The sequence below is a fragment of the Spea bombifrons genome, chromosome 1, assembly GCF_027358695.1.
Source record: "Spea bombifrons isolate aSpeBom1 chromosome 1, aSpeBom1.2.pri, whole genome shotgun sequence".
Classification (NCBI taxonomy): domain Eukaryota; kingdom Metazoa; phylum Chordata; class Amphibia; order Anura; family Pelobatidae; genus Spea; species Spea bombifrons.
The window spans coordinates 150,677,694-150,966,051 of NC_071087.1; the positions used below are offsets into that span (position 1 = coordinate 150,677,694).

A 288,358-nucleotide genomic window follows, 5' to 3' on the forward strand; every position below is an offset into this window, starting at 1 on the left:
GAGCGTGAAGGAGAGTGACTGAAAATGTGAAAGAGAGCGAGTGTGAGAGAGTGTAGGAAAGTGTGAGTGACAACAAATTTTGTTTCTGAATGGAAAAAGACCTCTGAATGTCGTCCGACCCAAAACTGCAGGTAACAAAATGTTTTGTCCAAAGATGAATGGACCAAAAATAAAATAAAAAAATTGTTCTAATTGTTTTAGGTCCCTTTGAACAAACATAATAAATTCTATTCCTTCCAAAGTATGTTACAAAAGAATGTAAGTTATTATATATATATATATATATATATATATATATATATATATATATATATATATATATATATATTTGCCTTATCACCATGGGCATTGTCTGTCATGGTGCGCCAGGCTTAAAGTAAGGTCCAATCAGAATGTACATGCTGAAAGAGCGAAGTGAGAGAAAAGGAGGGAAGTGAGAGAAAAGGAGGGAAGTGAGAGAAAAGGAGGGGAGGGAGAGTGACAGAGAAGGAGTGAATAAGGGGAAGAGAAATAGGAGACATTCTTAGGTTATTTTTTCTGTATTATTTCCATGATAATTGAAAAAAAAAGAAAAAACTAATTGCAAATCAAGAAACTTAATGAAGAAATATAAAAGGTTTCAGTCTCTATGCAGTAGCATCACTGGATCAAGAACCAACCCATGCAGCGTTTACAGATGTAAATACTGATTAAAAAACAGTGAACCGGACAAGGTAAGTAGAGTAATTTTGTATGATGAATTGCTTTATCAAACTCAATAGTTCATGCTGCTCCAAGCTATCTGGGTTATTTCAGTTAATCAGTTAATCTTCCATTCATTCCTTCAGTTCATGTTACACTTTGGCATTCTCAATAGGAACTGACCGCTATCTCTCTTCTAGAAAATCAACCTTAGGGTGCTGCAACATTATGAGACGTTTGAGTATGTGATTGTTCACTGCTCTAGTAAGGCAATTTATATTTTATTACTGATAAAGGAACTCCCCCCTTCTTGTGCCTTGGTAGAAAAGGATATGGCCATCAACAATGTTATTGATGATGACGTTGACCTGGATTTAGATTATAAACCAGATTTGGAGGAGTCAAGTGACGCATGTTGCAGTAATACTTTTACTGTTAGATGTGATGCTCCTTCTACCTTGCAGAAGCAGCCACAGCAGTGTAGCTATGTCACGGGTTCCCCTGCACTGGCAGCCCTACCACCTCCACTGCTGGATGTGTGTGTCCATTGGTACATTTCTGCTGGTGGTGGTGGTTCTGCGGAGAGAAGTTGAGTCTGTATCTCTTTCAGTCCAGTCCCTCTCCTGAATGTTGTTTACAAATGAAAAAATGCCTCGGGATTTCATCCGAACCGAAGAGTCGTAACATGAAGTTCATTGCCCGAAAATGAACGCAGCATAAACTAAGTGAAAATTTCGCCAAATCCCCATAAGAGCTTTCTTTTTCCATAAACCAGTTATTGCATAAAATGCAATATTGATCAATATCTTGCCAGGATAAAAGTAGGAGCTCAGACATATGAATGCCAATAATCCCTTGTGTTATAAGTACTATGAATGTATATATCAGACTGCTAGTGCAAATAACATCATGTGCTCCAGTTAGATCCTACCTGCTCCGAAATGTAGCTGGAATCACCTGCAGGTAGGCTGTGACACTTGCATCTCTCATAGTCGGCAGAACATGTACCCAGGAGGTCACAGTAGCTGGAGATGTTAAGTAGATGGATTGGGGAGACAGGAAAGATGTCTAAACAAGTCAAGGTCAGTAGCCAAAAGGTCATGGCAACTAAAGTCGGTAGCCAGAGGGAACTAGACAGGTAGAATCTTGGTTTCAACAAGTCAGAAATAGGCAGTGAACAACATATACTGGTAACAAGAGCTAGGGAAAAAGCCGGGGAACAAGGGCAAGTTCCAAGACGCTAAGTTACAACACAGAACAAATGAGCAATCACTGAGCTATTTTGAAAAGGGCACCAAGCCTTTAAATAGCCATGCTCTGCAAATTAGGTTGTGGAGCCTTGGAGAAAAGGTTCTACTCGTGCATGCTCATATTCATCTTCAAACTAGTGATGGACAAGCCACCACGAATAGGACCTCCATCTGCCATACCAGTAAACTAACAAATGCTACCTGGCAGATACTCCCCATAACGGAGGAACCAGAGCCCGTCGCTGTGGGATCCGATGTGCTGCTGATAAATGGTAACCTGCTGACCAGGTAAGCTCCTTTCCTGACAACTCCAATATAGAGATTGTACAAGCTTTACAGAGTTCCTGAGAGCTGTACATTTTACAATAAAAAATGTGGCCACTTGCAAAACAACCATAATATCCTTAAATCAAGGAAATACATACCATTATACCTCCAGTTTTTAAATACTCGCATGGAACAGACACTTCATGGTCCACCTGACCAACAATTCTTTATGATTACAGAATGAAACATCAGAACAAATTGCTGACAGTAATGAGCCGTCTTTGTCAAAGTTTTGTTTGGAGCCAGGAAGTGAGCTGTGCTTGTGGGTTTATTTCCGATGTAAAACCACGAAATGTCTTTATTCAGCGCTTGGTGACATAATCCCCAAGTGATCAATGACTATGTGTCCATTTAAGACGTATGAGAACTTCACATTTACCGATCAGCTTGTTACTTTTCAGGTGGGTGCCCATCACACATTTACAAAGCTTTCAATGTCAAATTACTTTGTGATACTCTCTACGGGTATTGATTCAAATATTGTAATGGGCGACTGCTAGATGTTTCCTTTGATGGTTTCACGTTTCATAATGCCTTATTAGATGCAGCTCTTTGTTTACTTGAAGTATAAATAGCTGATGTGCTCCTTATTTGATCCTGTATTTCTTGGTGGTTGGACTATTTTTGAGCTTTAGGTATGTAGTCTAAACTCACGTGACCTCTTCTGGTTAACCTTAGCATCACACTGGCACCACCAGTTCTGACTGTACGCTTTTACACATAAATGTATTAAGAAAAATGTTAAAATGTAAGCAGTACAAACCATGACTTTCCTTTAGAATGTTGGCATCACTTTGTTAAGCTTTGCAAGAAATTCAAGATGGTCAATGTACAACAGAGCATATGCCACAGAAGGAAACACAATATGTATATATGTAAAGATCAAACATGGCCAGAAGTTGAGTTACTTACAGGCATGTGTGTGGAAACCTGACATGCTTACGGGGATTAACATTGTCCTTCATCTCATAATCTAAAGAAGACCTGATATTGATAGCACTGCTAGTGGTTTTCTTTGAAATATCATGGGGTAGGACACTGTTGCCCCTTCTGCATTTTTACTTCAAATCCCATGAGTTAAGTGTAAATTGGAAGCTGCCATGGCTAAAAAATTTAAAGCAATCCTAGAAACCCGCTTACACGAGGGATGCCTCATAAACGAGCATCTGTGCTGAATGAAGGAGATCCAGATAGACAATCTGTTGGCATGTCAGTCGTTGAGAAACTCTTTCAAATTAAAACAATAAGTAAGTAAATAAGTAAATAGCATTTGCCATATATCTTATACACCACCCACATTTTATTAAAACATATGAAAACGATTACATACAGGTAAACGGAGCTTCTAGCCATGTGCTGGTACACAGATCTCCGTACCATCATAGTTACATAGTTACATAGTTACATATACATAGTTACATAGTTACATAGGCTGAAAAAAGACATTCGTCCATCAAGTTCAGCCTTTCCTATATCTGTTAATTTGTTGCTGTTGATCCAAAAGAAGGCAAAAAAAACGCTCTTTCCAATTTTGCACTAACCAGGGGAAAAAATTCCTTCTTGACCCCAAAATGGCAGTCAGATTTCTCCTTGGATCAATAAGCTGTTTCCCCATAATTAAAGATTATATGCCTGAATATTATGTTTTTCCAGGTATCCATCCAGTTGCAGTTTAAACGTCTGTACAGACTCCGATAAAACTACCTCTGCAGGCAGAGAATTCCACATCCTTATTGTCCTTACTGTAAAAAACCCTTTCCTCTGCTTAAGTCTAAATCTCCTTTCTTCCAGTCTGAACGCATGACCACGTGTCCTATGCATAGTCCTGTTTATGAACAGATTTCCACACAATGGTTTGTATTGGCCCCGAATATATTTATATAATGCTATCATATCCCCTCTGAGGAGACGTTTCTCTAAACTAAACAAATTTAAATTACCGTATTTGCTCGATTATAAGACGAGGTTTTTTTCCAGAGCAAATGCTCTGAAAAATACCCCTCGTCTTATAATCGAGGTCGTCTTCTAATCAGACCTCATTCTGCTTCGGCCGTGCTGCTTACCAGGCTTTGATCGCGAGCAGCGTCTCTGCTATTAGCAGCAGGAAACAGGAAGCTATCACAGTCCTCACATAACTCTACCTCCCCCCTCCTTCCTCTGGGGGCGGGGCCAGATAAGTTGCTCGCACAGCCGGGCCCCTGCAGAAGTCTGCAGGGAGATCTGCAGTTCAGGTAAGGGGTTTGAGCATGTGTGTGTATGTGTGATTAATGGAATGAATGAGTATTAATATGTTTGTGAATGAGTGTGTGTGTGATAGCATGGATGTGTAATGGGGGTGGTAGCATGGCATAGGGAGGCTGTAATCACACTTCTAACATCCCCAGGTTCCAGCATGTACTGGCTGCCTTGGCTTGATAGGAGTGTGATTGCTGTTAGCAGTATATATATATATATATATCTCCAGAAATGCATTTTAACCCCCTTTATGCCACTCAGCCCCATGATATGCCTTTTAACCCCCTATATGCCAGAGTGGCATATAGGGGTATAAGGCATATCATGGGGCAGAGGGGCATATAGGGGATTAAAAGGCATATCATGGGGCACAGTGGCATATAGGAGGGTATAAGACATTTCTGGAGGCAGCGTGGCATATAGAGGGTTAAAAGGCACATCATGGGGCAGAGTATGGGGGTTTAAGGCATTTCTGGGGGCAGAGTGGCAAGCCTGGGGGCAGATGTGCATAACTGGGGGGCAGGTTGGCAAATAAAAGGAAATAAAAAATATATTTTTCTCAATCATAGCTTTTATTTAATATGAAAATTAGTTTACATGAATTAATATTTACTAGTAAAACTTTTTTCCTATAGGGTAGTCTTATATTCAGGCTTTTTGTTTTTTCCCTAAATTAATATTTTGATTTTGGGGGGTCGTCTTATAATCAGGGTCGTCTTATAATCGAGCAAATACGGTAGTTAACCTTTCTTCATAACTATAGTGCTCCATTCCTTTTATTAATTTTGTAGCCCGCCTCTGCACCCTTTCTAGTGCTATGATATCCTTCTTTAGAATAGGTGCCCAAAATTGCAAAGCATATTCAAGGTGCGGCCCTACCATTGATTTATACAGAGGCAAAATTATATCTTTATCCCGCAACTTGATGCCCCTTTTTATACACGACAATACCTTACTGGCCTTAGCAACCGCAGACTGACACTGCACATTGTTGCCTAGTTTGTTGTCTATAACAATTCCCAGATCCTTCTCATTTGTCGTTACCCCTAATTCACTACCGTTTAGGGTGTAGGTTGCTTGTGCATTCGCTACCCCGAAGTGCATAACTTTACATTTATCTACATTGAATTTCATCTGCCATTTGAGTGCCCAGTCCCCCAGTCTATCTAGATCCCTCTGCAGCACAGTAATATCCTGCTCGCCCTGTATAACTTTACCTAGTTTAGTGTCATCTGCAAACACAGAAACATGACTTTCAACGCCTACTGCCAGGTCATTTATAAATATGTTGAATAAAATTGGTCCCAGAACAGAACCCTGAGGGACACCACTTACCACTTTTGACCAGCTTGAAAATTTACCATTTATAATCATCATACAGACTGATATTCAAACAGATGCAACAGCACATACCTCCATCGATTTTACATCCCAGATTAGAAGATCACCTCAATCGGCGAATGATCACCCTCCAAATGGGACACTCGGAAGGTATGACTAAGGGTCTATTGTTTAATATTAATAACAACATCTTTCCAGATTTTTAGGAATAGCTGAAAACATCCCGTGAAGCCACATCCCTTGACCTGTTTTAATAAGACTTTAAATTCAAACTATATTCATGAGTATAACACATGATTTATTAAGCCCAAAACAAAGACATATAAATATATGAAATATGTGCCACTTTTCAGCAATCCCTATTATACAGTGGCTGAGCTCAGTTCAGACTCCCGTGCACATGCATGGCAAGCTATCATTTTGAGTTCACAAAACTCAAGAGTACTTTAATATGCATTCTTCTATAATGGGAGTGCCAGGGACATTAAACTATCCTATTAATTAGAAGGTAGCTTTAGAAACGCTTTCATTCAATAAAATAACAAGAAGAGAACATATTTTTTAACGGAAAAGGAGCTTTGATTGCTGACAAGGGATGTGATAATAGCTTGTCATACTTTAATGATACAATACCTGGTGATATGATTCTTTTTTTAAAAAAAAAAAAAAGAAGTACTGACTGTCAGTGTTGATGTAGCCTAACTGAGGATCATTGTGTAGGATGTCTCTGATGCATGAAATAGATTATTAATGTACGCACTATGTGAAAATGACAAACGTGATAAAATAAGGTAAGAAGATAAAAAAAGTGCCCCGGGAAACATATTGCATGTCAATTTCTTAGGAGTTCAGAGAAAACTTTCCACTGACAGCACAGAAAGAGAAATAGGTAAAAATTCATACACTGTAATTGATTCCGGGGGAGAAAGATGAAGAAAGAACCGAGGAATCCTTCACTTTAAATCAGCGCAGTTCACTTCTTAGAATTTCAGATTGTTTAGGAAGACCAAATCAAAGAAATAACAAGAATATAAAAGGTCATATTTATGAAAGAACAGTTTAGAGGCGTATAGAAGTAGCTTTCAAAACTGGAATCTCCCTTTGAATTAGTAGTAAAACTGATGAGCAATGAAAGGTAGTCTGCAAAACAAGATATGCTTGTTAATAGATAATTCTATTCTGCAGAGAAAATGTGTACTGTGGCATAAAATACTACTGGTCTGAATTAGAGAGGCTTTTAGGCTGAGGGCTGTCCAAGTCTAATCCAGGACAGTAACCCCAGCCAACCCCAGCATCCCCCTACACCCTGCCATCCTCTCTGCTAATGTCATATACCGGCCCTTCGTCTTATTTTCAGGTAGTGATGTGTTCATTCACCCGTAGCGCTGAGTGTTACTTGCTCAGCTTGTTTAAAGGTTTTATTTCAATTGCATATGGGGCGTGCTTAAATGTCTCCTTAGGGTAGTAGCCTCCTGCAAGGTGCTCAGTTGTTTGTTTGGCTACCCTGGCATTTACCTTTTCCTAGCCCTGTGCCTACTGCCTATTCCCAGCCGGCTACCTCTTCCTTCCAGCTTGCTCGATCCCTCCAGACCTATACTTGTTTGGATTTTACCTTGGCTACATCTCAGACCCAGCTTTGGCACTGCCCTCCAGTGCTTCTGCTTGGCGGATTGTTATTGTGGCCTCTGACCTAGGATTCACCTCAGACCCTACTTCCTGTGTGTGGCCCCTTTGGTGCCTCTGCTTGGACAGCTTCTATGGCTCTTTGTCCTGGCTTCATCTGTGACCTAGCTACCTGTGTTTCTTAGACTGGCTGACTTCTAGACTTGTGCAAAAGGACCAATGATTTAGACACATTTTTTTGTTTTGTTTTTGGTCCATTTGTGTTTGGATAACAAATTTCATCTCCTGCTTTTTCAGTTTGGCTGAAATGTGGAGGGATTTTTTGATTCAGAAAAAAATTTGGTTGGCACTCACTCTCATTTACTCTCATTCACATTCTCTCACACTGTAATAGCCTCTCCCTCAATGTCTCCCTGAGTTCTCCCACAACTACTGCTGCGTCTCTGCTTCTCCATCTCTGCAGCTTTTCTCCTTGTCTTCTCCCCTTCTTCTCCCCGCTCTACACTCCTCTAGGCTTTTCCCTGCATTATCCTGGTCTCTTCTGTGTACTTCAGTGACAGGACGGAGCCTCGGTGCACAAACTCCGATTGGAGTAATGAGGGGAGAGGCTGTCACCGTGGTGTGCATCGAGGATCCGCACTGTGGTGGAACTACCATACCAGACCAGAATAATGGATCATAATGGCCTATTAGAAACATATGACTAGCAACACTCTTTCATTTTATGATACAATTCCTGTACGGTATTTTAATTAGCATACTTGGCTCAACGAGTTGTGTGTGTGGTATATTTAATATACACACTATAGTAGGCTGCTACATTGTACCAATAAAATATTCACAGAATGAAAAAAAGGAACAAGTGTAAAATTCTTGGTATCTCAAATGGCAGAAACCTAAGAGGTTTGTAATGTTTTCCTCTCTTCTTATGTCACCAGTCCACTCATGTTAATTGAAACCTTGTCAGTGATTCAGTGACACTTGGAAAGCTAGATTATATGGTGTCTCTGTTAGCGGCAGAGGTGTGTACTTTGTAAATATTTCTTTCCTTCTTTGAAGCTGTATAAATGAGAGAATGCATCCATTCAAGAGGAAAACAATGTTTTGTGATCCGTATCATTAAGTTGAGGAATGCAGAGATAAGATGGATACATTAATCGATGAAACAGCATTAGGTGTCTATGGCAACAACCTATCAGGGCCTGTTTTTGTGTCACATGATAATTGTGTTTCCAGTAGAAATTATAAATTAGCCAATTTTTATATGATTAAATAACATGTTTATATGATAAAGGAAAACATATTTTTATAAAGGGTTTGGACAGTCATCGCAGTAGTAATACAGTAGTATTTGGAGCGATGTTTCTAATTCTGCATTTAGCTACAGAAGTGTTAATGAACACACTAAAGAAGGTGAAACAGCATCCTAATTCCCAGAGACACGCTATACCATTAGTTCTTTTTGGAAGCCAAATTTAACCCTTTCCAGTGCCACACACATATTTTTAAGGACTTTAAGTAATATTTACAGTATGTTTGTTGTTAACACCTTCCAAGACTGATTAGTTATATAAATGCATCCATTAGGTAACAGATCAAAGAGACAAAGACTGATCCATAATATGACATCATCATCAACCTGTCCTGTGACTTTATCTCTTAAATTCCTTGAATAGAACTTCAGGTTGCGTTTTCCATGCCAACTCAGACACTGGTAACACAATTAGCAGAATTTACTCTGTTGTGGTATCTGATTTGGAGAAGACTACAGAATTAATTACTCCTTCTCTGTACTTCTCCAACACTTACATGCAATAGATACCCATCTCCTGCTATGGGATTATCAAGTTACTGCTATCTACAATCCAATATTTTCCATCTAAATACTTTTTATTTGATTTCTTCCAGATTTTATGATGGGGGAAGAGACATGAGACAAAAATAACACCATAATGTATAAACATTTAATAACATGATATATTATTGGATACACTACATACGTACGTACGTTCAAAAGGAAGGAGGCTATGGGTAAATTTATCTCTGGCAATAGATTATGATCCCTGGGCAGAATTTAAAAAGTTACATAAATTGAACTGATAGAAAACATCTAATAGGGTCATTTCAACACAATCTTGGCCGCCTCTAATCTAGTAAATCCAGGTTCTTTGACCTACAGCATAAGTTCCTGTTGATGCCTGAACTGCACTTTGGAAAAGTCTGCAAAATATTTATTTGAAGCGATATTATTGAAAGTGATTTTCTTTAAAAACAGCATCGTAGAAGAAGGAACTGTATTGTAAACTGAAATACAATATACAGTATATGACCAAACCTATGTAGACATTTGACCATCACATCTATATGAGTTTGTTGAACATACCATTCCAAAACCATGGGCATTACTATGGAGCTGGCCACCCCACCACTTCCTGGCTATAATAGGCACCACTCTTCTGTGAAACCTCTCCACAAGACTATGGAGTGTGTCTGCGGGATTTTGTGACCACTCATCCAGTAGAGTAGATTGCGAGATTGGCTCGCAAATCGGCATTCCAATCGCCCACTCAAGTACCTCCACACCAAACTTGTGAAACCACGTCTTTATGGACCTTGCTTTGTGCGAACTGGTGCTACAACGTTGGCAACATACAATCATCTAAAATGTTTACTTTATATACAGTAGCATGTACATTACCCTTCACTGGAAGTAATAGGCCAAAACCCTGAAAAACAGCCCCAGACCATTGACCTTCCAACACCAAACGTTAGAGTAAGTATATACATTCCTGTAGGTAGTGTGCTCCTGGCATCTGCCAAACCCAGATGAATCCATCAGACTTTCAGATAGAGAAGCGCTTCTCAGCCACGGAAACCCATTTGATGAAGCTTCGGACACACAGTGCTTGTGTTGATGTTATTTCCAGCGGCAGTTTGAAAATCTGTAGTGATAGATGCTGCAAAAAAGCAGGCGATTTTTACATGCTACGTGTTTCGGCCCTGCTCTGTGGGTGCATGTGATCTACTGCTTTGTGGCTGAGCTGTTGTTCCTCCTAGACACTTCCACTTCACAGTAGAGGCACTTAAAGTGGACCGGGGCAGATCTACCAGGGCAGACATTTCACAAACTGACTTGTGGGAAAAATGTCATCCTATTGTTCTTCAAATATCACTACTATACCTCCTATGCACAACTGCCATTCCACATGCAAATGAAATCCCAGTGCGCCAACTATACTATATCTAGATTGCTCATCTAGATTGCTACATACAGTTCTAGAGACCCCATCTTCTGTAGCATATTGACTGGAGAGAGTTCAGAGGGGAGCTGCAAATATGGTTTTATTTAGAGATAGATTAAACATTATAGGTTATTGAATGCCTCACATGCAAAGGCAGTCATAATTTTGAATCAATTTACTCCACTAATTTCATATTCTCCCTTTGCCTCCCTAGAGTGCACAGTTCTTGCATTAGCCTTGTCTATTTTCTTAAAGAAACCCATGTTCTTCTGCACTATGATACAGAAAATGACATTAAATGACATCTAATACGGAAAATGCAACAATTTAAAAAGTGATTTACTTATAAATTAATATAAAAAAATGGGAAGTCTCCAAAATCCTTCTATAAAGGGTGATACATATATACTAGGTTAATATGTTAAAGGTATATCACCAGGTTTGCCTATAGGTTGTTGGGTTAACTATAAACGCACTTAATAAAATAAACAAAAAACTGATAACATGTTCACAGGTAATGGGATAGATCGCTTACACTCTACAATTGCATTCAATTAGCACAGAATACTGACCACCCACCCTTTTCTATAACACAAGAGTGCCGTTTCATCAGTGAGTCTGACGGACATAGCTATGTGGTTAAGGACTGTAACGATAGACGCTAAACCCATCAATAAATTATTAAGTCAGATTGTATTTATAGTTCAGAAAAGAAGCGCCTAACATCTCTTTCACTGACTTAGCTTTTGTTTGTGTATGTTATGGCATCTTAATTAATTTTGTGCTCTTATTTAAATTTACGGGGACATAACCTGCAACAATAAACTCTTTGTTGGGTATCCGGTACAGTGGAGTGAATGTGTGCTAGGACATTAAACACTTTCTAGCAGGACAAATACATTGAAATGTATTTCTTTGAATACAATTACAGCAATCCATGTATAAAGGCAGCTCCGCAGTGAGCTGCAACTCAGACCTGTATGTATAAAGGCAGCTTTACGGACAATGGTCTACCCTTATTTTATACAACACAATCATTTCAAACAACACTTATCTAAGGCAGAAATATTACAGATTCCTACACACTATATGGCCAGATATCGCTTACTACGTCAAAGTACCCCAAGTTTAGAGAGTCCTATCTAATTTGACACGGCTATATTGCTTACCTAGGAGCAGAATCAGTGGGACTGCACTGCATTTTGGCCCAAAAGAGACTCTCGAGGTATTTAAAGCCTTCTCTGGACACCGTTAATGAGGCATCTCAGAAAGGGGAACGCACATCCTTCAGCTTTCTCCCTCCCAACATTCAAGAAAAATCTTAAAACCCACTTTTTCAGAGAAGCCGCGCCATCTTAGTTGCTAGAACTTCCCTGTCAATCATACAACCCCCAATCCTCTCTCTGTTCCTTATGTTTTTCCTCACGTATCATTCCCTAAACATTGTAAGCTTGCGAGCCGGGCTCTCTCCACCTAATATATTGGTTTGTCTTAGTCTGTCAATTCTCGTCTTGTCAGACCCCTTGAATATATGTATTGTATTAAGTGCTGCGTAAATTGTTGGCGCTATATAAATAAAAGATAAGAATAAGAGGCATAGAAAGCATCTACAGTCAGATTACCGGGTTGCTGCTAGAATAATAATACACAATAATACAGAAAAAAGCAAGATTTCAGAGCATAACCAGTGAATACCATTCAAAAAATACCCATCTAAGATATAAATATTAGGGATTCCATCACATTGTATAGCTATATATCATTTAGCCCGCCACTACGTCAATTCGCTGGGTAGGCGCAGAATTCTTGCTCTGTTTTCTGTATTTATTGGTCATTATTATTCTAGCAACAACCTGGCAATCCAAATGTGTATGCCTTTTATGCTTTTTAGGTTGCGCGCTCCCCTATTTTGTGTATACCCTTATTTTATGTCTTATCCATCCATAATATCAGCAAAAGTATGAGCCATCAAAAATGGTTATCATACCTAAAAGGTGGATTGAACTGTGCTAAACATTCCTGGTTTGGTTCATTCTTATCTGAAATCCTTTGGTTACCTTAATCCTAAAATCAACTCCTAGAAATGGCAACACCCTGGAGAAGATCACCGCGTACCTGCATGACACATCCTATCTATTCCTTGCCACCTGGGCCCCTTGGCTGGAGAGGTTCGCATCGTCACGTGCATCTCGTGGATTTGAGTGAGCTGGCCGTGGGTGGTTCCACTCTGTTCTGTTGACCAAGGCCGGATGGCGCTGCTACCCCTTATCCCTTTCTCTATAGCTCTCCCTTTCCCCTTTTTATTTATTATTATTTATTTTTTATTTTTTCTTTCTTTCTTTTTTTTTCTTTTCTCTTCTCTCTTTCTTTCTTTCTTGCTTGTCCTTCTCCCACCTTTCTCTCTATTCTTTTTTTCCATGGGTGTTTTCCATTGCCTTTATCGGGTTTTATTCCTGGTTGGTTGGTCGGTCCTCATACCTAATGGACCACGGTCCTGACGACATTATCTCTTCTGTTTCCAGATACATTGTCTATGGCTAATTTTATGTTTTCACTATGCCTCTGTATCGTGTCCACCTGTCTTTGGAAATCACCCTCTGTACTTACAATATAAAATATAATAAAATACTTCTCAAAAAAATAAATAAAAAAGAAATGGCAACACCAACTTTGTGTTATACACATAATGTACTTCCCATGATAAATACAGTGTTGTTTTTATCTTATTGACCTTATCCAAATGTACTTCCCATGATAAATACAGTGTTGTTTTTATCTTATTGACCTTATCCAATTTTTGCACCAAGAGGCTTTAATGAAAATGAGCCTCAGGGTAGAATTTTGTTAGTGTGATCTCTTTTCTATTACAATCTATAGGGGGATTTAGGGATAAAAGAATTGATCTACTTATCACAGGTAATAGAATCCCGCCTTTAATTACTGACATACAAGATCAAAGGTATGTGTTGTAATAGCATAACCCTTAGGGGGTCCTTTAATCATCTCTTTTACCGGGAGCCCAGAGACGCTACTGAGTGAAAAGATTTGAATTCCACTGAAACTCTGCTCTAGCAACAAAAATAAAATAAAGAAAGCAGTTTATTAAGCACTGAAGAAATAGTCAGACTTTCTTCACCAACTCATCAGACATTAGACTTGTGCGAATGGACCAAAAATTTTTCGGACAGAGTTTTTGTTTTGTTTTTGAACCCTTCTTTTTCGGACAGCTATTCTGTTTCATGCCCTTTCATTTTGCACCAAAATCGGGGGGGGGGGGTGCTTTTGTCATTCACCCTCATTCACTCTGTCATGCTCTTTTACATTCTCTCACACTCTTATTTATTCTCTCTCATGCTATCTTGGGAATGTCTCCCAACCTTCTCCATTAACCGATTCTGTATCCCAGCGTCCGTGCCGCGCTGCTCTGCTTTTTGCATAAATGGTAGCATTCATTTGGTAGCACAAGTATGTTCTACAGACTCCCGTAGCTACAGAGAGAGAACTAGAAGTATGTCCTAGCAGGCCCTGTAGTAATAAACCAAATACATGCCTCCATGACTCTCTAATTGGATATATATGGAGTGCATCTCAATAGAAAGTGTGGATGCGGTCTGTGTTGTCCTGGAGTAGAAACAGGCAAAAAACCTCTTTGGCATCCATTGGTATGACCTGTTCTAGTGAAAAAATATGGGTTCAAGGGCTGGATCCTGAATAAAGGGTTATACAAATCTATCTGACTTGGTAACGAAACAAATAGGTTTTAAGACTGGATATCCAATGAAGTGGTAAACAACAATTATAGGTACTGGTCTTCACCAATAAAGCCATGGCCCTATTAGGTTGACTCTTTGGGTTTGTGTGGCTGTCTGGACAAGCCGTCAGGAATCTAGAAGATCGCCAAGGTCAAAACAATCAACACCCTGGAAGAACATGATGCTTGATGATGCTTAATTCCTAAAGGAATAATGATGCTTAGCCCCTTCACGACTAAGGCTGTTTTTTCTATTTGTACACTTAAGGATTTAAGGTTTTTTTCTACTATTGAATCAGAATTTCCTCCCCTCTCATTTAGTTTAACCACACATTATATATATTGTTTGTTTTTTTCCAGGACAAGTAAGCCTTTCTTTTGAAGCCATACATAAATATATGAAACATCATTTATTATCAAATACAACTAAAAAAAAATGGCGAAAAGTCTGAAAACATTTTCACAGTTTCACCTATAAAAACTAAACATAGCTAGTGCAAATGGGAAAAACAAAACAACATATATAGGTATTTTTCCTGATTTTGGAAATACTTTTTATGTCCTATATTTTCATATTTTTTTTGGTAGTTACAGCGCTAAATATGAAACATGTGCATCGCTGTTTTCAAATGACTTTTTACATTTTTTAAATGTTATATGATGGGAGTTGAGCCCCAAAAGTAGAGAGCAAATGTGTATACCCTTTAAATTTGACAACCCAAAGTGTTTTATTAGACAGTTTTTTATTCAACCACTTTACCGCCAATCTGTGCCAAATGTTGCAGTACAATTACACCATTACTGAAATCCCTAAAGGGGCCAATGGAACGCAATTGCTGGAAACCCACATTTGAAGGGTTAAGTCTATGTTACCCATTCCATAGAAGTGATAATAGGCTCTGGAGGGGGGATTCTGCCTGATTGTAGCTGGTCTGCGGGCAGAAGGAATTTGCCTCAATTGTTGAGGGAATCAGAGGACATAATTTTATGTTCTCCCCTACCTTCTGCAATTGTGGCGAGAATTTGCCATTATTGGAGGGAGGACCACTGCTGCTGTCTGCCTGAAAATATGGGCAGGCCAGCAGCTGGTTCCCCTCTGATTGTGGTGGGAAATTGTTAAAATTATTGTAGCGGAGGATAGTAATGTTGAATATAGTGGGGAGAGTATTGTGGAACGTAATGAAGAAATTATTATTTTTTCATTAAGGCTATAATGGTGCTGGTAAATGTTTGCTAATGACTAAAGTTGAAGCCAGCAACCAGTTTGTTGATGGTATAGTTGTTTTCCGAGGAAGAGTTGATTATAATGGGAAAATCATATTGGGGGGGTTCACCAGTCAAGTGTTATACCAAACTGTGGTTGATTTTATTTTCTTGTTTGTGGATGGTGGGTCCACTGTGACATCCACCTGTATGCCATTGATGTTCCAATGTCACTAAAGTTGTCACATGTTGGCAATGTGCATAACATATCTACATCAAGATTCAATTTGCTTTAATATGATATAAATAGAAAAAGCATTGATCTAATACATTTAGTGAATGCGAGGTAAAAGATTATTACACAAACATAGGTTCTGGTTTAGGGAGTGAATTGAAAAAAATGCAAATGATGAGATCAATGATTCATAGATTCTTTCAAGTAATAGATTATCTTGTGTCTTTTTTGAGCACAAATCATTTTGTGTCTTTTTCCACTTTGCTAATTATTTTGTGATTTCATTATTGAAAGAAGTTATCTTGATCCATCATTTACTGGGGTTGTGGAATCAAGAGATAAGTGCAGCAGTTCCAAGAACCAGAAAAACCTACACTAGTATTATAGTATTAAAGTATTATATATATATATATATATATATGTGTATATATGTATATATATATATATATATATATATATTGTGAGGTAGGTCTGGGATCGCCCCTCGCTGAGGTCAAGGGACAAGCGCTGTCTTCACTCAATCCAGGCACACAGCAGTAAATTCGTGCAATCTGACACAGGGTAAGGTTTATTAGAAAGGTTGCAGGGACAAAAGAAATATAACAGTAACAAAAGAAACACCTTGCCTGTCCGGCACTTACTGTACATAGGATGTCCCTCACTACCAGCTGGATAGCTTCTCTCTGCCAACTTAACATAACATAATATGTCCAGCAACCTTTACTCACAGGTCTCTTCCACAGACAGGCTTTCTGTGCCCTCAGTCAGAGAGAGCTACCTGCCCTCCTGAGTTCCCTTTTATATCCACCCTCTAATTCATTTAATTAATCACCTAGCAGGTGGAAGTCTCAGGTGTTACTCCACATAGGAAAGGAATCTAGGAGAAACATACCTCCATTCCACCACCAATCCTACATGACTGTCACATATCCCCCCCCCCTCAGCTCAGGCCCCCGGGAATGAGCATCAGGAACCGCAAGACAGTGCACACGTGACAGTGCGTCCGCATTTCCCTGCAGCCGACCAGACCTGTGCTCCACTGTAAAATTGTAGGCCTGCAGAGCTAGAAATCATCTAGTCACTCTGCTATTTTTCTCCTTATTCAGGTACAGCCATTTCAGAGGGGCATGGTCAGTGACTAACCTAAACTTCCTTCCCAACAAATAATACCTGAGGGACTCAAGGGCCCATTTAATAGCCAGACATTCCCTCTCCACAATTGCATACCTTCTCTCGTGCTTATTCAACTGCCTGCTTAAATAAAGCACAGGATGTTCCTCTCCATTCCTGATTTGTGACAAGACAGCCCCTATTCCTGTCTCAGAGGCATCTGTCTGTACCACAAATTCTTTTTTAAAATCGGCGTGATCAAGATCGGCTGGGAACAAAGGGCCAATTTCAGAGTTTGGAACGCTTTTTCAGCTTCAGGGTTCCACCTTATCATTACTGAGTCTTTTCCCTTGGTGAGATCAGTCAGGGGACCCGCCATGGCCGCAAAATGGGGTATGAACCGTCTATAATAACCGGCAATACCCAGGAATGCCCTCACCTGTTTTTTATTCACCGGTTGGGGCCAACGTAGGATTGCCTCAAGTTTGTCAACCTGGGGCTTGATTATACCTCTTCCTATTATGTAACCCAAATATTTTGCTTCTTCTAACCCAATGCAACATTTTTTTGGGTTTGCTGTCAGACCTGCTTCCCGTAAACCGTCAATGACTGCCTGTACGTTCAATAGGTGTGTCTCCCAGTCAGGGCTATGTATCACTATATCATCCAGATAGGCAGAGGCATATTGCCTATGCGGTCTTAACACTCTATCCATTAACCTTTGGAAGGTGGCAGGGGCCCCATGTAGGCCAAAGGGCATATTTACATATTGAAACAAGCCGTCAGGTGTGGAAAATGCTGTCTTTTCTTTGGCAGTGTCCGTCAGGGGAATCTGCCAATAACCTTTTGTCAGATCTAATGTTGTGATGTAGCGAGCTGTTCCCAGTCGGTCTATGAGCTCATCCACCCGTGGCATAGGATATGCATCAAATTTAGACACCGAGTTTAACTTCCTAAAGTCGTTACAGAATCTTATAGTACCGTCCGGTTTCCGAATTAACACAATTGGGCTGGACCACTCACTATGGGACTCTGCGATTACCCCCAATTCCAGCATCTCCTTTACCTCCTTAGATACTGCCTCTCGTCTAGCCTCCGGGATTCTATAGGGCCTTACATGTACCTTTACTCCAGGATCCGTTACGATGTCATGCTTTATGAGGGGGGTCTGCCCTGGTTGTTCAGAAAAGAAATTTTTATTACGAAACACCAATTGTCTAGCCTCTTTCTTCTGTCTGTCAGACAGAGACTCAGCTATATTAACATTTGGTATTACGGAGCCATCACCCGCTGAAAAAACACCTGTCGTAGCCAGAGCTGGCCTGTCTTTCTAAGCCTTGAGCAGATTCACATGGTATATCTGCTCAGGTTTTCTTTTACCTGGTTGGTGTACTTTATAATTCACTTCACCTACTCTTTCTATTATAGTGAAAGGACCCTGCCATTTAGCTAGGAACTTGCTCTCTATGGAAGGGACAAGTACCAACACGCGATCCCCTGGTGCAAATGTACGGATCTTAGCACCCCTATCATAAACCCTTTTTTGTATTCCTTGAGCCTGTTCTAGGTGTTTTTTCACAATTGGCATCACAGCTGCAATTCTGTCCTGCATTTGCGAAACATGTTCTATTACACTTTTGTAGGGAGTGACCTGTCCTTCCCAAGTTTCTTTAGCCACATCCAACAACCCACGTGGATGTCTACCATATACCAGCTCAAATGGTGAATACCCTGTAGATGACTGAGGCACTTCTCTTACCGCAAACATTAGATACGGAAGCAAAAAGTCCCAATTTTTCCCGTCTTTGTCCACTACTTTCTTTAACATCTGCTTAAGAGTCTTATTAAATCTCTCCACTAAACCATCAGTTTGAGGGTGATAGACTGAGGTACGTAGTTGAGACACCTTAAACAATTTACAAAGTTCCTTCATCACGTTAGACATAAAGGAGGTTCCTTGATCTGTAAGTATTTCTTTTGGAATGCCTACCCTACTGAAAACCTGAACCAACTCCTTTGCAATGGTCTTAGACGCATTCTCCACCAATTGTGAGGTAGGTCTGGGATCGCCCCTCGCTGAGGTCAAGGGACAAGCGCTGTCTTCACTCAATCCAGGCACACAGCAGTAAATTCGTGCAATCTGACACAGGGTCAGGTTTATTAGAAAGGTTGCAGGGACAAAAGAAATATAACAGTAACAAAAGAAACACCTTGCCTGTCCGGCACTTACTGTACATAGGATGTCCCTCACTACCAGCTGGAGAGCTTCTCTCTGCCAACTTAACATAACATAATATGTCCAGCAACCTTTACTCACAGGTCTCTTCCACAGACAGGCTTTCTGTGCCCTCAGTCAGAGAGAGCTACCTGCCCTCCTGAGTTCCCTTTTATATCCACCCTCTAATTCACTTAATTAATCACCTAGCAGGTGGAAGTCTCAGGTGTTACTCCACATAGGAAAGGAATCTAGGAGAAACATACCTCCATTCCACCACCAATCCTACATGACTGTCACAATATATATATATATATATATATATATATATATATATATATATATATATATATATATATATATATATATATATATATATATATATATATGAGAATAACTTCAGTAAAAACAACCAAAATTACTAAAAGCACAAAAACGTTGTAGTTTAGTGATATCATAATTCACACTGGAAGTAGTGGTGCCTAAGAAATGCTGGAAATGCAGATTGGAAAGCCAAAGAAATATTTTGAAATATTTAGAATTTTGTGCATCACAATTGATGTGGTTTCTTATTGATCTTTAGGAATCTAATTTTAGCACCCAAAGTCTGAATGTTAGTTTAACTTTAAAACCACGAGGTTTTTTTTAACCATCATTGGACAGCAAATGTCCATTGCTGTAATAAATTGCTGTCTTCTAGGGCAACATACAAATTTGTATGTTGATAGGTTATATTTTTCCAGTCTTGGGTTGAAGAATAATTAGAATGTACTGAGTATTAGATTACGCAAGCTCAGGTTATTTTGTGTATATACTTTCCCATACATCTGAACACACAAGATACATTTTGGAGGTGTATGTAAAGCAATTCATAAATATCCACCAAATATGTGGATAGGTCTGTCTGATCATTAAACCTGCTTTTACATGTTGTTTCCTTCCTTCCTGTCATTTAGTAAACATCTTTGATGCAAACTTTTCACATCAAAAGGAATTTTAGAAAGATACTTTGTTGTTGTTGTTTGATCAACTGAATCTTGATTTGGAAGGCTTCTAAATTGTGGAGAGAAAAAAGCAAGATTAAAATTTAAAATCTCTTATAATTAAGAATTCTTGACACGTCCTATATTTCTTACAAGGAAATCTCCTGTCCAATTGTGATTTTTGTGCTTGCTTGCTCAAAATAGTTAATGTACCATTGTTAAGTGGTTTATGAACTAAACAATGATTTGGGGGAAGGCTTGAACTAATCATATGATATGGTTGTGAGCCACTGGGCCAATTGTTTCTAATTGCAGGAAACAGTCTGCTACTGGTTGTGGTGAGATAAAAAATGTCCGTCTCTGACTTACCTCTGCATTATGAGGGGAGAACAAAGTGACCTTCTCCTTCTGCAAAGTGTTGAGTTGCCAATGCAACAAGCGTACCCGGCCAACCAGTCTGGTTGACATGATGCCACCAACAAGCAACCTTTTTGGTCCAACGCTGAATCTATCATCAGGGCCGGACCGGGAATGAAAAGCAGCCCTGGAAACATTTGGAGAGCAGCCCCATATAGTTTATCTCGAGCGCTGATACCCACACGCACCCCTTATCCATACCCGAGTCACACTATTTGCCATACAAATAATTATGAAACATTCTTTTTATCACATTATTTGTATCAAGATGCCAGAAAGCACAAGTGTTAAAAGGCCCTAATAAATAAGATACATTACACATAATGGAATCAAAACATTTGCTACTGCAAACATTTTTAGATGAAAAAGTTCCATTTTATTCAGTGGAACAAAACAGCGATCACATTTTCATATTCTTCACAATATTCTTGTAAGAAACTTTTATTTCTTTATTAATTCATGTAAACTATTTTTTCATATTTAATAAAAGCTATGCTTGAGAAAATATATGTTTTTGTTTTTATTTCCTTTTATTTGCCAACCTGCCTCCCCAGTTATGCACATCTGCCCCCAAGCTTGCCACTCTGCCCCCAGAAATGCCTTTTAACCCCCTATATGCCACTCTGCCCCATGATATGCCTTTTAACCCCCTTTATTCCACCCTGCCTCCAGAAATGCCTTTAAACCCCCTATATGCCACTCTGCCTCCAGAAATGCCTTATACCCCTATATGCCACTCTGGCATATAGGGGTTAAAAGGCATATCATGGGATTCCCTGTCTATCATCATGGGAGAAAAGTATTGAGAACACATGTGCAGACACATGCCTTACTGACAGGCTGGTGTTGGGTAAGTAACTGAACGGTATTTCTGAGTGAAATGCTTTGGTTTACAGAGACAGAGATCCTTACTGCCTTAATTGCTTATCAAATCTGTATTGTTCTGACCTTAATGTTTTTTGCTATACATCTAATACAGAGAGTGCCAAACACATATGCATTGTCTTTAATGAACTTTCCTACAAGAATGACTTACCGTATGTGGTCCTGTACAATGAAAAGTTAAATATGTGGGAAGTTCTGACAGCTGAATTCTGTAGGCTTAGATATCTGGTTGTTCGGCAGTCAAGATGGCCTGGATCAGGCAGCTGGGTTGTGGAGGAGCCTATGGTGCACAAGGGAGGGTCGAGCATATAGATGGGGGCTGGTTATCTTTGGGCAGACAGCCTGGATTCACCAGCCTAAATGGGGGCTTGGTAATGGGCTTGTCGTGTGGGTTGGTGTCCCTGAAGGGCGGCCTGGTCGAACGCTACTGTGCTTGGTGGAATGCCAGTATGCCATAACCAACATCTGAGAAGAAATGTGCACCCTGAACAGACATCCCCTCGTTTGTTCATATATTGTTGTTCATTTATATATTTTGATATTAAAATGTTTAGCTGGTCATTGTGTTGAATAAATGCTTTGACCTATTGTGTGTTTTCTGCTTCCGGGAAAGGAGAGGATGTGGCTGGGTGCTTCATCAGTCAAGTCATCCTACGAAATTGATGTCTAAGTTTATTAAATACATTTTCATAGAACCTGTCTATATTACCATTAAACATAAATGTGGCACATACAATTCATCAAACCAAACTTAAGGGGATAATAGGGTGTTAAGGCCGCATTTTCCCTCAGGATGTGCCTTAACAAAAACTAGAAGGAACTATTTATGCAAAACACCAGTAAAGTTCAGTGTCTGTGAGCTAAGTCAGCAAAACTGAATACAGGTCATTATGTCTGGAAATTTATACAGATTTAGCAAATGTTACCGCTCTCCCCAGCATATGCTATTATTTCATATTTTTAGAATGGTTTGGTTGAATCACAAACCATAGGGGATCTAAAGGAGTGAGAGTTAAATATAGATGGGCAGTGGCCAGAGGCTTTTAAATAACAGCTGATCAGTGCTAACAGAACTGGTTTGTTTTCACTTGGAATTGGAATGATGAGTTGGTAGTTAAGGTATAGTGACATTAGGGACACTCTAGCCACCATATGCACTTTAATGCATATGTCATCCCTTTACATTTTCATGTAGCCCCTCTTGCAAATGCATGGGTGTATTCTCTAGAATCCTTGCATATGCATTTGCCTCTTTCCTGCTCCCAGCTCCTTGGCTTACCGAAGATCACTTGCTCCCTGCAACCATGTGTTATACTCCCTGCTTGTCAGCTCCAGCATTGGCTCCAAATAATATAATGTGCAGAAGCCTCATGCGTGTCATACATAGGTACTGTATTAAATGCAAAGGTGGGCCCATACTAATATCTCCAAGTGGAGAGTGATACACCCCTTACTATTATCCTGACAATTTAAGTATCTTAACCAATAATGCACATCAATGTCTTTCGTGCAAACATTAAAGATGGCCTCCTACACTGACAATATATATATCTACCTATATATATATATCTATCTATATATCAGTATCTACCCAGTATCTGCATACGTTTTTCTATCATTGTTACAAGATTGAAGGGCAATTCCAATTCCCATCATTAACCTTTTAAGTCTTGTCACAATGCAAATAAAACAGGCTTTTTACATTTTTTAAATTTTCTTTGTTTTCAAATCAATGCTGTGACCAAACAGATCTATCTAAATTATGAACATACACTCAAAACAATAAATGCAAGACCAAATCACCCAAAACTGGCTACATTATATAATTGCAGAATTTATTGAAATACCTTTATTTTGCATTTCCAAGGACGAAGTAGAACAAAGGGATAATATTTAAACATTTTTTAAAAATGTCCTACTTTTGAAAGCATATAAATAAATAAAATCTACACATATCAATTTCAGGAAATGATCATATTTCCACCCTTATTATCTATATCAGCATATCACAAATGCCAGCCAACAAATCACCATGCACAGGTTTTTATGGCAGAGGTCATTCAGGTTCTCATTTTAAGTAATATTGATTTACAGTGTAAAACTTTTATATGGGTTATACTGTTGACCATAATACTAATAAAGATGGTAATAAAATTACGTCTATTTATGCAAATGAGGACATTCTCAGTTATAGTTTTACAATTTGTATGCTTTTCCACATTAGATGAGTTACTAGTTTTTACTGTGTTATGAAATGGACAGTCTAATGTCCCTGGGAGTCTCGCCAGTCAAGAATGCATTTGGAAGTGGTTTGTGAGTAGTTTAATATGCATTCTTTAAAGTGTAAAAAAATAAAGTATTTATCTTCAGGAGAAACTCCTCGATGGTCCGATGATTTGCTCCTCATCGGCCTATGGGAGGAGGCATTCAATAGGAGTGCTGTCTACGCGTGACCTTGGGCAGCAATTGTTCATACCTGCTTATGGTTGAGTTGAGTCTATGTGTATTTAAGATGTATGTCTATGCTGTTCAAATTTTATCTCAAAAGATACCAATAGATAACACTGTTGAATTGTATCCCTCATATTAGCCTCCTCCGTGCTTAAAAGGTACCGATAATACAACTGTATTATTTGGTTCTGCCATAAGCATAGCTAGGAACTGGATATGGATCCTCATTTGAAAGTAAACACTATTTTCCTGTTATTCGGAGCCATTCAAAAAAACGTATTGTTCAAAACAATGTATCTATGCAACAATAGAGACACAATAACAATTATAATGGAGCTTTCTTACTTTCAAGCTCTCGTCGATTTCAACGATTAATCCTTCTCCTCAAATCTTCTGTTTTGGTAATACAATGAGGTAATTAGCGCACACGTAGTTGTTCCAGTCGACGGTTGTGTTCTGTTTTATGCCCAATTCATCCTCGCACCACTTGATCCACGTCAATTCCTTGGTCCAGCAATAGAAGAAACGAACGGTTGTCACAAAGGGTAGAAGATCCATGAACCAATTTCTGGAGCTGATATTGATCTTCTTTCCACAGAGTAGACTTTCTACAATCCCATAAAATACTCGAGACAAAGTAGAGCTTCATTTCATGATCATTTTGACACAGTAGCCCTGCTGTCAGTACACCTTTCTCTTGGAAGAACGCCACTGCTTCTTATTCGGTACGAGGTAGAGTGAAGATGTTCTTTCTCATTATATTAAAAAAAAACTATTTACACAAATTAAAAAAAAAAAAAAAATGCCAAAACACATATTCAGATAAAGGTACAAAAAAACAAGTATGTTCACATACAAAAAAAAAAAAAACAGATTAAAAATAACAGAATCACATGTTCAAAAAAATATATTGGCTCTGCATAACGGGAAAGTAAACCAAAGTAAACCACTATAATTCTCTTATTTATATATGTATGCCAGATTTTCTTTCTTCCTTTTTAATACAGAAACCCTTAAAATATTTCTGTTTATTGCATTTCATATTTGAAGTAAATGGCAATTTATACTCTGCACTCTATTATTTCACATCCATAACATATATTTTACCCTTGTGACCTACAGTCAAACTGTTCTTTCAAAACTGACTTATGGCAGCAACCCCGTGGTCACTGTACCACATCAATAGAGTTTTGCATAGTAGTGAACCACAGGTAAGAGGCAAAGATTGTGACCTCCATCTTAGAAAGCTGAAGAAAAAAATACCTCCATTTTTTTTTTAGAGATCTACGTATATTACCTGATTAATCCAGTGCAGAGCCGGCTCTGCTCTCCTAGAGTCCATCTGCACCCAGGTAGGAAGAGTGGTGTGTGTGTTTGGGTATCGTGTGGCAGAGCCTGTCCTGGTGTGTGTGTTTGGGTGTCTGTGTGGCAGAGCCTGTCCTGGTGTGTATTTGGTCATCTGTTTCCTGGCACTTTACTTACTGTAGGAATAAATCGCACTTATTAATTTTTACTTATCCAGAGATAAAACGCCCGTCTGAATTTGTAGTCACTTTAGAGGACAAAACTTTCTAGGCCCAGAAATCAGTGAAAGGTAAAGGTTTTGTGTTTTTTACTCTATTTCAATCTTATACTATCTGTCTAGAACTGATGTTCTCTTTATCCAGTACACATGGATGTCGATGAGTTAAGAGTCTGTCTATTCTGTTTTTTTTTTTTTTCCATAAAAAGGGCCCACCAAAATCTTCAGCACCAGGTCCATAATGCTCTTAATCCAGCCCTGTGGGGAGGTGAGTCTGGCAGGAGGCTGATGGCACCCACTGGACCAGGACGCCTGGTGTAAGTGGTAAGAATCGCCTGCTGGGCAAGGCTCAGCAGCTGGCGGGTTATTTATGTCTATGGTTTATGGTTATATGTAAATTCTGACATGGGATATAATTAAACCATGACCAACATCCTTACCCGCTTTATGGTGTCCTGTCATTGTTTAAAGGGGAAGATTCCAGGCTCCAGGTATAAGTCATGTAGTTGAATCCGCAAGAAATTGTTTTTTTCTGGGGGTTTTATTTTAACGTATTACATACATTATGTATTATTTTGTGTCAACATGGAAAAATAGTTGGGTGCAAGGAAAGACGGGCCCTTTTTGCATAAGTGCTTCAGGGCCCCAAATGTCTTAATTTTCAACCAGTACACCATGATACAAAGGCACATGCAGAGAAGATCAAAGTTTTACTTTTTCTAAATTAATCATACTTGGGAACGTTCTTAATGAGCTGATCCTGTCCTAATATTAGTCATTTAATAGTCAATCACAGGTTTTCTATAGTAGTCACTGGTTATGACAGCAACGACAAAGTTATAGTAATGGTCCTCAAAAAACTGTACTGTAACATTCCAGTATTCTGAATCCTAGGGTAACTATTGATGCTGGCACTTGTATTGCAAATATAAAAATGAGTTTAATCTCCTTAGAAGGAATTTCAGTTTTTAGTTAATAAATTGATTTCAACTGTTATGATCTAGTAATAAAAGCACCAACTGGGATGCCTATGGAGAACAGCATAAGTTGGGATCTTCAGATGTTATACAATGAGAATAAAATTGAATAAGGACCCTGAGTTACTGGATAAAAAAAAAAACTTTGATTTCCTAGAAAATTTGCGAATAACCTGCTGAATTTTGGAAACTAAAGTTTGATGAATATTATATTGCTGTTTACTTCAACAATGTAAAGACTAATGCTGAGGTCAGTTTATATTTATCGGTTTATATTCAGGAAACACATACACCTCCGTTAAACTAGCATTTGTAGAAGGTTAGTTTTAGTTTCATAAAACTGGACTGCATTTTGGACACCTTCGCTTTCCATCTGTCTCCCAATTGTTTCAATGGCTTCCTATATCCTCCAGAATACATTTAAACGAATGACCTACCAAATACTAAACATCCCCTATAGCCATGCTCTTATCTCTGTCCACGACTTGTCCTTCTCCACACCTTTCCACATCTTCCTGCTCACATCTCTCCCATTTCACTTGTGTCGTTCCATCTGTTCTCTCCACCTTTCAGAGCCCCGGCCACTGACTTCTCCACGTAGCCTTTACTACAATCAAATCACAGTTATCTAAGTAGTCCCTTAGCTTCTGTCTTATTTTCCATCAACCTCCTAATTGTAAGCTCTCAAGAGCAAAGCTGTCTTCTCTGCCTGTACCAGTATGTTAACACGCATTCATGTTATTGTTATTTTTTTCATGGCCAGTTTAATGTTATAGGTCATCTTATATACTACAGAATCTTTTCCACAAATAAAGAGTAATATAGCTAATTAAAATGTAACAGTTATATCTGTCCAGCATACCTTATCTACAATGGCCCCCGCATGTCCTATATGAAATCTGGAACGTACTATAAGTGACAATCTAGTTCACAAGACACAATTGATAAAATTATATCAAAATGTGTAGAATCCGAATATAAAAGTACAAGTAATATACTAGCAGTCTTATAAATGGTGCTTCCTATAGGCATGACTTGCATACAAATGGGAGAAAAATGTTTACGTTTGAGTTCTTTGGCAAGAACGCAGCCACTCCACTTGTGCCAGAGATATCACTCATAGAAGCATAAGAGAAGCACTTAATCACTCTTTTCACCTTTGACATGTAGCTTAGACAATAAGAAGAACGAGGTCTGCATACAACAGTCTGGCCAGCAGCCACGGCCATCTATAAAAGGACATGACAAGAAAATGCAGATAACAGGGTGACAGTGATATAAAAAAGCTTAGCGAATAAAAAAATAAATACCTACTCCATAAGATATACTATATATATAGATATACTGTATAGATGTTTACAAAGGAGCCCTTTATATGTTCACTGTTTATGTAACCAGTAAAGAAAAATAATTTTCGTCGTCCAAGACTCAATTATAGACTCTGTTTGCAAGGAATTCTACGCAGCAACAATGATTTTTTTAGTGTCTGTGACTGTAGACATCTGGATACATGGTGTCTGGGAAAATGTCCAGAGAGCATATTGGCCTACATAGCAGTTTGCATGCTATGCTGCTTTCACACTCGATTTTTACGAAGGAACGGTTTTACATTGTAAGGAGGGAGGTTCACGCTGAACTTTCCCTGGCAATTCTTGTCCGTTTATTTTTTATTTTTTAGCATTAAAACCAGTATGAAAATCCATATGTTTTTTTAGACGCTCTTCACAACAATAATGAATACATTACACTTCAGAAAAAGAATTTACAAAATGGGACATGTGCTGAAACCCTTCTGATTAACCCTACAGGCGTTTTTTTACAGCCATATAGCATCTTGGCTGTATATGCTGATTCAGTAATGATTACAATGGCAATTGATACCAAGTAAAGATTGATCCACATATAAGAGGTGCGACTATTAATAATCTAGGTCAAAATGACAGAATCCATCAAGATGGTCTGTACCTATCGATCCCCATTGATGGCAGCTAGATACATAGAAACACAGAATTTGATGACAGTTAAGAACAATTCAGTCCGTCCAGACTGCCCATTTTTACTGGTGTAGAGACCTAGACCCAAATCAGTCCTTGATCGTGTTTTAGATTCAGGATAACTTTGTATTTATCACATTGATGTTAACTCCATCGCTGGTTAGCATCTAGCACTTTTGATGTATTTCAAAGGTTTCTACTTTAAAGCTGACTTTTCTTCAATTTACTGTAAGTAAAAACTAAAGACAACATTGAGAATAAGAGATACCGTATATGTCAGCTTTGGCTTATAGAAATCCACATCTCACACAATGTAAAAAAGATGAAGGCACCGTATACATCTGGGTAAAGGCTGTGCGATGAAACTGTTAATTAAAATAAAATCGACAGTTCATAAACGACTCCAGAGCCAAATGCACGGCAATCATTTTCCCCCGCCAATAGCCAAGAGTCATCCACGAGGGTGCTGCCAGCTGCCAGCTGCCATCCGTATGTTTCCCGAAGCCCACCAAGGGGAAATTCTTCACGCCTTGTAGTTGAGCAGCACTGAGTAGAGGCAATACCGTAAAGCTGTGATAAAAAGTCTCATAATTCAAATAATCCAGCAAACGGAAAGATGGATTACATCTATACAAATTATATTTTTTGATTGAAACCTTTTTCAATGTCTCACCACTTTTTAACTTGTGGAGTTCTGGCGCAGTTGTTATTGTTAGTAAGCATTTATTTATCAAGTTCCCTCAGTTCTGTAAAATCGTAATACAAACTGACGTTCAAATTTCATATAAGCAGTGCTTTTGATCAAACAATGATGTGTTAATTTGTTGAGTGCATTTGCGTTGTCTCTTTAGTTTGCATTGACAATCATACAGAATTTGGCGGCAGATAAGAACCCGTTCGGCGCACCTAGTCTGTCCATTATTCCTGATGTAGAGACTCAGACCTTAGGACTTTTAGGACCTTAGGACTCAGACCTTGGACTTGTCTTTGATTCAGGACAGCTATGTTCTCCCTTGGGATTTTAGCACTGGGGGCTCTGTTGTGTCAGGACAAATGATGGACAAGCCAGGTCTAGGTTTGTTAGTAGATTTACCCTCTAATTTGACTGATATTCCGACTTTTGGTGAATTAATTAACCAAAAGGTGTTCATGGATTGACATAAATGGTACATTTAGACACATACACATGTTAAGAAACTAAGGTTTCTAAACTATAATTCCATGTAAGGTTGCATTCAAATGAATCATTGTAGGATTTAGTTCTGCCAACATACCTTCAACTTATGCTGTCCTCTTCCTAAAATATAATTACAAGATGTTGAATGCTATTTGAAATAAAACAGATGTCATATTTCATTTTCACACCGAATTTCTTTGCTCAGCGGAACATTTGTAAACCTCTGCTCGGGAGATTAATGATATGACAATGTATTTCTAGAAAGCACTTCATAATCTCCACTCAAGGCATCCGAGGTTGGCTTGGTTGTGAAGCTGGTGGCATTCTACAAAGTGTCTCATTCATAACTGAAAACGTTTTTCTCCATCCTGTAATGATTTGCTGCCAGCTTCATAATCTAAATCCCACTGCAGCAGCCAAGGCTCTAGGATTTTAGATGTGATGTTGGATAGTTTTGGAGGTTCATCATGAATATGCGCGAAGGAGATACTAAGTAACAGCGATGCAGGTTCAGAATGTCCCGTCTTTCCCGTGTGTGCCAATAGCCATGCATCAGACCTTTGTGTGCATTGGACATGGGTGATAAAATGGGAAACCCAAGAAAACACAAATGCTAGGAATTTTTTAGTTGCTTTTAATAAATCTCTATTACCTGAAAACCAATTTGTAAACCCCAGGGATTTTCTTCTGAAAATGAGGCTGACATTGGGGTTTATTTATTAAAAGGGGAGTAGACAGGAGTTGTGGCTTAAACTCTTTGACTTCATGGATCATTATGGCAGGCCAACACTGGAAATCTCACTGATTTAACTTTATATGGGGCCAACCAAGCCTTTTCTGCAGCAGAATCTCACTGAGGATGGACCTTCATAACGTATAGTGAAACCAAGAAGTTGAAAGCACACCTCTGATGTCAGCTCTCCTTTTAATCTTCATAACCACACATGGAACTATCTGACCTATATATCGGCCCTATGGGTCAGTGTTTTCATCTGCTGGTTGACATGTAGTGTTTGCCTTCCCACTTGCAACTAGTCACTGCTCCATAACAACAAGCCCTACACAACGGGGGTGCTCTGAGGGACCATTCAAAAAAACATGTAAGGCATAAATATTGGGAATTCTGTCAAACTGTATGGCCGCATATTTCTTAGCCCGCCACTACGTCAAAGTATCCCAATTTCGTCAATCTAATTTTACATTTCTATATTGCTTACCTATGAGTTGAATCAGTTGGAATGCACTATATATTAACCCACTGGGGGTACTTTGTCGTAGTGGCGGGCTAGCCAATATATGACCATATAATGTGATGGAATCCCCAATATTCATGCCTTAGATATGTGTTTTTGAATGGTATTTGCTTGGTACGTGCTGATTTCCTGCTCTGTTTTGTATTTGGCTATAGAAGGCAGTTGTCCTCATTTTCTGATGCATCCTCATTGCTGTGATTTAGAACATGACTTGTTAGCTTTATCCCCGTAATGAATGTATTGCATCTTCCAGGAGGCCATTAAAAGCTGCACTATAGGCTGATACTTGATAAACTGATCAGCAATGAATGTGTGGGAAACAAACGACTATCCAAATGAAATACAGCATTAATACAATAAATTGAGTTCTTCTACCAGGCAGGCCTTGCAAGCCGTGGGAAATTATCCTAATAACATGTGCGTGTCATTACAAGTAGAGTGTTCTGTATGGTAATGTATGTGACTGCTTACATGCATTCCCTTATCATTCACACACGCATGCAACCACACAAACGCACATACACTGATCATACACTCACACATTCATTCGCGTACTGATCTGTTTTTGCTGGGATCAGTTAAAGTTACAGCCACATCTGAATGTTAAACTGGGAATGCCCGTAAATAAAAAAGCCATATTACAAGCAAGTCTTGTGTCTGCTGCCTTAATCTCTGGAAATAGAAAAGCCGAATGCAGAAATACATCACAGAGGGCGCTTTGCGAAGCTCTCAGCTCTGATCTGTAAAAACCTCCTAATCCAGCCCCTGTCACACAGCAGCTACCCACACCAGCTAATAAACCTGTAGCCAATAAAAGGACATGTCACTGTGAAATCTGCTGATGCAACATGCCCTGCCATGCCTCTGCTTCCTGTTGTTGCTACATTAGAGCTGTCGGAAGCACATGCAGAAGGAGCGCTTTAGGAATTAGGCGTCATGTAACAGAAATAATAATCTGTTAGTCTGAGGCTTTTACCTGGCAATAATTACTGTGTCCTGGAAAGACTACAAGTGCCTTCTGCTTGGCGAACACAAGCAGATCTGTTGTTGTTGCTGGAATCACAAGTATCATTTGCATCTGTACATCTGAAGCAGCCTCATATTGCAATGCAAATGGAACACACAGAGTGCCGAGATAGCAGGCAGCTACTGATAAATTCAGCTATCATGGAAGGGGGGGATGGGTAGAGTCCACACACCTCCCTTACAAATCCTAAAATGACTCAGATATTCACATGTGTTGGAAGTGTCAGTGCAGAGGAGACATTAGACACAGTATCTGCATTGCGCAGAGTGAGGGTTCAGAAGAATAAAGCCAACCATTTCAGCACGCAAACACACACACACAGGATTCTATTAATGGCAAATGAATCTTAATGTTTTTTAAATGGGTAATTTTTTTACATTTATTAATATTGTATATTCATTTTTTATTGTATATGTCAATAACCACATTTGTATATAGTGGAGTTGGGTCAATGCTGCTGTGATCCACAATACACACAACATATTATTATTTATTTATTTTATTATTTATTTGATGAGATTATTTTAAATAATAATACTAATAATAACAATAACACAGTTCACTAGCAATCTGTGTAGTAATATTAATAATATTAATAATAATAACAATAATAACAATTATTATTATTATTATTATCCCATTAAATGAAATCTATATTTAATGTTTAAGCAGATAGTTGAAAGAGATTTGCAGTTACTTCTATCCATTTCTGAAAACATAAATAGTCTTATTATTGGGTTTCAGGTTTTTTAAGGACTGTTCTCTCGCTGCACATGTTGCAAAATAGACAACAGGCAAGTTCTGAAAATATTGATCAGAGGTCTGCATAACACACAATACACATCCTTACTGTGAAGGACGTCAAAGTCAAGATAGTCATATTAACCCCTCTTCCCTTGCAATGAATTTGTATTTTTATTTAATTATTTTATCAATCAATACAGATGTTTGCTAAACATTTAGGAACCAGGCACCATAAAATGCAAATATTTTTTCAAGGACTGAGTTCAATGTCACCAGGTATGCAGAGAAAGGGGACAGCATTACCGCGCTGTGCCAGCAGATGGCGGCAGAGAGAGGCCGACGCAGCGCTAAGCGTCTGGGCTCACACCAGCTGCAGAGGAGAAGGGCTGAGCTCTTGAAGGGCATCAGATGAGAGCAGGAGAGGTATAGACAAGGAGCTCACTGAGCCCAGTCTGCTTCTCTCCCATTGCCCCCGACATCTCTGAGATACACCCCGCTCTCCCGAGCATGGAAAGCAAATTAAACTCATCATCTAATAGCAGGGATGAAGGCAATAACGTTTTCCAGGGGAAAGCTGAGAAAAGTCTGACTGCCAGCAGTTCCAGTGTGAAAGATCATGGAAACTCAGTGTGCTTCAAAGGGGATGGCGAGGATCCTGTGGTTGGCTTTGAAGATGGAGAGGGGGGCACCAGGCAGTATGGATTCATGCAGAGGCAATTCAGCTCCTTGCTGCAGCCTGGAGTCAATAAATTCTCCCTTCGAATGTTTGGAAGTCAAAAGGCAGTGGAAAAAGAGCAAGAAAGGGTTAAAACTGCAGGCGTTTGGATCATACATCCCTATAGTGATTTCAGGTAAACGGTTAATCTGCTGTAAATCTAGCCTGGGTAATCCCAGCTCAAAAAAAAGGTTTCCTCTGAGTGGCAGATGCCACAAGTAGTGTACAATTACTCCTTAACTGTATAATTGTCAATCTGTTGAGTGCTGCTTGTGTGTCTGTGTGTCTCTGCTCCTGATTTCTAGTTTTTCTATATAGATAGGGAACTAAAATACAAAGTGAGGATTGGACTGCTGGGAAAGTTTAGCTCAACCAGACAAAGACATACCTGGAAGATCATACTGGAAAAAAATGTGAACACATTTAAATATATGATTACAATTTTTTCAATAATTTCCAATAATGTGTATGCAGGAAAATTTATATTTATATACCCTCTATTTTTATTAAATTAATAGTATATTTGAATCTATGTGAATGGTATACATTATAGATAATTGAAACAGTCTTTGTTACCCAATAAATTGAATCCAGAATAGCAGCACAGTATTATTCCTCACTATTTAAATATATGACACCATATCTACAGTGCAATATGAATTGTAACAATGACCTTGAAAGTAGACAGTGTCTGTTAGAGATTTCAAGTTATCCTTCCATATTAATAATGTTGATTATTTCTACAATAAACATTTGTCTTATAGATGAACAAATATCACTCATATACCCAGTGTAAATGCCTTGTTTAACCAGTATTATGATATTATTAATAATAAAAGGCCATATTCAATAGAACAGCATTAATCATGTGCACTTGTATGTTACAGTACATGTTACAGTACATGTGTGTTTCTGGGAACTGGGGATAGTACTGGGTTACTGATAAGTGTGTAATTACATACATGTACTTAGTTCTGCTTTGCACTCACTGTGTGTATTCAGCATACAGAAGAATTACCAATATTTCTAGTTGTGCATCGTTAATTCAAAATGGCCAGATCTGAGAGCTGTGTTGATACCAATGCAATCAACTAGTATTTGTGCAAAGGAGGTTTAAGTAAGTGATTAGATGGTTTTCATGGTAAAATGAAAGCTTCTCATCTTAAATGCATAAACTAGATTGTGTGTGTTTGTGTGTGGAGTGAGAATGAGCAGCTGTCCCTGGTGCTGGAGGGAGATCCTTGCAGAACTAAGCATTGGAATGAACTCTTGCTTTCACAGTTCAATAGCAACCAGTGTAGTAGTATTTTTTTTATGGATGCTGGTATTGAAATAGCTACATGGCAACCCTTTTGCTTCCAGAGATGACTGAATTAATATATATATATATATATATATATATATATATATATATATTTAGTCTTCATCACATAATAGTAAAGTAGTATATATTCTAAACACATTAAGTAGCATACTCTTTCTAAGTGTTTAATATAACTATATATATATATATATATATAGTTATATTAAACATTAATCAAGGAATACCACATACACTATCATATACAGAGATCAGCTCTAATTATATTGATCTTGAATTTGGTGATTTGAAGATGAATAAATGATTGTGGAGGAGTGCATTTAAAATGCATGAGCTTGCAAGACGTTACAAAAAGTGTGTTGTTATGTAACAACTGTTGAGGCTATAATAATAAGGGTTATTATTATTATTATTATTATTATTATCAGCCCCATATATTATTCAGAGGTTAATATAGTACATGGGGTATGACAAACTCATTTTGACACAAAGAAAAGGAATCCCAGCACTTCAAACAGCTTCCAATCTTTAGGATACTTTATGAAGAGAAAGCAAAAAAAGGCAACATTTTGGCCAAACAGGGCCTTTTTCAAGCTAGACTCAGTTTGACAGACATGTACAAATCAATACATAAGACAAAAGTGTCTCCTGCTGGCAAGCCTGGGTAGGGTTACCCTGTCGTGGCTGCAAAGCCCAGAATCTACACACTACAGTAGCTCTGCCTATCCTTGGAAGGAAGATTTATACAACCTTCAAGGAGATGCATATCCCAGCTCACTGTACCGCTCTCTTCTTACCAGGATAGTGAATATATTACCTGTATCAAGCTGTACAAATGTATTACTATTGGAGAGTGTACATCCACAAAGGCCAGTGCATTTATCTAGCGTTATATTATTATTTTTATTATATTTTATTTATTAAGCGCAAACAAATTATGCAACAGTTATATTCCTCTGTTTGTCCCTTACTACGGACTAGTTATTCCTTCAGTTAAGGTTTGGAACAGGAGAATATATTCACCAACCTGCTGCACATTTCTTTCTTCCAGGCTTCTAAAATCTGTCCTTGCATCAACCTGTTTGTTGAGGATGATTGCACTTCTGTAGTTACCTCTCCCACGGAATGTATATTCTTCTTTAGCGAAACCTAGAATACCTCTAGCTTTGCTGTTGCTCGTGCAGCACTGCAGCATGCAACATCATACCCCCAATTTCCTCCTACATGGGATTGCCATTAATGTTCCTAGGTCTGCAGGATGCTTGATATCATATTTCTTCCCCTGTGTGTCTAGTTAGAATGTATTATTTTTCCTCGGGCTTTATGTGCTACCCCTGGAACAAACATTCACACCCACATACGCAAGCTTATTCCATACTATTCCATGGCTGTGGAGCATGCCACCTACGTGATTCCATAATCAGATCTGCAGAGCTTTACATACATCTTCCACAGGCAAAAGAGATTATTTCCCCACCTCCAGAGACATCATGGCATAGACCCCCAGAACACAGCAGAACTTGTCATTATCCACCGACTGCTACACCCCACGCTGCACTCTTGCAGGTTTGCAATCCCACCAACATTCCTTCAAATGATGTCCCTCACAGTTCTGCATGATATCCTCTTTCTCCAAAAGTGCTGCAGACCGCTTTAACCCCCCCACCCGATAATGCAGACCCCAATTTCAAGTCATAATGTCAAGGCTACAGATCATTTCACATCTTGACAGACCCAGCAAGCAGCACATTACACCATTCCCCTTCCAAGGTCGCACATCATTTCATCAGACTGTAATTCTGGTCTCCCTGACAGCTATAGATTGTGTACTTCTCGTCCTCAATACTTCACATCCTCTCAGAAGCCAATTAAAAGGCATTTCATTGCCTTGGCACATCCAATGCAGCATTCCATGTTATTCCACCCCAAGGCCGAGGTATACGTTTTACATTAAGGCCGAAAGTTTAATATGCTGATGTTTAATATACAATATTTTACTGCTTCAACTCCATGAAGACAGGTCTTAAAATCAATTAAATCAATTCCCTTTGCACTCTATGCCTCCCGCATTTTAAATGACTTTTGGATCAGATTGTGTGGCTGAAGGCCTAGTTAAAGGGCAGAATTTTTGTATGACTTTGTAACCTGTTGATCGCTATTTACCTGTATGTCAATGATTGGGGTAAAAAATGAATAGTAGACAGTTTAATTACTATAAACATCCCGCTGTTAATATACCAATTACTTCGACTTTTGGAGCTGTAGAACATCATACCAACAAAACACCCCGAGCTTCTAGAAAAAAAGGAAGAAATAGTGGAAAAAGAAAAAAGTAGAAGAAATAAGCATGTGTTAATGGGAACAAGCTAAAAACTGAAAATGTTGATTATTTGCCATCTTAAATGGAAAATTTGGTTAGTGAGGACAGAGAGAACGCAGATATTTGAAATATTTTTTTTCTTCTGTTAACGCCAAGGAAGAAATGATGGCTGAGGCCCTGCTGGCTGATTTTACAGAATTGTTGCAACAAACATGGGATTGGCTGACACAGCAATTCTTCAGCAATGAAACACATTTAAGGTAGATAAGGCCCCAGGACCGGATGGTATACACCCAATGGTATTAAAGGAGCTAAGCCTAAATCTGGCCAGACCATTACTTTTGCTTTTAGGGACTCTTTCCGTTCAGGTATAGTCACAGTAGACTGATGTGAGGCAGATGTTGTGCCCGTATTTAAAAAGGGATCAAAATCTCAACCAGGCAACTACAGGCCAGTGAGCTAGACATCTTGAATCAGAATACTATTAGAAGTCAGCATGTCTTTTTTTTGAAAGACAGGTCTTGTCAAACCAACCTATTAGTATTCTATGAAGAAGTCAGCAAATCTAGGAGTGGCAGTAGAGTTTATCTATTTGGATTTTCCTAAGGCATTTGATATGGTTCCACACAAAAGGTTACTGTAGAAACTGTCAGAATTGGCTTAGGGGTACATGTATGAACTTGGATTGGAAATTGGCTAAAAGATAGAATGCAAATGGTTGTATATGGACAATTCTCAAGCTGGACCGAGGTATTAAGTGGAGTATCTCAGGGGTCTGTCCTGGGTCCTCTTCTTTTACACTTATTTATCAAAGATCTCCCATGTTGCATTGAGAGCCATGTGTCAGTGTTTGCTGATGACACAAAATTAGGTAGGATCATACAGTAACTTTGATGTTGCTCCGTTGCAGGAGGATTCAGACAGAGTGGGGGGCTGGGCAGGAAAATGGCCGATTAAGTTCAATACAGACAAATGTAAATTTATGCATTATGGGAAAAATAATAAGAATGCAACATATACTTTAAATGGTATTTCCCTGGGAAAAACTACTAAGGAGAAGGATTTAGGAATAATTGTAGACAACAGACTTAAGAACTGTGCGAATGCCAGTCAGCAGCTCCAAGGGCCAAAAACATATGTATAGAACAAGGTATTGTTTTAGGGAGGAGGATATCATCTTGTCATAAGTCAATGGTAATACCTCTATGTGGTGCAATTCTGGGCACTGGTCCTTAAAAAGGACATTATGGAACTAGAAGACGTACAAAGGAGGGCTACAAAATGAATAATGGGATTGGGAGAACTTAGACTAAAGAGAGACTAAAAAAGTTGTATTTATATACCCTAGAAAAACAGCGACTTAGAGGGAATATTGTAATGTTGTATAAAATATATGCAGAGCCTATATAAAAACTTCTTCAGTAAAATGTATATTAACAGAAATTAACAAAACAAGAAGTCATCCTCTGAGACTGGAAGAGCAGAGATTTCATAGACAACAAAGGAAGGGATTCTTTACAGTAAGGGCGATAAAGGTATTGAATTCACTGCCAAGAGAGGTGGTGCTACCAAATACAATATATGCCTTCAAAAAGGGTCTTGATATTTTTTAGAAAAGCGGAACATACTGGACTATAAACGATATGATAAACACTCTTATTTTAGAGCTCATTGACCAAAGGGGAAATCTAATTGCCTTTTGGATTAAAAAAGATATGTGGCACAATTTGAAAAAATAGCTTAATTGGGGTTTCTTTTCCCATTTCTTTTGGATAAAAAGCAGATAGGATAGATAGAAGGGTTGAACTTGATGGACTTAAGTCATTTTTCAACCTAAATTACTATGTTACTATGTGATCACTCTTTGAAATGCCACCTTAGAGGAAGAGGACACACAGCTGCTGGCCTATTGCAGCTCATCTTTCATACACTGTAGTCCTCAAAATGCCTAAACATTACGTTTTAATTGGTACTTATAACTCGAGCCTACAATTGGATGTCAGTGGGATGTTGTAGGACAAAGAGCAGAGGAGAGGCTTTTTGGCTTCTATTCAGTTTGTAAATGATTTGGCCGAGGTTGTGCGGGGCTGTCTGGTGTCGCTTGGTTGCCAAAACATTTTAGAGTAAACTCACAGAGTGGCTTGAAATCAAAACCTGCTGATACTGTCATTCTTATCATTTCTAGTAATAGTGATATAAATAGAATGAATCAAAAAGAAAAAACATTATATTTTAAGTGTATACTGATCTGCATATAGGTCAGAGAGAGATCATTTATGGTTAAAACCGATAAACATATACATGTGTTGATATTACATATGCTAACCTAGAGTTTCTTATCCCCGTGTACTTTAACTGTGTGGGTTTGCTCTTTCTCCCTACAAGACATGGGCAAAGGCTACAATTCTAAAAGATGTGGTTTGATCCTTGCCGTTAACTACCAATGGTTTAATGTTCAGCCCATTTCCTATTATTGGTTTGCTTAAAGCAAGTACAGCACAACCTGTAATAACAATAAAATACAGTATTTTTTAACAGTATTACATGTGCAGAATTTTTTTTTTAACCTAAAAATGAAATCCACCGTGAAATAGTACAGTACAGTGGTGTATGTAGACTAGGAGTTGCCCTAGACCAGAACAGGAAAGAACCTCTGTGACTTACCTTCATGCCACCGTTCTCTCTGCTGAGCATCAGCATATGATGTCATATCATGGCGCTCCACGCAGCATGAATACCCGTGCTATGAATACTGTGCCAGCTATTCATGCCCTCTATAGTGTAACTGGGCCAGTTATACAACCAGCCCATTAAGTAAGAGGTATACCTGGAAGCCTCCTGAGATCTCTTGCCCTAGAATACACCAATGGTACTATAGCAACAACTCTACAAAACTTAAGTGGTCAGTATCTCTGCATTCCCCATCATTCCAGTCTATAGATATTTAAGCTTATAGATTACATACATTTTATACCACATTATATATTCACATTGGTTTAAATGAGATATAGCATACAGATGTGCCTTATAGTTAAACTGTAACTTCAAAAATCCTGTTGCCTTTTATGCGATATCAAAGGCATGGTACTGTACTGTACTCCTCCTGTTACTTCATCTCTTGAAATATCACGAGCACGGTACTCACATGGCAGTAATTATTTATAAATTCATAACTGCAGATGGTTTGGTTAAAATAAATGCTTATTTTACATTTTAAAAAAACTTATTTCAAATATTTATTTTTCATTGTTTTTTAATCACACAGCATAAATACTACTATTTAAATATACTGATTCATAATGGGGTTTTTCATCAAAGCCACGTTGACGCTAATTTTCAGAAGTGTGAGCTAGAACCATTTCTGTGGGTTTTTTTTTTTTTTAGATTTAAGTCTTGCAGAATCAAATTGCATTACAAGGATAAATCCAATTCACTTTCTTTCCTTTTGTAACTGGACTACTGGTACAACGTATCGAGAGTCCCCAGGGACTGTTTTTGACATTGTTACTTATATAGAACACAAGAAACCTCAAGACAATGTGTTTTCAAGGTCAAAAGACAAAGAATGACATTGTAAAGTCCTTTGCATCTTGGCTTGTTTCTCACACTGTAATATTACAGGAGGCAGGGACCTGGATAGTCAAAACAATTTAATAAGGGTTTTTAGAAACCATATAGATGATCTAAATAATGTAAGTGTGCCTTCTTTTTTTACTGGTTTTCCGTTAATATTAAATTGACCATTTAGCTGTTCTTCTACAACTACCATTATCCTCATCCAGCAAGAGGCAGCAATGGCTGTTTACCCAGTAGGAATATACCAAATGTATGGATATATGGTTAAAAAAAATTAATTTCTTTCATAATTTCATATATTCTTTAATTATTTCCTTGCATTTTTTTTTGTTTTGATACCATTTCCATATTGGATTTTATAATAATATAATACTTTATGATAACACATATACAAAATTTTTGTTTAGTTAAAATTGTATGAAACTGAGCAAATATTTACCAACTCTCATTTGAGCCAAAGAAAAAACAATGATAACCTTGAATAAAAAAATGAGTTGGTTGGGATTTCTTACAATAGAGAGAATACGTTGAGTTATGATCTTGATCTGTTATTAGTATATACCTATATGCGTTTTTTCATAAATTTTAAATTATTTCCACGGTTAGTATGTTTTAGATTTATTTTAAGTCATTTAAAGTGAGACATGATCAGTTTCACAAGGAAGAGATATAAACTTAAGAGACTCCGATCTTGGCTCCCCCTGTAGCATTAGCCTCTAGGGCTTTCTATACCACCAGTTAAGAAGTACAAAACAAACGCTGGGGTTAGTAAGGATAAAATGTGATATCTTATTTTTCCATCATGAATCCAGTAAATGGTTATCTATTATTCTCAGTGCTATGAGGAACATGATGAAGATGCTTCCCTTAAGGTTACAAAAAACTGACTTGTTAATTAAACTAGAGTTCCCCAAGTCAGTTCCTGCCAACTGTTCATCACCATGAATAAGCTTATTTCCATCCCAATAATGAGTACCATCTGGGCACAGAAGAACGTGAGACACAGAGATGGCATCGAATTAACCACTGTGACTCACAGCATGTACGGGTGTCAGGTGACACAGGTGAAGTATGCCTTCAAATACATTTGGTGATGGGAAATCAGACTTTGTACACAGAGCCTGAAAATAACCTGCAAAAATTCCGCTTTTCAGACAATAATCCTTTTTTTTTTGTTTAATTAAGAAATTTGAATTGCAAAGAAAAAAAAAACATTTTTTCCGCATGTAAAACAGGAACTGCTTAATATAATGTTTTTTTCCAATAGTTTTGTATTGATGGTTTGTAGTTTAGAAAATATGAACTAAATATTTCCCATAAGACCAGGGACTTTGTAGGTTTGTGGCGTTGTAAACAGCAATGAAGCCCTCCTAATCTCGCTTTTGCTTTACTTATCTAATTCAGTTTAATGTCCATTCCAACCCTTTTAAAGAAAAATGCATATATTAAAGTTCTCTGTAAGTACTTTAATATACATTTTTGTAAATAAAAATACTTATCTGGGCTAGAAGTTGCAGCCTTGTTGCGGCAGCTGCCCTCCCTTCCTTGGTCAGACATTTCTTACCCCTGATTGGCTTCTTGAAGCAGCCTATCAGTGGCAGGGAGGTGCGAGGAGAGCCCTTACCATGCATAGCGAAGAGGTAGGGGCCAGGGAATGGGCAAATGCATATGGAGAAATTCCACAGAATCTTCCCAATCATTTGCAAAAGGAACACCAAGCATTATGTTATTTTATACATAAACCCCTCTGCCTCTTCTTGTGGATTAAAAAAGTATTTTTTTGTTGTTAACCATGGAGTGCAGCATATTTTTTTGCCTGGAGTATAATCTTTTATGTATATTAAAGGTGTTATCATTTGTCCATTACAGATAAAATTACATAATTCTAACAAGAAAATAACTTAAAATGAAGTGATGAGAAAAAGACACCCTCCGCAATTACTGAAAATCATCCTGATCTACTGGGCGAGCAATCTCATTTCTGGCGTATACGTCAAACACGCTTCTTACTTAGTGTAGTTGTGACCTTGAACCTGCATTGATGTTTCCATACGTGAAAAGCATCATAGCCATTATAATTCAGCGTAGTTGAAATTCCTCTCATGCGCCACATGCTTGCAGTTGTTTCTCTGGTAACACAGACAAAAACATACAAATCGCTCATCCCCAGCTACTTAGCAGTGCGTCTTCCAAGAAAGATTATGGCATGGGATATGCTAAATGAATGAGTAATTGGTCTGTCTGTTTCTGTATGATAATCTCTTGAGTCGTAGCTTTCCAGATCTCAATGTGGGGTTTATCAGAAACTATAATGGGATCCTGCAGGCTGCCTTTAGTTGCTGTATTATATGTGTTAGAATCTATTTTTATAGCATTACATGAATCTAAATATAAGGGGGGCAGTTGTTCCTCTTGCTAGCTTTATCATGGTAGTACATGTTCATTTTTTATTACACTGCAGAACATATAATATGTCACTGGCATACCTGGGAACTTGTGGACTCCTGCTACCCAGAGCCTACCCTTGCGGGAGGCGGCCAGGGCTGCCCACTGACGTTGGTGGGCGGTTCTGCTGATGTTGGTGGGCGACAGTGCGGGAAACACCCCCATTTAAAGGGGAAATGGGTGGGGAGTTGGACGACCTGGAGGATTCGGGTGTTGACTCAGAGAACTGGAGGAGCTTCTCATGGAGTTCTCACAGCTAAATCTGGAGAGTTCTCAGGTATGGTCACTGAATGGGAGGTACTAAGATGTAGTTCTGCTAGCTTCCCGAAATCTAACTGCTCCAAAAAAGACTGGCATTCCGGTGGCTGTACATGCGCAATTCCCATTTAGTAGCAAACTTACACATTTAAAGGCCTGTTAGCGACATATTTTGACCTAGTCAACTAGGCCTAAGTTGGTGGCTGCAAAACCAAAAGGCAGATCTTTCTCTTGGGTGGTCCGGCCTTCGCAGTGTGCTGCTGCTGAAGTCGGGCAGGTACGAGGAAGATGATCTCTCTAACTATCCCATTTACGCTATGGAGGCTGTGTTGGTCCAGCACAGACACCATAGACAGCTTGAAAAGGTAATGCATATGTTTGAAGTCACACAGCACTAGGATATGACATCATATCCTGGCATTCTGGAGTGAGGAGGGCAGCTGTGGAGGGAACAGCTGGGGGCTTTGCCTCGGGTCAAGCCTAGGGCTGCTGTTAGGACAAGAAACATCATGTTGGCTGCTACAGTGAGAATTAACCCTCGGAAGGTTTACTAGCTTAACCCCATAGTAGAAAAATATATTGAACTTTAATAATAATCTCCCTTTAATGAATGTAGACCTTTCCACCTTTTACACTGTATCTTCTAACATGTGTTCATAGCAGGGGTGGACCAGTCGTGTCCCTGTTGGAAGATTATGTGTCTTTTTTTTTTGTCCATTACTTGATCTGAATCGAAACCTTTAGTAACGAGGTCAGTGATAAAGCTCCAGTAACGCCACTCCCCAGTTTAATTGAATGACCTATTCACGCATAGAGGCTGTAGTCTAATTAATCCTTTTACTGCCTCAGGTAGGAACGAGATGAAGAAAAAAAGAAAAAGTTTTACACCAGCAGAAATCTGAAAGTATTGCACTATTGAAGGCCCTGTACCTTCCTATTAGAAACACTGGGAACAACTAAAACAACCATAATGGCAGCTTCAGTATTTTAATAAATAAACTGTTCTGTATATATATATATATATATATACATATATATACTTATATACAGAAATGGATTCTTTTGCAAAGTTGAAGATGAGTCTTATTAGCGTTGCTGCTTATTGGATTATTGCATTAGTTGTAGGGGACTATTCTGGCCATTTTTACTGGAAACACATCCAATTCACATTATCCTTAAATCATGTAAAATGCTAAATCTTGGTTGCCAAACTATTAAACTATGCCTAGTGTGGCTCATTTTATACACAAAATAGTACAGTGTAAATCAATGTCAGTCACATTATGATATACATACATACAGTATAATAGTAAATTGCCAAAATGTAGCCATAGAAGCAACTGTCTTGCCATTTCTAACAATTGCCACAAATTAACGATTGTAATAATGTTTCTTATAGAAGTATTTTTCTCGTTGTTCTGGATACTGTCACTGAATATTGCTCACATCACGCCACTTTGCGCATGTATGTATCAAATGACAGCTGTGCACATCAGGATGGGTGGTGGTTGTAGACAGAATTATATTATTCTTTTTCCTTTTATATTTCTTTCATTACAGTACAGTTTGTAAAGTACAATGTGTTGCACAGACATGGACTGGTCACCTGGCACAGTGGGCAATGGCCCGGTGGGCTGCTGGTTGACGGTTTATACTCCATCAGCAGATCAGGTGCCGTGGTGTGCTGCCACGAGCTGCATATGCCTGGCTACATGCTAAGAAAAACATAACATGCAGCTGCACATATCTAGCCGTGGCTGCACTTATGGCATTTGGACGCCACTGGCCATGTAGTGCCAGGGCCAACCTCGTCATCCGCAGTCCAGCCCTGATCTTGGATATACGTTTTTTTTTTTAAAGAGCCCTTTAAAGATACCCAAGTCATGAATGACTTCTTGCAGTAGATTAGTACTGGAGATAATTCCTTTTGCTGATGCTTTTATTCCGTGGATCATTGCACTGTCACAAATGGTTTCAGGTTAATGAACTCCTTTCTAGTCTGTAACACTAAAAAGAAATGTCATAATCATGAAAGGGGAAAACAGAGAGATGCCAATGAACAGCTAATGGAAAGAGCTAAAATAGAAATGTGCTGGATGGCACTGAAAAAGGGCCAGTGTTACTAACCACAGTAGGGATGTACAGTAGACCTTGCAGTTAAAGAAACAAAGAAATATAGAATTTGATGGCCTTTACTACTTCTACTGGGATGCTGTTCCACTTATCTACCATCCGGTCAGTAAAGTTTCTTACAACTTCCTTCTAAACCTTGACAATCATTTTAAATAATAACCTCCTGTCCTAGAGCTGGAGGGTTACAGGCTAGTACTAGCAAGATCACTAGCGATGCCATAAAGAATCAGCTCAGTGTAGCGCTTGAGCAGGGAAAGTCAATCAAAACATCTTATGACAACAATGACAGCCTCCAGGTCTGCAGATAAAGGATTTTTATTGGAACGAAATTTGATAAAACAAAACATTTTGTCAATCTTGACCTTTATTACGGTATAGAGGATTGTACATATGGTCAAACTGAAAACACACATTCACAAGTCCACGGCATCACAAATGCATAAAAAATACAATAAAAATGTGAAAGAACAGAAAAAAATTACAGAACGGCATAGAGGTATCTCCCTATTCAGCATACAATCTTTATCAAGACTATACCTGAAATATTCTGTTTGTAACCACGTGTGGCATTGATTTCTGCAAATCATAGGTTTTCCGGCTGGTACTAGTGTTCTCCCAAAGGTTTAGCTTTTCAGTAAAGATGTTTCTTTCACCGGCGCATGTGGATATGTCAAACTGACTGACCTAGTGATTGATCTAACTGTGCATATGACATCTTGACGCTATGCACTGGTGTATTGAATGTCCTTGAAAACCTAACTTAAGACCATACTCCCTCTGACGCCAATCGTGGTTAGGAAACGGTATTAGAAAAAAAAATAAAAGGATACATTTTATATAAAAGTAATGGATACACACGCATACAGTACATATATGATATATACAGTGTAACCGTGTGTTGAAATATACATATTACATTGTATTGACATGCTTCAACTCACTACTCGCCTTTTAGCTCCTGCCAGACTGTGACTGGACATAGAAACATAGAATTTGATGGCAGATAAGAACAATTCTGTTGTTCCTGCTATAAAGGCTGAGTCTTTGGTCTTGATTCAGAATAGAAATACTGTTTTACAAACAGCCATTACCCATTGCTACCTAATAGGTTGGAGAAAGAATTAATTCCATAATGTATGGATCCTTTAGAACTAATTCATATTGGACTGTTATTTCCACAGTCCCTTTAACCCATGAGACACAAGCAATCTATCTATATCATATATTAGAATAAAATCACATCTATTTCATGTGGGTAAAGGGATTTTATATCTATTAAATTATTTTTTTTTCATGCTATATTTTCTGTTGAAAGACCAGAAAAAATATTGCTTGTATTTTCCAGAGAATCATTTAGTTTTAGATAGTTATCCAGTGATATAAATGCAGCAATTTAGTATGTCAGTTTGTCTTAATATTGGATTAACATTTACTTTTTAGGACAAGCTTTCAAGAGTATCATACTCCTTTAATATTTAATAAAAAAAAGAGGTTGATACTCTTGAAAGCTCATCCTAAAACCCAAATGTTAATCTGATAAAAAAAAGGTATTACAGTAAAATGCAGGATTTAACATTACTACATTTTGTACTTTGATATGCGTAGTCTCTTTTCAGACTTAATTTATGTAAAATTCCCTGCAATACTCCATCAACTGCAACTTGATCTGCTCACAGGCATTAAACATGCTTTGATCCATACACGTATTAGATGCTTGTCTTGTACAAAGTTAAAATCAAACATTGTCCTATACCGTGGCGAATCAGATGAGCTTTGTATAAGAGGTTAACTTTAATTGTCAGCTTTATTCATTGTATTGATCATGAAATCCTGTGTGTATCGGTCCTGTTTCTGTTTCCATAAGAGCTGCCTTTCTTCCTTTCCTTAATGCCTCAGTTAATATAGATGCTGTCTAATGATATCTGTGGTTTAATTGATTGTGCAGGTTATTCTAACATGTGCAGATCAATAAAATAAGACCACTCATAACGGCAGATATGTTCTGAATCCTATTTTGCACTACAATTTAAAGTGCGAATTAAAAGGATTCTTGAGGTGTTAAGAATCACAACCTATTCCAACCTATTCCTCCTGTACAGTATAGCAGCTATAATATTAAAGTTTTTCTTTAACAGTATGTATAAAAATATACTGGTGATACATTAATTTGATGTAATTGTCCAGATATTACATGAAGTTGAACAACTACCTTTCTTCAGGACTCGTCTGGTCTTATGGAACACTGATTAGCTGTTGGGTATCTACCAGTTCTTTCCAGTTTTATCATAGGTACCCCTTGACTAGAAAAAGACAAAATGCTGAATTCAGTGAAAAATGTATTATCATCTAGACCCAAGCAACTGAACCTGAGAAAGAATATGCCATTTTATGATGGTCTATACTTGCCCAGGTCTAAGTAGTGTAACTTTCCGGAGTGACTCTCTCCCTACTTTACCCCACACATGGACAATGCCCAAGAAGCCTAGTTGTACTGCACCCCTGTGAACCTTATCCCTAGTGGTCCAGGTTCCAGAAGGGAGATAGGTGTCTCCATCAGCACAGATGTCTTCAACCCTATGTGTTGCTGGGATTATAAGAAGCATTTGATCATGTTGCCATAACCCAGCACCTGAGCACTTGAGGAGCAGGAGAATCTAAATGTTACATGTCTAAGGCACAGATCAAGCGGCCCAGTGTCTTGCAGTGAGATAGGTGCCTCCATCTGCACAGATCACTCTTATCTTGCACCCTCTGTGTTGACAGGATTATATGAAACCTTCAGTATATCATAACCCAACTCAATCCAACCCAACAAAACAGGAGAATTGAGATATTTCCTGTTGAAGAGGCAGATCTCCTTTCTGGAAGCGTTGAGTAGGAAAGGGGACCCAGCAATAGCCCAGCACTCCCAACCATAAACTGGTTGAAAAACTGAGACACACCAGGGCTAATCCTTACTAACTATATACCAAGGCTCATTGGTGCATGTGAGGGACGAAGGCAAGCTATTGTAGCTCAAATTGCTGAAAATGAACACACAGTGCATTGCAGTTTGTTGCTTATGTGGCTGCGTAGTCACAGACCAGTCAGGGTGCCTATGCTGACTCCTGCCCACTACCAAAGACCTAAGACCTACAATGGGCACGTGAGTATAAGAATTCAACCACGGAGCAATGGAAGAAGGTAGCCTGGTCTGATGAAACACGTTTTCTTTTACATCACGTGGATGGCTGGGTACATGCGTCTAGGATGGACTATGAGAAGAAGGCAAGCCGGCAGAGGCAGTATGATTCTTTGGGCAATGTTCTGCTGGAAAACCTTGGGTCCTGCCATTCATGTGAATTTCACTTTGACACGTACCACCTACCTAAGCATTGTTGCAAACCATGTACACCCTTTCATGGACACGATATTCTCTGATGGTATTGGCCTCTTTCAGCAGGAAATTGCGCTCTGCCACAAAGCAAAAATGGTTCAGGAATGGTTTCAAGAACACAACAACGAGTTCAAGGTTTTAACTTGGCCTCCAAATTCCCCAGATCTCAATCCAATTGAGCATCTGTGGGATGTGCTGAAGAAACAAGTCTGATCCATGGAGCCCCCACCTCGCAACTTTCAGGAGTGAAGGGATCTGCTGCTAACGTCTTGGTTCCAGATACAAAAGCACACCTTTAGAAGTCCTGTGGAGTCCATGCCTCAACGGGTCAGGGATGTTTTGGTGGCAAAAGAGGGACCTACACAATATTAGACAGGTGGTCATAATGTTATGGCTGATCATTGTATATAATACAGGCATATTATAGCAAGATAGGAGCTGTGGAAGTTCCTTCTCAGTAAAGTATATAATCTGAGAGTATTTATACAGTTTGGTCTAGTTACTTCAGCTTCTTGGCTCAATAAAACAATACAGAGGTGGTTGAAATAATCAATAATCAGTCAATACACTACATTTTTTCAGCCACGTTACACTTTACGGTTTATTCGCTAGTGAGATCAGATGGAAACGATGTTTTATAAAATACATCTAATAATGTATCTTCAACAGTGGAATTCTCAGTGAGCACATTTACCTTGTGTAGGTTTTCATAACAGTTATTTTTAATGAAAGAAAAATGTCATCAATAAAGGCATAAATTATTTACGTTAATGCTCCTCACTGTCAAAACCGGATGCACAGCATTGAATATTAAAGAAAACTTTAGAGTCATTTACTAGAATTAAACTTTTTTCTTGGCACTGCACTTTATGCTACTGTTGGCCTAATCATTAAAGACAAGCTCATATAAGCGTGTTTTATCAACATTTAGAGCATAATAGAGAATGGCCATATTTTAAGCAGTTTAATTCAACAAAACGAATCTGGTACTTACTCTAATAAGACACCAACAGGCAGACACTTAACTTATATTACCAACAGTCCTGAATAGGTAGAAGGGTTGAACTTGATGGACTTAGGTCTTTTTTCAACCTTATGAAATATGTAACTATATGTAACTATGTAACAGATGGGCTTAAGGCTCAACTGCCAACCCCAGTCACGATTACTGGGACTTTTCATTGCCCAAAATTGGGCACTGCAAAGATTTTCTTTTAAAAATGGGGCATTTGCAGTGTTGTCCATATATTATGAATATGAGCTAACCTGCCTTGACATTCATTAAGCCTTCCCGGAAAGGACAGAGTGTTATGGTAACCCGTTCCTAAGTCCTGTACCAGTTATAAGAGCAATATGTTAAAAAGTTACAAATATTCAAAAATGTTTAAAAATAAATAGGCAGTGGCGTCTCCAACTTTCATATTGGGGGGGGGCACATGGGGGACAGGGACCAAAGCCAATTATAAAACGCTACCATATACAATCTATTTGTGTATATATATACATATACATATATATATATATATATATATAAATGCTTTAGACATGCATTTTTAACTACATAATATGTGCTTATCTCTTTGAATTAGAGGCTGTGATTGCAATATAATTTCAGATTAAAAACTGAACTGGCAGTTATTTTCCATTCTTTATTATTAGACCCTGCTGCCGATATATATTAATATTAGACCCTGCTGCCAATATATATAAATATTGGACCTGTTGCCAATATATTTTATACTGAATAAAATTGGACCCCAGGAAAACATTTCCTTGGGCCCGGTCCACTTTCCCTAGCATGCAATCACTCCCTAAGCTCCTGCTCCAAAAACAATATTTGCCGCACTGACTGCAGATTAGGGGAAGACTGAGAGTCAGTGCAGTCTTCCCTCTTTCTGACCCTACCGTGACATTGAAAGGCCCTCTTCCCCGTAATCATCCCCAGAGTCCCTTTATTCTCTAAACCATACCTCTCTTTTACTTACTCCCTGTAGTTCAGGTATAGATCAAATAAACAACACATCTAAAAAGCATTTGTAATTATAAATCAACTAAATAACACTGTATTTGCAGGTATACAATATTAATGTATGGAAATATAGCATAGCAGGTATAGATCAACAGAACACACAATCCCAGTACTGCAGGTATAGATCAATTACAAATTACATGTAAACTCAGCACTGAAGGAATAGATCAAATAAACAACACATGGAAACAGCACTGCAGGTATTGATCAACTCAATAAGACATACGAACCTTGCATTTGCAGGGATATATAAATAATGTATGGAAACAGAATAACACAAAAACCCAGCTTTGCAGGTATAGATCAATTGGAATTCACATAAAAACTCTGCATTAAAGGAATAGCTAAACCCCCCATAATTTAGAGGCACAGATCACAGGTTTCACACCCCAAAGGCCAGCCCTGGCATCCACAATGCCCATATAGAACCTGATCAGCACTCAGATAACACACATAGGACGTGCTATCTTTGTCCCCAAACAGCCCAGCATGAGTCAACTTTGTACCCAAACAGCCCAGCGTATGACATCTTTTTCCCATAAACACGCTACCTGTGCCATCTTTGTCCCATAAACACCCTGCCTGTGCCATTTTGGTCCCCATGGCTTAATTACCTTGCTTGTGCCATCTTTGATACACACATTTACAGTCACTCACTAATTCACACTTTCATTCACATTATTAATTCACACAATAATTTATTCTCTCACTCTTTCACACAAATCATTTATACATATTCATTAATGTATTTTCCTTAATTCATTGATTCTCTCACTCATTCACACAATTCTTCCACACATTAATTCATACTCTCACTCATTCAGACAATTCATCCACATGTTAATTCATACTCTCACTCATTCAGACAATACATCCACACATCAATTTATACTCTCACTCATTCAGACAATTCATCCACACATTAATTCATACTCTCACTCATTCAGACAATTCATCCACATGTTAATTCATACTCTCACTCATTCAGACAATACATCCACACATTATATTCTCACTCATTCAGACAATTCATCCACATGTTAATTCATACTCTCACTCATTCACACAATTCATACACACATTAATTCATACCCTCACTCATTCACACACTCCATACTCATCCTCACTCTTTATTTAAATATTCTTACTACCTTCCTTTCTCACTATCTACCCTCTCCCCTCTTTGTAGTTCACTTACCTTACAGAAGTGTAAAGCAGAGGCCTCGCAAGGGAGAGCGAGGGGAGCCAAGCAGTTTCTGAAAACGTATTCCTGGGCGGGCGTTTCAATTAGGGGGCACACGGTGGGGCACAGCATGACGTAGGGGGCCATGGTCCCCTCTGCCCCCATGCCGACACCACTGTAAATAGGCAGGCTGAATGTTAAGAGGCGGAAGGTGCTTTATAGGAAATGTGAGACAGATACTGTACTACTATAAGTTGCTTCTTCCCAACATTAGCAAGTGATATTTTCTGTTTAATATCAATATTTCCATGAAGTTTTATTTGAACCATGATAACTACAAATATTTTTTGTAAACATAAAAAAAATATATGTTTTTAATACGAGAATAAGAGATCTAAACAGGTAATTTGGTTATAAGATTCTACAAGGTTTTAAGTAAAAAGACAAAAATATTAACATAACCCATAACATGTTATAGTGATTGTGCTTTTAAACTAAAAGTGAAACATTTAAATTAGAATTACAGGGGATTTTACGCTTTCTTAAATTTCTTTTTTAATTGCTTTTATGTTTTGCGGGCAATAATATTCTTTCTTAACCAACAGAACTGTAAAAAAATAGAACATACTGTGAAAAATGTGGGATCTTACAGTGATTTTAGGTTTGTTTCTGTCTGAGGAGGTAGCAGAGTTAGCCGGCAGAATAGACAGGAGTCATGGTACTCTTGCAACAAAGAAACCCAAAAATTTTGTTAAAATTCTTCTTTTACTGGATAACTATAGTATTTAACACAAGCTTTGAGGTCACTGAGGTCACTTCTTCAAAACAGGAACATATAGGTGAAAAGTAGATGGAGAAATCACTTAAGGGACCAAAGGTTTGTATTTTATGTAATATGATCTTAGTGATATTACATCAATGCAGGAAGAGCAAGGAAATGGTAATTAACTCAGAGGAATCTCTGATGTGTAAAAAGGCGCCACACAATTTGTTATTTATCACAATGAGACATGAACCTGTTTCCTTTATGTGTAAAAAAGAATGTCTGTGATTATGTGATTTTCAGTTAAAGTGATGGTCTACTGGACTTTTATTGATATTTGTGAAGCAGTGATGCAGAAGGTTCATCTTCTTTTTGAGCGATTGCCTGGTTTCCCTAATATAGTATCCTCCTGATTGGAGGAATAGGGGAGCGGGTGTGTCTGGAGGCTCTGCCCTTTTCCCGAAGTTCACTGGGAGGCCAGAATAATAAAGACAGATTCACTGAAAAAGACAAGCATCTATGGCCCTTTTGGGAAAATTCACCAGGAGGCCATGTCCAGTTGTCTACAGACAAGTGGACAAAGAAAGAAGACTTTTTGGAGGAGCGGACAAAGAAAACAGAAGAACAAAAATGAAAGGAAGTGGAGCTGCGTAGCAATGAGACAGGGACACGGAAGCAGTCGCGGGGAAGGTAAGGAGACATTCAGAGATGTGCAAGAGAATGTGAGTAAGAGAGTGTGAAAGAGCATGAGAGAATGAATGAGTGAAAAAAAATTCTAATGAAAATACGGAGCTCTTTGCTGCATTTTCATTTGGTTTGTTAGGGATCCCTCCTCGTTTACAGAGATTCGTAAGAACTGATATAAATCCGAATGCACAAGTCTATAATTTAGTAATATGAGACCCTGGAGAAACCAGCTATTAGCACTAAAATAAGGAGTCCCATGTATTAAACATGCAGCTTAATGACTCCAAAGGATAAAAAGGGCTTACCTTTCAAATGCAAAATCCATACTTTCAAATGTAAAATGTCACAGTATTGAATTTCTAGTTACTATTCATTCCCCTAGTTTGCTGGGTATGAATAAGGCAGCGCTGGTTTAGTTATTGTCCAGAATGTGTGGAATTTCTTTCCAGAGAATGTGATATACCAAGATTCCTTTTTGGAATACTGAAACTCATTGTACATGTGTCATGGCTTCCACTGCAAAAATCTCACATTTTGAATTTTTTGAAGGTCATCCAGCCCACATCATGGCCACCTTTAAGAAAGCGTGAACGTTTTATCAAATGAGTTAAAACTGAAACTTCTCTGCATTCCACATCTGTGTATATACTGTACTGGATAAACTTTACGGCAAAAAAGGTTTAAGGGAAAAGGCAGATTATGGGTTCAACAAGGCTAATTTTAAAAATGCAACCCAAAATTTTTAAATATCATAAGAATCATTAGAGGAAACAATCACAGTATGTGCTGATGAAGGGCAAATAAGGTAACAATGAAGTCAGATCCACCATAGACAAAATACAGAATGTAGAGTTAAGACCTTAGCAAATAAAGTTGCTCCTTAGGAACTGGTGATAAAGCAAATTAGAGGTCTAGTTGCTATTATTCGTGTTAATGTTCCGTTACTAAGTTATTCAGCTGCAGTGCTGACTTGCGTGAGAGTTCCAGGGGATCTAAAAAGATACCCAAATGAGTTTATTGCAGGGAGATCTTGTCAAACTAACCTAATTAATGTTATGACATAGGAGAGGCACTAGATATAGCCTATGTAAATTTCAGTAAAACATCTGACAAATTAAAAATTGCAGTTTGGATGTTAAAGTAGTTGAATGGATAAGGCCAAGGTTGAGTGACAGGAAGCAGAAGGTTGTAGCTAATGGTATATATCCAGAGGAAGGTCTTGTTACTAGTGGGGTGCCTGTTGGAACACTATTACAAAGGATTCAAAGGTAACGGCTGTCTTTTTGCTGATTGTCTGCATCAGGGAAGATGGACTTGTGCATTCTGATTCTCTGAAAATGTTGAGAAAATAAGGAGGGACCCCCAACGAAATAAACGAAAACTAAGCATAGAGCAACAAATGTTCCCAATCTTCCAGGCCACTGCTTCCGTGTCCCTGTCTTTTTTCCCGCAGCTTTGCTTCCACTCTTGACCCTACTTGTCTTCTTTCTTCGTTCACTGCTCTACGTGTCTCCTTTCTTCATCCGCTTCTCTGTGAACCTGACCTCCCAGTGAATTTCTGCAAAAATGCAGAGCCTGGTTGGAGATGGAGTTACAGTGTCAGAGAGCATGAGTGCGAGAGAGCATTTCCAAATGGAAAAAGCCCTTGGAATTTTCTCTGAAAGGGCAAGAAACTAAATTCATTGTCTGGAAATGAATGGAGCAAAAAAACAAAATGAAAAATGTGTCTGAATCTTTTTTGGTCCATTTGCACAAGTCTAGTAGATAGACATTCTTGGTTGGATACGACACATAGTTAATGATATAAAAAATTAGAAAAATGGCTGAGACTGCGGCAATTTCTGTTTAATGTTGATAAATGTAAAATAATGCACTCGAGACATAAAAATCCAAATGGCAAAATATAGCATTGAGGGTAATGTTCTGTCAGCAACAACAGAAGGGAGGCCGGGGAGTAATTAACGCATCGGAAAAAAGGAAGCAGGTTACTGGGTTATATAGGTAGTCCTGAGTAAGAGGGAGGTGGTTCTGTCACTTTATATATCTCTGGTCAGACGTCAACTAAAATATTGTGTACATCCCCAAAATGATATTCTGCAGAGAGTTCAGAGGTGGGTTACTATTCAACTATTTTAACATCCAAACGCAAACACTGCAATTTATTGATAAATGTTCTATGAGGGGCAGTGACCTTACTGAAATCCATATATGCTATATTCTCTCAGGTCTACTATTATAGTTTACCAGTCCAAAAAGTAAATTAAGTTAGACACCTCTCTCATGCTGTTTCTGATCTTGTAAATCATTTAATTCACTGATTAAAATAATTTAACAAAGTTAATTTATTATTTCAAAGGGGGAAAACATTAGAACAATAGGTCATAATGTAAAACTAAAGGGTCAGAGGTTTACATGTATTTCTTTACAGTGAGGGTGGCAGATAAATGGAGCAGCCTCCCAGCAGAAGTGCCTTTAAGCATACATGGGATTGGCATAAAATATCATGAATCTGAGACATGACCAAGGATTAATTTATGTCTGAGTCTTTACATCAGGATAAACAGACAGACTAGATGAGCCAAATGGTCCTTATCTGCTGTCAAATTGTATGTTTCTTTGTTAGGATTCCCGCATGCGTGTGCAGAATTGCAATTGAAGAGCCTTTTTTTGCAATGAAACATGGTTGACCATTTGAGGGAACAGTGAGCAGCAACTCTGAAGAATGATTTGTCCCTTGAGACACATAAACATTGAATATTAAGCTGCTTTAATATGTATTCCTCTATAGGTCATTGAAGTATCAAATTAATAAATGATTACCGTAATATGTTTACATAGGTGTTAAAAAACTTGATATGTTGTATGTAGATGTTAAAATCAGCTGGGGAAAACCCCAAATAAGGGAGCCTTTTTTTAACATTACATCAATTCTTATTCTTGGAAAACCCAAACGGACATAGAGATCAGACTTGGGCATCAGAATCTTGGATCTAAACTGGCTTACAACCTAAAAGCATAATGAAACAATTGTTTGGCTTTGCCAAGCATGTGTATTTTGCCAAGTTTATAGATCATATTTCTGTGACAAATTAACGACTTTAACAATTACAAATTAACAATTTCCACTGCACCATAATATTTAGAGGAATTTACTAAAAATGAAATGACTAAAATAAAAAGCATTGACCTTTGTGTTCTCCCCTGTTTCACTTTGGAGCACTGAATTTCTCCTAAACTTGCATTATATCAGCCAGCTGTGTAATATATGTGATGTCATTCCCTGTGGAGTGCTTCTGAACTTTTCTTCTGAAGGTCAGAATCCATGTTCAGCTTCAGTGCTGATGGCATTAACCCTGATTTTCCCTTCATCAAATGAAGCATATTTGGTACACAGTTTTTGACCTCATGAAAAGTGTTACAATGTGTGGAATTCTTATTTGGTGCTGGTATGTTTTCTCCTCTTGAAAGTTTCTAAGATAATAACATGGTTTGTACTGATGAGGCTTGGTGTGCCATAGCAAACCATCAAAAATCTGCAATTCATTTCTGTTTGCCAATTAGGTCTTGGTGTTAGTTCACCAGAAGCCTAGCAAGAGCGTAGGGTGAGATAAAAACCTAGGTCTGTAGGCAATGGGTAAACTAAATTGGACACCAAAATGAAAACCAAGTAACTGATAATCCTCTGCATCCTATAGGCCAGACAGTTTAATGGAAGAGGCATTGCTGGACCCCATGCCTCTATAAAGGGTTAACTGTACTTTAATCACCTATACCACCTGGCATTGGATGAAGGCATTGAGAGAGGTGCAGGATGACAGTGGGGGGGGGATTTGTAAGTGTTAAATGGAGTTAATATTTTTTAAATGCTTATTTTCTTTTTTTTAGAGTTGCAGGTGAGGATATTCGAGTTTTCATTTTAAGATCGGCTGCACTTGTATGTGCCCTCAAGCAACTTAAAAAGTAATGAATAGATGAGTTTCTTTGCAAGTGTAAGCATTTTAGTGTGTATGGCATTAGCTGAGTCTGGTCAGTTAGGTTAAACTGTAATAGGCTCAAAAATGCCCTTGCTAACTTGTTTATATAAATATCCACTTTTGAACAAAAAAAAAAGAATCACATATATCTGTTTTCTAAATTTAAATTTGCCCTAAAGAATTCTAAAAATTAGACAAATTTGTGCAAATGGACCAAAAACGACATGGACAAATGTTTCATTTTGCTCTTGGTCCACTTGTTTTCCAACAACAAATTTAGTTTCCTGATCTTTCGGTTCAGATGAATATCGAAGTCCGTTTTACGGTCAGAAACTTAATTTGTTGCAACTAATTACTGCTAATTCAATCTCTCGTGGTCTTTCACGCTTCCAAAAAAGCAATATTATCTGTTTTCTTTCTTTTTATTTGCCTATAGTTAGGGTGTAAGATCTATGTTCTGTATGTGACCTCAATTCTGTCTTTGCCTCTGTCTAAAGACACCAAAAATGATATATCCCTACCTAAAATTGCAAGCTGCAATCGATCTTTTACATACAAGACTCCACAAGGGATCTACCTCTGTTTTCATCTACCTTTTCTTAAAGAAAAATCCTCCACTTTCTATTTTGTGCACTGCTACGGCAAAAAAAAAAAAAAATGTTTTTGCATTTTGCATTGCTTTTTTCATTTTTTTTAAAGCATGGGTTTTAAATAATTCCAAATGCAATCACCATGTTATTTTAAGAATTGTAGTATATATTAAAGAATGATAAAGGAGGATTGGGTCATAGCAAAATAAATTGTATTAGTTATTTTTTTTTAAATAAACAAACAAACATAATTGCTTGGGATCCAATCAGGGTCATGCAATATTTATTGACATTATTGCTAGGTATGGAATAAATACATTAAGTGAAGCATATGTTAGAGGTTTGGTATTTTTCAGTTGACACCAGCCAGCTTTCTGTTGAATGGTAATGTCTTGGTTTTCTCTAAATTGTTTTAACACTGAACCAGGTTTGACTTAAATTTCACTAGTTTTGAATAATGCTGCATTCTTATTTCCTATATCACATAAAAAATTTAATTATTATAACATTATAGCAATATTGGAAATGATATGACTGAAATTGTAGCGATGTTATTGAGACTGTCCTGGGAAATTTTAGACCGCTGGCAGCTATGGGCTTCACTTCTACCGTGTTTCCCCGAAAGTAAGACAGTGTCTTACTTTCTTTTTATCCCTAAAAGCCCCACTATGTCTTACTTTCGGGGTATGTCTTATATTGGGAAAAAATTGTCCATATATACCAATCCACACGCATACCAATCCACACATATACACCAAACCACACACATATATACCAAACCACACATATATACTAATCCACACATATACACCAATCCACTCTCACTGTCACTCTATGCTTTCCTACCTTTCCTCTTTCAGTTTCTTTGCCGCCTCTTCGCTCTTCTTCTTAGTTCTTCTGTCTTCTCTTCTTCCGGGTCAGAGGGCACGGAGACCGGTGGGCGCGGCTTCAGTGCTGTGCGCCGGGATCTGGCAGCAAACCCCGGCGCACAGCAGCTGTTGCCTTGGGGATCACAAGGGAGCGGTATCGGAGGTCTGTTAAAGACCTCCGATACTGCTCCCTTGCGAGCCTGCTCCTCCAGCGGCGGACATTACTGTCCGTCTCTGGAGGGGCGGCAGGGGCGTAGGACCGCGCTGCGGCGGACCCCGCGACGGCAGTGGCGTCGCACCGCGCTGCGGCGGACCCCGCGGCGGCGCCCCCTGGAGTGTGGCGCCCTGTGCGGTCGCACAGGTCGCACACCCCAAAGGCCGGCCCTGGTCCTGATGGACCACGGAAAACATTATTGCTGCTCCAGCAAATCCCCCGTGTTTCCCCGAAAGTAAGACATATGTCTTACTTTCGGGGTACGGCTTATATTAGCCGACCCCTCTGAAACTCCCGATACGTCTTACTATCGGGGGTGTCTTACTATCGGGGAAACACGGTAGCAGCTGTTTGCCCATCCTCTCTTTTTAATTTCTGGGTGGAAAGACTGGAAAAAGTTTTATCGTCTATTTTGCACCTCTCATAATCAGAAGCTTTTGAATTGAATATCGAATTCAACATTTTACCAAGGCATAATTTATTATGTGCCCATTAGTATAAAGACATAGAGAGACAGATGATACAACGAAAGCCTTTCCAAAAAACACCTTTATGTTAAAATGTGTAAATATGAATGTTGTTTTCCTAAATGTATCTATAAGATAAAAAGGAGACTAGCCAACATAGCACCTTTTATTAGTCGTAATAAAACACATCTGCAGCGTGTAAGTGTGATAAGACGTATTAAAGATCTGTTAATGTTGGTTAGGTCCTGAACCCCAAGACAATGCATGAGATTAGCATCAGGGTATCATAGCAGATATCTGAGACTCCCCAGCAGCCTTTTAACCTGTATCTACTACACATTTGTCTCTGACACCGGGGAATTCTCTCTGACAGCCGGAGGGTGTATGCGCGATGGACGCAGACAACCCCCGGCTGCTAACCGCATCTCCTTCCGGCTGCAGCGGAAGTTGCCTAGACGTCTACGTAGACGTCTACCCGCTGCCCCGACTACACACCGGAGAGTCCGAAGCACCGGTAAGTTTGGGGAGGCATAAGACAGGAGGATCCAGGTACCCTGCAGCGCTGCGGGGGATCTGGATCTTAGTCTCATAGTCATACCTCTGAAAAAAACCTCATCTTATAATCGAGCAAATACGGTAATTTACAAAACTCTGCTGGTTATGATTTCATATAGGCATCGCATGTGTTACTGAAGCTTCTGAGACTTTAGGTCTCAGTGATTCCAGGTAGTACGGAATACTGCTATTCACTCCTATCTGTGTGACTCACAGTTTTGTTAGATATCGTGGCCTAGATTAATCACGTGGTAAACATTTTGTCTCAAGTGAGAAAATCCTTAATCCCATGTCAAATCCTGAAAAGACCTCTGCTTTTTAAATCAAATCAAGCGGAATGACATATTACAGGATTAAGAGAGATTTTCATACTCAAAATTATACTTTTTAATAAAAAATAGGCCTATTTTGAGCCACATATAAAGCTATGCTAAGCCGTAAAACAATTCTTTCACAATGGCGCTTTGGAGCTGTACTAGATGCTGTTGCATGTGTTCCAGAATATCCATAGTTTATTGATACATGGCATCAGTGCATCTATACAACATGAAATATATTTTTCTTGAAAAACTGAGTACTCATTAAGTTCTACGTGTGCTAATTTAATCAGTATACCATCAATCCGCAGTACTCTTCATACCATAAAAGATATGTTCATACACATTACACTATTTTTTTTGGCAATCTTTATTTTTTCTCGAAATGCATGGATCAATTATTTTCAATGATTTCTATCACTGATCACAACAGAACATGTCTTCTATTCACTAAGTACTAAGTCCATTGAGTCTGCTTCAGTGTGTCTCATTCCTCACTGTACCCATCTGTAGCAATTCAATTACCCATGTTTTTTGTGTTTGCCAAGTTGTTCAATGATCTGCTCTGCAGGATTTTCCAGTTTGGTGGGAGCCTGGAAGCTGAGCATGCAGCTCTCATTTGAGTTTGGGTCCGCGACAATTCTAGATGTCTAGGTAGACATTCCAATGTGTTCTGGCATTATTGCCATATTGAGTGTATTCCTACATCATTGGTCATGAGAGTCTTAGCCATTAAAGTATTTTATTTATTTTGTGACTATTTTATTGATATTTTCTATTATACAAATAAGTAGCTAAGAATGGAATATTATTTTTGTTAGAACCTTGTGACGGACTCGTCCCTTCAGATACACCGCTGTGGATATCATACCGGCCCAACCACCCGTTCGCCTAGAAACAATTTCAGCCTAACCAGGCAGCTAAAACCGGTGAACTAAGTTGAGAAGGAAAATATTACTGAACATTTCTCATATACATTCGGTGTAGTTTCCCCAAGTGTTGGAACCATCTGTTGTCTGTGGACCCCCTATGTACCCAGTTTTTATGTTTACCCCTTTTTCATATTGCCCCGACCCAGAAGCTGTCTCTCTGCCGTCCACGCCTCCAAGCCCAGTAACGGGACATACAGGTTTTCCTTTTGGAAAACCTGTACAGACTATTCAGTTCCGTGACAAACCTCCTCTAGGGAATCACCTTCTAAGTAGAGGGAACCCTCTAAAGATCAGTTTCTGATAAGAGCTTGACTTGGAGTTTGAACATCTTGGTGCGATACAAGATATGATCCTTGCTGCAAAAGGATGATGTATTCTGTCTGCATTTTTAATGACAGAACCAACCCATGGTGAAATACAGTTTCATTGATATATATCACTACTCTTACAAAAATAGTTATATTTCATTTTGTCTTCTTTTTTCCCTTAATTTATATTTTCTTTCAGTTCCACTTTTTTGCATAATTTATTGCAAATCAAATATACATCTTACAGCATGGTAATCATGTTAATTGTTAAATGCAATCAAAATAAGATTTTCGTGGGTGACTCAAATCACTTAATAGTGCATGAATAAAAAAAATAATCATTCTAATTGCCACTGCATATCTTGCTGAAAGCATTTTAATTGGCAGAGCTCTTTGCATTATTCAAATGAGAACATATTCCTTCTACATACAAGAGGTCCTGTTCAATCAGTAACCCCAAATCCTTCTGAACACAATTCGTTTTTTTCTTATTATCCCTTCTATCGACTTGTGTGATTAAATAACAAATGGACAACCTTCCAATAAATGTCCTCTTCTTATAGTAGTGAAGGGTTTGCAAAAAACTATTTGCAAAGAACAGTTTGTAAATAAATATCCTAGGTTTATATAATCGCTGCTTGCAAGGCTCTTTCCTGATGTATGCTACATAACCAACGCCACTGGATTTTATGGCAACACAAAATTAAAAAAAACAATAAGTGCTAATAATAATTTATTCTACTTTTATCTAAATTTTGGGGGACTTAGCATGAAAAAGGCTGTATGTGTTGCACATGACTACCAGGCTTGTAGAATAGTGCTCTTATTCTTCATTTAATGGAAGTCGAGTATAGCTCAGTCCACTGATCTTCCATTTTAGCCATTTCATGAGTCCTACTATTCACACACACCTTCATCTTTCATGTGGCGAATCCCACAATCCATATCCCAAGACCATGGCTCTTGGAGCACATGAAAAAGAAGGAAAAATAATTCTTAATGGTAACCTTTTGGTTCTGCAACTTTTCAGAAATGGAAGTGCAATCATAGATTCACGACGTTCTAAAAAAAGATGCACATTCTAAAATGTTCTCAAGATTGTTCACAAACTTTAAAAAATCAACTTGGCAGACATGGAAATTTCACATACCAACACGCTAAGCCTTAAAACTGTAATGGTGGTATGTGGAAGCAATATGGATACACACAACTTGACTTTTAAATGCACCCCAATACTTAATGTTACCAAACAGAAGAATGCCTACAGCCCATAAATACTTTCTATAATGGTTGCTTAAGTTTTGTGTATTTGTACACATCTATTATATGATTTCGAAGAGATAGTTCTGAGAGCTATTCTTAATTGGTTTCTCAATACTATCACTATCATTGTGATCATTGTACGTGGATCCATTTGCTCTCTTAGAAGTTGCTGTTTGTACTTAAAAAAGGTTAATGAACCTGTGGTTAGGTATTTATCTGAAATCCCAAAACCAGTGTATCACACATTGTCTCGTCACAGACCATTAAACAGTATATTTTAATGAACATATCCCCATACCTTCCCGGTAGAGCTGTAATTACACAATCGTATAACCTAATAAAAGGACAAGTATGCCATGCTAAAAATCTAAAAAAAAGCAGAACTCAGGACCATTGTTTAATGTCACATTCTAAGAAACGACACAAGTCAGTATGCAAACTTCTGCTTTTCAATTAAGTTTTAAGTTATATATTTAAATTCTGATGTAGAGTATTTAAGAATAGTGAAATCGGGGGTAAATGATGAACTATAAACATCTCTTGCAATCCGCCCATTCCTTACACAAGAATCCACAAAAAGCTCTGGTTCATTCACTTATCATTTCCCGTCTTGACTACTGCAACACTCTTCTGGTTGGCACTCCACTGTCTCGACTCTTTCCTCTGCAGTCTGTCCCAAATGCCGCTGCTAGGCTCATCTTCCTTGCACGTCGCTCCTCTTCTGCTTCCAGACTCTGTGAAACCTTTAGAATTAAATTTAAAATCCTGGTTCTAACAAATAAGGCCCTCTATAACACGGCTCCTCCATACATTTCTGCCCTCATAAACAAATACTCTCCTACTCAATCGGTTTGTCTTAGACTGTCAATTCTAGTCATACCCATTGAATATATGTATTGTAAGAAGCGCTACTTAAATTGTCAGTGCTTCATAAAAGATAATAATAATAATAATAGCCTGAATATTCATTATTTTATTTATGTAGCACCAACACGACACGGCCCTTTTTATAGTAAGTAAATTCAAAGAATATGACAAAACTAGAACTGACTTCTAAAACACACTGACACATCATATAAAGGCCCTGCTCGCAAAGCTTACAATCTGGCCTATCCAAGATAAACCCGAGTCAAGTAAGATGGTCTGACTGACATTCTCCTGCGGCCCGCACGCACTTCAAAGTGTTTTCCAAGCTGATTAGTCAAACCAGTGTCTGTCAAACAGAAAAGTATAAGTGTGATTACGAGTGTGAGTGTAAAATATTATTATACACACTCACCTACAAACAAAGCTCACAGAAACCGGGAAAGAATTTAAACCTCAAACCTTTATTCATTCGACTTTTTTTTATTTTTTCATTGTAGTACTTGCGGGGTTGTTATGGACTTTTTAATCTTTTTTTTTTAGCAATATGCATTTAATGACTTTTCATTTTGTATGACTAACATGTTTTTACAAGTCGCCAACAAACATGTACACTAAAGAAAGCTATACACTATTCAGCAGGCAGTGTTTTGCTGGTGTAGTGTTGGTTTAATGTGTGTAGTATTCAGATCCAACTTCATTTTACTTCCTCAAATAGGTTCGCCAAAATGTAAAAAACTGCTAGCGACCAAAACAGGCCCCTACTTTCATCTTCCATTTCAAAGTCAGGCCCAGCTTTCTGCGTCGTTATCGAACTGTAACATCTAAGATGACCATGATTATCAGCCAAGTGTCCTGACCTGGTTCTAACCCCAAAGTATGACCTCCCGCCACACAAACACACAGAAGTTATACTCCAACGTGTTTTGGACAGCGATAATGCCAACGGCTATTATATTATACTTGCTTTATATATTCTGCAGCAGTGTGCATGCGTCCCATTCTCCATGTATTTTGTGGCAAAAATGATTAATGAGGTGGTCACCATTGTAATGTGTGTGTAATGTGTGTGTCCTGATAGCTGTTAAAACCTGTCTTATTTCTTGTTTCTTTCTCCCGCCGTTTCACTTTTCAGGCCCATACGATTCCTGCCTCCCCTTCTGTTCTATATGGGGTTACGACTTCTTCCTCCAGAGTTGCCTGTTTTTTCTTCCCCTGTGTCCCCATAAACAAAACAGAAACAATTCACAAGTATGCCTCAAAGAAATAAAAAATATCATAAAAGAATTATATGATAGTTTGTTTGGGGTGGATGCCGTTTTACTCATAAAACCCTCTCGAGCCCTGAGGCCACGCACACACTCCTACACATACTCATACATTACATTATGCCATTACACACAACATGCCATTTAAACACAGGAGTGATGGGAGTGATAAAGGGCCTCTGGACACCTATGAAGAGATTCCAATAAAAAAACAGCCATTTCCAGTTACAATAGTAATTCACAATATTAACAACGTCTACATTGTATTTCTAATTTTTATGGACCAAAATAGCTTTTTAAGTTACCCCAAGCTTTTGCATCATAGTATAACACTGTGTGTGTGTATATATATTGTGTATATATATTGTGTATATATATTGTGTGTATATATTGTGTGTATATATTGTGTGTATATATATATATATATATATATATATATTTGCAGTGTTACTGTGATGTATTAAATCTATGGAGATAACGTCAGGGACCTAGCTTGGCTGCCTGGTGCTTGGTGAAATCTCAGTTTTACTCTATCAGAATTTATGCTTGAGGGGCTGGGGATACAAGATTCGTACTATTCATGTTTTCTCGTTTTGCTAAATGACAGTGTATGTGAATGTCTCAAATTATGCTGCTCTCAGCTTTTGATTGCCTAGGACAATGATTCATTAAAGTGCATTCATGCAAAATACAGTAGTTGCTTTTATTATCATGCAAATGTAATAAGAACAAAAAAAATACACATGATGTAAAGTTCTGTTTTTGAATATTTCACTCTTTTTATCCCCCCCACAGGTTTTATTGGGACCTGATAATGCTCATTATGATGGTCGGAAATCTTGTCATAATTCCGGTCGGAATAACCTTCTTCACAGAACAAACAACAACGCCGTGGATTATCTTCAACGTTGCGTCTGACACTGTTTTTTTATTTGACTTATTCATGAATTTTAGAACTGGGATTGTCATTGAAGACAATTCTGAAATAATACTAGATCCAAAAGTCATAAAAATGAGTTATTTGAAGAGCTGGTTCGTAGTTGACTTTATCTCATCGATTCCAGTGGATTATATCTTTCTCATTGTAGAGAAAGGGATGGATTCAGAAGTATACAAGACTGCGCGAGCTCTACGCATCGTGAGATTTACAAAAATCCTCAGTTTACTGCGTCTCCTAAGACTTTCAAGATTAATTCGATACATTCATCAGTGGGAAGAGGTAAGACCAATAAATCAGTATTCATTCATTAAAGTTGCCAGCATTCTGTCCTGCGCTGTTGGGATAGCTTGTGATTGTAATATGGATTATGGGAAGTTTTCTTGTTTAATGCTCTACCAGTTTACTCCCAAATTAAAGCCTATATTGTGCATGCGCAATGCTTTGTTTATGCAAACTGTCTTAACCGCCGACTAATCGTTGGTTGGGACATGAGTCTCACAGATTATGTTCAAAGCAAGACAGTTAACAACTATTTTAAAGCAACCTAATTCACTCTATCTACCTAGAACATCTTTTAAAGTATTCTTTAGCCACCTGATTTTTCCTATGAATTTCAGACTTTTTGCTTCTTCTTTAGACCCATATCACAACTGTTCCAATATAGAGGCATAACCTACTTAACACTATTTACAAACCTGTAGATCAGTTTGATGGACCTGTGAAAATTTGATTTTTTGGAAAAATATTTTTATCCCTGCTTAGGGAAGTGCTTGTTAGAATTTGATATATCCTTGAAATAGTAAATTGGGTGGGAAATGTGGAATCACCAATGAAGAAGGAAACAGATGTTTTGTAGCGGATGGATTTAAAAAAGCTCATACGTAAAACTACATAACTCCAATTTTCATTGAATAAAGAATAAACAAAGGAAAATCATTTTTTCATAAAGGTAGAACCTTATGTGTATGGGCGGTTTGCTGGATTCTAAATATCATTATATCATAAGCCAAAGTAGTTATTGTTTTTGTTTTTTCTCTGGAACGCAAGTAGGTGTTAGGGTGCTTGCTTGGGTAGGCAAAATCACCGGACGCATTTAGATGAAGGACTAAGGACAATGCCTAAGGTAATGCCTACTCATACCATGAACCTTACCAAGCTACATACTTTATTTACCTCTATCAGGGTGACGTCTGACACTCACATTGATTGAGTAGGAGGAAGTGTATCAGCTGATATACATCACCACATTTTAATATGTTTCAAGCAATCGATGGAGTCTGTAGTCAAAGTTGATACCTTTATTGGGCCAGCATAGGAAAAGAGTTATAGTGACCTCAGAGGTGTCTTCTTCTGATGTACCAATACAGCTATATATATATCCTTTTTTTAAATTAACGGTGTAAATTCATTGCACAATGGCAGATATAATTTGTCAACAGTCCTTGGAACCATCTCAATGTCAACAATAATAAGGGTTAATAATTAAATCAGTTGAAGGTGGTAAAAGAACTACAGAAATCTAATTGATATCTGGCTTACACAATACCTTTCAAATCAAAAACCCCAAATATCTGTTAATGCTGAGTACCTCTTCTTTGGATATCGTGCCCGCTGCACCTACCAAAAACACGGACTGTGTCAGTTTTCTAATGACTCATTTCTATGTGATTTATAATGACTTTTTCCTAATTGCCAAGGTTATGCTTTTATTACCTCTTGCACATGAGTCAGATCTATAAATTAACTGAATTTACTGTTAAGGAAATCATTTTAACATAAATAGATAATCTATCTACATCTAGGTACATTTGGGAGCATGGCTTTATTAATTTCACATGGCTAAATGTGCAACATTATAAATTCAGTATTGGATTTTTGAAGCAAAGTGAATTATAGGACGAAATACTGATTTCATTTTTTTAAAGAACTTATAAAGCAGGAATACATTTTGAAAGAAGAGTTGCTTTATTAGAGAATTAATTGACTTAAAGGGGCAGTAATGCCTAAAATTATTAGCATGTGCCTGTAAAATATTTCTACATTTGCGTCATTGATCGCTAACCGAATGCCAAACAAGAAACATTGCATTTAGAAATACTGCTCACGCGGGTCTAATGCCCATTCATCGGCAGGAGTGCTTATTTTCAAGCTCCCAAATTATTTTCCCTGGTTGCAAGGTTTAGGATTGAATTCAGCTAACACGGATCTAACACGCTAGCGCTCACAGGTCATCAGACGGAAAAGTATGCTCCTTGCAGAGGATTTCCTATAGAAACACTCTGCATGAAAGCGATGAGTCTTGGAAGAGCACTGCTAAATAAGGCAAAATTGAGCAAAAAGGCAAACAAATGACATGAATATTCCTAATTTTTAATTATATGTGTATCTATGTCACTGAAAAACAAACTCATCAAAGTATCAGAATTTACATTTCTGCTGTAAATAAAAAGCTAATTTTATGCTATTTTCAACCTCATGGGATCTCGTTTTGTCAGCTGGAGTTCTTTAAAGAACGTTATTTGCTTTGACCTTGAATCGATATGTATATTGTAATCATATGACAATTTCCCCAGACATTCAGACTACCACAACCAGACACTCACACTAACATACCCAGGGGCACATACTAACAAAAACTAACATACCCATATACACACTAACATAAGTGAGAAACAAATACACTAACACACACAAACACGCCCAGACACACAAACACACCAATACACACACTAATACCCAGAGCCGGCCTTAGGTGTTCTGCGAACTACTCCTCTGGCGCCCCCCCACTACCCCCCTCTGCCCCTTCAAACTACCCCCCCTCTGTCCCTTCAAACTACCCCCCCTCTGCCCCTTCAAACTACCCCCCCTGCCCCTTCAAACTACCCCCCTCTGCCCCTTCAAACTACCCCCCCATCTGCCCCTTCAAACTACCCCCCCATCTGCCCCTTCAAACTACCCCCCCATCTGCCCCTTCAAACTACCCCCCTCTGCCCCTTCAAACTACCCCCCCTCTGCCCCTTCAAACTACCCCCCATCTGCCCCTTCAAACTACCCCCCCATCTGCCCCTTCAAACTACCCCCCCCCCTTCTCCTTATCCTAACTTACCTTGAGGAGTCCTGCCGGCATCTCATCTTGAGCACTGGACTGAGATGCCAGCACCGCGACGAAGTCACGGAGAGTAAGGGGCGTCGAGCGGTTGCTGAGAACTTCACGAGCAACCGCTCGGCGCCCCTGCCCAGGTCATAAATGAGAACATTGGGGGGGGGGTTTGTTTGTTTTAACTTTATTTAACATCCTCCATGTTAAATAAAGTTAAAAAAAACTTTATTTAACATGGAGGATTTTAAATAAAGTTAAAAAAACAACAACAAAAAAAACGATGTTTTAATCTAGGTCCAGAGGGGGCGGCAGCGGACCCCGCGGCTGCAGCGTCGTCGTCGGACCCCGCATCGTCGTCGGACCCCGCATCGTCGTCGGGTGGCGGTGACGGCGGCGGCGGACCCCGCGGCGGCGCCCCTGGAGTGTGGCGCCCTGTGCGGTCGCACAGGTCGCACACCCCAAAGGCCGGCCCTGCTAATACCCATCCACAAACCCTCATCTACTCAGCCATGGGGTCACTCAATGCAATGTTACGTGGCCCTGCTGAACCCAGTCTCCTCAATGAAAATTAAGAACATAAAGTGATAATTCTGGCCCTCTGGACTTACTACTTTGTCCCAGTTCTTGGGGTGGGGGGTAATTGCCTGATGCCCCTCCCCAGATTTTTTGGGCATACGGCTAATATAACGCCATAAGAGTTATTTAAGCTGCTAAAAGATAATCGGTTTTACCCCTTTATCAGTTATTTGCAGACATAACGTCTCTATTATCCCTCAGGATTTTTTCTTTAATTTTATTAATAATTATTCTAATGTCCCTCAGCATATTTTTATACTTTAACTTTTATACATTAACAGAGTGGGAATACATATTTTCTGCAAGGCTGGCGATGTGCATAAAAAAAAAAAACAAAAACAATTATTGCAACCTAAGCAAAATTGCAAAAGTCATTCTTGTGTATTATACTTTATTTAATACATATTTCATTTGTCAAACCAACAAAGCAAAACCAATTCTAAATATGAAACATATGAGAAATCACCCAAAATGACCTCAATATTTATAGTGCTGTAGGGAAAATTCCTTTTGCTGGAGCGTCCAATAAGCTAGTATTATTTCAGTAAATCTAATTTACAGTTTTTTTCATAAATATGTAAAATGACATTTATGGGATGGAGGGATGTATTTTGTAGTATTTTTTTTTATTTTCTTGTGGAAAACATTTGTTCAATGTCTAAAATCGTATCAAGTTTTTAATCTCTGTCTTCAAAATAATACATTATTAATATCAAGTTTATAATCTGTCTTAAAATTTATGAATTATTAATATATAATACAGCTTGACATAAAATAGCATTTTTCTGCCATAATACTATTCCATCCACTTTAACTTAAACAGAGAAATCAAGTATATGACATCTTACCATATAACTTATTTGTTATTTTGAACAGTAAAAATGTTGCAGATTTTCTATAACTCGATGGTTAATCCTGTCTGTGTTGCTGAATTTTGATGATATCACAGTATATTGTTGCCAACTGGAATAGTGATACAAACACAGCAGGAAACACAGGAAGAGAAAAAAACACTTTATTTAGAGAACAAGACATACGCAGAAAGAAAAGAAACTCAGGAACCAAAACAGAAAAAAGAGAGACAGAATGACAAAGTGAAGTATACACACAAGAGAGTCAGGAGAGAGATAAGACAAACACAAAGAAGGCACATAGTGTCAGCACATAGCGCCAACTAAGAGTCCTAGGATTTCTTGTGTTTTGAGACATCTTAACATCATCTGATAAGGAGGAAAATAGAGGCAAACATGATACACTAACTATGATCAACTTAACATTAGAAGAGAGAACACAATGAGGAAGAATAATCATAACGAGGAACTTTATACCTGGGAAATCATACCATGGAGCTGGCCTACCGGGATACCAGGTAATTATTCATTCATTGTTCTAAGAGCAGGTGTATAGCTATAAACCACAGGGTCCTGGTGTGAAAATTGCCCTGGGGCTCCCACATCACAAAGCAGAATGTCCCACAGTGCCACCTTTACCCTCAAACAGCTTGTAAGTTCCACCTTTGCCCCAAGCAGCTTATAAGTGCCATTCTAACACCCAAACAGAATGATTGTGCCATCTTTGCCCTAGCGTGTCAGTGCCCCAAACAGCTTATCTGTGCACCACCATTACACTCAAACAGCTGGTCTGTCCCATCACTGCCCACAAACAGATTGTATTTTCCCCTTGCCGACCACCACACACTCTGCAATATATACTGTATGTATAACATTTACACATACACATCTATGCTAACAAATTTACACATACATATCTATGCTAACACACAAAAGTTTACACATTCATGAAACACATACATACACATTGTGCGAGCAGCTTTGGTTTCACCTCGGGGTCATGTGCGTAACACTAGGTGACCCTGCTGCATTCCTGTCTCCCTATGTTGGTTCAAAAATGTTTAGAAAGGGCCCTTCTGAGCCTCTGAGTAAACTGGAGACGTCCCAAGTATGGTGATATTCCCGCATGCAGATCCTGAGATAGTCTGATTCCTCCGATGGTGTTATATAAGGTGTGACCCACCCAATATCTGAATATTAATTTAGGAAAAAAAGAAAATGCCAGAATATAAGACTACCTTATAGGAGAAATGTTTTACTAGTAAATATTAATTCACATGTAAACTATTATTTCATATTTAATAAAAACTATGATTGAGAAAACTGCATTTTTTAAAATTTCCTTTTATTTGCCACTCTGCCCCCAGTTATGCACATCTGTCCCCCAGATATGCCTTACACAACCGCTATTTGCCACTCTGTCCCCAGATATGCCTTTTAACACCCTATATGCCACTCTGCCTCCAGAAAACCATTATACCCCTGATGCCACTCTTACCCCCCACATGCCCCGACTTACCGATGCATCCCTAGACTTGTCCCGCGTGCAGACTCCCTGGTGTCTAGTGGGGGCAGCCGGTGGAGGTCTGTGCGCAGACAACCTCCACTGTTGCTGGCCGGTGCTTCCGCCTGGGTTTCTATGACTGAGCACCAGAACGTCATGTCACGCCGGTGCTCTGTCATAGAAGCTGGCAGCAGTGGAGATTGTCTGTGGGCATCTCACAAACGTTCACCGGCTGCAGGATGCGCACAGACAACCGCCTCTGCTGGCGGCACTTCCGCCGGGGCTTCTATGGTGGAGCACAGGAAGGTCATGTGATACTGTCGTTCCGTCATAGAAGCCCCAGAGGAAGTGCCAGCAGTAGCTGCCAGAGAGGAGGATCCAGGTCCAGGATCTGGATCTTAGTCTTGTAGTCAGACCTCTGTTTGAGGTCTGATTATAAGATGACCTTGAATATAAGACAAGGGATATTTTTCAGAGCACTTGCTCTGAAAAAAACCTTGTCTTATAATCGAGCAAATACGGTAGATTTTAGTGTATAGGATAGTGTTAAGGATTTTGGAAGGTGGAAGATCTACTTTAATGTTGTTTATTAAATTGTTTTGGACTGTCTGGTTAAAGCAAATTTCATTGAAATAAATGAAAAAGCAAAAGCTGAATAAAGTATATTATAAATCAGAGAACTCACAACTAGTCTCTGTATCTACAGCTTCATGCTGTGCTGATGATATGGCCACCCGTTAATTCTGGTTATAGACTTTCAACATTTATTAAGAGCCTTAGATTGATTGATTTTTACAAACCGCATTGAGAGGATAGAAAGAGAAATCAAGCAGAGATGAACCCAAATAAACATTAAAATCCTGCAGCGTGTCCACAAACACTGAACGTGTCCAGTCACTCTAGGCTTGTGTGTGGGTGTCGGGGCTGATGTTGGGTACCCTCGGTTGCACTTACCGCTGTTCCTTTTGATCTTGTACCTGGTGGAATATGTCCAATAACTGTGGGAGGCCTAATACATCATGCATGATTTTTCCTCTCGTAAAAGGATTTTATCAACATGAAGCAACTGCCGGTTTCAAAAATAAAAACTTTACAAAATGCTTTTTTTGTAAATGTACTTTTATAGAATTTTGCAATGTTTATTTTTCTTTGCTATATTAGGCCTAATTCCCATCGTGTCACAACATGCTAAATACAAAATATATTGCACTTCACACAAGTACATTCAAGGTCATAAAGTAGAAATGACCATTTCATGTCTAGAACATCTCTACAAAATGCATGTTTTTTATCAATAAGGGTTTGCGGAAAGAGGATTTCACATGTTGTGACATACAGACTGGGACTGCTGTCTGGCATATAGGGTAAATGCCCGGTGGGCCTCTGGCCAATAGGTCCCCATACTTACCCAATCTACCACTCCAGCGGCAGATCAGTTACCGCAGTGTGTGGCTGACAGCTACATATGAACAGATGCACGGTGCATGCTTAAAAATGTAACACGCGGCCATGTGTATCTAGCCATACATTACTTGGCGGCCACTGACCTTTAAGTGCCAGGCCTGCTTCAGCCCCTGGCCGGTACTCTACAAATGTGATGTCATAAGGCCAGTTAAAATGCAGGAGTAAGTTCAAATATATTTACAGCAAACCATTTAATTAGATAATATCTCACATACATCCAGTCCTTTAAAATGGCCAAAGAAAGGCACTTTTGTTTTAGGGGGTGTGATTAGAGGTATGGCTGAAGCAGGGCTCTTTGCATGAATGTTTGACTTATTGATAGGTATTTATGTAACCAAGTAGGGAGTTTGGAAGATGGGGTGCATATGTCTACACTGAATATAAGGACTGATTAAGGTTTTAGTTTTTATAGCAGGAAAACAGACTAAAAGGGATGAATGGTTCCCATCTGCCGTCAAATTCTATGTCTCTTTTTCTATGTCTAGTTCTGAGATGGATGAGTGTCTTAAATTAAACATAATTGTTACATTTGAAATTTAACGGCAGCATAATTATTAAGATGTTTTAACCTTCTGCAAATTGGGAGACTGGGTTGGCAGCTAAGCCACTTAAAAAACATTTCTTTATTCACTTAAATGTGCATTTGTCATGCAGGGATATAGCAAACAGATAATGGGAATCCCAGCGGGTTAGGAGGAATAAGTGATTGTTGTAGAGAAGAATATATGGTAGAGAAAATGATAAATATGTAAGTAATTGGGGAATTCGCCAGTCAAGTAAAAATTAATCTATTGGATTAAAAAAAAGAAATATCTTGGTTATAGCACACATGCTTAATTTAGAACTGGATTGAAAGGAAGATTTGTACATGTCAAGTTATGTTTACTTGTGTATTATACATGAGATATTACACCAGTGAAAATAATTTTGGCCATGTGTGTGCATTACTATTTTCCTAAACACCATTACCAAAAGAGAAGTCTTGAGATCCCATCTTGAGAATGTTGTAAATTCAAAGTCTATTGAGAGGGAATAACAGCACAGTGTGGCAAGGCACAAGTCGGACGTGCCAGACCCAGCCACCAAATACCACATGGGAAAAGCCATTTTGGCCAGCTCTCACAGTTCTCCCCTATTTACTAGGCGAGTTCAAGCCAGGGTTTGGGACTAAAGCCATGACGGCTCTCCTAAGTATAATGAAGATAGCTATAGCATGCTACAAAAGTATATTAATCGCATTTTTTAAATATCAATCACTTCGTGATGTGTGATTGCAGGCGTATATAACAAAATCTGACAGAATGTTTAATGAAACGGCACATGAGATTCAACATTGGTGACTGTAAGTCATTTATTTGAGTAGCTAAACTATACAACACTAGATGGGATCAGAAATGAGGACTCTTGACTCCAAACTCAGGGACAATGGACAGTGTTAAGTAGCAACTGCGAAAACTAACACATTACTAACTTGCATTAAAAGGACATCAATATCTACATAAGTTTAGCTTCATTTATTTACTCTAGGACAGAGCATTAGAGGTCCATATGAGGAACTTGCAGGGGAAATGTTCACACAGCGGATGGAGCAGATAACATGAGTCCACTTATTAAAATGAGTGGAGCCACAAGTCCATCTCAAAGGGAAAAAAAGGATGTTCTTCTAGGTAAGGACCAAAAAGCTCCAGAATTCACCAACAGTAGAAGTGGTGAAAACAAATACTGAGAATGCTTTAAAAAATAAACTAGATAGCTTTTGGTGAAGAAATAGTATTCAAAAGTACACATGGTATTTTAAAGAGAGTTTATTGCTACTACCCAAAATATTTTTTTCCTACCTTGTAACGGAAAAGGGCATGTGCCTAAAGGCTGGGATTTTGGCCTTATCTGGCTCAGTCGCATTTGAGATAGACTGGAAAATTTTGAATTTGAAAGATCTATCGACCTCGAAATATATATATTTTATTCAATTTTTTGTACTACAAACTACTAATGTACTAATGAAACTTCTCCACGGCTTTTTAAGTTACCACAGCTCACGAGCAGAGACATGTGTCAGGAACAAAACATAACATCCCAACGAGTGCTCTGCCTACAGATCTGCCAAACACTTTGACTTTGCATTCTACAGCTTATAATGAGTTCCTTGAATGCATATATATTCTACCAAACACTGCCTAAGATATAATTGTGAAAGATCATTGAAATCAGAACACATTATATTACGTTCGACAGCTGAACATACGCCATATGTACAGAATATTTCCAGGGTAAGCTTGGCAAGTCTTTCCAAGCCAGTTATGTAACTCACTAAGACATCGGAAACATTGAAATCTTATCTCAAAGATTTAGTTGCTTAAAGATTATAGCATTGCACCTTAAAAAGCTTTATGCCATGGCGGATGTTATTTTTGAGTTGACCTTCTGAAGTGGATAACAGAATCCTGAGTCTAGTATATTCTCTGTTCCTGCACCAGCATAAATGACACATTGCTTTCTGAAGTTGCTCTTTTGATTTGTTACTTTTGCTCCGTCCATATCGTTCACATCACAAGCCTCAATTACAACTTGGGATACTAATCACAATTCACCTAAAGTGTGTACTGTTTCCATATTAAGCATCTATAGCCTTGTACCAAACCCTCCACCTCTAACATAATACCATAAGTAACAATACTTCTTTGTTCCATATAGAGGATTCTAGTGAGAAGTGACCAAAATAGGTAACGGTAGAAAAAAATGTTTTTTCAACGATAAAATATATATATAGAAAAAATGTATGCACTCTATGAACATTGTCCAGAGGATAAATGGGACTCAAAGCATAAAAGAAAATAAATTACATACAATAGCACAACATCTATTTCACTAAAAATCTTTAGCCCCCCCTCTTAGACAAAACGCATAGGGCTAGTATCTTTTTACATCTCATCCCCAGCCCGTTTCAGGTGAATCTTTATTACTGCAATTGTCCTTGTGAGTGAAGTTTTAATAAACAATATATGTTTTAACAGTGTTGCACCATTTATCCTCTGTTAAAACCCAACTGTCTCTATTGTTTCTTATTTGAATTACGGGGAGGAATAGGAGAACCCCTCGGCAGTGGATCAAAACTTCTCATAGGGAAGAACTTTTTTGATTTTATTGATTTGTAATATATTTGTAATAATAACAATATTCCTTTGGTTTCATTCACTAAGAAGTTGAAGGTTGAGTTATGTCATTTGTCGAAAGCAATCATGAAATCCATTTTGTGCAGTGAATTCACAGAAAAGGGTTCCCATTGAGTTGTCTTGTTGAATTGACTTGTTGCCATGACCATACGAAAGCGTGTGAGCCATCATGCAAGTCCTGGCGTGTCAAGAGACCCGGTGTGTCATTGATTTGCGGGTGCAAGAGAGCTGATTGCTAGACAATTAATAAATGATATCTTTAAATATCTTACTATAGCTATTATGGCATTTTCCTTCTTTTTCATTGGTGTTAGTTCAGTGTGAGGCATAGTTCATTAATTAATCATTAGCAAGCATCACATATATTTTTAGTAACATCCCGATTTTTTTGTTTAACTCACCCTTCCAATATACTTATTTTTGTTCAATGGAAATTTGACAAACATGGTAACCCAATTTTAATTAGTGAGTTGCTATACCCCGCATTAAAACGTTCATCGACTTGAGGCTTAGGCCTTGCGAGTCCTTTTGAGCTCGCCGTCAAGTTGAGAATTTGCAAACTTTACTAGAGTTTGCCTTAGAAACTTGACTTGGCTGGCAACTTGCAATCATATATATATATACATATATATATATATATATATATATATATATATATATATATATACCATAATGTCTTTTTTTTACTTATTTCCTATAATTCACTTAAGGACTAATGCATTTGTTTTTAAAAAAAAAAAATGGTTATAATATACCTTCATACTTCCAGAATGACTGCTACATTTATTTGCTGTAATCAACTTAAATGCCCATTTGAAGCACCGCGTTGCTTTTCATTAAGTCAGACTGTAGCAGTACGTTGCTGTTATGGAGATTGTTGCTGGAAACATTACTCAACATGCTAATGGGAGAAAAAAAAGAGAGCACTTCATAAATTATCTTGCTTCCCCTGAAATATTAAAAAGCTTGACCAGAAAAAAGTGATACTGGTATTTTTAGCATGCTAAACCACATTAAAGGGACACTCCAGCGTCCCAGACAGGGTCATCAAAGAAGAATGCATGTACTCTAAAATACTTCTTCATGTATTTACTAAAACTAAATGTTTAAAAAATCAGTCACTTATGTTCAGGAGGACCTGCACCTCTGTTCTGATGTTTCGTGCCACTTACTGAACCCTGGAAGCAGTGGCTGGAATAGCACTCCCATTGACATCGATAGAACCATTGGAACCAATGGGCTGGAGCTCAGTGCATCTCCTACAAGCCAAACAGTGTGGGCAATGAAAGGGGCAAATGCATATGGAGGACACCATACAATCTAAAGAGACCATTCAGTTGTCGAATGCATTAAAGTGTATCTGATGGCTGGAGTATCCTTTTAAAAATCGCAGTTTACAGTTTATAGCTGATTCAGGCAAATCTCACAATACAGCCATATTTATTTATTTACATAATTTGTTGAACAAATGCAATCACTTGCTCGTCTAGATTTCGTAAAGTACAGATATTTTATGCGAAGATATGATGACCTAGGACACCTGGGAGCTTTTACTCAATACGTATAACAATTTACACACCCTGTAGGACTAATTACTGATTCATTATGAAAAAAGGCGATTACACTGGAGACGTAATTCATAGTAAGCACTCTCTGTTATTTTACCAATAGACTGTAAGGTGTGTGAACGGACATCAGTAAAGCAGGCTAAACTGTAATGTATTATAAATATACAGAATCGGATAATTAAGCTGTTCTGAAATAGATACTACTATTTATTTTCAGGTTTTTTAGTCCTAAAAACAAACCCAGCTCCCATACATTCAAGAGCAATATAGAGACTAATAAGATCATATATGCGAGTTGCAAAATTATGTAGTGTGTTCAAGAAATGGCTGCTACTGAATCCATCCTTTCAGTAGATCATGCCAATTATCCATAGTTGTGCCCTGTTTTTTAAGGAATGGGTGGTAGATACCCAGAGTATGTAGTCCCCCTGCCTCATAATTGGGTCGTTTTTCCAATTGAATGCTACATAAGTATCAACCACTTTAAAAGGGACACCCGGTCATCATATCCGCTTTAATGCATATGATATGTGCCACCTTTAAATGAGCTTCTTGTTTGCAGGCATATGCAAAGAGGGATTCATCAGAATCCATTCTATACATTTGCATTGTAGCTTCCAGGTGTTCTAACAAGACCGCCATGCACATGCCCAAAAAGTGGTCCCATTGGTTTCAGAGGGTGTGCGATCGGACAGTAGAGCTATTACCAAGTGAGTCTTTCGTTTTCCTTTTTCTGGAAGAATATTCACATACACACAAAATACTTTAACACGTATTCTTTGTTGATGGGGCCCTTTAACAGTATAAGCCTTGGGTTATCATATGGGACAAACCCATTTCAATTCTTATTTCATAATCTGTACTATAACTTCTTGTTCTATATACTCACCATTTTAAAGACTATCTGTATCTATCTATACAAGTCCAAAGATGCTCTAGATTTGTTTTATCTCTGTTGGATTAAGCGCTGGCTCCAACGCGATTGAACATTTGTTACGTTGCATGTTTGATAAGTATGTTGTACTACATAAGTGACATTCAGAAATCCACTTCTCTTTTCACCAGCTCCGGAGAGCACTATAAGGACTACTGCTGTGAGAATCAAACTGCGTTTCATCTGTGTGTGCAGATAATTGATGCTAAAATGCTAGCAATTATATTTCTTTGACATCAGCATTTTTTTTTTTGTGTCTTTATATTGAGAACCATGCACAAATACAAATCATTTTCTTTCATTTCATGATTCTAGAATTCTCCAAGTATTTATAGAAAAATGTATGCCACACTTCATTTTTGTTAAGGTTAAAATAGATAAATGAAGAAATATCGTCTATTTTATTTTAATAAGGCGCCGTATTTTTTTCAATCTCCCTTCTCTTCATCCCGCCAATACCAAAAAAAAATCAGGTTTAGAATTCCAAACTGTGAAATGTAAAATCTAGAAAAGCGCTAAATCCATTTCTGAAGATAATTCCAGCTGCAATCTCTCTACGTAAATTATAACTTTTCTTTCAAATAATATTCAGACATTGGGGAAATTCAGTCTATTTTTATACCTTTTTGTCCCACCTTCTGTACCCTGCTTTTGTTCTGCAGCTGCAATAATTTCAGTTTTCCATTAGTTGTCCCGCGCTTCACAAATGTAAGGTAAAGGTGTATTTGGTTCAATAAAAGCAGCATGCAACTTCTCTTAGCGCTCAAATCGTGTTTTCAAAAGGTCGTGTCAGTTCTATTCTTTACAGGTCAGTGAACATGTTCCACCACTAAAGAGTTTTGGTCGGCAAAAATGTTATTTTATAGAACAGTTTTCTGAGAATTCTAGAACACAAATGCTGTAGGATGTTTGAGTTGTGTAGTACTGATGTGAAAACAGACGTCACAAACTGTAGTTATTTAACGGGACATTTCAAAATTGGGTATTTGTGACACAAACAATATGTACGGCTTGCTTTACCGTAACTGAGATAATTAACAGTTAAATAAAAACTTAGGTAGAAAAACATATTCACCATCGTCACATAGAAACATCTTTCTAGACTGCCCTGAGAGTCACAGTATAAAATATTTAGCAATTGTGCAGCGCTGCAGAATATGATGGTGCTATATGAAACAATAAATAATAATATTCTGAAAAGAGTGATCAATATGCTGAACACTGGGCTGTGTCTAATGTGATATGTGTTCAGGGTGACTATTGCTGCCCATTGGTGCTGCCACTCGTAGTGTAGATACTAGGTTACATGACCTTGCATGGAGCACAAGGCCATTGGACCCACGGCTACAAGCGGTAGAACAAGGAAAAGCCTCAAGAGGTAATCCTTCTGGGAACTGTAACAAGCATTTAACTTCAAAAGACGCTGCAAGCCTCATGAAAGAGCCTCACAAATCACCAAAGATTTAGGGCCGCCAAGGGAAATGCCCATGGCCCTGGATGCATAGGTTTTGCAGGCTTCAAGCATTGAAACTACCATGGGGTGAAACAATGTTCAAGCCATTCACCAAGAACATGCAGTAGAAGGCTTACTACACCAATAAAAAATTTCCTCACATTTACAAGCATGGCCTACAGGATGCACTCAGAGCAGGTGCATGTGAAACGGTTGGGTGCCAGGCAAAATAAAATGGAAAGGGGTGCCAGAGATATTTTTCCTTTTTCCTGTCTTGCTTGCATCATGGTTGCTTCCCAGAAAGGATAATGTAACCTGAAATTATGCATTTTTTTCTGATGCTTGCACAGAAATACATTTTATAAATGGGCTTTTGTTCATGGCATAAAGGATACACAGTACACCGACTGGTGCAGATTTAAGGCATGCTGCTCTAAAACAGTTAAGCCGAAGTGGATAATTTTCACATCCATGCTGGCACAGTGTGGTGAGGGAATTTAAATTGAATAAAACACGGGGCAGGACAGTATGTTCTAAATCTGAGCCTACTATTACGTAACTCGAGATCAGGTCCAAATTGGACCTGACCCTGCTGGATTGAAGTTTTGTCTCTATGTATGCCTCAGTTTCTAATATTTTTGCTTATCACTTTGCCCATTTTCCTGTTTTACTCTATATTGGCATTATTGTGGAATTTTATCTGCACCTAATCCTTGGACGTATCCCAACTTTTTCAGGTGTAGATGCTCATGATTGGTGGTGTTAGTTTTAGTTTATGAAGGTAAATGTATTTACTATTTTAGATTGTTTATATGGTTGTACATGTTTATTTTCTCTTGCTTGAGCCATTTTTAGATATCAGTTCTAAATGCCTTTTAGGTGTTCTGTATTCCCGTAACACCTCCGAGGCTTTGAGATTGCTACAAAGTATTTTAAGATTAGTGTAGAGACTCTTGGATTTCCATTCCTGACCTGTGCAGATGTTGGAATACTTCCTTATCTCGTCTATTGATTATGAAGGCTGGATGTCAAGCTTTGACTTGTGAAAAACTTACAGTACTTCAAGTGGGTAAAGGTTATCTCTTTGGGATTCCACAGGCACGCACTCTTTTTTCAAACTTAAGTTCTCATAATGATGTGAAGTGCTTGGTGGAATGTATCAAATCTGGAAAATGTGTTTTTTTTAATTTCCATTTATTTAACAGAAATGTAAAAAAAGCTGTTTCTCAATGATCAGAGCTTTAAAGTTTAAGCTTTCAATTAAAATAATTACCCCAGTGTATTTTGTGGTACAATAGACCTACCAACGTGTTTTACTCACTTCTAACAGAATATTTAAAGTTTAGATTATAACCTGTCTTTCCGATAATTATATTGAATAATAAAGATATAATAGAAAGGCACTACCTTTTATACACAATTAGAGTTTATTTATTACATGTATTTGCATGAGCTGCAGTAATACAGTTAAAGTTTGGTTGAGTTTGGTGGCAAAAAAAGAAACAAATTCAAAGGGATTTGAAAATGAGTCAATTGTAAGTATTAGAAAACTGGAAAGCAAAGGTTTATGGGAAATATGTTTAGTGGGAATATATGTCATTTAAGGCCGAGTAGACAATGCCAAATTAAAAAAAAATATGGATACTTATAATTAATATATGATGGATTATAAAGAGACTGAAATGGTTAAATGCATAACTCGGAACTCTCCGGTGAAGCACCACTTATCTGTTTCTGGGATTTAAAATATATATATATATATATACATTTAATGTCAAAGCTCTCTTCATTACATATAACTCGAATGTCAAAAAAAAAAATTAGAATACTGTAACAAATCTGCCAATGCTTAAATTTATTATGACAAAATATCACCATTTTGGTCACATTATATATATCTCAAATGGGAAACCTTGGGGTTTGAAAGTTATGAAATGTTATTTCCGCCCAATAAATCCTCTCCTATAAGCTGTTTGTTTCAGTATGTGTGTACCAGTTGATTACATATTAGGTTTAATGAATTGAAAGCCCGTTATTTCCTTGTTAACCGTGGATCAACCCTTTTAACTATGGACAAGAGAAAATATAGAACAACACATGCTCATCGTCTCCAAGGCACTAGGATTAGTACTCAATGCTATACATTTCAATCATTCCCTCCTACCTTATGTCATCACTGACGTGCATAAAAGGTAATTCCTTTTTTTTTTGCACGTATATAGCATTTAAATACAACAGTTATTTTTATAATCTAAGTAAAGAGATTTGTTTAATCTGGCCTATTTTTAAGTGGTATTGCCATGTGACGGAAGGAATTATTGGTAGAGAACTAGCTAAACACATTACAGTAATTAACCTTCTTGGGAAATACAGCTTCCGAATTTGCCCAAAAGGTATTTTCTTTAATCATAATCCCTTTACATTTAAAGGTAAACAGGCAATTTTAAATTACAATGGATATTAAAGCTGCCATTGAAAGATTGTTCCTGTTATTACAATTAATATTAAAAATATATGTTTTATATATATATATACATATATATATATATATCTATATATATATATATAATTACATTTCTTCTTAGTGCTTTTAGTATATTCCAAGCAGAAGCGATAGAGGCAAATAACATGACGGAATTTCAACATGCAAGGGTTAGCTATATAGCTCCTGAATCTAGATGGGAAATGGTTCTAATCTGACGTCAAATTTTATGTTTCTATTTTATTCTAAAAATTAAAAAATATATTTGCCACCCCTTGCGTACATGGGATTTATTCATTTTGTATACAAATCTTGTATATGTGGGTTAAAAAGTATTGCCACTTATGCTAATTGAAATCTGCTACTCACTGGTCATGCCAGCCCCCGTGGACGTCCATGCTGCTGGCTAATCATAATTGTAGAATTGCACAATTTCTTTCTTCGGAGAAGACACAGTTCACCCGCCAGTGGGATGATTTAGTAAACATAGCACATAACATTCAATTGTTTCTGTTTCTCTCCGTTAATTAATGATTCCTGGGTGGCGAAAAATGGAATTATCAGTAGGTTGCTAGACATATGTCTCACATTATCAAATTTATTAACAAGGGCAGTTATCTTTTACAATGGTACCTAGCGAGTGGGGCTCTTATAAGCCAACCATACTTACTGGGAACTTTGTATGAATGTGCCATAAGGCTAGATTCTGTTATATCTGTATTAGTAGGTGTATTTTGTTATGCACTTATTAACTTATTAACCCATATTTCAATTGTACAACACTGCAGAAAATATGAATAATGTAATTCCTTCTTTGAATGTCTTGTGTTAATTAAAAATGTCTGCTTCAATCTAGTATATGCTCACTCCATAGAGAAAATGTCAAAGAAACACCCTGTTCCTTTAGATCAACACATGCCCAGACTGGCCAAAGGTCCCGTGGGCTAGCGCCCATTATGCCATAAATGCAGATCATGCAGCTGATTTAGTATGCTAATAGCTCAGCCAGGTGATGGTAAAATTGTGGCCACATTCAGCTCCATTATTTAGTCAGCCTAGCAGTATAATATGCTGTGCCACCAGCAATTAAATAAATGTTACATTCTCAATATACAATTGTTTCGGTAGAGTTGACCCCAGCACTGATCCCTGAAGGATAATATATAACTTATCTTAACTCAGATCCATTCACTACGCTGTCACCTGTCTTCTAGCGGTACCTTCTTGCCTTGGCTAACCTTATTACCCTATTGAATTTGTTCAAAGTAGCATGAGGTTCCTGCCCAGCCCTTCAGAACGTGACATGCATAGCCAGTTACTCTAAATGAGTAGATAAGATAGATAGCTAGATAGAGTTACCAAACACGCATGATTGCTTCTGAAATGTTAAACTAATACATGGACACTTTCCACTTTTGTCATTGTTCTTTGATGTTCCATGACCCTTTTGTTCTCACAGGTTTAACTGGAATGGTTTTGCAGGCTTACCCTGCCATTCGAAAGTGGAGCGTTCCTTTGAAACGTTTCGCAAGCCAAAGTGGCGTAAAGCGAATAAGCACTGAGCGCTATTTTCGCTTTACAACTTTATTCCTCTTCTAATTTCTTTCGGTGACCAAAAACAGGTGCTAATGTAGATCTTTAAAAAGAAATGAGGTGGCATAAAGCGAACTTTCGAAAAGCAGGGGATTCCTGTATTCTATGCTGCCTTTACCATTACAGTACAAAAGTGTTACAAGTAGAAAAAAATCTAGAAAGTGGCATGTTTCTAGAAAAGACTTACGGCAAAACAAGTATCACGCTTGACTTAATTCAGTATCCAAATGATTCAAATAATCTAAGGGATGTAGGCTCTCCTCATCCTCTTCTAAATTTAAATTAAGTTTAAAAACAGTTGATTGGTAATAAAGGTTCATGTACAAAAGTTATGATATTTTGTTTCCAGTTTAGTAGTGTTTTTAGCATAGCTTATTTTACATGCTCTATTTAGCCCTAGTCGGTACATCTCCTAAATCTACATTAGTCTGTCAGTTGTCCAAGGAAAGGAAAAGTTGCTTATTTTCACAATTCACTCACTTAAAATCTCTGGTCTGCAATAATCATTACCATCATTAGAACGCAAGTGATATTGTAGGTCATACACTGTCCTGTTGTTTTAGAAACTAGATTAATGGTCAGTCCTTGTCCACACAGTTATCACTTGAGAACATACATGTGTCCTTTTTTAGGTACTGGAGACCCTCGCTCCCTCTGTGATGTTCCTCTTTCCCAGGAACTCTAATGTTTTAGATATTACAGCCCTCTTTGGCTTTAACAGTCAATAATATGCATTTTAACATCAAACCTGTCTAAAAACTAAATTATGTGAAACAGTACATGATTGTTCCTGTTGAATTATGTAAATAGCTATTAATAGGTCACAAAGTCGCACAAAAACCCAGAGTTCCCAGGTATACATACCTCCCAACTGTCCCAATTTTTGTGTATTGCGTTCCTGTTCTGGGTAACCCCTCCACTCCTCATTGGGGGCCCAAGGAGGTTAAAAAAAATGAATGGAGGTCTTTTCTGTTACTCCACAGACATCCATTGCAGCTACCAAGTTGCCACCTGGTATCTCAAACTGTTAAGTGGGAAGGTGAGGCTGGCCCCATCCTTCCTCACCTCTTGCCACCCCCAAAACGGGTGTCCACATCGAGGGTATGTAACAACTCACCCAGATGGGCCCAATGGCTGTTATCTGCCACCAGAACAAAAATGTTCTTTTATTTGACAATTTTCATATGTTGGGAGGTATCCACTTTGATTATACAACAACAGTGTTCTCAAAAAAAAATTCCAGCAAATCAAAATATATTTGCATGTAATTTGCTAAATAATATTCTCGTTCATCATATTGCATTTCCTGTTTTTTCCTGTTTATGGAAATAATGAGTAGAACACAACCATTCATTTCCACTTAATCATAGTCTACTGTTGAGTCACTGAATATAGCAAATCTGTATTATTAGAAAAAAAAAATACCTATACAAATGGTGACTTTTGAACTAAAGCAGATGGAAAAAGAAAAAAAAAAAAGGAAAAACCAGAGGGAGGTTAATGAAATATGTGTGTATATATTTCACGGACTGTGAAAAATGAAACAAATACAGTGTTTTGGCACGCCTGAAAAATAATGAAAAAAAACGATAGCACTCAGATTATAATTAACACAACACAGAAAAGTAAGCAGAAATAATTAAGAAGGGTACCGATAATTAAAATTAAAACACAAAGTAAGATTTAGAAATGCATTATATTGGATGCCTTTTTTTATGATTTTTTTTTAAAGCAAGATACAGTGTTTTCAGTATTTACCAGTCCTTTGTATTAACAACTCTTTTATTGGAGCTACTTGTAATATAGAACTTTTAGGTTTACATTAGTATCATATATAAGATATAACTCTAAATATATTAAATGAATCTTGCACCAAACCAACTATTTACAAACTGTTATTTTTCTTTAATATTTCTGCTCTTGAACTATTTAGATTATTTTTTTCAGCTCTCACCCCTACAGTCCACGTCATACAAATCTTGCATGACTTCCCATGATCCTTTAGGTGCTACTGCACCGGAATACTGTTAATGATACCGACCCTATTATCTCTGGGTAAGACGGCAAGTGATGTCTCTTCTCGAAATGTGAATTATGAATAATGTGTCAGTTTCTTTATATATATATATATATGTGTATATAATATATATATAGATTGCCATGTTTTGTTGGAAGCTACTGTTTGGCTGCACACCCTCTGCTTCACTCCTCAGTCAGCTCTACTCTGTTTTATAGGGCATAACTAAGAATCAGCATGAGGCAGAAACTGGTTGAAGCAAGACCAACCATATGGCTGTGAAGCCTGGAATAACTTTATTTTCTATCTATATCTTGGCTTTTGAGACAGTTTGAATGTCTAATTACGCACACAATTTGATTCCAGGGATGTAATGGTTTAAAAGCTCGGGGGGACTTCTACTAAGTAAAAAATGAGCTATAAAATCCACCTCTATGGCTTACAAATAAACATACTACCGACTTAGCATATTTACTTACATAATATATCAGATGGTAGTTTAAGCTAGTTATGTGTGAGTTTGTCATAAAATATATTTGTATTTTCCTTATTATTGGACACTGTTTTTTTGGGACACGTGGGGCTTTCTTTTGAAACCATAATCCTATACATAAAAAATACAGCTACAAAAAGCTGAAAAATCTTTTTTTTACAGTTTTACTGTAAGTTTAGTTTTTTACAGTTGCACACTGTAAACACCTAATGTAAATGGGAAAAAAACCCTGAAAATGTAATCATACGAAACATTTCGTATGCATAGGCGTTAAACATAGTTTGTTAACTTTAAAGCACAAATTAAAGACGATTGTCGCTCCTCCCAAACTAGAAGGTATAAAAATGTGTTTGCTCGACTAGAGCTAATAGACTACATCTAAGAGATAATCACATAATCCAAATCTGCCCAACAAAAGTGTATATTTTTTGATATTTTTGACACAAAGCGGCCATTTTATAGCCAATCGCTTCCAAACAACAAAAAAACTAACTAAAACTTATCAGAATGTATTAAGACTAACTTACCTGGATTCAAAATCACTCAACATGCAGGTGCATGTACACTTAAACTTAATACAATTTAAAAAAGCTATTTTTTTTCACTACAAAATAATATTTTACCACTGTATCACAATTGTATCACAAATGATACAGGCAATCTCTTAACAACGTGCCCTTGATTTGATCTTAGGGTTGCTTTGGGTTGGTTGCTGTTGCTCTGCTTGGGCACCCAGTAACACCAAGAAATGGCATTACTGGCAAGCACTGGCACACATTGCCCTATGCCAGGTATACTCATCATTCAACATTTAGCACCGGCTATTAATGACAAGTATACTCATCCTCCAGAGTAAAGGGGTTAAGGAAATAAACCTTAGTTCATCTGTCAGAAGCCATAATCACCTAGAAGCAATAGGTTAGGTCACATCAAAATATGTGGTGTTTTATGGTGGAGGGACGTGTGACCTCACATGTCGGCATGGACCAGGTTTTTCTAGCAGTCAGCAGATCGTACTCTTTTTGGTAGCAACATTGGTAGCAAGCAGCCCTATTGGCCGACTGATCTATGGACCCATTTATGAAAAACAAACAAAAAACTTAATGCATATAGAGAAGCTGACGATTGGTCAGCAGGCTTTGCTTCTCCACAGACGGAGCCTCGCATTTAGGAGTAAAAATGAGGCATCTGTCTTTTCGAGACTCCCACCGGAGGGGGAAGCAGGAGACGGCTGCCTGTCTGCTGTTAAGCCCCAGTATGCTAAAGTGATTTGAGTGATAGCTGAAAACAATTGCTTACTAGGGGGCAAAGAGTTTATACTAAATAGGAGATGCGTAGCTTGCCATCTGAGCCCACATTGACTATTAGCGCCTGATTCTGTGTCACATGGAGCAATGTCTCTAAAGGTTTATTTAGAGTTATTAGTTATTTATTTCACAATAAATGCAGGAAATGAGGAATCCAATATAATTTGGAATTATCAAAGATCATAAAGGAGAGGTTAGGCTGTCTGTCTCCAATTACTGATAACTGTGTATATAGTTTTGTTATATAATGCTGTTAGTCTACACGTATTAATAACCGTAAGTGAATCTGCACAGAGCAAAGGACCCAGACAAGTTTTAATTAATACGTCATGCTATACAGCTTTACCTTCTGAAATGCACTTGGAAAACTTCCCAACCATGACCTGGCTGTCCTCTTGTCAGATCGATTTGTGCGCTAGCCTGATGCAGAATCCTCATGCCACCTGCTCATATACTAAATTTATAACTGTCTTCCTACCTACACTTTGATAAATTATAAATGACTCCTATTTTCCTTAGTCATTGAGATTGGCAAAGTTTCTCCTCCTTGTTGAGGGCAAATTTGTTCTCAAATGTTGGCTGGGGTAAGGTCAGATATTGGATGGAACTTGGTGAGCACTCATTGAGAGAGTAAACGTTCTTTTCCCACCTCCTCTGCTGAATGTAACATACGGCATTAGAATCACGATTTCTAGCAATGTTGAATGTCCAAAACCTGCCCAGAATATTTAATAAAAATGGTGCCTTATTTATATATTTTGCAGGGAACACTTAATTGTTATGTGGCACAAAAGCTGATGTGATTAAGAATTCAGAGGAGGCGTTATACCCTCATGGCCTGTCTTTGGTTTCTTGAGTGACGAAATATAATGTGCTTGACTACTCTAAGATGTGGAAAGTCGCCACGTACTCTTCAGTTGCGACATATAATTTAACGCACATACACTCAGCTTTTCCATAGGCACTAAATACAATACATAGTGAATTTCCCATCTGCGCAATGGTTGAGATTAGTGGCATATACTAGGGGTCGGTGTGTCCACCAGGTGCCTAATTATTCACTGTATGATAAAACAGAATATGAAATAAGTAGTCTATAACTCTTCAGCTTGTCCACCTCTTCATGCGCTGCGAGTTGTCTGCTCTGTCCACCATTAACCATGATAGCTGCCCCCAACCTCTACCCTGCAATCATTAAGAGGCAGGGGGAAGAAACAAAATAAAAAGCTGCCTTATGCGTTTCACACATCCAGTTTCTTGCTGATAAGCCTATGATTAAGCACCTGGATGCTAGAAATGTACGAGGCAGCTTGTTACTTTGTTTCTTCCCCCTTGGCTGCTTTTAATATAATAAGCAATGTAATGTCAATTAAGACACTATTTTGCATGAGTCTGCATTGATGTGAGAGTGAATTCTACATAATTTCATGTTGCGGAATGAATCTGGACGTCCATTTTTAAAAAGTGTGGGAGGTTCTCTACTTCTGTTACGCAATTAAAGGGAGAATGTTACGAAAAGCTAATACTAGTTATTAAAATGTTTTTCTAAAATATTGTGCTGTTTTTTGCATAAAAGGTTTTTAGCTGCTGTATATTAGCCGTCTGTATATGTTTTAGCTCTGTTATCGTAGCTCAATCTACTAGAGAAACACCCTCACTTCTTATCATTTTCACTGTGGTAAGCAATAAAAAGACTCAGTCTTAATCACCCAGCTAGACAATCTGACTAATGGAGGAACAGACTTAATTGTCGTAAAGAATCAGCTCACTGTGGCGTATGAGCAGGGAAAGTCGACCAAAATATCACATGACTTACAACAATGGCCGCCTCCAGGTCTGCAGATAAAGGAAGTTTAAAGGGATAAAAGGGCTTTTGTCAGTGCTGACCTATATCACTGTATATAGTACTGTATTTTATCCCAAGGGAGAAATATCGTTCCATGGGATTTCCATTTTAATGTATATATTGCCCACAATGACCATCAGGGCTTGAGCTGAAGGAATCTGAGTGGGGGTTGTTCAATATTAAACATTTAAACTACAAAAACTACAACTCCCCCACACTTTTCAGTCATGTGTTCTTTTAGTGTATAAATCCCAAATTCTCAGTTATAATAATAAGTTCCATGACAGCTTTGATGGGTTCCTTGAGAACAATATAATTTAAAAGCTGTAACAATGAAGCATTTTAATGAAGTATTCATTTCTTATGCAATACGTTAGGAACGCGTGCACTGACTTGCATGACGTAAAATGCATGGAGTCCATGCATGAAATAAATGATTTTAAGGGCTGAATGGGGCCTTTAACCAACACTGATACACTTACCCAAGACGGCTAAAAGCCCCAATTAGGTATTTGCAGCACAGATTAAGTTATAATAAAGCCGTTCCCACACTGATTGCCACAAGCATGTGGTGATCTTATTGACCTTTGAAATGATGTTCATCAAGGAAATCCAGTAAACTTCAGCCTTTATCAAAATCCCAGCTGACCCATATAGTATATTCCTGGAAGCGTATTAGGCTGCTTATCAGTTATTATTTTGGCTAACAGTGCTATGTCCAAACTCAGAAATAAAATATTTGTATACAAGGCATGGGGACACACGCGCTTAGCATTTTGTACACAACAACAAAATAATATATAGAGAGTCACCGAAGACCATTGATGCTTGGATGCAGGATTTTTTCACCATTTTGGCCCCTCTTAATAGAAGATGCTATAATTGCACAAAGTGATCACATTTTGCTTACTAATGAATCCAAACAATGTCACCTCATGTGTAAGATAACTTAATTAGGATACATTATGTGTACAATAATGTATAGTAGAAACATAGGCCTATCTAGTCTGCCCAACCTCTGAATATTTTCTTTAGGTCCTGGATTTATCTTATACGTAGCTTAGTCTTATGGCTATCCCATGCTTGCTTAAATTCCTTCACTGTATTAATCTCTACCACTGCTGCTGGAAGGCTATTCCATGCATCCACTACCCTTTCAGTAAACTAATACCTTCTTCCTTTATTATGTTGATTCCCTTTAAGCTTAAATGTTTCCATCATATCCCCCTGTCAATTCTTTCTTCCAGGCTATACATGTTAAGATTCTTTAACCTTTCCTGCAAATCAAGAACTATTTTAGTAGCCCTTCTCTGAACTTTCTCCAACATTTCTATATCCTTCTGGAGATACGGTCTCCAGTACTGTACACAATACTCCTAGTGAGGTCTCACCAGTGCTCTGTACAACGTCATGAGCTCTTCCCTCTTTCTACTGCTAATATCCTCCCTGTACAACCAAGCATTCTGCCAGCATTTCCTGCTGCTTCGTTGCATTGCCTCTGAAATAATTACCCCTAAACCCTTTTTCTCAGATGTTGAGGTGAGGACAGTATCAAATATTCTATACTCTGCCCTTGGGTTTTTATTAGAGTTGGGCACCAGGGAGGTCTTCATGTCCGTTCCTGTCTTCTCTTCAGGCGAATATTCGTGGACATTCTTTGTTTTTTCCGGTTTTGTATAAGGGGTTCATACGGGGTTAATGTGGTACGGACTAAGCAGCAGCTCTAGCGCCAGGAGTTTAAATGTCTGTCTGAGCAACTCTATTGGTTGCCAGCAGGGGGTTCGTCTGCCATCAACCAATGGTTTTCTCATGGTCCTTGGAAGGTGCCATAGTTGACGTGAGCGGGACTGCCACAGAGATGAGCAAGAACATTTCCCTGTGTTCGTTGTGGCAAAAAAGACTGCAGTGTGTAGAACATGGCCAGCAACAATGGCTGTTTGACAGTATGTACCGTATATGAGCAAAACTGCTGCAATATATTCAGGTATATTAAATAATATCCATAAAATGCATTTTAAAACGTGAGAAAGATCTCCTGTGTACTGTTTTATAGCGTGTATTAGCTATGGCCAGAAGCGCACATTGACAGTAAAGGATTCAACCATTAATTATCTCAAAGCTTGCTATTCCAGGCTGCCGACAGCTGCACTTTATATGGGATCAAATAATAAATAATCTCCTATGCCAAGGCTACTGTCATATAAATAAAGAAGGTCTCAGATGTTCAGCTAAGACCAATATCGCCTCACTCCAGGAATTTTCCCTTTTTTGCTCACGTGCTCCTTATACAGATAAATATCTTGCGGCTAATCAGTCTGACACTAGCTACAGTTTAAGACAAAACCACAGAAGTAAATATGAATCATAAGCATTTAGGCTTCTCTGGACCTTGTCACATGCAATGAGCCATAGCTGATGATTTCTTAGGGTCAAGAGTCTGTCTGGATGTCTCTATATTACACGCACCTGTAGAGGTCGTTGGAAGCCTTTGACTTCTGTTGAAGTCTAGGTGTGCATAGAAGAATTATGGACTATTACTGTGCTTTGATGGTAATTTTGCTTAAATAACACAGGTTTTTAATATACCTTCAGCAATTAAAATCAAAATCGCACAATTACGTCAGGAATATTGAAGGACTAGTGATTTAGCACTTCCTGCAGGGAACACATGCCAGAGTTCCTGGTCTAGTTCAAATCCTGACTGAAATACACAGTCAACTGTAAGTTGTGAGTCTCACTTAACTTGCATTTGTGAGTTCTTGGTACATTGCATTCAGGGGCATAACTAGAAACCACCGGGCCCTGATATGAAAATTAGTCCTGGCACCCTACACTAACACAATTACACATCCACGCTCACACACACACACACACACACACATACACATCCATGCTCACACACACACATACACATCCATGCTCACACACACACATACACATCCATCCGAGTGGTTTTCGCTTACCCGCTCGGCGCCCCTCTCTCTCCTCTGCGAGCCCTGTAGCTCGGTCCCGGTGCCGGCTTGTAATGCTGAGCGCCGGAAGTGACGTCAATTTCTGGCGCTCAGCATTACAAGCCGGCACCATGGCAGAGCGGGGAAACTCGCCGCAGGACTGTTTAAAGGTAAGTACCAAGGGGGGGATAGGGTAGATAATGGCGTCGGGAAAGTTTAAAATCGCGCCCCCCCCCCCGGGCGTCGGCAGGGGGGGGCGGCATTTTAAACTTCGCCCCAGGCGGCATTAAGTCTTGGGCCGGCCCTGTATATATATATATATATATATATATATATACATACATATATATCTGCACATGTATACATATATAGACTGTCACAAAGCACACCATCTTATAACACAAAGTACTGTTTCAGCAATAGCTTCAGTTAAATTACGAATAATTTGTAGTCGGTAATTTGCTTGCCATCTTTATAGCACAATGAGAACATACAATTAGAGAAAAGCTATATAAACACAAATCCGTAATTGCAATCATGCCACCTTTTAGAGACAGTTGAAGATTGCCTGCCTTGTTGAGTATGCAATGGACTATTATTACTTTATCTCCAGGTAACATGTTTAAAGGGACATACTCATTCTCCCACTATAGAAGAATGCATGTCAAATCACTATGCGAGTAACCCCGACCCTCTGTGTTATACACATAACGTTATTATCTTATGTTAATATTAAAAAAGACAAATCGATAAACTTCGTAGGATGGCGCTGAGTGCATGCTTCCAATCTAGAGATGAGAATAAGGCCTTGGTGGGGGCAGGGGCAAATACATTGGGGGAGGGGGTCTGCAGATTCATGCATTTGCAAAAGCGACCCCATGAAACTTTAAATGCTAAATTTAATGCAATGAATTAGATGGCTGGAGTGTCCCTTTAATGTATATATTTACCAGTGGTTTGGTTAATATAGAGACATGTTTAGAACGTCATCGCCTTGTCCTGGGTGGAACTAAAGGAGTTCTTAAATATATTAACATGAATCTTAATTTTCTGCTATATTTTCAATAATTGCCTGTTCCACTGTAAATTATTTTTATCTTACACAATCAATATTTTTACTAGATTAGGAAAGAGCCAATAATATTTAATTACCAGCTTTGTTACCTGTTGCGGAATTGGATAAAATAAGAATAATGCAATGTAAATTACAAATAAAATTCTGGGACTACATAAAATGTGTACTTTGTTAAAGGTGAACACATCAGCAATAACCCTATCATAAAGAGATTTAATAAAGTACAGGCGGTTTGTGTATTTCAAAGGAGGGCAAGTTTTAGAACATGAGGTCATAATATAAAACCAGAGGGTCAGTGGCCTACATTTAAGGAAGATTTACTGTGTTTGGTAATACAGTGGAGGCATTTAATATCCTGAATCTAAGGCAAAACAAGGACTGATTAAGTGGAAAAATAGGCAGGCTAGATCATATACACTTAATACTTAAGTGTATACAGTATAAAGATCAAATAATTATGACTGAGCGTAATTAACAGTACGAAAGATTAAGTTAATAATAAACAATGCCTTAAAGGGGAAGTCCCCATAAAACACCATTGACATAAAACCTTCTTTACCTGCAGACCTGGAGGCTGCCATTGCTGATTTGTTGTGGCAATACCAATGAAGTCCATAACTCCATAGACTTTCATAAGTCAGAGAGTCCACCTGGTTGATTTAGACCAAGTCATTCTCCTGTTTACCATAGGCAGAATAATAAGGAGTCAGTGTGTTTATGCAAACACTAGAGCTGTTTGAAAACAGAAAATAGCACAATATTTTTGAAAATGTATTTTTAATCTGTAAAAATAAATATTGGTGGGGTTCCTCTCTAAACCTTGCTGGTTTTCCTTTTTCCATCACTGATATGCACTCATGAATGTGTATATATGTTGATCTTCAGCAATGGAACATCTGATGTGAGTTTATCATATGTCAAGCTGACAATCAGATGTAATAGCATCTGTTTTGCTTGGCATCAGAAATTGATATGCCAATCCATTATGTAAGATTACTGCACTGTTACCTAGTGGGGATTCTGCTGCATATGGTATCCAATGCCTATATAGTTAAATGCTGCTCGCATGCCTATTGAAAGAATATATCCAAAATGATGAAACAAGCTAAGTTTGAGTGAATTCCCAGAGTTTGTGCTTTGGTATGTAACGTTTAGCAAGTTGGCAGTTCAAGCAACACAATAAGGCAAGCAAAGGCTTTAAATCCATTTGTTGAAAATCAGCATGGGATACATATTTCATCTAAAGCCTTTAAAAGGACAACTAAAATGATTGTAACTTTGGCCATGGAGCAGTTGGTTCACCCACTGGAGTTTAAAGAGAAATTTTATTTTACAACATTAAATAATGTTTACAGGATATTGGGCACAAAACCCACCCTGCCATATTCATTGGGTACAGTTTATGGGTTCTTCGAATACAGGTGGCAATTTTCAGGCAACATTCAATCAATTTCAATGGTGATTTCAGATTTTCTCATGATATATTAGGTCTATTTTTTTTTTTGTTGTTGTTTTTTGGAAACATAGAAGTTACATGACTGTTTAGCCTTATATAATTGTGTTAGGTTAATAAAATGGCAAAGTTTTTTCATAGTGGGGGTTCGAACAGTTCGGGCACAGATTTAGGAATTACATAGTTGAATTCTGAATTCAGCTTTGACTAATGTTGAAATCAGGTAATGAATGCGTGTAAGTGAATTAGAGGTAAAAAATTAGCTGAAAAACTTACAGAGGTGAAATGATAGTATTACAGAGAAGTAGATAACGTAATATTAGTTATTTTTGTAGATTATGCAGTGCTGTGCATTCTGAATACAGTATAAGCAGAGACAGAAAGTAAAGAGGGATCTGGTCATTAATAAAAACATACTTTATTTATCAAACATTGTAACATTTGTTAAAACAGTAACTTTCCTTTTATCACGTGAACCCCTTAAATCGGCAAAGAACAATAATACATCACGTGTTGCACGTTTAAAGGACACAGAGGTTAATGTCAGTAAACCCTTTAATCCATGAGCTCAGTGGAGGTGACAGTCCCTTGAAATAAGTTGCTCTTTGGTAACGTTGCCTGCTGGTCAGCATGTAAGCAAGAAGCTTGCAAGCAATGACAAAACGCTAGCAAGCTGAAAATAGCTCATGTATGGGAGGCAAAAAGCTCGACACTTTCTATAAATCCCTAATTAGGATAAAAGTGGACCTAATCACAACCTGTATGGGCAAATATATTCATCCCTGTGTACAAAATCCATTGTTCTAGTTGACAATTTGCTGTTTGTTGAATTCCTTTTTCAGGAATGTCTAAAAGTTGTTGCATTGTAAGACTTTTTTGTCTCATCCCACAAAGAGGGTCAAGGGGTGCTGGTATTATATTCTGATCAAGAAGGCTCCAGCTGTACCAGAAAATCTCAGGGCAGGTTTTATGTAGGCTTTTCATGTGATGAATGTGGGAGTAGTTTTCAGGTGTGTTGTGTGTATGAATAATGTTTAGACACCCCAGTTTATCCCCAGCAAGATGCTTTGTAGGGGCAGAGATTTGTATCTGCAGCCACCTTATGACCTATTGAAGTGGAGCACTGGAATGGATGTCATACGATGGTGCTGCCCTTCGATAGGGTGCAAGGTGGCCATGTGGGAGTCGTGATTGAGGTTTTCCCTAGCAAAGCCCATAATACCGCTTATTATTAGTGTACCTTAAGGACTGGGTTGGGAACCACTGTTCTACAGTAGAGTGGGTTGGTTAAGGGAGACTACTTTGTAATTAGTTACTGGTTGCATGTTGGATGGAGTATTTGGGAGGTATGTAATGCTAGGGAGATAGGCAAGAGGGTTTTGACCCAACTTGTTCCAACAAGGAACACATAGTATTTAAAGGGTCAGACAAGGGCAACTTTTTTCAAAAGAGCAGTGGGGCAAATTTTGTCTGCTTCACTGATCCCTGTTTCTCTGTGAAACAAGCAGCATTCAATTTAGGAATTCTCCTTGCATATTTCCCTGGTAGCTGCTTGTGATGGGGAAGCATAACAGTGTACAAGTATCAATTGATCCCTGACGCAGCCTACTTCAACCTAAGCCCAGACTTGCCATCTGGCACACGGGGCAAATCCCTGGTGTGGTCCGGTGGCCAACAGCACCCTACACTCACCGGGTCTGCTGCTCCAGAGCTGGATCGGTTGTGCCCACTGGCTGTTTCTAGCAGCTGGAAGCGTGCCTGTCTCATGGAGAGATTTGCCAGCTTTAGTTCTTTACTGATTTAAATCTGCATGTGTTCCTCGGCTGTAAACTGACCTCCTAACCTTGCTTTAATGAAATCTATTCTGATTTTACCACACAACTACCAAACACAATTATTGTATTGTATGTGAAAATAAGTAAAATAAATATAAACCTATGCAATCAAGTTAATAATATATAGTAAAGGTGTTGCTTCTTTTAACTCTTAATGGCAGGGCAGCTAACAGCACAAGAACACAAAAAGAACACACGCAAAATAATGAACATGGGTCATTCAGTCACCATTGAAGTATCAGATGCATTATGTGTTGCATAAACCTCTGTAACTTAGTTGCTGCATATAAATAGAATTACTTTATGAGGGTGAATCAAAGGCTAAAGAGTACTTGGGGGCTAGAGGTCAGCACTTTACCAAGACTTTTTTTGTGATTTTCTATCTCACTGATATCTATTTATGTAAAGTAGAATAATGTATGTTATTTTCACATCAGATTTGTATGTATTCTAACTTTACCGAACTTTGCCAAATTTGTTAATTTGTATGAATGTCAGAAAAAGAGGAGGGACCCCAACCAAACCAAACAAAAACCAAGCTGAGAGCTTCAAATTCTTGTTGCTTTCCTTGCTCTCATACTCTCACACACTCTCACATACTCTCACACACTCTCACATACTCTCACACACTCTCACATACTCTCACACACTCTCACACTCTCTCACACACTCTCGTTCAATGTCTCCCTACCGCTAACCGCTTCTGTGTCCCTGACTCCTTTTCTGCAGCTCTGCTGCTTCTCTTGCATTCTGGGCTCCTAGACAAACAGAGACAGTGGTGGTAGAAAGAGAGGCACAGAGATCTTGGGCACCGATAGGCACTGTCCATTCTAAAAAAAAGATCATTTTTGTCTAAAGTTTATCATTGGTTTCCCATTATCATGGAGCCGCAGCCAAATTCAGAACACATTATGCTAAGACAAATTCAAATAAGAGATAGAGCCTATTCTGTCATACATTAGCTCTAAATAACCTTTATAAAGGCTGTTTATAAAGGCTGTGGTGGTGGGGGGTTGTTAGTGTATGGTGTTAGAGTGTGTCAGGGGTGAGTCTAGGTTTAGTGATATGAAGGAGAGGAGGGAGATAGTATGTGTGTATGGTGATAGAGTGCATTTTAATGTTATTAGGTGTAGGTGCCAAAGATATACTGCACACAGGTGCCACTAACCTTAGGCTGACCCTTTGTCCCAACAATATAGCATCTCAAAATACATTTGTCATTCAAGGTTGTGTTCGACTAGGTGGCAGCACCTCTGCTGCAAATGCAGGGGCTGATCATCCGATGGAACAATCAGGCTCCATAGTGCTCAGAGGCTGGTTACAAGAGAGAACTCTGATCACCCTACCCCATAAAATTAGAGTGCTGGCATATCATGTCACATACCAGCTCTCGGCTGGAGGCACTGGGTCAGGCCTAGGGCAGTGCCCAAGGTAAATATGTTGTTGTTCCTGCCCTATTGGTAGCCTTCACATTTGCTTCACTGATTCCTAACAAAAAATAAATGATTGTTGGCGTGCTTGGAAACAAAGAAGAACTGGAGTGTGAAAATTCCATTATTTCCATCTATTTTATCCATTACTTGGGGACTCTTTTGAACGGGGTTTTCAATAGTCTTCTTTAGCAGTTACTGCTTAGTCAACGTCTAGCAAATTGTGTTTTATTACAAAAGAATTCTGTGCTTTGTGATTAATTCTATACTTTTCTTTTCAACACTCCAAATTAAAAATGTTCGTGCAGAAACAGTAATATGCGAAACAACTTGCTTTCAATTAGTTCTAGGGTAATGTAAAATATTGCTTGGTCAAATAAAACAGTAGTGCAAATCAGATGGAGAGAATATCATAAAAGATGAGATGCTGGACCTTTAACTTTATATATATATATTCTAAGATACGATGACAGAGACAAATATATATATATATATATATATCGGTATATATTTGTCTCTGTAATCCTATCGTAGTATACAAAACAATATAGATAAGCTTAGTGAATGCTTTTAGGAAGTCAGCAGGATACTCACTAATGGCATTCTTTGTGGCTTTTATCAATAACCATTTTTCTAAAAATAATCTGAAATTTAAAACACATCAGAACTCCTAGATGCTGCATTGTTATTTTCTTAAATGAACAGTGTCGTGAGTTAAATCGGCACAGAATGGGTTAATGGATATGACTGCATGGCTCAGTCAACTAAAATTTGTTCACAACTTTCCCTTTGGAGCCAGGGCCCAATACAAAACTTGATTGTGAATGTTGGGGATTGTTATCTTTCAAAGGAAGATGTTACCAGTCAAGGGGCAAATGGCCAGATATCCTGGCTACATCTCCCTGGCAGGTGGAGAGCTCAATCAATGGACATAATTATGGATGGCATAATGTCCAAAAAATGATGGAGGCATAACTTTTTGGCCCCATCATACATTACAATGCCTGTGATGTGGTGGTTTCAGGGAGACCAAACATACCATGCATTTTTATGTGTCCTTTTACATGCATTTTTGTATAAAAAGCACTGTGACCTTTTTTCCCTGATTAAATATTAAATTAATCAGTTCTGTCTTTGCCCTCTAATTGAACTCAGCCTGGAGATAGTCCTTTATACCACGTTACCAGGGTGGTTGGATTATTGTAGCGAACCTTTTACTAAATTTGTTTTTCCGGCATAATTGGGAAATAGTATGTTGGTGGTTACCGAAGCCTTCCAGGGATTTTAAAATCCTAAAAGATGACTTGGTGGTAGCAGCCTTTTAAACTGGGAATTTTGGGGTGACCGGTTAGGGTTAGTGGTGGTTGCTTTGGGTCCTGAGGGGAAAGTAAAGAACGAACCAGAAATCTGGTGTCAGTTTATCTGTGTTCATTCGTGTGATTGGCTGCTTCTACACCCATTCATTTCAATAGAAAATCAGCTCCCATTAACAAAAATGGGAGATGTACTGAGCATGTGCAAGAAGCATACTGGAGTATGCTCCATGCTTTCACCAGAAATAACCTTTTGAGGAGTTAAATGAGACAGAAGTCTAATTTCTATCTCCAGTAACCAATGAATGCCTGCACCAACTGCAGTCAAATTTTTATATACACATGTTTTGCCCCAAAAATATGTACTTAATGTACAAGAGCACATTGGAGAGGGAGAAAACACAACTCATCACTTAAGACGAGTGACTTTGAGCAGATGCTGTCACTTAGCACAGCTCACGTGGCGATCTCTACAGAGGCAGGTTTTCTCCATTTCCACCACACGTATCCATTCTGGATTTCAATTAAGTTTTCCTGATTTTTAAAGGAACTATAACTAATTTTTTGATACTGTATAGCTGCCTTCTGCTGCCCTTAATTCACAGTTTTTTAACTACAACCAAACTTAATATAGATTTTTTAACAGAAGTGTTCATCCTTAATTATTAGTTCAATATTTAGCAGTGGATCAATTATTAACAAGACACATTTGGAAGTCAGTCGTGATTCTGTAACTTCCTTTCGTATTAGTGATTTATATTGGAAACTGGAAGTAAGGACAAAAAAATTAATAGGTTAATTAGACGGATGATACCGACTGACAATCTAATGGTTAAGATACAGTTTGGAACATGTATACAATTAATAGCAAATTTAATATTTTAGATTTTAGACCCATTTAGACCCAGAACTGATTTAGACCCAGCGCCTTACCTGCTACACAGGTTCCCTTATTAATTGTGTCCAGGGAAGGCTTTAACTTGCTTGAGAGTGTCAGTGGGTTAAAATGCGGTGCGGTCCCACTGATTCAACTCCTTGGTAAGCAATATAGCCATGTAAAATTAGAAAGGGCTCTTGGGGTACGTTGACGTAGTGGTGGACTAAGCAATATATGACGAAATCCTTAGATAGATGTTTTTTATGGTGTTCGCTGGGTATTTCTTGCTCTGCCTGATCTAGAATTCACAAGGTTAAGCAAGTCATTCTTTGTGGCTACGACTTGAAGACAGTGATGTCTCAGAACCGGCAAGTGATGCGTTTGGAACATTTACCTACTTATATATTCTAGAGCTAAACTAGTGTCTTTCCATACATTTATACTACTACAGTGGTAGTGTAACTACAGACTAATGTGATATATTTAATGAAATGTCATTAAACATTTCAGATTAAACTCTTAACGACCAAAAAACATGCAATTAAGGCCAATGACATGCCTGGCCTGTTATTGGGTTAAACGAGCTTAGAAAGCAATAAACAATTGTGTGTTTTTTTGGTTTTTTTTGCTGAAGCGATGTTGCTGCAGTGCCTCGACATCAAGGCATTCAGCAACGCAAAAAAAAAATGATCAAATTTGCCCTTTTGAAAAAGGGATGTTTTTCAATATGGCAGCACCCTGCTGTTTGTAAGAGGAAGCTATCAACGATGGTGGTATTTTAACACTTTCCATTCACTAATTCTGCCACCAGCCTTTGTCAAAGTTTGTGATAGTAATTTTTTGTGTAATTAAACTACTACCGCAAACCTTGGCAAACGCTGGTTGTAGAATTAGTGCATGAAACGTGTTAAAACACCAGCATATGGTTTGATGGGGGGTAAATTGAATCGGCCTGCTTCAAAGATGTCCCGATGGGCGCAGGATGACCAAATGTAAAAATTTAAACTGATTGCGCATGGCCTTTTAGCCTGCAAGCAACTTGACAAACGTATTAATGGGTGATATCACTGTACTCAGGAGATGTTGCTGAACCCATATGTGTTACTTTATGGGTGTTGTTTCTTAGTAACCCTTTAAATTCTTATAAGCGTTATACCTGAATTCCAATTTGTATGAAGAAAATTGCATGAAAAATAATACCCCGAGTTGAATACCTTGGTTTGTCTACCTTTGATTCTACGGGTTGATTCAGGGGTTTATGACAGATGGCGTTACAATGTCACCATCGCTAATTTTTAAAAACCATTGAAAATGTTATATTTTGAAATAAAAATACACTAATTGTACTTATAACCTAAAATATTTCAAACTCAGGACAAATATTAGAATCTATTTAGCAGATTTTTTCATTTGCTTTTTTAAAAAGATTTTTCAAATAAAAGTCCGAAAAAGTTGTATATTTTCCAAACTTCCCCATATTTTTTTTTTATATAGTAAATTAGATGATATGATCAAAATATCTAAAGAAAGCCCTTCTTGTCCTGAAATATATAATTTATGTGGGTACACTAAATGAAGAAGGAAAATTCGAGCTAAACACAAACACTGCCTCGGTTATGAAGGGTACAAATATGTGAAAAATAGGCTGGTGCTGAAGGGGTTAAGCCAAATTTTTTGATGAGTTAGCTTGAAAAGGTCTTTTGAAGGAAATACGAGTAATGAATGGAATACTAGGAAAAAATGTAATCTGTTTTTAAAAAAAAAAAAACAACAAAAAAAAACCTGTAAACTTATATGAAATTATTAAGACCTCTTTTTAAAGTTGAAGCAAAAGTAGGTCACAATGTACAAACTGTTCAGGAAAAAAGCCATCTCTAAAAAATATTTTTTAGGTATAAAAAGGTGGAACGTGTTTTATCAATAAGCAGCTCTATATGTGGATCCTAAAAATAATTTCACAATATAAAATACGAAGATGATTACGTTTTGGATCTAGGTCAGTGCTGTTTATGTCTTTGTTATCTGCAAGCGTTGGTATAATATTTCAAGTTGTGAATTCATGGGTCACACCACTCACAACTCTCACCACTCTCTGCTTCTTTAATGCATGCGCGGTGCCTGATTAAAACACCTTACTTCCAAAACTACCAGCAACGTGTCTGGAGTAATGTCAGCTTAAGACAGCATTTGCACCTTGACTGTATCCTTTCACTGCGCTTATGGAGTCTATTTTGGCAAATATGATTGTGCGCATTGAGCAGTGTTGCCCTTGCTATAGTTTAGAAGTTTACATAGGGGGTAGTGGAAAAAATGGAACAGCCTCCCATCAGAAGCGCTAAGAGGCTAATACAGTGTGGGAACCTAAACATGCATGGGATAGGCATAAAGCTATCCTCAATCTAAGACAAGGTCAAGGACTGATTAAGACCTGAGTCTTTACATCAGGACAACTGGGCAGACTAGATGTGCTGATGTTTTTTTATTTGTCTTTTAAAAAATTCTATTTACCGTATTTGCCCGATTATAAGACAAGGTTTTTTTCAGAGCAAATGCTCTGAAAAGGACCCTTTCTCTTATAATCGCGATCGTCTTATAATCAGACCTCAAATAGGTCTGACTATGAGACTAAGATCCAGATCCCCCGCAGCGATGCAGGGGACCTGGATCCTCCTGTCTTATGCCCCCCAAACTTACCGGTGCTTCTGATTCCATGGTGTGTAGTCGGGGCAGCGTGTAGACGTCTACGCGATTTGCGTAGACAACTTCCGTTGCAGCCAGGAGGAGGTGCGGTTAGCAGCGGTGGTTGTCTGCGTCCATCGCCGAGACCTTCCCCGACTGTCAGAGAGAATTCGTCACACCGGGGCGGAAAACTCTCCTCACTGACATGGTCGTCTTATATTCAGGCTTTTTCTTTTTTTTCCTAAATTAGTATTCAGATTTTGGGGGGTCGTCTTATAATCAGGCAAATACGGTAATAAAGAATCAATAAATGAAAATGTGTGCATGAGACAGGTGCTTTATCTCAGCAGTGCCTTCATTGGGGCAAACCATGGTGCAGTTGGCGCAGACACTTAAAGGCCACATAAGATTAAGTGGAGAGAGCCTGACTGGTCAGGTTGAGGGTGTGCATACACAGTGATGTCACATAATGTCGTGTAAATATGTGAATGTATTGCTAACCTTCATTTAAAAATTCATTATGCATACAGTTAAATAGAATTCAACTCATAAATTATTTAAACCCAAATAATTTAGTTAATGAGTTGATGCGCAAAATTAGTAATCAGGTGACTATGATATAAATGTATTTATGTTTCATTTAATTAATGCAACATTAATTTGAACAGTTAGGAAACATTTTGGTAGCTAAAGTCAAAACAAGTTATTGTGATCAAATCACTCGGTGGGTCTGGCATTATTTCTTCCCATACGTTGCTTTATTTCAAACTGTGTAATAATATATCAGATACTTCTGTTATTACTGAGCTTATGTTATCTCACCATCCTGCTCTCTCCTTCGTCCCTCACATTCAGTCCCTCACCAAAATCCTGCTGCCTTCAACAGAAAAACATCTTCCAAATTTGCCAATTCTTCTCACAACAAACCAAACCAAAATATTAATCCATTTGTGATTTCCCATCTGGATTATTGCAACTCATTACTAACAGGTCTCCACATCTCCCCTCTTTCACCTCTCCAATCCATCCTCAACGCCACAGCTAGAGTAATCTTTCTCTGTCATCGTTCCTTATCTGCTGCTCCACTTCTATGTTTATATTTTTTATAGTTCATGGTTGTTTTTATAGTGTGGATATACAGTGTGTGACCTGGTTAAATGCATGCGAACAATAAAACTGTTAAAATATTTCACGGGCAGCCAGGTCGAATCCATTAAACTGAGTTAAAGGAAGAAAGCTACAGGTTTTTTTAAGTTATTTTCACTTCTTTCACAAGTTGGTTAACCCATTCTCACTCTCACTGTACCTACAGACTTCACTAGTGGTTTCTTTCTGAAATAAAGCTTCCACGACTCTGCTCCTCAATATATTTTCCTCACGTAACAAAATTACCTACTTAGTCTTTACTCTCCTCCTATTGCTCTGTCTGGGAACTCCCAAGGATAGGTTACCTGGAGCTGTCCCTCTCTTGGTGAGTATCCTGCGCCAGGGAGCTTTTAGCGGTAGGAAACTGGATGGGGAGCAATGGAAAGTGGGCGTCAAGCATGGCCACATGCCTCTTCTGACCCAGTTATGACCGTTGCCCAAGGCGTCTTCCCACATCATCTCATCCCACTCATGCTTAGCAGACTGTTTGAGCTGGCACATTCCTACATGACCTAAATGTTGTGAAAAACTCATGATGTCATAGGCCGACATTCAGACTCTTTTTTTTCTCATGTTTCTTTTAGGATGCTGGTTGATCGTTACAAGTTATATAGTACCTCCATTAAAGCTTATTTGTTAGTAGTTTTTACGAAGGTAACATCAATCAATATGAACTACACTATAAGAAGCTTAAATCAATAGCTTGGAAAACAAACCAGCGCTAGTGCAAAATTTAGATCAAAGGATTTAAATTTAAGTCCGATCGTTAACATACAAATGAATCATCATGTTTTATTTATTCACTTGTAGTGCGTTTATAGTCACAACTTTCACGTACTGTAAATACATGTAGAAGAGATATTTGTTCATGCTTATTGACATTGTCCATTTTAATAATTTTAGTAGTGTTTTACCTTTTCAGTTTAGATGTAACGAGGTTTTATTATAGCCCAAGGTTTTAGGGGAAGTCCCACAGAAAAATTTATATTTTTCTTTGGGCTGTAACTACGATACTATATACAGTAATGTAGTTTAGTATGAAAAAACCCCAGAGGCCGACGTTGTTCATTCATGTGGTATTTTTGGTGACTTTGTCTGGTGAAATATTTTTATAGCCCCCACCCGTATAACTAGAAAGCATATACATACTAACACACAAACTCGCTCTAAAATTCTCTCTAACTTCATACACTTACAGATATACACACTCCATCTACCTATCCACTCTCCCTTGCACCACTAACCATAGGCTCAACCCTAGGCAAACTCTAGCACCATACACACATTAACGCTAACATACACTAGCACCTTCACACACACACACACACGCTGACACCAAATACTTCTACACAAACTCATCCTAACACCATTCACACACATTGATATCTTTTGTGTCAATGATAGCTTCATCCCTTTCCTACACATGATTAAACACTATACATTTCTACCACTTCTGCTGCACCTCAGGCAATATATAGTCCGAAATTCTATTGGATATCTGAGTGATGAATGTGAGTCTCTATGAAATTGATAATTCTCTGTTATCTGTTCAGTGATCAGTAGATTGAGACTTCAGACCCTCGAACCACAAAAAGTGGACATAAACTGTCACTGTGATTGGTGAAGGAACACTTACTGCTGCCTTCCTTGGAGTTGACCAATGAAGTCTATCATCCAACCGCATTAAATGAACAGCTCTGACTCCCCTGAGAGTTTTTTCCATGCCTTAGTAGATTGGCTTCCCTGGCTACAAGACTGACTGCTTCTGGCTTCTCCAACTTAATAAGGGATCTCACTCATTCTGGATAGTTAACCCAGTTAACCTGTAACATTTTTCTGGTTAATTAATCATATTAACCTGCTTACTTGTTCTGCTTAATTAATCTATTGTAGTTGTGAACTTAACTCATATGCGACATTCATTTTTTTTATTATTATTTACCCTCTTATAAACACTGGCAACACAAGCAGCCTTAGATGCAATGCTTAAGGATCCCTCAAGATCAACTTTTTATTAGAAACAAAGTGATATGTCACAGAAAATAACTCCCTACCAGCAAACCGAGTCTTTATATGGATTCACCCTAATTCTATAATTCTGTGAACTGTCCTTACAATTCTGTCCTTATAATTCATATTAAAATGTAAGATATTCCAATACAAAGCACAGCTTATGTCAAGATGGGTGGTATAGTACAATTAATAGTATGGAGCAAATTACTACATAATTGTTTCATACAACACAAAATCATTATTTATCTAATCTGCTATAGCTTGTGATGCCATACATACAAAATCACTTATCTACTTTCCAAATACTATCCAAATATTTCATCACTAAATAAATCTTGCGTTGTTTTATTATGTATTATTGTGAGATGATGGCTCGTTAAAGCTTAACTCCTAATTATTTGGCAAGCCATGGTGTGACAGAAGTTAATGCTTAGACTGTAAGTCTGAATCGTTATGTGATGCACTGATCTGTTATGTCCCGTTTACCCACTTAACAGCTCTGAGGGATATGATGGCACTATAAAAATCAATAAATAATAATAATAGTGGTGAAAGAATGTGGTTCCAATGTTTACAAGTGAATAATACATTAAAAAAGGTTCCTGGACTCGATCATAAAACTGTTTATTACAGTTTAAATATTTATTTTGTGACTAAAAAGGGGCATTCTAAATGTAAACGAGCTCTTCCTGTGATTTGTCATTAACAGATTTTTCACATGACCTATGACCTGGCCAGTGCTGTTGTCAGAATATTTAATCTCATTGGGATGATGCTGCTTCTCTGCCACTGGGATGGCTGTCTTCAGTTTCTGGTCCCTCTCCTTCAGGAATTCCCCCAAGATTGTTGGGTATCCTTAAACAACATGGTTGTAAGTATCTATAAAATATTTTTGGTCATGGTAAGGATGCACTTGTTTAATGTGAATAGGGAAAGATGAGTGAATAGTGAAATTATAAATTATAAAGACAATTGCATAATTAAATAATCCAAAATATGGATAGAAGCTCTTCCACAAAAATAATAAACCTCTTCGGGCTCTTGGCATTACTATTAGCATGTGTTATGTGTACTTAAACAAGTCTATATTATTTCATTCCAAACAGGGCAGAGCCAGATGTTTTGTATAGCATTCCTTTATGCCAATGTACGTGTTAATGTATAGCTTTTGTGAGCAGTGGGGATGCCTGGGTCCCCATGCCCCTCTCATCAGATTGTCCCACCAATCACCCTGCCTTACGATCTTGCCAGAAGCACACTTTATGAGAGCAGGGGTGAGCCTAGAATAAGTGGCATCTGGGTGCAGTATTTCTTCAGGGCCCCCTCAACAAATATGCATACATACTAACATGCAAACTCACTCTAACACTGTACACTTACATACACATGCACACATCCCTTTTCTGCTCCTTCTATCCCTCTCCCAGTTGCCACTAAACTTAGGCTTACTCTAACATCCCAATGCCATACGCTCACACATTCTTGATAACACCAAACACTGACACTCACAACATACTAATATCAAATACACACAGACTCATGCACAGACCATACACTAACACCATACACTGATGCACAGGGATGCTGACACCATACACCAATACACACATTCTAACACAACACGGTAACATACTAACATACTTACGCACACATACAGTGATATACCCACACACATATAGTAACATATGTTTTCACACACACAGTAAAATACCAACCCACACAGTATCATACTTGTACACCCACTGTGACATACTTACACACACATATACTAACATACATACACAGTACCGGGCATACCCCCTGATGGTGGCCCTAATTGCAAGTGCTTTACATCAAAGGAAACTCAGAATTGACTGAAGGTAACATGCAAAGGGGTTACAGGGAAAACTGAACAAAATCGAAGAAAGCATATGTTTGTAAGGGTTGATCTTTAACACAATGCAAAATTAGTCTGAATCGTTTTTGATCCATTCGCACAATTCTAACTAACATACTTACACACACACTAACATATGTACTTACACACAGTAACATGCTTACACACATACAGTAATATACCTACACATATATAGTAACAAATATGTTCACACACACACACACACAGTAACATACTAACATGCACACACACAGTAACATACCAACACAAACAGCATCATACTTGCACACCCACAGTAACATACTTACGCACATGTACTAACATACATACATAGTAACAGGCATACCCCCTCATGGTGGCCCTGGTTGCCAGCGCTTTACACCAAAGGAAACTCAGGGAAAAGGAACAAAACCAAATGTTTGTAAGAGTTGTTCTTTAATGAATTGTCATTGGGGCTAGGTGCTAATATTGGGTTTTCTGCTAGATTCAAGGACCACACCGCTTATACCTATCTTTTTTTGTAATGGGGTTGCAATGGGATTACTAAACATGTTGCATTAAATGCCATGGTAAGAAAATGCTTTATTACAGAAATCTTTAATATTTAGAAATTGTTGTATGTCAATGAAAATAAACTATTGTGTTTTCCTTACATCCTATTACACTACAGTTACTTTAATTGACCCAATTTAAGCTTAAATTACTGTTTCTGTATTCTGTTTGTTGGCAAGTCTAATGAGACCTAATAACAGCTCAGTGCCACTGTAAACACTGTTGTTTAAATGGACTATTAAAAGGCGGGTGAATGTTGAGTATGTACCAGAAGATCTGCTCATCAATGTCTTGCTCCATTTGTTGACTATTTGTCATATACATAACCAGGGAACATATGACATTGAGATCCAGGTTACGGTCATGGGTCTCCTGTATCTCCTTCCACATTATGAATGCAGCTGCTGAGCCTTATTGTACCAAGCAAGTTATTCTTATACATTAGAATAGTTTAAGTAAAGGTGAAAAATGTACAGATACATAGATTCAATAGTACTGAAGTTAGAAACAGTCTAACATCGAGATTATGTGGAATAGACTTGTGCATTCGAATTCATCTGAATTCCAATTTTAATGAAATTTGGCAATTATGTCCATTCATATGAATCACTGAAAATGAGAAGGGACACCAAACAAAACAAACGAAAATGAAGCAAAAAGCTCTGAATTTTCATTTGAGTTTTATTGGTTCTTTCATTCTCACCCACTCTCATCACGTTCACTCACAATCTCACCCACTCTCTCATGCTCTCTATGAATGTTTCATTAATTTCTCCTTGCCTTCCAGCTCCATTTCTTTTCTTGTTCATCTGACTTTTTTCTTCGTCCGCTGCTTTGTGGACATGACCTTCGGGGGTGCACAGAGAGGCCATAATAATGCAGATAGATTAACGGAGAAAAAGAGGTACAGAAACGCTTCTTTTTCTCAGTAAACCTGTCTTCATTGTTCTGGCCTCTGAACTTCCTCAAAATGGCGAAGCATCCAGGCACACCCTCTCTCTTGATTTTAGGAATGGGGAGGTGGTGCACCCAAAAGCCCCACCCTCTGTGTATTTCCACAGAAGGGTGGCGCCAAGGGCACAGCCTGTCCTTAGTTCCACAAATCAGTGAGAGGATGTGTCAGGAGGGTCCAGAAGAAGCAGAGCTGCAGGGTAAGGAGACAGGAACAAGGAATCGGTCAGGGAGAAGGCAGGAAGACATTCAGAGAGAGCATGAGAGAGTGAATGAGAATTTCCGTATGATCCGAAACAGCAGGAAACTAAATTCATGGTCCAAAAACAAAATAGCCAACAACTAAACAAAATGTTTGTCCGAATTGCTTTTGTTCCATTTGCAGAACTCTAGCATAGAATAAAACCGAAATGTAATAATGTATTAGTTTAGTGGTGCATCACCCTGATACAAATTTGACAATATATTTACTAAAACCTGTTTTGTACTGGTTGGGTAACACAAAAATGTACATTTCAATATACTTTATTTTGATATTCCTGCTTAATTTCATTTGCGCCATGCTGACACCTACTGACTAGAGTTGGTATAAATAATTTATCATGGATTGGTAACATTTTAATGTGATCTGTAATGGTTTGGTTAAGCCTGGATTAGCAACGGATTAGCACCGCATAATGTGAAAACTGACTTTCTTTCATTCATTTTGGGTTTTTTTTTCAGAGACAGTAATAACAAGTCAATCTCCTGTTTTAAATTCAGTTATTCACCAACTTTTTTTCATGGTAATTTCATGGCATTCATTTATGGTATGAAACAGAGCTTCGGCTTTCAGAATAATAGCAACGTATCTTTCCAAATACATGCTACAAAAAAGTAAAAATAAAAAAAACAAGCACATTCATGAACGCAACATCTACGCAGTACTATATACAAGGGGTGGCAGAAATAATAATATTTGAAAGGGTCTCCATTTTCCACCTATATGGGAAGAATCTTATTTTTTTTACTAAATGTAGAGTGTTAAATGAGCAGTAGAAGATTGTTAAAAGCAAAGTATATTATTCATATAAGCGTGCACAAGCAGTCCAAGAGTAATATCAACATGGAATGGGTCTTGATGTGACATCTGCTCCCAGCTGAGTCATGTAGTCTCTGTTTTTTTGCAATAGTTACAAAAAAAAACCTGTCAGACTTGGCCACGTTTCTTCAAATACAAGAAGCCAGTTAAAGGGAAAGTTCCATGCCCTTGTTTTTCGAGTATAAATTCCAGTGTCGTGTACAGTAATGTAGGTTAATATTATCAAAAACCTGATTTTATTCAATAAATCTGTGGACCTGATTCTTTATGGCAACGGTAATGAAGTCATTTCCTCCACCGACATCGTTAGTCAGAGTGTCCAGCTGGCTGATTAAGACAAAAGCCATTCCATAGTCTTAAAACATTATTCTGAGCAAAAACTAGAATTCCTTTAAAAAAAAGCACATTTTTTTTATCTGATACTAATCAAAAATATACAAGACTTCCCATTTAAAAAAATTGCCCAATGGAAGTGGCTTTAAAGAGACTGTAAGAGCCCATAACAATATTTCTGTATGTATTCACACACATTTCATGTAAGCTTAAAGTTGAGCTGTTCCCAGAGTAGGCTGTAGCATGGTCCCACAGGAAGGATGTGCACAGGGTGGATTTAACATAGAGGGATGGACACTAGTTGGCTAATATTGATGGACCATGGGGAAAAAGGGGGTAAGTGGGTATGGACACTGGGGCAGACAGAGGTGTACAGACACTGGTGAGGCAGGAAGGCAGAAGGGTAAAGACACCAGGGGAGAGGACAGCAGAGGGGTATAGACACTAGGAGAAGAGGCTATGACACTGATGTGACAAGAAAATGGAATTAGATGACTGGGAAAGAAAAGGGAACATGGGGGGGGGTTGTAAAGTTGTACAGGGCCTCAAAATTCCTGATGGTGGTTCTGTACAAATACTTATACACATGGACTGCTTTATATAAGTGAATAGCATACCTGGGAACTCTCTGGGTTTGACCTAGAATCTCCGGGTATTCTTCCCCTTTCTCCAGTAACCTACTTCCACCGCTTACTCCTAGTTAATTTAAGGGTGTCCTGGCTTCGTCCTTGTGTGGATAGTGCTGCCTCTCATACACATACCTGGTAACGTCTTCACTCCGGCTACCCGGAGTCTTCCCTTGCGGGACGTGGCCAGGACTGCCCACTGACGTCAGTGGGCATTCCCATGATGTTGGTGGGAGATCCCACTGATGTCAGCAGGAAACAACCCCATTTAAAGGGAAAATGGGAGGGGAGCAGGGCGTGTGAAGTCCCCGCTCCTACGACCCGGAAGATTCGGGTGTTGATCCGGAGAACCCGAGAAGCGGTGCTTCACCAGGAGATCTCCAGGTCAAACCCGGAGAGTTCCCAGGTATGCTCATACATCTAGTTACATCCTGTAAGCGAAGCTAGCTTCACCTACACACAAAGCTACTCTACCCAGAAGAGCTCCAGGTGGCCTAGATACAAAATAATGAACTTGCAGGCAACAATTTAATATTTATTCGGGGGGGAAATAATCAATATAATATAAAGCAAGTCTTATTTCCTACCCATGAATTGGTGCAAAGACAAAAGGTGCCTTCCTTTCAGTCTGAGCCCCGCTGTACATGATAGTTAAATCTGTTCTACATGTGCTTTCACAAAATAAACAGTATCTGTAATTACAGTAGCAGGATTTCCAATCTGATCAGATGTGTAATACAGTATCTTTCTCACGTTAATGCGTGGATCGCTGACTCACTGCTCTGCATGCTTGTGGAAGCAGGAAGAAATTATATTAAAATATCCAGCTGAGATCCCATTTACATCGCCTCTTGTGATTTGGGGGGGACGCAATGAATGACTATTGCAAACTCCGAAACTGCTGGATTAAATCGATTCTGTTGTTTAATAGGTATATAATTCAATTTTATTTTAAATACTGCCTTTTTAACACCGCATTCTTCTTAGCTCTTTATGCAATGCAATTTGGTGATCTTTTCTTTCCGATACCTTAATAAACCGCACTTCTGTGTCTGCAAGGGATTGTTTTCTCGCATGTATTTATAGCCAACATTCTGCACACTGAGAATCAGTTTAATGGGAAAAATCACATTATAACATTTTGTATAATAGTTTTCTTTCCTTGATAACAATATAAACGTCAACGCATTAGAATCAGTATAATATATTTATATTCATTTGTCATTTCACATCTAACAAAATGCAAAAACAAAACACAGTTTTTTCCCCATATTTTTCATTTGTTTTTTTGACCATTACAATACGTGAGATGTAAAAACAATAACATGTACTAGTCAGCTATATGTGAAATGTATACATGTCCTGGAAAAAATGCATCCACATAATTCGGAAGAAAGCTGTTTAAGTGATTTTTGTATACAAAAACCAAAAACTGTCTGCGCTTCTTACCCTAATAAAGTTGGCAACAAATATGTAAACATAATATAAATGAGAGGTGAGCTTAATTATGCTTTGGCCAATTCATATAACCAAAACCTCTCATTTATATTATGTTTATATATTTGTTGCCAACTTTATTAGGGTAAGAAGCGCAGACAGTTTTTGTTTTTTGTTTACATTGTACAGCCAATACACTGTTTTTGCAGCATGCTTACACCTGTTTGGTAGGCCTCGTATTATACATTTGTATTATTTGAGCCTGTGACTAGCTTAGCGCACCGACATTTTTTCTTTTAAGTGATTTTTGTCAAAGGTTATTTTATGGAAAATTGATTGTCTGTTAGCTAGTTTTAAAAAGACTAGGAAAGGTGTCCTTGGGTAAACTATAATTTGGATCCCTAATAATCCAAAACACAGTGGTTCAAGTGTCTTGGGCTTTGGTTGGGCAGAGCTCAGGCACCCTGCAGTGACGTTCCACATCCTAAGATTAACCTTCATCTTATTTGTATTACTGCCCTATTTAGAATAAATTAATTTAATATTAAACTATTTAATTATACTTGTTAGAGAATATATACTCAGTATAGAGCAGTGTTCCCTCTAAGCTGTGCGCTTGTGCGCACACGTCCAAAAATTGTGCGCACAACAGTTTTTCCCCAATAAAATATATATATATATATATATATTATTTTTTTGATACTTTATGCGGTGCGGATATTGTGCCTAAGAAAAATTAGATGGAACATTGGTATTGAGTATTTATTTAATATCTTTAGTATTGTGTATATTTTCATTTTAGATGTTGCAGAACAGTGGGTTTCCCAGCCTGTCTGCCACGGAACAAGACACAGTTTTTTTCTGGAAATGCTAATGATTGAAAATAACCTTCCTGATTTTAGTTTTTTAATACTTTATTTTATAGCAATTTCTCCTTACAAATACCCAACGAACATACAACCCAAAAAACAGATGTGAAGAATTAATATATATATACCCTTATTTCAGTATGAGTTTTTTCTCGTCACCAAACATTATTCATATATATGTATGAAGAATTAAACAGTTAAATTAAAGACAAATAATACCAGCAGGTAGTAGTAAAAATGAATTTCTGCTTTATGTGATTTTTTCTGGTATTGTGTTCAGTGCCAGTCATGATTTCTAGTAGTTTTATTATGTTTTTTTCTTTCCTAAGTAGATGATCATTGATTACCATACAATCATGGAGTTTCATCCATTTCTCAGATTACTAAGTGATTTGACCTTTTGGAGCCAGCTGGCTTCTATCAAGGGTTATCTATAAAAATGACACTGCTGGGTACAAACTACCTTATTTCAGATTTCAGAGAAAAAAAGATTTAGCATATAGTAAAAACTATACTTGTTGACAGAAAAGTACATTTAAAAACTAATTGATGAGTTATTTTAAAGCTAGTATGAAGACAGGATGAATTGACACCATGCTCTCTATTATCAAAGATGAGAAGAAAGTAGCTAGAACATATACATGAGACATTCCGGAAAGTTTATTTAGGCATAACTGTTTTTATATCTAGAATGATGTCATCAACCTATCTGTAGCTCATACTGTGAGTGCCTGTCATAGAACATGATTTGCATTGCTTTTATAACGCCTCAAACATATCACAGGGGTCACTGAAAATCACAGCTACTTATTCATCTAAGAAACATATTGATCTGTTTGTGACTGTAAGGTGTAACACGTTGACTTGTCATATCTGTGTGTCTGCAGAAGTAAACTTGAATGTAACCACAGAGTATTTATAATATCAACCTTGACCACAGGAGTAAGAAAATAGGGGCAAGATTACCCCAGTTTCCAACACAGCATAAGCAGATGGCTTTGCTGGACTCATTGGGTCTCATTGGATACAGTTTATCGAACTGAACCTTTAATTTATCTAAAAACGATACTGCCAATATTGCAGCTGATTTCAACAGTTATCGTTATTTTTTCATACACATAGATTAGATAATAGCTAGAGCGTAGAAGAATTAGGAGAGCCAATTTCCCAGTAAGGTTGAAAGAAGTAGACCCATCAATTACATGTCAAACAGAACAAAGTGCCCTTTTTATTCTAAAATAAGCAAAACAGCTTCATGCATTGGGTATATGAGGCAAACCATGAGCGAAAATCAATTGAATGGGTTTTAAAATGTATGGGATATAGTTACAAAGTTATTCTAGGTGAGTAGCTAGTTAACATTATATGGAATATGATTTTAAGAACATTCTCATATTGCTTTGCAGGCTCCATGGAATAGTAACAACATCCGTGGATCTTTTTCCACATGCACAAGATATTGGAGTAATGTTTTTCACACTTTGTCTTTTTTCCAGTAAGTGCAGTAATCAGGAGCCAACTTGCAAGCAAAATCAGGCTTGTGAAATTCGGATCATGAATTTATTCCCCATTGACGTCAACGGCGACACAATTAGGAGAACTGAGTGAAAATTGTAGTAGTTCCATGAAGAGTGAATTTGACAAACAGTGTAGATCATGGAGTGACGGTGTTAGTCCAATCTATAATTTACCGAAGTGATGCTGTAGTTAGGTTTATTGAGAGTCAAATGATTTCTATATGAAATGTAAAAAAAACCCAGAATGTTGCAGAATCTTGTAATACCTTTTTTATTGGACTAACAGTATTTAAAATAATAGACAGGCTTTCGGAGTCCTCCCTTTATCAAGTCAAAAGCATTTCTTATACCCTGGACTAATACGGCTACTCCAAACTACAGTATATGAAATGAAATCTGGAAAGCATTATACCAATAACACTGCATTGCATGGATACAGAAATGTGTAAGCAACAAACTGTAGATAAATATATTTTGGCAACTTGTTGACTATCACATATACGGTTAAAAAAATAAGAGAAGGGAAATAAACTACAAAGTAAACTAGTCGAGATATTTCTTTTAAGCTTTTTAGCCAAAGTGAGTTGCAACCTTTGAAAATATAATAGCTTACATATGAAAGTAGGTCACTGTCAGCATCACGCAGTCTTTTATGTCTTAACACTGTTTTCTGGTTGATAATTTCCTTCCATTATGTTGATATCGTGCTGCTTAGTTTTTAAAGTTGATACTTTGGTAAGTGGTAAAAATTATTGGGCCAACTAAATAGAAAACATGCAGAGATAATTCCCTGACAACAACATTTAATATTTAAATGGAAATGTTAATTGCTGGTTGATCGTGTATTGATTATTCTATTTTGGGCCATATTTAGTAATATATACATATATGGTTATATGTACTTGATGTCACTATTGTCAGAGGGTGTGTCAAGGCTGAGTGGGGTTCGGAGCGCAGCGCAGAGAGACACCGGGTGCAAGGGAGTGAAGGAAAGGGCAATCCAACACACAAAGTCCAGTATATAGCCAAGGGTCAAAAGTCCGTGTAATCAAATTAGAAGGTACGCAGTACAACAAGGATAATCCAAACACAAAGTCCAGAAATCCAGCCGAGGGTCAAAAGTCCGTATAATCCAAATAGAGAATAAACAGCTACAGGGTATAGGAATCCGGTAGGGAACTTGAACAACCAAGTACTGAAGGTACAGGGTTGCAGGTTTAAATAGCCCGCCTAATTGATACTCCTCCTCAAACCCCTCCTCTCTCTGTGGCTGTCAATTAGTCCCTAACCCCTCCCCTCTGCGGTTAGACCGCAGGACACGCCTCTCCTGGCTGTCAGTGAGGTTTGGGACCGCAAGACACGCCCCCCTGGCTGCCAGCAGCGGTCTGGGACCGCAGGACACGCCCCCCCGCCATACTGCTGGTCCCGGCGTCTGCCGTGTGCGGCTGCCGCCGCAACGGAGACCGGGGACGCGGCCCGTGGACATGGTTGCTCGGCGGGGACTCCGCCGGGTGAGGACCTCCGCCGCCGACGGGTTGGGACCCGACGGGAATGTGGCCGAGGACGCTGGCGCCCGGCGGTGTCGCCGCCGGATGAGGACCCCCGCCGACTACCAGTAGGGTCCTGACAGGGTGGATGTACATTCCTGGAGCTCTTAGGCACAAAAACTACTAGTGAAACACCTAACACCTGAGGCTTTGTAGGTGGAGCAGAGACAACTTAAGCAGAAATTGGCTTTCCAATTCCATGTGACTTTTAAAGATATTTAAGAGACCAACCTATAAAGAATGGATCCATTATCGTTAATATTTTTATTAGTGATATGGCAGACGGTCTTGATGGTAAGGTATGCGTTTCTGCTGATGACACTAAGATTTGCAACGGGGTTGATGTTTCTGGAGGGATAAGTCAAATGGCAAATGATTTAGGTTAACTGGAAATATGGCCAGAGCTGTGACTAAGTGCAAGATAATGCAGCTGCGGCACAAAAACCCAACGGCAGAGTATACAATATTTGATACTGTCCTAACCTCAACGTTTGAGGAAAAAAGATTTAAGAGTAATTATTTTAGAGGACTTAAAGATAGGTAGATAATGTTTGGTTGTATAGGGAGAGGTATTAGCAGTAGAAAGAGGGAAGAGCTCATGCCGTTGTACAGATCACTGGTGAGACCTCACTTGGAGTATTGTGTACAGTACGGAGGACCGTATCTCCAGAAGGATATAGATATGTTGGAGAACGTTCAGAGAAGGGCTACTAAAATGGTTCATGTATTGCAGGATAAACCTTACCAGGACAGGTTAAAGGATCTTAACCTATATAGCCTAAAAGAAAAATGTGACAGGGGGGTATGATAGAAAAATGTAAATACATAGAGGGTATCAACACAAGAAAAGAAGAGACTATATTTTAAAGAAGAAAAACTACCACAACAAGATGACTTTTAAATTAGATGGGCAAAGGTTTAAGCAGGCATGTAATAGGCATACGGCTATCCTAGATATAAGATAAAGCCAGGGGCTAATTCAGGGATTAAGCAGACTAGATGGGCCGAATGGCTCCTTTCTACCGACACATTCTATGGATGCATATTAAAATATATTGTAAGTACATTGGTATGTGTATGTGCTCTTCAACCTGTAGGTGAAAAAAATAAAGAACTTATCTTAAGCAGAAGCTTCAGTTTAAGAGCTAAAGAACACTGTCCTAAACCATGGCCGTGTTTTCACCACTTGTGGCTGTTTGAAGCAGCCAATTAGTGGAAGGAAAGTTAGACACCTTGGACATCTCATGAGTGCCAGCACTGTTGCTGATGGACAGTGAGTATAAGACACATGAGTTCTGTCAAGCGTGAGATGTATTCAGTAGAACACATCTTTTGCTAGCCTGGGAGCTGGGATGGTGAAGGAGGCAAATCCATTGGGGGATTCTATAGAATTTCTCTGAACCTTTGCAAGGGGGTCAAAACAATAAATGGGTCACTCAGCTATCATTTCAAAAACCTTACCGTATTAGAAGAAATAAGCTATACATGAACCAAGTTGGACCCAAGACAAAAGTTCCCACAGACATTTGCAAGGACCAACATTGTGACCAAGATCTTGAGCCAAGATAGACTTTATAGCTATACAACGTATGAGAAGATCATAGAGAGATAACATCTTGAAGCATCTGATGAATGAAAATCCAAGCAAGTAACGGAGACACTTTGAAATCTATTTCAATAATCTAAAAACGATACGAAGAGGGCATGTGTAATAAGATATTAATTGTCGTAGCAGACAGAGTGTTGATGATTAAAAGGGTGAGATAGAGCGGGCACATCCTGTATGAAGCAGACTATTAAGATATTAATTGACACAGCAGACAGAGAGCTCTACTGATTAAATCACATTGTGATCCAAAATATTTCAGGAGTAAAGGGGCATGTACATTCCGAATAAATATACAGTATATTGGGTTGAATTGGCATATTAAGCATTTACTTTATCCACTACTTGCAGTGGAATAGCTAGCTACCAAGATTAGTTTTTGAAGATAGATTAACCTTTTTCTGTTAAACATATACTTGGATCGGTTTTATGATATGTGGATGTGCTTAATTTATTTGGCACTGCGCATTTACCAGGCTACAACAATATCATAATATTTTTGATGTTCTTACAGTTATAACTATCATTTGTATTTAAAGCTTGTGTGAATAAATTACTAACCTTAGGTAGTCCTGTATTTTTATCTCTTGTCACTGAATGAATGCCCAGACTTGACATTGGTAATTATCAGTATGGTCTTGCTTAGGAGTATGGCCCCAAAGCAGGGGATGAGGTTTACTTTATTGCACCTTTCCCTCTGATGGAAGGGGTAGTTAATATGGGGACCCTTCACACATACCTTTCATTTAATTTAACAAAATCTTCATGGGGGTTCTTACTATTTTTATTGGGAGTTTCAGGCGAGGATATGTGAGATTTCATTTAACTTTCATCTAAATATCTCAGAATATAAAGTGACAAGCAACTCTATGTATGTAGTTTATTCAGTTCAGTAATGTGCCCAGCTTTCCCTTCATGGTTCCCTTCATAGGTAGGTCACATTTGTGTGGGTTGACTGTTCATTTCATTGTCACTGGAAGCTTGGGCTATAATAGTTAACTATGAAACAGAATACTGTATAAAGTATCTTGATTTGTGCGGGAAGGAGGGCACAGTAAGAGGAATTAGTGAAGGTAGGAATCAACTAGCCATAAAACTGGATTGGGTTGACTCCACCACTTAAGAAATTAAACCTCAACTATTTTGTCCTAAAAATGTCCCCATGTTTCATTTGAAAAATAACTTATGGAAGGTACACTTTAAAAATAAGTATAATGTGGTTGAGATTGTTTTTTTTAATAAGATTTTTACAAAAACTACCCATGTACCTCTGTTTTGGGAGAAAAGTCCCTCTTTGGTAATGCTTATGTCCTTATTTTCAGCATTGTTTCTTTTTTTCCTGAAATGTCAAAATGTATTATCTGTAAATTCTAAGGTCTATGCTTACCCCTTAAACATACCACAGCCATTTCTCGTTAAACAAAAGCACCCTCATTGGCATCTTCTTTATGGCTTTTTGTCCTCACCAAAAACCAAAATTCTGAGGTTTGTAGAACGAAAGTACATGTTTTGTTTAGTGTGTCCACTAAGCTGAATCCATCCAAATATAATCTTAGTTCTTATGATTGGATTATAATGTTAAGTATTCATTTGGCTAGCATAATTTATGGGTAAAATCCTCCCTTTTCCAAACGTACTATGCATTATTAAAAGTAAATGTAAGTAAATAGCTAAAACGATGTTTACCAAAATCATATCAATTGGATTTGTCTAATCCTATATTCATGATTCAGAAAAAATGCATGTTAAATAACTTAAGGTTAAATATTACATGTTCCTATGAGCGGTTCTCAAGGACACGTGTTACGGGGCAACTGAGGACGTTTTTGATTTAACTGAATGTGTCATGATCAATGAAGAGTAAAACAAAACAAGCAATGCGTTTTAAAAAAAAATCACAATCAAGATTAAGGAAGTGCTGTAGAAAATCCATTGTCTGTTTTTGTATGACTAGAAGTCATGGTCATGAGAATTCAAAATGATTTAAAGTTCTATTAAAGGACAGTGAATTCTGGGATCCATTGGATGTAAGAATATACAACAACAGATGCCACTGGCATACCAATATCACAAATTGTAATAGGTAAACTTATAGTTCTTGGAATAATGTTTTTTTTTCTTGTTTGTTAATTTTTGTCTTTTGAAAGTTAGAAAGTGATAGTGTTGGCAAAGTATTGCTTTTATCTCGAGCACCCTTCACCTCAAAGGTGTCCAACTAACACAAACAGACAGAGGTTGTGGTAACAATAACCTGGTAACTGACCATCACAGAACGCATACATTTCAATAGACATCACCCATTGTGCTAATGTTTATCAAGGTAACGTGGAGCCATTTTGAGGAAAAGTTTGAAATATGAAGCTATGAGAAGTGTGATTCCAGTGGTTTCCAGAATTACACAGAATCGGGTTTTGTCTTGAAGAATGTTGTCATCGTTATAGTTTCAGTTGAAATAAGTGGAGTACAAAGGAGCCCATTTGTGGCATTTTAATAATCATTGAGATATTACAAAGGCAGCATCATCCTCCAATGTTGAAAGCTGCACTTTGGCAGACACGTGGGTGCAGTGTTATTGCGTTATTGTGTTCTTCTAAGGGAGAATGCAGACAGTGCTGTGTAAATCAGTTCAATCCTCATATCATCATCAGAGGAGAGCTCTGTGCAGGCCTGCTTATTTTCATTGAGTGCTTATGCCGTTTCAACAGGAGAGACAAGAGGTTTATGGATTAAGGAATCATTTGTCTGAATGATACCTCATCACTTTATACTCACAGGTGGAAAGGGTCTAGGGGAATGGTGCAACATTCGCCGAGCCGGCCCTTTAGCTGACTGGTAGTTGGTAAACCTAGTGGTTTGGCCATACAAATCTCAGCAATGGCAAATAGCCGGGTAGTGAGGAAATTCATGTAATAGGATTCTGTAGAATTACAGTTTGCAAGGGGAACAGTATGTAACTTTAAAGAGACCTTTCAGCTATTTTATTATTTATAATTGATCAGCAGCTTCTCCAACATTGCTAAAAAGACGACACAAAAGATTTCCCCGGTTTCAGGGAACAGTACCCCAAATACGCTACATAATACAGTAAATAATTAGTCCTCAGAAGCATTTCTGAATCTTTATAAAGTCTAAATGGAAAATACAATTAAATTCAATAAAAGGCATTTAATAGTCCAGGGCTAGATTGGTGATCACAAGGCAGCCCTTGCACTTGAAGGCCAGTGGCCACCTGATGTGTGACACCATGACGTGTGGGCAACGGCACACTATGGCTGACCATATCCAGCCACTGACCGCAAGCTGCAACATCTCTTGGGTGATCAGGTGACCATGTGGCATTGATGGCCAGTAGCCCTCTGGGCATTTGCCCAGTGTGCCAGATGGCTAGTCCAGGCCCCCCCTAGTCAAAATATAGAGCACATCTGATCATATCATCTCTACTTCCATAACTCTTTTTCCCATGTCCGCGGGCCAAGGCTTGAGGAGGACCCTAAAGACTGATTACCATGTAAAAAATGTGCTTCTTGTTCTTACACTCTGTACTAACCATTCATTTAGTTTCAGAAAACCTAGAACAATAAATAAGGTATTTTTATGGTTTCCGGGGAGATTGTGAAGTTACAATGGAATTGAATAAATGTGTCTCTCCACTACATAGAAAACTAATTTGCTATCAGCTCAAAGGGTTTATTATAGGATAAATGTTCTAGAAAGACTAAATAAAATGTCTAAAATAAGAGTGACTTTTCTAAATCACATCATACAAAAGATTTGATTCATTTATTTCCTGATTGAATACAATATGAGCACGAAGTAACTAAGTGACATTTGTACACTTCAACACCGCTAATTAAAACAGATTTTTCTCAATGGAAAAGCAGTTCAGCTTTCACGTTGCTGGACATGATAAAGTTGAAGAAGTTTTTGTTTTTTTTAAATGAATAAGTGCTCATTCAGCAAATAAAATATGATTAACCCTTTGAAACCAGATGAGAGAAAGCCTCACTGTATAATCTAATAGAATATGTCATAACAATTCATAATTACACTTATATCCACTACAGTTGTGCTAGAAAATGCTTTAGAAAAAGTAGTCCATTCTGTTTTAGATCTCCCAAATTACTTAATTTTACATATGCAAAACATATTCCCTTACTTTATTAATAATAATAGTGCCTGGGAAGTTCTTAGGCTATGCTCCCTGGGGGGCTCTTCTTCCTCTGATAGCGATGAGGCTGGTCATGCATGGGGCAGGGAGTAGGAGGTGGCAAAAAGTGGTCATGGCCAAATACCACTCCCCTGCTCAGATAAAGAGGAAAGTGACCTGGAGACCCAGAAAGCAGAGCTTCAACCGGAGACTCTGTGCGAAACCCATAGAGTTCCCAGGTATGACTAGATAGGCCAAATGGTACAGTACAACCAAAGTATGTAGAATTTTTATCTCTGAACGCACAACACGTCGAACCTTAAAGCAGATGGGCTACAGCAGCAGAAGACCACACCAGGTGCTTCTCCTTTCAGCTAAGAACAAGAAACTGAGGCTACAATTCGCACAGGCTCACCAAAATTGGATAATGGAAGACTGGAAGAACGTTGCCTGGTCCGATGAGTCTCAATTCCAGCTGCGACATTCAGATGGCAGGGCCAGACTTTGACGTAAACAACATGAAAGCATGGATCCATCCTGCCATGTATCAACGGTTCAGGCTGGTTGTGGTGGTGTAATGGTGTGGGGGACATTTTCTTGGCACACTTTGGGCCCCTTAGTACCAATTGAGCATCGTTGTCAGGTTCCTACCTGCTCTCCCTGTCGTCCGCAGAGGTCTTCGCACTTGGCAAGCGCCGCAACAAGTGGAATGACGGGGGGCGTGTCCTGCGGTCCAACACCGCTGTGGGCAGCCAGGGTGGCGGAGTTAGGGGGTGACGGACAGTCACAGTACTGGAGGGGGGAAGGAGGGGTTTTGGGAGGTGTTGCAGCTTGGCGGGCTATTTAAACCTGCAACCCTGAACATTCAGTACTTGGTTGTTCAAATACCTTGCCGTATCCCATACCCTTGCTGCTGAACGTTTCTATTTTGGATTACACGGATTTTGACCCTTGGCTGGCTTACTGGACTTTGATAATACGATTTACCCTTTCATTACTGCGTTGCAGACAGTGTCTCTCTGCACTGTGCTCCGACCCCGACATACCCTTGACAATCTTTTAAACGTGACAGGCTACCTAAATATTGTTGCTGACCATGTCCATCTCTTTATGACCACAGTTTTAGGACTGTTTCACCTGTGATAAGAGCATGTTTTGCTTGTTATCACTGAAAACCCACAATTGCCCTAATTGGTAGCTGCCATGTTAAGCTATTAAAGTACCAGTAATCAGTCAGCGTCATGTCCCATTAATAATAGTCAGCTTGTTCTCTTCCCAATATGTATCTCCTATATTTGGTCTTCAATTTCACTTTATCTCCAGTCGATTTCTAGTGGTTTTGGAAAGCACTGCGACTAAGTAGACTGTAAGCTCGCAAAATTGTCCATTTATTGACCATGGAACCACTGTAGGACAGTATTCCATTTCTTAATTCCAACATACTGTTAAGGTCATGCTTTTTATAGCAAGTGGACAAATTATACGGACCAACTTGTTTATATCTACTGTATAAACTTATTGTTCTGCAGTTTTGTCTTTAGGCTGAAGAACAATATTTTTTCGAGAACATTTTTTGATAACATTTTTGAGTCCTTTGAACTAATGGACGCATGTATAAAAAATTATAATTGATTTCATAACCACTCATTCATTTCTCAAGTTGAGCCCAGGACACGTTGATTCACTACGACACAAGAGTGTAAACATTTTCAGAGCTCGTCATTTCTACATTCCATCCATCCTAGGACTCATCCTGGGGAATTTATTTGTGAATTATTCCATGCCTATATTCATGAATGATTTAAATTATAAAAACATGTTTCTGCATTTTACACAGGATTGTAGACAGGCAGTAAACATTATGTGACAGTAGGGTACATGAATTCCACTGTGTGTATGAGAATGATGTAATTGCTACAGTCGCCTTATAATTTTACAATGGAAAACAGTCCGCTCGGAGCGAGACATTTCTTTTATTGAAAATGCTTTACAAATAGTACAATGGATGATTCAAATATATGTTATCGTCGGCCTAAGCAGAGATAGTGTATTCTTTAAAATAAAAAATACAGTGGCGTATCCTAAGCCAACTAGGCTTAGGGTGGCAGTTCCACAAGGGTAGTCGCCGGTCTTCATTTATTGTTATTTACCTGTATATACGCGAGTGGACTCACAAGACTCTTTGTTCCAATTCACAGGTTAGTAAATTTACTATTTCCATGCTTTTTCAAACAAGCGTACATTAGCCTCTCCTGCATGCAAGTGCTAATGTGAGTTGTCTTAATTAAATTAGCTGCAAGCACATTTTAGCTAACTCATAGGCTTGACGTTCTACATCCGCCAGTCCCTGTCAGGCCTGACTAGCCATCTGGCACACTGGGCAAATGACCAGACACTTTTGTTCTTGGAGGTATGTCTAGAGGCATGGCAAGGCGACAGAAATGTACCAAAACTTTTTATTTTACTTATGCTTATACTACACATTTAATACACAGATATATATATATATATTTATATATATATTTATATATATATATATATATATATATATATATATATATATTATAAACCCTACATAGAAGCATACTTTTGTATTCTTTATCTCATAGCTACAGTCTTCAGACCACATTTAATTATAATGGGTCTCTTGACAAACCTCTATTGTTGGGCCCCATAAAGCATCTTCCCAATTTGAAGATCATTTCCAGCACCTGAGTGAATCCCCAAAGTGTTCAATGGTGTCTAAACAAAGCCCTTTTGTGTCCCGAATAAAACCGTATATATAATTTGTTTGGACACATTAATAAATAAAAAGGGGGTTCATTGTTTAACAAACATATATAAAAGAATTGTCTTTTTTTGGACAATACCCTTGGATAGAAAGGGGTTAATCTACACACTATCTATATAAAAATATTTTTTAAACTCCCCCATCACACAAGCACCAGGTGTTTAATCTCACCACCTGGAAGTCTGCTCGGCCAGGTGAGTTCATTAGTGTTTTTTTTCATTGTGGTTAGCAATATTTTGACCTTTCCGATAAAGCGGAAGGCTCACGCAGATCATTATATGACTTCAGAAAGAAATAGGACTCCTTTAGAGATGTAAGGAGTAAAATAAACGGTATTACAAGCTTTTCATTGATTCCTATTGTATGTTGCTCACCATATCATGTCTGCATCCTCTGTGGTCTTTCAGAGTTTGTTTTTTTTTACTTTAATGATGGTTATGTGATCCTGTAATAACCAATGCAAAGCAGGGAGGCAGTGACAATTTCCCCATGTACTACTTCCAGAAGCTTTTTTTTTGTTGTGTTTATTATATAGCCATTTTGCCAGTATTTTACTAGATTCCATTTGGTTTTTGGTTTTGTTTTTAGGATTGGATATTGTCTTGCACATATTGTCTTCCAAATGTGGTTTGGGTTAGGATGTTACTAAAGAGGTTCCAGGCCGTCCATGATAAAAAAAAGTGTCCTGCTTATTGGATAATTCCACTAGTTGTTATGATAAAACTACTTTCCAAATGTTGCCAGGCTTACTTTTTTTGTGCATACCCTTCAATGAAATTGCTTTGTTCAGGAGAAATGCTTCTTGTTTGATACTCTGTAAATGGTTTGGAGATAGATGGTAACCATTCATGAGAACAATCGACGTTCGACCTGGAGTCTCCAAGTGAAGAGCTGTTTAAACTGGTCTCAGGTCACTCTCCTTCTTCTCAGTGGGCAGTGGAAGAGTTTTTTGCCATGACCAAACTGCAATAGCTGCCGACAAGGGCAGGGTTGTGAGTGGCTAGCACTGCCCCCTCCTGAAGCCATTCTCACAGAAGAGGGAGAATTCCAGGTAGCTTATCCGGGAAGTTCCCAGATATGGTGATAAGAAAAAAAAAATAGATGCCCTTTCTTTCTTTTGGCTCTTAGTTGAAATGAAACGTAGAATGGATATTGTAGATTTGGGATTCTGGTGAAATGTTTATGTAGTGTTCTTATCACTATAGCAATCAATGGCATGTTCTGGCCCATTGGAATATCCCATTGATTACTCATGTCATAAGACCACTATTTATTGCACCAGAATCCATTTTTACGTATAATCCCCACTGAATACACTATACGAAAAAATCACTTAACTCTAAGCCATACATATTACTCATATCCACACAAATGACACTCAACCACATGCTATTCTGAGCTATAGAGTCCACTCTTAGCCACACAACCCATACTCAACCTCACATATCAAACTCAATGAGATTCACCACTCAGATCGCACCCTGTTACACGTTATGTTCAATTTTTAAAAAGTTTATTATTTTTAAATAGCACTGCAGTTTAACACAGAGGATTATTGTATAATATTACTCAATTACAGATTGTAGGAAAGTTATGTAAGAACCGGGCATAATGCGGACAGCATATTTACATTATATGAAATATATAAGAATAGATATCAGCGTTATCTAAACCGTCCCTAGTTTTTGTGTATACACGAATACCATTCATATAAACCATTCACCTCTGTAAAGACAGCATGGATATATAAACAATAATGTTTCAGTGCCTTTTTGGGTAAAAAAATATCAAGTGTCCCCATGCCATTGTGAGCCATACACACCACTCTCAGCCACATACACACACCAATAGTTTGGTTAAATTGACCTTAAAGTTCTAACTATATAATATAGAACTGATTATAAAGCATCTAATTCAAGGCTGAATGTCAGCGGTAAGATTGCTTTTTGACTACTCTGTGTTTAATGCAAATGTTCTTTCTCTCTCAGTTCCCCAACTTGGCACTAATGTCTTAGGTGCTTAGGGATAATAATAATAAAAATATTTTTAAATTTATTAAATCACGTAACTAGGAATGACATCTTGATCAAAAGTTCCCAGTCTTTTTTTGCCCACAGCTGCATTTAAATTTGTACAACGTTAAGGACCTTCCTACCTACCATTGTATGTATGTATACTCATGTACTCACAGTAACCCATGAGATGCCGATATGAAAGGTCATCTGAATTGCCAGAAACAGTGAGCAGTAATTTATTTTTTATTTTATGAAATGTTGTGTTATAATTTCTTTTGATAATTAGAATTTTTATTGTTTCTGTATGTGTCACATTTCAAGTCATTTAAGTCATGGATAATAAAACATTTATCGTCAAATCATAAGCAACGTCTCAAATAGGACGTTCCAAGCATCCTGATGTATTTTTAGTTACATAAATATACCATTACAAGATAAGAACATTGTTCAGTACGTGAATAAGAGGACAACATATAAAATCTGTCGATATTGGTAGTTTATTTTTTACCATCATTTAGGTCAAACGCTGTAGGTCAAACGCTTTTATAATTAGTAAAATATCAGATGAAGTATTATTCCATCACGCTCCCCTTTACCACATCGTGTGTGTACATGCTTAAAAAATAACACATTTTCTGAACCATTATGAAGATACCCTGAATGGTCACAAGGAGCACGGTGGTCCAAGCACCAATATTTTAGAGACACTGATGTAAACAATCATGTCACCATTTAGCATAACCTTAATAGTGATGCCAATGTACATCATATTGGAACAAGCTACCTAACCATTGGCTTTGTATAGAAAATAATTTAAATAGCCCGATTTATGAAGTTACATCTTAAGAATAAGCAAATCATATTTGATATCACCTATGTTGTTGATGTTTTGTGATGTTCCTATCATTTTTATTAGACATTAAAAGACCTGATTCATTTTGTAGGTCAGTAAAGGATTTTATCTGCCAAGGAAAATCAAATCAAACTGGTAATTAGGTTCAAGATTCTATGAAAAAGAATCCAGACTAATTTATTAAAGCGTTTTTGATTAATAATCTTCTAATCTAATACCATGTATATACAGAGAAAAAAATATTACAACTTCAAAGTAAGCTACATCCCCTGGTAGCCTAAATGACGTCAAGGAACGATGGCCTGATTTCAAAGATGTCTGCAGAACAGATGGTATAGGTTAATGTTGAGAAATACTTCTTACAACTATTATAAGAGCATGTGAGGCAATTTATGATTGCCACAGTTGTTTCCAAAAATTAATCAATATACGGTACATAAACTCCTTGAACTAACAGGCACAGTTTTGATCATCTAAATGACTGCTTAAAACACAAAGGTTCCGGGTACTGTCCTGCTGAACTACCCTGCGTCCCCCCTTTCATGGGCAGTGGGGGCATGGACCAGTATAGGAGATCACAGGATCTCCCCTGACCTGTTCAATGGGCTATGAAATTGATTAATATCTGGAAGTAGGATCATGGGTCAGTAAAGGAGATCAGATGATCTCCTCTGATAGCCCAGTGGGCTGTGAAATTGATTGAGGTCTATGTGAGCGCCATACAAAGTATTAAAGCAGGGGGCCACAATATCACATTATATCCCGGATTCTGCTTCAATATATCGCATGGTTAAGGCAGGTGGGTGGTCCTTGCCTTGGTACCGCCACTAACCATGCCGCCCCAAAAGAGATGCCCCTCGTTGAAACAATTTTTTGATGTTGCTATTTCAGAATAATCTATACCAAGATTGTTTAAACTGGGTCATTAACAGTACTAGGTTATACTTGGGCTTTCATTACAAGAATGTGAGGTTGATTCCTGCCTCACAGAATCAGAAACATTATGTAGGTGAGCTTTTGACAAATAAAGGGGCTTCAAGAACATGCTCCTGTGCTGTAACAACAGTTGTGGAAAAAAAACTGATTTGCAATGTCATGAGCTGCTCCTCTGATTGACTACTGTTTTCGGCACTACTATAATACGAGGCCACTTGGGCCAAATGTTACCTGTTCTCCTCTGTAAGTCATATCAAGTACAAGCCCATTCAGCCAAAACTGAATAATAAAGTGACACTGAAGACTAATCATTTGGAAAATATTTGAGTGATGCCTTTTGATATTTGAGTTCATTGGGAATATTGTTCCTGTAATTGAAACTCAACCAGAGTAGTAGCATTTGTACAGGAACAGTGACAGGTCCAGCCAAGCTGATCAACAAGTCAGTCTTGGTGTAATATTCAGGATGCAAGATTTTTATAGAGATGTGATTCTACTAAAAACAAGAAGGGAAATAAATCTATAAATTATAGTAAATAAGAAGATGGACCAATGCAGGAGTGAATCCTTTTAATGCTGCATTGGAAGAGTCATTGTACATTTTAAAATAACCAATGGTGTTATAAACTCCTAACATTACTACTTGTTTACCATCTGTCATTCTGTTGCAAAAGGATAAGACATCATGTTTTTTTAATTAACACCGCAAAGAAAAGGTGTAATCTGGATAAGGATTTGGTACTAAAATCTTCAGAGTGTTATTTAAATAGTACTAGGGGTTATTTACTGGCTTATTTGTTACTTAATTGGGAAATTATACTACATAAAATTACATGATCCGGGGACAGCTGTTGGCAAGTCCCAAAGTGAGCGGACATCTGAGGGAGTTCACAACATCTGGAGCTCCATGGGTTACCCATATCTTGCTATTTTTATGAATGCCTACTGTATTTCACAAACCAGGGCTGGACTGGGAATGATGTAAGAGCGGCCAAACGTACGAGCGGCTGGATATGCACAGCCACACTTCAAGTTTCAATGAGCGTTTTCTCTGTGTGCCAGATAGTCAGTCCAGGCCTGGCCACTATGGACGTGGTCAGGTTTCAGCTACAGTTGCTTGACTTGATCATTCTGTCATTCTCTGTTTAGGTGGAGACTATTATAACAGCATGTGAGGTAATTTATGTTTAATTAGGGTATCTGTAATATAGCTTCCACCACTCCCTTCGCTCCACCAGTTGACCTCTCTATTTGGCCCACTGCACGTCTTCATTATCCTCACCATTGCATGAATCCCACCCATTGTTTAGTAGAGAAAAAAAGGGAGCGGATTCCCACTCCATAGACCATTGATTGTCAGTGATGTTCTTCAGGCCAACATGGGGGTACCCTAACACACACATACAAAAACGCACATGCATGTACAGAGAAATGTACACATGAATTCCCAAACACAATTCAAATTATACATATGAGCATCCCTTACTTAGTCCAGGAATGAGACCGTGGGCTGTCCTTGACCAAACTGGTGGCCGCTTTTACACCTCCAGACTACAAAATATCCGGTGCACAGTATATATTCATAATCAACACAAATTCATCTTTCTTTCGCTGTCGCTTTTTGTCCGCGCTACAAATATTGTGAAATGTGTTCATATAAATTAAGGCAGATTTTCTTAAAATAGATAACTGTCTTTGTTTTCTGGGATACCATAAAAATCCTATGTATATGATCAAGTTACTTTAATCCTCAACATGTACTTTATTTCCTAGTTCAGTCTATTGCCTACAAAAATGATTTACTTTCAGTTACATATTTATCAGACAGCCATTGGAATCTGTAAGTCCATTAGACTATTAGAGGTTTTTATTCCCATGCCACATTGAGCAGTTATCTGAAATTCCCACAAGCTGATATTTGTCTGCAGAACTTCCATTTTAAAATCAATCAGTTCTAATTTTATCAGAATTGGCATTCCCCACCTGCACGATACCATATTAAAAATAAACACTGACTCTGCTTGGCGATCATAGCTAGGATGTGTATGCACTCTTACAATTCTGTTTGATGATGTTTGATGGAGGATCAAGGCTGTTTATGTCAAAGTTGGAAAGAAAACGGAGTGAAAGTTAGATAAAGGGAACAAATTATGGGGCATTGACGACGGCAGAGAGGCATTCATATTTCTTAAAATATTAAGGAAATGAGAACATCAGACAGAACTAAACAAACAAAAAAATAAGTCAAATTATGTTTCTAAATTGATTTTATAAGACAACTGGGGCAAAAGATTTGATTCTACCCCTTAAACTCTCTTCTCCTTTAAAATGAACTGGCTTTTTTTGGAAATTCAAGCTAATATCCTAGTGCGAAATTAGTATTCTTACAATGCAACTACTACCATTCCCAAGGTAAGATTATGTTCCACAGGGGTACTAATGAAGACTTACATGCATAAAACAGAGAGAGAGCAATATTTTTTAAAAAAACAGGACCACCTTCTATATAGTTGTTATGGTAAAAATGTAGACATGATAATTGGAATCTTACGATTTCTTTAGCATTAGGAAGCAAGCTCTAACTGGCCATCTGGCCCACCAGGTAAACGCCTGGGGCAGTAAGTACACAATGCTTACTGATGCTGCCGCAGATCGGGTCCTGCAGTATGCGGCCATGGGCTGGATATACATAGCGGCAGACTCCAAGAGTATTAAAGCATAACATGTGGTCATGGGTATTTAGCCGGTAGCTGCATGTTTGGTCCTCCAACAGGACAGTGATTAAAAGCACACATCCAAAAGCACATTTTTGACGGGCCATCATTTAGTCATCATTGGAAAGAGCTAAAATCTGCCTTTGGGTAAATGAGTCCTGCAAACAAGCGCTTAAGCAAATTGATGAAACTGCCAGCAGACAGTAGCAAGAAGCTTATAGACAGCTACAAGAGGCTGTCATTGTCGCCATGGGTTGTGCAACGAAACTTTGGGAAGGGTGCCTTTAATATTTAAGGTTTCTTCTGTGAAACCACTGTGTTTGTGGAAAAGGGCATCTTTGTGGTTGAATATGTGTGGACATCCCATTAAAATAATCTGATGATTATTTCTGAAAATATTGTACATGATGTAAAAATATTCAAGGGTGCCACTAAAGTTGATCATAACTGTATGTAACATTACTGATGAATGTGATTTCCCCGTTCCTCATTTGCATTGGTGAATCAGTGAATCATTGAATGAGTGACACATTTTGAGGTGTTATTTTTGTATTTAGTCCCTTTGGTATATGCAAATACACTGTGTGTGTAATTAAGGCAATTAGAATATGACTAGCAGGATGTTAATTTCTAGTGTTGCATTTATAATCACAGACATTTATAATAAATGGAATTGCACTGCAGTTTGGAATAGTTAAATGTGCTGTGAATAATACACATGATAAGTTCACACAGAGATAGCTGTAAAGAAAGGATTTGCTTAGAAATACAGTGGCGTAACTACTCACCACTGCGACCACATGTTCCTGTCTCCAATTTTGAACCAGTATAGGGAAACAGGAAAGCAGTGGGGTCACAAGTGTGAGCATGAGTGTCTATGTATGTGTGTGTGAGCATGAATGTCTATGTATAAGTGTGTGTGAGCATGAATGTCTATGTATAGGTGTTTGTGTTAGCATGAGTTGTGTGAGAGGGAGTGTGTGTTAGAATTAATGTGTTTACATATATGTACCAGAGTGTATGTTAGAGGGGGAGGGACAATAATGGCACACAAGATGTTTGGGTGCAAAGGTGGCATATGTTGCTTGGTGAAGTTGGGGTGGCCCAGGCAATCTTCCCACTGTGGCCCTGTAGTTTCGTCCTTGTTCCTCAACTCCAGTCTGGACCTTTGCATTGCAGTATAAGGAGCTCTGTCCGTGTGCCCTGCCTGAGGGTATCCAGTCCTCCTGCCAGTCCAGCTACAGATCCGAGCCTGAAGTGCCTGTTCCCTATGCGAGTCAGAGATGGCATGCAGCCACAATGTTCTTCATAAAACTTCAGCTGTGTTCCTAGCCACAGCATCCTGTTGAGAGACTATATAACCTGCATATTACCTACAGCCTGTATCCTGTTCTGCTGTGTAAACCAGTCAGCACACTCCAATATAGGCTGTTTCCTAAATACCAAGCCTCGTGTGTGTTTTCTGTTAGCCTGTCTGTACTTTCTTGTCTGGTATTATGCATCGTGGGGTACAACCAGTGCCCCAGGTATCCCCCGCAACTGGGCTCCTACCTGACCTGCTTACCTGAGTTGTGACATCTAGTTGTTTTTTACTGATATAAAGATTTCTTGGTTTTTTTAAATTCAGGATAACCATATGCTTATCCTATGCATGTTTACATTCCTTCGCTGTATTAGTCTCCACCACTTCTGCTGGGAGCCTGTTCATTTATCTATGTAACTTCTTTACATTATATCACACTGACCCTCTAGTTTCAGATCATGACCTTTTATTCTAACATTCCCACATTAAATCCCTATTATGTATTAAATAGGCAAAAAACACTACTTTACATTTAGGTTCCAGTGAAAAAAATGAGAAAATGCAGAATTTCCTATAAAGCAGTCTAGGCAATCTAGGCACTTGCAGTGGAGTAACTAGCAGCAGTCACAACTGCCAGGAGTCCTTGCCTCTAGGGGGCCTTCAATGTCTTGTTCCTGCCTTGACACCGATAAATTTCTGTATCCCTGTCCAAAATTGTTTAGAAAGGGTCTTCCCGACCTGGACAGCGCTATTCCAGGCCGGAAGGGCCCTTTCTTAACTATTCTGAACCGGACAGGGAGACAGGAATGTATCGGTGTCACGTTACATCACGTGACCCAAGGTGAAACCAAAGCTGCTCACTGCTTGAGAGGTAAGCAGAGCGGGCAGGAGGGCTATGTATGTTTGTATATATGTATGTATGTATGTCTGTGAGCATGGAAGCATAAGAGTGTCTGAGCATGGATGTGTAATTGTGTGTATAAGCATGGATGTGTACATGTTTGTGCGTGAATGGAATGTGTGTTAGAATAAATGGGTACGCGTGTGTAAGCAAGTATGAGTAGGTGTGTGTAATTTGTGTAAGTGTGTCTACATATGTGTGTCAGTGTGTTGGAAGTGGCAAAAAAGGCACAGACAAGATGTTTGGGGTCAATGATGGCACAGACCAACTGTTCGGGGCAAAGATGCCACAGATAAGCTGTTTTGGTGGGGGCCAAGTTGGCACAAACAGGCTGTTTACGATGGCCCTGATAAGCTGCTAGGGGAAAAGGCAGCACTGTAGGACATGTTGCCTCGTGGAAATTTTCGCACTAGAGCCCTGTGGTTTCGAGTTATGACCCTGGGCACTTGGTCACCCCATCCAATTCACCATGTTCTGTGTTCAACGCAGCTCAATCCTCTTATACAAAGTGAGTAAGTTATTTTTTGGGCACATGAACTGTTTGCACACAAGAGGTAAAAGCACATCACCCCAGAAACTATGTATGTGCTGTTCTAAAGAGATCTTCTGCATTTGCATTTACACTAGAATTTTAGGGAAAAGAGTTTCCATATACTTTTTAAGGTCTCCCTGTCCCAGAGGACAGAGCTAGACTGGGAGATCCATCGTCTGTATCATGTAGGTTGAACGGTGTTCAGTGTTCTGATGTCATCCTGAATTTACCAATATTTGCTCTGAATTAGGTTACACCTTGGAAGGAACAAGCAGTATAGCATGGAGGGGGTACTTTTACAAAAAGACAATGTATTCTCCAGAGTCTTGGAATAATTTGTGTTGCATATCTGAACTAATTTAAAATCCTTAATTTTCGATAGGATTATACTTGTTACAAATGTGCATACCCCTTGTGTAAGGGAAAATGCCCAACCTCTTCCCGGCCGAGATTGATTGAGTTGTAAAAGCAAAACTACTGTTTTTGAAGTTTCTCCCCTAAGGAATAGTGAGTAATGTTCCAATTTCGCAGCGCTGAAGTAAATCAGCTAAACATGTACTGTGTTACCTGTGGCATCACAACAGTTTGCTTCGAGGAAGAAGGGAAATACCAAATTAGCTTGATTAACTGAGATTCCTCCTGCCATCAGCAATGAGCTTGTTGAAATAATGTAATTTATTATAATCAGGTAGCTTATCAACATAATTGCTATTACTGGTTTTATTTATACTAAATCAGGTCATTACAAATACTACGCTTGAATATATATATATATATATATATATATATATATATATATCGCTCTGTGTCTGTGCCAGAACCTTTCCATGAAGATTTGATCGCGCATGGATATGAGAGTGTAAGTGACACCTCTACAATCATTTTAATGATGGGCACATCAGCTAGTATGGTCATAATGCCTTAGTGTATTGTTATCTATCTAGGGTTGCCATAGAAACATAGACATTGATGGCAGATAACCAGTGATTGAACTAGTGAGCTAAGGGCCCTGGTGCAAGGTAGCTTGTAGACATTCTCTTACTATTCTCTTGAAATTTGTTCCCCATCTCTTTTCCCATATGTATTTATTAACTCCTCATTTACTTCTCACTCATCTTCTTTCCCCTCCCAATTTACTTTTTACCCACTTACGTTGTGATTTTCAATTTGCACTGGGGCCCCATACTACTATGGATTCTATTGTCTATGGTAATGATGCAAAATGGTGCTCTGGTTTTCCCTTCCTAAATCTTGTCCGTGGTTTTCACTGCTGAGCTAAGAACATGTCCACATTGATCTCGGCGTCAACGATATCCCTCTAAAGATCAAAAGTTACTTCAAAACCCGGCTTAGTCTGTGAATTCATTTTACGATTTTGTAATGTAGAAATATGAAGTGAACGTGCAGGTAAATTGCCATAAAAATCAAATCCTTCATATACTAATCTTCTACTTTATGTGCAAAGGAAAGATCGACTTACTCAAGGTCAAATAAAAGAGTAATAACACCAGTCTTTATACGCTTAATGCAATTCAAAAAGTACATTGGGCATTTAAATTAAACGTCAAAATCATTGTACCTGTTCTTAATCAGCCAGTACAAAACACGATTGTCTAGCTTTGATTTTTAAGACCGTAAAAGAATGTCATACCCCTAAAGCAAAATGCAATTGATGTACAGGGATGAGCGGAGCCGGGAAAAACTTCTAATCTTTTTAGTTCAATTTGATAAGCAAAGTTGGACAGGGTCTCCAAGGCATTGGTTGTAGTACAGGTGCTACATAAATGCGTATTTTGCACAAGTACATTATATTAATTTTCCGTATTATTTTATAATTCTTTTCCTGACATTTTTATGTTGATAACAATATAAATTGTCTTTTACATTATTTTTCAGAATGACTCCTGGGGAAAACAGTATTCGTATGCACTGTTCAAAGCCATGAGCCATATGCTTTGCATTGGCTACGGGGCTCGCGCGCCAGTCAGCATGTCCGATTTATGGATAACAATGTTGAGTATGATCGTGGGTGCCACATGCTACGCCATGTTCGTTGGTCATGCAACAGCCTTAATCCAGTCTTTAGATTCCTCACGTCGACAATATCAAGAAAAGGTGAGTTTACGTTTTCCTCTTTTATTCATGTATTGAGCATGGAAGCAACTCAACTGGCATTGCGTTTAGCCGGAAATCCCCCCTGAAAAATCCAGCTTGTATTGACGTTCTTAAATTCACTGAAACAATGTCACCAAGTCAATACCAGTGCTTGCAATGAGAAAAAGTCTTTCATCCAACTTAATGCAAGACCTTGACATTTTACAATGAGACAATATAAATCTGACTAGCTAGCAACTTTCAAGATGAAAGTGTTTCCCTAGATATGCCCCACGGCTAACAAAATGTTTCTTTTTTTTTATTGTGGTAAATTGGGTGTGGGATCTTATCAATTATTCATTAGCAGATAACATATGCCTATTTTTTATCTTAACCTCTCAATCTACCTATTTTTGTTTAACCCATGAGTTAAAATTTGGAGCTCTTTATTTCTTTAGTTTGATATAAAAAGGACACGGTTGACACATGACACTATTATACACTATACCATTAACTTCTCTTAACAATGCTCTCAATCAGATTGTGTCTTAAGAGTGAACTTTGTGGACTTTCATCTCTTTTCAACCTTTTTTGTGGTCTCGTGATGCTTCAAGGTATGCCCCTCGTTAATTAATTCATCCTGGTACAGATATTAGATTTGAAAGAAAATGTCAGTGGTTTCAAAATTATGCACTACCTTCATAAAAAAGCCACAGAACGGACATTGAACATTTGTCGGAAATTAAAGTATTGTTTAATGCAAGACTGGATTCAATCTTTCTGAACTCTACGGTTTGATGTCTGTGGGTGATCCTTTGTGACAGTCTGGATGGTACCTTAGTCAGGCTAGATTGAAAGAATAGATTTACCTTGCTTAAAAGAAGCCATATCAATAATATTCATTCCAGCTCATTTAATGCTCTTACGTTTTTACCTAATCCTATATGATATAGGATGACTAACGTATGGATGACATAATTGTAATTTGTTGTGTAATAAACAGATGTGGTAATTGTACCTGGTAAATCCAAGGTTCTGTTCAATATAGTGCAAATCAAGGCAGCTGGATTCATCTAGTGGATAGGAAGTGCACCTAGGAGCAAGAAGAAACTCTGATGTGTACTTCAAAACAAATGGCATTGATAAATTAAAATTATATTTGTTTATGTTCTGTCTTACCTGCTAAAAAGCTAGGTTTGCTTTTCCTCTCTCCACCTTTTCCTCATATCTGTTCATTTTTTCTTCTCTCTCGCTTTTACCCCTTCTTCTCTTTTTCTTCTTTCTGTCTCCTCTTTGATCCCTCTTTCATCTCTCTCACTCCTCTCTCCATTACTCTTTCACCTCTTCTCAATTCTTATTTCACTTCCTCTCTTTATGGCAGGAGACATAACCTTGGCTGTCCATGCCACATGAAGCAGATTCCTCAGCAATGGTGCACATTCAAATACTCTTTGAATGTAACAGCGCTGATTTACTCTGATGGCTTGGGACTAATTTTGGCCCCTGATGTCATAGGGGAGATCTTCTTTACACGTGTGTAAGCATTGTTTGGAAAGATCATGATATAGTATGTAGGCTGCTTCTGTGGATTACTACAGTTGAAATGCTTATCTCGTTGACTGGATGAACATGTGGCAATGTACAATTCACATTAGTCAGGACATCAGAACTTGGCTACACCTTGGCTATAAACCCATTTATATCAAACAAGACAAAATGAAGGGCAAAGATAAATCAGAAGGAATGAATGAATGAATGAATGAAGAGACAATATGTTGTTTAACCATAAAACACTGCACTGCTACTACAGTATCAATGCTTTTCTTTATCTAATATTACTTCATTTTTATTTGAACATTTTCCTGTAATAATACATATCCTGTAGACACAATCAGAAAACGTAAATGTGAACGCTAATAGAAAACATGCTGTGTTATATATTATTTCCAAAGCTCCGCTATCAGCATATTATTTTACAGGTGCATTCTCAAAATAGCCACAGAAACTGCAAACAAAGACTGTTCTAGTTTGCCAAATTCAAAATGGAAAAAATAGTCTTAGCATGGCATATTAGTAACAGAGCCCCAATTAGCAGCCCTGGTGTCAGGCATCTATCCGTCACTTTTGGCACATACAAGGAATATATTGATATTATATATATTATGACACACCACATTGGATGACTTTCAGATAAAGGTACCATTGATTTGATGGTAGTGGTATTGGTGTAGTGGTGTATATGTGTGCAAGTTTCTCAACTCTTTTGGAGAAGGGGGAGGGGAAAGCCATTCGCTGTCACCCTCTATAGGGATCACTTGCTGGCTTCATGTTTAGGGTTGTTTGCAAGACAGCATAAAAGACATTAGGAATATTTATTTTAACTTTTCATCTTTGTACAGCGCTCTTTTAGTTTTTGTTTGTATAATGCCTAATAAAGATACCTAAGTAGTGTTAAAAAGCTTGCAGTCAATTAAGTGAGCCAATAAATACCGTATTTGCTCGTATTTGCTCGACCCCCCAAAATCTGAGGGGCTACTTTGCCGCTCAGATATGCCTTATACCTCCCTGTATGCCATTCTGCCCTCCAGATATGCCTTATACCCCCTATTTACCACTCTGCCCCCTCTGATATGCCTTATACCCCCTATACCCCAACTTACTGATGCATCTCCAGACTTGTCCCCCGTGCTCCAGACTCCCTGGTGTCGAGTGGGGGCAGCCGATGAACTGAGCACCGGAAGGTCATGTGACGCCAGTGCTCCGTCATGGAAGTGTCGGGTAGCAGCGGAGGTTGTCTGCACGCATCGCGCAGACGTTCACCGGCTGCCAGAGAAGAGACTTTTTGCTGAGCATTTGTATATCACTAAATGTCAAAAAATCTCTTTCTAAATCAAATTGTTTCAAAAAAATGTGTTATACTGCTTCTAAAGGTCCCTACATAAATAGGTCACAACACATAAAAAGACCTATTCCCTGAAACAAAAGTGCCTCTCTTTTGCCCTCGAAATGTTGGGAGCTATGCAGGAACACTGCTTTTAAAAGATTCTAAAATTATACACATATGAGCAACAAACACAGATGGCTGGCCTGATTCATTTAGATATCTCCAACCGAGTGTTTAATAATTCTAGCAGAAGATTTACTTGCTCCTGGTAGGGAGCTAAAATATAATTTGTTTTGGGCCTTTGGTAAAAGTAGACTTTCAAGACCCTTCTAAAAAAAAGCTCGAATATATATTATACTTGCAAAATTGCCACTATTTATATTTTTGGACAAGGGGTTGTCATAGCCTATTTTATCTTTGAACATTGTAGTGAATTACCATGAATGAGATTCTATCTACATTTTGATGTGGTATGGAGACAACAAGGACAAATCTATGCATTCATAATACTTGGTTAGTATTTCAATTCTTCTGGGTCTTTCATTAGCCGTACACATATGTCATGTCCCTTATCTATAAGATCTCGGTACTTTAAGATTATATATTTATTAATAGAGTGTAGCCGATTTTTGTTTTGTTTATTTTAATTCTTTGAAGTCCAGGGCAAACTGTGCTTCTACCGTCAATGGGAAAAAGGTGCCAAGTGCTCCAAGTGGGTTTAAGGCTAGAGGGAAACCATGTCCTCAATCTTCTTCTTTTGGGGCTACAGTGCCCCTATGGGGATATGCAGCTCCTTCCTTCTCTCCCAGACCAAAGTCACTGGAGGGCCAGATCTTCTAGGGTCTCCCCCGAAAGGCAGACACATAGAATTATTCAAGGAGGTATGGTGGCCAAAAGGCTCAACCAAAATACAGAGCCTTCGGTGCCCCTGCAAGTGGGTTTAAGGCTAGAGGGAAACCATGTCCTCAATCTTCTTCTTTTGGGGCTACAGTGCCCCTAAGGGGATATGCAGCTCCTTCCTTCCCTCCCAGACCAAAGTCACTGGAGGGCCAGATCTTCTAGGGTCTCACCCGAAAGGCAGACACATAGAATTATTCAAGGAGGGATGGTGGCCAAAAGGCACCACCAAAATACAGAGTCTTCGGTGCCCCTGCACAAACACATAAACATTAGTGAGTATAAACCAAAGAGCTCTGCAATCATACTACAGCTTTTAGTCTATCACAGGTACTTATTCAATCAAACAGCAGATACTGTAGCACTATTACAATAGAGGGACATTGAAAATTAACAATAACATCAAAATTGACAATGTATAATTTTTCGATTAGGTTAACACATGTTCACACTTATGGGCCCATCAGGAGAAGCGATCCATCCTCTTGTGAGTTTATGATCTATTAGGAGGTTGAGGGGGAATGAGATGGAAACAGAGGGACTGTTTGGGTTTCAAGTATTGTAGCAAGTGGCAAAATAGAGGGGGTGATATTTGTATTTAATCCCTGTCCAGTTCGGCTTCATCCAGCTCCCATATGGGAGAGATACATCTGGGCTAGATTACCTGGGTAGTTTCCAGACACGCTATAAGGAAGACTATTCCAACTGGCTCATAATAGGTACCATGGGTCCATAGCAGATTGAAACCATTTTAGAGACTATGAAAACATTCTTGAAATATTTAGTGGGCAAATGCCCTTAGTCTAGTTGTTCTTTTTTTAATAAAATATATAAAGCGTATAATTTTCTGACCATCTGTGTTTTGTATAACATGGGACTCTTTCAAGGTTAGAGTAAAATGGCAAGACTCCAGAACATCAGAAAAGATGAATAACAAGTCTGTTTGGGCCGGTGGGATGCCTGGTTTTATTGCCTGATGGTTATAATCCAAAATAGCAAAGGACGAACATCGTAATATATTAGGTTGTTGCCCGAGCTGTAGAGGAACCATATGCTGTTTTAACAGAAAGTATTAACAACAATTGTAAATGTTGTCTTTTCTGTGGATTAAAGAGGCAGTAATGCACAGAATGTTTTCAGGAATCAGTGAAGCAAACCATGTTTTTTTCTACCAAGCAGTGCTTCACTCGCTGCATTTACCCCCCGCCAGTGCTTTTGTAGGCCTGTTGTTTCCTCTTCTGGCACAATGGCAGGGGTTTTGTATGCCCACCATCCTTTAGCTGCTCCCTGAGTGCACTGCACTTGTTCCCCAGTTATGTTTGCGTAAATTTTAATAATAATCCCTGCAAACCATAGAACCAACCCTGGTTCTCCTCATTCCTCCCCATTTCCACCAACATTGAACTCTGTTTTTCCTCATTTTTTCCTCAGAACTCCCACCACCCCGCCCAACATTTTCTAAATATCGCATTACCTATCTAAGGAAATCCTTCCTAACGTTGTATCTTAAACCCGCTATAATTACTTTATTTTATTAACCTTTATGTGTCATCTGTTATTTATACTCTTAAACTCTTCAATCTTCACCTCGCAACCATGAAGCCTCCCGGAGGCGGCAACATAGCGAGCAACATAATTGTGTAAATATAGAGGCTGAAAATTGCGCCTGCCATACCATACAGAAGCCACATATTGCCGAAAAGCCTGCAAAATGCGACCTGGAGGGCTGTGAAGAAAGAATTTTCCAACGGAGGGAACCAGGATGTAAGAACATCCATTAAAAACTTCACAGAAGTTCCAGCACATTGTTTCACCGAGCACATGCCTACCAAGCATACATTAACCCCCCCACGCCATTCAATGCTCCTTTTATTTCACCTCTCTTTATTTCTAAACTGCCCCCTTTCATAATATCCAGGCTGATTATTTCTCCAGCACTTCAAATGCCTTTTAAACTTTTACATGTAATTTTATCAGCGGAGCATCCAATATAATCAGCGGGTCCAGTCAGAAGGGGCATTCAACTGGTTGCTATGTGACAAGAGTCATTTGCGAAAATGTACCTATTGTGAAATTGGAAATAGATATGAATATAAAAAAAAATATCAAAAGATGGAAAAAATAAGATTTCTGTAACAATTTCATGAGAATAAAATAACCTCAATTTATGTAAAGATTTTCAATTCTAGACTGCTTGTTCTAAGCACAGCTTTCCGAATGCCCCCCACGTTTGTTTTATAAAGAAGTAGTCATTGATTTGAGTTTCGAGAGCTGAAAATGATTGTGGCTACGGGCGCTTTGAAGCACGGCAGCAGAGCCTCATAAACAGTTTTTTTTTTTTTTAGATAAGCTCAGCAGCGCAAGAGATCAGGAAAATGAGAACAAAACAAGTGAAAACAAGCAAGCAAAAAATAGAGGCCGAGCCACGCAGGAAAACCTGCACAACAAAGATAGGGACTGGCTCGTATAGGCCTTTAGAAACAAACAATCTGTGTCTTCATCAAACTATAATAGATGCCTTGTATTACGTCTACAAAAAAACTGGATTTTTATTCTAATACGATTAAACTAAAATAAACATGGCAAAATTCCATTCCCAGGTATGATAGTGACATTATATTATAGATGCAAGGAATTTGGTATGGGTTTTGCATCTATAATATAATGTCACTATCATACCTGGGAATGGAATTTTGCCATGGATACTCGGGAAATCAGAACTGAATCCCGGGCCTGCAGGTCCGTGTGTTTAATCTGCAGATGATGTAGCAGCATTGGGGCCACCACTTACTGCCCAGAGCCTAATTCTTCTAGCCAACTTCAACTCTTTTGGAATTATGGCTAGCCCTTCATCCCTAACCAAAGAATAGACTGGAAGCTCATTTGAGCGGGGCCTCCTCACCTGTTGTTTCTGTAAGTCAAATTGTTATGTTATATACTACGTTATGTCCTGTCTACCCATTGTGCAGCGCTACGGAGTTTGATGGGGCTATATAAAACAATAAATAATAATAATACCCGCCCTACTTCCTATATGTAGATGAGGAGGGAGCGCTTGAGTGCAGGCCAGGCTTGGGACATTACCAGGCATTATACGTATTGGCAAGACAACCTATGTATGACTTTATTCCAAGTTATTGACGATTACCGCATGGATACGGTTACATAGGCTGGAGAAAAAAAAAGATGCATCACATTCAAGTTTCTAAGCATTTGCCTAACTGCATTAATCTAGTAGCAGGAAACGAAACATCCTTAAATCTCTTTAATCCATACTAAAATGTCTTCATTGCCCAAGGGGAGAACAATCCCTGGATGAACTGCTATGTTCTTCTTCTTTTTTTTTCTGCCAAGAAAAATCCAGTTCATTCATGAAATCTTCCTCCTACCTTAATTGCCATCATAGGGAGTACATTCAAGAGCTTCTTATTTATTGAGTGATTTGCTTTGGCTCAGACGTATAAATCTAAATCTCCAGGTAGTAATGAGAAGGAGAACAAGAGTCTTATAAGAGTGATTTCAATAAACGGTTGTAATATTTTAATATATGGATTTAAGATATGGATTTTAGTATATATATATGGTTTCCAATTTTATCAAAAGCCAATGAAATGTAATAAATTATTATAGACTATGTGCAAAGTGCATGCCTGGCCTCTTCAAGCGCATATATCGAAAATTTGTAAATAAGTGCTCGACGTTAATAGCGAAAAAGTCTTTTACTACAGCCAAGTCCTTCTTGCCAACGATCAATATGGTTGTAGGTGCTTGATTGTTCAGATATGGACAAAGTGATCAAGTGCATCCACCTCTTGTACTGTTTGTTCTTTAGGTTGTCTGTTTTATTTATTTGAATGAGGAGGGAGAAAGATGTTGAAAAGAGTGACATAATCAAATAATGCACCAAGCATTTGAAGAGAATTAGATTAGAATTCTACGTATATGTTTATTATTTCTTTGAAATACATACGGATTTCTTGGTATCTATACATGCCAGATAATGTTCTGATCTGATTCTAACGTCTTCTAAACTGACAGATAAAAAATGTATTGGTTATTGGTGACATCAAGGGTTGCACTTACGAAATGTTAATGGCCGTCACAGCGCTCCTTTCTGCTGATTTCAAAAATAAATGGAACAGCCTTCCATCAAAAGTGGTAAAATCTAATGTATCGAGGGAATTTAAATATGCATGGGATAGGCATAAAGCTATATTGAATCTAAGACAAGACCAAGAACTGATCTACCATCAAATTCTATGTCAACATTATTAGATGAAAGCAATAGAATGTCCTGGGCTTTAAGGTATCATTGTATCTTATTTCAAAATATTTTATTTTGACCAATATTTCAAAGCCCAGGTGTCTAAAAAAGTTATACCGTAATTGCTCGTATTTGCAGACCTTCCCCGACTGTCAGAGATCAGAGTTCCCCGCACCGGTGCGGGGAACTCTGATTTCTGACAGCCGGGGAAGGTCTGCGCGATGGACACAGACAACCCCCGCTGCTAGCCACACCTCCTTCCTGCTGCAGCGGAAGTTGTCTACGCGAATTGCGTAGACATCTACATGCTGCCCCAGCTACACACCGGGGACTCAGAAGTACCGGTAAGTGGGGGGGGGGGAGACAGGAGGATCCAGGTCCCCTGCAGCTGCGGGGGATCTGGATCTTAGTCGTCTCATAGTCAGACCTATTTGAGGTCTGATTATAAGACGACCCTAATTATAGGACGAGGGGTATTTTTCAGAGCATTTGCTCTGAAAAAAACCTCGTCTTATAATCGAGCAAATACGGTATAACTCATGGGGAGGACACGACATGATGGCAGTGCTTGTTTTGCCCCCCCTTTACCCACAATGCAAGTGGTTTGAGGGCCTCCGATACATCCTGACCTCCAAAACACTGTTTTTTAAATCAAAATGGGATGTACCATTAGTCTCTGCAAACCTTGTTTTTGCCTGGTAGTTTAAGAACCTGGTATATTCTGGATCGAAGAATTGTATGGCAGTGATTACATAGCAGTATGCAGCTATCCATGTGAGATAATATAGGTGTTTCAATCATTTCTCAGCATGAGTGACAGCCTCTCAATTTTTTGGGGTGAAAACATGAATTTCATTCACTGTGTACAGTTTATTTGTTCTCTGCTGCTCCGCTGTAGGTAAATTGCCTTGTGTCAACTTCGATAAGTCACACTATTCATTTTGGTATTTTTATTGTTGTTCTTTTACTTTATATTCATAGAAAATCAGATGTGTTCAGATTAAATCTATCATATAATACAGGTCTTAAAGCAGAAACAGCGTGCCAATTTAAAAAAAAAATGCAGAAAAGAAGGGACTTATTTTATAATATTAATTTACTAGGTGAAATTTTTGTGTGAAAGTGAATTATATGCAGCTGAGGATAAGTCAATGAAGCTGTAATGTAGATAATGTACTGTGTAATTACTGGATTGTTGCCCATTTGTAAAATACAGAGCACATGAAAAAAAAAAAAGCAGTCACAAGCTAACTCCAAAAGAAAAAATACAAAAATAGCAAAATACAAGAGAGCAAAGTGTGTTTATCTTATCATTAAAGCCCAGCGCTTGCTGCTTCTATGCGCAGAACACAACACTTCCAATTCGATAGAAGGAAATGTTCAGATTTACATTATCTCGCAACAACCACCCAAAGTTACCTATGTCAACACCTACACAACCGTTAGGCCTTGAGTGGGTTTCATTAAGCTAAGGATAGGCCTAAAGGAGGAGAGGACAGACATATAGCAAGAGACAGGGAAGCAGTGGGTATAGGTTGAGTGATTTGTTCATAAAATATACACTTTTGCGCATCTCGCAAGCACTACCTCCACAATGTTTGGCTGTGTGAATGAGTGGGATTGAGGATACTCTTTTTGGTGGATCTAATAAATGTGCCACGCACGTCTCAATGTCAATAAACTTTATGTGATTGTCCAAATATAACAACTGTTTTGGGGTCACTGTTCCTTCGCAACGTGTTCTGGTACAGCTGTCTAGTTGCTATCAAGATCTGTCACACTGCTATTTACACTTTGTGTTGAGTAATGTACATGACCTGCATTCTCTATAGAAAAGGGACAGCAACGTTATAAGGTAGATATTTCTGTGTTTAGGGCATGTTGTATGCTAAGCACATCCGTTATCCAGAAAATCTAGCAGACGACTACCCTGAGAGGTTCCATTCTGTGAACAGAGGATTAAACCCAAATGGAAGCTTCATGTGTATTTCCAGGAAAGACAGCAAACACATTATGTATTCATGTTAACTTCAAAGGCCACTTGGGTATTAATGAGATGTACATTTTTCCAATTAACGTATGTATGGCCCTCATGCTAACAAGGGGTAATCCTGACGTGTGCTGTTGATGACCTGATCATGTTGGGCCAGCTTGACCATAGCCTGCTTCTGCTGGATGGAAGGAAAATATATATATATCTTGCCTTTCTTTGTCATACTTGTGACTACTTTAGGCATGGCCCTGGAGCACAGGGAGCCAGATATTCCCAGCATGCATTAATTAGCGGAGTTAGATGTTTTGAAATGGACAACAAATAATAGCTTCTGAAGTCCAGCGATGGCTTTGTTACTGTAAGCATGTGGCCTTGTATGGCTGATGGAGACATGCATATGTTAACCTTAACCCATAACCTAGGTTCTGTATATGTGTGGTCTTGCCTTTGCCTTCAGCATACAGCTTGTATCCCAGACTCGGCTGGCACCCATAATCACTGGATGGAGGGTCCGTCTGGCATGTGCCTGGTTGTACGGCAGCTGCATCCCAGTGTGGACTCCCACCCACAGCCAAATCTTGGGCAACTTCCCAAATACTACCTGTAAATATTATTAAATTCTGTTATTTTATCTGTTTACTATGGCTACTTATGCTTAACAGTCTTTGTGATGTTGCTTACCTTCAGAATCGATTTGAGATCAATATGTCCTATGTCTCCTCAGCCATAACTTCTTTTGTTGTCACAATAATCTCATAGCATATGTGATAATTCTTTTTGTGATTTTCGGATGCTTTAACGATGGAGGGTGGGTTATGTGTTGTTGCTGATTTGTGGATACCTATCCTGTAGATATATGTTGTTGTTAGTTGCAAGAAATATTGCATTGGCATTCACATGAAATGTGTCCAAACAGTTACAGTAAGGGTGTGCAATTGTTGACACTGTATGTCTAAAATTGGTAATGATATACTTTTTATCACTCACTAAATATGTCCAAGGTGATTGTTGTATCTTTCTACAGTGAGTAGAAGTTCATTAGAAAAGTCTTGTGAATCCTATATGACGGGTTTGATGATCTGGAATGTACGGGCAATTTCTTTTTTCTTTTATTCGTTTTAGATGGTTAGTTTCAGCTAGTAGTGTTCAGAAAGCACAATCGCTATCGGAGTGTAAATTGTAAAACATGCATTTTTAACCACTATTAACACCAGTCAAGGTTACAGGGAGAATAGATTCAAGCCCATTATTTATTAAAGGCAGTGAGATAAAGCAAGTCATAACTCATAGCAACCCACAATGCAGAATGTGCCAAGCTTGTGTCTGCTATAGTCTTATATACTTTGATAAATAGTTATGCTCAATTTAACTTTTCAGCTATACTTTTTTTTACCATCTATTTACATTTACAAAGTTAATTGACAGATTACCAAGAACATTTGTACAATACAAACATTGGAGTGCATTTATGACATTGCATTCCTAAAATGATAAATTAACTTCACTTTATGTAGGCAGGGGATTAATTTCCTCCAGGGCTGCTCTGATTTAAATAATTTTGGCATGCAGTTCCACACATAGCCACTAGAGTTGCATGGACGTTAGGTGGCATTTACATGATGATTAGATCATCTGTGTGGTCTTTTTGGAGTATGCACTCCTCCTGAAAATGTGTTTTAGGGTCACATAGAGTTTGTTGATGGCCAAAAGTGTTACGGGCTGCTTTATCACTGGGCCACTTGGCGGCACCTGCCCCCTGTACTGAATGTTATAAGCCATTCATTCCAGAGGATTACTATGTGAGTTCCATATATGTTGTTACCTAATATTATTTGTGTCAGACTATCACCAAAACTCAATCTCCAAGAGGTGCATGAGTCTCTACATTTTCAGAAGGGCCCCTCCTACAGACAGCTTCATTGTTTTGTTGCTTGTGTCTGCCGCCAGGCCCCAAGTAAGCAAAACAGTATGGGGAAGTCTACAAGCTCCTTCCAAATGACATATGCAAGCATTGCTCCCTTCAAGTGGCCTTTTATTTCACTCATTCTCTTTTGCTGTTGCTTCCAAATTAACATATTCCTTACTTCTAAAAGGCCCCTCTTGCTTTTTATATCTATGTATTAGCCCTCATATTAACAAAAACAAACAGGACAGACCAGTCCTCATCTTTCTTTAAAATGTCCTTCTCATTCATGTCTTCCCTATGTAATACTATTTTCTTATAGCTGGGTTTAATGTCGTAATGGTCTCATTTACAACTTAATTTTTTGCCTTTTTGGTATTTTCCACACATTGCAAAAGGGAGTTCTCATTTTCAAGTACAGTCTATATGTGTTGTCACAGTTTGTGGCAATTCAAGTATCAACATGTTAACATGTTCATTAACAGTACAGTTGAACTTGAGTAGACCAAAGTTACATCAAATTAGATTAGTCTGATCTGAAGCTATAGTTCACTGTTTTAAAACTTTAAAACCCCTTTATCAGAAAAAAAAATCATTAGTATTTGCAGCAGATGGTGTTGGATTCTATTGCTAAAATTACCCATATCTCACCAAAGCCTAGTCTTTAAATGATTTGGTTCTGGTTAGCTATTTTATGCTTTTTTTGGGGGGGGGGGATCCTCCATCCCAGCGTCTACTGTATCAGTATAAGCCTGATCAACAAAAATCTTTGTTCATCTATTTGATATTGCTTTCAACGGGATGATTGCAGCTAAAGAGAGGATTCTATTTTTCTAAATAAAACGCTAATGTATATGTATATCTTTTTTTACAGTACAAGCAAGTAGAACAATACATGTCATTTCACAAATTGCCTTCTGACATGAGACAGAAGATACATGACTATTATGAGCACCGATATCAAGGGAAGATATTTGATGAGGACAACATTCTGAATGAGCTCAATGATCCATTGAGAGAGGTAAGAATCTTCATATTTTGATTGCAATATATAACATAATATATATTTTATTCAGTACTTCTTGCATACTACACTTACTGCAGAATCTTGCTGCCAGCTCTCAAAGGGTAATATTTTAGATTGCATTAATATATAACTATTAAAAACCAGACAGAGCTTTAATAGCAATGGAATAAGATTTTCTATACCTAAACCTTAAATAGATAATGTGAGTGTCCCGGGACTAACCAGTTAAATTGTAAGTGTTTGGAAGCTTTTGGGTTCAGAGCTGGGATATTTATAAGCAGATCTGATGTGTGGCTTTGGGGGCATTGCAGGGCACAAATAAGGAAAATAATTAGCGTCCTATGTTCAGGATAATAAGGCAAGCCCTGCAAAAAATGGAGGCTTGTCAAGCTTCTTGGAGAAGGTTTCTGTGCAGTCTGGATGTGGAATCCCTCTACTTGACCAATGACTAGAAGCAGAGGAGACAGTTTCAAGAATCAAACAGCATTCATTCTCAGGCCGCTTTACTTAATTTAAAACGTTATTCTCTTGTACACCAACAAAATATAGGTCCTAGGAACAGCGATGGGCACGTGTTGTGCCTCTTCCTTTGTGAATATGTATCTGGGTATCTTACAATATGATTTCTTATGCACATGATAAGAGGATATTTGACAATAAGGGTAGAGATATAGAGGCTATATTGTTGAAAAGGGTAGGTAAGGGTCAGGAGTTGGCACAGTGGGGCAACAGATGGGATAAGAAATTTAGTCTACAACACATGTTCAGAATGAGTTGGAGTAGTGAGTGGTGGGAGAAGGGGAGGCCAGTTAGTATGGAGCTGCAATAATACTGCTTGTACGTCACATGGGAATTAATTGGTATTTTAGTAGACTCTTGTGTGACAAAACCAGAGTTGGGCTGTTGTGGATATCTTAACAATGATTGAGATATCAGAAATGGGGCATGTACGAGACGTGGGCAATAAGCAAACACTCTTGGAGATGTTGAGTTTAAAATTTGCAGGTGTGAAAACATTAGATTAAGAGAACCCTGGTCAAAAGACCTTACTGTTCTATGGATTATAAAGTGTGCTAAATCTTGCTCACACAATCACTAGACTGCACACAGGAAGAACAAGGATCCACAATAAATAACTAACATTTCTGCTTCTTTAAGTGAGCAGCGCAATTACAAATATTTGAAGGAATGTCTCAGTAGAGTGAAAAAGGATAAACTGGTGGAAGTTTCTCTGTCAAGGTCACAACGTTTTAGCATTTCTCCTATAAATGCTATAATTTTACCCTAATCACCCTATTAATAAAAGAATGTCCGTGTTGTCATGTACTATATTAGATCGGTCAGCTTTGTTGTTCTCCAGCACAGGAGAAGCAGTGCGTTGTAATGCATGTAGTGATCTGATGTATAATGTTGTCAGTTGGGTAGACAGCTGATCCATCATTTATACTGTACACAATTCTGGTTTTACTATTACCATTATCCAGCTACTCCGTATTTACATTGTGTTTAACATTGCACAGGATTAAACAGGACTGGTCTGGGTCTGGTTTTATACCATAAAGTAAATGCATATAAACTGAATGTTCTGTTTTTGGTGCAGCACAGTTCATATAGATTTTTAACATGACTTCTTACTGGGTTTCATGACTACCTACTAGAAACTGCTGTCCCCAGGAATCCTAAAAACTTATACTTCCCAAAATGTGAAAATATGGTAGACTAGAGTTTTTTTTCTTTTGTTTTCTAGCAGAGGATACTTTCAATATTCATTGTACCCGGTATCATGCAAATAATATACCAAAGTAATTTAAAAGAAGAAAGTTGACTAGTTAAGTACAATGGCCTTTAAATAAATCCCCTGGAAGAACATGGTGTTATTACTTCTTGTTTAACAGCTTCTTACAATGTTTCTTTTTAAAATTCTAGTTTGAGACATTTTAATATCTTTAGATTAGTTACAGCATAACCTTTTTTTCCCCAAAGTCCAGTCCGGTCTTGTCAAGGTTTGGCAGGAAGATAATTGTATAATAGTTCAACTAGAAGCTGATCAATTGAAAACGTGACTTGATTGAGACAGCATTCACTTAATCAATATTTAATGTTTCCATCTTTTCCTTCGTTCCATTGTATTAGTCAATATAAAACCTCCCACTCATCCTGGCATCTTTGTGTTTCAATTTTGTATAGCGTCTTTCACAAATCAATTTCTTTTTACTTGAATGACTGAAGCTTGAACACTGTCCATTTGGTTTAAATGTCAAAGATTTTCCAGTAGTAAAAATAATCAAAGGAAATTGTTTTAGTTGATATTGAAGGATACCTATTTCCAAAAATATACACTGTATATCAGACACATTTCAATCATTTCCTTAGTGGAACAATAAAAAGATAAAGAAAAAAAAATCTACAAAAGCGAAATAGAAATTAGTTAAAAACAGTCAATGATGAATGAAGAACAAAAGGGTGGAGGACTAGAAAAGTGTCTGTATAAAGTTAAAATAATGCTGCTCACACAAAACAGGTTTATGAGATACCTACATATATGCATAAAGTTTCAGGACCTCAGAGGTGCCTTCTTCAAATCTATTGACAGCTATCTCTATGGCTAAATGTATTATGTCTGTTGGTCCAATACCACCAAGGGCCCTACCTTGTCTGAAACCAGAATAGCTATACTATTTTCCTTGCCCTGCTAATAAATCTTACAAAATCTATAGAACATGAAAAGTTATTTTATGCATACATGATTTAAGAGGTATTTCTTTTGCTTTGGGGTTTACACCAAGTTTGTAACATTCTGTACTGTGAAACAATCCCATTCCAGTTCCTTCTACGAGGCGGATGTGAAGTAATCATACCCCACAGTGGTATATAAATCTGCTTTCTGGACCACCACGCTGTGAACTCAATAGATGTCTTTGTGTGACACCACAGACCTCTAGCACAGTGGCTTAACATGGCTTAAAGTGGCTTAAAATGGCTGGACAGATAAGGTAGATGGACGGCCATGCTCTCCTCCCTCACTACACCTCAGGCCCACCTCTATCCATCCCAATTAAAGGACACCTGAAATGTCCAGGGGTATGCATTAAGTATTTCCTGGTATTCTGGGAACAGTTACATAACTGGCCATGAGATCCTTTCAGGTTGTGTCACTTTGATGATTGCAGGAGCCACATCTCAGAATACGTACCCTTTTGGTAACATGCCTTTTATGTTTAGACAGAAGAAATTATATTACAGGCACTAATCTCATATAGTGAAATGTACATGATCCAGAACGCCTTTCATATGAACCAGTAATTAATAACAATGTCCAGCCTTTACTACTTTGATCACTATGTAAAAGGAACCAGATTCCACATGTACTGTACATGTATTCACTCTAGTTGTGATTCTCTGTCATTTATCTTCTATGATAACCCTTGTGGAAGGGGGGGGTGTCATACTTATTGCTGTTTTAACACTGATGTTGTTTATTATATCAAAAGCTTTCTTTTTTAAATACCCCTTTAATAGTTAAGATATAAGGTATTTGATAAATTAGTGGTGAAAGATAAATAATAGTTAAAGAAACACTACACATTGATATATCCTGTAATTTCCCCAATTATTGCATTCCGCAGTTGAGTATACTTAATGGTCGTACGCGTTTATAATGATTTTCAGGTTAAAATAGGCACAAGCTATAGGTAGTTCCAATAAATAAGTTATCTAAACTATACCTTTATGTTAAGTTGGCCTTTTAACCCTTTTACTGCAGATAAGATGCTGAATTTGAGATCAGTTTCATTAATCATGTTTTGTTTCATTTTAGGAAATAGTGAACTTCAACTGTCGAAAACTTGTTGCTACAATGCCCCTGTTTGCAAATGCAGACCCCAATTTTGTCACAGCCATGTTAAGCAAATTGAAGTTTGAAGTATTTCAACCCGGAGATTACATAATCCGTGAAGGAGCTGTGGGAAAAAAGATGTATTTTATTCAACATGGTGTTGCGGGCGTCATAACGAAATCCAGCAGAGAAATGAAATTAACCGATGGATCTTATTTTGGAGGTCAGTATGAAACGAATAGAACGATTTCCTCTTTCTAAGGCGTTCTCTACCAGGAGAAATGGCAAAGTATTCATGTGACTTTAAAATGGGTTATTTTTGTTGTTTAACATTTATTATGGAACTTTGTGTAATATTGTATTCCGAAAACGAATCATTTATAATCAGAATACAGAATACATGTGCAATAGTGGTTAAAATTTTCTATGTGAAAATAATTTATGGATAAGTTAGGTAAAACATAAAAAAAATTAATTGATGAAGTCATTATTTATCACATAAAAATAAAATGCATTGGGGAAGCCGGTGTTCCTATTGGACAAAGATATTTTTTTTTCTCAGTTCATGGATGAACTACTTTTTTTCAAATAGGTTTTGAAAATCCAAAAGCATGCAGAAATTATTAAGTTTTACGACAATGATGATTAACCCCTTAATGACAAAGCCCGCACATGTACGGGCTCAAAATGCATTGTTTTCAATGGGTTTAGGGACCGCCCATTATCCTTAAGGGGTTAATATACCATGCAAAAAATGCCTTATGAATCCCCTAGGGTTAAGGTGTGCTATTTTTTATTAGAGTAGGATTGGGAGGAAAAGATCTAGTGTTCATACCAACTTTCTAATGTCATGCCACTACATGGAAGTGTGTGTGCTGTCACCCTAATCTCTGCCTACGATACATGAGTGGCATGATGTTACCTACTAGTTCTACTTCGTTACATCTGCCCATGGAATCCCCTTCCTCCATTTCTAGTATGCATAGAGCCTGTTTTGGACAGTGTGTATGAAAAATGGGAGATTTACAGCGCCAGGACACAGCCATGGATGCTGCAAATTTAGGACTGCTAGCATCTACAATATACTATAAATTACCTTGTACACAATTTTTATGCATAAAATCTTTTAAACCTAATTTATGAAAATGACATAGATTAGATATCACATTGAGACATTTCTTATTTTTATGTATTAAAATTATTATTATTATTATTATTATTATTATATTTTAAAAATTGTCCATCACCATAAAGCTACTGTTGGCTTAATATCACAACATTACTTTTAATGTTTTTCTTTTGGCAGAAATCTGTCTTCTAACAAAAGGCCGCCGAACTGCAAGTGTCAGAGCGGAGACATATTGCCGTCTGTATTCCCTTTCGGTGGAGAATTTTAATGAAGTACTGGAAGAGTATCCAATGATGAGAAGGGCCTTTGAGACTGTGGCCATTGATAGACTAGACAGGATAGGTATTATTTTCTTCGTATTATTTTACTATATTGTAAATGTCTTTTCAGGGAGCAGAAAATGTTTCAGCTGACCTATATATAGTACTTGTGTACACACAAATTCCGTTTGTGATTTAAAATTACTTTTTCATTACATTGAAATATGGGATTCCTGCATGTGCATGATGGATATGTTATAATTTTATACCTAAGTTATGTCTGTATATTAATAATCCCCTCTGCGTTCTGTTCCTACAGCTACAGTGCATACAGTTCCAGTATGCTTTAAAAATATCTTTTTCCTCTTCAAAATAAGCCAAATTTATTTTCTTGCTACCTCCAAAATTTAAAGAAGGCAGCTTGTGCAGATGATGATCCGGTCACTGACCCGATTCCCTGTTCCTGCCCATCTGTAGAAGGCATCTCAGCTAGTTTTCTGAACGTTCCATCAAGGACTGAAAAATAACTTTAGCTTCTTTTGGAGGAAGCAAAGATATCTCATAATAAAATTACTGTCACTAATATATTCAGTGTATTAAAAATGTTTGTGCTGGAAACGGTGTGAAAATTAACCTGGTAAAAATGTTGGTATTGTCCTTTTTCATTAATACTGCAATGGACTACCAATGCCTTACTATCTACAATGGCTTCATTTTAATGATTCAAATATAGACATCATTATGTCTATAGGTAAAAGTGGTGTTCAACACAGTAACCATTTAGGAACTTAAAGATGGAAATGCACCCCCCCCTTATATGTACATTAATCCTTATTGATTAGGAACCAATAGGGCCTGCTGATGAGTTAATCTGCGTATCATATGGAACCATTATCATATGTTTCGCTTTAGTAGTTCCTGCAATCCATTAGTAAAATTAATTAGTAAAGGTTTCCTATGTGAACACACACGTTAAAGGGGCATTCTAGTCCAAAATGTTTAATCCTTGTTCTGGATGGTAGTGGGTTCATTTAAATACTTGAATACAAGTGTACTTATCCAAGCAAAATCAGATCTTCAGTTTAGTAACCAAACTAGAAGTAACTAAGGTTCAAGTGGTCACGTTTCCTTATAAACAGATACTCCTGAAGTAAAGGACGAACTACAGATTTGAGAGCAGGCATAGTGAGGGACAATCCTTTCTTAACAATCTCACCAAACACAGTCTATTATAAAAATGGATGACCAGAGGTGATAACTAGAAAAAAACATGTTCACAATGGTCGTGGCTCAGTTTACTTTTCTTCCCACATATAGTCACCAGGATGTGACCAGCGCTTTAGGTAGCATTTTATCCTTAAAGGACCCTGTGTTGGAAAGGACCCCGATTGTGGGCACTGACTTAATGTTCCCGCCATTTTTATACAATTGTTTGGAATACTATATTAATGGGGCTTTAGCTTGTCCCTTAGTGGAATTATACCGCCTATTGATTACACTGTATTGCAAACTATATTTATTTTAGGCGTATTATGCATAGGTTGGTCTAGGGCCCTGTTTGTCTTTAGATTTTGCCCTAATGCTCTGTAGGTATAATGTTCTGGATATATCTCCTCTATTGAAGACAAAAATAGTATCGAAATCTAACCTGGCAGAGTGAAAATTTAAAATGTAAAACCTGCAGCCTTTCAATCTTTTTCCCATTATTTATTATTATTATTAATGCCCTTCATTTAAACCCAATGGCAGATGTGGTTTCTGCTAAATCTCCCCCTTCTTCATTCTTGCTGTAACCTTTTCCTTTGACAAATCGTTGTGTTTTTAAATGTTTTTTAAATTGTGTTTTCAAAGCAAAAGCTGCTATCGGCAGTCACAGATGATCTAAATCACGTGGATTATTATTGGAACCAATTGCAGATATGTTAAAAGAAAAAAAAAAAAACTTTCAATTGGTGGTCTATATTGAAATCTAAGCTAATTCAACAGTAGCCTCTGCCTTAAATATAGTAATAGGTGTAGCTTTAGAGCGAAGTGGAGAAAAGTAGGTTAGCTTTTGCTTAATCCAAGAAGCTGGCAGCCATGCATGTTCAAGTAGCATAACGAACCCCAACATTTACCTTTTCCAGGTGGGAAGAAAAGCTTGTTGGTTTTCCAGCTAAACAATGTGAGAAAAAATGATGCTTGCTGTAGCCTGTCTAAAAACATCATGTGTGATCTCCAAAAGTCCTCCGGTGCACCCTACAAAAAAACCCCACTGATCTGTACATTTTGCGGGTATTATCCTACAGATCTATCAGACAGAAAGGATACACATACAATGCCCACTTTTTATTACCCACAGTCCAATGTGATGCACGGTCACAAACGGTCATTGTCAGATGATGTTCTACTCAATAACTATACTTTTTTGTTTAAATGTCCTTATGATTTATTATAATATCTTCACGGTTCAATTTATAAACTGCATGAAACAAAGAGTATAATTACTAAGAACCCTAAGGGTAATGATGCCTGCTAGAAAGCGCTATCATAAGCGTGTCTCATGCATTCATACTAAGTCTCCAAATCAAACAAAGTAGTTTAGGATTTGACCTAGGATAAAATATAATACGACTATTTTAAGTACTGATTCATCCAACATGTTTGTCGTTGCTTTTTTTATATTCCTCAATTTGTCTAGTTAATTATATTTTAATTATATTATAATGTTTTCATTTTAATTTAGCACCCTTGTGCTTGTTTGGTGTGAAGAATGCAATTAATAATATCCATGACATACAATATAATAAGGTTATTTGAAAACAGATGTTAGGATAGCAAGGATTCAATGTGCCTAAAAACTCAATTATTTTCAATTTTTTATTGTTTTGTCTTCGTGGAGCAGTATGTTTAAAGGGTTAAATGGAAATATGTTTCTGTAAAAATAACTGATCTTGTTTTTAAAAAAAACTTTGCATTTTGAACTATTTTATTTTATTTATTTATTTTTTAATCAACGTGACTTCCAGTGAATGACACAGGTCTCAATACACACCTATTAACCCAAGTATGTTGGTTTAATTACGTTACAAATCATTGGACCATATGAGTCCAGATGAATAGGAAACGGGGACTATATTAATTTCAGGCCTAAGAAGCAGGAACATGGCCGGTGAAATTAGAACTATGCAAGTCTTACGCGATATTTTCAGGTGAAAGCAAGCAAATTTGCAAGCAAACAATCGCCAATAATGGCTACATCACCGCTTAGATGTATAAACCTTTTCTTGGAGGAGGCAGGATAAATGACATTGTGTATTTACAGTCTGCCAGACATGTCACTTGCATTAATACTTGTCATTCTAACATATTCTGCTAGCAAGTACACAGATTCCTACCAAAGACGTCTGACAAATTTAGGGCTGTGGGTGAATTTAACATTTTAATTTAGAGACGTTGGGCTCCTTGCCTCACATAGTCCACGAAAGTACAAAACTAATTTCCCCTCAGATAGTGAATTTAATGTGTTGTCCAGGGATTATAACATTTTACCAAACAGCAGGAGAATCCTTGGTCAATATTCTGTAGATCAAAAGAAGCATTTATAAATCTTTAGCTTGATTTATATTGAACCAAGGGAGAATTATTTGACTTAAAAAAAAACATTTTTATGTTACCTTTTTCTTTTAAGTTAAAGACATTAAATAAGTTCTTATTAAAAATAAATTACCAGGTGACATCATTTCCATATAAATTTTTAGAAATGAAGTGTCTGTTAAATATTTTACTAGTAAACATTTCTGAGAACGGTTTAGTGAAAGGAGGTCGTTCGTTGTAAAGTAATAAAATATTAAACACAAAACTAAAAAGCAATAATTGATAAAATGTTGATAATCACCTGAAAACATATTAAAAAGCAATATTAGAATTTATTCTAGTAGGGAAAACATCTGTTGTCTATTTTGCTTATATAATAGTATGTTAATGATCAGATTTTTTTTAATGTTTAGGTAATATTGTTTATTCTTGTATATAAAAACCTCTATAATTGATCAAAAATATCTTGACATTCTAAAATAATATTTGGGTGATTTGATTTATTTTACTATGGTTACAAAAAAAAAAGAGAAAGGACTCATGTTTGTTAGTTTTGACCAAACCTTTATTATTTGGATGATGCATATGTGATCCAGATTCCAAAACTAGTTGGAAAACCATGGAAATTCTTTGTGAGTTGGATGGCAACACTGTTAATTAAATTACTAACGACATGAATATATTTGACTGTATAGTATACCTTCCAATTTCAATAACAGCCTTAAAGATGTGAAATATGTAATTATTCTAGAAAAATTACCTTATTTTATTTTTATAGTAAAATACAATTTAATGACAGATTTATTATTCATTTTCAGAAAATAAGATTCTGTATAGAAATGTGTTATTTTATGTTATGATACACAGGAGCTCCACCATAAATTTTATTTTCCTTTGTCACTATTTCTTTCATATCCCCCCCCCCAAAATTCCAGGTTTCTAAAAATAATTACAATTTACCGATTATATAATCCTGAAAATACAGAAAAGAAAATATATTCTAAACGTGAATACTTTTTTTTATAACTTTTTTATTGCAATTTATATTCAGGCTTCAAAGAGGACCTGGAAAAGAAATTCAGGTTTGTTTTTGTTTTCCTCAGCAATAGCCCAAGCATTAGTTTATTTTGTTACCGCTTTATTACATAAACGCTACTTTAATCTTCTACTAGCATTACGCTTCTACCATTAGATGAAATGATCTATGTAGACAGAAAATGCACCCTCATTTGACTCCGAAAAGTTTAATGCCAAATAGGCAGAATCAAAGTGAATGTTTAACCGAGTAGATTCTAGCATTGTCTGTCTTGGAACGATTCCGTTATACATTGGTACAATGATGTAAACATTTTCACTTGATAACCACCGCTTTTTCCATTTTGTCCTGTGAAATGTCACCTTTTCTTTACAGTCGTCACCATTCACTTCCATCCTACAACTCTGTGTGCTTCTTCAGTTAAAATTTGGAATGAACAACACATTCTAAAATATTTGGTGACGCAAATAATCAAACTTCTGTTCATGCTACGTAATTGTGGTTTATTGTTAATGTCTTTTGTTCTTTTTCCTTTCATAGAATGATCATGAGCAATATCGTTGCTCGGACTGTACAATGTTACAATATTAACTGTTGTGTATCATAGCATAATATAAATCGCAATCTATCTATATACGTAACATGTGCCCCTATGACCCATCAAAATACAAACTATATCCTGCAACACTAAAGAATGCTTTTAGAGAAAATCCATACTCGCTTTATTTTCTATTGTTATCTTTTTCTGTATTTTTTTCTACTTGTAATTCTTGTTCCTGTCCTTCTAGCTCTTACCACATTCTCCCTGGCCAGGCCACTACGTCAAGGGAGTTTAGCTTTAGAGTTTTAAATAGTTCCATGAAATGCAAGTGCCATTCTGGGATTACTAAACTATTCTTTGGATCAAAGTCTTTCCATTACGGTTTTCACTCCTATCTGGTGATCTATAGGTTAATTCACTGATCCCAGAACTTTTTTTAAATATAGTGATCACATAGTTTGGTATAAATGTATAGCTGGGAAGATTATTATTTTGTGGAAGGATTTAACTAGTATGGCCAACATAAAAACATACTATGGCAATAATCCGTCAAGGTTGCATAAAGCATGGAAAGCCTAGCCTCTGTGGAACAGAGTCAAACTGTAACTTACTATCACGATAATAGTGATTAGTGACCAGTGCCAACCCCCCCCTTATCTTTATATTTAACGAAAACTCTCAAAATTATTTTCCAGGCTGGCTTTCCCATATACAGTGCCTCGTTCAGCAATGTAATTATGTTTAGTGTGGCCTTAGGCTGCTGACCCAAGGCAGACCTTCAGCATGCCCTTCTGCTGCGATCCGTACTGTTGATTGCAGGATATTACATTAAATCCTAGCACTACGCCTCTTAAGAACCCGTGGCACCCAGTAAACCATGCTGTAGAGAAATACCTGCCCATGGTCTTGTGCAGAGGGTCTTTTGGACCTGTGACTACTGAATACTCCAGCTAGATCTGGCTATTTGCCACAGATAACATTTTGCCTGCGATAAAATATTCCCTAAAGCTAAGTATCTCATCAGTTATGCTGATTGGGAAACAAAAGGTCCAATGTATAGAAATGTATAGAGTTATAGCAAAAGCTGTAACAACAACAGTAGTATCAGAGTCTACAAAGCTTATCATTACTATGTTAATTGTCTATTTTTATAGCACTAACAACAATGAAATGTGGAAAGTTATTAGAATGACAACGTTTCAAAGCAGAACATTTTATTTGCTTTTAGTTCTTTCTTTGTCTGGATATCTTATTTTTTAATCATTTTTTAATCTCTTGCTAAGCTTCTAATCCTCATTTTTCAAGGGTACTATATAACTATATATATATATATATATATATATATATATATATTATGTACCCCTCTTAAATCTCTTTATATAAGTTTGAAAGGTAGAGACAAAATGGTGCAACGGGTGGCCAATGTGGTTTGTCCAACGCAAGCTTAATTTGCTTTGAAGCAATGTGGATGCACTGTTAACCGGTAAATTTTCAGGTAGTGTTCCAAAATGAGGCTGAGAAAACAGCATAAAGTGAAGATAATGTTGAAAGAGCTCCTAAAAATAAACCCAATTCCTGACTTCATCTGGAAAGCCAGGAGTGGAAGAATGTAATATTCACACACACAAACCCTTCCTTCAACCTTCATTCTTGAGCCCTCTTGTATGTTCGGAAGGATGCTCTTGAGTCCCTGTGCATATAAGAGGATAATTGGCTCAATGAAAGCTTGGTCACATTTTGGCTTTGCAGCTGGGTTGCTTGCCTTTACTCATCAAGATATCGTAGGAAAGTGTTTTGCAGTCATTAATAAAATATTGTTTAAAATTTAAAGAAATATATTTTTCTCAATAGGGAAGAAGAACTCAATTCTTCAGCAAAGATTTCAAAAGGACCTCAACACGGGAATTTTCAACAATCAGGAGAGCGAGATACTGAAGCAGATTGTGAAACAAGATCGGGAGATGGTGGAAGGGGTTCCTTCAGTTAGCTATCAACAAATACCAGCTCTTAATTCTAGTACCACTTCATCATTAAGAATGAGGACTCAATCCCCACCTGTTTATACTGCAAACAGCCTATCTCATGGAAATCTCCAGTCTCCAACACCAAGCCCACAGACACCACAACAGGCTGCTATGTTTTCACCTTCATCTTTTACTGCCGTAGCCTGTAGTCCTTCTGTACAGAGTCCACTGGCATGTCGGACATTTCAGTATAGCTCTCCTACTGCTTCACAGCTTTCATTGATACAGCAACAACAGCAGCAAACACCTGGATCAACACCAAGTAATGAAGTTCTTAAGAGTGCTCAAGCACTTCCGAACTCTAACCTAACACGAGAAGTGAGGCCTCTTTCAGCTTCACAGCCTTCTTTGCCCCATGAGATTTCCACTATAGTGGCTAAACCACATCCAACTGTTGGGGAATCTTTGGCATCCCTTCCACAGCCCATATCAAATGTACAAGGTACAGGTACTCAGTCTGGAAACCGAAGCAATGTCCCTCCAAGGGTTGCGCTCTTTCGCCAGATGTCTTCAGGAGCGCTACCTCCTTCAAGAGCTGGAACACCAACACAACCCCAAACAGCGCTAGCTCCGAGCAAGGATTCATCCCCCGCCACCACAGCAACGACAGACACAGATACAGAAAAACCACGATATACTTCAAATTTATGATGCCTATTATGTGTAAACTCTGCCAGCACTATAACAAACTTTAAAACTATCTCAAAAACTGGTCCAACATATAGATTCATAGTACCTAAAATGGAGACATATTTTAGATGGCTTTACCATGCATAAAGAATGTAAAAAAGATTTTCAAAAATACTATATAAACTGTTTAGCACTAAAACTTCCGTGAATATAAATTCATATACATGAGTGTGTCTTCCTTTATTTTAAACATTTAAAAAAACATTTTTGTAACTTTTTTTTTTCTGTTAATACATATTTATTATTTCTGCTTATTTTTCCAGATTATTGAGGGAAGGGAAAATTCATGGTTAACTGTGATTTCCAATTATTATCAGTTTACTGATTGATAATATAAGATCTAACATGTGAGCTTTAACTTCTTTCACACTGTAAATTATATGATGTCATTGTCTACTCCGACTACCTATGTGTACATAAGGTATGTTCACCAAGTTCCTTCTTGCTGGCTTCTTTGCATTATCTCATAACTTAAGGAGAACGCAATGGTCATGGTTCAATACTTATTGATTGGCTATTAATTCATAGGAGAGCTAATTATGATAAATTTGACAGATGCAATCTCATTTTGAAAAAAAAACAAAAAACAACTCGTCACCCAAACATTCGCATTGCAAAATAGGAACCAAATTTCTAGAATGCTAACATATAATTCCTGCCGTATATTTAGGCCAGAATTACAACAGATGTCTAATTTAATAATCAAAAAAATAATAATAATAATAATAAAAAAATAACGTGAACACAAAATCAATGTCATTTTTCAAAACAAATCTACACCAGCTATGAATTTCACTTCCATTCGTGCACTTGTTTGTGAGTTCTAATTTTGATTTGTTTCTATGTTTCCATTGTTTGTTCTGTGTGTAATGTAAAGGATCAAATATATCCTAAGGCATGTATTATAAAAAATTAGCCAGTAGATACGAGATTCATATATGTCTTTTTAACAAATAGGGGGAGGGGACACTACGGAAAGAAAGCAGTGTAATATCAAACTGTTTTGTGAACGCCAAATTCATCTTTAGATCTTAAATTAGTCTTGTGATTTAGACAATTTCTTCACGCAGGATGTTCATTAGTAATCATCTGTGCCTAAATTCTTGCGCTACTTATTTATTCAAGGCAACCGTCATAACGACATTCGTACCAAACGTCACTATAATAGGTGTAAATATCCTCATTTCGGCAATTAGATCACCTTTACAATGAAACTTTATTTGAAGCTGTAAATATCATGCTTTCTGAGAAAAAGGAGTTGAACAAAAAGTTTTATGTGTTAAAATAATATTAAATGGCCACGTGCAATGTTCTACAATACGAAATTCATCTATTATACTTGTATGCCTTTTTGATAAATTGCTAAAATTAGATATGGAACATATACTGCATTCAGTATTTTTAAAAGATGTCATATTGTATAATAACGTAAGAAAAGAACTAGTATAAATAAGCCACAAAGATAAACAGAGATACATTTTTAGTTAATGAATCTGTGTCAATGTCGTAACCCACGCCAGGATTTATAAAATGGTTTCATTTTGTTATCTTCTCATGTAGATGAAGGGTTGGCAAATTATGGAACAATATGGAGCCAGAATGTTGAAATATTTTGTACTGTGGGAATGGGGAAATATTCCTTAAAAATCACTGTACAGCATAGTGGACACTTGATCAAAATCAGATTCACATTTCTGATATAGAATATATTATATATATTATAGGACAAGCTCCGTTACAGGTGGGTGGACGGCATCATGAGCTGCATAGGCCTGCGGGACATTCAGGTTCCTTGGTTGTGTCTTCTGGACGCATTCTAAGAACCAAAGATGGAATAGGATAAAGTGTTTTATCCAACTTGACCCCAGCTAAAACTGGCCTTGAGACTCTAAGATCAATAGTGCAAACCAGGCTGGGTGATAAATCACACTCCATAGCAAGTAAAAGCGGTTAAATCAATTACACGTCATGTAAATTACTCCTGCAATGTCCAGAATAACAACTTCACAACTGGCCTCAGCTTTAAGACCAGTAAGTCGTTCCGCATTACTACATCGGATTATGTAGTATTTGACTTGACTCCTCTAGCAATAGTGGTTGATCCTTCTATATGGTATAGGGCATTCAAAATATTTCATTTAGACTGCAAAGACAAAATATACTGTTTTTCTCATTGTCCCATATATATATATATATCCATCCAATGTGTTAATATATACATATACCAATATAATATGCTAATGTATGCATATGTAGACATTGATGATTGATTCAGTGGCACCAAAAAATCTTATATCCAGAGCAGGGCCAACATTTCTAAGATACCTGAGATATCTCATCCAATATCAAGTTTTGGTTAAAATCAATGGGGATTACATTTTTAAATTTAAGTTAACTTTATTGGGTTTCTGGAATCTAAAACTCAAGTGACCTACAAAATGGCTTTGTATTGAATTCCATCTACTTAACCAGTTTCTGTAAGTTTGGTGCGTTGGAAAATAAATACCTTTTATATTCCATGAAACACAGCACACGTCATACCCCTATGCACAATGATAAAGATTATCTATACATTATACCTATTGCCATTGGATAATATAAAGGGGTTTATATGTGAGCATCCAAGAATTAGAATTTCAGATGGAATTGTTGTGCATTCTAACAAACAATGCATATCAACTGATATAATGCAACATTTGTTGTGCTTATAAACAAGGTGTGTATGCAACTTTTTAAATATTTTGTAATTGTGCTGGAATATGCTTTACAAAAGTGTAGTCAAGGCTATCACTCGGTCGTTTGTAAGACCGCTGCACTTTTGTACTGCCTGTACTCGCAGTTAGATATCCGGGACATCACTTGCTAAGTTGTTTTTTTGTTTTTGTCCCCTTATCTCTCTTGTGCGGTGAAAAGTTGTAAGATAGAGTATGTGGTCAACGGAAGTAATGGATATAAAACAGAAAATGTAGCCATAACGCGATATTTATTCAGGACTGGACAGCCATAAAAAAGGACATTTTGGAAGGCCCTTTGATGCAATGTCCCGCATAGCATATCGTATGAGCTATTTCCTATACTGACGGCACAAAGCCAAGAATTAGGAATAAGGGAGGTGGAACTCCTAGGAGTATGAGCAGAGTTCTACTTCTATGAGTATCTCTAAATATTAATCATGCCTTATCTGGTAATTGATTTAATCGCTAGCTAATCAGCAATAAATTACAATAAGTTACATTGTAGCCAGTCATGACAAAATGATTTGGAAACAAAGGCGTTCTAGGACAATGAGGTATCCTGTAACTGACGTAGTATTGTCTGGGTTGTCTTGTTTGAAAATAAGAGAACCACATTCAACCAGAATTATAATATTTGAAACTGCATGCGACCTTATTCATTGGGTGATGGAAGCAATCTTCATTTATATTAACGTAATCTTAATACCTATAAATGTATTAAAATATGGCTGTGATATTTGTACAACGAACCTTTTACAAAACTGTTGCACATAATAACGGAAATAACGAAGATGATAAATCCGGTTGCTTTTATCATTCATGTGGTTTTAAGAAATTCGGGTATAGTACATTCCGTTAAATAGAAAATTGTTAACTCGAACATTCGATTCAGAAACACATTCTTCTACAGATGTATACTTAAAGTAGAATAAAAGTAAATCAGTCAGTGTCCACTTAATCATAGCTATTTAGTAACCATTTGCAAAAAAAATAGATAACATGAAAATGGTGTTTTCAACACTGTAAGCAAGTTAGAATTTCTAAGATACACATTTATTTCAAATCACAATAATCATTTCAAATACATTTGCCAATATGAAAACGATCTTCCCTTTTATCCAATGTTCATATATGCAACACATGATTTTAAAATAATAAGTGTGAATACAAAGTATTATCAGACAAATCAGAACAAAACCACTTGCAAGATAGTATGCTATATGAAAAAGCGGCCAAATACTTGTGTTATGATGAATGTCTATTCTGAAGTAGTAGATTAAGTATTACCTCATTCCTATAATTACATTTGTGATATGGGTAGGATGAAAATCTTGAAATCCAAAATTCTACCTCCAAATAGAGAAAAAATAAAATGAAAATATTGGTTAAATCTAGAGCCATTTCCTTTATCAACTTTGAATATAAAAAATATTCAACACATTTATTTTCACTTGTTTCTCGTATATATATATATATATATATATATATATATATATAATTTCAAATATTAACAAATAGTAGAAAATGTTAGGATGTTGACATTTTCTAATTTCTATGGAATCAATAGATTTTCCAGAGCTATGCAGTGGCACTATACATAAAGATGAAATATTTAAACAGAGACCTAAGGTGTTGAGGGCCATACCATGTTTTACTATTTATTATATTTTTTCTATTATTTTTCTATTATACAGATAAATATTCACGTTAATTTAAGCAAATATATATTGCCTTCCCACTGTACACATATCCCAGAGGGTAGATACATTTATTTCAAAAAATATTTCAATTTTAATTGGAAAGAATAGGATCTAGTTACTGAAAAGATGCTTTATGATGGTATTATATTCTTGTGATTTTACCAAACACAACTAAAACATGCAGTTACCCATGACGATTGCTCAGCACATTACATTTCAAATAATTTGAAAGAGATACAGAAAGTAATAGCGTCTTTAACCCCTTAAGGACAATGGCCGGTCCCTTAACCCATTGAAAACAATGCATTTTGAGCCCGTACACGTACGGGCTTTGTCATTAAGGGGTTAAGAAGATTCACAAGAACAGGCACACGTCGGTGTATGCTCACCAGTAAAAGACACAAGTACAATTGCAGAATAATCCGTTTTAACGGGGCAATAGCTTCCCTGAAAGCTCCCCCAAAACCAAAAATACCTATTTTCACTTTAAAATCCATAGTATTTTCCCTGAGTCTTTTATGAGTATTGATATAAAGTAATTTCCAAATGCTGTGCAATAATTGTAGCATGTTTCAAGATAACACTTTGAAACCATATTTTTTTATTTTACACTTCAAAAAGAGTTGGGTTTACGTTAAAATCTTACTTAACAACTACTACATAATTATCATCACAACCAAATATATAGATCATATTTCTGTTATTTTTATACTTTTTTTGTTAAATTTTCAGCAAAGAGGTTAAATATGTAATTTCAGATTAAAGTTGGCTTTAATTTATATTAAAGAAAACACTGTTTTTATTAACAATACTTTAAATGCTCCCTACTTAAAATAATGTCTTCATAGCATTTAGCAATATTCATAAATGACAGACATTTTCTTATGGATACTTATGGATACCATTAAAATCTGGGAATATGGGAAAATATCCTAGTTAAATACGCATAAATACGCGTAAATTTGATACATTAAATAGTATTAACTAGGGTGAAATAAACAACACCATAAGCGAATTTAGAAAGAAAAGGAATATTTTGTAAAATTAAATTATATTAATTTATATATGTTATAAAAAACAATCATGAAAGAGATGTGTAATTAAATATGTTAGAAAAGGACTTATACAAAGATATATTAAATAATATAGCATGTCAAATTGCTGTAAACACGATTTATAGTATTTCAGTCATTGTTCTAGGGAACAAGGTATAACTATATGGACGATTAGGCTACGGCATTGTTTCCGTTTTATTTCTTGTATGTAGGTAACAGTTTGTGAAATGTTGAGACGTCAAAGGTCACAGTAGGTCATCTATTCACAAGAGGGAACGTTAACGGGAGAATGTGTGGGGGAGTTGAGTTTTATGTCTTGATTTCACTACAAATACTTACATATGAGTGATAGCTTGGCTGGCCCTGTATAATGTATAATGAAATCAGTGAGGTTTCTTTAAAGTCACCTAGCATATTGAATTATACATTATACAGGGCCAGCTAGGCCTTTCTTGCTGGATGAAATTGTTGCCCATCACATTGAATAGTGAAGCGAGGGAGTTAAACCCACAATTCTTTTGACAACTCTCCCTTTGCTGACTAAACCCCAATGAATCAACTAAGCCTTAATATGTTTTTAAATATAATAAAACTCATATTATTACTATTGCGTAAATCTATTAACCTCAAGAGATCTTAAAAAAAGAAGAGTTTCCACCTCATGAACTTTATCAATATAATTGTTAGCAGTGCATCCAAAATCCCCCTTTTTTGTTCAATTCATTTCTATTAGCTCTTTAATTCTAAGCGTTATAACTGTTTTAGAATCTGTCATTTTTTCCTGTTATACAATAATATGACTATTTGGTATCAAAACAGAGCATCCCTGTTAATAGAAATATATATATACAAGATATGCCGAAGTTAATTAGTATAAGAATGAACAGTGATGTGCAAAGGCTTCTTTTTACCCAATCATTTCCAATTCGATGAGTAATGCAATTTATTATATTTATTTTATGTGTAGCTAGTGAAAAAATATGTTTAAGTTAATACGGTTCTAAGTTTGAATTGATTTTACAAATATAATGTTTTTTGCCAGGCATTATAATCTGTAAATCAGAAACAAAAGGAATTTATACAGAAAAATGGTAGCCACATTAAATTTAAAAAAATGTATTATCGCCTAATATATTCTGTGATTTTCATTATGCAAGCATAATTATTTTAGGTTAAATAAGAGGTATTTTAGTCCAATGACATTTCCTGAATCCCATAGAATAATGTATTTTTATTTCAAAGAATAAAAAAAGAGAGCTTTAGATGGTTTAAGATGGTTAAAAAAAATAATAATTAAAATAAATCAAATATATGGCTAGTTATTTTAATACAGAAAAAATATATTTAGTATTTGTTTAATGGAAACACTTCTGATTAAATAACACACATGCGCACCTGAACACCTCAATGCATATGTTGACATCTTGATATTTTGTTTGGAAAGTTTCCCCAAGGTTCCTGAAACATTATGAAATTAGTGTTTGTTTTATTTTTGCATATATTTAAACTAAATCTTTGTAGTGTGATTTTAAAATATGCTGTAATGGATTCGATTCATTTTAAGAAAATGTTGGTGCAAAACAGAGCCAAAAACAGCAAAATTTCTAAATATATATATATGGCCAAAGATCAAAAAATAGTTTGCAAAATGGAATATGTGAAAACAATTTGAGGTCCAGTAATGTAATGCAAACTGAGTATTGCAAATCAATGTCTGTTCAGCCTTCCAACCCTGTAAAGGATATACAGAATTAAGAAATGCAAAATTCTATCTCTCTGTTTATGTTTATATATATATACACACAAACACAGATTTATATATGAATGTATATATCACTTACATGAATAACGGTTCACATTCCTGTAATATAAAGGTCTAAAGGTGTAAACAAATTGACCTGTAATTTCTGTATGTATGTACATATGGAATTTCACATCTGTACAGGACGAAGTGTGTTTTGTAAAGACTGGATTATAATGCTGCTGGGAAAAAAAAAATGGATACGCTGATTCAGTTCCTGTATGATCAGGGAGGATTTTATTTTCTTTTGTCTTTGCTCAAAGCCATAAATACATGTAAAATATTATTAATAAAAAATGAACATAAGATATTTGCATAAACTGTATTTTTTCTATCAAGAAGCCAGACTTTCTGTTAAGTTTAGTATGTGAAAATGTATGTATGTGTATGAATTTTTTTCTTAAATAATCATTAAAATTGGATGCATAACTTTGCATAACAAAGGTATGTGGGAGGGACATAAACAGAAAAAAGTATGTATTTGCATATTTTTTGTATTTTACTTAAAAAAAAAAAAAAAAATCTTATTGGTACTACCTATCTGGTTATATATATACCTACAAACTTCCCTGGTTTGACCAGGAGCCTCCAAGTGAAGCCATGCTTCCACAGGTCTCTGACTCAAGATTCACCTTTGTCTGTGTTTGGCCATGCCCACTTCTTACCTCTCCGCCTACATCCATCTCTTCCTCCAATGAAGACGGTCAGGGGTTAGCCCTGCCCCTATGTCAGACTATTACTGCCCCTTGATGATACCTCTTCCTCAAAACATGGAGAGATCTGGAAGGCTCCCAGGTATGGTTCCATAAAATAAGGTTACTAAAATTCCAGTTGGAATATTTTACAAACAAAATTCACATCACAAAAAATATATAAAAGTGGAGGAGCACATAACCTAAAAAGCAGAAAAGGCCTAAATATTCATAAACGGCAAACTTGGGGTGCTTTGACGTAGTGGTGGCTAAACAAAATTTGGCCATATAGTGTGATGGAATCCCCAAGACTTATGCCCTAGAGAGTTGTTTTTTAAATGGTATTCGCTGGGTCCGCTCTGAATTCTTTCTTTGTTATGGTTGGGAAAACCAATATAATTCGTTTTCCAAAAATTGCCACCCCTTGGGTTTGTTTGATTTAACATACTCGTTTTAATCTCAGTATCAGAGTCAGTATTAGAGTTTTGCCAATCACCACAATATAATTGCTAAGAATTTTAATAAAAAAAAATACTTTCTCAAGCAATTTATGACTGCTTTGAACTATAAAAATGAACTACATGATGTTTGTATAGAACTGGTTATAGAAATGAAAGCTGCAGATAATTATAATTATTATAAAATGTAAGCCATACTGTTAACTTACAGCAGGTATGCAATCTAACATATAATCTTCTAATTAAAATGAAACTACGCAAGTATTACGAGGTACATGGAGGGAATGTTTATTTTGCATACTCTTTAAAGACCTAAATCGTATTTTGAAACACCTCACATGTGTTCTTTTTAATTGATACATTGATGTTTATACACAGGAAGCCAAACCAAAAAAAAGAAGCGAAGAAAAGAAATAAATAAACCTCAAAGCCCAATATGAGAACAGATAATGATTGTGCTTTTAGAGCTTTAAGTAAACTAACTACGATCTGCCAGCTTTAGTCCTTCCAGTCACTTGGGGAAACTCAAATATCTTTAGCTATCTCCCTATTGTACCTGATCATTGGGGAGGCCTACAAAACACCCCCTGCGCACTGCTAGGCCGCTTCAGAGCTTCTCAGTAGGTTTGTGTCTGCTAATCTCTGCATCTTGGAAACCCACTGCTGAACCTCAAACCTGCTGAAAGCCACCTGCCCTGACCATTGGACTATTGTATTTACTTTTTGACTTTAGTTTCTATTGTTTGTGGCTTATGCCAGTGTTCTTCACCTTCCTCTTGGGCTCCTGACCAACAATGGACGTGCCTTCAAATTCCTGACAGTGATATGCTTGCACTGGAGGATGCTTAATGTATATAATTTTCAATGTCTCTTACTTTTCACATTGCAGTATGGATACATTTTTAGTAGAGGTTTACAGCCTACACGACTCCCACAACTTTCATTATAAAAAAGCATCTCAATTAGACCTAGTGACCCTACACTTGACTTGAAGAATCACAGTTACATAGTTACATAGTTACATAGGCTGAAAAAAGACATGCGTCCATCAAGTTCAGCCTTTCCTATATCTGTTAATTTGTTGCTGTTGATCCACAGTTAAATTTAAAATTAATATATTAGCCTTTTATTATCCCCCAATATCTCAGAGAATAGAATGAAATGTGTAATTATGCACCAATGGGACATTTAAACAAACTGGTCACAATAGTATCTAAAACACCATGTTTTTCATCCAGGATTTTTTCTTTGCCAAAAAATTATCTAAATCTAAACACATTTTTATTTTTTCTTTGGGGATGTTTGTGTACCAAGCAGAAGACCTATCTAAACATATCCCAGTTAGAGATAATGTTTCACTGTAATTGTTGGTTACAAAGTTCCAATACCATAAATGTGGAGCCATAAGCCATCATTGTTGTTCCTTCTATAAAACAATTCTATAGCAATATTATACAGAAGTTACATTTTTACATTATGAAAATATGGACATATTTATGAATTATACTTTATGAACAGTAATTGTGCTCCAACATAAAAGATAATATACAGATATATAGTGTATAAATTCAATATATGAATGATATACTGTATATATTTAAGTATTGCACTCACACATACCGTATTGGCTGGAATATAGGCCGCTCCCGATTATAGGCTGCACCCTTTTTGTTTGGTGCTATTTTAAAGGAAAAAAACATTTTTTTTTATTATTATTATTTTATTTTTTATTATTATTTTATTTTTTACATTTAATGTATGGTAGGATGCACCCTACTTACCTAAACTTTCTTTTGCAACGTTGATGTGGATGCAGCAGACGTTACCTCCACTTCCTGCACCAGTCTGCCTCATCTACATCAACATTGGGAATAAAAAATCAGGGCGGAATTAAAGTTTGCCGTGTTGCGGGGGGACCGCATTTTCGCCGGACCGCACTACAGAAGATGCTCTGCAGTCTTCTGATCCGGTTTTCCAGACACCCTGGAGAAGGTAAATATGCTAAACCCCGATTATAGGCCGCACCTCCACTTTAAAGATTTAAATTATGGGAAAAAAAGTGCGGCCTATATTCGGGTCAATACGGTGTTATGGTGAATAAAATGATGTAAACTATTCCAATTAATTCTGAAAAAGTAATATCTTACATAATCAAATGCAGTAGACAGAATCAAAGATGAGGGCAACAGAGATTAGAAATCAAGGAGTTCAAACATGTCTTAAAATAAAAAAAATACAGAAAAAAAAACAAAGTAACAAAACAGCTCAGAAGTGGCACACACTTTTCGTCTAAACAAGGCTTCTTGGATGCTGTCTGCATAACTGGTTTTTGAGAATCCTTTTATTCACCATAATTTATGTGAGTACAAAACTTTAACAACATTAAATTTGGGAATGAAATTCATTGCCCAGTGCCCACATACACTCTCCTTTACAGGGCTACAGATTATGCCATGCTATTTCCACGTTGCCCTATTTAGTCCTTCTGCCTTCCCTAATATTCCAATCACATCTCGATAGTAATTAAGTCTGAGTGTTGTCCTTAAATGCTGCCCTCTGCTATACACTCTGAATTCTCAAGAAGTGTGTGTGCTTCTTATGGAAGGTGTCTGAAGTTGTCTACACCCTAAATCCACACACAGATATAATTGCCTCAGATCTGCTACTTGCCACCACTCAACCCTCAAAGATCTAGGATCATATCCTCTTCCATTTCAGTAGGCAGGGAAAAAGCTTATGGTCCCTTGCAGCTTGAAGTGAGGCTTCTACTAAAGCTGTTGAGCTAATGTGCCAGAATGTGACATGAGTACAACATATGTGCTTGTTGAAGCAGATCCTACAATGACTACCAAAGGAAAGCTTCTTCTGCATTATATAAAGGCAGGCTTAGAGGATTAGGGCTCATAAAATCAAAAAGGTACAGGGTGAAGGGTAGAAGGAAGATGGGTAAATCTGAAAGGGCTGGCAAAAAGCATAATAAGAGAATAGGAAGCAAATTTGGAGTGGAAGACTGCAGAAACGGTCTGGAAGGGATGCAGGGGAAAGATAAATTTGAAGAAATCATAAAAGTAGGCTAAAATGATACATTTTATGCTTCAGATTAGCATTTAACACACGCTTTTGAGGACACTGAGGCTTCAAACATTGTTAATCCTTTCTTTCATGGTTAAAAGAAAGAAAATAATATGAGATTAAGAATGATGATATAATGATTCAATGTTTTGTGTTGAGGCAGAAAAGCTGAGATGGTAAGAGTTATGGGAATTACTGTTACTTAATATAGAAAATCTATTTTTATCCTGTCTTCAAATCAATGTTGCCGTCACATTGATTATGCATGAACTTAACTATGAGCTGCAGCTTCTATATTCCCTGTTGGATATTTCACATTTTAAAATATTATTTAGAAATGACTCAACACTAGTGTAAATATGATTCTGTGTTTGCATGGTACAATTTCACTCATAGATGCCAGTATGGTTAGGATAATTGCCTGAGCTATTTGGTGCTCAGTCTCACCTTTTGTCATATATACTGTATTTGCTTTGGCTGTCTGCACACATTACGAAGACGTCCACCGGCTGCCCCCTCTTGACACCAGGGAGTCTTTAGCCCGGGGTAAGTCTAGGGATGCATTGGTAAGCCAGGGGGGCATAAGTCATATCGGGGGGTATAAGGCATATCGGGGGGGTATAAGGCATATCTGTGGGGCAGAGTGGCATTTAAAGGGGTATGAGGCATGTCGTGGGGCAGATGTGCATGACTTGGGGGCAGGTTGGCACATAAAATAAAATTAAAAAAAAAACATTTTTCTCAATCATAGTTTATATTAAATATGAAAAACTAGTTTACATGTGAATTAATATTTACTAGTAAATACACACCGATCAGTCATAACATTATGACCACCGATTGACCGATTATGTCAGTGGGGGGCATATATTAGGCAGCAAATGAACATTTCGCTCTCAGAAGTTGATGTGTTAGAAGCAGGAAAAATGGGCAAGCGTAAGGATTTGAGTAACTTTTACAAGGGCTAAATTGTGATGGCCACACCACTGGCTCAAAGCATCTCCAGTCTACAGTGTCAGTACCTATAAAAAATGGTCCAAGGAAGGAAAAGCAGTGAACCAGCGACAGAGTCATGGGCGGCCAAGGCTCGTTGATGTACGTGGGGGGTGAAGGCTGGCCTGTGTGGTCAAATCTAACAGACGAGCTTCTGTAGCTGTAATCGCTGAAAAAGTTAATGCTGGTTCTGATAGAAAGGTGTCAGAACACACAGTGCATTGCAGTTTGTTGCGTATGGAGCTGCGTAGCCGCAGACCAGTCATGGTGCCCATGCTGACCTCTGTCCACTGCCGGAAGCACCTACAATGGGCACATGAGCATAAGAACTGGACCACGGAGCAATGGAAGAAGGTGACCTGGTCTGAAGAATCACATTTTCTTTTACATCACGTGGATGGCCAGGTGGATGTGTGTCGCTTACTTGGAGACCACATGGCAGAATGCATCCATAGAGGCCTCACCTCACAACTTACAGGACTTAAAGGATTTGTTGCTAACATTTGGTGCCAGATACCAAAGCAACTTCAGAGGTCTAGTGGAGTCCATGCCTCGACAGGTCAGGGCTGTTTTGGCGGCAAAAGAGGGACCTACAAAATAGGCAGATGGAAATAATGTTATGGTTGATCAGTGTATATGTTTTTATATATATTTAATGCCACTTTCTGTGACATCCTTTCCCCTGATAGAAAATTGGGGAGGACCTCACCACTGGGTTATGTATTTGTTTTGGGCACAAACGTTCAGCTAAAATGAATGGACAGGGAACAAATTTTGTTGCCCAAACGTGGGCCTAAAAGGAACCAAGAAATTGACCCGAATCGCTTTTGGCCCATTTGCACATGTCTGAAAAATCACAAAATATACGCCCTCAGGCTATACAAAATGTATGCATCCACAATTGCCTCTTTCCTCTTCTTCCACCTAATGAAACCTTGGTAGGTATATTGCCTTAGATACCTCCTCTAACCCCACTTGGATGGTTAACTACTATAGGAGGCATAGACTCCCAGCTGTGCCTCCTCACCCCTCCCTAGTGGGATGTGGGTTAAACTAAATGCATCTTTACCACCCACTTCCACCCTTGTCCCTTAGGAGGGGCATGAACTCCATTCATGGTCCTCCCTTCACCAATGCCTGTGGATATAGGATAAAGGAGGGGGCAAAGGAAGGAAGTAGGTTCCAATTGGCATTTTCAATTTGCAGGTTCAATTCACATCACCTGTATGCAAGTATATGCTCATGTGACTTTTGTACATTTTTAGCCAACTCACAAGTACTCACAGTTTACAAAATAGGTTTGCTTATCAAACAGCCTATGGTAAACAATAGAATGATTTAGTCATTTACCAGATACATTGACTAATGAAATTCTGTGGAGGAACAGACTTCATTAAGATTACCGTAAAGAATCAGCTCAGTGTCATGCTTGAGCAGTAAAAATATTACATGACAACAACGGCAGCCTGTAAGTCTGCAGATAAAAGAACTGCGTTGGGAAAAAACAAGATAAAAGCAATTTATTGTATACAGCTCTGTACTTTATGCTCAAGGAAAACATATTTTCCCACATTAAGAAATAAACTTAATTTGGTTAATATGAAATTCAATGAAAACACAAGAAACTTTGACAAAGTCAAATTTACAAGGTGTCAAATTTGCCTGTGGACAGTAGTGTACTTACCCTTGGGGCCGCCCTAAATAACCTTAACACAATGTCCTTTAACACAATGTTTATATCACCAGCCTTTATGTTTTACAAACTGCAACACTGCACATCTCCTAACAAAGGACGAGACACATCTGGGCCATCCACAATGCACTATCAATCTCTAGGCAACTGCAAGCCTAGCAAAACTAGGCTCAGAAATAGTACATATTCTCCAGAGAACACAATATTCCAAAGATAGTTGCAAAGACAGGAAATATAACCTTTTTTTCTGCTAAATGGGCAATCTATGACTCATTTTCTTCATTTCTACGATACAATTAAAATGGTCCTATTTCATTGCACTTAGGTACAATATTGTTAATCAAAGTCAAGTTGGCTTTTAAAATGTGCTTACCCTTCATGCATTCAATAAATATCAAATATTTCTAGAATTATTTTCACTCAATTTTTAGTTATACAAGTATATCACAAAGATATCATACTAGCTCTACATTGTGAAACAGAGATTTAATATTAATAGTATGATATAAAACAAAATTAAAAAATAATAATGTATTTACATTATCTTTTTTTAATTTCATTTCATATAAATGGAACATTTACATACTAAGCACTATTGGGTCAACTGGTTAAGGGTAAAACGGACTTACATGTTTTAAGTGAGGTTTCATTTCGTTCACAAAGCAACTCCTATTTTCACTAATTAACAGTTTACTTGCAAGTAACAGTAAACTTTAAAATTTGCAACATAAATGTGAGGGCATGTGAGCTAAAAGACAACATGCATATACAATCTGTAATGATTTGTAGCAGAGGATCCCATAAAGCAGGGTAGGCCTTGCTTCAGATGACAATACAGAATAAACGGGAGGCAGAACTGAAGGAGACATAGTCAGAATCAAAGGACAATATCTAGGCCGAATCAAAATACAGAAGCCGAGTCAGAACAAGCCAGGTCAACAGGGACAGGAACTGAGCCAAATTTGGAACCAAGAAGGAAAGTCAAAGGGCAAGCTGTGTCACAATGGGTTAATTAGCATCAAAATCAAAGTCAAAGGGCAAGCTGTGTCACAATGGGTTAATTAGCATCAAAATCAAGCAGGAGCTACACCAACCAAGGTTACTGAGTGTAACGGTGGGGTGAGAGGATCCATGGAGCAGAGACTGTCGCAACAGGACACAAGGAGAAAACGGACGAAGTGGATCAGCAACAAACGGGCACGACAGAACAAAATCAGTAGGCAGGAATGCAAGGTCAGTCAAGCTGGGTAAACAGTCCAAAAATCAGATAACCGTGGAGCCAAATCAGGAATCAATAACTGGGTCAAACGGGTAAAAAATCCATCAAAACAGCACAGGAAAAAGAGCGTGAAAACGAATACACAAAGCAAGGGTAACTACCGTATTTGCTCCGCTTGAGCGGAAGTTGTCTACGCGAATCGCGTAGAGCTCTACACGCTGCTCTAAGCACCGGAAACTTGGGGGGGCATAACACAGGAGGATCCAGGTCCCCTGCATCGCTGCGGGGATCTGGATCTTAGTCTCATAGTCAGACCTATTTGAGGTCTGATTATAAAACGACCCGGATTATAAGATCCATTTGCTCTGGAAAAAACCTTGTCTTATAATTGAGCAAATACGGTATATAGAAACGGATGGGATTTAAATAGTATACTTCCGGGGTCACTTGAGGTCAAAGTCAGGAAGTATGTGAAGTCTCAGTAAAGTCACGGGTTCGACTGCTGTACACTTGCGATCATGTGACCACATCCCGCCAGCTGCTAGTTTCGCTTTCCCCCCAATGAGTAGAAGGCAGCCTGATGTCATGGGATGTGGTTGCTAGGCAGAAAAGTCCCTACACTGAAAGAATTGAGGTTCAGGGCTAATATTGGTAGCCTGGAGTGAAAACGAGGTAATTATGGTCACCAGAGGTCATATATGCGTGTGATTCATGCATGCATGCACAGTAGCGATCAGTACCTCTGAAGATTTATGGTGGGCAGAGGTCTCCTGAGCAGGTCCTGCAACAGTAGTCATTGGAGGTCAGCGGAATCGGAGCGGCGTGGGATGGGCATGTGGGTACTCCCCACCCAAGGCTTGCCCAGGGGCACCCCCAGGCTTTTCCTGATAAATAGAATTAAACCAGCGGTTAAAGCTGGGAGCATAGACATCCATAGTTGGGACCCACAATCTTTCCTCTGGACCATAACCAGTCCAATGTAACACCTTTCACATTTCATGCATCTAGCGTAGACTGGTTCTCGTATTGGTCTGCTGATTTAACATTAACTAAGCCAGGATGAGGAAGTATATAAACGGCTTCAGAAAGGACACATGGAACGTGTGAGGGACACAAAGATTACGGGTTAAAATGAGTTCAAGGGTAACCGGGTTAATGTGCCTGCAAACAGAATAAGGACCGATGAAATGTGTTGCCAATTTCATGGATAGGATGTGTAGACGGATATTTGGGGTAGACTGCCAAACCCTGTCCCTGGACATTTAGATGGTGGCAGGTAAACTTCTACGGTCTGTGTACTTCTTTTGGCATAAGGAGGCTTTAGAGGCAGGGAAAACAGAATCCCAAACAGAAGCAAGGTGCTGGAGGTGCTCAGGTATCCCTGATTCGGAGGCTCCAGGAGAAAATGAAGTAGGGTGGAAAACATAAACAGTAAAATGGTGTGGAACTCTGTAGATTGTTGTTGAAAGCAAATTCCGTCAATGGAAGGAGTGTGTGCCAAATGTCCTGGTTGTCATTTACAATAGCCCTTAAACACTGTTCCAGGTTTTGATAAAAACCTTCTGCAGCTCCATTAGTTTGCGGGTGGTATGTAGTAGAAAAGGACAATGTGACCCCCATCGGTTTACAGAATACCCTCCAGAACCATGAAACAAATTCTGATCTAAACACCCTGATCTAAAACAACCTCTTGGGGAAAGTCATGAATCCAGATAATCTCTTTCATTAATATATTAGCCAATTCTTTGGCTGAAGGTAATTTGCATAATGGTATGACATGAACCAATTAATGCAAAAACGATCAGCAACAGTCAATCTAGTGGTATGGAGGTCAGATGCAGGGAGGTCAACAACAAAGTCCAAGGACGACTGGAGATGGAAAGTGGTAATAGCTGCCCTGCGACGAGACATCTGGGTGTTTTGGTTGTGGCGCAAACATGACATGCTATGATGAAATCTTTAATGTGTCTTCTCTTTGATTGCCACCAGAAACATTGCCCTACAGAAAACAAGGTACGTCTCATCTCAGGGTGTCCCGCAACTTTGGAAGAATGGTGTAAGGAAAGTATCTCATCTCTGCAATTAGGTGGTACAAATAGTTTTCAGGGAGGAGTGCCAGGTGGAGCAGAACTCAGGGCCTCCTCAGTGTGCCAGAGCAGTGGAGAAGAGATGTGGGTAGTAACAATAGAAACAATATGGTTACTAGGCACTATGGGTTCTGGAGAGAACATACAGGGACCAGTGAGCTTGGCGGGCATTAAGTCTTTTGGCATCATTGATGTATTGAAGATATTTGTGAAGTGTATGGATGGTAACAGCAATATGGGATCCCTCCAAAAATATCTCCATTCTGTTACAGCAAGGATAACAGCAATTAGTTCTTGATTGCCAATGTCAGTTTCTTTCAGCAGGTGTTTTTTTTTAAGGAAGGAAGCCGCATGGATGTAATGGCTTATCATATGCCTTCCGTTGAGATAAAATGGCCCCTGCCCCATCCTCTGAAGCATCGACTTTTAACCCAAAAGGCTGCAAGATATCAGGATGAATCAAGGCCGGGGTGGAAGAGAACAGGGCTTTGAGTCTGTCAAAGGCTCTGATGGCTTCTGGAGACAGTCAAAAACCTTCTGGGTGAGAGCAGTTATAGGAGCGACAACCTTGAAGAAGTCTCTGATGAATCGCAGATAATTAGCAAAACCAAAGAATCGCAGATAATTAACAAAACCCAATAATCTACTTGGCCACTTGGTTAACTTCAAACTCACACTTTTCTAGCTTGGAATAGAGTTTGTTCTCGTGTAGCCGGAGTAAGACCTTTTTAGCATGTTCTCGGTGTGTGGATAAGTCATAAGAATGAATCAAAATGTCATTCAGATAGATGATGATGATGAACTGTTGTAAGTTATCTCTGAAGCAGTCAAAGAGTCAAACTCTTGGAAAACAGCTGGGGCATTACACAGTCCAAATGGCATGACGGTATACTCATAATGCCTGGAACGGGTATTAAAGTCTTCCATTAGTCCCCCTGTCTGATGTGTACAAGATTATAGGACTCCAATTTAGCGAAGAATCTGGACAATTTGAGTCTGTTGAATGGTTCTAAAACCAAAGGGAGAGGGTAGGTATTCTTTTTGTTAATGCGGTTAAGTCCTCTATTTTCAATGCAGGGTCAATGCAGAGTCCGCCATCCTTTTTGGTAACAGAGAAAAATCCAGCCCCAGCATGAGACGTGGAGCGGTGAATTAATCCTTTCTGGAGATTCTCATCAATATATAAATCCATGGCCCCGACTTCGGCAGGAGATAAAGGGTAGACTCTACCGCGAGGAGGAATAGCAGTAAGTAAGTTAGATAATCATAATCACAATGAGGTGGGAGAGTGTCAGCCTCCTTCTTTTCAAAGCCAGTTTATAATGTCATAAAAACCTCCAATTGATACAAACAGGCAACTTAGCATACATGTTGCTTCAAGGCCAAATACCAAAGCAATGGCTTGTTGCTTTAAATAGAACTGCTTAGAGTACTGGAAAAAGTATGATCAAAATAAACCCTTAAACAACAAACAGAAAAATGTTGACATCATTGGAAAATGTACTGTGAACAGTATATGGCGACTGCAACCTTTTTGGTACTGCAAAGTTTGCACATGGGTTTCTGTGTATAATATGGAAAATGAAGATATTGATATTACCTTTTTATTAGGCAATAGAAAATATAAAATATTAACAGCCTGGCTATTGTTTCAGTATTGCATTTCTTAATGCATTTTGGAGAGAACAAAGGCTACTGGCCATGTTTTTTTTTTTTCATTTTAAATTAGATTGATTCTTAAACATGTTATCAAAATTTTACACACAGCCCATACTTAGCCTGTATATAGGTGTTGTATGAGTTTTTTCCTTTGCTTTTTCTATTTCTAGTAACATCGTTCCTCAATGACTAGAGTATTAACTGTAAAATAAAACAGTATAAAAGTTTATCTTATACAAATGTAGGTAAAATATTATTTTGACTAACATCATACTGATGAAAGACAATACGAATGGAAAGTAATCCACAAACAGCATGTCAGTACTGTTAAAAAGCAAAAGCGAGACAAATATATTAATTTATTAAAAGAGTAAACAGACATCAAAAAGTGCTACTGCTTCTATGTGCTTATGGAGGCCAGCAAAAGTAAGAGAATAGGGGCTGGATTGTCAAGGAAAGAAGAGAGAGATTAGGAGGTGATGGACAGGACCGGACTGGCCCACCAGGAAACTGGAAGATTTCCCGGGGGGGGGGGGTCCGTGGGTCGGCAGACCACATTCAAAGTGGCCGGCAGAGGTGTTCTTACAGCCGCTCAACGGTTGCTTTGAACTTTGCAGCCGGGCGGCCGAATTGAACATGTGACGTTCAAAGGGGCGGGCTCACAGAGGGTGTTCCTCGTGGCAAGGAGAGGATCAGCACATCGGAGGAGAGCACGAAAAAAGAAAAAAAAAATTTAAGTATTACCAAAAAAATTGTTAGGGGTATAGGAAAGCGGACCCATATTCAAGGAGGGGGGTGGCTGGGTTATGGCATTACAAAATAAATATAAACAGGGGTGTGTGTCTGGGGGGTAAAACACATGACAGTGGAGGCATCAATAGAGAAGAGGGTGGTTGGACATCACATTAACCAATACAAAAGGGGTGGGGGCATCAATACACAAGGGAGGGGGTTGGCTGGGGCATCACATAAATCAATATACAAGGGTGTGGGGGCATAAATGCACAAAGGGGGACAAAACACAAGGTTGGGGGGGGCACATTAATCAACAGTAAAGGGGGCCTGGCTGAGGCATCAATACAGAAAGGGGCAAAAATACAAAAGGGGCAGTTAATGACAAAGCAGTGTAGAAAATAGATTTTTTATGCTTCAGTGTGGCAGAGCCTGTCCTAATGTGGTTCCGTATCGGTTAGGAAAAGCTTGTCCTGGTGTCTGTGTGTTTAGGTGTTGGTATGGCTGAACCTGTCCTGGTGTGTGTGTTTGGGTGTCGGTGTGGCAAAGCCTGTCCTGGTATGGGTGTATGCGTTTGGCCTTCAGTGTGGCAGAGCCTGTCCTGGTGTGTGTTTGGGTGTCAGTGTGGCAGAGCCTGTCCTGGTGCGTGTTTGGGTGTCGGTGTGGCAGAGCCTGTCCTGGTGTGTGTGTGTGTTTGGGTGACGGTGTGGCAGAGCCTGTCCTGGTGTGTATTTGGTTGTCTGTTTCCTGGTACTTTACTTTCTGTAAGAATAAATAGAACTATTTAAATTTTACCTATCCAGAGATAAAATGCCCTCCTGATTTTGTAGAGGAAATTTAAAGGTTTTGTGTTATTTACTCTGTTTCAATCTGCATATTTTATTGAAAAGGGCAGTAAGTGGCAGTAAATTGTGGCTTCAGGTGCATCACGACTTTTTTTAGTATACTGATTACTCCCAATCCCATAACATTCTATCTCATACCTTTTAACACTTTTGGTTCTAGAATTTTAATAATAATGTGGTATTCTGTTATTGTAAAGGAACACTTTAATATAGTTTTAAAAAGAATGATAGCTATTTGGATGGTAAACAGTGTGGCTCAGATAGGCGTGTGTAAGGGGTGTTGTGTGTGGGTACAAGAGCTCGATCAGGCGATACAATACATGGAGCTGGTGTCAAAATATTTCCAGGGCTGCTTTTCATTCCCAGTCCGGCCCTGGTGATGGATGGGAATGCCTTGTCGAAGAGCCTCTGTTGTGCTGATAGCTCAAGGGAGGGCATTTCAGATCCATGCAACTAGTACAGATGGTGAACAGCTTCCTTTTTTTTTTTTCTTGCAGTGTGTCTTGCTTGTTGCGAGAGCTAAATATTTTATTAATCATTTTCATTTGATTTTATCAATCACTTAAGGACCAAGTTATTGTACGCCTACAAAATGAATTTTTCTGCTATGGTTTTTTCCCCCAAAAATTATTTTACACTTTCTTATTGAGTGCACAGGAAATATTTTTAAGGCCAACTAAGGCTTTAGTTGTAAACTATAGGTAAATACTTAAAAGAAACCCAACAACCCCCAAGTAGATAATTACATGCATAAGTTGTTTAGGCTCATGAGGGCCTAAGGTATTTCTTACACACTATATTATTTTTTGTTCATTTTTAATACATATAGGTTGTGTGAAGTAAAGGGTTTAATTTAAAATTTCATATTTAAACTGGAAAGGGTATGAAGAAAATGTTTTCATACCGTACCATACAGAGGGCAATTTTACTGAATTTGTTAGCTGAGAGACAGTAATGCTGGCTCTTGCTGACAGAAGGGAGACTGGGTTGTCATCAAATATCCCTCTTTCTGCAATCCTGGATGCCATGTACATCAATGGTGCTATAGGACAAGCTTTTTGAGACGTACATGGTTCACCCATTTTGACAGAAGCTCACACAAGGTTATCTTAGGGATAAATGGCAGAGCTTACTGAGATCCCTACCCTGGGGATATATCCCCTCATTAATGCATACACGCCTGTATACTGACACACACTGACCTCCATAAACACAGATCCTAACTCCTGCAAGCAGAGATGCAGATGGCTGTAGCATGTGACTACAAAATGAGCTTCATATTGGCTGATCCCATTACATGACAGGAAGTAGATTGACTCTACATCGTAATGATGCCCATAATGGAGCTTGTGTCTCTGCAATTATTCCTGCTGTAGAAAGTAAGCAGCCAGCTGGAGCCCTCTTTTCCGGCAAATTCCCCATTTGCCCCATTGTTAATCCGCCCCCGCAGGTAGGTATAAAGGAATAAGCTTGTATGCTCATGATACATAACTAGATAGCTACACTATATACCCTGTGGTTTTTGATTCTAGAAAATCTTTTAAATTAATCTACGCTCATGCATAATACCCACATGCATATTAGGCCAAAAGTTGTAGAACAAATTGAAATGTGTCATATGTTTTGTGTTTCTGTAAAATATGACATTTAACAAAATATACTGAATCTTTTATATACATAATTTACATAAAATGTACAATGCCTGAAAATTCTGATTACCTCTCTATTTCACCACTTGAATGGTTTCCACTCCATTGCCACTTGTTATCGCTGCTGCTCTTGGCATATGACACTCTGCATCTGACACTCTTACTTTCCTCCATTGTGTTTGAATGTCACAGACTATTAACCTCTGGTTGTTTCAGCACAGTGCAAAATCACTTCAAATTTAAATCAAATGACAGGTAGTCAATTAAAACTATTTCATCCATTGTCTGTCTCTCACCTTAATGGAAACACAATTTTAACATAAAACCAATTCCTTTCCTTTGGTCCACTTGGGTTTTCCTGTTGTAAAAACCCAAAACTTATTTGGTTGTTTATCTTATGTTCAAGCTTCTGCTTACTTCAAACATGTTTAAATTCTCACACCTTTTGCCGCCCTGACCCACCGAGGCATGGACTCCATTAGACCTCTGAAGCTATGATGTGGTATCTGGCACCAAGACATTAGCAGCAGATAATTTAAATGGTGCCTCCATGGATGCATCTTGGTGCCATGTTTTCTCCAGGTAAGTGACGCATACGCACCCGGCCATTCATGTGATTTAAAGAAAACGTGATTCATCAGACCAGGCCACCTTCTTCCATTGCAACGTGGTCCAGTTCTTATGCTCACGCGTCCATTAAATGCGCTTTCGCCAGTGGACAGGTGTCAGCATGGGCACCCTGACTGGTCTGTGGCTACCCAGCCCCATACGCAATAAACTGTGATGCATTGTGTGTTCTGACACCTTTCTATCAGAACCAGGACTAACTTTTTTCAGCAACTTCTTTTGAGCTACAGTAGCTTATCTGTTGGATTTGACCATACAGGCCAGCCTTCGCCACCCACATGCATCAATGAGCCTTGGCTACCCATGACCCTGTCGCTGGTTCACTGCTTTTCCTTCCTTGGACCAATTTTGATACTGACCACCGCAGATCACAAGAGCTGCAGTTTTGGAAATGCTTTGACCTAGTGGTCTAGCCATTGCAATTTGGCCCTGGTCAAAGTTGCTCAGATCCTTTTCCATTTCCCTTGCTTCTAACACATCAACTTTGAGCATAAAATGTTCACTTGCTGCCTAATATATCCCACCCACTGACAGGTGCCATGATTATCAGGGTTATTCCCTTCACCAGTCAGTGGTAATGATGTTATGGCTGATCATTGTATCGTTGTCACCTAAATTTAACTATAGAAAATCAGTCCGTATCTCAAGAACAGGCTTGAGCCTAGGCCTGGGTGCTGTGTTTTTGTGGAACTCCCTTTCCCCATAACTAACACACAAATTTGCTCTAACACCCACTCACCCTAACACCATAAAATAACATACAATCACTCTTACACTACATGCATATACGCACATACACACACCTTTTCCTGCTTCTCCTCTCCTTCCCTGTTTATCCCTTGCAAAAATAAGTTTCCCTTGGTGAAGTGTAAAATGTTTATATGCTTGTCACTAGACATATGCAAATGTGCCAAAAACTAATTGGGCACATTTTTCGGTTAATTTTTGGACAACGAATTATATTTCCTGCCCATTCGTTTCGGACAAAATTAGGGGAGATTTAAATCTGGAAACAAAATTCGTTGTCTGACGCCCACATCTACTCTCTCAGACTCTTATTTTGATTAATCTGTCTCATGCTCTCTGAATGTTTCCCTAACTTCCCTGCTGCCCACTTCCCCTACCCTGTCTCGCAGCTCCGCTTCTGTGTTTCACATCTTCTTGTTATGTATATTTTTTTGTTCTCCTTTCTTCTTTCCTATTTTTTTGTCCAAATCCCAGCGAACTTTTTCCATAAAAAATGTGGAGCTTTTTGCTTTGTTTTCGTCTGTTTCATCTGGCCTTGTGGACATTCATACGAATTGACGAAATCGGCAAATTACGTTAAATTTGCAGTTCATAAGAATCCAAATGCACAAGTCCAGTTGCCACTTGAAATCCAAATGGAGAAAAAAATATGAAAATGTGCATGGCTTACAAAGGTAGGTGCGTGCATATATGTGTATATATAAAAAAATATGTAGGCACTAGGCAGGACATGGGTGGAAGTTGAACAGCACATGGTCACAACAGCTTGAGACCGATCACAAATAGTATTACATGGTCAGTAATCGACAGGACAACCATCAAGTTACACCTAGTGCACTCCTAAAATGCAGCTAAAAAACTTTTTATGTAGTCAATATATTACAATTGTGTGGAAGAGATTTGGAATACTTTCTGGGTATTTACAGAAAATGCTTAAAATCACTACTAGTTTTTGCAGGGCTGTTTCATAACCTTTTATGTTCAGTGGACACGTTTATTGAGTATTTATATTTGTATTGTATTCAAAATTCTAAATTGCTTGTCTAAGTACTTGTCAGAGAAAATGAATGCTCCCAAAGCTTTATGAGCTAAAAAGCCACATTTTAATGACTAAATGCGTAGTGATGTCTTTCATACTTTAAACTTGGAGGTAACCTAAAATACAGTGGATATAAAAAGTCTACACACCCCTGTTAAAATGGCAGGTTCTTGTGATGTTAAAGAATGAGACAAAGATAAATCATGTCAGAACTTTTTCCACCTTTAATGTCACCTATAACAAGAACAATTCAATTGCAGAACAAACTGAAATCTTTGAGGGGAAAAAAACAACTCCCAATAACCTGGTTGCGTAAATGTGCACCCCCTCTTATAACTGGGGCTGTGTTCAGAATAAACCAATCACATTCAAACTCATGTTAAATAGAAGTCATTACACACCTGTGACTCTGATTAATCACAAATAAAGTTCAGCTGTTCTAGTAGGATTTACCTGACATTTGCTTAGTTGCATCTCAGAGCAAAGCCATGATCCACAGAGAGCTTCCAAAGCATCAAAGGGATCTCATTGTTGAAAGATTTCAGTCAGGAGAAGGGTACAAAATAATTTCTAAAGCATTAGATACTAACATATAAGGCCCTCCATAACACTGCTCCTCCATACATTTCTGCCCTCATAAGCAAGTACTCTCCTACTCTATCCCTGCGTTCTTCCCATGGGCTAAGGCTCTCCTCCTCGCTTATCACCTCTTCATTTTCCCATCTACAGGATTTCACTCGGGCTGCCCCATATCTCTGGAATCTACTTCCACCGAACCTTCAGCTTTCACCCTCCCTCCCGACATTCAAGAAACATCTCAAAACCCACTTCTTCAGAGGAGGCGCATTATCTTAGCTGCTAGAACTTCCTTATCATTGATACAACCACCACACTACCTCTCACCCTTTCTCTATGCCTTATGTTTGTCACCCCATTCCCTCAAGATTGTAAGCTTGAGAGCAGGGCTCGCTCCACCTAATGTATCGGTTTGTCTTAGTCTGTCAATTCTTGTCTTGTCATACCCCTTGTATTGTATTAAGCGCTGCGTAATAATTAATAATAATAATAATAATAAATTATAATTAGATGTACCATGTAACACAGTGAAGACAATATGGCACAACCAGAATAAAACTGGTCAGGGAGGCTTACAAGAGACTTACTGCAACATTAAAGGAACCGCAGGAATTTCATTTAACGTTTTGGAATGGCCCATCCAGATCCCAGACCTGAATCCAATTGAACATCTGTGGGGTGATCTGAATAGGGCTGTGCACAGGAGATGTCCTCGCAATCTGACAGATTTGGAGCGCTTTTGCAAAGAAGAGTGGGCAAATATTGCCACGTCAAGATGTGCCATGCTAATAGACTCCTACCCAAAAAGACTGATTACTGTAATAAAATCAAAAGGTGCTTCAACAAAGTATTAGTTTAAGGGTGTGCACACTTATGCAACCAGGTTATTGTGAGGGTTTTTTTTAGTTTTTCCCCACTCAAAGATTTCAGCTTGTTTTGCAATTAAATTGTTCACGTTATCGGTCACATTAAAGGTCATTTTAACAGGAGTGTATAGACTTTTTATATCCATTGTACATATGTGCATTGATCTTTTTTTTTTTAACAAAACAAGAGTCTCCATATCCTTTTTTTAAAATTAGCTATACTATGTTGGATTTTTTTTTTTTAAAGACAGATTGATAGTTTTTGCAATATAGATATTTTACATCTAACATGAAGGTAATGAAATTATGGAATTTGAAACTAAATTTGTGCATCTGAATTTATACAAATGACAAATTTACCTAATTTTGTTAAATCGTCGATTCATGCAAAGCCACAAATCCTCCAATTGGGGGAGAGAATGTCACCGACATGCTACAATGCTATGCTTCCAACTTCCGAGAAGGCCCGTTTCTAGTCCAGCGTGATTGTGCCCCAGTGTACAAAGCAAGGTTCATAAAAACATGGTTGGATAAATTTGGTGTAGAGAAACTTGACTGGCACGCACAGAGCCCTGACCTCAATCCCATGGAACACCGCTGAGATGAACTCAAACAGAGATTGCGAGCCAGGCCTTCTCGTCCAGCATCAGTGCCTAACCTCACAAATGCTCTACTGGATGAATGGGCAAAAATTCCCAAATAAACATTCTAAAATCTCGTGGAAAGCGTTCCCAGAAGAGTGGAAGCTGGTATAGCTGCAAAGGTTGGGGAACAATCAGGGCCGGCCTTAGGGGTGTGCGACCTGTGCGGCCACCATGGCAGCAGGGGCGCCTTCTGCCACGTAGTTTTTTTTTGTTTGTTTTTTTTTAAACTTTATTTAACATCCTTCATGTTAAATAAAGTTTAAAAAACCCCAAAAACGATGCTTTCATTTAGGTCCCGGGCAGGGGCGCCGAGCGGTTGCTCGTGAAGCTTTCAGCAACCGCTCAGTGCCCCTCACTCTCCGTGACTCCTTCGTGGTGCCGGCATTTCATGTTGCGCACCGGAGTATGACATCATATTCCGGCGCTCAACATGAAATGCCGGCACCGCGGCAGAGCAGGAAGACGGATGCCTCCCGCTCCCACCGCAGGACTCCGGCAACAAGGTAAATGAGGATAATGAGAAGTAGGGAGAGGGAGTAGATAGTCAGAAGGGGTAAAGGGGGGGTAGTGAGAAGGGGGCGCCAGAGGAGTAGTCCTCACAGGGCACCAGAACACTTAAGACCGGCTCTGGTACCAATTATACTGTATATTAATGTCTATGTATTTAAAATGTGGTATCATAGTGTGTATATATATATATATATTTATGATTGTACTTGATTCCATTATATTGACATTCCTTGGTTCTTTATTTGTACTCTAGATTTTTATTACAGTATCACTCAATGTGAAGTAGCCCGAGATCACAAAACCAGCATGTCAAAAATAATAATTTGTTACATTAAGTGATTAAAAGCCCCATGTTGCGAAACTTTAATTAATGGTTGAAAAGGAATTAAAAAACTTAGGAATCCATGTTGAATTATGTGGGGATTTGTGTCACTTAGCAGAAAAGCTGAATTGAATAAATGATTTAATGCTTATTTTTGGATCTGCCTTACAACACCATCTGGATTGAGAATATTCTGATCTTCTGTTGAGAACTGCACTGACCTCTGTTACACTGTGTTACATGAGTCAACAGCGTGCTGGTGTTCTTTTAAATTAACCTGCCATATAGAAGGAAGAGTACCAAGTATGCTTCATTAATAATTAATCGACATTATCATACATTCCACACATTATTGTTTAAGCACATTTAACTATGGAGTTATGTATTAATATAGGTTTAAAAATAGATGTCCCATCTATGTTTCTGTAATGGGAACACCATTTGCTGCACTTGAATGTTCAATTTCATGAAGGCTTCAACTGGTAAATTAGCAAATATCATAGTATAGCTTATACAATCTTATCAATATGTAAACCATCAAAAACCAAACCAAAGGACAGCTTACAAACTTTTACTCTGAGTATTTTAATACATATTCTTCCTAAATAAATTAAATAAACCTCTAATCTGATGTTGAATCTACAGCTGCGCTGATTGGCTGCTTGGCACGCCTGCTCTGCCTCCAACCTCACACCGACTTTAACCATGATCCCAATGAAAGTGTCTGAATTTGAAGGTTTTGCCTAAAAGAAAAACTTTACATTAATCTGTCAAACAATAATAATAATATAAATGTGGCAATAACAAAAACTAACAGTGTTTGTCTCACCTGTGACATTTTTCTACAAAATGAGCCTCTGTCTACTTTACTGAAAGCTGCTGCCGATTTCTTGGCAAGCAGGACCCCTGGGTATACCGCATGTGCAAAAGTCCATGACAGAGTAGTAATGGGAGGCAGCCCTTTTGGCTTCTATTTTTTTTTTTTTTTTTATATATGATGACCATGACTTGTCTTTCTTGTGGGTGTTATAGGGATTTTATTACCATCTCTGCCAATCCTTAGGTTGGCTGCTTATGATCTGGATATCTAATATTAATAAAATATACCTTATAAATATAATTAAATGACTAACATTAAAGCAGGAAACTGGTCCATTGAAGATCTGAAATAGGCTAATAGTTACTTAATAGTAAGGTACTGACGTAATATCGCAGTTGGCGCCAGAGGATGTACTATTACGTGACATTTTAATAATGACACTTTTATCATCAGCAGGACTAAATCCCTGCCGATGCATGGGAGATCAGATTGTCAATTGATCCATCCAAAAATCTGCCTTATAGATGCCGTTGACCTGGAGATCATTAAGGAACATATAATGATAATAGTGAGTTACAGAACAAGTTAAAAACCAGATTTTGCAACACAATTTGAAATTGTTTTAGAATGATTTTTGCCTTCTCCTTGATCATCAGTTGGGTTGAATGTGAACCAAAATTACTAGGTTAAGATGTTAAAATGTTACATGCATGCATGGCACAACAACCTCCTGGATTTCACTATGGGTAGAGCTGAAACCAGGGATATAAAAATGTATAATACAGTGCATTATTTCTCTAAGCATCTATAGGAACAGCTCTGCAGAATGTTATTCACATAGGCACAAATAATGGAGAGCCTGGGAAACTCTATTTCATTAAAAAGAAACATTCTCTAGACAGTTCAGTTTGCTTGTATTATCATGTCTAGAATAATTTCTTTGTTATAGCCATTTATGCTGTATAGAGCATAGAAAATTATGAAGGCATAATTAGTTGTTGTGCTGAGCATCCATCCCAAGGGTGAGAATTTTTCTATACCCAAACTAATCAATTTCAAGAAAGCAAGCAGTAAGGAAAATAAGGGGAAAAAAGACCTTTGTGTGGAACAGATGATAAAATTACAGATGTACCATTCCTGCACGAAGAACTACTTAACAACGAGGCTGATAAATCATCACAGACTCACCCTATATTTATTGGAAACAATTAATCTGCATCTTTGTCAGCTATTGTGAACTGGAGAAAATCAGTCCTCTGTTGCTTAGAGAACAATGAGGATTTTTTTGAAAACCAATGTTACTCCAAAGAATAAGAGTGATGCAGTATCCCACCCTATAGGTAAGACGTGCCTGAACCACAGAATAAAGGTGAAACAAGAATGTTTAATGGACTGAAGGACAAGGTTAATAGGAGTATACAGTGTGCGCAGAAGCTCCAGGCTAGGCAGGATGTATGAACGCACCTAGAGCAGAACATGTACTCGTTATCAGCAGTAATTTAGGCCTTCACATCCATGCACTCATCTGGAGGTAATTCTTTCATCGCTTGGTGTCTGCAGTGTTTGAATGTACCTTACTTGAAGCTGAATGTAGTAGACATCAAGCTTTAGCCTGCTCTTTAAATTTACAGGAATGTAGCTAGTGGTAATATCAAGAGGGGACAAAACTACTACTGCTGGATCTATCTATCTATCTATCTATCTATCTATCTATCTATCTATCTATCTATCTATCTATCTATCTGTCTATCTGTCTATCTATCTATCTATCTATCTATCAATCATTCCTAGGCCAGCTTTGCAACTAAGACTTGCCTTGATTACCCAATGTGTCTATCCTCACTTAACTTCCTCTATCTCAGCACGCATGACAAGGCCACGGTGTATCTGTAGCAGTCCAAAAATTTTCACAATTCTTTGATGTTACAGTCTGAACCTCTTGTGACTAAACACTAGTGTCTATTTGGACCACTTGCCACCTTAAGGGTCAGTTTCTACAATCAACCAGTTCACATAAAACCAGTGTCATGATGGTTTTCTGTTCCTTAAAATACAAAATACTGGTAAATCCAGAATAGATGGTAGCCTTATTAGATTGTGATACATTTCGGATGGCCAATATATTTACTAAAAACATGTATAGTCACATATACTCTCATGTTATCGCAGATGTCTCTTAACAGTTATATGTCTGGATCATGTCCAATGACTGTGTTGGTGAATTAACAAATAACATAAAATGAATAAATTAAATAAATAAAATCCTAGGTGAGGCCGATCTCATGGCACCTCTTTATTTATCACATGATAACATAATACATGTAATTCTGCAATCCATGGTGCCTCCCACTGCATGGTTCCAAATTATAATGTTCATAAAAATATATTAAGGGCATGTGGTGAATTAAATTCTGAACTTTATTTACATGCCGACCACCGAAGATTCCCATAGTTGGTTACCCTGTAAACATTTGGATGTCATCCTGTGTTTAAAAACTACTATTGTTTTATGACAGAAGGTCTGTTGCATGCCAATCAAAATAGGCAGGGCATAGGCAGGTGTGAGAAAAGCAGTGGGTAGATCAACTCGCCCTCTACCCCTCTATGGCCTAATAAGCGTGGCCTCTAAGCCCATGCCTAAGGGCAAACATCCCACCAGCAGGTGTTCATTGGGCAACAAAAATAAATAAAATGACATAAAATAACCAATAAACAAACAATTACTTCAAAAACAGTCTTCTCTGACTGAAACCTCAGGATAAAGTAATCAAAACACTCTACCAGTTATAGTAAAAAAAATGTGCTCATCAGTAAGAAATCACATTATATTCCCTCTTGAGGCTCTAATGCCATGGCAACCTCAGACTGTTGAAAGGCACTTATCAGTGAATTATCATTGCGTAATCTCCAGAGATACATTATTTCACTTTTTAACTATTATGACATTTCAAGCTATATCAGCCTGGATTTATTTCTGATAAACTCTCCCCAGTACATCTTGTTAAAAGCAATGTGTCTATAAAACAGTAAGTACTGGATCAGAACTATAAACGAGGATAGTTTTAGCAATAACTCTCCAAACTTGGCGATCTTATGCGTGTCACAATACTTTACGGATGTGTCCAATAATTTTTCTCTAGATGCCTTGGTATAATTGAGACGCGACAGTAACAGACTTACTCTGTCGAGAAGCTTCATTATAAAGATGAGAAAATGGTTTTGGGTTTTCGAAAGTCAAACTCGGGTAAAATCACATTATTGTGACCCACGGGAAAAACTGTTTGCTAAGTTGTCCTGTTGGAGCCTGTAGGAAATATGGAAGTGAAGATCGATAAGGATGGCATGAGTTCCATGCAGGCTTTCAAAAATATAATACTTGTTAAATTACATTTAGATCAAATTCAAACTTTTGACCCTGACCTACAGAGGCCTTACATCTTTGCAGCTCCCCCATATCTCTACCCTCCTATCCAAATACACCCCTAACTACTCTCTTCGTTCTTCTCATGACGTGCATTCAGGATTTCACCCGTGCCGCAGCCCTTCTGTGGAATTCTCTTCCCTGTTCTTTCAAACTTTCTCCCTCGTACACTACATTCAAAAGCTCCCTGGAAACCCACCTTTTTTGAGAAGTGTACAACCTTTCTTTCTAATGCTCTCAGCCAATATTCTCATCAAGCCATCTGAACAAACAACAACCTCTTGACACACCCCGCTCCCCGCCTATTTTTCTTTAAATGTGGGTGTTTCCCGCTGCCGTCAGCGGGAACGCCCCCGACGTCAGCAGCAACTCCCCCGACATCAGCAGGACCGCCGACGTCAGCAGGACCGCCCGCCTACTTCAGCAGGACCGCCCGCCGACGTCCTGGCCCCGTCTCGCAATGGAAGGCTTGGGGTAGCCTGAGCCCAGAAGTTCCCAGGTATGACCATAAAGTAACACACACACTCACTATGCCACTATACACTAATACACACATGCCAAAAGCATACACTAACACACGCTCACTCACTAACACCATGCACATATACACACACTCTCCCTTTACTATCATCAATGCTGCTCACACACGTCACCTTTCTTCCTCCACCCTCCGTGCGAGCTGCCATGATGCTGCCCTACTACTGCTGGGTCACATAAGACATGTTCTGTGACCCCGCCGGGCAACTAGTTACTGAGGTTCCGTGCACCTACGGCCCCCATCTTAGCTTACCCCTGATCACATCTAGCTTTAGTGTTTTGCTTAGTGATCCATTAAAAGAAAAGAAAAAGTTTAACATGAGGAAGCAGATTGTAAGTGGCACTCCAGCCATCATGTGCACTGAGATGTCCCTTTAACTAATTTCCTGTTTCTATGGAACAGGAAAAATTCTTACGTTTTTCTGCAGACAGTGTGCAATAAGTGATTACACTTTAGCACATGTACTTTAATAGAATAAGCTACCTAATTTCATGTCAGACTGAGGACAGACTGGGAGCTGCTTTAGTAACCTGCTAATCCGATTTATGTTAGAATAGAAAACTTCAAGGTCAGATAACTGACACAACCCTGAACACGCTGTACGAAGAGAAGAGAAAATCCCTGATAACGTACTTTATGTAGGGTGCTAGGACAGCAGGTCAATAACTTCACAGGGAATGCTTATTAGGGAAAATATTGTGATGCTGCATCTGATAATGATAATTTACTGCTTTAACCAACAACCCAGCAACCCAAGAAAAACACTACACCTCTGCGAAAAAAGGTATACAGACTGGACCAGGAGTTCTCCACATTCATCCGTAACTTTTTTCTGTATTATTATTTTCCTGTTTCTATGCTAAGTTAACTCTTTGCCACTGTGTATCTATGAGCATTTCTGATCTATATGATATTCTTTATATTGATTGTTCTTATCCAAATTTATGTCATGCCTGTCTTCTCCTAGGTCTTTTTTATTTATTTTTTCTGCTCCACTTACCACTTATCTCCTATATTTGCCCACTTACTGCCTCTGTTTTCTCTCTCTCTCCTGCAGCCCTCATTTGAAGTGCAAATGAGTCAGTGGAATAAAAGTACTGTATAGTAAGATAGCACAGGGGCAGGTAAGAGATAGTCCGGTGGGAGGTCAGAATTCTGGGAAGTTGAAGCCTGCAACACAATTCCTACAACTTCCCAGAATTCTGACCTCCCACCGGACTATCTCCTGCCTGCCCCGTGCTATCTTACTATACAGTCCTTTTATTCCACTGGCTCATTTGCACTTCAATTTCATAACCAGTAGAGGGCACCAACCCATCGTACCCTTTACTACCCACTATTCTCAATTGGATTAGTCTAAATCTTTCTCCGTTTCTCTTTCTTTTACTTCTAAGGACACCGCTCCTAATCCTGGTCCCCCACATGCTTCTCTCGGTTCCCACAGACATCTAACCTCTCTCTTGCTCTCCATACCTTGTGTTCTCTATACCCCACCTCTTCTAGATTGTAAGCTTGCGAGCAGGGCCTGCTTTACCTAATGTATTGGTTTGTCTTAATCTGTCAGTTTTAGTTTTGCCATACTCCTTCAATATACTGTATGTATCGAATGGTGAGTAAATTGTTGTGGTGGCCTGGTGGCCTGCTGCCTGCTGCCAAACATTGTTGCCTAAACACCTGATCTGCCGCTGGAGCTGTAGCGTGCGGCCACCGGCTGCATATGCCTGGCCACCCACAACATAAGCACAAAAACATAGCGTGCAGTCTGCCATATCCTGCCGTCGGCTGCATTGACGTCATAAGGGACAGATGGCCTTAAAGTCCCAGAACCGCTTTGTTATCCCCAGTCCGGCCCTGCTTAATATTATAATAGTGTAATTATAACGATAATATGTCAGTTAATTTTTTTGTGCTTTTGTTAATGTAATATGAATAAGAATGTCAGGCTACACTTGCCTCACAAATGATATGAGCTAAATGTTTTAAACATTCTCCTGAAAGGAAAATAGCTATGTGTATCATTTCTATTTAACAATTCAATAAATCAAATTATTTCATTAGCCTTTATCTATTATGCAAATTACAGTTATGAATTAATTTTGTGGTTGACATTCAGCTTACTAGTGCTTGACATTAACAATAAAATCACAAATTTCCTTATCGTTTGTTTATGTTTCAACAAAGTAATGAAAAATGATTCTATTTTTGGTAAATGAAAACCATTATAAAATGATACTTTAAAAATGATAGACATTTTATCCCTGTAGACATAGCATTACAAATGTATTACAAGACTTTCCAATGCCCTCTGCTATTCCCACACTGTTAGCATACCCCAAACCCAAAAATCAGATGTCCAAACGAGGACATCATTAGCAAAAGGACCTCCCTTAATTTCACAGCTCCCTGGACTGGTCAGGTGAGATCAGAAGTTTTGCCTCACTGACCCAAGATCAACGCTGGCCAGCGACTGTATAATTCTAGTATTGTGTGTATTCTGCTGTTCACGTTATACCCCTTTAACCCCTTAAAGACAATGGGCGGTCCCTAAACCCATTGAAAACAATTCATTTTGAGCCCGTACATGTACGGGCTTTGTCATTAAGGGGTTAACTACTGCTCATATTAATACATACAAGTGTCTACTTCTTTTGCCCATGCATATTGCTTTGTAATTCATAACATAAAGGTCCTGGTTGGGGAATATAACCTATACCTTATTTTCCTAGCCAGAAAAGGCACTGTCATCAGTTGAGGGACCCCAATTTCGAATTTATGCAGGGGGCTAAAATGATAACCATGCAGGAGGCTGGTAAGTGTGGCACACCTGGACAAAAAGTATTATTAGTTATTATATGCGTATACGTTATCCTATTAAAATGCTTACAATGCTATTGTAAGAAAAGGAGAAATTCTAATGTGATTCAGTGGACTGAAAAGTATGAAAAATACTAACCTTATTGAGGGCAACGAAACACTTAATCTGTTACATATACCTGAGGATCGACGAACTAATGTGGTGATGGAAAAAGTAATGGTACTTTAAGAATTAATTCAAGATATTAAACATTTAACCTTTCTAATTTCAAACCATCTAAAGAAGTTGTAAAGATTGATGACATCTTTCGTTCCAACTTTACAATTCAGAGAAGCACTAACATACTTTTTATTGTCACTATAAAATCAGAGCATGTTTGTATTTTGTACTTGAGCAGCTTACATTAACAAGAATAATTAATATTTTATACAATGTCATACAATTGTAACCCCTCTGGGCATTACAGTAATTGCTGCTGTCACTGACACTGCAGTTCACGTGGAGTGACCAGCAGATGGCGAACTGCAAAGCAGATGGCTGGGGTATTAAAAGGGGGTATTGGGAGTTTTTGGAGGGTACAGTGCTGGATGTGGAAGGTGAATGACCCTTGAGAAGCCGTGATTAAGGCCTGGGACTGGGACCTGCAGGAAGTGTGCAGTGGGATGCTGGAGGATCTGGAAGAAGCATCTCAGAAGACAGCTGCATCAGAGCAAGATACCCAGCCCTTCTTTCTTTATTCCACTATTAGGAGACCCGTTTTCACTGACATTTTCCCAGCATAACCAAAGCCTGTGTGGATTACTAGCTTTTATGGGCCCCAACTATGTGCACCAACTAAAAGTACCAGACTGCCACTAGGGTGAAGCCCAGGGTGGGTTGCAGCATTTGCTTTTGGGTGGATTGAGTTATTTTGCTTATATGTTGATTATTACATTATGAATTGTTTACCTGTATTACATTTTATTTGTTGAGTGCCAGCAGATTCTGTAGCATTATTACAACATGGGAGATTGAAAATTAAGATACAAAACATTGATTAATGGTACAGAAGGAGAAGAGGGCCCTGGTTGTACGAGCTTACATTCGATTAGGAGGTTGAGAGGGAATGACATATAAGATGTTGAATTGTTTGGGCGAGGATAATTTGATTGTAGAAAAAGTCATGTGGAAACATCACTGGCCTAAGATCTTGAAGGTGTTGAGGACAGTTTTGCTTTTTTCGGGATGCAGGTTGTGGGTATTGGGAAAATTTATTGTATGCATCTGAGAACAGGAAGATCTTTACTGATCATTTAAAGTTGGAATAGGTTGGAAAGTCTGATTGAGGTACAGAATTCCAGGGGATAGGTACTTTGATAACAGCTGAGGAGAGATCAGTCACAAGCAGAGAGAGGAGAGTGGTTAAGGGAGTATTTGGAGATTGGAACAGATTGGAGTACAATGTTGTAAATGACTCATTAGGTAAGGGTCAAGAGGTTTAACTTAATTTTGAAAGTCAATCTAGTCTAGAAAACTATGGGTGCCCTACCTTATTTCCCACTTTATTGCTGTTGACAGAATTTAATTTATAAAAATTATATAAAAATATGGACATTGCTTTTCTGCTTTTCCTTGAGGTTTTATCTAGAAACGATTTTGACTTTTAGGACTGCACCACACTGGGCCAACAAGGATTATGATCTCTTACAACGGAGGTAACTGATGGGATTAAAGAGGGACAGAGGGATTTGGGACCCAAGAGATTAACCCCTAATAATGTGCCCCAGGAACTATTATCATTGTCTCCAGGCAGCTACCGGGCACACCTGATACTAAAACTGGGCATTTTTCTTTGCCCTGGGATATATTGTATCTATTTTAAAAATATTTTGGGTATTACATAAAATGCCATACCTCAACAGGCAATCTCATTCTTAATGTTATATATCTTTTGCTTGTTAGACTGGGATCCTAATACAGTAATTAGAATCAGTTTAAATGTATTTAAACCATCTGTCATTTGGAATTCGTAATGTTTCCATTTCTTTTGGATTTAAGATCTTGTAAAATGAATTTGTTTTTCCCATCTGGCTTTGGTGAATTCCCACACTATTTATTTATTGATATAACTGTGTAACAGATGGGGAAATGACTTTGTAAGAAATGGGAGATTCTCCTAGGTGTATATTTTCCTACAATATAACATACAAATCTGCACATTACCCTTAATTTTAGTATCCTAAATCTGGTATTCTAGTTGGAAGTTAGTTAAGTGGAGTCGAATGTCTTTTGTCAGGCACAGTCTGGTTTATATGTTAAACCGGGAGACGCAGATGAGCTGGATTGACATGAAAGGTTCCCTTTCTCAACATGTTCACTATGCAATATGGCAAATTTCAATAAAAGAAAAGAGCTCAGTTGGCCAGGCATAATGTACAGTTAATCTCACGTTTTTAAGACTTTCTGCCACAATAAACGTTACAGGTTAGATATAATACAAAGTGAATTAACAGACGGAATATAATTTAACTTTACAATTTATGTTTATTGTTCTTGATTTATTGGAATAAATATCCGTAATAGTGCTTAGGTAGAATGTTATCAGCTTGTTTATTTCTTTGATAATTTAAGTGTGACAATTATTTTAGAACTTTAATTTCATGAAAAAATAATGTCAATTTATTCATAATATAACTTAATAATAAGTACTAGAATATTTACCGTATTTGCTCGATTATAAGACGACCCTGATTATAAGACGACCCCCCAAAATCTGCATATTAACTTAGGAAAAAAAGAAAAAGCCTGACTATAAGACGACCCTAAAGGAAAAAAGTTTTACCAGTAAATGTTAATTCATGTAAACTATTTTTTTTAATAAAAGCTATGATTGAGAAAAATATTTTTTTTGTTTTTATTTCCTTGTATTTTCCAACCTGTCCCCCAGTTACGCACATCTGGCCCCAGGCTTGCCACACCAATATGGCCCATGATATGCCTTTTAACCCTCAATATGCCACTGTGCCCCATGGTATGCCTTTTGACCCCCCCTATGTGCCACTCTGCCTCCAGAAATGCCCATTCTGGCATTTAGGGGGTTAAAATGCATATAATGGGGCAGAGTGGCATATAGGGAGGTATAAGGCATTCCAGGAGGCAGAGTGGCATTAAGGGAGTTAAAAGGCATTGTATAGAGCACTCTGCCTCCAGAAATGCCTTATACCCCTCTATGCCACTCTGGCATTTAGGGGGTTAAAAGGCATATTATGGGGCAGAGTGGCATATAGGGAGGTGAAATGCCTTATACCTCCCTATATGCCACTCTGCCCCATAATATGCTTTTTAACCCCCTAAGTGCCAGAGTGGCATATAGGGGTATAAGGCATTCCAGAAATGCCCTATGCCCCCATTTAACACACACACACACTTACCGGTGCTTCCAATTTCCTGCTGTATTGCCGGGGCAGCGGGTTGACGTCTCCTTCCGCTGCAGCCGGAAGGAGGTGGAGTTGGCAGCGGGGGTTTGTCTGCGTCCGTCGCGTATACCTTCTGATCTCTGACAGTCGGGGAAGGTATGCGCGACGGATGCAGACAACCCCCGCTGCTAGCCACACCTCCTTCCGGCTGCAGCGGACGTTGTCTACGCGGATCGCTGCCCCGGCAATACAGCAGGAAGCACCGGTAAGTTTGTGTATGGGGGGGGGGGGGAGACAGGAGGATCCAGGTCCCCTGCAGCGGTGCGGGGGATCTGGATCTTAGTCTCATAATCAGACCTCTATTTGAGGTCTGATTAGAAGACGACCCCGATTAGAAGACGAGGGGTATTTTTCAGAGCATTTGCTCTGAAAAAAACCTGGTCTTATAATCGAGCAAATACAGTAATTATAGGTTCAAAAATATTTATGGAAGTAGATAGGCTGAAAGAAAGCATATTAAATAAACTAGATGACTGTAACAACTTTTTCAGCCAAACCCATCATGACATTTTTAATAATGTTGCGTTGGGCATTTTAGAATATAATTGAGGAATTGATCCATACAGGATGCTTTGTGTGCTAAGACAAATTTCCAGGGAGAAAATGGAATGTCACAGAGCATGTAGATTAAACAAGGATGAAATATTGAGATCTAAAAATAAAGATGGCATTAAATCAATGCACCAAGAAACATAAAATAATGAAATTTTTAATAGCAAAACTGTGTATAAAAACAGGTTTATTTTAAAGACATTAGTCAAAAGCAAATGGTTGATAGTTTACAATTTAAAGCTGGAATGATGTTCTTATAATAATTTGGTGGTTTCTTGGTATTGTGCATGTGTGCAATCTGAATAGACTTGGTGACATTAATGATGGGACTGTCCTACAATGAGTAGTGTTTATTGAAGGCAAAATTTACTATAATTTGATAAAACTGGTTTGTCACAGGCAACTGACAAATCTGAATTTAGGAATAATCTATCTGATGCAGGAAAAATCAGATAAAGGCTACTATAGAAGGTCACATGCCAGAAATAGACAAAACAAAAAATGTGGCACTTTGGGGTTTATTGACCAAAGGCACAGTTGTGGTTTCAGCTCATTGACTTCTATATCGATCGACAAGGTCCAACGACAGTGGGCTTCTGTCTGCATAGTTAAATCAATGGGATTTAGTTATGGTCTCCTCAACCATTGAATGCACATTACACAGGGCCAGGTCCGTCATTCTAGCTGGACAGACTTGTCAGTGCTGAACCTTTGTAATGAATAGTGAAATGAAGTCATTAGAATGGAGGCGCCCTTGAATGTGATTTGTGTTCCATTGCTTTATGTCTTGTCCTAAAGGGGTTCTTCGAGGACAGAACTAAGATGTAGAGTCCAGCTGTCAGGATGGACTCCAAACGTTAGCCAGATCAGTGGTTCAGGTGCTTGTTCACTTAAGGAGAGTGCAGAATGAGACCACCCTCTCAAGAAAGGAATCCAAGGAAAGTGCGACTTAAGAATTTCTGTCATTCCTGTTGTCTCAGCACAGCAACTGAACAGCATTTGTACCCACAAAGAATCAGAAGGATGATATATGTAACCTATAGCGTACCCTTCCCCAGCATCCACACTAACCTCATGATCACGGGACAATTTCAACAGACACTTTAATGTCTCTGTATAGGTATATGTATAGGTATCATATGCAGGAAACCACTCTGTAAAAAAGACTGAGGTTGGGAAAAAAATAATTCTGTTTCAAGTTACTGGAAAATGGTGGCATTTTTATTTTCTCCAGTATTTTACACATCTCAAGAATCAATGGCAGAACTTCCTTGTTACTGTACGCTACTTGCCAACTTTTGCTCCAGGTGTCCCGGGACATACTTTGCCCCATAACTCCACCCACTTTAGGCCCCTCCTCCCTCTGCCCTGGGCTGTCTGAAGCCCGCTTACCAGCATTTAGGCTGCGAGTGTCTCAGACATACACAGCTTAAACACAATGCTGTCTACGCAACGTGTAATGTGTTGGACATGGGCAGTATTTTTATGCCGGCGCAGACATGAATATGACGGGACAAGAACCCCAAAAAAGGGGACCGTCCCGGCAAATTCAGGACTGTTGGCAGGTATGCTGTACCGTTCCGTTGGAATCAAGCCCTTTAAAAGATACATTTGGCAGGTTGCAAAAATGCCAACCTTTTGCTGATGAATATGGAAGATGAGGGAAAGCCCAAATGAATGAACTACTGCCGGTACAGTATCAGCATTAACCTCTGCCTTTTAATGCCACTGTAATAGGAAGACAAAGTCATGGAATTGGAAAGAATGCCGAAGCTTAAAGCACAATGATTAATGACCACAATAATACCGTGCCTTTCTGGTATTAGAATTCACCTTTTGAACTGAGCTTGGGGATATTACAGGTTGAGTAAATATATGACTGTATAAATAAATAGCACTTAGGACATTTCTAGGTTTTAGGTGTGATATAATTCAAAAAGGAGTTTGCTACTGGGAAATAAAGGTGTTTTCATCATTATTTGACAATTTACATTATAGAATAGTACCGTGGCTATAGATATACATAAAAAAGTAATGGCAAAAGCAACAGTGCGTATTACGACCAGCATAAAGGGATTTGGAGCACATAATGGGTTGGATTCAATGCCGGAGATAAATCTATCACAAGTAATTGAATAGCAATCATTGCTTGGATTGCATCGGAAAAAAAATATAAAAAGCAAAAACGTATATATTATCCTGGATGCCACAGTTTGTAAGTGCGCCTCTTCTTAATATTTATCATTTATATTGTGCCATTGTTTTTTTTTTTGATGAGCCTGTTTACCCTGGGAAATTCGTGAGTTCATAAATATCACTCCAACCTATATATCTTTTATTCAGTATTGCACTATGGTTAATTGTTTCCCCCCACGTGTTTGCACCCCAACATTTGAAGACTTGTTTTATGCCAAGAGTGCTGCATGTACCAGATTGGAAGAGATTCAAGTTTACTTATTGGATTATTTATCACCGGTGGTGTGGTGTGATTGTATTTGTTTGGAGTTTTGCTAAATTACTGTAACGACCTGAATTAATACGTTGTCATTATAATACAATATTTAGACGACTTTTAAGCCTCTGCTATATTTAGGATAAATTGACGGAGTAAAAATCAAAAGCAACATCTGGTTTGCCGAAAGGACTATTACAAAGACACACGTCTTTTTTTTGGATTTATGCTTTGTTTGTAACAGATTAATTCACTGGAGAGTTTACCTTTTTTGCCTTCTTTGGTCTAAAATTAATTACCTAAGGTCTTCGTTTCAGTTTATGTGGGGCAAAGGAGACATTGAAACATTTCAAGCGTGAAACATGTAGTGATGTTACTTTATAGTATTGATTAAAAGTAATAAAGAGTAGCAGGTGACATTTCAAGCAGGAGAAGACATTATGTGAGAAGCCATCTGTTCAAAAAGAGTCTTTGTGACACTTTCTAATTTGTCCCCAGTTTATGATCACTCACATTCTTCTAACATTTTTTCTACTTACAGTTAAGATTTTTGTTGAAAAGTTATAAGGCCACAGTAAACAAAAATTATGCTTTTGACTGTTTTTTGTCTTGTATATTATTTGTCCTTTTTTTCATCACGTACCATAAATCATATTTTTTTCAACCAAATACAAGCCTATCTGGCCATCTGTCTCGCCAGACACATGCCTGGTGGGCCGCATGCTTTCCGATACTGTCACTACAGCAGTAGATTGGGTCCTGCAGTATGCCAAGGCCACCGAGTCATCCCCAATGCAAGGAAGTTCCTTTCATGCTAAGCAAATTTAGTTTGGAAATTAACCAGGTGTCAAGTATAGTAACCATGTTGGCCATGTCTCCTGGGCACATATGCATTTCCAATGTTGTGGACTAGAACGCGTAAAAAAGTTTCGGGTCGCTATCTGGATGCCCAGAGTAGGAACGAACACCCCTTGAAAGACACTGCTGACCTGAGCAGTCTGGTGGAGGACAGAGCAGCCCAGACAGAAGCGGGAGCACAAGGGTAAATAATTGGATACGCACAGTGATCAAGCAGGTCAAGGATGGAGGCATAGGTTCATAAACTTCAAACAGGCGAGGGTATGGGCCTGTATATGTGTTCTGAATGTGGATAGCTTTGTGGCACAATATATTTTAGAGAGAGAGAAAGGGAACAGAGAACACAAAATTGTGTAATACAGCCAGAGTACAATCCACTTTATAAGCTAGTATTGCACTCACATATTCCATAATCAGTATATGCTCTTCAAAAATCTTTTCGTGGTTTGTTCTCCGACTCCCGAGACCTCGCTGCACAGGACCTCCAAGTCTCGCCTCCAGGATATCCTCCACCTAACTCCGAACCTCTCACGACAAAAAAAGGACCGTACTCAAGGTAAATATAAATAAATATTTTTTTTTCCAACAAATACTAAAAAGTTTAAAATGTAAGCGCCACGCAGGCGCCTGGTCGAAGCTCAACAGAGCGAAACACGTAGCGCTTACATTCTGTACAAAAACCAATATGATTGACTATTGTGTATTTGTTTTTATTCTCATATTTTTATTCAATACACGCCTCTAGATGTAATTTCCTTGTACTAATAATATCTCAGCAATATACAATTTGCACTGAATATTTAAAAAAAAATTCTCATAGGAAAAAGAAAATTATAATAAGAAGAAATGCTCTGTAAATGCAGTTGTATAAGAACAAAAGCAACAGGAAAACTTTGTCGTGTGGAAAATGAAAGTATACTACAATTACTATAAAATGAGTTACACATAATATCTATATACACTATTTGAAAATGGCGTTTTAGTTAATTTGTGTCATATTGTCTTGCAAAACTTTTATTTCCTATAAATGTATGATTTATATTTTATCATTAAACTCAAAGCCAACTAAGAAATATAACATATTCCTCCAGCCATATGTATAAAGACTAATTCTGGGTTATAGATCTAAATGTGGAACATTTAAACAAATGAAATGTTCTCATTGATACTTCCACATTCAGAACTTTGGCCACAATTATTCTTTTTAAATCTGGCCATACCGAAATTGTGGGAATTGTAATTGTTGGCAACTGGTTATAAGTGTGAAATGTTAGTAAACAAGCGAACACATGCAATAGCTATGTTGATCATCGGTCCACACTAGCTCTAGGACATTCAAGGCAAACGCTAGTCACTCTGGAGGGCCACGGTCTATTTTCAAGTGAACAATGGTGGTCTTAGCAACTAGTGAAAAGTATGTCATGACCCATGACCTGGACTGTTTCAGATTCTTTCGGTTTAGTCCAAAATCCAAGTAATAAAAAAAAGTTATTTATCGAAAGATGCCCCATATTCTTGATTATTTTATTTTTTTAACGATTTTATTCTTTTAAAAGTGTACTTAACTATAGAAAAAATCTATATAGTCAGCTAAAAGGTTTTGGAGCAACCTTTTACCCTGATCATTCCTTTAACCAAGCCCCCCAAAAACAGTCAAGTGTGCTGCTTTGATTCTTTATGTTTTGTTGCAAAGCCAAGGCTGAAATATTGCATTCTCTGCTACAGTTACCAATCACGGCTAATTGCAGTCACAATTAGTGGCAGGACTACTGCTGGCAGCCAGGAGACCCGGACAGACCAGCAGCAGTCATTTGAAGCCACTTTGGTGCATGTGATGGCTCAATAAGCCTGTCAAGCATTGCCGTTGGCAGTGATCGCAGCCTAGGTCACACTGATCATTAGGCAGAGAGACTAACAGCTGGGGGAGTACAATAACATATTTTTATAATTTGGATTTTTAACAGCTTGATAACTATACGGTGCCATGAAAGAGTATTTTCCTAATTCTCAATCATCAAACTGATTTTAAAACATGACAAAGACAATATAAGTAAACCAAAAACACAGCTTTTAAAGAGTTAATTAAAAACATATATCACTTGTGAAAAGGCCCCTATATCTAATAACTGGCTGTGCCAACCTCGGTGGTAACAACTGCAATTAAACATTTCCAATAACTGGCAATGAGTCTTACACACCACTGTGGAGGGATTTTAGCCCACTCTTGGCAGAATTGTTTTAATTCAGCCACAGAGGAGAGTTTTTGAGCATGAACTGCCTTCTTAAGGTCATGTCACAGCACTTCAATTGGATGATTCAGAGGTGGCATTTTTGAGCTTTGGTGTTTCGGATCGTTGTCCTGCTGCATAACCCAACTGTGCTTGAGCTTTAGGTGACAAACAGATGGCCAGACGTCCTCCTTCAGGATTTTCTGGTAGAGAGCAGAATTCATGGTTTCATAAATGATGGCAAGACGCCCAATCAAAGCTTGTGAACACGTGGTTCTCCAAAGTCCCAGAGCCTTAGCAATAGCTTTGTAACCCTTTCCAGACTCATAGATGTCAATGACTTTGTTTCTCATACGTTCTTCATTTCCTTGGATCGCGGCATTATGTTCTGCTTTTTGAGACCTTTCAGCCTACTACACTTTACAACATGTTCAATTTAATTGATATTTAGATTCAACATGGCTGACAGTAATCATGCCTGGGTGTGACTAGTAAAATTCAATTAAGATGGCAATTACTTTTCCACATTGGGCCAGGTAGAGTTGGATAGCTTTCTTTCGTCTATACATCATTTAAAAACTGCATTTTCTGGAATCTGTCTAATTAAAATTAGTTTGATCTGAAACATTTAAGTGTGATAAATATATAAAGATAGAATAAATCAAGAAGGGTCAAACACTTTTTTTTTTTTTTTTTGCAGAACTGCATCATAAACTCATCAGCAATCTTTATACAGCTGGATGTTGCTTTAACTCTATAGGGTTAAGTCTAGTTTTGGGGTTATTTTTACTCTTAGAGTTGGAAGAGGGAGGTTATAGGTACTTTCCTTAGTGCAGGTTCATAGAATTATGATAGAAAATGATGTAAAAAACTAAATAAACAAATAACAATGAATAAGTGGATGTACATGATGCAATTTTAATCCCACCACATTCAAAAACAAGACATACAATTATGGGGTGTTTATGGACTAATACCTCTATTGTATTTAGCTATATATATATATTTTTTTTTTTTAATCATTGCGATTATTTTTGTAAAGTTTTTTCTATTTTTAATAGTTCATTCATATTAAATAATAGAAAACCTCATGTCTGTAGATAACCTATCTACGTGTCCTGAATTTTTTTTTTATATCATTTGTGTGATTAAAGTAAATGAGACAGGGGTCCATAATGCCTGGAAACAATATTACAAAAGTGATGAAAACCCTTTAGTGTACCTGTAAGAAAACACCCATTGTCTTTAAGGGCTTTATATACACAATAGATAAGAGCTAGAAATACAATGTAAACATTTTAGATTTTTTAGCAGCCTATATACTTGGACGTATGATACCATATTTCTTATTTAAAATGTTTTTTTTTTATTGTGATTTGCAATTTAAATGAATAGGAAGCTTCTTGTGCCTCAAATAATATATTGCATAATGTACTTTCCCATGGTGTGCGTTATGTTAATTTATTTGTTTTTCTTTCCTTAATAGTGGTATATCTTGTATATACTTACAGTTTCACATATCCAAATGGATAATGAGATTTTGGAGTTCACAGGAGGGCAACTGAAATGGTGAATAGTTTGCAGGATAAAAGTTATCAGTATAGACTTAGGGATCTCAATATATATAACTTGGAGGAGAGAAGAGGAAGAGGGGAAATGTAATGTGAAACATTTAAATACGTCTAGCCATTTAACAAAGTACAGGAGGGTAGTTTATTTCTATTCTATTTTTATTATGTATTTTTTGATATAGCGCCATCATATTCCCTAGCGCTGTACAATGGGTAGCCAGGACATAACAAGTAGTATATAACATAACAATTTGATTTAATATTATTTCAAAACATATGGTCCGGTATGTCCCCATTACCGCTTGAATGCGAAAACCCCCCCAAAACACATGAAGCAATAAAATGCATCTATTATTTGATATCATTTGTCAGTTCCTGAATTATTTATTTTTAAGAAATGCCATCTTATGAAAGTGCTTCTGGCAAATAGTAAAATCTTCCAGTATGAGATAAGGGGCTTACTATTGAGCAGAACATTTTAACACAGCTATAATCATTAGGAATGGAAGCAATATATAATATCTGACTGCTATGTATATTTCATTTCGTAGAAACGTCATGGCTGAAAAATGCAGTTTCTCTCAAACAGATCATGATGTCTGAAGGGTCCTCAATATGAATTATTGTCTCGCATTCACTCCTATGAATTTACATATATGCTTAAAATATCACCTCTCACGAAATACTTAAAGGGACACTAGAATGTTGTTATGCACTTTGATGATTTTTAGTACAGTGTAGCACTGCACCGGCAGGCTAACCTAATCTTAATTTTATAAGTATGGACAAAAGGCACATAGGTAAGATCTTGAATTTATAGCGGTTATGCAGATTGGATGCATCCAAATGGTGGAAATACTCTTGAAATGTACATTCTTGGCAAAACTGTGAAATGCTTTGGGGATTGAGAATGCAAAGTACTGCAAAGTATGTACAGTGCTGCGGAAAAAAAGTGTTTACCACTTCTTGATTTCTAATGATTTTGCTTATTTTTCACATTTAAATGTTTCAGATCATCCAATTCATTTCAATGTAAGACAAAGACAACATGAGTAAAAACAAAATGATAGTTTCCTTTATTAGGTAACCAAAATATACATTATCCATGTGAAAAAGGAATTGCCCCCATAAACCTAATAACTTGTTGTGCCACCCTTGGTGACAACAACTGCAATCAAACACTTGTGATAACTGGCAATGAGTTTTTACACTGCTGTGGAGGAATTTTGGCCCATTCTTCCTTGTAGAATTGATTTTATTTAGCCACATTGGATGGTTTTTGAGCATGAACTGCTGTTATAAGGTCATGCCACAGTATCTCAATTTGATTCTTTTGAGCCATTAGAGGTGGACTTGCTTGTGTATTTCTGATCATTGGCCTGTTGCCTAACCCAACTGTCCTCGAGCTTTAGGTCACAAACTGATGGATGGACATTCTCTGTTAGGATTTTCTGGTATATGGTTCCACCGTATTTGACTGTTGGTATGATGTTTTTTTTTGTAAAATGCTGTGTTAGCTTGATGCCAGATGTAACCGAATCCATGTTCCACTTTTCACTCATCAGACTTTATCAACTGCTCATCCATGTATTGAACTTGGCTTGCCTGACTTCTGCAGTCTATGCAGATCTAGTACATGGATTATGGTCTGACACCAAAATGAAGGGTTTTTGACATGGGGCATTTGGTTATGCCAAGGGGAGTTGGTATACTTTGATTACATACATCTAGGCCTTCTATTCTATGGTATTCTTATTTAATTATTGTCACCTGGTTGAAACAATGTTCCTGAAAATGTTTCTAAATTGTTTCTTCTTCTTTATTGCTGTTTTACTCTTTATATCTAATATCCAATGTGCAGTTTGCTACTCCATCTCCAACCTTTGCAAGGTAACAAGGTATTTTCCTGAACAGCTGATGAATATTACTTTTGCATGTCTGGTGTCAACATATTTTACTTATTATAAAGGACTCACGAATCCCATTCACCGGGGTGCTACACACATCTTTGCTGTACATCTTACCATAATTTAACTACTATGGGCACTAGAATATGAAATCAAATGCTGGATTACAGAAACGGGCAGAAATGTTACCACGAGCATAGAGCAAGCTTAAAATGTATTACCTGCAACTTCTGTTGACTGGTCCAACACTAGTGGGTAAGGCAAGCATGCGCTGAGATGGAGAATAACCATACTCCTACCAGGACCATGCAGTCAGTTCACGATCTGAGCTAGGTACCTATTACAGATCGGAGATACTCACTATTAACTCATGAGATGCCACATTAGAGTGGGAAGGCTTATTATAGCAGCTACTGTTGATCTTCCCAAACTGAAGAGTCAAGTCTGGTTCCAGCCTCCACCAGTTCACCTAGATATATAGAGTTTCATGGAATCTTCTATTTAGTTTATGTTGTAGAATTGTATCAGTAGCAGATTATTGATTTACATTTCATAGAAGATTGAGTGCAAAAATTGCTTAAGCTGTAAAACTGTATATAACATATAGACTATATTGACAAAAGTATTGGGACACACCCCTTAAGTATTGCATTCAGATGTTTCAATAAGACCCATTGCCACAGGTGCATAAAACCAAGCACATTGCCATGCAGTCTGCATTAACAAATATTTGTGGAAAAAAAAGGGGTCGTTCTGAAGAGCTCAGTGAATTCAAGAGTGTTGCCATGACAGGATGCCAAATTTCATGTTAGATATTCCATGGCCAACTGTAAGTGGTATAAAAGTCGAATAGCTGAAAAGCCCCAAATCTCCACTGGTATTAATATCAGCACAAAAACTTGCAGCGGGAGCTGCATGTAATGGGTTAGAATGTGATGTCAACAGTCCCTGTTGGTGTAATGGTCAGGTGTCCTATATTTGTCCATATAGTGTATGTTATATTTCTATAGATGCCAGAGTAACCGATCCCCCCCCCCCTCGCAAAACAAAAAGAAAAATGCACAGTAGCAAATTGCTAGAGGAACACATCTGGGTTGTGAACCAGTTATTTTATTTTAGTTTTCTCGTAAGCAGATTTTCTACAATGATTTATTAGCCTTCAAAAAAAAACAAACAAAACAGTATCAGACTATAAAACAAAAGCTGTATGATTTTAAAGTTAGTTTTATATGTACCTACTTTGTTGAGTATTTATTAACCTAGACTTATTTTTAACCACAAGACTTGATTCTGAGACCAATATAGAGCCCTTTACAACAAAATTAAGACTGTATGTTATAATCAGGGATATTAAAAAAAAAAAATGTTACTAACCGCTCAAATGTACATACGTTTGGCATGTGTACCTTATTACAACTGAATGTATGTCTAATAAGATCAAGGGAAGTCTTCTCATTGATGTTAGCAATCATTGTTCCCATATCAGAAGGTCCAGACAGTAGTGTAAATACATGCTGCATTTGATGTCTTGTTTGTTCCGATGTCTATTAACAGTCAACTTTACTGGCACCCTTGAATATTTTGTACATTATGTAAAGTATCTTCAGAAATAATTGGAAATGTACCTACTTTCCATTATGGAAATACTTTAATGGGATGTCCAAAAGGTATTCAACAAAAAATGCCTTTTTTAACTGACATGTGATTTCACAGTAGAAACATAAAGTATGCCCTGGACAATAATATCCTTCCCTAGAATTTGGTTGCGCAACTCATGGCAACAATGGCAGCTTGAAGCCGTCTATAAGCTTCATATACCTATCTGCCGGAATTTTCTCCTACCTTATTGCAATTTGTTCAAGCTCTTGAACGTTTGCAGGATTCATTTTTTCAGTGGCAGATTTCAGCACTTTCCAAATTCTTTTGGATTTAGATCAGGACTCATTTATAGCCAGTCTTAAACTTAAATCTTACATTTTTCCACCTCAACCATTCTGTTGTGATTTTGCAAGTGCAACAGTTTCTGACAATGGGTAGCACACATTTCACTGTATAATGCCTAGCAAAGCAGCCCGGCATCATTACAGACCATCCATCATATTTAACTGTATGTAGGGTGTTCTTTTACTTAAAAGCTTCAGTATGTCGCCTATAAATGTTCTGTATTGATAAAGAGCTTTACTTTGGTTCCATCTACCCATACATTTTTCCCAGAATGATTGTGGTTTCAAATAGTTCCCAGAATGATTGTGGTAGCAAAGATCAACCATACCCTTTTATGTTTTGCTTTCAGCGGTGGGGTTGCCCTTCTCCCGTAAAGTCTTTCTTGGTTTAGTGTGCTACGTGTGGTATGGGTGGAATCTAGTTCCATGAGCAGTATACTTCCTAATAACCTTGTGAACTGTTGAAACAGGGATGCCAAGGTCTTTGGAGATCACCCGGTGCCCTTTAGAGTTCTTGTGTTTGGTGATAATAGCACTTCTGATGCTCTCAAAATAAGAGTTGTTTTTTAAAGCATTAAAGCCATCATTGATTGGTTAATTCAAGCCATGTGAACACTGACAATATATCACAGGTGAGTCCAATTTCAGAGCAACGATATTCTAGTTCTTCTTTTCATAATGATTTACATTCTTCAGAGGGCGCCAATAATTGTGTAATGGCATTCTTTCCATTTTTATACTTTTTACTCCCATTTCTTTTTTATTTTATAAAAAGAGTTTTATCTTGTGCTGTACTGTTGTACTGTATCAGATGTATGAGTTTATATCGACTAAATACTTGATATAGACTAAATGCTGTATACCTTACCATGGTCAAGGGTGCCAATAATGTTGACCATAATTATCTATAATATATATATATATATGTATATCTATATATATATATATATAAATCCCCATCAGAGGTTGCAAAGTGAGCTAAGATGAGGGTGATACCTTCCATTTTATACTAATATGCAAGTAAAATATTGCATTTTGCAGAATGAGATGAAACGTCTCTGACAGACAGTAGCTGAACAATGCAGGTAGCAGTGTTGAACCATTTCTCTGCAGCTGTCACATAATAATTAATAGTATAGGGGAGCAGGATCATCGGCATAATCATCTCTTTCAAACATCATTACGTTAAGTAAATGGTCCCATAAATGGCCAAGGCCACTAGTAATTTCTGTGAAGAGGATACAATGGAACAAAAAGATCCAAGACAAAATACTACTTTGCAAAGGGTTGCTTTTAAAGAAATATAAAAAAGTAATGTTTAATAGCTGTGGACCCGCTTCTGCCAAATTATCAGTCCAATGAGAGTCTTCACAGTGTTAACTTTATATAGCCAGATTAACAAGCTTGTCATGTGAAAGTATGTTCACGTAGCCTCAGGGTACAGGCATATGTCTCTGCGTGTGATATAGCAATCACCTCCCAATACTCACAATCAGCCTGACAACATGATGAAGATGATTGGGCTCCAATGAATAACACGAATCCAAAACACCGTTGGATCATACCACAGCAAAACCAAAAATGAATCTTTAAAGCTGCATTTTCATTTTCAGTGTGTCACTGCAACTTGAAGATAAAAAGAAATGAAAACTTTAAAGTAATAAAAAAGGAACAAAATGGAATATATAAAACTTTAAAAAAAAAAAAAAAAAATTGCCCATACTCCCCTGTAGAGCTTTGACTAGGAAAGAAAAAAATACTGTGTAAGAATTGCAAAGAAGTATTCTCTACTGCCCATTTTTTTATATTAAATGACAGGCTAAAGATATAAATATGTGTTTTTATATATATATATAGAAATATATATATGTATATATATATATATAAAATATAGATTTTAGACTTGTGCAAAAAAGGATTCAGACAAATTCTTCGGTTCTTTTTCAATTCCATGTTGCTCAAAAATAGCAAAAAAAATTATATATCGGAAATGAAATCAATTTATGCATAGTATAAATCTGTATACTATATCGACACCTGAGCATAACACAAACAGGGACTTCTATGATATTGCATTCTAAATACGTAGACATTAATGTCTTCTGGGAAGGCGTTCCATGAGATTTTTTTCGCAGCAGCAGCACGCTCTTCAGCACTCAGCAGCCCTGCTTTGTGGCTGAGCTCTTGCTACTACTAGACAGTTCCACTTCAAAATAACATCACTTACAGTGGCAAAGGCGGCATCCTATGACAGCGCCATGTTTAAAGTCACCAGAATCAGGAATCTGCACACACTCCCCACAGGAACTCAGGTGCTTAGCTGTGCCAGGAAGGGCCAGCTCCCCAGTAAATCAAAATAGAAAAAGGCTCCAGGCACTCAAGGGTTCCATCAGGCAGATTTATTGAAGGAAACGGACAACAACGTTTCGACCTCACAATGAGGTCTTTGAGGGCCATATTTAAAGTCACTGAGCTCTTCAGTGTGACCCATTCTACTGCCAGTGTTTGTCTATGGAGATGACTGTCTATGTGCTTGATTTTTTACACCTGTTAGCAATGGGTTTGGCTGAAACACCTAAAATTAAAAAAATACTTTTGTCCATATAGTGTATAACGTGAAGCTCCGTATATGAACCTCCCATCACTGGAGTAAATATATCGAGAGTTCCAGTATCTTACGGATCTTGACCCTTGCTTGGCCTACTGTTTCTGAAGCAAAAAGAATAAAAAAATACTTACTTTTCATAATGTGAATGTAGTTTTGCTAAAAGCTTTGAAGGCCAGAGTTCCCCTTTAAACCATGCAATTTCCCTCCTACAAGACATACGAAATAAAACTATTGTGGCTTGGTTCATGCTTTTTAAATCCTAGTTCCAATATCTTCTATTTGCTCGCCCATATATAATATGGTCAGATTTCTGGTTTCTTGAAAAAGAGAAAATGATATATAATTGGGAGGGAAGTGAAGTAATGCAAGTGTGGAAAAGTAGGACTCGAGGAATAGATAATGGGACACTGAAGATAGAATACTGAAAAGGCAGCATATCTCTTTGAGTAAACTTAAAATACCAAGTGAAACGGAACTGAAGACTGGCAGTAAGTTAAAGAGCAAGTATCTATCAGTTCATCTCATCAAAAAAAAAAGCTTATGAAATTCTTTCAAAATGACTTTCCATACAATGTTCTCTGGTCGCAGTACGAAAATAAAATTATAAAGGAAGCTCCCCAAAACATGTACAGTTCTAGCATACCTAGAACGTTTTCAAAACACATAACTGAGTAATCATCCTCTATATCTGCCATTCTTTCTCACATCTATTTACAGGCTCGGATGAAAACGTTTGAGATGAACAGTGGATGAACATTGATGGAGTAAGATGTAGAGCCACATAAACCTTCAAGGCTTCAAATGTCTGTTCTTCACTCATGTAATAGCAAGCCAAAAAGTGTATTTCAGCCACTCTCTGTGAAAAGACTATCTTCTCTAGGACGAATATGATAACAGTAATTCCATTGTTTGGTCTTCATCGCAAAAGCTGAGCGCGCAAAGTACATATACCAGTCTGTTAGACATAGGCCAGAACCTCTTTAATGCATATGATACCCGAGTGGTTGCCATTGCAAATAAATGGGGATTCTGTAGATTGTGCATTGTCACCACCTCCTTGGCTTGCAGGAGACGGTTTGCCTCGAGGAAGGTTCTAGAGTGTCTTGAATCAGCCAATAAGTGGTGTGAAAATGGGACCACAGAAGCGGAAGCAGCAGCTTTTCCTAAAAGTACTTTAATTTTAATAGGTTTATGAATGCATATTAAAGTACAAACCCCTTCCACTGTCCTATCTCTAGATAACTTTTATCACTTGTATAGCTGAATAAAATATTTATTTTAAGGGACACTGCTCCCTATTATTTTCAGGTTTGTTGTGTTTAAATGCACATCGTCTGTGAACTTCAATGTGTTTTCATACATTCAAATCAGTGCATGCATTTCTTTTTTGTAGAAGTTACAAAATTAGACTTTCATTCAGCTAGGTCGGCAACACCAATCCAGGTGGCCAAGTAGTAAAGCAGCCAAAAGTACATTTGAAGACAACATTTCCCAATGTGTACTATCTTGTCCAAAACACGTTAACAAAAAGACAATGCATAAAAACATATAAAGGAAACATGCCAGCACTTTTCTGGAGACCTTAATAGGGATTAACAGTGTGTTGAGCTGAAAATAATTTATTGTTCACCTTATGGAAGCTGTGTGGCAGGGCAGCATTATCTAGGTTCTCCTCTTCTCCTCACCCTACCCTTACAAAGCTTCCTGAAACAATATACATCATTCAGCAAGTTAACAAAATGGAAAAAGATAACTTAATGGGGCAGGAACAATCATGGAAATCCTGAAAACAAGATGTTAAGAAGGCAGCTTCCATGCTATGCATACTAGGTGTAGTAGACCGAGTTTAATTCATATTGCTTATTTTAATATGTATAATGTAGGATTTGGAAAAAGTTAACAGTAGTGATATCACATCATAATATACATAGTGCAATATATTATTACTGGACATAACTGTCTCCCAGGTGACAGAATACCCATGATCCAATACTGGAATTAAAATAACAGATAAAACCCAGTTGCCAATTGTGACTTTCAACAGAATCTAGCCCAGAGCTCCACAACTTCAGTCCTTTCAAATAAGTGATTTTGGACACTCCAGTTTATGCACAGGTATGTTAATACTTAAACTCAGGAACGTTTACACATAATTCCTGAATTATTTGTGGTCCTAAATGACGAAGATGATGAATACTAAGGGCCCTAAAGGGGCAATAATGGTCATATGGTCAATAATGGTAAATAGACCTTTAGGGCTATATAACACTGTAAACACAGCAAAGAAAGAAGGACATCAGGGAAGGAATGGATGTGGGTCCCAAAGAAGGAGTGTCCCTCCTAAAGCGGGTGTAAAAGTAGGTACCCTTGCAGCCAGCCGTCCTACTCCGGCAGCCCTCCGACCTCTGCAGCCGGCATCCACATGGAGTCTCACAACATCAGGTCCACGCGCACCCCCATGCGACAAGTACCATCCATACGGAGACGCATCTCTTCTTAAAGGAACATTGACCTCATCGCTTTCACTCCCTGAGGCAGGGACTTGAATGGAGGACCATTTAAACCTTAATTAGGTTCTGTACCAGTGCCTGTGATTTTGCCTACATTTGTGATTCATTCATTATCGGTCTATTTGGTTCTGACCTTTGGCTTGCCTGATCTTCCTGTCTGTCTCCTGTCCTTGACCTGTTTTGTGTATCGGCTTTCCAGGCTTTGACTATCCCTGACCTTTTGTATATTTACATTCTCCTTGCCTGTTCCATTACTCTACATGGATCCCGATTGTGACAATCACCTACTGAGTTTATAATCTTTTTCAGTTTATAACAAATGGCGTAACAACTGACAATGCACATATCCTTAAAAATATAGTATTATTCTTTTTTAAATAAGCTAAATAGTTTAGAGGTAGGTGGCTGTATGCTTCAGTATGTAACAGCTGTGCCCCCCTGTGGCCAAGGCCACAAATTAATTCAGATTCACTGAAATTTACTGAAATAGGTATTTTGTAGTTATAAGTGTAAGCACAATGTATGTACTGATCTAGTTTTTAAATGTGCTTATCTTAATTGCAGTCCTATTGGAGCCTATGCAGTGAAGTGACCATAGGGACCTTATTAAAAAAATATTTAGGTAAACACATCCACAATGAAGCCTCAACTGATTGAAAGCAAGGATTTAAGCTTGCTCCTTGACTCAACATAAATGGTATATGTCCAGATAAAATATAGACTGAAGTAAATGGTACTTCCACAAAGAAAATTTCCCTAGTAATATTTTAGGCTTTTGGAAGAGTGTCTGTTGCATAGAGCTTGGCAGAAGAAGGGTCATAACCTATGCCTGACATAATATCTACAAACATGGCCCCTCAATCTCAGGGAGGCCTTGGGATTGGTTCTGTTTATTTTATTAGATCTCAGGGCAAGGCAAGGTACAACTTTAAGTGGCCAACACAAGAAGAAGAGTTTAAGGGTGTGTAACGCATACTCATGGCATGGAAAGGCAGAAGCTCGTAACTAGTTTTCCAAAACAATTTTGTTGTGCCTAAAGGAGCTTTTCTTTATAGCATAATTATCATGTGAAATTAAAATAAAGATGTTGACATTTTTGTTGCCAGATGATTATCCTAGTGTAATTTATGGTTCCTGGATGTTATGACAGTGGGTCATTAGGAAGTCATGGATGTACCGGTTCTAGACATGACACATGCAAAAGGAATATATTAATTTATATAACAATGTAATTCACTCCAAATGGGTTTTTAAATTACCCAACCAGTGTCCTTCAATAAGTCAAGGAGGCTTCTACTGTAATCATCCACGTTTCTCATCATCGGATACGATGCACTCCGAGTCTCTGCTTCTTCGTCTCAGATTTAAGAATGTTTGTCCCTTACCTTCCCAGCACAACCATACATCTCAGTTCTGCTTATAGACATAGAAAATCCAATATGAAGGACACACCAGCTCGTAATGGTTATACACTAGAGATGCTAGATGACCTGTAATAGTTAAATCGCTTGGTGTATGACCTCATGAATACATAGGCACCGTGTGATCCCTAATAAATACTAATCTGGATAAATAGTAATCCCCAGCTCCTTTCTCACCACAATTTCAACAACCCACTTACCACAAAATATGACCTAGTTACATTTATTAGGACCTATAAGCCCTTCAAAATTATTTTTTTTTTTTACAAAAGGCAATGGAGTGTCAGATCTTAAAAGAATAAAAATACCTACAGATACAAGATAAAAATCATCTAGATATCGCTTGTTTTGTTTTTTTTCTACCAGTAAATTGCTGTTTGTGCAGTTTGTCATATAGCTGATTTATTGCTATACTAGAAAATATATTTTAGTAATACATTTTCACTTTGAAAACTGCTAAGGATTAGTATGAGACATACAGGGCTTATGGAGACATACATTGTTTGTGTCATAAGAAAACAGCATTTCTTCAGATATTTTTTGCTTGCGGTAGGGAATTTAAATATATTGCAGATATTAAGCTAATGGAGTCTCCTTGGATTTAATTAATTGTTAGACTAGATATACTGTTACCACCGCCATTCTACACATAAGGTGGTGTTAAGATATTTGTATAAAATAAATATTGGTAATACCAATGTGAGTGACTGATGTTTTCAATACCAAGATCCAAGTCCAGAAAGTGGTAAATCCAAATCTAAAGCACTTTTTGCTCCTTAGAGCGTCAATATTTATTTTTGTCCAATATTAAAATATTTCAGACATACTTTAACCCCTTAAGGATGAAAGCTTTTTATACGTTTGGATAAAATACTAAATAAGGAGGTGCCCATAATCAAATAAAATCGCAAAATACAAGAATGTATTCAAAAAAACATGATGTTGGCCCCATCATATGCAGATTTATTAATGGATAGATTTGTTGTTGGGTTTTTTTTTTTGTTTGTTTGTTTGTTTGTTTGTTTGTTTTTTTTACACACATTAAGTTTTGCAGTGATACATAAGGATCTGGCTTCGTTACATTGATTATATTTTTTTCATTTGGCAGGGTACCGAACAGGAATTGTTGTCATTTAGGGATTATCTTAATACCAGATTGAATATTATTTCATTTACTTAGGACTACTATTCACTTTTTAGATGTGCGCGCGAATTACAATTTTAATTTATCTTTTGATCTTTAAAGAAAAGAAACTGATTGCATGTTGTTTCTTAACACCTCCTCTTTTCATTCCAAGAGTCTGATTGATAATTTACCGTATGATCAATTTCTGCATTTACGCTGTATTATTGACAATGAGGGGATTTATGAATCTAGTCCGCGTGAGATGACTGCTTCTTTTCATGCCTAGGGGATAGGATTTGGATCAACTTAAGTACTGTGCTACTAGGGCTAAACAGCACAATAGGGTTTTGATTTACTATTGGTTCCTTGAAAAAAGAATACTTAAAATAGGATTCCATGTGTTACTATTTATTCAACTAAATTTAGACAAGTATGTAATATTTTGAATACATTTTGGTTTGTATTCAAATCTGATTATAAGATTGGTAGGTTGTTTCAACAACCATCAATGATGGCATATAAGAGAGCTAAGAATTTGAAGGATCTACTAATAAACAAAAAATGGTGGATAGCAATATAATTTCTAATACTCCATGGCTAACTACTCCTCCTGGGATGTATAGGTGCGGTAGATGCATCAATTGTAATAGTGCTATAGTCTTCTCTTGTTTTGAGCATCCAAGGGAAGGAATTAAATTTTATATAAACAATTATTTTTAGGTTATTTTGGTCTCTATATTATTTTTTTATTTTGTTGTTCGTATGAAAGCGTTATGTATTTAATATACTACGTATTGATTTTGTATATACCTATAATACTTTATAACAGTATATAATACAATTATATTGTGTGATCTATTAAATCTTATACTTCATACATGTGTGTACTGTTTATTTGTGTTTGTCATATAAGCCAACTATGGTGTTTGGTACATTTGTTTTTATTATTTTTGTGATTTCAATGATGGATGGATGACATTTTACCACTCAGATCACCATTTAGAAAGGTCTGGAGCTGAAATATTGGGTTGATTTCCATGGAACAGCTCTCCAGTCACTTGCTTTTCTTTATTTAAATATTTCTAATTTTTTTAGCTTTACTTTTTTATGGGTTTTTTTTAAGCTTGTTTGCTTGTATTTGTACTTTGTGAATATTTTTTCTGTATATTCTTGTTTTTTTAATAAATTCTTTTTTTTGATTGTGTGGGCCTCCTTATTTAGTATTATGTTTGTTACTTAATATGCTGTCTGATTGGAGTCTGCATCATTGTTTTGGTTTTGCTTGCTGTTTGATGTGTACCTATCCGTGACATATAGTTTATACTTGTAGATGAAAGCATTTTCGATAGTGGGTCTATTCCCTAAGAAGCTTAGTGGACAGTTAAGGTTTTACTTGACTCACCTGACCTGACTTAGATTTATTGTGAGGGCCTTCAGCTTTCAATTTTATGAGTTTTTGGAAAGGGCATGTGATGTCAATTATTTATATAAACAAAATATATATATATATATTTAACCTTTTATACTTATATATTTATGCACCTATTTATATTTGTTATTGATTGCTCCTTTCTATATGTATTTATATGGCTGTCATTTGTAATTAAGTTCCATATGCGGATGCTCCTTTGTGAAGGTGTTTTGATTTTCCTCTTTAGTAGGCTGTGGTGGGCAAACCTTGGGGATCCGAGGAGGTTCTGCTGTTTCACAGTGAGGGATGGGCATTTCGGGTTGGTTCCTCCTTCGGCACTCGCTAAGAATGCTCCAGTTCTCTGGGAGGGGTCGGGGGGGGGGGAACGACTGTCCAGACACGCTGTTCTCCTTAGTAAATGCATGACAGTTTTTTTTACATACACATTTCGTCATCATGTAAAGTGGGTGGCCCACGTGAACAAGGAAGTCAATTATTTAGTACACTTTAATCTCGTGGGAGAATGCTTTACATTATCGTTTTTTCAAAGGAAGCCAGGTCCAAATTTGCCAAAATGTGTTGAGAGATTATACAGATTGATCTACACTGATGCCTGTGATGGAAGTGGGACTCTATCTATGCTAATGAACATTTATCCTAACAATTTTGTTGTGCCACTACTTCTTGTAAGTGCATTCTTATATTTTTACTGAGCTACCAGTGTGATACTGTGCCATTGGAGTTTAATTACTGTTACAGATTGTTCTACTGAGAGTTATTGATCCACCAAAAATTTCCAATTCTTGTTTATACAATATTGCACCATTATATTTTCTTTCTTCCATGTACATGCCCCACCATGTTGCTTTGATACTCAGACCAGCCCATCTGGCACCAACAACCATGCCACGTTCAAAGTCACTTAAATCCCCTTACGTCACCATTCTGATGCTCGGTTTGAACTTCAGCAAGTTGTCTTGACCACGTCTACATGCCTAAATGCATCGAGTTGCTGCCATGTGATTGGCTGATTAGCTATTTGCGTTAACAAGCAATTGAACAGCTATACCTAATAAAGTGGCCAGTGAATGTGTGTGTATATATATATATACATATACACACACACACACACGCAAGACTGAAGGGTTGTACCAACCAAATATAACCCCCCATGCCCAATTCCTTTACTTGTGGGATGGGGGTATGTCATTCTACTAAAAAAAACATCCAGAGTTCTATGTTGCGTAACTACAAGTTTCCATTTACTTAAGAATGACACACTTTTCATGTATCTCTCCTCAAACTTTTACTGAGTAATTGGTTCACCCCCTTTATACCCCTCCTCCCCATCCCCTGCTACCGAGGACATAAGTTCAAATATATTTAAAAACCTTTAAGGGAAACAAAGACCCCGAGCCATGCCTCGTCCTCATCTCGTTCCTAGTGAGATGGAGGTGTTAACATTTTATGCATATTTTTTCCTGGCATACAGTGGCAGTACGAGTGGGTAATGTCCTTTTCTTAGGGACAAGTAGAATCTAAAGAGATGAAATGGTTAAATGCCCTGGAGCCCCTCCTCCTTACCCATAAAACCAGAGCCGACCGTTGGAAAGTCAGTTTTTTTCTTGTCCCTTTCAGGGACGGACAGAGTGGAATCTTCGGTCCGGACAGGAGTCCGGTATTTTCAGCAGCTGGTGAGGCGCACGGGTTGCTGCCTGGGGGTTGTAGATGCCTCCGATTGCTCCCCGGGTGGTGAGCAGAGAGAGGTCTTCCCTCCGTAGCGGTTCGCGTTACGGAGGATGTATACATTTCTTCCTTTTGTCTCCAAGGAAGTGGGAGCATGCGCAGTCTGGTGGAACGCACGCCCGGGTGTCGTTGCGTTCCACTGAAGATCCGATCGCGCAACTGAGCATGCGCGATTCGGATCTTCCGGAGGGCGGCAATTTTAAAATTGCTTATAAGCGCTTTGCCTGTCTGACTGCTGGAGCTTTCGTCAGTACAGTGCAACCGTGTCACCAGCCCCCCCCCCACACGGTTCAGAGGTGGTTAGGGTAAGATATTTCTTTATCTTGGCTCTTTCTGCTCCTCTTCCCTCCAAAAAAAAAAAAATATTTTTTAAATTGTACGCTTTTTTTCTTTTTTATCAGATGTCTAGTCCGGTACCTCCAGAGAATCCGGATAAGGATAAAAGACCTGCTCCAGCTCCCAAAAAAGCCACTTCTAAAGCAAAACATTTAACATGTTCTGAGTGTGCTACTCTACTTCCTGATGGCTGCAGGAAAAAATTGTGTAACTCCTGCTCTGCTGAACAACTGGCTTCTGAGAAGCGTAAAAGACCTTCAATCTTTCCTTGGGTGGTTCCAGGAAAATTTGGCTCAGACATTTGAAGCTTTTCAATTCTCGGCAGCTCAAACCCAGGAGAAAGTCAAGGTTGGTTCTACCCACAAGCGCAAGAGGTCCAGGTCTTTCTCTCAATCAGACCTTTCCTCTGGTGAGATCTCTCGTTCCTCAAGTGATAGTTCGGAGGATGAGATGGTTTTTCCTCCCCACGACCTCCGTAAGTTCACCAAGGAGGTGACTCGTCTACTCCTGGAGGATGATGTGGGAAGAATTAAAGGTTTCCCTGTGCTGCCTAGAGTGGATGACCTGATTGCCAGGGAATGGAAGCACCCGGGGAAGCGAGCTTTCATTTCCAAACAATTCAAGCAGTTGTTCAGGCTTCAGGGGGAATATTCTTGGGATGAGCCCCCCAAAGTGGATGTTCAAGTTGCTCAGCTCTCCAAAAAGACTACTCTCCCTATTGGTGAGGTGTCCTGGCTAAAAGACCCCATGGACAGAAGAGCGGAGACTTCATGCAGGTGTATTTTTCAGGCTGCAGGTTCACAATGTAAGGTGGCGCTATCCAGTGCAGCGGTGGCTAGGGCCCAGCACATGTGGATCCAAGCTTTGCAAGATTGTCTTGCGGATGATTCCGATTCAGAGATTGCGAGGCTTTTAAAGAACTTGAAACTTTCTAACAGTTTTTTTGTGGATTCGGCTCATGAATCTTTGAAACTCTCAGCTAAGAACATGGCTTTGTCGTCTGTGTCACGCAGAGCCCTGTGGTTACGGTCCTGGACGGCTGATTCCGCTTCCAAAGCTGCACTCTGTGACTTACCTTTAGAAAAGAAGAAATTGTTTGGTGCTCCTTTGGAAGACCTTATTAAGCAGATTTCAGATACCAAAAGAGCCTTACCTCAGGATAGAAGACCAAGGTGGAATCGTAGATATCCATATAGAAACCCGAGGCCTTTTCACCAATCCTCTAGATCTCAGAATTTTCGTGGGCCCTTTGGAGATAAGAAATTCCAAGACCGACCGAAAAAACAGGACAAGAGGAAGTTCTGACAAAGTAGGAGGACGCCTGCGGCACTTCAGACTCTCCTGGGAACAGACCGCTCAAAATCCGTGGATTCGACAGATTGTTTCAGAGGGTTACAGGATAGAGTTCATTCATCCTCCGGTCCGCCAGTTCCTGATTTCGTCTTATCCCTCGGCAAAAAAGAATTTGGCGCTTTATTCAGAAAGCATGACGCTTTTGGAAAAGGGAGTTATAGAGAAGGTCCCTGTTCACCAAAAATTCCAAGGAGTCTATTCCCGGTTATTTCTGGTTCCGAAGCCTGACGGCTCCTTTCGTCCGGTTCTGGACCTAAAGACTGTCAACCTCTGTATCAGGGTTTTCGTATGGAAAGCATCACCTCGGTCACACAGGTTCTAAAAGAGGGAGATTTTATGGTCACCTTAGACCTGAAAGACGCATACCTTCATGTCCCTATAGCCGAGGTGTCCAGGAAATTTCTCAGGTTTGCTCTGCGGCTCAACCAGAGGGTGCATCGTTTTCAATTCAAGGCCCTGCCGTTCGGTCTGTCATCAGCTCCAAGAGTTTTCACAAAGATTCTTTGTCCTCACCTCAGGGAACAGAACATCTCTATCATTCCTTATCTAGACGATTGGCTGATCATGGCAGGTTCCCGGGCGAAGTTGTTGTTAGACATTTTCCACAACAGTGAGGTTTCTGGAACAACACGGCTGGCTTATAAACAAGAAAAAATCTTTCCTCATTCCTTCTACCAGGATTCTTTTTCTGGGGTTTTTGGTGGACTCAATGTCCCTTTGCGTTTATCTTCCACAACCCAAGCGGATAAAGATAAAACAAGAGATCGCGGCACTTCAAAGGTGTCCAACTGCTTCCATCCCGGCGGTAGCTTGGGCAAGGTCTCAACTTCGTCCCTTACAGTGGCAGATTCTCTCAAACTGGTCCAAGCAAGAAGAGGACCTGGACACTTCCTTCACAATCAGTGGCCAGGTCCTATCCCAACTGAATTGGTGGAAACAGTCGGCCCATCTCGCCAGAAGTCTCTCTTTACAACCCAGAAGTTGGTTAATTATTACCACGGATGCCTCCGGCCGAGGATGGGGAGCCCATTTGGGTTCCCTTTTTCGAAGGGGAGATTGGGCTCCAGGGGATGCTGTCCGCTCGTCAAGTTTCCGGGAGCTGAAGGCAGTTCTTCAGGCTCTCCTGGTCTTCGGGCCCTACATAGAGGGTCAGGTGGTGAAGATCCAATCAGACAACGCCTCGGCCGTCGCCTCTATCAACAAACAAGGTGGGACGCGGAGACGGAGTCTTCAGATCCTGTGTGCAGTTATTATGGAGTGGGCCCAACTTCATTTGGAAGATATTTCGGCGACTCATATCAGAGGCAGCTACAACCTAATCGCGGACGATTTAAGCAGGGCAAAGTGGTCTCAGACAGAATGGTCTTTGACCTCACAAACCTTCTGCACCTTGGTGGCACGTTTCGGTCTCCCGGAAGTGGATTTGATGGCGACTTGACGAAACCACAAGGTTCCGGTGTTCGCGGCCCTCAACAGGTGGGACTCTCTCATTTTCTGGAAGGTCTTTCCATGGTGTGGAATTTCCGGCTGGCCTACATATTCCCTCCAGTGGCTTTGATTCCTCGCGTACTGCAGAAAATTCGCTACGACAAGGCCAGGGTCTTGGCCATCCTTCCTTACTGGCCCAACAGGAGTTGGTTTGTCCTCCTCAAACATTTGACCGTGACCTTCTGGGAGCTGCCGATTTCAACACAGTTATTGGAGAACATCGACCTTCGTCCGGAGCTCCTTCAAGTGTTCCGACTGACAGCCTGGCTGTTGCAAGGCTGATTTTGCATAACCAGGGTCTGGACGACGATATTTCTGATTTTCTGTTAACATCGGTGAGAAGTTCAACGTCCATTATTTATTTCCGTGTGTGGACCAAGTTCCTCCTGTGGTGCTCCGCCAGGAATCTTACGATTTTTCCTCCGTCCATTAACTCTATTATTCAGTTTTTACAGGAGGGTCTGGCTTTGGGCCTTAGTGTCTCGACCCTTAAAGGGCAGATCTCGACCCTTAGTCATTTTTTTCTTTCTGATCTGGCCTCTCACATTCTTATTAGGCGTTTCTTTTTTTCCGTCGTCGGATCTTACCATTGTTCTTCGAGCTCTATGTTCGGCTCCCTTCGAACCTCTAGAAGAAGTGTCCATGAAACTTCTCTCGCTGAAAACGGTTTTTCTGGTGGCTATTACCTCGGCTAGGAGAATAGGAGAAATCCAGGCTCTTTCTTCCTCTCCAGAGTTCACCATTTTTCATGATGATAAGGTTGTTCTCCATGACAAACCCTCATTTCTCCCTAAGGTCATTTCCAGGTCCAGTCTCAATCAGCCCTTGGTTCTTCCTACCTATTTTCCGTGTCCTTCCTCTCCTGAGGAATCTGCATGGCACACGTTAGACGTCAAAAGGGCTTTGGAGATTTATATTGCTTGTACCTCCTCCATCCGTACCCCGGACCATCTGCTTCGCCTGAGGACATTTGTACGGCAGCTACCTGGTCCTCGTTCTCCACCTTCATTCAACATTATCGGCTAGATATCTGCTCCTCCTCTGCGGCGGATTTTGGGCGTAAGGTGCTCCAGGCGTTGGTCTCTTGATGTGTTTTCCCTCCCAGTTACCGTGATCTTGCTACATCCCACTCGTACTGCCACTGTATGCCAGGAAAAATGGAAATTTTTACTTACCGTAAATTCCTTTTTCCTTAATACAGTGGCAGTACAGGTTTCCCTCCCCAGTTGTGGTGGAATAAATTTATTTTTTGGCAAGCATTTTCTGTGTGTGTCTTGTTACTTACTGACTTTCCTACGGTCGGCTCTGGTTTTATGGGTAAGGAGGAGGGGCTCCGGAGCATTTAACCATTTCATCTCTTTAGATTCTACTTGTCCCTAAGAAAAGGACACTACCCACTCGTACTGCCACTGTATTAAGGAAAAAGGAATTTACGGTAAGTAAAAATTTCCATTTTTCCCCATCCCCGTCTTGTGGAATGGAGGAGGTTAAGTTAAATAAAAAAAACACACCTACCTCTCCCTCCTACCCCCAAGTACCCCTAGTAAGGGTGATGAGGTCCAACCAGGCACCCTCTGTGCTATGAGGTAAAGAAAAAAATAATCACTTTTTTAATCGTCCATCCAGCTGATCTACAAAACTCTGGCTCCTCCCAAGTTTTTTTAAAAACTTGACGCAAAAAAATAAACGTCTTTGCCGTAGTACTGCTGCTGTTGGCTGTGATGGCGTTCTTATATACTCCTGTGCGCCAGCGGTCCCCAGTGCTAGAAGCATGTATTGCATCTCCGCTGACTTCATTAAGCTTCATAGAATATGTGTTCTAACGCATCATCGTAGCTCGGTGACTGCACGGGCCTAGGGACTGTACTTGGGGGGAGGGCTGCGTTTTCTAGTGAAAAACTCCAATGGGGCTTTAGTAAACTCTGACCCCTGGTGTGCATACCCCCTAAGTAACATGTTGGCTTCTCCAATGGAACACTTTAAATATATAAAACAACCCTGAAACACAGATGCAGTTATTATTACAAGAAATAATATAAACGGATCTCATATGCAGTTTCTTTGTAGACACAGCTATATAATATTTAAACAACTGTACTAAAAGCATAAATGCTATGCAATATACTGTATAGTACAATGGAGGCAAAGTATAGCTGTGAATTGCCAGGAATACACACAATAAAGCCCAATCTATCAACCTATCTTTTTATTATTAATAATCATAGGGAGGTCTCAGAGCTAAGTTGGCCATAAGACTGTCTTATACGTTTAATAATAGAAGACTTTACGACATTATGACTAACATCAAAATGTTCCACATGTTCTGTTAGTAATTAGATGATAATAATTTCACATTTACCATTCACAAGCTGAACAAAACAGATTGCATAGCACAGCAATTTTCTGAATAAAGTCACAGTTTGTGCCTATTTATTTGTTACGGAAGGCTGAACGCATTAATTATGCCTTCCATATCTTTGATAAATGTATAGCTCAATCACTTTTTTAGTCTGATATCATGACCTTTTTTGTCAGTTGTGTTACTTAACAAATGTCAAGTTCCAAAAATGTATTTTTATTGAGCCCATTTTGTATATGTGCAAATTGGTGCATGCATTCTTTAGTTATTGGGGGTTCCGAAATAATACTTTTGTTAACATTTAACCTCTCTGCGGCTGCCGCTACATAAACCAGAAATGACAAGCAGGAAGCTCACTACCTGTGCATGCTCAGTAGCACTCTCTTTGAAGTAAAGTCAAATTTTTAACTCCAATAACTAAAGAATGCATTTACTGATCTGTTTATGGTAAAGCATATTGGCACCCATGCAAAATGGAATCCAGCATGCATGTAACCTCAAAATAGGGCTTCAGTCGACCTTGAAATATTTTTTTTCCAAATAACAATATAATAAAAGGTGAGGACATACATGTTGTCATTGAACTCACATTCCCTCACCTGCAAATCTCAAAAATTAAAGTTCCAAACAACTTGTGCATTAGACAACAGTTTTGTGGGTGTGTCACATTACCGTCCGTTAGGCATGGTATAAAAGGGCAAAAGATGTTTCAGAGTCAGGTCACAATAGCCAGAGGTAAAGGGTAGCCGGAGATATGCAAACTAAGGGAGGCAAGCCAGAACGCGGTACACAGGAGATCAAACAGGAGCATACAAAGCTCCAAGTATAAGAAGAAATAACCATCCAACAACTAAGCAACTCCTTAGTGAGATTCTGGCATTTTAATTTTGAATTTGGTTCCAATAAGGATGTCACACCGAGCGGCTAACCGATGTCCCCTAGCTGTGTATATAAAAAAACAACAATGGCAATGACAAGGCTTGTGGAAGTCATTTGTCATTAAAATATTTATAAATATATAAAATAAAAAGTCAGTGGTGTTTTTCAAAACCAAGATCCAAGTCCAATAAGTGAGAGATCCAAATCGAATGCACATTTTATTCAAAACCTTTGATGTTTATTTATTTTTTTGTCTAATATTAAAAATTATTCAGGCAGACGGATTAACCCCTTCAGGACCAGCGTTCGTGTACTGCGTCTTCCCTTTTTACAAATATTTTAATTCTGTGCTCGTGATTCGCTTCAAAGCAATCACGTGCACAGAATTGAGGGAGAGTGGCTGCTACGGATCGCTGGGGACAACCAGCGGTCAGTAGCAGCCGCCCCTCGCGATCCCAGTGTTCATAGTGACGCTGGATCGCTCATTATCGATGACGTACCTGGTACGTCCCGGTCTGGCGGTGACCTATGACCAGGAAGTACCAGGTACGTCGCGATCTTGAAGGGGTTAAAGCTTTTATATGCTTTATATACATTAGTGTATAACTACGTGTTATGTGCTGTGTACCTGTCGGCAAGCTCAGAGGCACACGGGAGGCTATTTCTTTTATCTATCACTCTCTCAGTAAAGTAAAATTTCCTTACATTACATCTAAACCTCTGACCCACCAGCTTCAGATTCTTCTCTCCTCCTTTGAAATAAACTTCCCTTCTGTACGTTGTTAAATCCTTTAAATATTTAAATATTTCTATCAGATCTCCTCTTTCTTCCAAGCTATAAATATTGCATTCTTTCCTAAATAATTTGTATCCATCAAACCATTCACCATTTTTGTAGCCCACCTTTGAATTTGTTCCAAAATGTTAATATCCTTCTTGAGGACTCTCCAGGACTGTACACAGTACTTTAGATTAAATCTGACTAGAGATCTTTAAAGTATCAGGACCACCTTCCTCTTTCTGCTAATAATGCCTCTAGCTATACAACCCGACACCCTACATGCTTTTCCAGCACTTTATTGCATTGCCTGCTCACCTTAAAGTTATCAGAAATAATTACTTCTAACTACTGTGTCCCCAATGCTATATGCTGCCTTGGGATTTTTATTGTCCCAAGTACATTATTTTACATTTAACAACATTAAACCACAGCTGCTACACTCTTGACCATTTACTTAAATCACTTAACTTTTGGCTTGTTCCATCAGGAATGTCTACCATGTTGCAGTCCTTTGTAACATCTGCAAAAAGACATTCCTTACCATTAAGTTATCCTGTAGTATTGCTCATAAAAATATTAAAAAGTACAGGTCCTATTGCAGATCCTGGAGGTACCCCACCAGCAACAAGACCTTCATCTGACTATACACCATTAACTACAACCGTCTATTGAGAGTCAGCCTCACAGTGGTCCTGGTGGCTCCATGAGACCCAGGCAGCACTTTGACAGGGGAGGCAAATTGGATGTGGGCACGGTTTTGGTGGTTGCCGGGGCCCACATTTCATCCTTGGACCCATGTAGCACAGTCTTGGGCCAATCCTGCTTCTGTCTCCTGTCACTCAACCATTGCATTATCCATTCAACTATTTTAACATCCAACATGCCATTTATCAGTCTTACATGGGCGACAGTGACGAATGCCTTACTGAAATCCAAATAGGATATATCAACAGCTCCTCCATGGTGTATTATTTTAGTTACTCAAAGAAGTAAATTAAGTCAGTTTGACAAGATCTCTTGGTAGTTGTTTAACAATCCTATAGAACGGTTTCCACTAATTTGACGTAAGGCTAACTGGTTCGTAGTTGGCTTGGTCTTCGTTTTTGTGATGAAGCACAACAATTGCCTACTTCCAATCCTCTTTAACTACTCACAGTGCTAACAGTGACTGGTTAAATAAGCCTGCTAATAACTTTGGGTGTATCCCATCAGCTCCCATGGACAAGGGCGTAACAAGCTTGGTTGAAGAGGCCTCCCTGTGCAGATCTACACACTTCGAACATTGTCACTTCCTGTGTAAAATCCACACGTACGTCTGATTATATTGCACAGTTACACAAAAGGTGCCAACTTTGCCAGGAATATGGTAATAAATAATAATTATTATGTGTGAGAAGGTCATATTAGCACATGTGGCAGCTCTTTACCGCATACCATTTTAACATATGGCCGAACAGCACATACAGAGCGCCGCACTGCGGTACGAGCGATGTACGAACTCACTACAAATGACTCATCTGACATTCCGTAGGACAGCCTTTTATTTTCGCTACCATGCGCTACGTCTGGTGATGAACTACAACTCCCATGAGTCTATGGGCAGCATGACGCTGGGAAACAGCAGACCTACAGCTCTCTCAAATACAATCCGCGCGGACATTCTTTTCTGTCAGGTGGTGTTTATCCAATTAAAAGTGACTTCTCCGTTTTGGAGCCTTTAATTGGGCGCTCCATGCATCATGTGACTCACACTGGGCCAATCACTGAACGCAGCAGAAGGTCGCGTCCTATGTTGCTGGGGCCGGCTTTTGGATGAAAGATGGCGGCGCACCGGTTGTATGGGAAGTTACGGAAACCTGCCGTGATTTCCGACCATCTGTTGCACCTCACCGAGCCTAAGGTGTCCCCAGCCGGCACGTCGCTATACCCTCCGGTCAAAGCATCCCTGACCGCAGACAGCAAGGCTTCTAGGCGCCGCCGGATAGAGGAGCACTATAACCGCGTGCATGCACTCACTGACATCCGCGAGAAGCTGAAGCTGATCAATGGCCTCCAGAGGCTCAAATACATTGTGTATCCCCAGACTTTCGCCCTGAACGCTGACAGATGGTACCAACACTTCACAAAAACGGCCTACGTGCCTGGTCTGCCCCAGAGAGGTGATTCCAGTGCCCCTGAGCCCGGGGTTGGTGGTAAAGCTGTCCTTGGGGAAGAGGACAAGTCTCAGCTGAAGTCCCTGGTGTGCGAGGCCTTGCTGCAGGAGTATTTCTATGCGAAGAAAGGGCGGACTTACCTGTACAGACTGCAAGAGGTCTCAGCGGCTCCCTTCCTGACTAACCTGGCAACCATATTGAACAGTTATTGTGCCAAATACAACCCTGTGCTGACCCGGGCCAGCCTAGGTAATCGCTGATCTGCTGCTATAACCCGCTCTCCAAAGGGGCGTCCCAGGCTGGGCTCTCTATGCTTTGTTAGCAAATCGTATTATTCCAGCGAGAGAACGATACAAGACATTTGATCGATAGCAATATCTTTAGCTGCTAAAATAAATGCCGTTGGCTGATTGGCAGATTCTGGTGAATGGGTACAAACACTTATACGTACGCGGCCGCTTAAAGGTTTGGGGTCACTTAGTCGTTTAAGTGGAAAGCAAAGACATGTCTGGCTGTAACATAATTGCAAAAAAGGGTTTCTAATGATCAATTAGCCTATAAACTTGGATCGACAACGTGCCATTTGAACACAGGAGTGATGGGAGTGATAAAGGGGCTCTGTACGCCTATGAAGATGTTCCATTTAAAACTAGCATTTTCCAGCTACCATAGTCATTTATAACCTTAACCCTGTCTACGCTGGATTTCCGATCCCTTTATAACGCACAAAATTTGCTTCTCTTTGAAAACCAGACATTTGTAAGTGACCCCAAACTATTGAATGGTAATGTAGGTAAATACTTTCTAAGCATATAATGAACTCTGCCATGTAATTTATCATCAAGGCTATAGACATCTAGTAAATGGTTATTTTCCACCCTGTGCGTAAATCGGTTAAGTGAGGGATGTGGAAAAAAAAACCTTCCGGTTGCACCAGGGTGATCTGTTTATGTGATGTGCTGCTCCTTTTTTGTGTGCGCTTTTTGTGTGCTGTTTTGCTATTGTACAGTGCTCTGGAATAGGATAGCGCTTTATGCCTCAATTAAGTGAAAATAAGACGCGTGTCCACATTTTAACAATTAGTAACCTAGTGTGTATAAGCAGCCTAACTGGGCTCCAGTAACAACAATAGTGAATTACAGACTCCTGTGTGTATACCTTCTAAATACACCAAATGACAAAACTAAGTGAAGCAGAAACAACGTATATGGTAACCTCTTATAATCCTTATATAGTCTACCTTCAGCACAATATATGGATCACACAGAAGGGAAAGCAAATCTGCATGATCCAAATATTGTACCGAAGGAAGTAGGGCTGCAACTAACGATTATTTTAATAATCGATTAATCGGCCGATTATTTTTTCGATTAATCGATTAATCGGATAAAAAAAACAATATGCAAATTTTTCGTTTATTTAAAAGAATTTAATGAACTGGATGTTAAAAAACAACTTAAAATTTACATTAACATTCTTATTTTGTTATGATGTAATAAAAAACAATATTTTCAAAGTACAAGAACCCAAACACAATATTTATGAAACAAAATAACCCCAAACATTCTGAAAAGAGGTGGACTATTACTGTTCAAGAAACTTTGCCCCAGCACTTTGCACTTTGCACCCAGCACTTTGCACCCAGCACTTTGCACCCAGCACTTTGCACCCAGCCCTGGCACTTTGCACCCAGCACTTTGCACCCAGCACTTTGCCCCAGCCCTGGCACTTTGCATCCAGCACTTTGCACCCAGCATTCAGCACTTTGCACCAGCACTTTGCACCCAGCCCTGGCACTTTGCACCCAGCACTTTGCACCCAGCCCTGGCACTTTGCACCCAGCACTGGCACTTTGCACCCAGCACTTTGCACTGTGCCCCTGCACCCAGTCTCTAACTCTGCCCTGCACCCAGCCCTGCCCCCACATTCTGCCCTGCCCCCACACTCACACTCTGCCCTGCACCCACTCTGCCCTGCACCCACACTCACACCCTGCCCTGCATCCCCACCCCCACTCTGCCCTGCACCCAGTCTCCCACTCTGCTCTGCACCCACACTCACACCCTGCATCCCCACCCCCACTCTGCCCTGCACCCAGTCTCCTGCCCTGCACCCCCCACCCCCACTCTGCCCTGCACCCCCACCCCCACTCTGCCCTGCACCCCCACCCCCACTCTGCCCTGCACCCACACTCACGAACCGCTCTGTGCGAATGGAGCCACTCGCACAGAGCGAACCGCTCTGTGCGAATGGAGCCACTCGCACAGAGCGAACCGCTCTGTGCGAATGGAGCCACTCGCACAGAGCGAACCGCTCTGTGCGAATGGAGCCACTCGCACAGAGCGAACCGCTCTGTGCGAATGGAGCCACTCGCACAGAGCGAACCGCTCTGTGCGAATGGAGCCACTCGCACAGAGCGAACCGCTCTGTGCGAATGGAGCCACTCGCACAGAGCGAACCGCTCTGTGCGAATGGAGCCACTCGCACAGAGCGAACCGCTCTGTGCGAGTGGAGCCACTCGCACAGAGCGAACCGCTCTGTGCGAGTGGCTCCATTCGCACAGAGCGATTCGCTCTGTGCGAGTGGCTCTGTGCGATCCGTGCACATAGACATGAAGAATACTTACCTCCGGAACGCGTCACATCCGTCACGTAGCTAGAAGGCGGAGACTGCAGAGCGTGTAGCAGAAGCGGGGAACGCTCGCGGAGGTAAGTAAAAGGAGCCGAGTGCTCCAACAACGAATTGATCACTCGATTAATCGATAACGGAAATCGTTATCGATGATTTCCGTTATCGATTATTATCGATTTTATCGATTCGTTGTTTCAGCTCTAGAAGGAAGACTATATAGGGGTTAACTGAACACCAATGTCTAAATTGCAGATTGAACGGATTTAATGTTTTTGCACAAATGTGTAGTCATGTATTTTTTTTTTATTTTTTTGGTTGGGCTGCTATTGTTATCAAAGCTGCTATTTATAATATTGTTAATCGCTATTTTAGGTCCCAAATTACATCCCTGTAGTCTTTCATGCTAATATTGTTCTATCAGTGATTTATTCATGTTTATCTATAAGTAATCTTCAATACCGTTTCTTTCACATAGATTTAAAACCAGAGGTTAACTTCTATTGGCTCCGTGGTGAGACCGTGGTGCCCCGAGGACACAGAAAAGGATGCGTGGATCCTATTCGATTTCAGATCGACGATAAACCTCTTGTCCAAATCAGAACGCCTACACCTCTTAGAGAAGTATGATGCATGTGTACTACGCGCTATTCTTTATTATTGTAGCAAAGCTCCGTTACACTTATTACAGTGCCAGCAGCTTCTATTCTATTCCAATAACAATTAACAGTAACATTTAAACTGGCAGCATATAATTTGACAGTAAAATTAAGATGTTAAGGCATACTGGTACAGAGCAAGAAGAGGGACCTGCTCTTGCAAGCCTACAATCTATCTATTGCTTACAACATTAATACTTCATTTATTGGTTGTTTTTTTATTATTTTAGCAGTAATAAACTTATATTTTTTTATGTATGATTTATTTCTTTAAAGGAAAACAAAGTATTAGATTCTTTATATATCAGTTTTCATGTAGCTTGTGCGTCTTGTTTACTGTTGATTTTTCTTGAACGTTTTTTTATTTTTTTTAATGCTAAACATAACTCTTAAACTTGTGTTTGCTTACTTTTTTCTTAAGTTTGTTCCCCTGGAACATGTTGTTGCTGAAGAAGTTCCCGTGATCACCTTTGAACCAAGCAGATTGCCTCTCTTCAAAAGACAGTATGATAACAAGGTGTTCATAGGTAATTTTTGTATGACCATAAATGATTATATAAACATTTCTTCCATATTTGTTCCCTACATAATATGCAACCGTATTATTGTCTTAAATTTAGGTTGAGAATCTGGTGTATTTCATATATTTGTTTATCCAACACTGCCTGGCCCTATAAGACAAAGTAATAACCCCTTTAGTTACTAAATCAATTAGCCAAATGTATTTGATAATTGGGTTCGATTTCACTGGATGCATCCATACATGATTACTGCTAGCCCTGTTGAATCTAAATATCAATTAAAAAATTATAAACATTTTTAAACGATGTGTCTGCATGGTATTCTAGGTAATAATTCTAGGTAATACATGGTAATAATTTTATAATTTAAATGTAGTTTTAAAGTGATTTTCAAATTATATCCCTGCAGCATTAGGTCCTCACAACAGCAACAAAGACCTTATGAGTTGTACTCCAACAAATGTATTTTGTATTACTATATTGTTCATTCCAATGCGTTATTCTAATAATCTAATGGTTTTTTTTCCCCTCCCATTTCTTTAGGTTCCCTAACCGAGGACCCATGTAAATTTGGCCATACACAAATTCATTTGGTCCCAGATAAGTTCAAAAGGGAAAGGTTTGAAAGGAAAAATCTTGCTGAACAGATTGAAGTTTTTCTGAGGTCTAATGGTATTGCCAGTCTCTTTGCATGGACTGGGGCACAAGCCATGTATCAAGGTAAGGATGGCTGTGTCTGTCAGAAGAGAGTGAGAGTTTATTTTCCACCAGTGAAACAGTAAGGACTGATACAAACACACATGCTTCAACATACAGACCCACCAATGAATATGGATTCTTGATATAGGACATTTCCCCTCTCTAATACACTCGTGTGTGTGTGTGTGTGTGATTGTTTCTTAGTGTGTGTTGAAAGAACCCCCCCAAATGTCATTATTGTCAATTTTAATGTTCCATTTTTACGCTTCCCTGTTGTAATGGAGCTACGGAATCTCCTGGTGCTCTATAAAGACTATACTGTTCTAGCTCTTACTGTATATACAGTTTTTTTAAGCACTTGTGTTTTTCTTTTTTGGTAAAATATTATGTGTGCACTACTATGACACGGTTTATTAGGATATGAGGGAAAGGGCCCAATGAGATAACGAGCGAGAGGGTTTGGGAGTGACTACTTCTAAGGCCTTGAGAAGAGAGAGTGGAAGAATGTGGTAATGCATGTAAATACACAGAGTAAACAAAGTACAAGAAGGAAATAAGGTGAAAGGGGCAGAAGTGTTTTGGAAAATGTCATAATCTAAAGCTAGCGAGTAAGAGGCTTGGATGTAATGTAAGGAAGTCTCATTTTGCTGAGAGAATGGTAGACTTCCAGCAGAAATAGTTCAGGTTAACACAGTGGTTTATTTAAACATGCATGGGATGGGCATACGGCCCATCAGGGATATCCTGAATCTAAGACAAGACCAGGGACTAAAGAAGGTTTGATGTTTTTACAGCAGGACATTTTTTTTTTTTTAGATTAATGGAATTCTGTTGTTTGCTGCAAAATGTTTTTTTTTTTTTTCTTCTAGATGTGTTTTTAACCAATTTATTTCTTGCTTCTTCAGGTTTTTGGAGTCAGTCCGATGTGACAAGGCCCTTTGTGTCCCAGGCTATTATTTCAGATGGAAAATATTTTTCCTTTTTCTGTTACCAGCTAAACACGCTGGCTTTGTCAGTTGATTCTGACGTAAATAACTCCCGCAAGAACATTTGCTGGGGAACACAAAGCGAGCCTCTGTACGAAACTGTAGAAGGGGACAATATCAAAGGATTCAATGACGACATTTTCACAAAGCTTGTTGACTTCTTTCTTAACTGCCCAGAGTAAATGATGTATATAACACCATGGCTTATAAAGTGATATTTGTCCTCAATCTGTATTTATCTACATATTTTCTAATGCACTTACAGACCATAAATAAAATATGTAGCAATGTGTCTTTTTAGCATCTCTAAAATATCTTACTTCACAGGCATCGTTGTGTAATTACAAAACCAATTCAATCTCGCTAAAATTGGGGTGTTTGCACTTGTTCCTTTTATGTATAATCCAATATACATCCATCAGCCTTAACATTATGACCACCTACCTAATTTTGCCACCAAAACGGTACTGTCCCGTCTGTCTAGTAATAGACCTGAAGCTGTGCTGTGGTATCTGGCACCAAGACATTAGCAGCAGATGCTTTAAGTTGCGAGGTGGGGCTCCCATGGATCAGACTTGTCTTGATCTGGTTGTGTTCCTCAAACTGTTTGTAAACCATTTTTGCTTTGTGGCAGGGGCCTCTTATCCTGCTTAAATAGGGTAATGCTGTCTGAGAATACCATGTCCATGGTCTGCAATAATGCATGAATGGCAGGACCCTAGTAGCGATGGGAAGTTTGGTGAAATGATTCATTGAAACGAACCGCTTTACTCACTGTGATTCACAGCAGTTACTGCTTCCCAGTCCCTCCCTGCAGTCACACTGACGATTGGTCCCACCTCTTTCATTATAGTCTATGAATCCTCCTACTTGGCAACTAAACTCACAGTAAGTACATAGTTATAGTAAGTATAAGATTAATATTTGGGGTGCTGAAAGTTAGGGGAGGTTGGAGTTAATTTAGGGGCCGTTATGGTTAATGGGGTCTTTAGGGTTAATTTAGCGGTAAGGACTATGCAGTTAAATAAGGCAAACAAAGCGGAATCTGAATCCTGGGGGCAGTGAAGATTAATCCTGTATTTATGAAAGTATCATTTTGGTTGATTCAGCGTTCCTCTGAGCGATTCAGTGAACTGATGAATCAAAGTTCCTGCAGTTCATGATTCACAGACTGAACTGTTACAAATGAATCTTTCAGTCTACTGAACTGATTCATCCGAATCATTGAAAAGAATCGGTTTAAAAGAACGATTCGTTCATGAACCAGGCATCACTAGATCCTAAGTTTCCCAGCAGAACGTTGGCCAAAACATCATGCTGCTTCTGCCGGCTTGCCTTCCTCCCATAGTGCTTCCTGATGCTATGTGTCTTCCAGGTAAGAGACACGTGCCCAGCGGCCCACGTGATGTAAAAAAAAAATAATCAGGCCCCCTTGCATTGCTCTGTGGTCCAGTTCTTATGCTCATGTGGCCATTAAAGGCACTTTGAGCAGTGGACAGGGGTCAGCATGGGCACCCTGGCTGGTCTGCAGTAGCCCCATATGCAACAAACTGAGATGCGCTTTTGATTCCTTTCTATCAGAACCAGCATTAACTTTTTCATCAATTTGGGCTACATTAGCTCCTCTGTTGGATTTGACCTCGTGGGCCAGCCTTCCCCTACGTGCACCAATGAGCCTTGGCTGCCCATGATTTTTTTAAGGCAAAGACAGATTGTGCGATCGCTCTTGTCGTTGACCCAGCAAAACGCCTGGTCCTTAAGCGATATTACGAAAGCTTTGCAGACACATCACTTCATATGCTTTCCCAGAGAAAACTTACCTTGCTCAGCAGAGTATCGCACTTCTCAACAAGTGACATCTTGCTTTAACCCCTTAACAATTGACAGTCCAAAAAGTGAGTGGCCACTTGGGTATTGGTTAGTTTAACCATTTTTTATATACATATTACACTTTATTATGTTTTTCTTTTACATGCTGAATTGCACCTACTCCTGTATCATCTGAGAATTATGAGATAAATTATGTTTTATTTTGTGTGGTCACAGCGCACCTCCCTACTTTTATATTATTCTTGTTCTTTCCTTTCTAGTAATGAGACACTAGGAGGTGCGGTGCTGGAGTTTTGTCAATTTTCTGGGCGCAGCGTATTTTACTCATATTTTAGTCAGAATTATCTTGTTTTGTCCCGTGCAACGACAGGGATATCTGCAACTCTTTTAGAAGGCGGAAAATCAATTTATATTTAATTCAAGCTACCGACGTAAGATCTATATGGTGCGAAAGTGGAGTTTTTATAAAATGCTAACTTATTATCATAGATATTCTTCTTATGTTATTTTTCCTTTTTTAATATGTGACTGTAAAAATATTTGTGAAACTGAATAAACCCAAATATTTTTTTTAAAAAAATCATAGCTGTGTTCATAGTGACAGCAGTTAAAAGCATTGCAGACTTCCAGTGTAGAGAAAGATAGCGGGACAATTAAAAGCCTTTTTTGGAATTGTTTACTTAATGAGGAGCCCATATGCTCGCCACTAATAATAATGTATCTGTAAATTATAAATATTCTTAACACATTCTATATTCAGTGGCACTCATATTTCCCAGGATGACAAAAAAAAAAAACTGAAGTTTTTGGAAAAAAATATATAACATACAAAGGGAAACTGATAAGGCTTTTCTAGATAATTTTTCTTAGAAATGTATAATCTGCATTTAATATTATATTGCTACAGGTTTTATCTCTTCATTAAGGCTAACGTCAGGCATTTTGTCTTAACATTTGTTAATGTTATTGTCAGTTCTCTATATTGTCAACTTTAATGTCATTGTTACATATTTTCAACAGACACTCTCTAAATAAATGTAAATGTAACTATATAAATAACTGTAATGTTAAGTAACAAACACGGTATTAAAAATGCTTAATGTATCTATGCCGGTAGCAACGCTTTCCACCAGTGAGCCACTAGATGTCACTGTAGAAACATAGACTTTGACTGCAGATAAAAATGTTCAGTCTGCCCATGATTGTCATTCCTGGTAAAATGAAGAGGAGAAGATATCTCTGTCTAGCCAGATATGGCTGGGAATTATAACACCACTGGAACCTCCCCCTTACCCGCATTTGTTATTTTCTAAGGACTTGTTTGTGATTCCAATTCCCACATCTCTGTAGTTTTTCTGTACCTTTCGTAGGTAGGTCTCTCATCTGCTGTTATTTTTGTAAGCCACTTGGTTGGTGCTTTTTCCTCCGCCATTTTCCCATAGTAGGCTAAACCCCCCTTTCTTAATTTTTTTTCACCTCTGGGGACCTCATTGTGGATTTTGGGCCTCAGTAAGACCTTTGCCCATTGTTTCCCCTTTACCCGCAGGCCCCCGGTGTGACTATTGGTAGGTAGTAGGGCCTATTTGAAAGCTGGTGCAGTGGATGTTGGCAGGCTGCAGGGAGTCCCTTGTGAACAAAGATGATGAAATTCTTGCAATTTCAACCATCTGCTAATGTTCAGGCCCTATTGCTTGGCTGTTCTGATACTTGGCACTTCTGGCGTTCAGCCATCTCCCAATTTAAAGCTCTTTTATTCTGCCGCTGCAAGTGGATTTCTTGTTACTGCTCTTATCTGATCTGATTTATTGTTTTTCACAGGATGTCAGACTGTAAGTGAGGGTCAATCTTTAGACGTTAAGGTGACTTCTTCAAAGACTACAGAGTAAGACTAAATCTCACCTGTGTGAGTGTTCTAAGACAATTTGTGACTCCACGAAGATTGTATTAGAGCTAAGCAGTTGGCAAACCAGAACCTTTATTTTTATCTCTTAAATAAAGTTCTGAACTCCAGGCAGGGTCCAGATTTTCCTCTTTAATCAAGAGGGGTTTTCTCAAGAATCCGCTTCATTGGAAAAAGAGAGAGAATTGAATATACAGAAGATTCCGATTTTTTTTTTTTTCAGTTAAAAAAGTAAAAGCTGGTTTCTACTATATATTCTTTTATAATATGGATAATGGATATATTTCATGTGCATTAACCTTTTTGCTCCATGATTTTGGAGTAATGGAAACATCTGGATCATATCCTAAATATATCGAAGAGTATCAAAAAAAGTTTATCTTAGAAAAGTGCCTTTGAGACAACTGCCAATCGTAGGTCTGGCATAGGTTTTTGTTTCCTGATTTCCAGAACTCTAGATGCAGTCAACAAGACACTTTTAAGGGATATGGTCACAGACTAATTGCAAAATTAGTCCTGCCACTGATTCCCAGTAGCAAGGAAGTTTACTCTTCAGTGTTTCTAGAACCCTATGCCTTGAGAGGCTCTTGTCTAACTGTAGACTTAAGAGGTTTGCTATGCCACTAGGCAACCAGCTTCTACATCTGCAATTTCGGGGTTTGGGATTTAGCCTATCTTTATCCCCTTTACCCACACTCCTGGTGGTGGAGAAGTGAAAGAGTTCCCTTTTTAGACAACTGGCTGGTCTTGGAAAATTCAAAAGTTATTCTCCAGGAACATGTGTGCTGTATCCTGTTGCTCCTGCAAAGTTTGGGCAGAATCATATATTGGGAAAAGCCATATGGTTCCAGCACAAATGATACGTATTCTGTGCTTGTTCATATATATCACCATTTGTTCCAGAAGACAAACAAAAGAAGATTTGGTTAATCCATTTTGCAGAAAAAAAGGCGCCTCTCCTTCTCATAATGACCCCCTTGGGTCTTATGACTACCTGGGCTGGGGAACGCATGTGGGAAATCTTTCTGCCCAAGCAATTTGGTCCCAAGAAGAAAAGCAGCTGCCTAGGACTTCTTGCAGTCAAAAGGACTCCAATGACATCTACTACAAGGGAAGTTTTCATCCAGTTGGACATCTTTGGGTAAAAAGGTTTGTTATGTCAGTCTTACATTTATGACCTCCATGGGATTTTGTGCTTTGTCAGTTGATATTTTTCTCCATTTCAGCCACTCCAGGAAGTGTTCTTATGTTTCCTCACTCTCAAGACCATGCTTGGATTTATTTTTAAAGGACAGCAGTCCAGAGAAAAGCATCCAATTTATTTGTCATTATTAGGGGCCCCAGGAAGAGAATTAAATCTCCTACTTGCTTGATTGATAGTATCAGTGATAAGAGAAGCTTACACAACGCTCAATACGATTGAACAATGTTTGCCCTTGCTTAACAAGTCCTAAGTCTGGCATGATACACCATGCACTGCTACAACCATTATCATTTCCATATAAATTACTAAAGTTTCATCCTCTGCAATATTATGAATTCCTAATTTCCTGCAGCCAAACCCTTTATTTAATGACATTGGGGGGTGTTATGGAGGCTGCTATATTGTTATTGACAATTCCCTTAACAATGGCAGAGGTTGAGTCTCCCCTAACATCCAGAGATCAAAGGCTGCCCATATACTCAAGTAATCAGCCATAAAGCCTGGAAAGCTCCAAGGTATGTACATATTCTAGATCCCCTTTCAAAACTTGATGCACCCCATTTTTGTAGATATGCTACAATCATTTTGTTTTAATTATTTATTTTAGCAGCATTCATATAAAGATTTAAGGCCTATGAATGGTCTAACAATTTCCAAATAACTTTACAATATACAATACAAATTGGCTCTCCAGAGTCAACACAAACGTTGGGTAATATCTCCCAGTGGTATCATATGAATGATTCTATCAATGGATACAACACACAGGCTGCACATACTTTAAAGTAATTCAACAATTTATTAATGAAATTGTCCTTAAATTTCTTAGTTTGGTTTCACCTGCCTTGTATAAATTGTAAATTTGATGTTTATTTTTGCTTTAACACAATTATGATTCATGCTTTTAAAGCTCATATTCCAAAGAAACATTTGATTCTTATAACTGCAGACTGAAAACAGATGTCCGTTTCCATTTAAAGCAGATGAATAAAAAAAAATGACATCACGGAACACCTGCATTGAAATTGCCCAGTAGACATTTTCACATAAATGTATATTTACTTTCTTGAAAACTTAACCATTATGTGCCACTTCCTCACAAGATGTGAGCGTAAGAGTGAGGACAAGGGACTTAAGAGGAACGGCCGACCAGACTGGTGTTGAAATACTGCCATTTATGCAGCGTTGCCTAGAGACAGTGGTTTCTGATGCTTGGGTATTAATGTAGTGTTTTATAGCCCTAAAAGTCACAATATTGTGTGCACAGAAATAGCATGACATGTACTTGAATAATGTAAATGAAATACATTATTTTTTATGATATACCCTACTTTTACATAAAAAGCTATTGATAGGTCACAAATTCGCAGTAAAGCCCTATCCCCTGGGCTGACTAGGGTGGCAGGTCCATGGGGGCAACAGTCTGTCTTGGGTGAGGAGGCCCCCTGGCATGCTATTGCTCAATGGGACAGTTACAAGGGTGCTCTCCCAAATGGCCTATTTACATTATGGAGGCTGTGCCAAACCAACAGTCTCCATAGACTTCTATAAAAGACACTATGTGTCTCAAAGTCAGTGAAGATGGCAGCTGGGGAAGGAGTAAAGGAGTAGCTCGGGACGAACCCAAAACAAAATTGTCCCACAATTCAAAATGCCCATTTTGAAAATTAGGTGTTATTTAATATATATATCTATATATCTATCTATATATATATAGAGAGAGAGAGAGATATAGATATAGATATAGATATATAAACTAAAAAAAAATCATTCTCTTCTGCTATAGTCAGTAAGCAAAAAGAGGCAATTCAGATAAGTTTATTGGGGTGTATCCCGTCAAATGCTTCCTATGAAAACAGTAGGGGGGAGTTTAAGGGACCAGAATTGGGAAATTTCTAGGTGTAAAGTTCATATTTTGAAAATTAAAACATTGAGGACTTTAGTTGGTGGCTTTACTATTCAGTAAAAAATCTGAAGGGTCTTAAGTATTACTGACTAGAATACAACGGATCACAAAGAGGACAATAACTTCTATCAGTGCTTGTACGTAAAGTGAAGCCTAAGTAGATCTATAAGTAGATGTTAATACAAAGTTATACTGTACCATGTCTATCTACAGGATCTATCTTTGTCTTGCTCAAGCCTATTCCTCTAATGGCTTCCCTCACCTTTTGCAGAAAAAGAATACATCCCCTCATCAGGGTCCCTGGTGGGACACAGCTCAATGGGCGGATGGAGATATCAGAAGTCCCACATTTATCTGTCCCATTTACATTAGTCTTGGCCAGTTGGTATAGACCTCTTTATAATCCATTCTCCAGCCCTGCACAACTTTGTGAGACAGGTCGAGGTATGAAAAAAAAATTCTCACTGCCTTCTCCTGAATGTTGCAAACCTACACAGATACCAGTGTTCACCAGTCCACTTTTGAGGTTCAGCTTGTTTTGTAAATTTTAAAAAATCCACTATTTAAAGAAGAAAAGAGGTTCTGTGCATTAATAAGTATGTACCACATATTGGGAGGAAGATGGTAGAAAAGTGAAGAATTTTAGGGTGGTACGGTAAGTCGAAAAACAATTGAATAGCGTAATTTGAACAATGGTTGAATTGTTGGAATCTGGAATATTAGAATATATATGTAAAAATTATTTTGATATATATTAATATAGTGTTTTTTTTAGGTGACCAGTTTTTATTGTTAAACCCATTTTAAGAAAATATAGTTAAAACATTACCTTTTGGCATTTTAGCATTAGAGTTGCAGGTGCAAGATCTTTTTGGCAATAGAAACACACACGATTTTATAAGATCTCAAACAATTTACGGCTTGGAAAGCAAGCAATACATACTATGAGTGTAACAGGAGCAATGTGAGTCTCGGGGGTTTTAAAGTAAGTGGTTGGCAGTGATACAAATTGAAAAAGCACTTTTAGCAGACATACATAAAAATGCTTGATAGACTTAAAAGCACATTTTTTTTAGAAACAACATGTGTTATTACAGAGAGAAATTGGGTGATCGGTGTTATTTTTTTGTTCATTGAGCTGTTTTTTCTATAAGTGAAAAAAGCAGATCTGCCAATTGAAAAAATACAATAAATGGGAACAGTCACAGCTTTAGCATAACTAAATTCACAATCAATGGCTAAATCTTTTTTGGGTGTCATGGTAATTGTTTTGGAGAGATTTCATTTTAAAGTGTAGTTCATAGAAGATGAGATTGGTGGCTGCCCATATAATCTAATTAATTCCCGATCACTTCTTCTCAACTCGACAAAGGTTTTGGTTGATTGGGGATGTATCCAGTCACCAAGGATTCATTGATTAGGGTTGAGCTATTGCCGGCGCAGTGAGCTTCAGCAACATCACTGGGATTTGCTCATATCCAGATTGGTGTTCATTTTCCATTTAATTATGACACTCACAGGCTGTTAGTGGGGTCTGATGAAATAGTTGGGGCCCAATCCGCATTGTCGTTTCTGAATGTCTTTCATTAACTTACTTACCAATTAAGGTGGTGGCGCATCCGACAAAATAATTATGCTACATCTAGGGGGTTTTGCAGGTTTTTTTTCACATGGGCAGTGCTGGGTTGGGAGTGGTTTGGGAGGCTTTATATGTTACTTATGATCTTTCCAAAAACTTCTTGGGTTTGATTTGTTATTCTCAAGTATTGAGCCTTTGCCATTTTTGTTTGTTTTGTGTATGTATTTCACAATTGTTGATAAGCACAGTGATCGTTCATGGAGCCAGTGCTATTTACCACAATGAATCTCTAAGTTGGTACATCTAAGTCAGTCAGCTGTAACCCAAGGTCCCTGATGAGTCTTTTACTTGCTCTTGACGCAGTGTGACATGTATTCCAGACTTGCAAAAACTCGGACTGAAAGTATTCAATTGCACAGTCTAGATCTGGGATAGGGCTTAATCTGTGTCATGAGTGATACTTGAGTTCATATAGAAAGGATTCAAGATTAAGTTTCTTAAAATACCTGGTGATCATAACTTATTTTGTACACGTAGTTTACTATTCAGTGGTCACTGAAACTTTTCAGTACCTCTAGGATCAGTGTGAGAGGAAAGACTCCAATCCAGCAGAGAATGAATACAGACCTTGAGAAAAAGAATTTAAGATCTAATCTTTCCTTTTGGTGTACATGTAAGTTAAATTGTTACATCGGTTTATTTAGTGGATACAACTGGAACCCTTTACTTTTTTTTCCACTGGCTGGTTTCCACTGATTGGTCTGGCCTCATGTCCAGATCTTATGATGCAATTGGGTAGATCTCCATTTGATCTCCATGTGTTGTCAATAGGAAAGAGGACACCAGAGTACCATTGATTCCTAATTATATGCTTGCAGCATCTATACATCTAGCACCCACATTACGTTTTCATATCTTATTACAATTAAAATTGTGGGTATGCACTTCTTTACTCTTAAATCTAGTTTCTTACATAAACATCTCAAAGGGCTATGGAGGGCAAAAACCATTCTTCTAAAAGCCATAAAAAGTGAAATAGAAGTTAAATTACTCATAGCCTTGATTAGACTTCAGAAGTCAAAAGATAATCAGATTCTATTTATTTTTCTTAAGTAGAATAAAAAAAAAACAAAGTTTTCATGGACAACCTTGACTGCAATGTCCCAAATAAAAATAAACTTGAGACAGACAGGTCTGCCAGAAACATTCAAAGCCAGACCACTAGAAAACATGAGACATTCATGTTTGCCAAGAACATCTGAAACCAGACAACATGGAATCTTTAGAGAACCAGCATGTGGAAGAATGTACCATACCAGACAGCAATGGGTACAGCCATCCCAATACTAGTCATAATGACAGAAGAACATTTTTTTGTAAATAAATGAATTCTGTTATGTGCTGTATCCATGGAACCCATTGAACAAAAGCAAACAGTGTCATTTATTTTTATTGAGTTGACAAGTCATTGAGGGCATTTACTCCATTGTTCGTAATCTTGAAACAATATTTTTACAGTTTACAGTTGTTGTTTCCAACAACATACATTTTTATACCAAGTTACACAACAATTTGTAAATCTTGAAGAAATCAGTACCATGGGCTTTAATATGGTATATATATATATGTTTTAAAATGTATACATTTTGTTATATTCAAACCTATGACTATTGTAGGCATTTACCCAAAGAGATTTGTAAGACATTCATTTTTAGGTGTGATATCAGTTGTGCGTAAAGTACTGAGAGATCATTATCAAGTGCCATGGTTAAGCGATACATAAGAAATATTTGAATGAATTTCAAAGAATATAGCAAAAGGCTAGAAAATGCCGCTCATCAGGGGGGTGCCAACTTGCCGGCACCGGGCACCCCTCCAGAGACGGACAGTTATGTCCACCGCTGGAGGAGCAGGCTCGGTTGGGGAGATCACGGATCTCCCTTTAACCGGCTTAAAATCACTCAAGGGAGCCGGAGGTCTGTTAAAGACCTCCGATACCGCTCCCTTGCGATGCGCGCTCAACTGCTGCTGTGTGCCGGGGTTTGTTGTCAAATCCCGGCGCACAGGGGTGGGCTGGGCAGGGTAGCGTACCTGGCGGGGGGCGGTCCGCCGGGGTGCAGCTCACTGAGGGGTGCCGGCATGTCTCCAAAGATGATGCGCACGGCAACTGTGTCTGTGCGCCGGGACTTGATGTCAAATCCCGGCGCACAACACTGAAGCAACGCCCACCATCTTCCGCGCACCGGAAGGACAGGACACAGAAGAAGATGATGAAGAATGAAGAGGAGGAGGAAAAGTGACAGTGACAGAGGAAAGGTAGGAAAATAGCAAATTATTAAGTGTGAGAGTGATGGGTGTTATGCTGAATGTTTGTGAATGAGGGTTTCAGATAGCATGGATGTGTAAGTGTGGGGGGATAGCATGGCATAAGGAGGCTGTAATCACATTCTTATCATGCCCAGATTCCATCATGTACTGGCTGCCTAGGCATGATAGGAGTGTGATTGCTGTTATCAGTTTTTTGTCCAACTTTGGTGTGTTAACAACCCTTTTATTAAAAGTAAATTACACACCAAAATTGGACAGAAAAATTCAATAACACTATTAATATATATATATAATTGCAAACAGCAATCACACTCCTATCATGCTAAGTCAGCCAGCACATGCTAGAACCTGGGCATGATAGGATTGTGATTGTTGTTAATTATATATATATGTGTGTGTGTGTGTATATATATATATATATATATATATATATATATATATTAATATTGTTATTGACTATTTATGTCTAATTTTGGTGTGTTACTTTTAATAAAGTTTTTAAAAGTTTTTTTTGTTTTTTTTCAGTTTTGGCCAAGTGAAAGCAGAATTTTCATTTTGGTGCATCCCTACTATATACTAAGCCAGTCACTGACATGGTAGGCCTACGCCATATCAATGTTTGGCTTAGTATATAGTGATAGGGGTTGTACTGCAGTATTGTCTGGCTCAATGTATAGGCACACATTGACGGTGGTACAGCGTAATCCCTAAGTCTATAATGAAAACAATTATGCTGTACCCCTGTCAATGTTTGCCTAACCATATAAACTATGCAGTTTTAAAGTGTGTGTGGGGGGTGGGGTGCCACATACAGGATCTGCCATAGGTGCCAAATACTCTAGGTACGCCCCTGCGTTGTGCAGCCATGCCTCAGCTCTTCGTCCCACGTCTTAAAAGGGGTGGGATGAAGAGCTGAGGCGTGGCCATTGGGCGGCGTGGTGCGTGCACGTGGAGTGACTGCCGCACAACGCCCGCTTTCAATGTCTCTCGCAGCCACTTTGGTGGCGCGATGGGCCACTTGACTAGACTTGCCCCCCCAGGCCTTAGGCTGCAAGCCCTCCCCTGCCGGCGCACAACACCGAAGCCGTGCCCACCGCTGTCCGTGCCCCCTGAACAAGAAGGAGACAGAAGAAAAGCGAAGAGGAGGAAAAGGAGCTGACTGCTGTAAGGAGAAAAGTGACAGAGGAAAGGTAGGAAAGCATTCAGTGAGATTGAGGGGGGTAGAAAGTGTATTGGAATAAATAAACAGTGAGAATGAGTGAGAGAATAAATGAATGTGTGGATGCATTGTGAGAATGAGTGACAGAATGGATGAATTGTCTCAATGAGGGATATAATTAATGAGTTTGTGAGAATGCATTAATGTTAGCAATCATACGCCTATCATGCCAAGTCAGCTAGTACATGCTGGAATCTGGGTATGCCTGGGCATGATAGGAGTGTGATTGTTGTTAACAATCATATGGTGTGTTACTTACTTAAAAGTGTGAGATTTTTTTTTATGGTGGGGGGGTCATATTTGGTTTCGGCCAGGTAAATGCTGCATTTTCGGTTTCAGTCCAGAATTTGTTTCGGTGCATCCCTACTACTAAGCCAGACAATGAAGTGGTAGGCCTACACCACATCAATATTTGGCTTAGTATATATTGATAGGAGTTATGCTGCACTATTGTCAATGTCTGGCTCAATGTATAGTGATAAGGATTATGCTGTACCACTGTCAATGTCTGCCTCTGTATATAGTGATAGCTGTAATGCTGTACCCCCGTCAATGTCTGCCTCAGTATATAGTGATAGGTGTTATGCTGTACCCCCGTCAATGTCTGCCTCAGTATATAATAACAGTAATGCTGTACCACCTTCAATGTCTGTGCCAGTATATAACAATAGAAGCTATGCAGTTTTAAAGTGTGTGGGGGGGGTGCCACATACAGGATCCGCCCCAGGTGCCAAATACTCTAGGTACGCCCCTGAGTTGGAGACTATTGTTTGTATCATAATATTTTCGCTAACAGTGGTCTTATGATAAGAACAAGATTAATATTTAAGACTGTATAACTGGCAGACCTTTAGTAAGTAGAGATATATTGATGATGTGATACATAGTGAAACAAATAAACCGAGCATAATTGGCTTTGGCCATTAGCCAATAGTATTCTTTCATATCCTTTTTTGTAATTTTACTAATTCCTAAAGTTTTGTTTTTTTCTGGTGCATTTGGCATATAGCTTTACTAGATTTACTATATTGTACATGGGATTCTGTTATTGTATCATACACATTGTCTACAGTTATTCTATTTTATTTGTGGGGGGAGTAGTTTGATAAAGAAGAAATAAGTGTTAAAAGGAAAACTAGAAATGCCAAAAGCATATCTACAAACTATACAACTTATCTGACGTATGGCAGGTTTATCACCAAAGGAAGTATGGACAAAAATGCAGGTACTGTGTTTATTAATAAAGCTAAAGGCTGTGCATTTTAATAACCTTTTGAAATGATGCGCTGAGCGCCGGAAATTACATCATTTTCCGGCGCTCAGCATTACAGGCCGGCACCGAGACCGAGCTAGAGGGCTCACAGAGGAGAGAGAGGGGCGCCGAGCGGGTAAGCGAAAACCACTTGGCGCCCCTCTCTCTCCTCTTAAAAAAAAAATACAAAAAAAAAAAGCGCTTCTTCAAAAGTGCCGCCTGGGGCAATTGCCCCACTCTGCTCCATGGTAGGGCCAGCCCTGGCTAGAACCATACAATTGGCTATAATGCCACTAACAAGTATAGTCACATCTGTGGATTGACTTAGTCCATCATAAAGGGGCAGATTTCTCATTAGGCACATTGGGTACGTGCCTAGCATGATGCAAAATTAGGGTAACATGATGTGGAGGCATAATAATGCAGATCCTGAGTACAGTAAGTTGAGAGGGATGCTCCCATGGTATATCAACTGGGGAAGTTTTGCTTCACTGAGAAGGTGGTAGAAACGACAAACAGCTTTGCAGTAGACGTGGTATAGATTAATACACTAAGAGAATTAAAAAATACATGGAATAGACATATGGCTATACTAATTATAAGACAATGTGAAGGACCGAATAAGGTTTTTAATTTCTGAAAAAAATCAGCACACTAGATGGGCTTAATAGTTTTTATCTGCGTCAAGTTCAATACTTTTATGTTATTGTAAGAATTTACATTTTTAATTCCAGGAGCAGAAAGCACATTACCAGCAGCATTGGTCAATAACAACTTATGTAAGCAGCTCTGTTAAGTTTCATTGAAATGCTCAAATCTGAGAGGACATTTAATTACAAAGAAAAATAGAACTTTACACTAAACATCTGGAAAATGCTTGTAATCCGGAACTCTTAATATTTTAAACCAGTCAACATCATTTAGAGTGGATTTTTTAAAATCCTTTTGCATTAGTTACACATTGATTTTCTTTTATTATATAAATATATTTAGTGAATACTAGCAAAGTATTCCGCGCCACACCCTCAATTTATACAAGAACAGACAGCAAGAAAGCTGGCTAATTTGAATCTGAATCAGGCGCAGAGTACTTACAGAAACATAATCGCTCCAAGAACAGCACCACCAGTATTTAGCATAACTAAATTCATGCATTCAAATTAGCTACACGTTGTGTTTTATGATGTTCAGTATAATTGTATTGGATATGTTCTGTCTCAAAGTATGATCTAGTTAACCTTCGGTGAGGTGGCAAAACTAGTGCTTTACACAATTCCCTAATGTTATCTCCTCTTCAGGGCAATTCAGCTGCCACCAACAAGCCATTGTAACCTATGAGTAAGGATGGTTATTCAGTTTGTAGGGGATAATTTCACCTTATGGCAGGGGAAGGAGTAGCGTGAAGGCATGTAGTACTGTGAAAGAAACACACTTTGTACATGAACATGTGCTTAGGTTGTATCGCCTAAAGCACCACTTTCTCACTTTCAACATAGGAGGTCAAAAAGAGAGGGGTCTAACAGTAGCCCCAACCTTCTCCTCGCATGTTCTACTCACTTTGGACAATGCCACCAAGTGTTAGTCTTGCCTACAGATGTTTTATTTCATGTTTTAAGTTTTGGTGGCACCTTGAATGCGGACCTACTGAGATTGTGACAAACGTAGACATTCTGAAAGGCAAACTAGCTTTTAGAGGGGGACATAAGAGTTAAAAAGGGAAACTTAGTGGAGGCTCCTTCTTTCTTTGCTTCATTGCTCCATGTTACATAGGGTTGTGTGCCCAGCCACAGGCTGTATCCTGCCGGTGAGAGGACTGCAAGTTCAATGGCTGATAGCAACTCTACATCAGTTTAGTGGAGCTTGAGTGCCTAGTTTTCCCCACCCCAGTGTTGTGTGGTAATATTATTTTCTGTCTTATAGGAGCTTTCTAAATGAGTTAACCTTTTAATAGCAAGCTGCTCTATGTATTAAGTCACCAAATGTGTTCATTCCCAAATGGCTGTATTACCGGTCCTCAAGGAAACACTGACTTGTCATTATTTAATGATACACTTAATGGAGCCACCTGAATTGAAGCAGGGATATCAACCAAGACATACTGGTAGCAAAGACACATCCGGAAGTCTTATCTATGACCACAGCAGGGTAGAACAGGATTTCCCAGGTGTGGGTATGTGCTGCTTGCCAACAGTCCCGCCAACTGTGCTAATTTCACAGTGAAACATGCTTTGCACCTAATGCGATGCCAACACTTAATATGAACAGGGTGTGACATCATGAAGAAATGGAGAGGAATCTGCAATTTTTGTTGACGTGGAAAAAAAGGGGCCCTTTTTGTAAAAGTGATTCAGGGCCCCGAGCTCCTTAATCTGGGCTTAAATGTTACCCCCACATTCCATTTTTGTTTGGGTCCAAAATCCATATGTATGTTTAGGCGTGTTTTAGGACAGAACTGGAGAAACCCAAGGAATACATGTGCAAAATGTAAATATTATAATTAACAGTATATTTATCCTAATGATTGTGCCTATACTTTAAACTGATTATAAATTGTTAAATTGAAACTGAAAATGGAACCTGGTTTCTATCCTTTTTTATTGAAAATGCCTTGAATTTTTAAACCAGTAAAGATGAAACCCACAAGCATCATATTTATCCTAGGACACTGAATAATTACTGGTTAGTGGCAAAAAAAGAAACATTCCTTGGTATTAACGATATGATTTTGTTTAGAATACATATTTTTGATCTATTGGTGTAATTTTCAGGAAGTATTAACATTATGATGTAATGATGCCTGCTCTGGTAATCCATGGGTAATTGCCAACAAGTTACACCACTAAAGAGACTCTGATTAAATTATATGGTTACAAAGCCAAAAGATGCATGATGCCAAGACGTCTGATTCTGTTTTCAATGGTATGTGCAAAACCATCAGATGTTATATTCTAAAATAATAATTGTATTTGTGAGACAGACCAGGAGAAGTTAAAGAGCTACTACATTGGATTCTTTTCATGGTTAATCAACAAGACTTTTTTTTATCTGCTCATATTATTGTGTGGAAGAACATAAAGGGGTTCATTAATAAAACACAATTGTGCGTGTACATGCAGCAAGTGCATAGCATTTTCAATGTATTAACTTCGTTATGCATTTTAAAGGGCCAACTCGAGTAAATAGGGCCACCCGGCAAGGGGGCTCAGCCTCCCTGCTGTCTTAAAAGCAGGAAAGTCAGGCCCCCCTGCTTAGCTCCAGGGTTCTTGTATATCTTGCATTCTTGTGTTCTTGTATATCAAGATTAAGGGCCTGTTATTAGATCAGTATTGGGTACTTTTTAATAGTTTTATTAGTGATATTACAGAAGGTCTTAATGATAAGGTATGTTATTTTGGACTGCAACAGGGTAGACCTTCCAGGTAGAACAAGTAAAATGGCAAATGACGTAAGTAATAGAATAATGGTCATGCGTGTACCCGCTGATTTAAACAGTTTTTGTCCATATGGTGTATCTTATACAAAGGGCCACAGTTTTCATCAGTGGAACTTAAGTGTTGTCTTTTTTTACACACACTGTGTAGCCCTCGTAATCCTCTAGCAGAGAAATTATAACAAACAAGATATTTTTCTTTGCCTTTATAAACTACTCTATATACATAGTTCATAAGGTTGAAAAAAGACCTAAGTCCATCAAGTTCAACCCTTTTACCTAACCTGTGCGGAAGTGTACCTAGAAGAACTAATGCTGTTTTGAAGGCAGAAGGTGCTCACGCCAAATATTGATTTGATTTTGATTTTTCTTCTGTTCTCTAACTTTGCAATTGTTCAAATGATAAAAATAAATCATTCACATGTCTATTTTTGAAAGCATTCTTACTATATAAGTAAAACACATATATATATATATATACAGTTGTGTGAAAAAGAAAGTACATCGTCTTTCCAAAAAAACCAAGAGTTACATCTCAGACTCTACAGGCCTCAGTTATCATGTTAAAGTTCATCACAGAAAAAATACTTAACAGGCATGGTTTGTTTGGAAGGGTTGGCAGGAGAAAGCCTCTTCTCTCTAAAAAGACCGCAGCAGCACGGCTTAGGTTTGCAAAGTTGCATCTAAACAAACCACACCTTAAGAGAGCTGTGCATAAACAAATGCCTGCAAACCTCAATGCACTGAAGCAACTTTGTAAAGAAGAGCGGGCCAAAATTCCTCCAAAACTATGTGATAGACTGATAAACTCATACAGAAAACAATTACTTCAAGTTATTGCTGCTAAAGGTGGTTCTACAAGCTATTGGAAAATAAGGTGTACTTAGTTTTTCACACATGGCTTCTCCATTTTGGCTTTATTTTTGCTGAATAAATAATTACACAATGTAATATATCATGTGTTGTTGTTCATCTGCGGTTGTATGTAATTTTTAGACCTGCTAAGGATGGTTATTATGTCCTAATATGTAAAACCATAGACTTCAAAGAGTGTGTGCTTTCTTTTTCACACCACTATATATATATATATATATATATATATATATATATATATATATATATATATATATATATATATAGCCTCATAATTGCCTTTGTACAGCTGTAAGCTGGGTGTAATATTTGTTGAACATGGCACTATATAAACACTATAATAAACATCCACTTTTACAAGACAGAAACAATATTATCTGGCAACGTACGTAGAAATTATATAATATTTTTTTGTAGATTAATTGTGACATACAGTGTCTAGGTGACTTGCCAGGATCAACTTTAACATTTTGTTTGCAGCACAATAAGGGATGTTATATAGTGGGAAGTTCAATTTCTATATGCCTGAATAACTACTCAAGCATAAATTTTAAACTAATATTCTCAGTAGAATGATCGAATAGTACAAATGAACTCTCTCCGTCTCTGAGGCCATCTGTTCCTTAGTTCTTGAAATATTAAGTGTTTATGAGTGCATCAGTTTTTGTGGCCCATCATGTTTTGTTTTTCTTCCATTCCTTGAGGACTGCTCTGTAATATTCAAGCGTACGTCCAGTGGTTTCTATATTCTATCAACCATAGGATCCCGGAGACCCAGGTAGAGCTGCAGCAGCCCATACCTGAGACTTCTGTGTGCGTGATGGTTCCTTGGGCATATGCATTAACCGGCAGCTGACAAAGACAATGACTCTGCCTCTCTCATCCTTTGAAAAGCTTTTTACTGTGCAACAGAGGTTTGTTTATTGTTTAAGAATTAGGTAGCAGAGTGTAAGGGAGCAATATGGCTTTTTCAGGTTCTCTACTAAGGGGTTTTGCTGAACATAACCTTTTTTGATCACACCAACCAGCCTGCATACACTATGGAGACTGCGTCATAGACTCCATAGACTGCTTTAAAAGGGACTCTGAGCCTTTAAGTCACTGAGCGTTAATATGACATCATACTTGGGGTGCTGCCCTGGGTCAGGCCTAAGGCAGATCTCAAAGTAAATGCATCACTGAAAGTGACAGTCCTGCATGTGGTCCAGTTAGGGGTCCCAATGCATAGAGAGCAGTAATAGACTAGATGGGACTTTATCTGGTCATGATCACAACTTTTACCCTTAATTGACTTCCTCACATATACTTTATTTACTATTTGTACTGGTGTTTTTATATTGCCCTTTTTTTTTTTGGAACACATATACATTTCATGTTGAGGAATACACGTAAAGTGCTCCCTTCCAGAAAGTGCTATGAGTAACTGATTTCCTTCTGTGAGTTTATACATCCCAAACACTGCAGGTTAGCACTTGACATGCACTGGCCAGCAAAATGTAAAATATGTGTATGTGCTGGAAAATGTATTCATGTAGCAAACCCAACTGGAACCTCATCCTACACAATGTAACTCAAAAAATGTCAGGCAAGAAATGATCTTCCTCTTAACCAGCAAACTATTTTACACCAGGCACATATCAATTAGTAGAATGGAACTGTGACAATTGAAATATTTTATTTGGAGTAAAACCCTTTTCTTCCTCTAGATGGCAGTGTGGTCTTACATAAAAAAATGGATTCCATCATCTATAAACGAAGCGTGCATAATATTGAAGCTTATTTTTTAAAAAAAATTAACGGTAGATACAGCCTTACATGTCTGTTAATAGTTGATTTTTTAATAATACCTTCTGCCTCTGAATGCAGGATTATCAATGTAAAAAATAAATACTTTTTGATTAAAAAAAAAATTCTTTTCCCTTACCTTCCTATGTGGACATTGTGGCTCTAGTCATTTAATGCCAGTTGTTCCATAAACGGTAATAGAATATTTTAAGACAGAAACCCCCCCTCTGAGATAGCTTAAGTTTCATTGACCGGGGCTTGATTTACATGCCAGGAACCCCCAGACAACAAAAGAGATTGATTATCCACGTGTTATCAGGAGTTAGCACAATAGTTGAGGTTTCAACTCGCTTAATTCACTATGCGTAATAAAGGCACACTCTCTGCAAGAAAAGTACCGTAGACACTGGCACTGCCTAATGGCCTACCTCCCAGCATTGTCGAAAAGCACAGTGTTAGATAAATGAGTTAAATAATGCATAGTACAATTAATCACGTTAATCAATATGCTTTGTACGGGGCTTTTCAAGTTATTTGTGAGCAGAAGCTCAATGGTGCTGACCCCTCAAAAAGAAAAACATAAAACATTGTCATGAAACAGCAACTCCCCTGTCCATACAGCCTTTTAGTGAATAAACCTTTTCTTTCATGTCATAAAATATTTAATAATGAATACAATCAAATGGCTCTGTACATGGGGCAATTGAATATTATTAGACAATAAAAATGGGTTGAGTGTGTGCAAGGCTATCATTTAGCCCCATCCCATTCACATCCCAGCAAGCCCATAAAATAGGCACTGTAGGCAACTGCTCCTATGCCTTTTGGAAAATCCCACCCACGTTCAAGTTTTATCGGTACCATAAACAATAAGAATATCAAGCACCCTTTCCTAAATTTCTTGATTATGGAATTCATTTTCTGTCACAGAATTCTAAAGGTCCTTTGTCTTAAATAAATAGAACTTGGCTCTTAGTGACTTAAAAGCATCCTGAAGAATGACTTCTGGATTTATGGATGAACGGATTCATGTTATGATTTAAGGTTGAGCTCAATGTTACAAAATCGAGTAAGTGAAACAGAACTATATATGTACAGAAGTGGATTGCAGCACTGAAAAGGCTAAATGTCCAAGTAGTCCAAATTCAGAATCCCATGTGTGTTAAAACATCACAAATTTGTTATTTCGTAACAAGCACTTAAAGTAGTTCATTAGCTCCAGAACTGGACCCCTAAGCCAAGAATATTTCTGGGAGACAAAGCTTTGGAAAAGTTGAATAGGTATTCTCTAAGTCTCAATACCATATCAGGGAAGCTCCCAAGGTAGGCTTCCTGGAGCTTTTCCTCTTCTGAGCCAGTGGTTTTGTGAGGGGCAGAGCTATCCCCAGATATTATTGAATGGGCTGGGAGTGCAAAGGTAATCTGGAAGTGGGCGTGGCTAAATGGCCAGAGAAAGAGGAGAGTGACCCGGAGATCCAGGGAAGCAGCGCTTTACCCCGAGACTCTGAGTCAAACCTAGAGAGATCCCAGGTTTGCTAAATACAATGCATGTAAAAATGTGTCTGTTTGTAAAATAGGTCCAGTAAGAATTTCTAATGCCAGAATTATTTATTTTATATTTAATGTTGGTTGTTTTTTGTTATCTATTTCATCAAATTAATAGGAACATAAACATATTTTTTACTAGATAATGACCCTTTATAGTTTATGCCATTGCCTTGCCTATTGGAACATTCTGTACATGTATGATTTCTAAACGGGATCTCTGCGCATATGCAAACAGCATGTGTCCTGTACAAAATGTTTTAACATATAAAAAAACCCAGAAAACATATTTATATAATTTTAAGCATTTTTTATGTGTATAAAAAGGAGCCTACAAAAAAAAAATATTGGAAAACATGCAACAAAAAAGATAAAAACAGCACTTTCCATAGAAATTCCCAGTCAATCAGGCAGAAGATTTATTGTATTTTTTATTTTTTTTATTATTTACATTTTATAAAAAGGTAAAGAACATATAAAATTAACAGACATTACAAAAATTGTATTTTTATCCCAGTGGTACAATTTGCCAATTTTTAAATGAACCTTCTAAACCTAAAAATGGGGGGGGGGGATTAATAGGAGAGATTGTGAATAAGTAGTCCATGTGTGCACTGATCCAATGCCTCTGTTTATATGTATGTATGTTGTAGCAGCTTTTGGCTGTCCCCATTCCTGTTTTAAAACTAAGTATCTCCAAACAATTTTTTAACGCAAGTAGAATAAACTCTCAAATTCTTAAATGTCAGGCTCAGTGAGACGTATCAAACACACATGATTATAATTATTATTAATGATTTTATAAAACGCCATCAGCAGCAGAAAAACAGCAGAACAATTCAAATAAAAGCAGAGCTATCTTTCTACCTTCCAGAATCCCAGGAGGTCACACCTTTTAGAATACTGGCCCATAGAACAATGGAGAACCGTTTTCCCACACGTAACTAAAACCTTTTAAATGTATCACACCTCGGTATAATCTCACACATTAGTTCAGTTCTGGATTAAATATGAGTAACAAGTATGTCGAATATTGGTATCATGTGTGAAAACGCACAGATCCAGCGCTAAAGTCTCAACAACTGCAACACAATATTAGATCAGTATGTGCTAGTTCCAGAGATATTCGGGAAAGGGTCATGCAAGGTATAGCCAACGTTATCTTCTGAATACATGCCAATTTTCCTTTGGAATCTTTGATTTATTCTATGATATAGGAAGACGTTAGCAATTCCATCGGCTTACCGCCTATAGGCAAATGCGGTATCTGTTTACCAGTTCTGAAATACATCTTCTATTTTTTTCTTTTTCCTTTGGAATAAGTTTAAAGAAATTTAATATCAGTCAGAAAATACACAATATGATGTTAATCAAATGCATGCTGCACGAACAAGTAAGAGATTCAAGGTGACATTTCACAATGGGGCCGCTATGGGAGTGTGAGAAATCGAAACACATTTCAACACATTACTGCTTTTTTTAAATTATTTTGCTGGATATTTTCCTCTATAAAATTGGTCATAGTTCATATAAATAAATATTAGAAGTAAAACTGCACTAGTTATTCCTAAAATTCCTAAAAAAATAGGCAAAATAGACCAGAGACATCTTTACAAACTGAGTTCTTTTCTTTTTATTGACACCAAAGACGACACAAGGGAAGGAAGCTTAAAGGGACAATCCAACCATCATAATGCATATCATAGCTATATGGTCTCTTTAAATTTTTAGGCGCTCTCCTTTGTAAATGCATGGATCAACGCTTTTGCCTCTTTTCTCACTTCTGACCTCAACTGAAAACATCTCCTGCTGCCTACACCAGCCAACTCCATAGCGGACTCATCAAGAGTTCTGGGGTGGTCTAATAAGATTTTTTTTTTATTAAATGGGAAGCAGCAAGTCAGCTGTGCATAAAAGAGGACTCTGTAGGAGTGCTGTCCTGCAGAGCTGGAGTTGGAGCTGCAGCTTCACCTAAAGAACTTGCAGAGTACTTTACTATGGACTATTTGTTGGTAAGGCTACATGGGACACTAGATGTCTTTTTAACAGTAGCTCCCTCTCATTTAGACCTTTTCTTGGTCATGTATATTGTACTCCTTTTGATTTTGTAGCTCAATGTGAACTCGACTCTGTATTTGTCAGGAGTGGAAGAGGAGAGTGGGAGCACAAGCCAGCTAAAAATGTGCGAAGACCTTCCATTTCCAATAAGGAGCCCAGCTCTGCTCACACACAGCTTCCTGATCATATTCAGCACATGGCCAGCTCACCCACCACTGGTCTGCTCAGGTCTGACCCACTGACTTCTACAACACTTTATATTATTGTATTTGTGTTAACACTGTGCATGTGTTACTATTTGTGTTTTGTTGTTGTGAATTTGTTTAGTTATCTAGAACACTGTGGAATACCTTTTAGTCTATTATGCTCATTATAATATATTGTGACAAGAAGACGTTACTAAATAGGTTCCATTGTATGGAGTGCTGGAGGCCTGTTTAATGAGAAAAATAAGTACTGTTATGTATAGTTGCTGTTTGGTCAGAACACGTTGATCTGGAAATAGGGACATCTGATCACCCATTGGGTGCCAGACTTTAAGGTCATTGACGATGTCAATAATGCTGATGTGCACCGCCATGCGCTACGATTTAAAGCTCATGTAGCCTGTGACTGGGAATATCCAGTTGGCCAGTCTGGGCCTGACCCCAACTCCTGTGATACAAACTACTATTTTGTCTATGTGTGGGCTGTTATATATTTGTTAGCTACCATAACATAAACACAGTATGTTACTCATTATCTTACCTCAGCATTTTGTTGTCTACTTATTTACTGATAACATACCCGACTGAATCTTTTAATGAAATCAGAATTGGAAAGTTGTACACTGCCTGTTCTGTTCCATGACTTTCTTTGGATTTTTACTTTATTGCTTTAAACTGACCTTATATTGCTTCAATGGTTTTTCAAGAGTCACAGTTGAATGATTTTTGGACTCTCCTACGCCAGACATAACAGCACAAAAATGTGTTGTTGTTGTGCTTTTTTTGTAGCCAGGAAGTGAATAGCAGGTCCATAACCGTGACCCAACTGTTTTCACGGCTATCCCAAAAAAATGTGCCGATTATAATTTAAAAAGAAATGCTAAAGAAAATTACAATGCTCTATTATAGACAGATAACACTGTGTCCATGCAAGACCCCGATCTCTGAACAAGGAGAGAAAGCAGAGGAGAAAAGAGATACAACTGAAGGGAAAGATCATAGAAAAGAGAGAAAGGAAGGAGAGGAAAAAAAGAGCAAACTGAGAAAGATGAGGAGAAAAAACAATAGAGAAGAGAAGGAAGAGAAAGGACAAAGAGATGAAAGGAGAGGCTAACAGAAAGGGAGGAGATAAGACCAAAAAGAATAAATGGGGGGAGCTGCGTTTAGGGCATCTTTATAGAATTGAACCAATGTTTTGTACCGCATTTTATGACTTATGGGATTGTAAATTTATGTTAGCCTTTCAAAAGTATCTGCTACCATTACATTTAAAAGACAGACCTGAACCAGAGAACCATATAGAACTATAGAACAATCATCTTAACTAGTGTGGACACAATACAATATACCAGAAAGTCGCTCATTTAGTGTATTTTAGGCCTTATAGGAAGTACATGTATGTATGCATATGTATGTATACATAAATGTTTATGCAGCCTTATAAAAATAGATTTGTAATTGGTTGTGTGACTATTATCAATAGTCACACAACCAATTACAAATCTATTTTTATTTCATAGAAAATAAATACTTTGACAAACATTAAAATATTAATTATGCAAATACTGTAGTATTTGATGTATTTTCCTACATCTTTACTTTTGCAACTTTACATAAAATTAGCCTCTGAGAACCTACACAATAAATTAAAATAGCCGTTATATAGTTTTCTTAGATGTAAAATGCCTTCTAAAAATACACACGAAACCAAACCATATGTTTTGTATATATATAATAACAATGGTTAATAAAAAAAGAACCATTTTTTGTTAGAAAATTTGTATTTATACTGAACCCACACGTTTTTTTAAAAAAATAGACAGTGGCAAGGGAATAATGTATACACCAATTTTCTTCCGTACTGGTTGTGCTAGCCTGACCTACATTGTAAGAAAAATCTCTTTCGTCAATTTGTACTTCTTCGCGATTAATTAGCTTTGCACACTACATTTAGAAAAAAAAAAAAAAAATTCCTTACCGTGGCCATGACTTGCAGGGTAAATAGAATGCTTCAGGATTGATGATAACCCGTTAGGCCTTCTCACATCAATTTCATTTTCTAATGCTGATTAAAAGTATTTTTTAAGCGCAGTCACGCAGCAGAAGCCTATGTTAACGTAAAATTATTAGTCGATCTGTTTCACATAACACAGTGGGTGTTGACTGCTACTGTTTCCCTTTAAACTAGCCGCTTGTGGTTACCCCAGACCGATGTTACATATCAGGTCATGCTGACAAATACAATGTCACCCCTAGTTTATTTAACCAAGTCTGGATATTTTACAACTTGGATCTAGTTTTTATTAGTTACAACCCGTAACAGAATAAATAAATACCTTTAAAACCTTAAAGCTGTATGAATCCGATATCCCAAAATATCACTTTTAACTATGTTGCCCTAAACATTTAATTTACCGTAAATCAGAGACAAAATCAGCAGATGTACCTTCGCACTATGAAGGAAATCAGCATTTCCACTCTTCCTCTCCTAAAATAATACCCGAATGGGAGTTTGTTTCCTGACACATCTGTCAAAACGTCCGTTCTAACGTGATAACATATTATCGTGTCCGATGAAGTATATTGTGTGAAACGTATTTCGCAGACGGGTACTTTTTTTAACATGCCAGGCTCAATTTCCTGCAGCTGTTGATAGGCTCCAGAACAAAATCCTAAACAGGTCAAGAGCCCGTCTCACATCTCTCCCTACAGAACTTTAGCTTTTTTAGGCAAACGTGACAATTGGATGCAGAGTCAACAGAAATGTGTTCGTCCATAAAATGGTTATCTGTTGTAAATTTGCTTTGCAATTTACAGTAATACTATATTGATTTAATTTACAAACTATTCGGTATGGCCCAGTTCCCATATTCTGTCTCATAAAAGCATAAATACTCTATAGTATCGATGAAATGTATAACTGCTTTAACAAAATAAGCAAACACTAACCTCCCTTCAAAATTAGAACCATAGACAGAACAATTGAGTTTGTTGCGCATTAGTCTAAAGTTTACTGCTGACTGTTTCAACAGGTTGTGAACATATTCCGTTGACCTAACCTTCAACATTTCAGGTGTCCAAAGTTGGACATCTAGGGAAAGACAGACGTGAGTCTTGGAGATGGATGGGGATGTGGTTAGGTCCAGGAGGGGTATCGCTGGGTGGACTGGGAAAATCCAACCACCTTAAGCCTAGAAATCTATCAAGCCAAACACAAGTATAAAATCTCATATTGTTGCATTATATCTTCTAATCTCCCAAACACCTAACAGTGGGTCTGCTTGGCAGGACCGTGGCCAGAAATCATGACTGTCCCCCAGAAAATGGGAAACTTGGGAGGGATGGATATATGGGAATTTTGTTGATGGACAAATGCTTACATTTCTTGGATTGTTATCAGAAAATGAAGATACCGTGTGTCACGGAGCTGGCTAGTCCGACTGACTACCTCCGCTGTCTTGTGCTCCCTTAGCCTGGGACAACGCACTTTCCCCGGTTCCCCAGTCACTAGCAGAGACTCAGTGTAGGGTAAAACCAAACGAAGACTGGTTTATTTCTCACACACAGGACTGGATATATCCAGCAAAACACACATTAACATAAAACAAGATATTGGGACACAAACCACCCCCTTAATCTGCCTCCCAGAGACAACAGGGGCAATAACGGGATTAACAATACAATAGGTGGGGGGGGGCTGATTTATACAACATTAAACTGAAACAATGGAGGCCTCTCCCTGGTGGCAGATTCTGGCTGTCTGCTGGAGATAATCCCCTCAGCCAGTGATGAGATGATACTGCTGGGGGTAGCCACAGAAGTCTTTCCAAACCCAGGGCCCATAGTCAATAGGGAGGAGGCTGGCAGTCAGGCTTCTCCAGTGGCCCCAGTGATGGAGGCTTCCGTCACACCGTGCTTTATCTATAAATGCATCATATTATTAAAGTGCATTGCTTACATCTAGCTGTGTAAGAGATGGCATGCTAAAATTTAGGGACTGACAGGTAACGGCCCCAATAAAATATAAATATATGTATGCAATAGCGTATGTAAGCTATAATGGGGCTCAGAACTGACCATGTTCGTTAGATCCTGAACACAGATGGGGAAGCGATGGATCCTGTCCCCTTTCTCTAAAGGCTCTGCTTGTCTGCTCCCAACATTTTGTTTCAGTTATGTACTTGTCTTTCTTCTTGACCCTAGACTGAGTAATGTCTTGATGAGAGGGAAGACCTAGTTGTTCCAGCAGAAAAATGTTGACAGGTTTGGCCACCAGTTGCATATGATACTGATTATACATTTTTCAGAACTGTATGTCTACGAAGAATTCGACATCATGCAGTATTCACATTGCTGGCAGTTCATTAGTATTTCCATGATACTAATGCAACACTCAGATTTAATCCACACAAGAGACCCATACGGCTGTCAGCCACAACACTTCAGATCTATGGCTCCCTGTCTGCTAGTCTTATGGACAGTACCTTTAGGACAAAGATATACGGTCTAAAGAATGCAAGCCATAAATCATGAGAATCTTGGCTGATTTGTGACCTAAAACCCATCATATACTGCTGGATCTGAATGCTACTCCCGCATATATATATGATTACACCGTGTGTTCATTTTATTTATGGCAGACACCGTCTTTAACTATTTAAAGCAAGATCATTTTAGAAATGATTATGAATGAAAACAATACAGGGAATGGGGAAGACTTTTTGGAATTGTGAATGTCTAAGTCAGGTCCATGAATCATATTCATTGAGCACGGGTTTTCCGGAATCTGCTCCCCAATTTTTGGCACCTCTTCTGTATCTCCACTGTTTGTCAGTCACATTTTCTGCGGCAACCAAGTTTAAGGTGCAAAGCATGAGGACACACGTGCACTATGATTTATTTAATAACTTGTATGTCAGTCGTACTGGATGTACACTTAACCTATCCTATACAAGAACACCTTAGTTCTATTGGTAATTCTAGTTCCCCCTTGGGAAAACATCTCGAACAGCACGAGGGTACAAAACCTTGGACGGTCCAAATCATTGTGAAGGTTACACTTGGAGCAGGAGACTTACATAATAAATTGTGCCAACAAGAAGTTTATTGGATTTTCACCTTGGGAGGTAGATACCTACAAAGAATGAATCATAATTGGGACGTGGGATTTTTTTTTTCAATAATTGGATCTTTCCTAATTGGATTCTTGTGTCCATTATGATCCATATAGTACATCGGTTTTTGTCATGTTTTGTTTTTAGGTTTCCATCCTGGATTTTAACTGTTGGTTTTCTGTAACAGTGATGTGGAAGGGTCTATGTATTCCTTTGTTGGCGCATACACCCACTTCAATGCCAATGAAGTTTTGTTCATTTAAATGTGTGTTTTTGGTTTGGGCCTCACACCTACGTCTAAGTCAGAATGCCGGAACGCATCACTTCACGATGGGTCTGGTCTTCTGTGGCTATAAGTTCTGTGATCACCTTTCTACTACATCTGCTGTCCATACTCTTGCTTTCTACCAGGGATTACCACCGATTATCATTGATTTGACATCAACTTGGTCATAGTAGCCATCAGGAAGGTGATGAATATCAAAAATATGTATCATCATAATGTATCTAAAATTTAATGAAAATATTTTAGAATATAGTTGTGTATAACTTGTTCTTTGAAAAAAATAAAATAACTTATATCGCAGCAGAATATAACTTCACACCTTTCCTAATTCTGAAATATAATTTTCCAGTATTTGGCACCAATATGATTGGATATAAGTAATTGCTAGCAAGACAAACTAACAGTGAAACTCAACAATAATCTTGCATGATATTTGTTTGTATTATTTTGCAATGATATTACCAACACATCATTAATATTTTTATTGCAGTTATGAATGACTTATATGTGATTACTATAAGAAAGCATTTTTCTACCTGCACATGACACTTAAAGGAAAACCTTATGGGAGGGCTGTGATTGTGATTTTGTGTGTAGTCTCGATCTGCATGTAATTATAATATCATGTTCTTTTGGTTTGTTGATTTCTATGTTTATTTTGACCTAATATTGGTAGATTCTTGTCAAATAGGTGTCGGTGCCTTATTTATTGTTTGGTCCTTTGAACAGTGGCACTACAGGAAGCCTAAAAACCCAACACGCCGATTGTCTTCTTGTTATGCGGCAGAGGGGTTGCCATCGCCCTGGATTTCAGCATGATCTTTAAACATCCCCCAGAGATCGAGAGGGCTCAAGAGTCAATGCTGAGCAAGAGTCATGCAGTATGAGTAAGGTGAAGTCCTACATCAAACTATGCTGAAGCCTACCAGATATCCAGCACCTAATCCACGGCACCAGTCAATCGGCGGAGCGAAAGTCCCATTCATGTGACCGGCTATGATTACTTGATCATTGACTGCAGCACAAGCAACACCCCATTTTTTTCTTTTTTCAGTGGTTACCCTTATTTTGTAAAACGTCCCTTTCTAAGTGCTTAAAGTATGACAAAAATAATATTTGTTTCCAGGAAACTACTCTTAACTGTAATCAAAGAAAGCTCAAATAATTGCAGTATGAGAGTTTTTAGCCAGGAACTGCATATGAAAGGAGAATCGCTATCCAAGACCTGCTTCATGTAGATTTGGTTGTCAGACCAATTCATCCGCAATGTTTGAGATCTCTCTTCACATTGGGGATTAAAAAAAAATTCTATGAAATCATTTCTGTTCATACATTTTTTTTTTATCACCAAACAATGTAGTAATATATTTATTATGGCCCACTTTAAGATGATGAATAATATCAGTTTGGGATAATAAAAAAGTACTCCATTAAGTAAACATGGCAAGGTGTTAGAAAGTGGAAACTGGAATAACTATGGAACAATGATAAAATAAATGTATTTGTTCATTGTTTATTTGTCAAGATGCATGTTAATAGAATTCAGACCGTGTATTACATACAGCTGGAGAATATTCTTTAACTAATTAAAGGAACAGTCCAGCCATCATGGGCACTTTAATGCACTTGATAGCTGAATTATCCCTTTAAAATTGTATGTGGTCCCTTTTGTAAAAGCATGGGGGGATTCTGAATCCCTGCCTATTTGCCATGCTGGGGATAAATTAATCTGTACAATTACTGCTAGTCCAGGAGCCCTGAAAAACACCCAGTTGATTTTCCTGACTACTTCAAGCAGCCAATCAGTGCTGTGGAATTTCTTAACACAGATGATACGTTCCAGAGCTGCAGCTTCTCTGTAAGGTAAGTTATGTTTCATGAATATATATCAAAGCTGCCATGGACACCGGAGTCTCCCATTTAAGGATGGAGGGTTTTTCACATGTTAATACCTGCTTTTACAATAGTCTTTTTTACTTTTTTCTCGTTCTAATGCCTTCAAGGCTTGTAATGGTTTCTTCGGAAACAATTCCCATATATATTTTCAGGGAGTATTAAAGAATATCTAGAAATCTTCAGTTCTACCCATTATAAATTGCACATAGCTAATGCTTAATGTAATCTAATACATGGGTAGCATTTATATGAAGCACTTTCGCTACTTCTCATTGCCTCTATGAGCCATCCAATGCACAGAAGAAACAGGGATTGGATTTTGCTGGGCAGCCAGAAATAGTGGTCCATGTAGTAATCTGTGTCTAATAACGCTCACATTTTTAAGTGCTGGCTTTTTATGATGAGTATACTTGTCATTTGGTGGTAAGGGGTTAAATAGGACAATCTAAGAACAGCCTCCTAAAAGTTCACTTGGTGTCAAAAGGCAGCTTACAAAGAAAAAGAAGAATTCCCAAAATTCACAGTCTTCAAAACAGCGTTTCACAAGAGTGTTAAGATAAACAAATATGAACAGAAATGGAAAGACTAGCAGTAGCATTTAGATTTTTGACATAGAAGTCAAGCTGGTTTACACTACAGATAAATTATAGCTTTTTGAAATCTTCATAAAAATTGTTGGCAAAAATAAGTCCGAGACTACGCATTTATAATCCCCTAGAAACTGAATACTTTATATCATGTTCCAAGTGATATAAACACTTTGATGAAATAGAGTGTAAGTTGTTTTGCAGTTTTTACAAATCAAAAAATAATAAATATTGCGTTTCAAAAATGAATGTTCCTGGAGAAGACAGCACATGGATATTCAGTCTTTCATAGTAGCGACAGTATGATTCAACCGGTATAGCCTTGAACAGCTTGTCAGTGGCATCTTTGTCCCCATATATGTTGCCTGGGCTTTCTTTGTCCCCAAACAGCTTGTAATGTCTATGCCATCTTTTGCCATGTAAAAAAAGTACATGACATGTTGCTTTAGAAGATTCCTGGTAATTCGGATACAAGTTAATGGAAATGTAAAGAGTAGTTATTATTACAAGATAAAACACTTAGCAGGATAGAAGTCATCCTCAGATATCTGCCACCTCTAGTATCTATATATGTGTCTCACACAAGTATGGTTTGTTTGGAAGGGTTGCCAGGAGAAAGCCTCTTCTCTCTAAATAGAATAGGTTTGCAAAGCCTTCTGGAACAATGCAGTTTGGACAGACGAGACCAAAGTGGAGATGTTTGGCCATAATGCACAGCACCACAGCATATCAGCACCTCATACCAACTGTCAAGCGTTTGAGGGTTGATTATTTGGGCTTGTTTTGCAGCCACAGGACCTCGGAACCTTGCAGTCATTGAGTCGACCATGAACTCCTCTCTATACCAAAGTAATTTAGAGAAATGTGAGGCCATCTGTCTGAAGCTAAAGCTTTGCCAAAATTGGGTCATGCAACAGGACAATGACCCCAAGCCCCCAAGCTTCCTGTCCCCCGCTCTTACCCCACCTCCCATTCACCTCTGCTCAGACCTGCTCCTTCACAGGACCTGTGTAATTGCATAGTTTTAGAGTAATTGTGTGTTATTTTATGGTGTTAGAGCATATTTGTGTGTTAGTTATCGAATGGGCACAGAAAAAACACACCCAGACACCAGGCTTAGCCCTGCTCACAATGTGCAATCAGCCAGCATCGGTCAGCATCGGTCAGCATGTGTGCCTTTAAGCTGTAGCGCCAATAACAGAGCTGTCACTGGCCTGCAATCAGAGGGCACCCCATAGTATTCCCATGATTGCTGTACATGAGAACCCTACTGGGGAAACCCCCTGATTACTGTGCAGGGAAACCCTACTGGTGATGTCCTTAAATATAACCTAATAAATATCTAACATCGTTTGGTCCAACAGTTATGTTTTTAAGTTTACCAGACCACGTATTTGAACCTCTTTTGTCGTACGTTTCACACATCAGAAAACATCGAGCCATCTGGAATTTGTTGCCTGTGGATGAAATCCTCCTGGTCCAAAGAGAAGCTTGTTGGGGTAAACCGTATGATCATGCTAGGCGGATTGCTGGGAAACATTGCTGTTCAGTGTTCAGTCATTACCAGATATTCACTTTGTTTATCCAGAGATAGACAAAGAAAAACATGACTACAAGAATTTACTGTTTTGCCTGTAAACCTAGAAAAAACACGCCATGCTGGCTTCTCCAGTTAATGGTCATAAAAATCTATACCATTCTGCCTTAAAATGCTTCCTTTCAGATATTATCTAAATCTTCCACAGAACTGATTTTAACCATCCATTATTGTGACCTAGTGCAACTAAGGATCATTATATATGTATTTGCACCTGTAAACCATACACAATATACTCCTGTTTTTCACTACTTTTTAGTCACACATTACCGTCAAATTTAGGTTATTCCACAAGATGTGTCTGCTGAAAATTAACATAAAAGCATAAAAGTTTTCAGAGAGTATCTGTAAAGTTTTCATTTTACACTTTGTCTGAATTAGACATAACAGGGGCCGTTTTCAGCTCGTTGTAAATCGGCAGGCCTGGACTGGCCATCTGGCACATTAGGCAAATGTTCGGTGGGCCACTGGCCGACAGGGCCACAATCTGCTGCTCCAGCAGGTAGCTGTATATACCCAGCTGCACTCTACGTAAACATTAAAAAAGCTCATATCCAGTCATTTGTCACATTGATGTCATCAGGGACCGCTTGCCTTAAAGGGCCAGCTCCGTCCCATCTTTACCAGTCCCCCCCTGTATATTTGTGAGCCCATTATACCATTTAAAGGATGCCTTCTAAACGGAAGCTTTCTCCTTTGTAAACATTCAATGTATAGTCATAAATCGTAGGGATTAAACCTCAGTTTGATTTATATCATGTTTGCGTCAAATCTGCTTCTCTTGTCAATGTACAGTGAATCCGTTCAGAACGTACAAACACTCATATATTACATTTGAGAACCAACAAAATGATAACAACACGTGATTGTAAGTTCTTGAGACCCGCACCATTTTTTGCATCAAATTTTCTTAAATAAATGAGTTGATGCTATTTAAGAATATATAGATAAATAATATAAGCAGTACAGGTATATCATAATGTTGTCACTGTAAGTCAAATTGTTATGTTATATACTACTTGTTATGTCTTGTCACCCATTGTACAGCGCTACGGAATATGATGGCGCTATATAAAGCAATAAATAATAATGCTGCGCTCAAGATAATATGCAAATGTTTCAATGACGCACTATCCCTTCGACAATGTTTAAGCCTTGTCCATGTGAAAATTTGGTAGCTACAACTTCCCCCTAAAGTCAGTTGTGCTTGCAAGTCTTCATAAATCCCTACAAAAACGTTCAATTTCCTTTTGGGAAATGTAGTATTTTGGGAAATTTGCACAGATAACAATTAGAAAAAAAAATCACATAGCATCTCAATGCAGGTCTTATCTCTTACATTAAGTTGTAATAACGCTGCTCCAACTATTACTTGTGCAACAAAATCTCCTTCCGCTACCTGATCGGCACGAAGCTGAGGATATATAAAGTGCATGCAGGCCATACATTGGAAACAGCTTTTGGGAATCTATCCAGTTCTTCTTGATCTTGTGTGCGGAGTAAACTTGTAACATAGACTTTAAAAATCCCAGTATGGACACCTGCCAGAATTAATTGCAGCTTGAAAACGTAACTTTTATACATTCAACACATGTGCATTATATGCTGGGCTAACATTACTACAAATATAATGTTATGTTTCTAATGATAAAGGTAACACAAAGTATGGGTTTTAAGAGCTGAAAAACCTTTTCTGGTAGAGGGGATGGCATACCCACATCATGGATAACAGAAATTTGGTATATCATAAAAGTGTAACAATTTATTATCTAGATGTACATAAGACTGATTCAATGTTCACCTGGGCCAGTACGCCAAAGGGGAGAAATAAGTAGCTAGGCAGTGTACACTGGAAAATGAGCTCTGCATTAAAAAGCCTCCTTTTGTAGGTTTGAGGGTCTATTGGAAATTTTGCTTTAGGTTGTAGATCCTAGATAACAAGTGTTACTCCTTCCTTCCTAAATGACAATTTCACTAGACATGGCCTAACGTGTATTTGCACTGTTTTTTTTAGCAGTTGAGCACCAAGGATCAAACATCCAACGGACTCCCTAAAGGTGGCTATACTACCAGAAAGACTGGGGTGCCTAATTAGTGACATTCTATAATAGAGTAAACAGCTAACAGCCGATGAAAGATTCAAGAATAGGTATAAGTCAAATGCAGAAGAAGACATCATGACATATGATGAAATGGTCCAAAGTTCTGTGTGAGTTGAGTAACGAGAACGGTCAATCATTAATTAAAGATCACAAGGCAAGTAAGTAAGTGTGTGGCCACTGCAAGCATAGTCCAAAAAAACTAGAAAAGGAAAAACACAGAATAGCAAGTAAGAGCATAAGGAAAGCGTTGACCATAATTTTTCTGGAAAGCATAGTTTTTGTCCTCTAGTTATTGGTTTTATGTTTTTTGACCAGCTCACATACATAAACCTCATCTTGTATATAAAAAAAAATCATCTGAAAATTGATTATTAGAGGTACATACAAATATCTGGACTGTATTTTCAATACCACATTGTTTATTTTTAAAGTTGGCCCGTTATGGAACAATTATTGAAACCTTACTTATTTCAAAAGTAGGGTTTGCAGTATCAGTTCTTTAAGAATTAGGTATAAAAAAAAGAATTGTCTGCCAATGACCACTTCTGCCACCTTGTCCCTGGTCTTCTCTTCAGAAGGCTCTCACCGACCACACATGAGACAGCTGTGTCCGTTCAACACAGCCAGATCCTCACTGTTAAGTATAGATGGTCTTTTTTCCCTTTACGGTCCAAAAAGGTTATGTGGACTATAATATTGCCATCTTACATTATGTGTTGGATCAATTCTTTCATCAAGCCTGTCCGTATATGAATAAATATTGTTTCTCACCTTCTACTACCCATTTCATTGAACTTTAGAATTCTTTAGCACAATATGTCCATTAATGAATTACACTCTTTTCTGACTAATATATGACAATTTTGTGGGCCATACCTTTAACAATGGTATTAGTAATCCAATGATAGCAGTGTATGGTTTTCTACCACGGCCCTTCTAATAATTATAGATGTAAAGAACTATTCATGGACTGATGATGACTACATGAAGGTGGTAATTCATACCCTGGTAGAGAAGCCTATCATTAGTCCAGGAGCAGACTTAGGAGACATAAATTCCAGAAAAAAAATGGCCAATGAGTTGTGAATTGGGTATTTAGTGAGTAAATGGTCAATATATTAAATAAACACTTACCATTTCTATTACGTTATTACACAATGGTTAAAAAGTGCACATTGATAATATCCTGTGTTTTCTGACCAAATGAAAGTTTAAGCAACAGTTTCTGCAAGACATGTACATTACTCATTGTGTAATGATGTGCTTGGCTTCTCTGGTTGTAGTCTGTTTCCCATTTATTTTGTATTGCATTCCAGAATGTGAATGATTCATACATTTCCTTTTATTTTTACAATAAAGAAAAATATCATAATAGTATTAACGTTTCATGCGTGAAAATTGTACATTTTTCAGCAGATTGTTTGCAATATCATTTCATGGTTGATTAGACAGGTGAAAGTAAACGTTTATTTAAAAAAAAGAGAGCAATGTTACAATTTTTAATAAGCAAAACTTAACAAATTTAGCAAGCAACTGGCTGCAACGTATAGCACTCACTGGATATAACCATAATATTTCAATATTTAAAAAGAGAATCGGGATAAAATACTTTTCCCTCTTCGTATGTGTTAGAATGCAGTATTTCTAATATTCCATTGTGTGGTTTTTTTTTATTGAGATTCTATAAAGTAAATATATTCAAATAATTTGTATTGGAAACATTCAATACAGGAATCCCATGAAACATTTTACTATGGTGTCTGGTCGTTATTCGGAACTGAAGGTGTCTACCAACCTATTTTTAATGTTAATGTATATTGAAGTTTATTTTGCACTCTACTGCATTCGGCTACATGTAAATTGGTGCAGAAGTTATAAAAAAGCAAAATTTTGTCTCATACAACTCCTCCCCCTTTTGTCTGTACTTAAATCGTGGAGCATACCCTAGTATGCTTCTTGTGCATGCTCAGTAAAACTACCAATTCTAGTCAATGGGTGATGGACACCATTCAACTTGTAATTAGTTGCTGCTTCGTTGACTTCCAGAGAGTGCTAATGATCAGTGTGAGAAAAGTCCCAGTTTTCAGCAGAGGTAGCCATGGGGTGGACTTAAATTTTGGGGACAAGACTGTTACTGTAAAAGGATGATTATATTTGGAAGGAGTGTCCAATATAACATTGTTTTGACCAAAAGTCCATTTACAGACATCAAACAATTATACTAGCATGAGATATGAACACTCCCACATTTGTTGCGAGCTCGCAAAAAAACACTTTCAAATACTTCAGAGTTTTCTAATCTTTCATCCCGTTTAAGGCAGCCATGTATCTGGGACAATCCATATTCCCAGCACAAAGGATTTATGGGGATATGTCATTTGATGTATAGATACAATCTCTAGACGGCAGTGATCTTCCTTGTGCACTCTTCTGAACTGGTGAGTAATTTAAATCTTATAGCCTTCTTTTGAGTGTCTGCTTTTCAGATATTACACTGAATGCTTTAAATGGCGAAGCAGGGAAATACAAAGCAGAACAAACATTTGGAAATAACCTGCAGATGTATCTCTAGTTAAAAGAGATTAAAGAATAGAAAGAAATGTGTTTTTGTTATCCGCAATGGTGATCCTCTTTACTCGAAATTTAATAAACATAAATCAATGAAAAAATCATTAAAGGGGGAACTCTAAGCTCCTCCCATTTGATTACATCACCCATAAGGCATATGATGCAAGCACCTCCAGTAGTTCTTCTTGTTCTTCTCCCTATACCTTTCACAAAACCCTGATCTATGGCATCAGTGTACCTCTGAGGGGGAAAGCAGTGCCATTTCACTGAAATGCTGTTCGGTTCTCTCTGAAATAAATGAAACAAACTTTCCTGATCAATAATTTCAATATATTTGGTTGTTGATTATTAATGATGTCTAATTCATCTAAGATTGCGCAAGTGAAACAAACTATATTTCAAACATCTACGATAATTTTTAAGGAAATATAATTATATATGGCTAGATAGATACATAGATAGATAGATAGATAGATAGATAGATAGATAGATAGATAGATAGATAGATAGATAGATAATTTGTTTCTGTCTCTGATATTTGTATTGGAAAAGGGCACAGTGCACACTTGAGAGTCTCGCTGTCCAACACACCTGGGGGACTGAAGGTTGCATGAGACATTATTCCCGGCTGTATTTGTTCAGAATGTTAAATTATAGTTGTCTAAACCACATCAGACATGCCGTAGACCTTTTCATTTTGTGTTCTCATTGTAGCACTGCACACCTTTCATCTTCTTAACTATTTTTAAAGCCTGCTTAAACAGGTGAAGTTACTGAATGAACAAAAAAAACCTTAGAACTCTACTCATTGTTGAGTTGCTCCGTGGGATACCTCACAAATGGCTAGTCGTATAAAATTATGCTTGTATTAAAAGTACATAAAAAAAGATAAATAGTTGGAACACGATCCACGCAAAAAAAACAAACAAATGATTTGATATAATCTCTGATTAGAAGTAGTGTTAATCTCTTGCACAATACAAAATACTCTCTCATATTGTTCCGTAATGTTTTTCCCCCTGTAATCTGGTGTTCCCGTTACCCAACTCTGTGACTCTGTGTTTTGGCATTGACTGGCCCTTGGTTTGTGGCCCTTGGCTTGTCTGCCCAAAAGCTACCTGTTCCTATGCATTTTGGGTCATGCCTATGGATTCCAACCACCAAGACTTCTGTTCATGACATTCTATACTTAAGCATTGCTGAGCTGATATGACTGCAGGGCTTTTGTCATTTGATATAATGGTAATTTCTAATATTTGGGCGGTGAGACGGTTGCCCTGCACTCTGGACATGCAAAGATGCCAACAACAAAGTAATCATGTAATAATGGAATTGTCATACTGCCTAGATTCTGAAATGTGAACGGTTGCAGGACTCCATGTAGTTATTTTACTAGAATGAAGAACTACAAAATGAATCCTACAGAAGGTGTATAGAGCAGGGGCCACCAGAAAATAATAAGGTAGCCATTGGCTTTGAGCTAACCAATAACTAGTACAGTTGTTTCAATAAGGACATCATACACACACATTACCTGCATTCCATCGAGGACACAGACCTGTGATAAAGAGTTATTTTCCACAACACGCATTTTTAGATCGTCTGTTTATGTTCCATGGACCAACAAATGCAACGTAAAATGGTTAAAAATAATGCATATTTTCAAGATAAAGCAGTTACTAGTTGACATTTTTGTTTAATGCATTTGTGATGAGAAAATCCGCAGATGTTGCCTATCAAAAACTAGATATTTAGATTTAAGAGTATTAGAAAGATAAATATTTACATTATTATTGATGCTGGTATGCCAAGGGAGTAGGGGTGACCTAGATGAGAAGTCAAAAAGTCTACAAAGTGTTGCAAACCCATTAGAGACCCAGCACTGTATGACCTTTGGTAAGATCATTTATCCTCGTACCTTTAAAATTCTTTGGACACAGGACATAAAGATATATTTAACCAGCATGTATAGTTTCTTGAAAGTAGTATTGAATGCGTGGTGAGTAACATTTGGGATTAATCAGTATGATTGTTAGCAAGTTCAAGAAAAAGAATTGCTTTCGTGCACATTGTAGCATTTTCAGTATATACGGTGCAATCATAGAAATGTCTAGAAATGACTATGTATGGTAAACAGATCTCTCAAACAACTGCTGTGGCATGGGTCTCTTTAGATCTAAAGTTGATTGTAACTCCAAAAAGAAGTATGACAGCTAAACATAAAGTTTGATGTATTCAAGGAATTCAGAGGGACGTCCATGAACGCTCATATGTATATATGTGTGTATTTAGGTTGCCGTATGGCTTAGGACTGACCAGACCTATCATTACTGCCACTATCCCCTCTGCTGCCCACTATAGAAGAATGCATGGTGACTTGTAATAGGTACAATGGTGGATTTTCTGGCTTGAAGTTCTTGAAAGACCAGGACAGCATCATTAACCTACATATTCTAGTTGTCTATAGTAGCTGGCCCAAAAGGGTAAAGCTACAGATTTAAGCCTGAGTAGTTCTTAGATGGCCAAGTTGCATGCATGCCCAGTTAGCTATCTGATCTTTCCGTTATTTGAATTTCTGTAGTTATCATTTCGTAGTAAATTACTTGTGCCTTTTGGTTCTACCAGCACTGCGAGGGCAGTCAAGATAAAGTGGAAGAGTTCAAGGCAGGCTAAGTAATTGGTTAGGTAGGTTTTGCCATCACTACTGGCTTGAAAACCAATAATCTCCAAAACTACCCTTACGAAAAAATTACTGCAGTTTTTCTGAAGTAATACTGCGTTTTTTTTGACATGTAAAAACTGCAATACTGCACTTTTACGGCAATGTTACTGCACATTTACTGCACTTTTTTTTTATGTTGCAAACCTTCAGTTGTAATTCAATGTACTGCAGCTTTATTGCATTTGTACTTCCGTACAAAAATAACTGCAGTACAACTGCAGTACAGTGAAGTACAAATGCAGTAAAACGGCAGTAAATGTGCAGTAATACTGCAGTAAAAGTGCAGTATTGCAGTTTTTTCATGTCCAAAAAACTGCAGTATTACTTCAGAAAAACTGCAGTAATTTTTCGTAAGGGTGTTACACGCATCGAAAGATGAGGTAAATTGAACACATTTATTTAATAGTGCCTAACGCTGAGTAGATTCAGTGATGTCATTTTACCAACATATCGGTCGTAATGTGTAAGCATTTGTATACATACATTTTAGTGTTTCACATTGCAATTATAATAATTCTATTAAACTCTCTAAACATCTGTATCTGAATATACCTAACATGTATAAAGAAACAATGATCTACCATTTCTTTTGAAGTTTAAGGCTTAGGAGTATACGTTAAAAGGAAAAAAATGCTTATGTAAATATACAATACAAGTTAACGTGATCCGTGTAATTTAGTACTTCTACTGGGTATCCGTGCAAAGAAATATAGACTTCAATGCTTTCATATATGTTAAACAATGGCAAAGAGCGATGGAATTTGTGGGAGGTAAATCCTTTAATATGAGTTTGAATTAGGGGAAAAAATTAGGCATATTTAGAAGTTTGAAAGCCGACACTAAAATGAAGAGTTTCCATATATAATTGTCTGAGATAGCCTGCCATTAAATCAGGTACAAATTGTTGCTTTGGTAGTTTCATGCAAAAAAAAAAAAAAAATTATTTATTTTTTAACAAAAGTTATACGATTCTGATTAAGACCTAACTCAACCTGTCATGCCATGACTAGTGTTCCAATTATCAGTATTGTAATGCCCACATCAGGGAACAATCATGGGTTACACATCCTAAGACGTCATGTCATATGATGTGTGTGGGGCATGATGGCATAACATGGAGGTTGTATCAAGACGAAAAATGTAATCTTGGAGAACTATTTTTACATTATGAAGAGTTTCCCCATACGTTCTCATGTCTCATTTGGCTGTTTCTGGTAAGAACATGAGTGTGTGTTGAGGAAAAGTAGACACTGGAAGCTCTAGAACCATGACTAGACTAATAGAATTTATCAACAAGCTCCTTGGACCTTTTCTCCCTTTTTCCCAGGGGATTGATAGAACCTAATCCCTTGTGGGACAAGTTTGGTAACCACTTGGAAAGGAGGAACATTCTTGGTGATAAATGAGGTAGCGTTCTCTAGTGATCTTGGAATGGTCTGCACAATGAAACACTTATTGGCGTTGGCACTTATTGAGTACGCGTTTGCACCTAAAGATAGAGATGCCCCAAATGGATAAGCTGAAGTTGACAAAAAGAAAGATGCAAAATGGCGACTTCCACTGAAGAAACACAGTAAGCATGGGTGTTATTAAATGTATCACATTGTGTTTCAAATAATAACATGTCTTAAGTCCATTCATGTTTATTCATTTAATAAAGGAAGTCATAGAACGCTCCGAAATACTTAACACTCCAAATTCGCAGTGAAGCCTGGTTCCCTTTTTATAGAAAACCAAAAAGCCTTGAAATGATTTCTAACACTTGTGTAATTAATTAGAAGAAGGTTTAGCCTAGGGGAAACGGGGATAGCAGTGATAAATAATGGAGGACTTCCGCAGTTTTATATGCGACATCAGAAGGAAAACGCTGCTGTACTTGACTACTCTCTTAAATTTCTTCCTTGTAAACTTAATAGTAACCACCTCGTTTTCAGACTATACTCTCCAAGACTCCAAATACAAACCTTCTCTATTTCCCTAAAAGGCTAATTAGCTAAGGTTTATAAAAAAAAAATTGTAAGGTGTATGTTGGAGGTTTTCCTATAAATATTGGAATCGGAATATGAAATAATTTAGTTATGTTTTAGCTATAAGGCTTTTAATTTGCTGAAACTGTACAAAGTACAAAATTAAGGATCATTATTCTATGTAATTAAGAACAGGCGTACATATAAGGTGCAGAAAGAAACTAGACTTTTTTCTTTGTCCCTCGTTACAAAGAACTCGTTACGTAACCCCAAAGGAAAAAAAAAACACAATTTGGACAAAAAAAACAAACCAGTCCCTAATGGTACAGTGCGATGACGTCCCATGCAGCCAAACATATCCACAAGCAATTCGTCACTTCCAATGCGCCAACTGGTTCCACGCTCTTCACATACCGCAAAAGAAACACTTCTGGAGAGGTTTTTAGAACGTCGAATGAAATTCTGGAGGGGGTTATGATGCGGCCTGCACAATCATTAAGTGAGAGGTTGCCTTACAGATCATCTGCTTGATTAAAGGGTGTCCCTGACACCCCCACCATGGAATAACGCAAATTAAAGTACCGTATTTGCTCGATTATAAGATGACCCTGATTATAAGACGACCCCCCAAAATCGAAATATTAATTTAGGAAAAAAACAAAAAGCCTGAATATAAGACTACCCTATAGGAAAAAAAGTTTTACTAGTAAATATTAATTCATGTAAACTAATTTTCATATTTAATAAAAGCTATGATTGAGAAAAATATATTTTTTATTTCCTTTTATTTGCCAACCTGCCCCCCCTCCAGTTATGCACATCTGCCCCCAGGCTTGCCACTCTGCCCCCAGAAATGCCTTATACCCCCCCTATTTGCCACTCTGCCCCATGATGTGCCTTTTAACCCCTATATGCCCCTCTGCCCCATGATATGCCTTTTAACCCCCTATATGCCACTCTGGCATATAGGGGGTTAAAAGGCATATCATGGGGCTGAGTGGCATATAGGGGGTTAAAATGCATTTCTGGAGATATATATATATACTGCTAACAGCAATCACACTCCTATCAAGCCAAGGCAGTCAGTACATGCTGGAACCTGGGGATGTTAGAAGTGTGATTACAGCCTCCCTATGCCATGCTACCACCCCCACCCCCCTTACACATCCATGCTATCACACACACACACTCATTCACAAACATTTAAATACTCATTCATTCCATTAATCACACATATACACACACACACGCTCAAACCCCCCACCCCCTTACCTGAACTGCAGATCTCCCACTCGAAGACTTCTGCAGGGGCCCGGCTGTGCGAGCAACTTCTCTGGCCCCGCCCCCAGAGGAAGGAGGGGGGAGGTAGAGTTATGTGAGGACTGTGCTAGCTTCCTGTTTCCTGCTGCTAATAGCAGAGACGCTGCTCGCGATCAAAGACCGGTAAGCAGCACGGCTGAAGCAGAATGAGGTCTGATTAGAAGACGACCTTGATTATAAGACGAGGGGTATTTTTCAGAGCATTTGCTCTGGAAAAAACCTCGTCTTATAATCGAGCAAATACGGTACTCTGTAAGAACTTTAATATGCATTTTTTCAAAATAAAATAAAATAAAGCACTTACCTGATTGAGCAACAACGTGAGAGGACCCATCATTTATAAGCATCACAAGATATCTTGTGTCTATTCTGTATGTGTAATTATTTGCCAATACAAATATATAATTAGACTGTAATATGATTCTGTATAACCTGTATATAATATATAAATACAGTACATGTGTCTGTTCCAGTCAAAAATAAACCTTAAAATGAAAAATCTAACTCATCAAGATTACACAAGCAGGAATTTCATGCCAGAAAGAAAGGAAAATCCATAAAATGGAGGCTGTAATATCCCATTTAGAGCACCTTCTCAGTGTGAATCTGCCCAATCACCCTCATAATTTGCCCCTTTGACAGTTATAGTGCTACAGGTTACACCATAAACTGTCCCCACGTCCCAGAATTCAGGGCCCTTGTTATGAAGATAAGAACATACCTGCTAATGATCTCCTCTCTGGACATGGCCTTGTCTTCACCTGGCTTGACAGGAATGAGGAATCTGGGATAACATACTAATTTCTAAATAATAACAATAAGTAGTATCCTAGAATACACACAGTGGTACATCCATCTCAATCGCTTCTTTTAGTTGTTTTGGGTAATTCATTATAAATGAGTTTTTGTTTATTTTCCTATTTTTTACGCACTAATAACACAATATCGTCAACTATATGTTAACTACTTGTGTATAGTCAAGTAAACATCAGACACTCATTTTAACTTAACCCACTTACGGTTTCATTTCCATCACTTCTGCTGGAAGGTAGTTACATTTAATCTACCACCATTGTAACACAGTAACATAGTAACATAGTAATTTTGACTGAAAAAAAAAGACTTAAGTCCATCAAGTTTAACCCTTCTACCTATCCTTCCTACTTCGCCATTCATTGGGCGATTGTGTAACGAACAAGGCAATTTTTCACGTTCTTTCACTAGAAGAACTGCAGCGGGCACAGTGTGTGACGTCTTTGGTTATTCAAAGGTCCAAGAGTTTGCTGTAGGCCCTCGCTTGCCTATCACAGATATGGCCATGCTGCTTAGCATTGACAGACGTAGGTTTAGCTTTCCTCATAAGAACGAAATGAATTTGTCATCACATTTTATTTCAGCTCTTTAAGGCATCTAGAAATATGAATAAATGTCACATGATATCCATAGAGCTCATATAATAAGGTGTGGGGTTAAATAAATAGTCCTTATACAGTCCTGTTACCGTTTATGGAGAGTGGTAATATGTATGACTTTGATTTACTCACTTTACAGACTTCATAACCAGTGCTCCTGGTGTTCTCTTGTACCGGTGGCCCAATAGATGGAGCTGTTTTTTTAGCTTTGGGCACTTCCATGATGACCAACAGATCAAAATACAAGTAACTAACCTTTAATTACTTATACAACATCTTCAGTGGCGGTATGAACAGAACAGTATGAATTTTTTTTTTAACCCTCATGTTCTTTGTCAGTTGACGTTGACTGTGAATCTCATTTCAGTTTACAAGCTAACTCATCAACTTGACACCACTCAAGAAATGCATTTTGTTTAGTAATGGCATGAAAATTATGTAGTTATGTCAGTCCACCTAACCTTCTAGACAACAGAACTCTATATCTTTGTAAATATTAATAGACACTGAGTACGATAGAGGACATGTTGTCTTTGGTCGCCCTCAAACTCATCTACTTGTTATTGTCCACTGATATATGTCAGCTAAAATAAGACCATTATGTGTGTAAAATTCAAAAGCTTTGCTTGATTCTTGATGCAAAACATAACCAGGTCACCAGATCCTTTTTAGTAGTTGTTCTTAAAGAACCTTCATGTCACAGTGACTTAATTAGTGAGGCAGGTAGAGACATAAAAAGACCAGTAGGTCTATTCTGTGAACGGTGAAATTTAAATCCCATTTTATTATGTTGTCAATGAACTGCAGAGATTCTCTATTGCTTGTTAACATGATAGCAGACAGATGAGAAGAAATAAAAAGTACTGGCCTGTGAAAGTTAAATCAAAGAAGGGGTTTGAAGGGAATTCTCAGATTACGTAGGTGAGTCTTAAAACCTCAGCCAGTGACACAGCCAGTGGTCAGAATGCTGGACGTTCCATTTGGTTGATCCAAACACTTAGATATGGTATCTCAAGACATGAACAAAAGACTAGAAATGCGCGGCCCCACTTTGTAGGCTAACAGCACAATAAACAAAAGACTGGTATTCGATACTGACTAAACATTGGGAACGAATTGTCTTTACATTTCATGTCTTCCAACCATACATCTAGAATAAACTAAATCCGGAAATGTTATAGGGTTGAAGCATTAAATGTCAGAACAATATAGAAGTTATAGAAAGCATATGGCCACGTGTGATCGCTAGTGGGTTTTGTAATATCTACACAACCATATAAAACCTAATATATTCAATTTGGTAACTTTTGGGGGGATATTGCCCTTTTCATAAGGCCTGTGTTGTTATGGCAAAGTATTCATGCAATATGTTACAGTAATGGATTATGAAATAGTTTATATTTGCACTGAGCTATATGTGCATTTAAAGTCATCACAAATGATATAGTGGAATTACTATAGGTAGTTTGTCTGCTTGTCAATCCCTACAAGACCATGCCACACTTCCAAGGGTCCATGCGAGGAATCGCAATATAAAGTACATACTCTAATGCCTAACCGCATTATTTTTCAAAATTGACTGTGATCATACCTATAATCTTGAATTTTTGTTGCAGGAAAGGTGTGTTAAAACAAAGTAACGCGGGCAGAGTCCATAACCATGTGACCTAATCAGGTCCTGAGCATCAAAGTCCATGAGTAGCAAAAGGAATCTCGGTGACCCCCAGACACAGAATCAGGTGAAGCAATACCACTGAGTCCCTTCACAAAGGAGAAGCCGCTTGTTTATTAGTGTATAACATGCCTGACTATTATTACCATTACCTGTTAATATTCTTTATAGCCCAGTAATATACTGACACCACACAGATCACTGCTTTTTCATTTTGTTTGTAACATTCCCTTGTAACAATGGAGGCTTGCTTCATTACTAATCTTTAGAGAAAGTACCTCCAAACAAAATCTTTTTTCTTCTACTTGCAGGTATACAACTAAAATTTGCTTCACATCTAACAACCAAGTTAGCGGCTTTTGGATGACCCATGTTGATCTATAGTTAAATATCAAGCATCGACAGAACTTGAATACCACCACACCAAAAACCAAAAGATACAGTACCAGTACAAAGCTATGATATGTTTTGGAAGTAATTGAGATTTCAAAGAAAATAAGTTTTCTGGAAAAATCCTTGTATGATTGCACACCACCATCCGCCTTCAACCCACCAAATCAATGAAAGACACCGGACTACAAATCGTAGAATACCTGGATACCAACAGTACTAAAGAGGATCATTAAAGGAATGCATAAGATATGCAGATAAAGTACCAACACTACGACGCAACCACAAATTCCAAAATTTTCTGGACAAGACAGGTGCACTGAACCCAGAGAAGTGGCTTGATATTTAATTAATGGTGACACGCTAGTCTTAAAATAACTAACACCTACAGTGAAGGAAACAATTATTGGATCCCCTGCTGATTTTGTACGTCTGCCCACTGACAAAGAACTGATCAGTCTATCATTTTAATGGTAGGTTTATTTGAACAGTGAGAGACAGAATAACAACAAGAAAAAATCCAGAATAATGCATTTAAAATAAGTTATAAATTGATTTGCATTCTATTCAGTGAAATAAGTATTTGACCCCTTTGGAAAACATGACTTAGTACTTGGTGGCAAAACCCTTGTTGACAATCACAAAGGTCAGACGTTTCTTGTAGTTGGCCACCAGGTTTGCACACATCTCAGGGGGGATTTTGTTCCCCCTCATCGGAGTGACCCACCAGCCGCCACTGCCCTAAAGACTATTTCCTTTTGCAATCAAAAACAATGTTTTATAAGTATTAACAAACCTTAAATTTCTCTATCAAATCCTCAACTTTATGTGTACCTGTAATGAAACTGCCTCATGGATGGGCTCTTGGTCTGAGAAGGATAACCCTGAGTGAGAAGGTCTTCTACTTACAATAATCATGTTCTTTTTTGGTTGAACACTAGCTACTTCTTTCTTACAAAGCTCTAGAGAAGCAAATCAAATACAGTCCAAAGGCTTCAGGGGGTGTACAATCCAAGTCAGTAACCAAGCCAAAGTCAAAACTCAGTAGGCAAATGGGAATAGAGTGCATGCAAATTTCACAGAGAAAACTGATTCTCAACATAGGTGAGGAAGAACCAAGCACATCAACAACTGGGCACATGTGGAGTGATGCACAAAATCATTTTGACACAAACACCTGTCAGATATTAAGCCATAACTAAATAAACAAACCGTTATATAGCGCACTCACACTTTCTTAATAGATGAGGAAGAATGGCCAAGGTCAAAATTATGTGGTAATTTAGCCGTATAAGCAAGGCATTTTCATGATGTTGCAACATCAGGCTTTGTGTAGGCCGATGCACCTAGATGCACAAAAGATGCATATGCCCATTGATGACATAAAGCAGGGGACCGAAGTGTCTGATGAAAGTATCTGACAGTACCCTATAGAAATAAATGAATAATCTGAACTGTATACGCATATTCATGTTAAATATAACCCGAATCGTGTTACTGATGGCGCCCTTGTGTATGCTCAAACTGAATGTCACAAGGATAGATAAAGAATATTAAAGCATGCGGTGCAATTCAGTGATTTATCAAGAAGATGAGAAGATGATGTCACTGGGATTTGCAGGTCTTTCTGAGAATGGGGATTAAGGAGAGGAAGGGGTAAACCGGTACATTCTGTCACTGTCGTACAATGGTAGGAAATAATTGCAAACATCTGTGAAGTACGCTATACATTAATACCCTAACTCTACATTACTGAATAAATCATTCACAAGACTAAAGACT

General features: G+C 38.2%; 2 protein-coding genes across 2 annotated transcripts; both read left to right on the plus strand.

Moving 5' to 3' along the window:
- Positions 1 to 33,029: 33,029 nt before the first annotated feature.
- Positions 33,030 to 163,974, plus strand: HCN1 (hyperpolarization activated cyclic nucleotide gated potassium channel 1). Its single transcript, XM_053448076.1, has 8 exons — positions 33,030 to 33,494; positions 65,866 to 66,289; positions 107,853 to 108,014; positions 137,627 to 137,845; positions 150,640 to 150,786; positions 154,610 to 154,850; positions 155,934 to 156,098; positions 163,021 to 163,974. The coding sequence occupies exons 1-8, from the start codon at positions 33,151 to 33,153 to the stop codon at positions 163,842 to 163,844; spliced, it is 2,526 nt and encodes an 841-aa protein (XP_053304051.1). The 5' UTR covers positions 33,030 to 33,150; the 3' UTR covers positions 163,845 to 163,974.
- A 69,999-nt stretch (positions 163,975 to 233,973) lies between these two features.
- On the plus strand, positions 233,974 to 240,120 carry MRPS30 (mitochondrial ribosomal protein S30). The gene is made up of 5 exons (XM_053457950.1): positions 233,974 to 234,584; positions 237,442 to 237,587; positions 238,044 to 238,149; positions 238,687 to 238,863; positions 239,748 to 240,120. The coding sequence occupies exons 1-5, from the start codon at positions 234,002 to 234,004 to the stop codon at positions 240,008 to 240,010; spliced, it is 1,275 nt and encodes a 424-aa protein (XP_053313925.1). The 5' UTR covers positions 233,974 to 234,001; the 3' UTR covers positions 240,011 to 240,120.
- Positions 240,121 to 288,358: the final 48,238 nt, after the last annotated feature.

Bases quoted from the DNA above. Each gene is read 5' to 3' on its own strand.
- MRPS30 (XM_053457950.1), top strand. From the start codon at position 234,002: ATGGCGGCGCACCGGTTGTATGGGAAGTTACGGAAACCTGCCGTGATT. The intron at 234,585-237,441 runs GTAATCGCTGAT...TCTTTCACATAG, and splicing joins GCTGACCCGGGCCAGCCTAG to ATTTAAAACCAGAGGTTAAC. The intron at 238,864-239,747 runs GTAAGGATGGCT...TTGCTTCTTCAG, and splicing joins GGCACAAGCCATGTATCAAG to GTTTTTGGAGTCAGTCCGAT.
- HCN1 (XM_053448076.1), top strand. From the start codon at position 33,151: ATGGAAAGCAAATTAAACTCATCATCTAATAGCAGGGATGAAGGCAAT. The intron at 33,495-65,865 runs GTAAACGGTTAA...TCCCCCCCACAG, and splicing joins CATCCCTATAGTGATTTCAG to GTTTTATTGGGACCTGATAA. The intron at 156,099-163,020 runs GTATTATTTTCT...TTTTCTCAATAG, and splicing joins TGATAGACTAGACAGGATAG to GGAAGAAGAACTCAATTCTT.